The sequence below is a fragment of the Lynx canadensis genome, chromosome A3, assembly GCF_007474595.2.
Source record: "Lynx canadensis isolate LIC74 chromosome A3, mLynCan4.pri.v2, whole genome shotgun sequence".
NCBI lineage: Eukaryota > Metazoa > Chordata > Mammalia > Carnivora > Felidae > Lynx > Lynx canadensis.
Genome location: NC_044305.1, coordinates 22,209,694 through 22,489,225, shown reverse-complemented (window position 1 = coordinate 22,489,225; position 279,532 = coordinate 22,209,694). Strand labels below are relative to the sequence as shown.

General features: G+C 45.9%; 7 protein-coding genes, 1 long non-coding RNA gene and 1 pseudogene across 14 annotated transcripts; 4 read left to right on the top strand and 5 right to left on the bottom strand.

The window, feature by feature from the left end:
* Positions 1 to 8,590: 8,590 nt before the first annotated feature.
* On the top strand, positions 8,591 to 15,497 carry MYL9 (myosin light chain 9). 2 transcript variants are annotated; one of them, XM_030309672.1, is made up of 4 exons: positions 8,591 to 8,694; positions 11,816 to 12,025; positions 13,791 to 13,952; positions 14,806 to 15,497. In XM_030309672.1, the coding sequence occupies exons 2-4, from the start codon at positions 11,842 to 11,844 to the stop codon at positions 14,976 to 14,978; spliced, it is 519 nt and encodes a 172-aa protein (XP_030165532.1). In that variant the 5' UTR covers positions 8,591 to 8,694; positions 11,816 to 11,841; the 3' UTR covers positions 14,979 to 15,497. The 2 variants fall into 2 exon arrangements, with proteins under 2 accessions (XP_030165532.1, XP_030165533.1); XM_030309673.1 differs by lacking the exon at positions 13,791 to 13,952.
* Positions 15,498 to 44,747: 29,250 nt separating this feature from the next.
* On the bottom strand, positions 44,748 to 72,001 carry LOC115510140. Its single transcript, XR_004343357.1, has 3 exons — positions 71,456 to 72,001; positions 70,786 to 70,872; positions 44,748 to 44,832 (listed from the first exon to the last, which is right to left on the bottom strand). It is a non-coding gene; the product is annotated as an uncharacterized LOC115510140 (long non-coding RNA).
* TGIF2 (TGFB induced factor homeobox 2) lies at positions 46,727 to 62,271 on the top strand. Of its 2 annotated transcripts, none has more exons than XM_030309666.2 (3): positions 46,727 to 46,901; positions 50,530 to 50,755; positions 59,529 to 62,271. In XM_030309666.2, exons 2-3 carry the CDS (start codon positions 50,564 to 50,566, stop codon positions 60,048 to 60,050), a joined length of 714 nt encoding a protein of 237 aa, XP_030165526.1. In that variant the 5' UTR covers positions 46,727 to 46,901; positions 50,530 to 50,563; the 3' UTR covers positions 60,051 to 62,271. The 2 variants fall into 2 exon arrangements, with proteins under 2 accessions (XP_030165526.1, XP_030165525.1); XM_030309665.1 differs by lacking the exon at positions 46,727 to 46,901 and adding an exon at positions 46,988 to 47,131.
* Positions 72,002 to 72,211: 210 nt separating the features above from the next.
* Positions 72,212 to 80,792, top strand: RAB5IF (RAB5 interacting factor). Of its 2 annotated transcripts, XM_030309670.1 has the most exons (4): positions 72,223 to 72,497; positions 74,071 to 74,174; positions 78,814 to 78,943; positions 80,251 to 80,339. In XM_030309670.1, the coding sequence occupies exons 1-4, from the start codon at positions 72,384 to 72,386 to the stop codon at positions 80,290 to 80,292; spliced, it is 390 nt and encodes a 129-aa protein (XP_030165530.1). In that variant the 5' UTR covers positions 72,223 to 72,383; the 3' UTR covers positions 80,293 to 80,339. The 2 variants fall into 2 exon arrangements, with proteins under 2 accessions (XP_030165531.1, XP_030165530.1); XM_030309671.1 differs by lacking the exon at positions 78,814 to 78,943 and having other exon boundaries at positions 72,212 to 72,497; positions 80,251 to 80,792.
* On the bottom strand, positions 79,862 to 110,762 carry SLA2 (Src like adaptor 2). Its single transcript, XM_030311753.1, has 8 exons — positions 110,706 to 110,762; positions 106,973 to 107,116; positions 102,601 to 102,698; positions 102,154 to 102,240; positions 100,013 to 100,116; positions 83,244 to 83,393; positions 82,248 to 82,380; positions 79,862 to 81,846 (listed from the first exon to the last, which is right to left on the bottom strand). The coding sequence occupies exons 1-8, from the start codon at positions 110,760 to 110,762 to the stop codon at positions 81,681 to 81,683; spliced, it is 939 nt and encodes a 312-aa protein (XP_030167613.1). The 3' UTR covers positions 79,862 to 81,680.
* Positions 110,763 to 114,083: 3,321 nt separating this feature from the next.
* Positions 114,084 to 182,597, bottom strand: NDRG3 (NDRG family member 3). 4 transcript variants are annotated; one of them, XM_030309661.1, is made up of 17 exons: positions 182,529 to 182,589; positions 164,262 to 164,363; positions 153,628 to 153,663; positions 142,180 to 142,285; positions 140,856 to 140,976; positions 138,919 to 138,981; positions 137,518 to 137,578; positions 135,729 to 135,815; positions 131,273 to 131,329; positions 125,984 to 126,087; positions 124,735 to 124,800; positions 124,561 to 124,612; positions 120,604 to 120,651; positions 118,198 to 118,233; positions 118,058 to 118,109; positions 116,803 to 116,841; positions 114,084 to 115,690 (listed from the first exon to the last, which is right to left on the bottom strand). In XM_030309661.1, exons 2-17 carry the CDS (start codon positions 164,316 to 164,318, stop codon positions 115,509 to 115,511), a joined length of 1,167 nt encoding a protein of 388 aa, XP_030165521.1. In that variant the 5' UTR covers positions 164,319 to 164,363; positions 182,529 to 182,589; the 3' UTR covers positions 114,084 to 115,508. The 4 variants fall into 4 exon arrangements, with proteins under 4 accessions (XP_030165521.1, XP_030165523.1, XP_030165522.1 ...); XM_030309663.1 differs by lacking the exon at positions 116,803 to 116,841; XM_030309662.1 differs by lacking the exon at positions 153,628 to 153,663.
* A 3,842-nt stretch (positions 182,598 to 186,439) lies between these two features.
* Positions 186,440 to 200,307, bottom strand: DSN1 (DSN1 component of MIS12 kinetochore complex). The gene is made up of 11 exons (XM_030309658.2): positions 200,015 to 200,307; positions 198,577 to 198,625; positions 198,026 to 198,352; positions 195,899 to 195,972; positions 194,944 to 195,016; positions 192,746 to 192,833; positions 191,028 to 191,087; positions 190,552 to 190,626; positions 189,241 to 189,388; positions 187,805 to 187,892; positions 186,440 to 187,228 (listed from the first exon to the last, which is right to left on the bottom strand). The coding sequence occupies exons 2-11, from the start codon at positions 198,608 to 198,610 to the stop codon at positions 187,146 to 187,148; spliced, it is 1,050 nt and encodes a 349-aa protein (XP_030165518.1). The 5' UTR covers positions 198,611 to 198,625; positions 200,015 to 200,307; the 3' UTR covers positions 186,440 to 187,145.
* LOC115510136 lies at positions 193,624 to 193,774 on the top strand (annotated as a pseudogene).
* A 2,542-nt stretch (positions 200,308 to 202,849) lies between the features above and the next one.
* On the bottom strand, positions 202,850 to 274,939 carry SOGA1 (suppressor of glucose, autophagy associated 1). The gene is made up of 15 exons (XM_030309655.1): positions 274,265 to 274,939; positions 255,384 to 255,608; positions 249,153 to 249,311; positions 237,240 to 237,302; positions 235,376 to 236,557; positions 232,979 to 233,119; positions 229,616 to 229,741; positions 228,419 to 228,649; positions 222,594 to 222,698; positions 221,483 to 221,650; positions 219,721 to 219,972; positions 218,183 to 218,254; positions 216,610 to 216,680; positions 213,918 to 215,268; positions 202,850 to 209,877 (listed from the first exon to the last, which is right to left on the bottom strand). The coding sequence occupies exons 1-15, from the start codon at positions 274,937 to 274,939 to the stop codon at positions 209,725 to 209,727; spliced, it is 4,974 nt and encodes a 1,657-aa protein (XP_030165515.1). The 3' UTR covers positions 202,850 to 209,724.
* Positions 274,940 to 279,532: the final 4,593 nt, after the last annotated feature.

Below are 279,532 nucleotides of genomic sequence, written 5' to 3'. Positions count from 1 at the left end.
GTTTCTGCTACCGCAGGGGAGAGGCCTTAAGGGTTGGATCAGGGTCTCTGGCAGGGATCCTGCACTCCCTATAGCAGAGCACAGCGAGAGGGAAGCACCTGGGGTGCAGAATCTGGGCCTCCACTCCCAGCCCTGCTGTCACCACAGTGGGGGACCCCCCAACCAGTTGAAAGAATTGTGTAACAAACATCCAGTCAACTTTTGCCGTATTTGCATCATCCCTCACAAGTACATACAAACATTTCCCCCCTCCCCTGGAGCTGTTTGAAAGTAAGTTGCATACACCATACTTTACCCCCAAACACGCCAGGCAACTCCTGAGAATAAGGACATTCCTGCACGACCACAAAATACCATCCTTACTCTCTAATTTAACAAAGGAGTGGTCCACGTGCACCCCTCCTTACCCAGGAGACCGCCCAGGGCCCAGACATTAATACCAAAGCACAGCCACACTCCAAATGCCCCAATAATGTCATCTATGCCTCTTCCTTTGTACCCACCCAGGATCCACTTAAGGATCATTCACTGCTTTCAGTTATCATGACTCTTAAGTCAGAAGAATCTGAATCAGAAACAGTTTCCCTACTTTTTTGTTTTTCACGACACTGACGTCTTTTACATGTCCAAGTAACTTGTAGATTGTTGCATGATCTGAATTTATATGTTCTCATGACTGGGCTCAGATTAAACGGTCTGAACAAGAATATGGCTACGATGATATCCCATTCTCTGTGCTTCCATCACGGAATCATCTGTCACTTTAGGGAAAGACCAACAGCAGCTTCCCAGAGAAGCTGGGAATGAGTCCTCAGCCTCTGCATTTCCAAAGCCCCGTCCTTGAGGGAACAGAAAGGATCAAGGGACTGCAGACTGTGGGATGGTGCTGGGGAAGAGGCAGAGGGAGCAGGGAGCCTGTGCACCGACTCTGGGTCCCTGAGAACCACACTTAGGGCCACAGATCCCCTTCCGGACTCCCTACTCTGCCAGGGTCATGAGTTCCCAAGCCTTGTGTATTCCCTACCAATGGCCTGAGAGCAGAAGGGAATGCCCAGCTGCAGCCTGGGGCAGCACTGGGTTCAGAGGTCTTATGGCCAGGACAGCAGGACAAAGCCATTGCCACCAGTGGCCTGCCAGCCAGGAACCATGTGGACACCAGCACAGGTAAGTGCTGGTGAGGATCCTCAGACCAATTGAGAAACATTCCTACGACCATCACCAGACTGGAGTTTCTAAGAGAAATGTAGAATGAAGTTGTGTCTCCTGAGCTTCGGAACCTGGCTGATCTGAAAAATCACTGTGGCTCCTACTGCCTCTCCTTAAGGCAGCCAGAGGAACTTTATAAAAATCCTGCCTCCACTAGCTCCAGAAGTCACCCTCTCTGGTCAGAAGACTTTGCAGCCTGCCCAGTGCCAGCAGGAGAAAATCCAGCCTCTTCGCCTTGGCCTCAGAGGCCCCTGCCCCCCTTTCCAGCTGCACCTCCCATGAGATCCCATCCTGAGCTCTGTCCTCCAGCCTCACCTCAGGCCTTGCAGGGAGAGCCATGGCTCCCCACAAATGCAGTGAACATTTACTCCTTCCTCAGCCCTCAGGCCAGTTGGCAGTTCCTTAGGGAAACCCTCCCACAGTACCTGGGCCAGGCCAGGTTGATGCAAAACCCCTGCTCTAGACTTGGAGCACAAGAGCCACTTCACTTTTCCTTCTTTGTTTCTGTCACTGATGTGATACTTCCAGCCATATGATTTTAAGTGAATATCTGTCTCTACCAGCAGACAGTAGGCTCCCCGAGGGCAGGAATCGAGTTTTTTCACCAGCCCCAGTGCCTAACACAGAGGGGAGCTTCAAGAACTATTACTTCCTAAATATTTCCCCCCCTTGTTGGGGGAAGGAGAGGTGGGACTTCACAGAGAAGATAATAATTTGAGCTGGGCTTTGAAGGATGAGTAGGAGTTCTCCAAGCGGTGGCAAAGAAAGGCACAATAAGCACAGAGGCAAAAGTGTGAGGCTGCTGCAGCTCGGGCAGGGGCCTTGAATGCCAGGTTAAGTAGTAGGGCTTTCACCAACTTTGAATGGAGCAGGAACATTTCCTTCCACAGAACCCAGCTTCCCATGAGACAGGGGTCCCCTGTCCCAGCCTCCAGGGGGCCATGGTACCCTAGTGACCCAGCCAGCATCAGGGTTTGTCTCTGGAACATGTCTGCAGCACCCAAACCTTAACAGGAAACCTAGGCCCTTGGGGGTCCTCAGCTGCTAATGCCTTCAACTTTCTATAGACTGACAACTCCCACATCTGAATCTGCAACCTGTACATTTCCTTGAACTCCACACTTCCCACTCACATCTCCACTGTGATGTCTAACAGGTGCTATCAAAATGAACATGTCCACCAACTAGTAAAGGGAGTAAGAAGGGTCAGAAAGTTGCCACTCAGCAACCATCATAACAATAACTGAATCACCAGTGGGTGTTAAAAGTCATGGGCGACAGTTTGATGAGGAATAGAATATTCGTTCTCCAATGAGCACCCCACAAATTACTTATTAATGAACATACTGATTACAAAAGGGAAAAATGGTAACTTTCTGATGAATAAAGCTGGCAGACACTACCTTAGCTAGATGGCCAAACTTATTGCCAATGAGGGGAAAAATTAACATCATACATCTCCTGATAAGACACACTGAGAAGGACATAACATCATTTCTGTGATATTCCTGTCAAAAATCCATAACTTGAAGCTAATCATGAGGGAGCACCAAGTAACTGGCCTGGACTCTCCAAAAATGTTAATGTCACGAAAAGCAAAAGGTAAGGAACAGTTCCACATTGAAGGAGATGAAAGACATCTCAAAAGATGCATAAAAAGCACTTGACAAAACCTAACACCCTTTCATGATACAAAAAGCCAGAATTGAACTTCTCCAAGCTGATAAAGGGCATCCAAGAAAAATCCACAGCTAACATCATATTTAATGGTGAAAGACTGAGCTTTTCTCCTAAGATCAAGAACAAGACAAGGACACCCACTTTACTTCTTCTTCTTCTGTTCAACACTGTAGAGGAGGGCAATGTTGCCCCCAACCAGGGCAATTAGGCGAAAGGATGAATTAACTAATGAATGAATGGCATCTGGATTGGGAAGAAAGAAGCTGCACTATCTCTATTTGCAGATAACATAATGTTTCATATAGGAAATCCTAAAGCATCCATAAAAGAACTCATAAATGAGTTCAGCCATGTTCCTGGAAATAAGATCAATACACAAAAACCAACTGTATTTCTACTAAGATACAATAAAAAACAGATATTCAGTATTTGTCCCTGTTTCCTGGCACATAGCTCCTAAAACCCTTGGGAATCTCTGAGATGATGAAGGGTCTTCTCATGCTAATTAGAAGACTGGTGGTTGTGGACCCCTAGGAAGCTTCAAGGTAGGGTCTGACTGACAGGGAGACCAGGGCATGATTAGAGGACTTGGACTTTCAACCTCACTTCCCCAACCTCCAGGGAGGGAAGAAGGGATGGAGATTGAGTCAATCAACAGCCAATGATTTAATCATGCCTGTGTAAGGAAGCCTCCAACAAAACCCCTACGCAACAGGGTTTGGAGAGCTTGGGTTGGCTGGGACGATGGCATGCCTGGAGAGGGTGTGGAAGCTTTCCCCACCCCCACCTTGCTGTATGTACCTCCTGCCATTTGGTTGTTCCTGAGTTGTATCCTTTACAGTAAGCCAGTAACAGTAAGTTTTCCTGAGTTCTGTGAATTCTAGCAAATTATTTATCCTTGTGGGAGGATGCAGGAACCCCCAGTTTATAGCTAATCAGACAGAAATGTGGGTAACCTGGAGACCTAATATTTGCATATGGCATCAGATATGACAGCAATCTTGTGGGATTGAGCCCTTAAACCTGTGGAGTCTGACACTAACTCCAGGTAGTCAGAGTTAAAATTGAACTGAATTGTTGAACACCCAGTTGGTGTCCAGAAAACTGGAGAATTGGTTGGTATAGAGAAAATACCCACACATTAGGTGTCAAAAGTGTTGTAAACAGTCCAAGTATAGGGAACACTCTAAAAATAAACTTAAGGAAACAATTCCATCTACAATACCATCAAAAATAATAAAATACTTAGGATTAAGTTGAACAGAAAAAGCATAACCCTTGTACAGTGAAAACTACAAAACATCATGAAGAGAAATTCTAAAAGATCGAAATAAAGGGAAAGACATTTCACATTCATGAATCTGAAGACTTCATATTAAGGTGTTAATACTCCATTATGGTACTGGTAATACAAATTCAACAATTTTTATCAACCACCCCCCCTACCTTTTATGCAGAAATTGAAAGCCGATCTTAAAATTCATATGAAAATGCAAGAGAATCTAAAAAGCCAAAACAATCTTGAAAAGGAAGAACAAAGCTGTATGACACATTTCCTGATTTCAAAACTTACTACAAAACTATAGAAATCAAGATTGTGTGGTGCTGGCAGAAGGACAGACAAATCTATCAATGAAATAGAATTTAGAGTCCAGAGAGAAACACACACATTTAAGGAACTGATTTTCAACAAGGGTGCCAAGAACTTCAATGGGGAAAGAACAATCTTAACAAGGCGTGCTAGAACAATTGGACAGCCAAGTGCAAATGAACAAAGTTGCACCGTTACCTCACCCCACACACAAAATATACTCCAAGTGGATTAGAGACCTAAACTTAAGAGTGAACACCATAAAATGCTTAGAATAAAGCACACAGGTATAAACCCTCATGACCTTGGATTCAGCAATGGTTTCTTGGCTAGAATGCCAAAGGCACAAGAAACCAAAGGAAAAAAAAAAACAGATAAACTTCTCAAAGTTAGTAACATTTGTGCTTTTTGAAAATATCAAGAAGGGGCGCCTGGGTGGCGCAGTCGGTTAAGCGTCCGACTTCAGCCAGGTCACGATCTCGCGGTCCGTGAGTTCGAGCCCCGCATCAGGCTCTGGGCTGATGGCTCGGAGCCTGGAGCCTGTTTCCGATTCTGTGTCTCCCTCTCTCTCTGCCCCTCCCCCGTTCATGCTCTGTCTCTCTCTGTCCCAAAAATAAATAAAAAAAAAAACGTTGAAAAAAAAAATTAAAAAAAAAAAATTAAAAAAAAAAAAAAAAAAAGAAAATATCAAGAAAATGAAAAGATAACCCACAGAATAGGAAAATACATTTACAAGTCATATATCTGCTAAGGGTGTGATAGCCAGAATATATAAAGGAACTTTGCAACCCAACAACAAAAAGCAAACAACCAGATTTATGAGCAAAATATCTGAATAACCATTTCTCCAAAGAAGATATACAAATGTCCAATAAGCACATGAAAAGATGCTCAACACAGCATGTCATCAGGGAAATGCTAATCAAAACCACAATGAGCTACCACTTCACACCCACCAGGATGGCTGGAAGACAAGTATTGGTGAGGTGGTGAGGAAACAGGGGTATGTGAAATGGTGTGACCTTGTTGAAAACAGTCCCTCAAAATGTAAACATAGTTATCAACCCAGCAATTCCACTCTCAGATATAGATCCAAAAAAGTGAAAACACACACACACACACACACACACACACACACACACACACACACACACATATGTGCACCAATGTTCACAGCAGCACTATTCATGATGGGCAAAAAGTATAAATAACCCAAATGCCCATAAAGATGAATGGAAAAGAAAAATGTGGTCTCTCTATGCAATGGAATATTATTCAGCCTTAAAAAGGAAGAAAATTCTGACAGATGCTATAAGATGGATGAAAATTGAAGACATTATGCTAAGAGAAATGAGCCAGTCACAAAAGGACAAATACTGAATGATTCCACTTACATGAGGCACCTAAAATAGTCAAATGCAGAGACAGAAAATAGAATGGTGGGTGCCCAGTGGCTGAGGGAAGAGAATAGGGAGTCAACGTTTAATGGGTGTGGAATCTCAGGTGGGGAGGATGAAAGCGTTCTGGATGGATGGTGGTGAAACTTGCACAACAGTGTGATTATACTTAATGTCACTCAACTATACATTTTCAAATGGTTAAAATGGTTATTTTTATTTATTTATTTTTAACACACACACACACACACACACACACACACACACACACACACACAGACTGGATTGGCTCCTGGACCAGAAAAAAAATTTCCGGGTAGGACATTGCTGGGATCATTGGCAAAACTTGACTATGGATTGTAAATCAGATAACAGTATTGAATCACTGTTAAAATTTTCCTGATGTTGATAAATGTGCTATGGATATGGAAAAGAATCTCCTTTTTAGGAGATACTCACTGAAGTATCTCCAGGTAAAAGGGCATGGTGCGTGCAAGTTACTCTCAAATGATGCTAGCAGAGGGCAGGGACATACATACATACACACAGAAAAGAGTATTATAAAGACAAATATTAACAATTGGAGAGTCTGGGTGACCTCTTTGTATAGTTCTTATGACTTTATTCTAAATCTGAAATCATTTCAAAGTTAATAGTTTAAAAAAATTAAGAGATCCAAAACAAAACTCTCATCTCTTCCCAAACCTGCTCCTTCCATAGCCAACCCGTCTGATTAAGTGGCAGCTCCCTCTCCTGCAGCTCAAACCAAAACCCTTGGGAGTCATCTTTGACTCTTCCACATACATTCCAATCCATGTGTAAATCCTATTGGATGCAACTTCAAAAATCTCCAGAACCCCACCCCTTCTCCCCAGCTACCACGCTAGTCTGAGCACATCATCTCGCTGAAAAGCTCCTCACTGATCTCACCCAGAGGGATTCAGTTAAAACATAAGCCAGATCATGTCACCCTTCTGCTCAGAACTCTGATGTCTCATGGTGGCCTACAAGGAGCCCCAGGCTAGGTCTAGGTCCCCACTGCTTCTCAGACCTCATCTCCCACCCCTCACCCCCCACCCCCTCTTCACACTCACACTTGCCTCTGGCTGCTCCTAGACCAGAGCTGGGCAAAATCCCCCTACCTGCCTCCAACACTCACTGGGTATGGTTCACTCTGTTACCGCTGCAAGTTGGCCCAAATGTCACTTCCCAGGAGGTATCCCTCCTTCCTGCCTGTTTCTTTCTCTCTCCGGTCCCTCTGCTTTATTCTCCTTCAGGGACCTCATTTCTCTCTCCAGGTCATGTATGTAGCAGCTACTCGTTCACTCCACAAGAACAAATGTCTCCCCAGTGTGATTACTTTAGTTCACCGCTATTTCCCTAGCACCCAGCACAGTGCCTGGCAGGTAATAAGGTGTCAGTTAATATTTACAGAATAAGTAACTAGGTGTTGGAAGGTTCCCCAGGAATGTCTGTGTTGGTTTAAAATAGGGCCAAGAGAGGGGCGCCTGGATGGCTCAGCCAGTTGACCATCCAACTTCAGCTCAGGTCGTGATTTCACGGTTTATGGGTTTGAGCCCCATGTCGGGCTCTGTGCTGACAGCTCAGAGCCTGGAGCCTGCTTCTGATTCTGTGTCTCCCTCTCTCTCTTTCTGCCACTCCCCTGCTTGTGCTTTCTTTTGAAAGTAAATAAAACATTTAATGTTCATTTATTTTTGTGAGAGAGAGAGACACAGCGTGAGCAGGGGAGGGGCAGAGAGAGAGGGAGACACAGAATCCAAAGCAGGCTCCAGGCTCTGAGCTGTCAGCACAGAGCCCGATGTGGGGCTCGAACTCATAGACCGTGAGATCATGACCTGAGCCAAAGTCGGACGCTTAACCGACTATGCCACCCAGGAGCCCCATAAATAAAACATTTAAAAAGGATGGGGGGCAGAAAAGGCTGGGCTGGAGTCCAGGTGGGGAGGGTGCTCCTTCAGGGGTCAGAATGACGGGCAGGACATGATGCACCATGGGGGAGGGGATGGGTCTGTCCTTTCAGACGCCATCCTTTCACTAAGGCCAACAAGAGTAGGTAAGGGGTGCTGCCGCCCTGAGGCTCTGAGGAGGCACCCATGCTCCCCCAGCCCCTGCTCTTATCGCTGGCTCCCAGGATGCTACCTGGCTCTTTTTTGCCACTCTTTTCACTGAATCTTCATCACCACCCTCCTATTTTACAGGAAACTGAGGACAGCCTGAAAGGGGAGTGATGTGGCTGAGGTGGGCTATTCCGTTGCAGTCCTAATCCCCAGGTGAAGCCCCCACACCAGCGGAGCCTGACTGGTGACCTTTTCATGTGAGGATGTTGGGGTCCATCTGATACGCCTCTTCTTTCAGACCGGGAAAAAAGCCATACTTGGTTTGGTGGAAGGAAGCCCTCCCACGGGAATGGGTCGGGCAGCGGGGCCTTTGGGGGAAAGTTGGGGGTAGGATCTCAGAACTGAAGATCCTGGATGTCCTTCTGCCAGTCTCACTAGGAAGGAAGGGACGGCCCAAATAAATCCCCCTCCCGTGACAATCAGGGGAGAGGGGGCCACCGTTCCCCCGCATCTCCTCCGGGCGTCACGTCCCCAGCCCGCTCTGGGAAGTCGTACCGCCTCCCGCCCGAGAGTCAAGGCCAAATAAGGCCTCGCGGGTGCGCCGCCCTGCCCCGCCCCTCCGCGCACACATTCTTCTGCCTTGTAAGGCCGGTGAGGCCCCGCCCACCGAGCCCGGAGCCGGACCGACGGCCCGCGCCCCGCACTTGCTCAGCACGGAGAGCGAGCACCTTCTTCGCACCAGGTGGGAGCCGCGGCCGCGGGGGGGCTAGGGTAGGCGATGTGAGGCCCCACAGGGACGCCGAGGATCTCGGCAAGGACAACCGTCATGGGGCTGGGGCTGTGAGTTGCGGGTCAGACCGGACTCTGGCGGGGCTGGGCAGCAGGGAGACTGTTCTAGGCTCTGGGAGCCGGTGCTCCTTTGGTGAGGGAACACTGTCCAGGCCCTTCCCATTTGCAGTGGAGTTTCAGACGCCAAGCCCAGAGCTCTGGGGTGCCCAGAAGGGGAGGGAGTTGTGGTCACCTGTGTTCCCTGCCCCAGAAAACCCATGTGTGTCACAGACAGGCTCCTTGGGACCCCCTCCAGAGCATCCGTGTCCTCTCCCCTATCTCCTGGGGCAGGAGAGAGGGATGAGATAAGGGTAACCCCACCCCACACACACCAATGCTGTGTGAGAGCACTTGAGACTTCCATGCACTAGGCCATCTGTCCAACTGTGCCTGTTGGGTGGGAAGGGTCTGTCAAAGGGCTCTGGAGCCAGACAGGGACCTGGGCCAGGGGACCTCAATCCCTGCTGGTCCTCCCCAGCTTTCTAACTGCTCTGAGGAAGGAGTCAGATCACTCAGCCAGGGAGGAGGTGAATTTACTAGCAAGGCATCTGGCACCACCAGCCATAGGAACCAAGAGATAATGGAGGACACAGGCACCAGAAGGAGGGAGATGTCACCTAGTTGCAGCCAGTCCAAATACCAGTTATATCTGATTCCCTAGGGTCTAGGACCCCCAGGAGCAGGTTCCAGGGCTAAGGGACTAGCCTGTCCCTGACCCCGTTTCCTCAACCAAGCCTATAAACCGCCTCTAGTCACACAGAGCCCTCAGCTGTAGTAGGCCCACCACCAGGAGCCTCTTAGGGTATGTGTTTCCTTCTGTGTTCAGTCATCAAGGGCACCAAGGGCTGGCCATTACCACCCACTGACCCAAGCCTAGCCCAAGCATCCTGGCTGCCTGTTGGGCTCTACCCCCCTCATGGGCACAACACTTCCCTTCTTGGGCATTAGTTCTTAAACTGCACAGTGGCGGGGCGGGGGGGGGGGGGGGGACCTCACCCTGCTTCCCAAGATTGCTGGGATGGACAAACCCTAAAGCTCAGTGCTGGATAGATGAGGAAGGGGAAGCCACAGAGACAGAAGGGCCCAGCCAGTATCACAGCAGTGGGTGAGATCTCAGCCATTCCTACCTCTGGCCATGGCTTCCTCTCTCCTCCCGGCTCCATCTGCATAGATCTTTGCAGACAGGAGGGCCATGGCAACAGTAATGATAACCATCACAGCATCTCACGACTGGGTTACTTGTTGGCTTTCTATGGGTTCTGTGAGTCAAAGTTCCCAGAAAACAGAGGGCTTCAGGAAGGACTGGGCCCCTCAGAGCACTAAAGCCCTGCTGATGCCACCATCTCACTCCCGCCCAGCTAATGGGTGAGAAGGGCTTCTGTCTACCCACCCTGTACCCTGTGAGAAACACCCAGGGCCAGGTGTGTCAGTCCAGCGGAACACAGCAGCAGTCTGTCATTACTACAGATAGCTGTGGTCCTGGGGAAGGGCTGGGGCTGGCCAGGATCCCTGCTCAGCATTTAAGATCTCAAAGACCAAAGTCTGAGATGACTGGAACAGGGGCATGGGATAGAGGCCAACAGACAGCTTGAGGGGCATTCATAACCACACAACTTGGGGCTAAAAACAGGCAGAGAAGGCTTTCTGGAGGCAGGCCCTGGACCAAGGGCTCAGGGCAGAGGAGAGAGGCAGGCAGTGGTCCTAAGTACTGAGCCCCAGCTGCGGGGCACATAGCACTAGGTCTTCAGGGGCACAGTCCCCATGAGCCATGACAAGGGTTGAGGGAAAGAGCACTGTGCTTTGCCTCAGTTTCCCCATCTGTACAGTGGGAGAAGTAGACTGGCTGCAGTTGCCATCACAGCATTAATTAAACAAGCATCTATTAGCCTATTAGTACATCAGGGGAGGGAGAGAGAGACCTCTAGGTGCTTACTGTCAAAGCAAGGGTCAGGGACCTGCTCCCCAAGGAGGTGTCTCAAGAACCAGGCTGGAAAAGGAAGGGCGTTCAGTGGGAAGGACTAAGGAGGAAAGTCTGAGGGTGTCTGGGGAACATCCAGAGGTCCAGCATGGCTGGGTCATGGATGGCAAGAGGGACACAGTGAGGGGTGCCATGCTCAGTCAGACAAGGGTTGGAGGGGTTCACACAGGACCCTGAATGCCAGACTCAGGGGCCCAGACTTGTTCTGGAGTGAGGCAAGAACCTTCAAGGGCTTCAAGGTGAAGTGATAGGTGGTACAGGTCTGGATCTATATGGGATGGGAGAGACTAGCTAGAGGCTAGGAGGCCAGGTCTAAACAAGAGTGACAAGAAGCTGGGGCTCTCAGCCTGGGGAAGCCTCATGCCCCTATTAAGCACTGAGCAGTAAGAATAAGGAGTAGGGCCCAAATCAGGTCTATCCTCCACCCAAGGGGCTGATCAAGTGTGGGCAAGTTGGGGGAGGGAACACTGCCCAGAGCATAGGCCTTCCAGAACATCCAGAACAGAGGGATAGGGAGGAGGAAGGAGGAGGAGGGGGAGGAGAGGACAAGAATGTCAAGAATGCAGGGCCACTGATCCAGCTCCATACTGCCAGGGGCAGAGGAGCTGGCAGGGAGCCTCACAATCTCCCACATTTCAACCCACCTTGTCACTTGGAGGGAGAGAAATGGAGAGTGTAAATGCTATTAAGGATTAAAAGAGATAAAGCAAGGACAGGTTGGCAACAAACCCAATCTTACCCAAACAGCCACAGCAAAAATAGCTTATTCTGTGCCTGGCACCATTCCAGTGGCTTCTCAGGCACTAAGTCAATGATTCCCTACTGCTGGGCATTCCCATTCCCAGATGAAGAAATTCACTGGGAGAGGTAGAGAAGTTGTTTATGATCACATAGAGCCCATGCCTGTCTGCTTTTGTGATGAGCTGGATGACAGGAGCCCCAAGCCTATGGGAGGCCTTGAATGCCAGGCCCAAGCACTGACAGCCCGTCTAGGGTAGGCAGGAAGATTCTCTGGCCCAGGCTCATAAGCTCTTCCCCTGACACCCACTTCCTGCAGGGAAGCCCCACCCACCAGAAGCCAAGATGTCCAGCAAGCGAGCCAAGGCCAAAACCACCAAGAAGCGGCCACAGCGGGCCACATCTAATGTCTTCGCGATGTTTGACCAGTCCCAGATCCAGGAGTTTAAGGAGGCCTTCAATATGATTGACCAGAACCGAGATGGCTTCATTGACAAGGAGGACTTGCATGACATGCTGGCCTCGCTGGGTGAGCAGGGATGAGGGTGGCTGGGGTCTAAGCGGGCCCCGCAAGGGTTGCAACTGAGGCAGGCAGTGGGGCTGCTCGTCATTATAGAGTACGTCCCATGTAGTGACATGTGGTACCCACCCTGGAGAGCAGATGCCATTACTTTCTCCATTTAACAGACAGGGAAACTGAGGCACAGAGCAGCTCGACATTGGATCTGAACCCAGACAGGCTCACTCTAGAGCAGTGCTGCCTCAGGCAAATTTGTGGTAGGGGTGCCTGGTATCACTTCATTTAAAGCGAAGGATCAGCAACTAAAGAAAGTTTTAACTACACAGACTTTCCAGCATACAGATGGGGAAACTGAAGCCAAGTGCCTCCCCTCGTTCAGAAGTCACCCATGTCAGGCTCTTAGAGCCTCTCTGACTCCAGCGACTTCCTCAGGAACCTAGTACAATTCACCACTGCTCAGATGGGGAAACTAACACCCAGAGGCCAAGCCTCCAGATACCACCTCCCTAGTCTGTGGCCCCGCCCTCACATCCCTCCCATGTGCTAGCCACAAACACTACTCTCAGCATCAGTTCCTGGCACCTCCTTCATCCAGGTGAGAGCGTCTAGGTCAGACACTGGCTGGGGAAGATAGGAAGCCTCTGGCAGTGGAGGAGGCAGCCTGTGGAAGTCAAGCCCCAAGCTCTGGGGAGAGACAGACCTGAGTTAGCCCCTGGCATTGCCCCTCACAGCTGGGCAGCCCTGCTCTGAGCCCATTTCCCTTCCTGTGCAATGGTGACTGTGGCCCTTGTATACACACACGCCCAGGGTGTCTGGGGAGAGGACTGGGCAACCCTGAGTTGGAGGGTTGTTGACATCAGACACTGCCCCCTCGTGGGCCATCTACCCAGAAAAACCTGCATTCCTATTTGTAGCTCATGTCAGTGGGCCACAGGTCAGTCCTGGCCTTCTGGTTAAGAACATCATCCTCCAGTTTAAAAATAAGAGCAGCAGATAGTAAAATAAGAAGAAGCTGTGCATGTATCTTAATTCTCAAAGCAATCCTACTAGGTAGATGTGATTATCATTCCCACTTTATAAATGAGGAAACAGAGGTTCAGAGAGGGTAAATAATTTGCCTGAGACCACACAGCTACTATGTAGTACAGCTGGGATTTGAACCCAGCAGTTGATTTGAGTATGGGGCTGTGCCAATTGTTCTGTATGATTTTACAACCACTGGTGCTATTTCACAATTCTAAGACGCGGGGGAAACCAAGGCACAAAACTGGGATTCAGACTCCAGTCTTTGTGACACCACAGCTCACTGGTTTAACCATTTTCAACACTGTGCCTGGAATCTGCGGTCTAGCTGATTGGGTTCCAATGCTGGCTCCACTCCTTACTTGCTGTGTGATCTTGGATAAGTGGCCTCACCTCTGTGTTTCAGGTCCCACACCTGTGAAGTTGGGGTGAGTATGCTGACCTCACAGCATGATGAAAGTTAAAGCAGTCAGGCATGTGGGGCAGCAGACACCATGGACAGTCAGCAAATGGTGACTCCTACACTTAAGAGGTCACGGATATTAGACCAGAGGTGGAAGCTGGCCAGGGCAGCCTGGAGAGCCCAGGGGAGGGAGCAGTCAGAAAGCAGGCTGCTCCAGCAAGATGCTGTGCAATTTACAAAATGTATTATCTCCTGCCTGTGGGACTCAAACAGGCCATGAAGGGAGGGGACAGGGAGGTGGGCGGGGACAGGGCAGTGACAGCAGGCACAAATGTCCCTCTGCCACAGGGAAGAACCCCACAGATGAGTACCTTGAGGGCATGATGAGCGAGGCCCCGGGGCCCATCAACTTCACCATGTTTCTCACCATGTTTGGGGAGAAGCTGAACGGCACAGATCCCGAGGATGTGATCCGAAATGCCTTCGCCTGCTTCGACGAGGAGGCCTCAGGTCAGCAGCCTCCAGGTGGAGGCCTAGACAGGGCCGGGTCTGAGCACTTCACCCAGGGTGCCCACGGGGATGCAGGTGGGGCTGGGCTGTGCTGGGACTTGTCCCCAAAGGCCAGAATGGAAATCCCGCATCTGCTGGTTTCCACGGCCAAACCATGCCCTGTCCTTGTTCTCTTCCCCCAAATGCTAGACCACAAGAGCCCACAACCACCAAGACATCCCACTTCTTGAGTTCACCTGTTGGCCCAGCACATTGCCCCCACTTTAGACTTTCCCAGAAACTAAATCATTCTAGGCCCTTCTGGCCAACAAGGTACAAAAACCAGCCCCCATCCTCAAATCTTCCAAAGGGATTGCGTCCCACAAATAGTTTGTCCCAGACACAGGCCAGGATGATGCTGGCAGCGGTGACTTCAGTAGTTTCTCAGGGGCCACAGGCCCAAGTACATTCACATTTTCCTCACTACCTTCATAATCCCCTACCAGGGTGGTGGCATATTTTCATCCCCAATTTCCAGGTCAAACAGGCACAGAGAGGTTTAAGAACTTGCTCATGGTCACGCAGCCAGGAAGAAGGGGGAGGAGCATGCAAACAGGCAGTGGAACTCTAGGGCTCATGCTCTTAAAGTGAGACATACCCAGCCCCCCATACTTACAGCCCCAAGTACCCTACAGAAACACATAGAACCCTCCCTCTGGGGCTCTTGGAAGCTTGAACTGGCTGGAGGCCAGAGCTGTGTCTTTTCCTGGTCCTTCCCCCACTACAAGGTCTGCAAGGACTGGGGTTTGGGGTAGGGGTATTGGGCATGTCCCAGCTTGAGTCCTTGTCTCACAGACCCTGGCCCTGCCCCCAGGTTTTATTCATGAGGACCACCTACGGGAGCTGCTTACCACCATGGGCGACCGCTTCACAGATGAAGAAGTGGACGAGATGTACCGAGAGGCACCCATTGATAAGAAAGGCAACTTCAACTATGTGGAGTTCACCCGCATCCTCAAGCATGGGGCCAAGGACAAGGACGACTAGGCTGCCCCAGGCCCCTATCCCACTCACCTGCTCCCCACCCTCACTGTACACCAGCTCCATGCCCGTGACCCCACAGGACCCTCTCAGGGGATCCTCCCTCTGAGGGGTTAGGGGCCCAGCTCACAGTGGAGGAACAGGCTGAGAGCATACAGTGCCAGGCAGGGGGCACACAGCCAACATGAGGCAGGTGTTGCACTGTGACCCTCCGAAAGAGGACCATCTCCTAGAGAGCTGGGCCTCATGGGCTTTTCCCCGCAGGACAAGCCCCGTGTCCTGTCTGGGACACAACTTCACATGCACCCCCATGTAGGACAAGACAGCTCTTTCCCAGCCTCTGCCACAAACACAAACCTCACCAAGGTCCCTTCTCTGAGGACAGGATTCCAGACCCCTTCTTTGTGCCCTGCCCAGCCACCAGAACACAGCCCACCCCACCAGGAGTGTGATCCAGAAGATGCATGTAAACTGGATATTTGATCCAGGGGAGGCGGAATCTCTAATAGAAGTCTGAGCACTGCTTTGGGTCTGTGTGTCTGCTGCTGGGGTGAAATAAAGGAGCTCCTAATCCCTAAACACCCTCCTGCCCTCTCCTGTCCCCAGTGGCTGCCCAGACCCCTACCTTCCCCTGGCCAGGGAAAGACTCAGCTGAGACCAGACCAGAGTGGGGAGCAGACAGAGGTGCTGAGGGAAACAGTCCTTCTGGGAAGGAGAGGCCTGAGTGGGGAGGACCCACAGGAATCACCACAGCATATCTCAGGGGCACCGGGAGGTCAGGGGTCAAGGTCGCCCAGTCTTCAGGACTATAGCCTGGATCGCCAGGGACACCTCAATGTTCCTGGAAAGCCAGATGGTCCTGGAAGAACAGGAAGGCTTCGGGAACAGTGAGAAGAGTGCATCCCAGTAGCTCCGAGGTTAAGGTGGGAATGAATGGGTTTAAGGAATTCCCTGAGGTCAGCTCCAGGCAGCCACCAGGTGTGCTCTGGGCTGTGCCTTCTGCATCTGGAGGGTCAGTTCAGCCACAAGACCAGCTTTTTACATCCCACACGCACACAAGGTGAGCGAACCTGGGATCTCTGTTACACGTGAATGGTGGGGACACTGACAACAATGCCTGGGGCTTAAGGAGCAGAAATACTGGTTGAATGAACAGATAGCCAAGAGAAGCAAGGACTGCCTGAGGTCACCCAGTGGATCTGGGACATAGGGAGGGCTGAATCCCAGCCTCTAGATCCTCCACAGGGCTCAGGCCTGGGCTAGACACATCCCACCTGACCCCAGCAAAGGTTGGGGAACAGCTGCTGGGCCTGGCTAGACCTGACGCCTCCCTAAAGATCACCCCCAGCCAGCCAGCCGCAGCACACAGCAAAAGTCTGAGATAAGAGCCAAGGGAGTGCTGAGCACTAAGAGGACTGTGTACTGGCCGAGGAGGGTCTAACTTCCCACAAACCTCTGCCCCACCTCAAGACCAGGCCCCTCCCAGTCAGGCCCTGGTCAGAGCTGACCATGACACTACCCCTCTCTGGCCTCCAAATTGAGCCCCATGAGTCCCTGATCTCTACTCTGGATGCAGCCAGCTGCAAACAGTTTCTGACCAGGCCCACATACTGTGGCAGACTCAGTGGACCATGCCTTTGACCCTGGCCCCAGATGGAGGGTCTTTAGCCTGACTACCTGTGCACTGCAGCTAGCCCCAAGGAAGGAGCAGGCTCTGGGCATCCTCCTGGGACTCCAGGGTCACAGGTCACTCTGTAGAGTCACTGGCACCAAAAGCCTTTCTGGAAGAAGGCAGAGATGTGGTTAGAAACCAGCTTCCTTGCACTCTGCCCCCCAGTTTGCATTCCTGTCACAAGCCTACTCCCCCTTCACCCCAGAGAGAGGGAAAGATTCACACCTGGTGTGAGGGTACAGAACTCATCCACCCTCACTGGTTTCTGAGCTGGCCTGAGGCTGACCTGACGGGATCCAGAGGATGGGACAAGGTAAGTGTTCTGTGTGTGGAAAGGTAGGACCAGCAGGCGGGAGGAATGTGCAGGAGCAGAGCTAGGAGGGTATGGAAGCAGCCTGGACAAAGTCTGGGAGCAGGAATGCATGTAGCATATTCAGGAGCCAGGAAGAAGGCAGTTTTCCATTTATGAGCTAATTTATTAAAATATTAACACCTTTTTAGAAAAGCAGCAGCAGCTACTGTTTTATCTCTTACAGGCAACATTTACAGGTAACAGTGAAGCATGCCCAGAACTTTCAAAGTCTATCATAAACTCAGAAGCCACAAAGAAAAAGACTGGTGCATTTAAATCCATGAAGACTAGGGGCACCTGGCTGGCTCAGTCATTAGAGCATGCGACTCTTGATCTCAGGGTTGTGAGTTTGAGCCCCATGTTGGGCGTAGAGATACTTAAAAATAAAATAGGGGCACCTGGGTGGCTCAGTCAGCTAAGTGTCCCACTTCAGCTCAGGTCATGATCCTGTGGTCCATGGGTTCGAGCCCCACATCAGGCTCTGTGCTGACAGCTCAGAGCCTGAAGCTTGCTTCGGATTCTGTCTCTCCCTTTCTCTCTGCCCCTCCCCTGCTTGTACTCTTTCTCTCTCTCTCTCAAAAAAAAAAACAAACATTAAAATTTTTTTCTTAATAAAATACAATAAAATAAAATCTTTAAGGGGTGCTTGGGTCCGTTAAACATCCAACTCGGTTTCGGCTCAGATCATGATCCAAGAGTTGTGGGATTGAGCCCCGTGTTGGGTTCCATGCTAAGTGTGGAGCCTGCTTAAGATTCTCTCTCTCTTCCTACACCCCTCTCCCCAGCTTGCACACTCTAAAAAAAAAAAAAAAAAAAAAATTATACCTGTTGGTGGGTTTAAATAAATAAAAGCTTTAAAATTTTTAATTTTGTGGTAAAATTATGTGGTATATTTATGTGGTAAAATACACATAAAGTTGGGGCACCTGGGTGGCTCAGTCGGTTAAGCATCCAACTTTGGCTCTGGTCATGATCTCGCAGTTCAGGAGTTTAAGCCCCACATGTCTGCTGTCAACACGGAGACCACTTTGGATCCTCTGTCTTGTCTCTCTCTCTCTCTCTGCCCCTTGCCCATTCTCTCTCTCAAAAATAAATACACATTAAAAAAAATACACATAGGGGCGCCTGTGTGGCTCAGTCGGTTGAGCGTCCGACTTCAGCTCAGGTCATGATCTCGTGGTTCGTGGGTTCGAGCCCCGCGTCGGGCTCTGCGCTGACACTCGGAGCCTGGAGCCTGCTTCAGATTCTGTGTCTCCCTCTCTCTCTGCCCCGCCCCTGCTCGCACTCTGTCTCTTTCTCAAAAATAAATACACATTTAAAAAAATACACATAGGGGTGCCTGTGTGGCTCAGTCAGTTGAGCGTCCAACTTCAGCTCAGGTCATGATCTCGTGGTTCATGGGTTCGAGCCCTGCGTCGGACTCTGTGCTGACACTCGGAGCCTGGAGCCTGCTTCAGATTCTGTGTTTCCCTCTCTCTCTCTGCCCTCCCCCGCTTGCACTCTGTCTCTCTCTCTCTCTCAAAAATAAACATTAAAAAAAATTTTTTTAAATACACATAAAGTTTACCATCTCAACCATTTGTTTTAGGTAAACTCTACCCCCAACGTGGGGCTCCCACTCAGGACCCCAAGATCAAGAGTTTCATGCTCCACAAACTAAGCTAGCCAGGAGCCCCCCATCTCAACCATTTTCAATTGTACAGTTCAGTAGCACATTCACACTATTGTGCAATCACGACCACCGTCTACTTCCAGAACCTTTTCATCTTCCTCCAATGAAACTCTGTTTCCATAAAATACCAACTGCCCATTTCCCCTCCTCTCAGACTCTGGCAACCACTCTTGTGCTTTCTGTCTCTGAGTCTGACTGCTCTAGGTACCTCACATAAGTGGAATCACTGTATTTGTCATTTTGCTTCTGGTTTATTTCACTTCACATTAATAATCTCAAGATTCATTTTCATTTTAGCATGAGTCAGACTGTCCTTTTTAAAAAATTTTTTTTAAATGTTTATTTTTGAGAGAGAGACAGAGTATGTACGAACGGGGGAGGTGCAGAAGGAGGGAGACACAGAATCTGAAACAGGTTCCCGGCTCTGAGCTGTAAGTACAGAGCCTGATGCAGGGCTCGAACTCACAAACTGCGAGACCATGACCTAAACCAAAGTGGGATGCTTAACTGAGCCACCCAGTGCCTCAGAATGTCCTTTTTCAAGGCTGAATAACATTCCATTGTACGTGCAGAACCACACAGAACCATTTTGCTTATCTATTTGTCTGTCCAAGGATGCTTGAGGTGTTTCCACCTTTTCACTATTGTGAATGTGGCTGCTATGAATGTGGGTGCTGAGTAGGTTATTTTTACATATGTAGACAGCACCTACTATGTGCCAGGCACATTAAGCACTAGAGCTGTCAAAATGGAAAAATCACAGTTCTGATGCTAAAGGAGCTCACATGGTCATGGGGGAGACTGTCCAGAAACAAGACAGCTATGAGTAAGAGTTCAGTGTGACAGGATCACACGGTGACCCAGGGACATCGTGAGGGTAAGGGGATGAGGCAAGGATCCAGGAGAAAGTGTGAAATGGGGCATAAATCAGGCCAGGTTCAATCAGGAAAAGGAAACCACTGATGCAAAAGCCTGAGGTCACAACTAAAGGGCCTGCAGCTCCTAAGAATGAGAAAAAGTCTGAGCTCTGGCTCTGTCCCCTACCAACCCAGTGACTCTAAAGAAGCAGAGGGAGGTTAAGGGAGTTGTAAACACCACCCAAACACAAAGGATCCCATAGGGCCATGGCTGGGCTCCAGTGGATGAGGTGGGGAGGTATCAAGGGAAGGAGGGATAAACAGCAACCCAAAGCAAAACTCAGGTTCTGGGAGGGTTGGAAGTCTTGGCTCTTTATCTGGAGCCTCAGGGTAACCCTGAGATGAAAGGTAGAAACCACCCAAGCCCCTAAGTATCCCTCTAGTAACAGGGAAGAAAGTAGCACTTGAAAAAGAACTGTGCCAGGGTGGAGCTAAGGCTAATAAGAGGCAAAGAAGAACCCAAGAATTTATCCATATTATTAATAACTACACGTTAACAATTTTGAAAACTTAGAGGTTTGTGGGTGGCTGTTAAGCGGCTGACTCTTGATCTCGGCTCAGGTCGTGATCTCCCAGTCATAAGACTGAGCCCCACATCAGGCTCCATGCTGAGCATGGAGCCTATGTGAGATTCTCTCTCTCCCTCTCTCTCTCTGTGCCTCTCCCTTATGCACGTGTTCTCTCTCAAAATAAATAAACATTGAAAAAAAAAAACAATTTTGAAAACTTAAAACAAACTGAACAAATTCCTGAAATAGCAGAGCCTTAGAAGTAACTCAGAATGAAATAAAAGAGCAAAACATTAAAAACAGGAAAAAAGAGGGATGCCTGGGGGGCTCAGTCAGTTGAGCATCTGACTCTTGATTTTGGTTCAGGTCATGATCCCAGGGCCTTGGGATCAAGCTCCACGTCATGCTTCGTGCTGAGCGTGGAGCCTGCTTAAGATTCTCTCTCGCTCTCTCTCTCTGCCCCTCACCTCCCCACACCCCCCACCACTCACGTGCACACACTCTCTCTCTTAAATATAAAAATAAATTAATAAATAAAAATGTGAAAAAAACAATAGCCAAATTATGGAAGCACAAGTACCCATCAATACTTGAATGGATTAAGAAGATGTGGTGTATATATATACAATGGACTATTATTCAGTCATAAGAAAGAAATCTTGCTATTTGCTATGCCATGAATGGAGCTCGAGAGTATATTACTAAGTGAAATAAATCAGAGAAAAAACAAATATCATTGGTTTCCTCATATGTGGAATTTAAGAAACAAAACAAAGGAGCGAAGGGGGAAAAATGAGAGACAAACCAAGAAACAGACTCTTAATTACAGAGAACAAACTGAAGGGAGGTGGGCAGGAGGATGGGTGAAATACGTAAAGGAGATTAAGAGTACACTGAACATGATGAGTATAGAACTGTTGAATCACTATATTGTACACCGGAAACTAATATTACACTCTATTAACTATACTGAAATTAAAATTTTTGAAAATAAAAAAAAAAAAAAGGAAAAGAAAGCCAAAGTTTTCTTCTAAGTATTGGTGAATTTGAAGCACTGGTTAAAAATCTTCCCACAGGGGGACCTTGCTGGCTTAGTCAGTAGAGCATGAGACCCTTGGTCTTGGGGTTGTGAGTTCAAACCCCACGTTGGGTGTAGAGATTACTTAAAAATAAAATCTTTAAAAAAATAAAATCTTTGGGGTGCCTAGGTGGCTCAGTCAGTTAAGCATCTGACTCTGGATTTCATCTCAGGTCATGATCTCAAGGTCATGAGATCAAGACCCTCGTCAGGCTCTGCGCTGGGCATGAAGCCTGCTTAAGATTCTCCCTCTCCCTCTCCTTCTGTCCCTTTCCTGCTCACACTCACTCTCTCAAGAAAAACTACTTATTAAAAAAAAAATTACAAAAATAAATAAATAAAATAAAATCTTTCCACAAAGATGACACTGGGCCCAGATAATTTTATAGGGTATGAGCTACCAAACTTTCAAGGAACAGACCACCCTGAGCTTACACAGATTGTTTCAGCATCCCTATGATACCAAAAGCAGACAAAAATATTATCAGAAAAGGAAATAACAGGTCAGTTGCATTCATGAATATAGATACAAAACTCTTATATAAATTATTAGCAAACCAAATCTAACAGTGTATTTAAAAAAGGGAGGGGGAGGCCTGCGTGGCTCAGTTGGCTAAGCGTCTGACTTCGGCTTAGGTCATGATCGCGCAGTTCATGAGCTTGAGCCCCACGTCAGGCTCTGTGCTGGAAGCTCAGAGCCTGGAGCCTGCTTTGAATTCTGTGTTTCACTTTCTCACTGCCCCTCCCCCACTTGTACTCTTTCTCTCAAAAATAAATGAAACATTTAAAGAAAAAAATTTTTTAAAGATAATAAATAATGACATAGTTGGATTCGCCCCAGAAATTCAAGATGTTTTAATATTAGGAAAGTCATGAATGGGGGCACCTAGGTGGCTCAGTTGGTTGAGCATCTGGCTTTGATTCAAGTCATGATCTCAGTTTGTGGGTTCGGGCACAGTGTTGGGCTCTGTGTTGACAGCTCAGAGCCTGGAGCCTGCATCGGCTTCTGTGTCTCCTTCTCTCTCTGCCCCTTGCCCACTTGTGCTCCGTCTCTGTCTCTCAAAAATAAACATGAAAAAAAACTTTAAAAAGTCATGAATGTAATTCATCACATTAACAAACTAGAAAAAAATGGTATTATATCAGTAGATTTTTTTTTTAACATTTATTTATTTTTGAGACAGAGACAGAGCATGAACAGGGGAGGGGCAGAGAGAGAGGGAGACACAGAATCCAAAACAGGCTCCAGGCTCTGAGCTGTCAGCACAGAGCCCGACGCGGGGCTCGAACTCACAGATGGCGAGGTCATGACCTGAGCTGAAGTCGGACACTCAACCGACTGAGCCACCCAGGCGCCCCAAAGTGCCCAACTCTTAATCTCAGCTCAGATCTTGATCTCACGGTCCTGAGTTCAAGCCCCGCGTTGGGCTCAGCACTGGGTGTAGAGCCTACTTTAAAACTTGAAAAAAAAAAAAAAAAGAGAGAGATAAAAATTAAAGGCTTACCCTTTATAATCAGGAATGAAGCAAGGGTGCCCACTAACAATATTTATTCAACATTGTATTGGAGGGCCCAGATAATTCAAAAAGACAAAAAAAAAAAAAAAAGATATACAAGTCTGAGAATTAGAAAGGAAGAAGTAAAACTGCCATTATTTGTAGACATGTTTGTGTACAAAGAATCTACAAATATTTAGAAATAGGAGAATTTAATTCAGTGAATGGATGTAAGGTTAACATAGGAAAGTCAACCACATTTGTATGTACCAGCAGCAACCTGTTACAAAATGTAATTTAAAAGGGAAAAAAAAAAACAACACTGAAAGTAGTTTAAGAAAATATCGACCGAAATAAATTGAACAAGATATCTAATACTTAAAGTAAAATTATATTTTATTAAGTGAAATTAAAGAAGACTTAAACAAAAGGAAAAGTAAATTATACCTACTGGTACCAAAGATGTCAACTCCCTCTGAAGTAATTTACATATTCAATGCCATTCTGTTCAAAATTCCAAGACTCTTTTTCATAGAACTTTAAGATGATTCTAAAATTTATATGGAAGAATAAATGGCCATGAATTGCCAGATATTTATGAAAAAGAAGAGGAAAAGAAGATGTAATTTCTAAAATGCAGGGCTTAACATGAAGCTATAGTAAACATGATCATGGTATGACAGAAGTGGAGAGAGACAGATTGATCAATGGAACAGAATAAAGTCCAGGAACAAACCTACACATTTATAGCCCTTGTTATATGACAAAGGTGGCATATCATATATCACATTAGTGGGGAGACGAGGGACTTAACAAATGGAGCTGACACCAACCAAAGGGACTACAATGAACAAAACTCTCAATAACCAGTACTGGTAAGGGGGAGAATGGAGAGCACCTAGAATCCTCACATGCTACACAGAGGAGTGTAAACAGGTATAATCACTTTGGAAAACTATTTGGCATTATCTACAAAAGTAGAATATACATACATCTACCCCATGACTCAGCAATCCCACTCTTAGCAATGAATGTACACACCCAACAGAAATGTGGACCCATGTTCACCAAAAGATACATGCAAGAAGGCTCACAGAAGCATCACTGTAATAGCTCCATGCTGAAACAACCCGATCTGCCCACCAATGGAATGGACAAAGAAATGGCAATGAACTACAGCTATATGGATAAATCTCACAAACATAATGTCAAGCAAAACAAAAACAAAAACAAAAACAAAAAACCCATACAAAAGAATACACATTTGTATCAGTCAGGATTTTATCAGGGGCAGAAACCACATTGGTTATTTCAACAGAGATTATTTAATATAAATAATTGTTAACTAAGTATAAGTTTTAATTAAATAACTAAAAGTAAAAAGAGAACTGAAGAAATTTAAAAACATGGGTGGGATTTTTTCTGGGGAAGTACAAGAAATAAGAGAAAACTTGAATAGAGTAATTCACACCAAGAAAGTGAAAATAAAACAAAATATTTGCAAATCATATCTGATTGGAGACTTACATATAAGGAACCCTCACAACTCAATAATAAATAAATAAATAATCGATTTAAAAATGGGCAAAGGAGGGGCACCTGGGTGGCTCAGTTGGCTAAGTGTCCAACTTCAGCTCAGGTCATGATCTCATGGTTCACGAGTTCAAGCCCCACATCCGGCTCTATGCTGACAGCTCAGAGCCTGGAGTCTGCTTTGGATTCTTTGTCTCCCTCTCTCTGCCCCTCTCCCACTTGTGTGCACGTGTGCGGGTGCGCTCTCTCTCTCAAAAAAAATAAAGATTAAAAAATTAATAAATTAGGGGCGCTTGGGTGGCTCAGTCAGCTAAGCATCTGACTTCAGCTCAGGTCATGATCTCACAGTCTGTGGGTTTGAGCCCCACATTGGGTTCTGCGCTGACAGCTTGGAGCCTGGAGCCTGCTTCGAATTCTGTGTCTCCCTCTCTCTCTGCCCCTCCCCCACTCTCTTTCTCTCTCTCTCTCTCTCTCTCTCTCTCAAAAGTAAACATTAAAAAAATCTTTTTAATAAATTAAATTAAATAAAAATGGGTAAAAGACATGAATAGATATTTCTCCAAAGAAGACAAACAGCCAGTAAGCAAATGCAAAGATGCTCAATATCATTAGGCATTAAGGAAATTAATGGCTATAATTTTAAAAACCCAGAAAATAACAAGTGTTGGGGAGAATGTAGAGAAATTAGAACACTCACACACTGTAGGAGGAAATTTAAGATGGTGCAACTGCATAGGAAAATAGTCCAGCAGTTCCTCAAAAGGTTAAACCAAGTTACTATACGACTCAGCAGTTCTGCTCCTAGGTATATACCCAAGACAATGAAAACATACATCCATGCAAAAACTTCTACACAAATGTTCATAGCAGCATTATTCAACACATAAAAAACAGACACAGTCCCGAATCCATCAACTGATGACGGGTAAGTAAATATGGTCTGTCCATGCACCAGAATGTTATTCAGCAATAAAAAGAATGAAGTTCTGATTCATGTTACAACGTAGATACACCTCAAAAACACTATGCTAAGTCAAAAGTCCTTAACAAAAGACCACATATTGCATGATTCTATATATATGAAATGTCACAAACTGGCAAATCTATACAGAATAAGGTGTATCAGTGTTGGCCTGTGGCTGGGGTGGGGAGGGCGCAAATGGGGAGTGAAGTTGATTATGCTGATGGTTGCACAACTCTTTAAATATGTGAAAATTGGGGGCACCTCGGCGGCTCAGTCAGGATTGGGCATCCGACTCTTGATTTCACCTCAGGTCATGATCCCAGGGTTTTGGGACTGAGCCCCAAGTTGGGGCTCTGCTCTGGGTATGAAGCCTGCTTGAGATTCTCTCTCTCTAAAATAAAAAAATTAATGGGGCGCCTGGGTGGCTCAGTCGGTTGGGCGTCCAACTTCAGCTCAGGTCATGATCTTGTGGTCCGTGAGTTCGAGCCCTGCGTCGGGCTCTGTGCTGACCGCTCAGAGCCTGGAGCCTGTTTCAGATTCTGTGTCTCCCTCTCTCTCTGACCCTCCCCTGTTCATGCTCTGTCTCTCTCTCTCAAAAATAAATAAATGTTAAAAAAATTAAAAAAAAAAGTAGCTACTGAATTTCATTTCTGTTATTAAAAAATAAATAAAATAAAATAATTAAAAAAATTTTTTAATTTATTAAAATTTTTTTAAAAAAATTTAGTTTAAATATGTGAAAATTAACTGAATTGTACACTTTAAATGGGAGAATTTTATGGTATGTAAATTATATAACAATAAAGCTGTTGAAATAGATAGTAACTATTCCAAAAAAAAAAAAAATTCTCCTAAGGTTTTTGTAAGGTATTCTTTTCAAAGTCTAGTACATTTAAACTATTAGAACTTCTATTTCTTGGGGTGCCTTGGGTGGCTCAGTCAATTGAGTGTCCAACTCTTGATCTCAGGGTCATGAGTTCAAGCCCCCACTGGTGTGAAAAACAAACAAAAAAACCCTTTATCTTCTGTAAATGTTTCTATTTCCTTCTATTCATATAAACCCCACTAGGTCTGATAAATCAATCAAAACATCCTTAAATTTAAGACATGTTACAATTTAACTTATTAACACACTACAAAGTAGGAAAATATTTCAGACTCCTACAGACACACTGAAACTTTCAGTTTTAGTTCTACAACCACAGCCATGTGCCAAAGTAAACCAAGACCACAAAAATCCACTGCCTCAATGAGCTGTTCTCCTTTCTTTCAAAGGCTTTTTTTTTAATGTTTGTGTATTTTTGAGAGAGAGAGAGACATACAGACAGAGCATGAGTGGGGGATCAGCAGAGAGAGAGGGAGACAGAATCCAAAGCAGGCTCCAGGCTCTGAGCTGTCAGCACAGAGCCTAATGCAGGGCTCGAACTCATGAACCATGAGATCATGACCTGACCTCAAGTCAGAGGCTCAACCAACTGAGCCACCCAGGTGCCTGATGGGCTGTTCTCCTTTCAGTGCTTTCTTAATTCCTTCAACATTTTCTTAATTGACTTGAGCTTGCAAATAGACAAGCAAACTACGAAAAAAGAAAATAGACTACTAACAAATGAGAGTTTCCCACATCTCCCACTGGACAAAGAACAGACCCCCACTGTCTTATAAAGAGATGAACAAATAGGGGCACCTGAGTGGCTCAGTCAGTTAAGCGTCCGATTCTTGATTTTGGCTCAGTTCATTATCTCTCATGGTTGTGAGATCAAGCCCCAAGTCAGACTCTGCCCTGCCAACACGGAGCCTGCTTAAGATTTTCTCTCCCTCTAGGGGCACCTGGATGGCTCAGTCGGTTAAGCGCCTGACTTTAGCTCAGGTCATGATATCTCACCATTTATGGGTTTGAGCCCTACAGTGGGCTCTGTGCTGACAGCTCAGAGCCCGGTGCCTGCTTCAGATTCTGTGTCTTCCTCTCTCTCTGACCCTCCCCTGCTATCTCAAAAATAAAGAAACATTAAAAAAATTTTTTTAATAAAATTAAAAAAAAAAAGATTCTCTCTCCCTCTCTCTGCCCCTCGCCCTCTCACACATAGGTGGTCTCTCTCAGAAAAAAAGAGATCAACAAATAGACCATAAACCCAACTGTTAATTACTCCTGCCAACAATGGGAAATAGTTTGGACAAGAACTAAAACCAAAACACAGAGTCTGAAAACAAACAAAACAAGAAGGGAAGAAAGGAGGGAGGGGAGGGAAGAAAGAAAAAGACAGAGGGGTGGTATGGGGGGGGGCAGGGAACAGTCAGTGACGTAGTTTTATCAATGGTTAAAACACATGAGACCTCCATCACAGACAACAGTGTAATTGGCTCTGGCAAGTTAAGTCCATTGAGCATCCCAATGGGATGTCCTCCAAAACTCCAGGCGTAATGTACAAGGAATTAGACATGACTCTCTGGCATTCTACAAAATACATGATCAGTACTCTTCAAAAGTGTCAAGGTTATCAGAAACAAATTGACAAATTTGGAAACAATCCAAATATCCTTCAAATGATAAACAAAATGAAGTACATTTATCCAATGAATGCTATTCATCAATAAGAAGGAACCAACCACCTACCAATACACAACATGGGTCAATCTCAACAGCATTATGCTAAAAAAAAAAAAAAAGAAAAAAAAGAAGTAGATTCAGAGGCCATATGGCAAAACTATAGGACAGGGGCAAGGAGTGGGAAGAGAGACTATATGGGGGCATGAGGGAATTCTGGAGGATGACGGAACCACTCTGAATCATGATTATGGTGGTGATCACATGGTTGTATATGTTACAACTCATTTTTTTAAAGGGTGAGTTTTTACTATATTAAAATGAAACAAAGAATATCTAACATATTATAAAAAAACATAATAGGAAAATGGGCAAAGCATATAAACAGGAGACTCACAAAAGGTAAATGTCAGCTAACAAGTAGAATAGAACGACCTCACTGGTGTTCAGAAAGCAAATCAGAAACAGGCCACTTTAAACTCATCAGATTGCCAAACATTAGAGCGAGACGTAATACCAAACATTAGCAAAGATAGAGAGAGGGGGGCTCCTCATATACCAGGTGGTGGGGGGCAGGCTGGGGCACTCATGCAGGAGGACACCTGCCTGTACCTGGAAACAAGTAAACCCATCGTGGCTCAGCAACTCCACTGAGAAATGTGTGCCAAGACCCAGGAGGGGCAAGACAAGATGTCACCTGAAGCAGCCTTGATGAGAGCAGGGTGCTGGGAGAACCTACGTGTCTGTCACGAGGAGAGTGGATAGTGAAACATGACGAGCACATGCTATGCAACACCAGGCAGTATTACCGAGCAACGAACTAAATCAACATTCATGCATCAACATGGGTAGATATTAAAAATGCTGTGGGGGGTGGGGGGAGGACAGAATGAGAGCTACTGTCCAATAACTTTAGCATAATATATTTTTTAAGATTTTTTCTTTTATTATTATTTTTTAAATTTACATCTTAGTTATCATATAGTGCAACGATGATTTCAGGAGTAGATTCTTAATGCCTCTTACCCATTTAGCCCATCCCCCCTCCCACATCCCCTCCAGTAACCCCCTGTTCTCCATATTTAAGAGTCTCTTATGTTTCGTCCCCCTCCTTGTTTTTATATTATTTTTGCTTCCCTTCCCTTATGTTCATCTGTTTTGTATCTTAAAGTCCTCATATGAGTGAAATCATATATTTGTCTTTCTCTGACTAATCTCACTTAGCATAACACCCTCTAGTTCCATCCATGTAGTTGCAAATGGCAAGATTTCATTCTTTTTGATTGCTGAGTAATCCTCCATTGTATATATATATACCACATCTTCTTTATCCATTCATCCATCGATGAGCATTTGGGCTCTTTCCATACTTTAGCTATTTCTGATAGTGCTGCTGTGAACATTGGGGTGCATGTGCCCCTTTGAAACAGCATACCCATATCCCTTGGGTAAATACCTAGTAGTGCAATTGCTGGGTCGTAGGGTAGTTCTATTTTTAATTTTTTGAGGAATCGCCAGACTGTTTTCCAGAGTGGCTGTACCAGTTTGCATTCCCACCAGCAATGCAAATGAAATCCTCTCTCTCTGCATCCTCACCAACATCTATTGCTGTTGCCTGAGTTGTTAATGTTAGCCATTCTGACAGGTGTGAGGTGGTATCTCATTGTGGTTTTGATTTGTATTTCCCAGATGATGAGTGATGAGCATTTTTTCATGTGTTGGTTGGCCATCTAGATGTCCTCTTTGGAGAAGTGTCTATTCATGTCTTTTGACCATTTCTTCACTGGATTATTTGGTTTTGGGGTGTTGAGTTTGATAAGTTCTTTATAGATTTTGGGCACCAACCCTTTATCTGATAGGTCGTTCGCAAATATCTTCTCTTATTCTGTCGGTTGCCTTTTAGTTTTGCTGATTGTTTCCTTTGCTGTGCAAAAGCTTTTTATTTTGATGAGGTCCCAATAGTTCAGTTTTGCTTTTGTTTCCCTTGCCTCTGGAGATGTATTGAGTAAGAAGTTGCTGTGGCCAAGATCAAAGAGGTTTTTGCCTGCTTTCTCCTCTATGATTTTGATGGCTTCCTGTCTTATGTTTAGATTTCTCATCCCTTTTGAGTTTATTTAGTGGTCCAGGTTCATTTTTCTACATGTCGCTGTCTAGTTTTCCCAGCACTACTTGCTAAAGAGACTGTCTTTATTCCATTGGATATTCTTTCCTGCTTTGTCAAAGATTAGTTGTCCATATGTTTGTGTGTCCATTTCTGGGTTCTCTATTCTTTTCTATTGATCTGAGTGTCTGTTTTTATGCCAGTACCATACTGTCTTGATGATTACAGCTTTGTAATACAAAGAAAAAAATCCGAAGATTTAAAAAAATTGTTTTAATGGTTTATGTATTTTTGAGAGAGAGCGTGAGCAGGGGAGGAGTAGAGAGAGGGGGACAGAGGATCCAAAGTGGGCTCCGTGCTATCAGCACAAAGCCTGATGCAGGGCGTGAACTTGTAAGCTGTGAGATCATGACCTGAGCCAAAGTCAGATGCTCAACTGACTGAGCCATCCGGGCACCCCACAATTTTATTTATTTATTTTTACTAATTTATTTTCAAGTTAGTTAACATACAGTATAGACTTTTTTTTTTTTTAAGTAATTTCGACATCCAATGTGGGGCTCGAACTCACAACCTCGAGATCAAGAGTCACACGCTCCATCGACAGAGCCAGCCAGGCACCCCTTACATGAAATATTAAACCATGCAAGGGGTTTTAAAACCAGCATAGGATTGTTCAAGGGACTGTTCATACATTATTCAAGGATCCAAAGAAAACATTTTAGACTGGATTTATATAGTAGGGGAGGGGCACAGGAGTGGGCACTAGGAGATCAACAGGAGACTGGGTGCCGGACACCAACAAGCATCTATTCCAAGCCTGGTACAGGAAGTGCCAGGTGCTGGGCAACTCTACGGTGCAGAAAGCAGGGCACCACGGGCCAAGGGAGACAATAACAACAAAAACAGTCATTACAAACTCAAGTAAGTGGGATGTAGGAAACTTAACATGGGTAAGAGGGGCAGGAGACCAGTCCTGATTGATCAGGGACAGCCTTCCTGAGGAGGTGACGCTTAAGCTGAAATCAGGGGAAATAGCAAGGGTGAAAAAACAAACAAAACCCACTAAGTGGACACGAACATGGCATGAGGTGGAGTGAGTGACACTGAGACTGGTGGGAGATAAGAAGTAGGCAGGGGCCAAGTGATGCCTTGAGAGCCCTGTAGACCCTGGGGAGTCTGGACAGGACTCTAAAGTGCTGTGGGAACCACCTGAAGGTTTCAGGCAGGGACAAGTGTTTACGGAGCACTTACTATGGGCTATGTGCCAAGCCCTGTGTTATACATGGATAATCGCGTTTTATTCTATACAACTCCCCCCAAAAGAGAGGTTGTTATTAACCCAATTCACACCCTAAGGAAACTGAGACAGGAAAAGGTTAAATTACCTATTTGGGGCAAGGTCATATAACTAGTTAGAGAAAGACTCACACTCAATCACTATTATAGGATGTTGTTCAATAAAATAATAACCTATACTTAATGAGCAATTGCAATGCACCAGGCAATCTGATCCGAGGGCCCCTGCGCTTCCTATGCCACTGACCAAGAAAGGGATCTTTTTAAGAATTCCTCTGGCTGTAAAATCATATGGGAAAATCCCAGTCCATCTCTGTGCCTCAGTGTCCTCACGCATAAAATGGAAAGGCTGGACTTCTATCATGGAACATGACAGCTAACGGGATCTTCAGTATCCCAGCTGTGGACCAGAGAAGCGCAGTGGCAAGCACAAGGTCACTCAGCTGATTCAGACAGAATACTTAGAATGTCCAGCTCAGTCTGCTTTCCTGATGCCAGCTGCCTCTTGAGACCCCCTAAAGTCCCTCCAATTCTAAGATGTTAGGATCCCACCTTCAGGTGCTAGCAACCCAGGCCCACGAAGCCCTTGAGAGCATCTGGCTGGCTCTTGGGCACCCAGGCTGAACAATCCTTTCTGCAGAGCTAACACAGAAGGCAGCAGTAACCAGAGGCAACCAAAAGGGATATCACCCAGATGACCTTCCCACTCACCACACCCCTGCCTCACCCTCACATACAGCCACCAAGCTGCTTGGGCAGACCACTGGTCTCCGTTTCCACCACATCTGCCAAATAAATGAAAACAGAACCAGCCTCATCGGTCATTGTGAAGCTGGCAGTTACTTTACATAATCACCTAACGTGGGACCTAACTCTATTAACTTGTAGAAATTACCAGCATCTCTCCCCTGGCTAGAAATTAACTTCCCAGAAGGGTTAAGATAGACTTTCCCTGGAACTTGGTCTTATCTTCATCCCCAGAACACTTACAGAAAGCCTACTGTATACAAAATCCTGTAGAGCGGATCGGGGGTAAGGGGGTGGGGGGTCATGCTAGAACCTTATTTATGTATCAAAATAAATCTGAGGAAATAAATGTATAGAAATCAAACATTAAAACAATGCATATAATTCTTCCCCCATGCCCCCCTCCCTTTTACAAATGAGGGTCTGGGGGACCGAGATCATCCTGAATAGGAACCAAAGGTAAGACCTGAGGTTAAGTTATGGTGCTAATAGCTGAACGTAACCTGTTTATTGGCTCGTAAGATACACAAGTACATACGATGCATCCTGACCTTACTTGGAAAGGTTCTGGGAAAACCATTTTGAGGTCAGAGGTAACACAATAGAGTAGTCAGGAGAACAAAATTAGGTTGCAATCCTGGTTCTGCCATTTATTAGCTGTATGAACTCGAGCATGTTATTGAATCTTTCTGAGGCTCAATTTCTCAGCTATAAAATGGAGATAATAACTTGCACGTCAAAGAGTTGTTACAAGGATTAAATAAGTTTATAAAGTACATAGGACAGTACCTGGTACATAGAAAGCTCTGTTTTTTTAAAGTTATTACACAAAATGAATTTTAAAATACACATAATGAATGTGACTTTAAAGTGGTTTTATAGGAAAAAACACTGGTTATACGAATACAGTTCAGAGGATTCTCTTGGCAATACCGAAGCTCTGCAAAGGACAGAAATTCCAAAAGCCGGGGCACCTGGGTGGCTCAGGCAGTTAAGCATCTGACTTCAGCTCAGGTCAAGAGCTCATAGTTCATGAGTTCGAGCCCCATGTCGGGCTCCCTGCTGTCAGCGTGGAGTCTGCTTCAGATCCTCTGTCTCCCTCTCTCTCTGCCTCTCCCCCACTCACACTCTCTTCTAAAAATTAAGAAATAAACATGTTTTTAAAATCCCAGAGCACCTGGGTGGCTCAGTCAGTTAAGTGTCCAACTTCAGCTCAGGTCATCATCTCATGGTTTATGGGTTCAAGCCCCATGTTGGGCTCTGTGCTGACAGCTCAGGCCCTGGAATTTGCTTTTAGATTCTGTCTCCCTGTCCCTCTGCCCCTCCCCAGCCCCAGCTTGTGCTCTGTCTTGCTCTCTCAAAAATAAATGTTAAAATTTTTTTTTTTTTACTATACAGTTTTTTTTTAGTGTTTATTTACTTTTGAGAGAGAGAGAGAGAGAGAGAGCGCACTAGCGGCGAAAAGGCAGAGAAAGAGGGAGACACAGAGGCAGGCTCCAGGCTCTGAACTGTCAGCACAGAGCCCAATATGGGGCTCCAACCCACAAACTGTGAGATCATGACCTGAGCCAAAGTCAGAGGCTTAACTGACCGAGCCACCCAGGTGCCCCCACTCCCCAAATTTTTTTTTTTCAAATTTTTTATTTATTTTTGGGACAGAGAGAGACAGAGCATGAACGGGGGAGGGGCAGAGAGAGAGGGAGACACAGAATCGGAAACAGGCTCCAGCTCGAGCGATCAGCCCAGAGCCCGACGCGGGGCTCGAACTCACGGACCGCGAGATCGTGACCTGGCTGAAGTCGGACGCTTAACCGACTGCGCCACCCAGGCGCCCCCCAAATTTTTTTAATAAAATAAAAAATAAAATTTTTAAATCCCAAAAACTAAGAAAAAATGCCATCAATGAATAGTGATACATTGTAAGTAACAAAATACACTATTCCATATGTACAATGGTGCAAAAGGGAATACAAGGACTGCATCCAAGTGAATAAAAGCAAGCCATAATGCAAAAACGTACTGAAGGAACTGCTACCTGGTACCTACGCAAAAGTAAACAGATCAACAAAATCTGGCACAAAGCTGCAAAACCCATCCTTGCTGGATGTTGTGTGTTGTCACACATCCCACCAGGGGTCGCCCAAGGTCATCCAGAGAATTTGGGACAGAGAATTCAACTCCCAGCCCAATCTGCTTCCTGGGATGCCAGCTGCCTGTAAACCTGCCAAGTGCCTCCCTTACTAAGATGCACATGGGGCTGGTGGTGGCCCCAGGCCCACTGAACCCTCAGGAGCTTCTTTAGCGTGGGGTGACCAGGAGCCACACTTTGCAGCACCTCCTCCCGTGGACAACACAGGCACATTACATGGCAGCAGGAAAAAATTACAAAGGGGAAAGGGGGCAAATAGGTTATTATTATCCCCATTTTACAAGTGAGGAAATTGAGGCTGAAAAGGTTAAGCAAACTGCCCTGGGTCACACTGTTACAGAACTTCAGAACCAGAATTCACACCCAGGTGGGTCAGACCCTTGTCACTTGGTTACTAATCCCCCACCCTTTGATGGACTTGGGAGAAGAGACAAATCCAAAAGGAGACTGTATGAAGGAGGGGTCACGAAGTGATGGCTACTTCCTCCCCCAAGGTCACTCTGTGCCTTCCCTAACTTGTCCAAGGAGACTGAGCCATGAGCCATGACACTGGAGGATGGGGTCAAGGCCTTTTCTCGGCTTCCCATCCTAACAGAATCCCAGAGCTGCAGGGTAAGTTTATTTACCCCGCCAGGGCCCCCGACCACTCCAAAGGCTCATCTTTAGTGCTCAAGGACTCAATTTCCTCCACCCAGGTCTCCTGGGTTTCCTGGCTTCTCCTCAAACCCTGTCAATTCTACACTTAGAACCCTACTCAAGTCCCTACACTGTCCACTGCTCCCATCCTGGCCTGTAGCCTCCTTCTCAGGACTCTGGACATCATGTGGACAACTCTGTCTTTTGTTCTCATTTTTAAGAACTGAAGTAAAATTTACATATAGAAAAATGCATACATTTTAAGCGTACCATTTCACAAACTGCCCCAGTCTCTTAACCAGCCTTCCTGATTCTCCCCAACCTGCCTGTCATCCATCCTCCACAGGGCAGTTTAGGGTTGTTCTTTCCAGGTATATCTAACCATGTCACTGCCCTGGCCAAAAACCTAAAGCAGCTTACCCTGCTCTAAGGATAGAGACACACAAAAACAGAATAGAAACACTCCTTGCTTTTGAAAGGGAAAAATATAATGCCAGGTATAAACCCACCCTCAAGAAAGCAATTCACTTCAGTTAAAAAGAAACTGTTAGGCACAAGGTACATGGACCTTAAAGGATTTTGTTTATCCAGATCTTAAACTGTAAAATGTCTCCATCTGGGATGATGAGAAAGTAAATTTACAACCCAGTGAACAAAGAGCACAGTTTAACTGTATATGTAAGCTGCTGGTCAGCTTAAATTTAACATATGAGTAAATTTAACCATTTGTTGCATGTTTCCCTTTATTATTGCTTTGTCTGTGTCCCATTATCTTCCCTTTTTAATAAAATATACCCACTTTAAGTGCAAAATGAAACTAATGTTGGCAAGCATGTCTTTACTCCCCTTTTTGGTCCAGCCCTTCTCCCCACCTCATAGTCCTCATCGGTCTACCATTGATCTACTTCTTATAGATTTCCTTTCTCTTTTCTAGAGTTTTATATGACCTCTTCATATAATATTCACTTTTGTGTCTGGCTTCTTTCACTTGGCCTATTTGTGAGATTCATTCCTGTGAATGCATGTATCTGTAGTTCTTTTTCTCTGGTGAGTATAACACAATTTCTTTTTCTTTCACCGGCTTATGCCTATTTGGGAAGCTTACAGTTGGGGGCTACTATGAATAAGGCAGCTGTGAACATTCATGTACAAGTTTTTGTGTGGACATATACTTTGTTCTCCACCAAAAAATGACAGGTTTCTCTGGTGCTTTCTGCTACTCCAAGCAAAAAATAAATATTCTCTTGTTACTGATTTACTATAGAAGCCTGTCTTTCCCATAGGAAACACACACGTACACACATACACACACACAATGATTTGTGAAACACAGAATAGAAAATTGTAGGAAGTGATAAAATGTAACTAGTGAAGATTTTTTTGGTGCAGCTTTCCCTTACTATTTGCCAAGCATTAGGAAGAGCATAGTAGAAGCATTTCGTCATTGGGGCACCTGGATGGCTCAGTCAGTTGGGCGTCTGACTTCAGCTCAGGTCATGATCTCACGGCTCATGAGTTCGAGTCCCATGTCAGGCTCTGTGCTGACAGCTCAGAGCCTGGAGCCTGCTTTGAATTCTGTGTACTCCTCTCTCTCTCTCCCTCTCTCTCTCTCTCTCTCTCTCTCTCTCTCTCTGCCCTCTCCTGCTCACACTCTTTCTCTCCTTCAAAAATAAACAAACATTTAAAAAATTAAAAAAAAAAAAAAAAAAGAAGCAGCAGCATTTTGGCACTTATCTCTCACGGTAGTCTTGTAAGGGGTTAGTGCTGTTACTCCCATTTCCCATATGGGAAGTGAGGCTCAGGGAGGGGAAGGGAATGACCCAAAGTACACCCAGCAAGGGTCCACCAGGACCAGGGTGCATCCCAGGCCAGGGCTTGAGCCCTGCCTCCACTGCTTGCTATAGGCTCTCCTTGGGCCTCAGTTTGATGATTCTCTCAGCATCACAGATCTTCTCTTCTAGACTCTTCTAGACTCTTCTAGAAAGTCCTGGCATCAAATAATCTGCACTCACAAATAATCAAAATGCCCAGGAAATGCCAACATTTCACCCACCCACAGCAGCAAGTCAGGACAATAAACCTAGCACTCGGAGCCGGGTGGGAAGTTTTCTTATCTAACTATTAAGTTAGTCTGGGTTTAGGGAAATCCCTTGAGGAGCTTGACCAAGTAGACAGAGCCTGACCCTTGAGAAGCCAAAGAAGTAAAGACAACAAAAGCAGCCATTAAATGGCTCTACAGAAGGCAGAGGGAAACATCTGTATTTTAAAATATATATATTGAACGTGACCTTAAAGTGATTTTATAGGAAAAAACACTTCGGTTATATGAATACAGTGCAGAGAATTCTCCTGGGAATATTCAAGCTCTGCAAAGGACAAAAATCCCAAAAGCCAGCAGAGCTGGTTCAGTCAGTTAAGCATCCAACCCTTGATCTCAGCTCAGGTCTTGATCTCTGGGTTGTGAGTTCAAGCTTTATGCTGGGCTCCACACTGGGTATAGAACCTACTTAAAAAAAAAAAAAAAAAAAAAAGTGGGCGTGCTTGGGTGGCTCTGGCAGTTAAGCATCCAACCTCGGCTCAGGTCATGATCCCATGGTTCATGGGTTTGAGCCCTGCATTGGGCTCTATGCTGACAGGTCAGAGCCTGGAGCCTGCTTCGGATTCTGTCTCCCTCTCTCTCTCTCTGCCCCTCCCCCACTCACACCCTGTGTGTGTGTGTGTGTGTGTGTGTGTGTGTGTCTCTCTCTCTCTCTCTCTCTCTCAAAACAAATAAAAATGTTAAAAAATTTTTTAAATAAATAACCTTAAAAAAAGGCTCAGAAATCAGTGCTACCTCTAGAAAGGGGCATAAAAGTGAGGTTGGGAGGGTTTCTTTAGGAAGATTGGTAGAAGAGGGTTTAAAAAGCATCTTAAAAAATCAAAACACAGACTTCTAGATCCCCTCCCTACACTCTCCACCCCGTCCCCTCATGCTGCAACCTAAACCCTGGCAGATCAGAAATTTATTTTGAGGCACCTGGGTGGCTCAGTCAGTTGATCCTGACCCTTGATTTCAGCTCAGGTCATGATCTCACAGTTCGTGGTTTTGAACCCCCCTACCAGGTTCCGCGCTGACAGCAGGGAGTCTGCCTAGGATTCTCTGTCTCCCTCTCTCTCTGCCCTCTCCTGCTTCCCTCTCTCTCTCTCTCTCTCTCTCTCTCTCTCTCTTTCTCTCTCTCTCAAACTAAATAAACTGGGGCACCTGAGTGGCCTCAGTAGGTTAAGCGTCCCACTCTGAGTTTGGCTCAGGTCGTGATTTCACAGTTTAGGAGTTTGAGCCCCATGACAATCCTGCTTGGGATTCTCTCTCTCTCCCTCTTCCCCACTTGTGCATGTGTGCGCTCTCTCTCTCTCTCTCTCAGTCAATAAATAAATAAACTTTAAGAAACCAATAAATTTTTAAAAATGTATTTTTAGGAGAGAATAGAAGAAGATCCCTGGACAGGTGGACACGAGACACAGGAGTCAGAGAGGGACCAGCAACAGAGGGATTATACAAAAATCTATGTGTTAACTATTGAGGATGTCCAGACCCTCAGCCATCTTCCCCCACTCAGCTTCTGGGAACACTGCCAGAGAAGCACTAAGCTCATAGTACTAAGTGGGGAGACCTGCCCCTGGGCTTCCATGCCCGACTCAACTCCCAGAACTCCCAGCAAAATGGGAAAAATGGACTCCTATGAAGGTATTTCATCAAGAAATTCCAGTTCACAAAGGATGAGAGGAGATTCTAGAATTTTCTAAAGAAGAAAAAGTAGGTCACATACACAGAATCAGAAAGTACTCAAAATGACTTGGGACTTCCCAACTGCAATACTGAAAGCTGAGAGACAGCACAGTAATGCCTCCAAAACCTGACGAAGCTTCTGGAACAGGGACTTGAACGGGTATTTGTACACCATGTTCATAGCAGCATTATTCACAACAGCCAAAAGGTAGAAAGAACCTGAGCATCTATTGATGGATGAATAGATAAACAAAATGTGGTCTGTCCACACAAGGGGATAAGAGGTAATTCCTGAAAAGAACCAGGAAGCTCCTCAAGTGAAAAGAGAGAAAGGTCTCTAAAATATGCTCTGAAGTGAAAAAGGCAAAGTGAAGAACAGAGTGCATGAAGTATCATTCACTTAATGACCTCTTTTAAAAGTTTTATTTCAGGGGCACCTGGGTGGCTCAGTCAGTTAAGCATCCAACTCCTAGTTTTGGCTCAGGTCATGATCTCACAGTTCATGAGTTCAAAGCCCATATCAGTCTCTGTGCTTGTGGTGCCAAGCCTGCTTGGGATTCTCTCTCTCCCCTTCTCTGCCCCCCACCCCCTCAGCCACCACCACCAGAACCATGCACCCTCTCTAAATAAATACATAAACTTAAAAAAAAAAAAAAAAAAGGAAGGTTTTATTTCAGTGTCAAAATCAGGGTAAAGTGCAAGAAATTTCATTTTCCAAAAGGTCAGGAGGGACAAATTATACCCAGATCTTCTGAAGAGATAAGTCTCAATCCTGCCAAGATATTCATCCTGAGGACTGAAGGCTCATCTGTGTTTTGTGGGACCTGAAACTTACATAATTTGGGGAGGCCTTCACTAAGAAAAGAGTGTAAAATTAAATACACAATATTTGGGGAAAATGTGAATAATTCTTCAAAAATGAGAAAAAAATTATAGCAAACTACAAAGTTTTTAAAAACTAACAAATATCACAAACATCACAAAATCCAGAAAAATAACACTGTATTTTTATTAACTGCCTGAAATACCTCTGTAAGTCATTTTTCCTACCTTTTGGGCCATATTCTCTGATGGTCCTTCATATGAGAAGGGTTTTGTAATACCACATTATAGAGAGAAAATAAAGATGACTCAGTCTTTCTCCTAACATGTTCATTTATAACTGTATACATTGCGTTTTCAAGTACATTCTTGGCAGAAGGAAACTTCCATTTTTAATAAGTGTTGGTAAGAACGGAGTCCTTTGCTTCTATTTTTACAGTCTTTGTGACTGGAAGAATTTTCCATAGACCAGCTTCTGACTCCAGATGTTTCAAACCTTGCTTATCTTCCTTATGCACTTCTGGTGCAAATGCTGTGGGACACCTGTCTACAGGGATACTACCTCTGTTCCTGCAACCTTGTGTCATGACAGCTTTTGCTATACCAGGACATGTGTGAACCACTAATGGAAGTGACTGCAAACCACACAAACCAATAAACCCAAACTAAGTGCATTCAAACTCAACCTTCAGCCAGATCCAAAAAACAGCCAAGACTAACACATGGTCACTTAACAGGAGAACAGTGAGGAGGGAAGTCATCATGGAATAAGACAGTGGTCTTACCTGATTACAGTGAAAACTGCTTAATTTTGTACATTTTATAAAAATATATGACCCCTTCCAGGGCCTTGGAAGAGAAAAGAGCAAGTAAGGGTCCTTAAGGCGTAAGAGTCATTATCTCAATTCAAAGGCTTTCCTTCCCTGGCCAAAATCTGTCTTTACCTCCTCCACAGTAGTAGTCTCAAGATACCTCCTCCATGATGATACCATGACACACAGTATAAGAACTCAGTGCCGAGGCACCTGGGTGGCTCAGTCAGTTGAGCATCCGACTTCAGCTCAGGTCATGATCTCATGGTTTGTGGGTTTGAGCCCTGCATTGACTCTCTGCTGTCAGCACAGAGCCCGGTCTGTGCTTTGGATCCTCTGTCCCCCTCTCTCTCTGCCCCTCCCCTGCTCACACTCTCACTCTCAAAAATAAAAAAGAACTCACTGCCTTAGAAAAGGTGACATCACACATCCAAGAAGACAGGAAAGAGGATAAGAAACGTATGCCACTTAGAAAAAAAAAGTTATGGGGATTCTAAGCCTCACACTGTAAACCAAAATAAATGCCAGGTGCAGTAAAGGGTTAAATATTAAAAATTAAGCCTTCAAGGGGCGCCTGGGTGGCTCAGTCGGTTAAGCGTCCGACTTCGGCTCAGGTCATGATCTCACGGTCTGTGGGTTCGAGCCCCGCGTTGGGCTCTGTGCTGACAGCTCAGAGCCTGGAGCCTGCTTCAGATTCTGTGTCTCCCTCTCTCTGACCCTCCCCCATTCATGCTCTGTCTCTCCCTGTCTCAAAAATAAATAAACATTAAAAAAATTAAAAAAAAAAATTTAGCCTTTAAGGAACAAAACCAAAAAGTATAAGTGAGTACCTTTTGATCATCAATACTCTTTCTTAGCCCAAAAGCAATGAACAACATCACAAAGACTGACATCTGACCAAGTGAAAAGTTTAAACATAAACAAGCAAAACGGGCACCTGGCTGGTTCAGTCGGTACAGCATGTGACTCCTGATCTCAGGGTCGTGAGTTTGAGCTTCACGTTGGGCACAGAGTTTACTAAAAAAATAAATAAAGAGGGGCGCCTGGGTGGCTTGGTCGGTTAAGCGTCCGACTTCGGCTCAGGTCATGATCTCACGGTCCGTGAGTTCGAGCCCCGCGTAGGACTCTGTGCTGACTGCTCAAAACCTGCAGCCTGTTTCAGATTCTGTGTCTCCCTCTCTCTCTGCCCCTCCCCTGTTCACGCTCTGTCTCTCTCTGTCTCAAAAATAAATAAACATTAAAAATTTTTTTTAAAATAAATAAATAAATGGACCACTTGAGTGGCTAAGGCGGTTGAGCATCCGACTCTTGCTTTCATCTCAGGTCTTGATCTCAGGGTTGTGAGTTCAAACCCCACGTTGGGCGTAAAGCCTACTTACAATAAATAAATAATTATTTTTAAAAAATAAAACAAAACTGGGGCTCCTGGGTGGCTCAGTTGGTTAAGCATCCGACTTCAACTCAGGTCATGATCTCACAGCTCGGGAGTTTGAGCCCCACGTCGGGCTCTGTGCTGACAGCTCAGAGCCTGGAGCCTGTTTCAGATTCTGTGTCTCCATCTCTCTCTGCCCCTCCCCTGCTTATGCTCTCTCTCTCTCTCAAAAATGAATAAACATTTAAAAAAATTTATTTTAATAAATAAAACAAAACCAACTCAGCTTAGAAACATGTAAGGCAAACAATAATCTTGGGGAGAAGAAAAGCCTACCTGCAACAAATGTAAACAAGGGTTGAGCATTCTTCCTACTGAAAAGAGCTTGAAAGTCAGAAACAAACTCAAGACTTCAAAAGATGTGCAGATAATACACAGGTGAGAAATGCCCAACATTTATGAAATGTTAAGATCTTCAATCTCACAAATAATAAAAAATGCAGATATTTTTAAAGAACCAAAAGCTATTCTTCAGCCAACAAACGGGCAAAGATTCACACAAAATCACTAACACCTCCTGTGGCTCAGGACCTGGGTGAGCAAGCACTCAGTCACTAAAAACACTGCCATGGAGAGTATTTCGGGTTTATGCCACAAAAATATCCATTCTTACTCTTTGTCCCAGTAATTCCACTTTAGAGACTCTATTTCAGGAAATTCAAAATTGCAAAGATATTTATGTATGAAATGTTAATTGCAACCCTGTCGAAACTGGGGGGAGAATGTAAATAAGAGGGAAGAGAGAAAACACCTCTTAGGATGTGTATTTGCATGCGATTACATGAACAGGAACGTGGAGAAAGGCAAGTAAGAATACATATCTGTTAGTACTGCTGATGCTGGAAAGTGGGAATGAAGGGGGAGGTTATTCACTTTTTCTCTATATGCCTCTGCATTGATTAATTTGCTCTAATTAACATAGTATATTGCTTTTGTAATTAAAAATATATTCCAGGAGAAGAAAATTCCCACATATAAAAAGATGAAACCTCGCCAAATGAATGTTATCACCATCTATCCTATCACACCAACCCTAATAAAAGAAATGAAGAAAAATACAGTCATTAAGTCTCCCAAGTCCCACAACAGCCAACTCTGACTGGCTGACTTCTATAGCCATGACTGGAAGTACCATAGCCAGCAGCTCACAGGTAGGATAGACTGCCAGAAAATCAAAAGGGATTTTCCTAATCCCCAAATTAAAACCACAACACTCATTACTTAATCTTTGTCTAGAAGCCAGAGGGCATCAAGAGAAGAGACTGTGGTATGCCTACATGCAGGTCACTGCCACATCCAGGCCACCACCAACATCCCTGTGTTCAAATGCAACAACTTCGGCCCATCTGAAATATCGTTGTGATGCAAACTGTTTGCACAGGAAGACGATCAGATAATGAAGCATGACCAGAACAAAGCTTAGCCTGGCTATTTAAGAAAGCCATGCAGATATATACAACTTTTAGGTAATATTCCCCAGTACTTAAACCAGCAAAGATAAAAACAGAGGCGTCTGTGTGCTCAGTCAGTTAAGCATCCGTCTCTTAGTTTCAGCTCAAGTCACAATCTCACGGTTGGTAAGATGCAGCCCTGCATCAGGCTCTGCACTAACACTGGGGAGCCTGCTTGGGACTCTCTCCCTCTCTTTCCCTCTCTCTCTCTCTCAAAATAAAAAAATAAACTTAAAAAAAAAAAAGATAAAAATAAAAGAGTTGTGGGCAAACAAGCATTTATATATATGTTGCTTTCAAAAATCATTTAAACCATATATGGGAGAATGCCAAAGAAGGAAGAGACCTTTAGGACTGTCATGTCCAACCCTCTCATCTCTCAGATGAAGAAGCTGGAACTCAGATTGTCAAATGCCACGCAGCCACTAGAGACAGAGCTAAGACACTGATAATGGTATCTGCTCTTCTATACGCACTGAAAGTAATTCACAAAGGGCTTTCCCAACCATTATTTTCTCTGAGCCTCACCAAAGCTGCATGATTCCACAGAAGGGAAAACTGAGGCTCATGGGGTATGGATGATATGCCTACATCACCTGGCTAGTAGCTCCAAATCCCAAACCCCATACCCTTTCTACTAGCCGGCACTGTTGCCCAAACCTTTCCTGACAGCCTAGGCAGTGGGTTCCCCAGCTTTAAGCACACAGCCTATCAAGCACTTAGCACTCAAAAATTAGGTGAATGAATACCCAAAACTAGGAGAAAGCTATGCAAATCGTGGTTGATCAACAAAATACAAAAAAATAAAAAAAATAAAAAAAAAAATACAAGGCTTTTTAAAAAGGAAGATGCTGGTAAGCTGAAGCCCAAATTAGATGAAGAGTTGCTGAACCTCACATGAGAGCAACAAATCTCCTAGCCCTCAGAGACAGGTCTCCACCAATTTGGCCTCAATTACTCAGAGCTGCTTCACCTGACCACCCTACCTCCAATCACTTCCTATCTCTTCTCAGCCAGTCTCAGGAACCTGCAGGGCTCCCTACTGCCCACAATGCCAAATCTAAATTCTGTGCCCCTTGGCCTTCAAGGCCCTACCAGCTGACCAATTCCACTGTTTCCTGAATTACTCACTGACCCTGGCCTTTTCGGGATTCTTTCCCTCCACCCCACAGAACCGCATCTCCTTTATGCTGCCAGATCTAGCCTTGACTCCCTTTGACTCCAGGTGAAAACTGGTCCCTTTCCCCACTTCCTTCAACCCCAGGCATAAAGGACAATGTGGACTTACAGGACATTCATTTGAACCTATGTGATAACCAAATTCACTAGAAATAGGTATAATGAACAGGGACCCCCATCGACAGCAGTCTCTCATTTGGGTTTTCCAGTATAGCAGCAGTTGCTTTATGTAACCTATCCAGTCCCTTTTCTGGCCTGAGGGGTCTTGAGTTCCTGGAGCTCTTCCTAAAATGGCCCACTGGAGGCAACCAGGGGAGCACAGGCACTGATGCCAAACCTACCTGTCCTTCCCATCCAGACCCCACCCCAGATCTGTCCCAGGAGTCAGGACTCCAGCTTCATTATCAGGCAAGTCCCTTCTCTCAGGGACCCAGTTTTTTTCATATGTGAAAAGGGGAGAGAGGGTAGCAAAACTGAAGAGGAAAATGACATAAGAATAACTGCCCAGTTATTAAAGGCTTTCCCATAAAAGTTACCAAGTATATCCAAAGTCCCTTCTTGCTGGGATACTGCAAACTGTCATAACACATACATCCCCCATCCCCTTGGCCATCCCCTAGGTTAGTGTGCACAGACTTACCCCATTACAACATCCCAGAGTTGCTGTGAAGCAGTCAGCTCCTGGTGAAGAGCATGTAGTTGTTTGGAGTCTTCCACCAGAATGAACACTGCTGCAAAGAACAATCTCATATAAGCATTTATCTTTGTCCTGGGATTATTTCTCAAGATAGATTCCTGGAAATTCGCTTACTGGCTTAGAAGATGTATGCATCTTAAATTCTGATACTAGTTGAAAAACATGTGGTAATTCTCAAATTCCACTGGTATTTAGGCTTCACCTGGGGAAATCTGTTTACAAGATGCCATCGTGAAACACAACCAGCCTCCTTTTACCTCCCAGCCCTTCCCCTCTGCCTCCAGGAAGTCTGGGGAGGGGCTCCTCAAGCTGCTTCATTATCCAGTTTCCAGGTGGCCCTGCTGCAGGAGGAAGGAACTGCTGCCTTCTACTTGTCCCAGTGCACCTCCCCTAGCACAAGCCTTGGGAAGCAATGGTCCCGGGGGGGGGGGGGGGGGGGGGGGGGGCTGCCACTGGCAGAATTTGCAAGAAGGTCTTTGGGCTGTAGCCCAGGTCCCAGTGGCTTTCCCCAAATGGGCAGTCTGGCCCTCACACACTGGACCGCAATCCCTGGCACTGAGTGCTGGGGACAGAGTCCCTCCTCCGGGCTCACCTGGATGCACCCATTTCCCCTTCCAGGCCCCCTCTTCTGAACATTCCTGCCCCATAGGCTCCTGCGTCTTTGAGCCTAATGACCAGGGCCCAGTTGTTTCACCTTTACCCAAGACTCCCAAGCCTCCCTTCCCTCAGAGGCAGAGCACCATTTCCCCCAAGAAATCATTTGGGGCCTCTGTCTCCCCATCTGTGAAATGGTGAGCATTGGGTGGTGGCACCCACATTTTGAGTGCTGCTGTGAGGAGGGCAGTGTGGCCAACTAGGTTCTAAGAGTTTGCAGGAAAGTCTGGCTTTAGTGGGGGAAACCAGGTGAGCCTCCACAGTCATTTTATCAGCATTCGGACTGGCTTAAGGCCTATTAGGGAAAAACTTGATTTTTGTTTTTGGACTTCTTCTCTGCTAAAGTTTAATTAGGACCAAAAGCCATTACAAGGCTGCTCAAGTGTCCTAGATATCTGGGACCAGATGAGGACCCAGAGGCCCAGAAAAGGCCTTGCCCAGATTTAGGCTGACTCCGTGCTGCGTCGCTCTGGGGGATACAAAGTCTGGTGGGAAAGCCAAGGGGGTCCGGTCAACAGGTATTTCACTTTGTGGTACACAGCAAAGCGCAGAGAAGAGAGTGCTGGCGCCGCTGGAGAATACCAAAAGGAACACGCTGGGTTGGGAGTGGTGGACAGAGGAAAGAGAAACCAGCGAGGAGTGCTGGGGGTTTCCAGTCAGGTGGTCTGCCTCAGTGGGCAAAGGGCTGGGCTCCGCTGTCTGACCCTCCTGGGCTGAATGACACTAGCTGACTGTGTGACAAGAAGCCAAGTCTAGAGGCCTCTGCAGCTCATGGGTAAACCAGGAGCGGATTCGTTAACAGGACCAACCCCATAACCCAAGGACTAGACGGGATGGTACACACCAGGGGTCTCGCTCGCCATCGCTGTGTTACAAACACTCCTTAAGCGCTGTTTTTACCTCTGGCCGCCACTCGTGTCCTAGACCCAGGAGCTACGTGCTTTGGGGTTGTGTCCCAGGCAGCCTTCTACCCGACTCTACCGGCCACTGAGGGCAGAAGAGGCGTCGCATTCAGAGCCAGGTCCTCACCAGCTAGGAGGAAATCCCCGGACTAACCGGGCCTCAGTTTCCTCTCGGTGCAATGGGAACAATTCCACCGCCGGTGGGAGATGTGGCGGAGGGAGCGTTCCCACACGCGTCAGGTTTTGCATGACTTCTCCCCTCCGTAACGGCCCGCACTCCCAGCGCCGAGCACACAGTAGGCGCTCCGGAAACGCTCTACGAAAGGAGGAACGGGCCACTTCCTGCCCCCAAGCGGACTCTCCGGAGGCAGGGTTCCCACCACTCCTCCTCAGAGGCCATGTGGCATTCCTGAGGGTGGGGGTGGGCGCAGGAAGAAGGTGCCCTCCCGGCCCCGCCCCCTCCGGGAGCGGTGGGCGGGACGAAGCCCCTGGCCGCCGACAGCCCGCCCCGCGGGAGGTGGGCGTAGCTCGCCGCGCTCCGCACAAAGTTTGTTTTCTCCCTCCCGGCGGGTGGGGGAGGGCGAGGAAAGCGCGGGGGGGGGGGGGGGAGGAGAGGGGATCTGACGTCAGGCCGCGAGGTGCTTTCCAGCCGCGAGCTGTCAGGCCGAGTGTCAGGCCCGGCAGGTACGCGGCGCGCTCTCCCGGCGCCCCCCGCCCCCTGCCAGGACGCCCGGGACCAAGCCCGGGGCCGCGTGGACGGAAAAGCCGCTCCGAAAAGTCAGTGCGGGGCGCAGGAGGGAGACAGAGGCGGGCGGGGAACGCGCGGACAACTTGGAAAGTTTCTTTTTCTCCGCCGGGCGGGGGAGGGGGCGTCGTCCTGGCGCGTGAGAGTGTGGGTGTGTGAGCTCGGGTGTTTGTGAGCCCCGACTGCGGGGTGCGAGCGGGGGCCGGTGGGGGGGACTGTCCCATTCCCCCCGGTTGGAAGCTCTCTCGGGGCCCTTCTGGGGGGCCCAGCTCCTTACGATCCCAGCCTGTGAGAGGGCCGCCCCTGCCCCGGGCCGGGGTGAGCGCGCGGGGGGCGGGTTTGTTTGGTTTAAAAAGTGCACGTTGCTAACCGCCGGCAGTGCCCCCCACCCCCCGCCGCGGCCGAGCCGAGGTGGGGGCCGTCGAGAGTGACAGCTGCGGGTGGGGGCAGCGGGAAGGGCCCGGGGCTGGGGGCCTGGGGAGCCCGCGCGAGTTCCCCTTTCCTGGAACAAAGGAAAGTCTGTCTCGGAGGCATCTGTCACTCCCAGGCGGGCCAAGGAAGCAAGGCGCGTGGGGCCGGCGACCCGAAGAAAGTTTGTGTGCGTCCGGACCCTCGGGCCAGCCGAGCGTGAGCCGAGCCTCCCGCTGGGGAAGCGCGCAGTCTCCCGGGCAGGGGGCGGCCAACATGGAGTCTGGGCGCAGGGCTGGGGGGGGGCGGTGCGGAGGTGGGAGCCCAGCCCCCTCCCCTCCCCCTCCGGGCCGAGTTCGGAGCACAAAGCCGAGCGCGCAGGCTCGGCCATCCCCGCGCCCCGAAGAGTCAGCCAGCGCCGAGCGGCGGGGGAAGGGGGTGGGAACCAAACTTTTTCCTGCCCCGGGACAGACACGTGAGTTTTCTTTCTTCCAGAGCCCCCGCCCCACCACATTTCGGGTCCGAGGGGAAGCGGGGGTGCCGAGTCTGGTGCGGGGTAGGGGGCTGAGGGGTGCAGGCGCCCCTAGCGCAGGCCGATTCCCCGCCGCCCCGGGAGCCATGTGCTCCGACTAGGTCTGGGCCGCGGGGGAGGCTGCGCGCTTTGTGTGAACTGCTGGGAATGCAGCTTGAGTGCGCGGCCGGGGGAGTGTCGGGGCGAGCTGTGGGAGTTGTCAGAAAGTTCGTTCGGGAGTGGCCGCAGGTCGGCGTCGTGGAGTGTGTAGGAGGGTGCACCCGGTGTCGTGTCGTGAGGGTGCTGCCACAGGCCAGTTGGGGTAAGAATTGATCGCTGGTGTGATGACGTTTGGAGTTTCCCCAGAGTTCGTGGGTGGGCGGGTCGGTTGGAGTTTGTGGGTAGGCATGTATCCAGGAATTGGGCTGTGTCGTGGGTACCAGTTGTTCGTGCTGGACGTGGGATTCAGTAAACTATGTGGGTGCTGTGTTTGTCGGTGAAAATCATGGTGGTTGTAGGAGCTCAGCGATGGTTTGGTGCCTGTTATCTCAGCGCTGTTAAGAAGGTTGCCTGGTGGTGAGGGCGTGTGTGTCTGTCTCGTTGGGGGTGGGGGGCGGTGTATGTTGGAACCTCCGGGATTGTAAACTGGAGCGCAGGACACCAGTGGAGAGAGGTCTGCGTAGACTGAAGGGTCATCTCCGTGGGCCACTTCGGGAACCCTGCAGACTGGGACTTGGCTGGTAGCCAGGGTGGAATTTGTACAGATAACCCTGAGTAAACTTCTCATAGCTTGCCAGAGCTGCATCCCCGAGCCCAGATCCCAGCTGCCCTAGCCAGCTAGACCTCAGAAACTTGACTTCAGAAAGCAGCCTGCTCTTGATGTTCTCTGAGGAGTGGCACCTCTAACCAATGCCTGTCTCACCTCCAGGTGGCCTGGCTGGGAGGGTAGACCCTTCCCTCGAAAGCCTGGCCTAGCCAGCCCAGATATCTGGGCTCTGGCCCAAGTCGAGGAAACAAAACCTGGGAGATGCCAGAGTCTGTTGGCCCAGCCTGCTGGGTAGCTGTTAAAAGGCTGAGGAGGGAGGAGCCTCCAGATTCTGGCATTAGCTTGCCCTGGAACTTTTGGTTTTAAAATGTAAATCTCTTTTGCATGTGTGAACAAGAAGTTTGTCAGGGGGATGAGCAACTGAGTTGGGTTGTCTAGGGAAACACCTTCCTTCATTTGACAGGTGAAGAGGGGGCTCAAGCCCAGAGAGGAGAGCACACTTCCCAAGGTCACATAGCCAAGATGGGAAAACCAGAGCCCAGCCTTGCTCATTTATCTGAATTTTTGAGGAGTTGATTCATGGACCAAGCCAGGGGCTTAGATGACAAAGGAGAATGTCTGAGACAACCAATAGGGATGACTCAACACTCTTCTCTGCATGGTACACAGTAGGTGCAGTAAATGTTATGTGGATTGCTGTAGGGACATGGTGATTAATAGACTTTCCAGAACTGGGCAGCAAGATGGTATAGACTTTGGAGGTTTGAGAGGAGTTGGTTGGTGATGGTGGCAAACCTTGGTCCAAACCATATTTCCATACCATATCCTGGAGTTGTAATTTTTTTTTTCATAACAGTTTTCTTGAGATGTAACTCCCATACCACACAACTTACCCATTTAAAGCAAACAAGTAATGGTTTAGTATATTCACAACTATGTAGCTACCACCACAGTCAATTGTAGAACATTTTTATCACCTTAAAAAGAAACTCCATACCCCTTTAGCTATCATCCTTCTCTTCCCGTCCAGCCTCTTCTAAATATTTCATTAAGTTGGAATCATATGTGTTCTTTGTGACTTGCTTCTTTCACTTAGCATATTTTCAAGGCTCATCCACACTGTAATGTGGATCAGGACTTAGCAACTTTTTGTGGCCAAATAATATTCCACTGTGTGGATGGACTACATTTTTGCTTATCCATTCCTCCGTCGATGGACACTTGGGTTGTTTCCACCTTCTGGCTATTACGAGTAACGTTGCTGTAAACATTTCTGTTGAAGGCTTGGAAGGTGCCTAGGAGTGAAATTACTGGATCTCATGGTACCTGTTTAAGTTAAGGGCTTTCTCTCTGGGCCTTGGTTATCTTACTTATAAAATGACAATAATAGTAGTATCTCTCTTAACAAGGGCTTTGTGAGGATTGAATGAGATAATAAGTGTGAAGTGCTCAGTACAGAGCATGGAAAACAGACTCTAGTGGTAGCTATAATTATTTCTAGTCCAGTACTGCTTATTAATAAGCTGCCATTTACTTCAGTAGTCATCTACTGGCCCCATGAAATGGAGGCATCTTGGACTCATCCCTTCTAGGTTGCCCAGGCCATAGTATAGCCTGAGACTTTGATTTGCTATTCCCCCATTTCTGGTGTCCCAAGTTCTAATAATGATGTGTTTGGGGACAGGGAAAGGGTGAGAGGCAATGTGTGGTAATAATGTCCCCATCCCCTTTGTCACTTGTTCCAGGCTTGCCCAAGGTCCAGCCTAGCCCCTAGACACCATGTCAGACAGTGATCTGGGTGAGGATGAAGGCCTCCTCTCCCTGGCAGGCAAGAGGAAGCGCAGAGGGAACCTGCCCAAAGAGTCGGTGAAGATCCTCCGGGACTGGCTGTACTTGCATCGCTACAACGCCTACCCCTCAGAACAGGAGAAGCTGAGCCTTTCTGGACAGACCAACCTGTCAGTGCTGCAGGTAAGAAGCAAGCAGCGGGAGACCTGGGTTCTAGTCCTGTCTAAGCCCTGTCACTAATGCACTTTGTGACCCCATGAGGAACTCCCCCCCCCCCCCCCCCCCCACTCTCCCTGCCTCACGGGAAGACAATGACATGAAGTCCTTGAGCTAGATATCAGTTTTGGAGAGTTCTGAAGAGGAAAGGCATCATTATTAAAGTCTTGATGTCATTAACAATGAAGGCCATGGGAAGGCTAGAAGGCATTGAGTGTTTGGGATTTGGCCTCCAGCCCCAGAGCAGTGTTTGGATAGTGACTTGGTTGTAGAAAGGCAGCTAGTGGTCTGCAGTGTGGTTAAAAAATGAGTTGGGATCACGGTCAAGGAAAGGGCAGAGAATTCAGAGGTTCTGGGTTCAAAACCCAGTTCTGCTACATAGGAGCTGTAGACATCTTGATTTCTCTCATCTGTAAAGTGGGGATTAGAATCTTCCCCTGCCTGAATTGTTAATAAGGAGCAGATTCAGAATTGGATGTGAAAGTGCTGACTGGCTGGCTCAGCCAGTGGAATGTGCGACTCTTGATCTTGGGGTTGTGAGTTCGAGCCCCAGGTTGGGTATAGAGATTACTTAAAAATAAATTTTTAAAAAATTTTTGTTAACGTTTATTTATTTTTGAGAGAGAGAGAAAGAGAAAGACAGAGCACGAGCAGGGGTAGGGCAGAGAGAGAGGGAGAGAGTGCCCCAAAAATCTTGAGGCACCTAGTTGGCTCAGTCATTTAAGCATCCAACTTCGGCTCAGGTCATGATCTCACAGCTCATGGGTTGGAGGCCCATGTTGGGCTTTGCACTGACAGCTCAGAGCCTAGAGCCTGCTTTGGATTCTGTGTCTCCCTCTCTGCACCTCCCCTGCTTGCACTCTGTCTGTGTGTGTGTGTCTCTCTCTCAAAAATAAACGAACATTAAAAAAATATTTTTTAGGGGCGCCTGGGTGGCGCAGTCGGTTAAGCGTCCGACTTCAGCCAGGTCACAATCTCGCGGTCCGGGAGTTCGAGCCCCGCGTCGGGCTCTGTGCTGACAGCTCAGAGCCTGGAGCCTGTTTTGGATTCTGTGTCTCCCTCTCTCTCTGCCCCTCCCCCGTTCATGCTCTGTCTCTCTCTGTCCCAAAAATAAAAAAAAAAAAAAAATATTTTTTAATAAAATCTTTAAAAAAAAAAAGAAGAAAGAAAGAAAATAGGGGCACCTGGTGGCTTAGTCAGTTAAGTATCTGACTCTTGGTTTTGGTTCAGGTCATGATCCCACAGTTTCCTTGAGTTCAAGCCCCGAATCAGGCTCCCAGCTTACAGTGCGGAGCCTGCTTAGGATTCTCTCTCTCACCCTCTCTCTCTCTCTCTCTCTGCCCCTCCCCCACTCGCACTGTCTCTGTCAAAATAAATATATAAACTTTAAAAAAAGAGAGAGAAACAAGGTGCTTTGTAAACCTTGCACATGAGCATGTCTGAAAATTGTGTTATCTACTTTTTGTCAGAGTGCAAGGTATTATCTCCTTTGAACTGCCCCAACTGCTGATATGTAGGTGTGGTTCTGTTTTCAAAGTGCTGAGGCAGGACACCCTGGACTACCACTACTTTGCTTCCAGTTTGGCTCTCACCTACCTGAGAGACACAGAGCAGTCCCTCAGCCTAACAAAGGCCCACCCCCTACCCCACTGGACCCCAGTGCTTCCGTCATGAGCCAGCTAAGCCTCACCCTAAGCCCCTCTGCCACCTGTTCTACCTCTGTCTTTTCCTAGCCTATTACTTCAATCTACGATGCTGTCTCTCCCTCCTTCCCTGACTCTACTCTGAACCTCCCATCTCTTCCCAGCTCCCATCCCTCCTCCATGATGCCTCTTGGTGAGTATTCAGCCCTTAGAACTCCTGTCACCTGACTTTATACTTTCTGGGTAGTGGTTAATGGGAGTCTGTCTGCAAGAAAGGCTCTAGAATTACAGACCCTGACTCAGATCCCATCTTCTCCACAAGAGGAAGCCTGGACGTTGGCCAGGTCCACTGCCTTTTCCTGAGCCTCATTTCCTCAACTGAGAAAGGGAGATGATTGTTGGCACTTTCATAGCACATAAGGGGGAGGAACGGAGAAGACGAATTCAAGGCTCACTGTGAAGTGAGCACAGAGTGGGTGTTTCTGCTCTTCTCCTCATCTCTCCTAGATCATAGGTCTTGGACTGACCCCACATGTCTAGTAGCAGTGCCTAGTATTTCATGGTATACCACTGAGCACTCCCAACTACAGTTGAGATCCCAGAAAGGAACCAGACACATCCCTACCTTCAAGGAATATCTAGTCTAGGATGGGAAATTGAGGGAAGACCTAGCCATTGGTGTTTGCAAAAAGTGATCACTGCTGGGACAAAGGCAGCAGAGACCCAGGCAGGGCTTCTAAGCCAGTCTGGAGCTTCAAAAGGCCTCCCAGAAGAAGTGGACTTGAACTACGGGATGTAGAACAACACAGGCCAAAGGCTGGAACCTGAGAACCAGGATTACTTAGATAGGCTCTTTGTTGGTCTTCTGCCTCCAGCCTTTTTCCCTCAGTCCATTCTCACCTCTCTCTCTCTCTTTTTTTTTTTAAGTTTATTTATTTTTCAGAGAGACAGAGACAGCTTGAGCAGGGGAGAGGCAGAGAGAGAGGGAGAATCTCAAGGAGGCTCCACGTTGTCAGCACAGACTCCGAGGCGGGCTTGAACTCATGAAACAGTGAGATCATGACCTGAGCCAAAGTCTGATGCTTAACTGACTGAGCTACCCAGGCGCCCCATGAATTGGGTTTACTAATCGGTTCATGAAATGGACAGCATCTTATCTAACATCTAACAAGTAGAGAAATGTTCCCCTCAGCCCATTCTCTTGAACACACAAGTATAAATCTGATTATGCCATACACTCCATGGATCCCATTGTCCTCTGGATAGAGTCTAAACTCAAGAGCTCATCAGCCTCATCTCTCAGTCCTTCCTTTCTCTGAGGCCTGTGAACCTTCGGACCTCTGTGCCTCTGGGCCTCCTCCTGTGGCTTCTTCCTGACTTTTCTGAACTGGCACACTCCATTTAAGCATTTCCTCATGAAAGCATTCTTTGCCTGGCTTTGAGGCCACTGCTGTGTATTCCTGGTACACCTCATACCTGTGCTGTCAAACCACACATCATACTGTATTGAAATTGCTTTTTGTCAGGGTCACTGTTTCTTATATCTGAGTAATGTACCAGTTTCTTTTAAAGAAGTTATTTTTCATGGACCTGCTTCCTCCTGTCATGTTGGCTTGAAACATTTTTATTATCATTATCGTTTAAGCACATACAAACATAAAACTGGGTTAAAAAAAAAAAAAACAACTTCTTGCTTTTGCTCCTATAAATTGTAAAATAACCAGTTTTCCAAAGTAAATAAATATCAAACCAATGAGACTCTATTAACTGCATTAATGTAAAACGGTAGGTGGGGATGGTGCTTGGCTGACTGGGCTGTGGTGTTGTAGTATGAAAAAGGCACAGACTCTGGAGTTGAGCAAGTCTGGATTACCAGAGGCCATGGTGCTCCTACTCGAGATCGGAATGGAAACATAAAGTTAAACCTTTTTGTGAGAACTAGTGGATCCCTGGAGGATATATCCCTGATCCCATTTAGAGAAATATAGGTCTGGGGCAAGGATTTGCTTTTGGAAACTTCTGAGGAAGGGCACCTGGATCCTGGCGTGTTCTGGTGGGAAAGGTTTCATTGGTGGCCTCCCTGCTCTAGAGTCATGCTGAGAGTTAAGGAGCAGTGGGGACCATGTGGCCCTTGGTGGAAACTATACCATGAATCCCAAATGGCCCCTATCCATACACCTCTGGTTGGTGGTCTTACAGGCACCTCGGATTTCTCGATTGGAAAGCTTCTCCAAGCTGGCTCCTGCCCTTTTTTTTTTTTTAATTTTTTTTTTTAACGTTTATTTTTGAGACAGAGAGAGACAAAGCATGAACGGGGGAGGGTCAGAGAGAGAGGGAGACACAGAATCTGAAACAGGCTCCAGGCTCTGAGCTGTCAGCACAGAGCCCGACGCGGGGCTCGAACTCACAAACCGCGAGATCACGACCTGAGCCGAAGTCGGCCGCTTAACCGACTGAGCCACCCAGGCGCCCCTGGCTCCTGCCCTTTCTAAGCTCATTTGGTCAATCACCAAATCCTACACATTCACCCCTTAAATATTTCTATAATATGGCTTTCCTACACCACTTGTCACTCTATTTAAAACCCTTCAATGAGGGGAGCCTGGGTGGCGCAGTCGGTTAAGCGTCCGACTTCAGCCAGGTCACGATCTCGCGGTCCGTGAGTTCGAGCCCCGCGTCGGGCTCTGGGCTGATGGCTCGGAGCCTGGAGCCTGTTTCCGATTCTGTGTCTCCCTCTCTCTCTGCCCCTCCCCCGTTCATGCTCTGTCTTTCTCTGTCCCAAAAATAAATTAAAAACGTTGAAAAAATAAATAAATAAAACCCTTCAATGAGTCTTACCAACCTAATTGACAATATTACTTGACCCTGTCTGCAGAGCGGGCCTCATCCCTTCCCCCCATATTCATGCCACACTGATCAGTACCCCAGACCACTTTGTTCCCACTACTGACCAGGGAGACCCCCCCAACCCTCAAAGGAGATGTGTGCTCCCACAGTACCAGGACTGGGTCAGCATTTGGACAATGAACTATAACTGCTTTTTAGAACACACCAAGCTCCAGAGGCCAAGTCTTACTTAACACTGGATCCCAAGTGTTTAGCTCAATGCCTGGTATCTGGTAGGTGCTCAGTAAATTATTGTTGAATTGATGGAAAATGAAGAAGTCCTGGAAATGTCAACAGGCAGGACCTCAAAAGTAAGGAAATGTAGGGGGCCCTCAATTAGGAAAAATTGCCTTAAGTCCCTGGAGGCATCTCTTTTTCCTATATTTAATTTTAAAAATTTTGCTGTTTATTAAGAACATTTGCAAATATCCACAAGAGAATATTCTAATGCACTCCTGGTACCAATCACCTGGCTTCAACAAGCATCAGCATTTTGCCAAGCTTGTTTTCTCTCTCCCTGGGGACAGCTCTTTTGATTGTCTCCTTTAACTGGCCCAGGAGCAATCTCATTAGCAAGTCAATGAGTCATTTAACTAACTGGTTTGCTGGTACTGGCCTGGGGCTAGGCAGTTGGGAGGGTAAGACCAAAAAAAAAAGTCATTTTTGAAGGGTTTTCACTGGTCCCTGTGACACCCTATAAGCCCACTTTATTGCTGTGGTTTCTGACTGTTCTCAGGGGCCCTTTGCCTATTGGGGAGGGAAGGGTAACCTGGCAGAGGGGGCTCAGGCCCCACTCTTTCATTCTACTACTGATGGGGTTGTCCTGTGTGCTGGAAACTGGTAGAACAGGCACTATCCCTGCCCTTGGGTAGGGTCCTGTGGGGAGGGAAGACAATATTTAGTGAACTAAGAATTCAGTGTAACTAACTCCCAATGTAATTGGTATTAAAAAAAAAAGACACCAATGTGGGGTCAGCTGAGCTCCCCATTCCTTGAAGTCCATTAGGACTCCATTCAAATGCAGCTTCCTAAGAGAAGCCTTTCCCAAAGCTGGAGGGAGGGTGAGGGAGGGGGGAGGTTAAACCATTGGTTCCCGAGCCCGGGGAAGCAGAACTTGGGGGAGCTTGTTTAAAAATACACATTCCTGGGGCACCTGGGTGGCTAGGTCAGTTAAGCGGCAGACTTTGTCTTGGGTCATGATCTCATGGTTCGTGGGTTTGAGTCCTCTCTCTGCCCCTCCCCCACGCTCGCGCGCGGCGCTCGCACTCTCTTTCTCTCAAAGATAAACATTAAAAGAAATAAAAATAACACATTCCTGATCCTGCCACCATCACTGGATCTATAGAGCAGATGAGAGATAGTGTTTTTTTGTTTTGTTTGTTTTTTAAAATCTCCACACCTAAGGTGGGGCTCAAACTCACAACCGGGAGATAAGAGTCGCATACTCTTCCAGCTGAATGAGCCAGGCACCCCAAGATAGTTACTTTTTTAAGTCCCCCTCAAGGGGATTCTGATAGCCACATGACTTTAAGAACCTGGGTATGGGTGGTCACAACACACATTGAAGGTACAGTGATGTTTAGGGAAGGTCTTTTCCATGCCCTTCAGTTACTCCCTTTTGTTTCTTTCACAGTTGAAAAGACATTAAAATTAAAACACTTGTGTTGCCTTCTTCAAAGGCCCTCCTCTGATCCTCATGGCCTTCATCAGCTTCCTGGTGCTCCCCCCCTCAACTCCCATTTGCCACAGTGATTCCTCCCACATTCTTCATCCCAGCCACTGATAAAAAAAAAAAAAAAAAAAAAATACTGGCAGGACAGCAGACTTTCAGATAGGGGCCCTGTTTTATGGTAGAGAGAGGCTTTCAGGCACCCAGCCTGTGTTGTGCCATATCAATGACAGAATTCACCTTGGCATTCTCCCTACCAACTCCCCAAGGACCTTGAGTGGGGGCAAGCCAAATACACTCTTTTCCTGACTTGGGCATGGGTTGGGCAGCTGGAAGGGGCTACAGAGAATCCTGATAGCCTACCCTCACAGCTGGCACTAGTGGCCCACTCAGGCGTCCTGCCCTTGCCTGGCCCCCCTCAGCTGTGCATTTCTATCGGATGAGAAGACAAAACAGACAGTATGCTGCCAAGTTTTCTGTGGACCAGGGTGAGCATGTGGAAAAGTATATGTGGGGGCGGGGGGTGTTTTTCTGCTGTTCTTTTCCCAGAATTTTAAGCCAAAATGGGAGGCGCAGCTAGGGGCTAGGTGCCCACACAGCTGCTAGTAAACGCCTAAGCTCCCCTCCCCAAGACTGCTTTCTCAACAGAAATGCTCATCCCTACTTCACTTGACCCAGGTCACTGTGACCTGACCATCTCCCCCACATGGAGAGCTAAGGTGAGCAGGCTCAGTATCCTCTGGTAGCACAGGTAGCAGGGAAGGCAGCTGCAGGATGCAGAAATGGTAGCATCTGAGCAAGCAGAGAAGGCTTCGGTCTCTTCACTTGGCAGTGGGGATTGCTTGAAACAGAGTCCAGCCTTCAAACTCGTGACCTTGAGCAAGTTACTGAAGCCCTCTCTGATCAGGGCCTCTGTTCACTGGTTCAAATAAAGTGATCATCACAGAATCTGTCTCATAAGCTATAGAATAAATGAGTAATTAGATGAGAAATGTTCAGAACAGCACCTGATTGGTTTTAGGATTATGATCATGATTATTCAGTTATCTGTTCTGTTTGGTAAGGCACAGCAAAGCACAGTAAGAGCAGCAGTAGGGGCCCTAAAGCCAGGAGACCTGGCTCTACACTTGGAGCCTGTGTGACTTTGGGCAAATTCTTTGTCTTTCAAGAGTTTGGTTCCCTTTTTAGTACTTCAGGGACACTGCTCACTGCCTTCCAGGCTTGTATGCAGATTAAACATAACACAAGTGAGGGGCACCTGGGTGGCTCAGTCAGTTAAGCATCTGACTTCAGCTCAGGTCATGATCTCGCAGTTCGTGAGTTCGAGCCCCACATCGGGCTCTGTGCTGACAGCTCGGAGCCTGGAGCCTACTTCGGATTCTGTGTCTCCCCCTCTCTCTGCCCCTCCCCTGCTCACACTCTGTGTCTGTCTCTCAATAATAAATAAACGTTAAAAAAAAAACAAAACGTAACACAAGTGAGATGGCTGGCATGATACTTGGTATCAAAGGTGCTTGTTCCTTTCCTTTGCCACGCCCAGCCGTTCAGCCTTACCTCTCTCTGGGGCTCCCCTGCAGCTATAGAGCATTCAGGTCAGCCAGTGTCACTGATGACTGGTGTTGTGTGTGCTCACGTGTACTGGGAAGACCATAGAGATGAAGAAAAATGAATGAAAATCCCCCACACCAGGCTGGAATGGAGAGGAAAGAGAAGCCACAAGGTTCTGGATCTGTCCTGACCAGGATCTTTCCCAGCCTGACAGGGCCAGGAGCCTAGTGGTCCCTGCACCTGTGGAATGGGTACAGCTGCAGCCTGCTGGGCAAGGAGCCATGCCAACTCCAGGCACCAGCTCCTGTCATAGGTGGTTGTCCGATTGGCTGGGTGGAGGCAGATAGAGTCCACAGAAAGAAGGTACCCAGGGGCTTGTCCTGGGGATGGGCCGAGAAAGGTGATAAGCAGGGGTAGAAACTGGTACGGGAGCCCTAAGGAAAGCTGGGCCTTTGATCCATTCAGTAAACAGTAATGTTAGGCATTACTGCAGCCCACACAGTTCCCAATATCCCAGCACATAGGAGGTAAGGGGGAGAGGGTTCCTGTCTTTGCCCCCTACAGCAGCTGGTGCTTGGCTTGGTGAATATCTGTTGATAAACTGGAAGAAGAGACAAGGGTCAGGAGAAGGATCTACAGTGTGAAATGTAGGTCAGGCCACTCTTGAGGCCCTTTAGTGGTTTCTCCTGGTGTTCTGGCCAGTGGGATAAGCCCTGCCTGCTTCTGTCAGTTCTATCCTGAGTCCCCAAAGACTAGATCGGGTATTCCCATTATTGTCCCCTCCACTGGACCTTCCCTTCATTGGCTGAATCATAGTTGCAATTTTATATTCACTTGTATGATGACTTCAGTTCTCAATTCCTAACACGAATGTGTCTGAGGACTGGGATTGTGTCTCTATTGTTTGGCTGCTGTGTTTCTGGGGCCAGGAACTTAGGTGCTTCATAGCTGGTTTTGATTGAGTGAACTGACCACAGACTCCTACGCATTCCAGATATGTAACTGGTTCATCAACGCCCGGCGGCGGCTTCTACCAGACATGCTTCGGAAGGATGGCAAAGACCCCAACCAATTCACCATCTCTCGCCGCGGGGGTAAGGCCTCAGATGTGGCCCTGCCCCGTGGCAGCAGCCCCTCGGTGCTGGCTGTGTCTGTACCGGCCCCCACCAACGTGCTCTCCTTGTCTGTGTGCTCCATGCCACTCCACCCAGGCCAGGGGGAAAAGCCAGCAGCCCCCTTCCCACAAGGTGAGCTGGAGCCTCGTAAGCCCCTGGTGAGCCCTGGCAACACACTCACCCTACTGACCAGGGCTGAAGCCGGAAGCCCCACAGGTGGACTCTTCAACACACCACCGCCCACACCCCCAGAGCAGGACAAGGAGGACTTCAGTAGCTTCCAGCTGCTGGTGGAGGTGGCGCTACAGAGGGCTGCTGAGATGGAGCTTCAGAAGCAGCAGGACCCATCACCCCCCTTACTGCACACTCCTATTCCCTTAGTCTCTGAAAACCCCAAGTAGGCATCTGCCAAAAGGGGTGCTCGAGGCTCGAGCCAGCTGTCCTGGGTTTCCATTTTGGTTCCCTTTCATACAGAGGGTTTTCTTTGGATCACTGCCAAACATCGGGGTCATCTCCTCTGTCCAGAGGTCTTCAGCAGGGAGATGCCAGCTGGTGTCACTGCACTGTGATGGGGACCTCTCTGCTGACTGCCATTTCTCCAGGCCTCCTCAGTGATGAGATTGAGATCGGAGACAGGCATGGTGCTGCTGCTGCTTCTCCAGAGAATGCCCAGGACACCTTTGTTCCAGCCTGCTTTCCTAGGCTGGGCACAGGAAACCTACTACATTCAGACCTATGCCCCTGAGCTGGGCCTCTTTTTTGTTAAGCCAAGTGTGGACATGCCAAGTTCGTAAGTGTGAACAAAAGAGAAGAGGAACCCAGAAGATGTAACAGAACTGACTCCAGTTGAATGTTTAGGTTTTCACTAAACTTTGTGTTTATTTTTCCCTTTTTGCTGGGGTTTGCATTAATGGAGTAGTTAGCACAGGTGTGGGGAGTGAGTGTGTTGCGTGATGGAGTCTGATGAACTGAGGACCATGCACCACTGCAACTGGTGTTTTACAAGGAAGGAGTATTTTTATTTTGGGGACCAGCTAACTCTCAATTCCAAAACATTGTTGTATTGTTGTTTTGATTTACCAAAAGAAAAAAAAAATCTGGGGCTTTGGCTTTTCTGCATCAGGCACAGAAGGGAATAAAGCCTTCTTAAGTATAAAGAGAGGGTCCAACAGAGAATCTGACCAAACCTTCTAAGCACAGAGCAGAGAAGGATGATAAAACCAGAGAAGTGGTTTTTTTTTTGGGGGGGGGGGGGTATTTTTTTTTTTTTATTTTATTTTTTACTATATTTTGGGGAATGGGGGAAGTAAGCTAGACCAAGGCAGTGGGTTTTTTGGTTGTTGATTTTTTTTTTCCTCTTTAATGTTTTCCCCTTCTTTATCCTTGAAAGCTTCACCCTGCAGCCTGAGTTTTGAATACCTTTAAGAACTTGGATTAGTGGGACCAGAATGTCAAAAGCTCCCGGTAGCTCCTACTTGGAGAGAAGTGAGCCATCTACTGGTCAGGAAGCCCTGTAGCCGACTCAAGTGGGCAGCTTTTCCCACGATGGTGGCAAGAAACTATTCCTGGAAGAAGTAAGGAATGGTGCCCCCAGCTGCTGAGGAACTGCCTTTTAAGGAGGCTGGGGCTGGAAATCAGTTATGAAGCCTGTTCACTGTGTCTTTGTGTTGCACCTTTTTTTTAAATTGGAGTTGCAGAGGCCTCTGCCCTGAACTTCACAGTGAAACAAATCATAGTTGGTCTTACTCTTCTCCCTGCTCCCCATTTTTTATTTTGCTGTCTCACTGCTGACAGCATTCAACAGCAATATGCCCCATCTTTTTATATATCCTAAGAAACACTAATCCTAGGTTATTATTAGCCAAAATATTTTTGTTCCGAATAACATTGTTACTGGGCCAAAAGACCAGTCAGGAGCCCCCAGCCTGTAGTTTCCTGAAGTTGCCAAGTCAGACACAAGGGGGAGATTCCTGGGGAGTGACTGACTTGGGTGGACCTGGCCAGAAGAAAGGCAGCAACATGTGTTCTGTCCTTTCTGGGATGATCCCTGAAGTTTTCAGGGAGGCTACCCAACTTCTCAGTAGCTCAGCCTACCCATTGCTGTGGGAATGGGGATTGGTTATTTAAGGAGATGGAGCTTTGCTCTGAGTGGGCAAGTTTCCTAGGCTCTCTCTTTTGCCGCCCCACTGCCTCCTTGCATGTCCCAGGGGGATCAGGGATCCTCACCCTCCTGAGGCCCAGCTGGGAAAGAAAGAACATAGCACCTTCAAAATTAGTTGAAGTTGCTGTTTGCCCAGCTTCTTCTACCCCACCCACGTGTGTGAGCCCAGGTCTAGTGTGACTGTTGGGAGATGCTTTTAGCAAGGGACCCTGGAAGTGTGTCGGGCTGGGGTGGTGCACTGAGCGGTAGAGGTGGTGAGGGGTGAGGGAGCCATGCTGCTGAATTCTGGTTGGCATTCCCCCCTTGTGCAAGATGGGGAGGCTGGGGGTGGGGCAGCCTCTGCTTTGTTCGGTTGTGAGATAAACCTGGAGAAGACAGTTATCCCGTTGAATTGAGCAAAAAACTACTGTAAATAACTTTTGATTTTGTCTTTTGTCAAATAAAGTTTGTTTTTGGTTTTTGTTTTGTTTTTTAAAGCAGAAACAGATTGACCCACCATGACCCTGGGCCCAGCCTGGAGATAGGGCAATTGCTGAGTTCTTACTAGGCCTTATTGCTTTCCCCTCCCTCTAGTAGCCACCTGTAAGTGTTGTACGCCCTATGTCCTTATTTCCTTGGCTTCAGTCCTGTTCCATATCCCATTCATCACAGTGTGCAGGGAGCCTATGCATCCCAAGCTGAACCAGTCTTCCCTGGGATAGTCAGGCTTTGAGGTTGGTGAGTGGTGAGGGAACTTAGGGAGCTAGCAAATTTATCCTCCCCCTCAACCAGTGAGGAAAGCCCAGGACTGCAGTATGATGCCAGCACACACAAAAAGGCAGAGATGAAATGGATGCTCTAGTCATGTCTGAAAGTGGTACCACCTCTGGACTTCCCTATTATGTAAGCACTAAATTCCCCTTTTTTGCTTAAGCTAGCTGTAGGTTTCATTTATTTCATAATGAAATGACTGTACATTTAATTGCAGCCCAAATGGTGCGAAGTCCAGGACTGAAGCCGTAAAGGGTCTTGCTTTATGCCCGGGCCTACACAGTGTTCACAGTATTCATATTGCTTTAATTTTTGTACACACGTGAAAGAAGTGAGATGCCCTTTGCAGAGGTAAAGAAACTGGGGGTTGGTTAAGTTACTTGCCTGAACTGTATTTATACAGCCAGTATTAAATGCAGCTAGGATCTAAATTCAAGTCTGTCTTGCTTGAAGGTAACCCTGACATCTACCTGGACTTTATTTGAACTAGTGATGGGCAGTTCACTGCCTGCTGGCATTCAACTAACATGGTTTGGGCTAAGCACTAGAAGTATCTTCTAAAGAACTAAATCAGCTTCTTCCTGATTCCAGTAGACCTAGATGGAGTTACTGAATCTCTCACAGGTCACTCCCCTTTAGAAATTTGGAGATGATGCCCCCCGCCATTCATGATCCCCAGATGAAAGAGCCCCAGCTTGAGTTTATCCATTCATCCAAGAGCCTGGTTTTCCACTTCCTTCTCTCAGTGTCCCTCAAACTAGACACTTGGCCCTAGGGCTTGGCAGAATAGAAACATGCTGGAAGGGCTCTTCAAAATAAATTTAATACTCATTTTCATCTGGAAAGTTAATATTAATATTCCCCTAAAAGGGGGAGTGGATGGTTTGACTGCCTTAGGAGAGATGGCTTCTTACACTTTTCAAAGTATTCCATTTTCAAAGAACTGAAACCAAAAGCGTCTTGCACATCAAGCTTCAAATTGATAAACCCTGGAGTAAGCAAGCACTAGAGAAAGTTTACAGGGACAATGCGGCTAGGACTCCTCTCCTCTGAAGCTAGAAATGTTGTCTAAAGACATCTACCTTTCCTGTAACAGTCCCACTTAGAAAAAAGCTTTAAAATGCATTTCTGAGGTGGTGCACATTAGCTCAGCTGGTTGAGCATCTAACTCTTGATTTTGGCTCAGGTCATGATCTCATGGTTCCTAAATTCAAGCCCCGCGTCAGGCTCTACACTGGAGAATCCTGTTTGGGATTTTATCTCTCCCTCTCTACCTCTCCCCAGTTCATGTGCACGGGTGTGTGCTCTCTCTCTCAAATACATAAACTCAAAAAATATATAATTGCATTTCTAGGGGCACCTGGCTGACTCAGTTAATGGAGCATGTGACTCTTGATTTTGGGGTCATGAGTTCTAGCCCTGTGTTGGGGGTAAGACTACTAAAAATAACAAAAATTAAAGTACACTCTAGTTTAGAAACTGCTAATGGGAAAACTCCAGAGGGGAGGGGCTTAGCCTGCCTTGGTGTGCTATAACCTCACTGTGTCAGCCACTGGAGCTGTAGAGAATAAGGTCTGGAATTCAGCGGGGATGTGGAAATAATCATCATTGCTCTCAATGCTACTGGTTTCCAAAGCACTTCTCTATAATCTAAACCTGCATTCCAATTCTGGCTCTATCACCTAACTAGCTGTCATGATCATAGGCCTCAATTTACCATTTCAAACTTCAGTTTCCACATCAATAAGACGGGCATAGTAATAATTACCTCTTAGGAGGATGAACTAGGATAATCCGTATTTGGGGAGTGGGTTAAAGATTTTATGGGTTTTTTTCCATGTTTGTTTATTTTTGAGAGACAGAGAGACAGAGCGTGAGTGGTGGAGGGGCAAAGAAAGGGAGACACAGAATCCGAAACAGGCTCCTGGCTCTGAGCTGTCAGCAGCATAAAGCCTGATGTGGGGCTCAAACTCATGAACCATGAGATTATGACCTGAGCTGAAGTCAGATGCTTAACTGACTGAGCCACCCAGGTGCCCCAAGATTTTATTTTTTTAAGTAATCTCTACAACCAATGTGGGACTCAAACTCACAACTCTGAGATCAAGAGTTGCACATTCCACCTACTGAGCCAGTCAGGCACCCCCCAAGATAATATGTTTTTGTTACTGTATGTTATTATTTGGCCTTTCAGCACAGGGCTGAGAGTAAAACAACTGTAAAAATAACTTGCCTCATACTACACAGCTTTTAAGTGGCAGAACGGGAAGTGCTTGGGTGGCTCAGTTGATTAAGCATCCAACTCTTGATCTCAGCTCACGTGTTGATCTCAGGGTTGTGAGTTCAAGCCTTGCGTTGGGCTCTATGCTGGACATGAAGCCTACTTTAAAAAAAAAAAGAAAAAAAAAGTGGCAGAACTTGAACAAAGTACCCAGAGAAGTAATTCTCAAGCCTTAATATGTATGAAGATCATCACAGTCGTTGTGTCAGGAGAGCTTACAAAAATGCACATTCCCAGACCTCACCCCCAGAGAGTCCAGGAATCTGCACTCTTCACTTATGCCACAGGAGTCTCATGCTGTTGCTTCAGAAACCTGATCATTTATAATCAGGACACTGACTTATCCCAAGGAAGCTGCTAGGTTAAGACAGCACCTTATCTTTCAAAGTTATAAGATGAGAGGAAGAAGGGTACACCAAGTAGTTTACCCCTCCCCTCACCAAACCATTTTACTTGCCCTCAGCTCCCAGGAGTCCATGGTAGCCTGAAGGTCAAGTGTAGCCTTCCTGAGATTATCATTTTAATTACATAAATAATCCACATTTACTGTAGAAAAAAAAATTTTAATGTTTGTTTATTTACTTTGAGAGAGAACGCATGTGCAAGCAGAGGGAAGGGCAGAGAGGGAGGGAGAAAGAGAATCCCAAGCAGGCTCTGTGCTCTCAATGCACAGCACAATGTGGGGCTCAAAATCGCCAACTGTGAGATCAGGACCTGAGCCAAACTCAAAAGTCGTTTAACCAACTGAGCTACCTAGGTGCCCCTACTGTAGAAAAGTTTTAAACGTAAAAGAGAAGAGTTCAGTATAGTGGTTAAAAGCCCAGACAACTTTTGGAGAGAAACATGTAAAACGTATAGTAATGTTTGGCACCTACTAAGAACCCAGTAAGTACTAGTAAAACATTTGCTGTAGGCAAAAAGAGATGTGGATACAAACTCAGACCTGTACTTCACAACGGATGCTCTTTCCACGGCTTGTGGTTTTTTCCCTGCAGGACTCTTCTGATTTCTGTGACTCCATCTGTCTGTCTAGGGCCCTCAATCTTACCCCTCAGAGCACACCTTCCTCTCCAAACCCTACTACAAGCAGCTAGTAGTGGTATAGAGGCATTCAGCTGAGAAGACATATTCATTCCCAAAGCTGAGATCATGTGTTTAACTGGTGCTTAAAAAGGCAACCTCACAAAGGCAAAATCTGTCCTACTTCCAAATCTCTCTCCCACTTCCAAATCTGACTCTTCATCAAGTTCTTTTCCATCTTAGACCACCCAGGATGTTTATTTTAACCAGATGGATGCACTGGGATTCAGCCAGACTCCCCACTTCCTAAGATAAGGAAACCTTGGGTGAAAGCAAAAAGGGATCAAGTCTCAGTCCCATAAGTACCCTCTAGGCAAGGGCTCTCCAAGCTAGCTCCTAGTGTGGTTTTGTGGGCTCCTACAAAGCTAAGAGGAACATAGATGAGGTTTCAGATGCCTATTGAATCTCTAACTTGCTGTGTGACGCTGGGCTGGACTGGATCTGAGGACCCTTCCAAGTATAACTTTCTGGACATCCCCACCACCATGTAATCACAAACTTAATGAATCTCAGAGTTAAGAGCAGAGCTTCACAATATAATACAATAAGACATAAAAAGAATTAACTCTTTTCTTGCAAAACATAAAGTTATCTCTTTGCAGATGATATGATCATATATAGAGAATCATATATAAAGACTCCAAAATAAAAAAAGAATAAATGGATTCAGCAAAGTTGCAGGATACAAAATCAGCACAGAAAAATCAGTTGTGGGGGCGCCTGGGTGGCTTGGTCGGTTAAGCGTCCGACTTCGGCTCAGGTCATGATCTCACGGTCCGTGAGTTCAAGCCCTGTGTCGGGCTCTGTGCTGACAGCTCAGAGCCTGGAGCCTGTTTCAGATTCTGTGTCTCCCTCTCTCTCTGCCCCTCCCCTGTTCATGCTCTGTCTCTCTCTGTCTCAAAAATAAACGTTAAAAAAAAAAAAAAGAGTCTCTTATTAAAAAAAAAAAAAAGAAAAATCAGTTGTGTTTCTATACACAACCCAAAAGGGAAATTAAAAAAACAATTTATAATAGCATCAAAAAAGAATAAAATAGTTAAGAATTAACCAAAGTGAGACTCATGGACTGAAAACTATAAAACAGTGCTGAGTGAAATTAAGGAAGATAAAAATAAATGGAAAATATCTCATGTTCGTGAATTGGAAGACTTACGTACTACAGATTCACAACAATCTCTATCAAAATATCAATGACTTTTTTTTTTTGAGTGGGCTCCACACCCAACTTAGGGCTTGAACTCCTGACTCCAAGATCAAAAGTCACATGCTCTACCACTGCGCCAGCCAGGTGCCTCCAAAATTAAAAACTTTTGTGTATCAATTGACTCTACTATCAACAGAGTAAAAAGGCAACCCACAAAATAGAAAATATTTGCAAATTACATAAGGGATAAGGGATTAATATCCAGAATACATATATTAATATCCAGAATATCAAGAACTCCTACAATTCAACAACCAAAAACATAAATGACTAGACTCAAAAACCGGGTAAGGGTCTAGAATAGACATTTTTCCAAAGATACACAAAAATGGGCACACGAAAAGATGCTCAACATCACTAATCATTAGGGAAATGCAAATAAAAATCACGAGATACCACTTCACATCCATTAGGTTGACTATTATTAAAAAAAACACACACAGTGGGTACCTGGGTGGCTCAGTCAGTTAAGCATCTGACTTCAGCTCAGGTCATGATCTCACGGTCTGTGAGTTTGAGCCCCGCGTCGGGCTCTGTGCTGTCAGTTCAGAGCCTGGAGCCTTCTTCAGATTCTGTGCCTCCCTCTCTCTCTGCCCCTCCCCCACTCACGCTCTGTCTTTCAAAATATGAATAAACGTTAAAAAATTTTTTTTCTAAAAACACAGAAAACAAATATGGACGGGAACGTGGAGAAATTGGAACTCTTGTGTACTGTAGGTAGAAATGCAAAATGGTATAGCCACCCAGGAACCCCAGGAAACCTCATTTAAAGTGGAGTTGGGGGGCGCTTGGCTGACTCAATAGGTGGAGTGTGCAACTCTTGTTTGATCTCAGGAGCTTGTGAGTTCAAGCTCCACATTAGATGTACAGATTACTTAAAAAGTAAATTAATTAATTAATTAATGTACAGATGACTTAAAAAATTAGTAACTAACTAAATAATGGAACTGGGAGGCCTGCAGGAGGAGCTCTCACACCCTATCAGTCCTCATCAACTGCAGACCCCAACAGAGATATACCTTGCATTCAAGGAGAGAGAGACTGTTACAACTTGCAGCCAATGAAAAAACACTATACTTCAAACTCTTAACCTACTCTACCAGACTTTTTTGTTTATAAAAGCCCCTCCCAACTTCCTTTCCTTTAGTCTATAAAAGCAAGTTTCTCTCCTTTGTTTTCTGTACTTGCCTTTGGTTTTGCTGTAGTCTGCATGTCCAAACTGCAATACTCTGCTATTCCTAAGTAAACTCATTTTTGCTGGTAAAATAAGTAACAGTTTTATTTTTAAGGTTAGCAATATATACAATGAACATCTAACAAACATGTAACAGTTATTATTCAGCCTTAAAAAGGAAGAAAATTTGGGGGTGCCTGGGTGACTCAATCAGTTGAGCATCAGACTCTTGATTTTGGCTCAGGTCATGATCTCTCAGGTTCATGGGATCCCGCATTGAGCCCACATCCAGCTCTGTGCTGACATCAGGGAGCCTGCTTGGGATTCTCTCTCTCTCCCTCCCTCTGCCCTCCCCCACCACCCTGCAAATAAATGAATAAGTTTTTTTAAAAAAGAAAGAAAAAAGGAAGGAAATTCTGACACATGCTACAACATGGATGAATCCTGAAGACAGTATGCTAACTGAAATAAACCAATCAGAAAAGGGCACTGTGTGACTCTAATCTTACAGAAGTACTTAGTCAAATTTAGGGACAGAAAGTAGAGGAGTCGTTGGGGACCAGGGTAAAGAGAGAATGGGGAGTTAACAGTTTCCTGGGTACAAAACTTTCAGTTTTGCAAGATGAAAGAGTTCTGAAAATGGATGGTAGTGACAGCTGCACAATAAAGTAAATGTACTTCACTGTGCCAGCAAACTATACACTTAGGAATGGTACATTTTGTTATGTACATTTTACAGCAAGTAAAAAAAAATACGTTTAAAAAAGAGTTAACAGGGTGCCTGAGTGACTCTGTTGGTTAAGCATATGACTTTGGCTCAGCTCACGGTTTCATGATTCATGAGTTCAAGCCCCTCACTGGGCTGACTTCTGTCAACACAGAGCCCACTTTGGATCCTTTTGTCCCTGTCTCTATCTGCCCCTCCCCTGCTCATGCTCTTCTGTCTCTCAAAAATAAGTAAACATTTTTTAAAACAGAATTAACTGTTTTATTCCAATTTTCTCCATTTTCAGTGCCCTACCATATCCCCTGAGTAACTTTAACAGTCTAAACTAGTCTCCCACTCTGATCCTGTCCTCCTAATAGCAGCCAGAACGATCTTGCTGAGATACCAATCTGAAAAGTTAAGTGCCCCTGTTCAAATCCTTTATGTGACTTCCTCCATCCTTGGGATAAAAATAATTTATTCATGGTCATCATAAAAAAGATAAGAGATAACAAATGCTGATGTGGATGTGGAGAAAAGTGAATCCTTGTCTGCTGTTGGTGGGAATTTAAATTGGTGCAGCCACTATGGAAAACAGTATGAAGGATCCTCAAAAAATTAAAAGTAGAACTACCATATGATCCAGCAATTCCACTTCTGGGAATATACAATACTAAGAAATAAGGAAATACAAACACTAACTCAAAAAGATATCTGTGCCCTCATATTCAGAGCAGCATTATTTACAATAGCCAAAGCATGGAAACAACCTAAGTGTCCATCAACGAATGAATGGATAAAGAAGTTGCGGTATACACATCACGGAACATTATTCATCCACAAAAGAACAAGTCCGACTATTTATGACAACATGTATGGACTTTGTATTATCCTAAGTGAAATAAGTCAGATGAAGAAAGAAAAACACTTTATGATCTCACTTACATATGGAATCTTAAAAAACAAATTCACAGAAAAAGAGCTCAGACTTGTGGTTACCAGAGGGAGAAATGGAGGAAGGTGGTTAAAAGATACAAGTTTCCAGTTGAGATAAATAAGTAGTAGAGATATAATATACAACATGATGACTATAGTTAACAATGATGTATTGATATATAGGAAAATTAAGAATAAATCCTGGGGCACCTTGGTGGCTCAGTCAGTTAAGCATCCGACTCTTGCTTTTGGTTCAGGTCCCCATCTCACAGTGGTGAGATCAAGCCATACCCATTGAAGAGCCTGCTTGGGATTCTCTCTCCCTCTTCCTCTGCCCCTCTCCCTCCCCTACTCTTGCTCTCTCTCAAAAAAGAAAGAAAGAAAGAAAGAAAGAAAGAAAGAAAGAAAGAAAGAAAGAAAGAAAGAAAGAAAAGAAAAGAATAAATCCTAAGAGTTCTCCTCATAAAGAAAAATTGCATAATTTTCTTCTTTCTTTTCATTGTATCTATATGAGAAGATGGGAGATTAACTGAACCTATTGTAATGATCATTTTGCAATATATGTAAATCAAATCATCATGCTATAGGCCTTAAACTTACACAGTGATGCATGTCAATTATTTTTCAATAAAACTGGAAAAAACAAAAACAAATTCTTCAGCATACCCTTCCCACTCCTTCCCAACTTGTGGTTTCTCTACCATTAACTGACATGGTTTCATCTCCTGGAACGCTCTCTTCCTCTCCCTTTTCCCCTTAACTCCTCCTACTCTTCCTTCAGAACTCAGTTTTTCCCAACCCATTACAAACCTTTACCACCAGGCCCAGCAGACTGAAAACTTACCTGTCTTGGACTGTGGGCTAGGTATTCTTCCGACATTCTGTGACAGAATGATCAGTTTGTCTCCAGCACTACATGCCCCCAGGGAATCTGTAAAAGAGATTTTATACCAATGGTACACTTCCAGTGAGCTGGTTAGGATTTACCATAGTTTTGCATATGGAGGGAAAATGGTTCGGAAAAAAGGCAGGGCTGAAAAGAACCAAATCCAGGTGAAAGTTAGAGGACTAAAGGTGTGCACCCATGTCAGGTATACAGCCTTCTCGCCAGGTCCAGATAGAGTAATGTCTGCTGCCGTGTATATCACCTTTGGGGTCCAGCCTCACTCAGCCTATTGAAAGAGGATCTTGAAATCGAGTTGTGGTTGAAAACCACAATTCTCAAGAAGTTCCCCAAGAGATTCTGTTTCTCACCTAAGGTGGAGAACGACCCATCAATGTTGGTATACAAAGGATGTTCTGACCTCATTTGACACTGAAAGCTAAAGGTTAAGAGCACAAATTTTGAAGTCTGACAGGCCCAGTACTAGTTGAGTGATTCTGGGCAAGTTAGTTTGCCTCTATTAACCCACCACACAAAAGTGATGTGTCTCGGTCTCAACTTATTACAAAGCACAATGAACATGGCACCACCTGGAGGGCTTATTAAAATGCTGATTATGGGCCCCACTCACACAATTTCTGGTTCCGCAATTCTGGGATGGGGTCTGAGAATGTGCATCTCTAATCAAGTTCCTAGGTGATGTGGCTGCTGGTGGTCCAGACACACACTTTGTGAACCACTGACCTAGCACACAGAGAGGACACAATATTTAGAATACTGAATAGTCAGATATTCTGATAGCTAATAAGAACTTTCTAGACTCCCACCAAGCTTCTCCCTGCCCCAGGAGTCCTCAGCCGGTTGCAACTTGCCACTTAGCCTGAGAAAATCCCTCTCAAGGTTTCCATTTGCCGAAAGAGGGTGCTGGGCCACGATGAGACGCTAAATACAGAAGACAGTTTACATCCTGAGCAGCGGGGCTCCCGGGGAGCCGGTTTTGGCCTCCAAAGGACGCCTCCAGGAAAACAGGGCCGCGTTCTGTCCCGCTGCTCTAGGGAAAGGCTGGGCGACGCCCGAGTCTAACCTCGCCTCTTTGCTCAAACGCCGTTCTTCAGTCTCCACAGCGCCTCCTCGCGTTCGCGTCACCGTCCCCACCTAGATTGTCCCTTCCCTCTCACCCTACCGTGAGCCTAACGGAAGCCTGACGTCACTTCCGTCACGCGTAGCGCGCTTGCGCCGAGGCGACGGCTCCTCTCTTCCGACAGACGGCTGCACTACCACCGATTGGCTGCGTGGTGTTCGTCTGCGGGTGGGCGCGCGGCGCTGCGTGGCTCCTCCCCCCCCCCCCCCCCCCCCCGCCGCGCCAGGTCTTGGCTGAGTGAGCGAGTAGAGCCGGCGTCCTGGCCAAGTGAGGACGGCAGCAGCGCGCCGCCGAGCCCAGTCGCTGGTTCTGTCGCTGCTACCGCCGCCCCGCGCGCCGTGACCCGAGACCCCAGACCCCGACTCCTTTTGGCCTGGCCCGCGCGCCCCAGGCCCGGCCCGGGCGGCGCGACGGGAGGATGAGCGGCGGGCGGCGAAAGGAGGAGCCGCCTCAGCCGCAGCTGGCCAACGGGGCCCTCAAAGTCTCTGTTTGGAGCAAGGTGCTGCGGAGCGACGCGGCCTGGGAGGACAAGGTGCGGTGCGACCTGGCGAGGGCGCAGGTTCGAGGAGCCGGCTGGGACTCGGGGCCGAATGGACAGGCCCGAGCCTGCCTCTGTCTCCGGTCCGGGCGCGGCTGAGTGTTTGGGGTGTTGCGCAGCGGGGAGCGGGTGGCCCAAGGGTGTCGGGGCGAACTTGGCGGGCCAGGGCCTGACAGCCGGGCTCGGAACTCACCGCGGAGTGGTTTAAGGGTGAAGCCGCCTGGGTCACGCGGGAAACAGCGGAGTTGCCACCCGCGGGCAGGGCGTGTGCCTGAATGGCGAGAGTGAGCTGAAATCGATCTCCGCCTTTTACTCCCAGTAGGATCTTCAGTAAGTGGCTTGTCTTCTCCGAATTAACTAAATATGGTCGTTACCACGAATAGTAACGGTAACAGTCCTCTACTAAATATTTTCTGCCGGGTGCCCTCCATGCCTTATCTCCCTCAATTCTCAGAACAGCTCTGAAGCGGGTACGGTGGTGCATTAAAGCGTTTAGCACGTAATAAGGCCTATTGCCATTGCTTTTTTATTAATGAGAAAAACTGAATGCCTGCATAATTGTGAGAGAGGAGACTAAGACCACTTCTCAGAGGTGAGTGTGTGTGTGTGTGTGTGTGTGTGTGTGTGTGTGTGTGGGAGAGAGAGAAAGAGAGAGGGAGAGGGATAGAGGGGGAAACCGCCAAATGTGTGTGAGGAATGGTTGGGGCTTCAAGATATTTTCACTGGTCACACACTTTCAAAAGATCTGAGTGTAGGTACTCCCCAACTCTGCCTCTTGATCAGGAAGGAACCATCACAAACAGCTTGATTCCAGTTGGCCTGAAAAGTATATTATATTTGCAATCTTTCCCTTATTTTTCTGGACTGATGAGGCGGGTTTTCCTTCCTGGAGTTCCTGTAAGGGGGGATGGGAGGTACTTCCTGAAGGTGCCCTTGTCCTGCCCCCAGCCCTGCCCAGCTCTTGTAAAACGTTTCTGATCTGCTGTGTCATTTCTTTCGTTTCTTGTACAAGGACCGGTTTCTGCAGTCTGGGGCAGGTCAGAAACCTGAGTCTTCGACGTCCTTGTATGAAAATTAGATATGCTGGCACCTGCCTTCAGCACTTTTGTTTCCAACCCTTCTTTGTGACTTAGAATTCAGGGTGCAGGAAGATGGTGCTGAGTAGATTAACAATTAGCCCGTCTGCCTGTGAATAGTCTGTCTAGGTCTCTCCTCAAAGGATCAGATACGAGTTTTCTGTGGCCAGTAGGACAGTTACCACAGCCATTTCATCACAAGCCATTTCATTTTTTTAAGCTTCTAAAAATAGTAATTTTTCTAAAAATTTTTTTTAGCACACAGGCCCTGGAATTCATCACTTAAAGTAACTAAATGTATTCTTTTTTTAAAAAACCATGTTTTAGTATAAGAGGTGAAGATCAGAAAACTGCATACCATTCCTCTTGGAGAAATGTCTCCAGAAGATATGTTTAGCAGCAAGCTTTTTTATTTCTCACCTATTACAGAAGGCTCTCATGTGGCACCCACTAAGAACACATAACACATTCATTCTCTTTCTTTTCTACAGGACGAATTTTTAGATGTGATCTACTGGTTCCGACAGATCATTGCTGTGGTCCTAGGTGTAATTTGGGGAGTGTTACCTTTGCGAGGTTTCTTGGGAATAGCAGGGTAAGTCTTGGCTGGGTATCTTGGCATTTTCATTGTATCTTTTGTTTTGTTTTTTTAAGTCTATTTATTTTGAGAGAAAGCACAAGTTGGGGAAGGGCAGAGAGGGGCACTGTGGGCACAGAGCCTGACATGGGGCTTGACCCCATGAACCAGGAGATTATGACCTGACCTGAAATTAAGAGTCAGATGCATGACTGACTGAGCCACCCAGGTGTCCCTTCATGACATCATTTCTTTTCAAATATAGATTTGTCTCCTTTTTAGGGAAAAGGCCATTGCTACTTTGGAGGTGTGTTTTTGTTTTTGTTTTATAATGACTATGTGTGAGGTGACAAAAGCAAAAAAAATGGCCCCATGATGGCACTCATAGGTCTAGTGCAACACTCCTCAGTTCAGTAGGTCTGGGATCATCTTAACTTAGATATGTTACCTTTCTGAAGGCTGGACCAGTCCATTTATTCATGGGTCCAAAGTGATCACACAAGAGGCTACTGCATTACCTGTTGGTGGCAAGTTTCTAGTTCTGGCATGACCTTTATACCTATGGAAATTTGGAAGGTAGAGGAATTTCTGTACTTGATGACCACTCCCTTGTACCTGGCACTGCGCTGGATGTCCTGGATCTTGGCTTTGGCAGCAGTTGTTTCAGATCCTTACTTTTAAGTTGTTTTTTTTAAATAATTTTTTATTTATATCTGAGAGAGAGAGAGGGCGGGGAACACAAGCGGGAGAGGGGCAGAGAGACGGAGATAGAATCTGAAGCAGGATCTGAGTTGCGAGCTATCAGCACAGAGTTCGACATGGGGCTCGAACTCAGGAGCAGTGAGATCATGACCTGAACCAAAGTTGGACGCTTAACCGACTGAGCCACCCAGGTGCCCCTCAGATCCTTACTTTTTAAAGGTAGTGAAAAAGGAGGAGGTTGGGCCCTCCACCTTTTACTGTGCTCCTGTGACCACTGGCAGCGCGCCTGACACTGCCCGTGGTCTTGACTCAGCCTGTTAACAAGCCACTGAAAGTGATGAGTACACATGCCCGCCAGCTTGAATTAAAAGGATGTGTGGGAGTTGTCTGAAGATAGGAATTGTGGGTAAGCTATAGTAGGAAATGGATGGGTAGGACTGTGAGCTTTTTTTTTTTCACACAGGAAGTAGAAACTGTGATCCTTACTCATGGAAAATCACACTGGTTGTTTTAGAGGTGATCACATCTCTTAATCCCTCATCCTAGGTGAAAAGGATGAAATAGATTTCAAACTCATTTGAGTTCCTTGTCTTTTCAGAAGATGACCCAAAATGAATGTACATTCTCCTCTTCTAACTAAGAAGGTTTTTGATTCATGATACTGAGCACAGCATTTGTCCAAGGAAAGGAGTTAAGAGTTTATGTTATGCTCTGCCTAACTTTGCTGGAGTGGACACCTGATGAGTTCGGAGTGAGGGTGAGGAGACACAGGATCTAGGGTTCATAGGGATTTTCCCAGATTAGAGGAGGTATATAGTTACACGTCATCCCATTTGAGCTTTCTGTCAAAGAAAAGGCAGTGAAGATAAAAGGCCAGAGCAAGGGGGAAGGCAGTCTAAAGGCAAGAAGTCTCTCACCTTCCCAAGGCCACTTTTCTAGGAGAGGATAAAAGTGGTTCAGATTCTTTGCCCCTATCTAGTTTTGCAGGATTCCTAAGAGATTTCTCTGAAGTCACCCAATCTGGGAATATAACAAAGACCAGAGTTAGTCTAGTATCCTTTTCACTGTGGCAGATGAGTTAAGCTGATCAGAGGTCTCTAACTGTAGAAAGTCATGTATTCAGGTTCTAGCTCTGCTACATTCAAGCTGTATAATTTTGGTCTCACCTCTCAGACTCCATTCTCTCATCATTAAGAGGGGGTAATAAAAGTCTCTTCCTCATAAGAATGATGTGTAAACTAAATGAGGTCATGCAAGTAAATTCCTAAATGTACTGCTTAGTACATCACACGCACTCCATAAATGGTTCACTGCAATCTTATGATTAGCTTTACAAAGTGCTAAAAATGGCTGCTGAGAAAAAAGGAAAGTAGGTGTTTGAGAATGAATTCACCTTGGAGTGGCTCACCCATAGTGCCGCTTTCTCAGGACTGCCTGTTTCATGGGGTTCAGTCCCATGCTGTCCTGCCAGAGCCAGTTTCTCTCACTCTAAACGAATCCCCCCCGCCTTGGTTGGCACCTTTTTCCTTGCTCTTGGAAAGGGACCAAGGACATTGATTTTTCCACACATTCCCTCTCTTCCATCTGTCTGACGCAGTTGCCAGGGCTTAGGGCAGGACTGCTTTGGTGCTCCATTCTGGTGACCCTCTCCTCCACTTCTTGCCTTAACTGCCCTCTGGACCCCACCTTGGCTTCTCTTCATTTCTGGTGTGGCCACCAGTTAGGGCACATTAAGGTAAAACCATTTCCTCTGTTCTTATTATAATTTGCCTGAGAACTGAATGAGCATTCTGCTGTTGCTGAGGTTTTGCATCATCTGAGAGGAGCACTATCCATCCCTTCCTACCTGTCTCTTATAGAGCCTGGCATCACGATTAATAGGTGCTCAATGAATGCTTCTTAAAATTTTTTTAAAACAAATTAATTCCCACTAGTCCTTGAAAGCAGGGTCGTATGTTACTACTGTTGTTTTGTAGCCTCCCAGCCCTCAAGTCGAGTATTTCTTAGAGATCATTATTTTGTTAAAATTCCGATGGGAATTTTTAGGATAGAGTTTTAAAAATGCATTGAGTGTTGTCTTTATAATGTTTTCCCTCCACCCCCAAACCAGATTAATTTTTTTTCTACACATTTGCTGTGTAGTTCCGTCCCTCGTTTACAATATAGGATTTATGCGCATCCTTGGAGCTCAGTTTGGGCCCCTCTAGTCCTTTCCAGACCCCTCTCCTGTGACCACCAGACATTTAAATGCCTTTGTTTCTGTGACTTGCTATTAGTGTGTGATCCTTGGAAGACCGGGCCCATGCTAGCTCTTTCCTGTCATTTCTTACCTCCTCTTTTCCTTATATATCCCTATCTCATGTCACTAAGCAACCACTTTTATAGCCAGAGACTCTCAATGAGTCTCAGTCATTCTCCAGCCCTAGCTTATTAAGCTGAGTCCCACAGTGATGTCTCTTAGTCCCATTAGTAATCTCTGGAACCACTAACCGTCCAAAATGAAACTCCTGACAGAGGGAGGCAGCCAGATTGGCTGGGTCTCAAGATTTCTGGCAGAAGGCAAGGATGTGGCCACAACATGGTCAAGCCAAGGACTGTATTTTGTATGAAATCCAAGAAAAACCTTCTGTTCTTCCTGACTCCCTGCTTCTGTTACTAGAACCATTATATTATACTCCCAGACCCTTAGGCTTGAAGCCTTTGGGTCTTTTGCCACCTCATTCAGCCATTTTCCCAGTCCCTGTCCTCAGATTTTATTTGTGCTCAAGTCCTAAAACATGGTACAAGTCTAAACCACTTTCCCATTTCCTGTTCCTTCCACTCAGGAGGAAGCCCATACTCTTTACTCACAAACTAGACTTCTGAGGTACCTGGCAGATTCAGCCAGTACAGCATGCAGCTCTTGATCTCAAGGTTGTGGGTTTAAGCCTGAGGTTGGGTGTAGAGATTACTTAAAAATAAAATCTTTAAAAAAACAAAACCAAACTAGACTTCTGATGTATGTATACCCTATCTCAGCCTGCCTTGCTAAAACAGCCTCAGGGTCTGCCCCATACCCCTTATACTCCTCAGCATCATCACCCTGCCCCGCACCAGCCCTGCCCCGCACCAGCCCGTTCTTCATCCATTAGGAGGGACCAGTTCTCCACATTTTTCCACAGTAGCCTTCAGGAGCAATGTGCCTGGAGCACATTTTATGAAAATTAGTTTTACGTGATCATTGTACCAAGAGATCAGTAGAGCAGGGTGATACGTTATACCTTACTGCATTCTAAATGCTTCATTTGTTAAATAAAATATGAAGGGTGCCTGGGTAGCTCAGTCTGTTAAGTGTTAAATAATAAAATACAGGGGTCAAAGATCTTCCTGGAAGTGCACACAAACCTTTGGTTTCAGTTCCGTGCTTACTGCTGTTTTGGGCCCCTAAGTAGATAGCTAAGGGAGGGCAAGAACTGTCAATTTCACCTCTGCATCCAGTGCAGTAGCAGACAGTGGATATCCAGAAATTATTTCCCATTGGGAATTAATGCAGGAGCTGCTTTAGTATGCTTACTTGCTCCACTAGGCCATGAAGCAGCAGCCTGTTTGTCCCATGGCCACCCCCACCCTAGCTGGAGCTACTTGGAGGCCCATGTCAGGTACTAGTTGTATTTGGGATTGTTCAGCTACCCCTCTCTTACTCTGAGAGGGCTTGGAGAACTTTTAGGTTCTTTAAAATTTTTTAAAGATTTTTTTTGCTGGGCAATTAAAAAAAAGTTGCTTTATGTCTCTAGCTCAACCACTGCACAGCTCCATTGAGGGCCTAGGTGTTCTCATGTATTATTTCACTTGCCCCCATGATACAGATAGTAAACTGTGCGACAGGGAGTGTCCTGGTAAGGCTGGACTGTGGCAGTAGGAATTCTGAGTCTTCTGAACTCACAGTTTGTGTTTGGTGCTTGTCCTCCCCCTCCAGATTCTGCCTGATCAATGCGGGAGTCCTGTACCTCTACTTCAGCAACTACCTACAGATAGATGAGGAAGAATATGGTGGCACATGGGAGCTCACGAAGGAAGGGTTTATGACATCTTTTGCCTTGTTCATGGTATGTGTAGCTGACAGGTAACAGAGCAAATCCTGTTGTTTCTCAAGGGGATCACACTGATTAGATTATACTTTGTGACTGATTGTGGCACCATTTTTCAAAAGTCTCCAGGGATGAGAGGGCATGTCTTTTAGTGAGTCATGTTGTCTAAAAAGATTAGGTGTGGTACAGTGTAGTCTTGTGGTATCAGGGCCAATCACCAGTTTATACATCTGATTCTCAACTCTGGCTGCATATTAGAAACTGGGAAACATTTAAAAAATATATTTATGGCCTTATTCATAATAGCTGAAAAGCGCAAAAAACCATTACCTGATCAACAAATAAAATATTGTATATTTATATAGTATTAGACCATAAAGAGGAATAAAGTACTTGCAAGTACTACAACTTTGATGAATTTTGAAAACATTATGCTAAGTGTAAGAAGCAGACACAAAACATGTTATATGATTCCATTTATAAAAAATGTCCAGAATAGGCAAAGCCATACAGATAAAATTAGATTAGTGGTTGCCAGTGGTGGAGGGGTGGGGTGGGGGGCAGGGATATGAGAAGTAACTGATAATGGAAACAGGTTTTCTTTTGAGGGTGATTAAAGTGTTCCAGAATCAGTTAGTGGTGATCTTTGCACAATTCTGAATATACTAAAAACCTCTGTATTGTATACTTTATTTTTGTATTACATATTTTTAAAGGTGAACTTTATGAAATATGAATTATATCTCAAAAGTTAATTTTTTAAAAAAATGTTAGATTCTGGTCCAAATCCAAATCAAAATCTCTGGGTGGGGGTGCCTGGGCGCATGCGCATGTGTGTGCGTGTATATATATGTGTGTGTGTGTGTGTATGTGTATATATATATATATATATATATATATAATAAAGGTCACAGGAGATTGCAGTGAACAGCTAGCTAGTTTTGAGAATCTGTTTATTTGATAGGAAGCTGACAGGGTATGATGGTGGTTTGTTTTTCACATTTGTTGCTGATCCTAACACTGGCAGTATAGTCTGCTTTACCTGTATCATTTCCACATCTGTAACTCCACTTCTGGTGCTCCAGTTGCTCTTTAGTTGAAAGAGAAGCTTGTCCACGGTCCCTTTTGGAGCACTGGTGGATTGTCCTGGGCTCTGTTAGAGACAGCTTGATTTCAGTGAGATTATTTGGGCTTTCAGGCAGATTGCATTGGATAGCCCCTGGGAAGCCCACCATACACAACACATTCTTTGCCATTTTGGTTTTGTGGAATAGGGGCCCATGTGGACCCAGATGACTTATAAACATTGCTTGTCTCCTCTCTAGGTCATTTGGATCATTTTTTACACTGCCATCCACTATGACTGATGGTATACAGATCCTACCCGCTCTCTGTCCGGTCCAAAGGACCCTCCTAGTTACAGCACAGAAACATGATTGTAGGGGCGCCCCAGCCATGTGGAACCTGAAAGACCCATGTTTCTTGGACCAAGAATCAGCGTGTCGGGCGTCAGTGTTTTCTGCAAGGGTTGTGATCTGAAACTTTTTAAAGAACCATCCACCTTTTGGGGAAGCATTTCTGAATTGTCCATCACCAACCATTTCTTCTTGGATATCATCATGAAACACCTGTTTGCTGACTGGAGCTGTCGTTCAATTTGATGCACCTCTGGATCCGGATGAAACATTGTCTTCCTCACTTCTCCATCACGTGTACAGTTTTTAAACTATCAGTGGCATTTCAAGTCTTCTGAAAACAGTATGGCAGTATGTGCGTGGTCCATAGCACAGTACAGGCACCATCTAATAACAATTTACATTGTAGAATGTTTTCAGATACTTGAATAAATCAAATCTTTAATTGAGAATCTGTTGATGATACCTGTTAAAGCCTTTCCCACCTAATATCTTGCCTCCAAACCCTGCCCTCCATCCCCATTCCCCTTCCTCTTCCCCCTGCTCCTATAGCAGCTCCAGCCAGGCCTCTTTTCCTTAATGGGCAGCAGGGAAGTGAGGGGCTAGAGTTGGTGTAGGCTGTGGCCTTAGCTTTGTGGAGAGAGGCTTACCGATTTCTGATACCCCTGTCCTGCACTGAGAGACATGACTGACCTCACTACAGTGTGCTAGGCCCAGAAGGTGCCATTTTGCATTTGGCCACAAGATGGCAAGGCCATTGTAGCCAGGAAAGCTTAGACAGGTTCAAATGATAAGCCACAAAACGAAAGAACTCAGAGCTAGGACTATCTGAAGAAGAGGCTTGATGAGGCTGTTTGACAACTTGGACTGTCAGAGGTCCTCTTTGTTCTGGGGGCCAGATAGGGGCTGGACATCCTGGATTCTGTTGCTGGGTAAGATATCCATCCCTTCTGCTTTCCTGTCCTTTCTAGGCTATAATCCTACCTTCTGAGGTATGGTATTGTGAGACATGTAAATTCTCTTTAAATGATTTTTTTTTCTTGATGCTAGTGGTGGTTTCTACCTCATGGGTGGGGCTATGGAGGTATAGAAGGGGACTCAACAGGCAGGGGTGGAAGATGGTACTGGAAATCCCAAACTCAGGTACTGACTGGGTCAAACCCCAGAGGTTTAGTCTCTTCGGAGCCCTTTCCCTATTTTCAGCTGGTCTGTATTTGAACTAGAGGTTACAGGTGGGTTCATGGCACTGGGAGAAGGTTAAGTGACTTCTTAGGGCTGAGAGAGGATATAGGTGGGACCCTGGATTGCCTTGAATGCTCCGGCTGAGCTGAGCTGGGAGTCTAGGTGCCGCAGCCTTGGATTCCCTTTTGGTCTCTGCTTTGGTCCCTGGCATCATCCAAGGAGCTGTCATCAGTCAGGCTGATGTAGGAGCTGAGGGCGTCCCGGAGTCCCTCACTGAGGAGGGAGGCCTCCCCTGTGCCAGGTGCTTCAGAGAACAGGAGGGAACTGTGGAGAGGGGAAGAGAGTTGGGTCAAGGAGCCTTGTCTTCCCTTGCTCACTGCACAGTTCAAGTTTTCACCACCTGAAAACTCACAGTGGCTCCCTGTCACTTAAAACCCCAGCTTGACTCCTCTACTCAGGACTGGTGCTTTCTGTTGTACACCATCTTGTCTGACCTTCCATCCTGGCCTCTCTGGTGTCTAGTCATGCCCTATATCCACTCCTTCTTTCTCCTTCCTGCCAGTCCCCCTACAGTCCTGGTGAGCCTGGCCTGGTCTCTACAAGGTTAGTAACTCACTGGTTCCCAGGTGTCCCTGAAGGTGACCAGCTCATTTGGGGTTGTGAGTTTCCAGGGGTGGGTCCTTCTGTCTCCTTTGTTCTACCTTCATGCTGTGAGGTCCCCTTACCTGTCCAGCTCTTTCCAATTGAGTGGTGTCCTCTGCACAATCACAGGTGGGGGTATAGGCTTGCCAGGGAGTGAGCCAGCCCTCCGCAGGGCACAGGGCTCCTTGAGTAGGCAGCAGATGTCATCCGCCAACTCTGAGAAAGAGACGTAGACCCTTGATATGGCTGACTCCAGCCCTAGTTTCCTCCCTAACAACCCCCATCCTGACCACTTTCCTCATTTGGCAGGTAGGGGAATAATCAAAAAAGAATGACGGGAGGCGGGTGGGGGGCTGGCTGGCTCAGTAGGTAGAGAGCACGTGACTTTTGATCTCAGGGTCATGAGTTAAAGCCTCATGTTAGGGCACACGTTACATTTTAAAGTGACAGGCGTAAGCCTCAAGCTGTTGATCTGGGGGCTGAGATGCAATCAGAGGTCATTCTGGGCTAGGTTTTAGAAGACTAGTTGGGTAGGTTGATGGACCTCTTAGAGTGCCAGTTTCTGGTTAGGAAAGTACTTTGGGAAAAAAGCTAGAGAATGCTTAATCTCTACTTGTCCTGTCAGTATCTACTGCATGGACCCACCCTCTAGGAAACCCCTGATCAGTTTTCCCAGGAGTGGTCTTTCTGCCCCTTTGACACTGCCCTAGTGGCTGTATCCTCCAGTCCCTGTAACAGGACAGGCACCAGGAAATGCTAAGAATCAAATGAATTACACAATAGCAACAGCTTGGGGCCTAGTTCCTGTGGAGAGAACTGTGCTCAACATTGGGGTCTTGGACTCAGAACCATAGTGGTAGGTGAGGTATTGGTGCATGTTCACATGGGAGGTCCACGTGCCTCTGTCAGGGCATGGGATGAAGATAGAGCCCCCAGCCTAAGTTCTTGGCACAGGAACTGGCATGAAGATGGGAAGGCCCCTCTTTTGCCTGTCTGCATATTCTCCAGCAAGTAAAGTGTGCAAAGGTACAACTGTCTACCCCACATGCCAGTCTAATGGAAAAAGGGAAAGGCCATACCAGAGTAATGGTCCACCAAGGCCTGGAGTGAGGGGAAGGTGAGGCGTGGTGAGATGTACAGCCAGCCATTATCAAGGCGCTGAATCCTGTAGTGTCTGATCCGGTCCCAGGATGCAGGGCGGCTGAGGCGGACTGACAGGGAATAAAAGCCTGAGGAGGAAAAAGGGTTCGAGGCAGGACTGAGGCCCTGCTGGACCCAGCCCAGCCCAAATTGGGAGAAGGAAGAGATGAGAAAGGCTACCAGGTCCAGATAGAGGGAAGTTGGCAGGGGAGGGACAAAGACTTGCTCTCTTGGCCATAAATGACCACACATTCTTATTCGATAGGGCTCTTGTGAGGATGAAGTGAGACCATTCACACAGTGCTCAGGACAGAGCCTGGCACAGTTTACGTGAACATTAAGTATTGGCTGTTATTATAAAGACTTGGGTGGGCAAAAATGTTAGAATGTGAAAACATGTCTGTAGATGTCAGATTTAGAGGTCAGTAAGGACGTGCAGAAGGAGGAACTCTTACCCTGCTGGTGGAAAGATAATTTAATACAAGCCATTTTGGAAACGGTCGACATTAACTAGTTGAACATGCTCCTCACAACCAGCCATTTCATCCTAGCATGTTACCTTAGAAATACATGAACAAATGGGACCTGGGTGGCTCAGCCAGTTAAGCATCTGACTTCAGCTCAGGTCATCTCACCGTTTATGAGGTCAAGCCCCTCATCAGGCTCTCTGCTGCTGTCAGTGCAGAGCTGGCCTCAGATCCTCTATCTCCCTCTCTCTGTCCCTCCCCCACGTGCTCACACTCTCCCTCTCAAAAATAAATAAGTACTTAAAAGTTAATAAAAAAGAAATACATGAACAATATTCATAGCAGCATTGTTTGGAAAAGTCCCCAAACTTCAAACAGCCTATATGCATACAGCAGAATGGTAATAATATACAGCAGTAAAAGTTAATAACCACTACACATGTTAAGCATAGAAAAATACTAAAAATGAGCAGAAACATACATTCACAAGTCACAGAAGCATACAAGTCACAGAAGCATACATTCAGCATGATTCTATTTAAAGTTCAGGGGCGCTTGGGTGGCTCAGTCAGTTGAGCGTCCAACTTTGGCTCAGGTCATGGTCTCACGGTTCGTGGGTTCGAACCCCACGTTGGGCTCTGTGCTGACACCTCAGAGCCTGGAGCCTAAATCGGATTCTGTGTCTCTCTCTCTCTCTCTCTCTCCCTCCCTCTCTCTACCCCTCCCCCACTCAAGCTCTGTCTCTCTGTCAAAAATAAATAAACATTAAAAAAATTAAAAAAATAAAGTTCAAAGGCAGTTAAGACTATTGCATAGGGATACATGTATGGCAAGGCTTATGAGGAAAAGTAATGGAAGATTAACACAGTGAAGCAGGCAGAGGCTTCAAAGGGATTGTTACTATTGTACAATTTTTTAAGTTGGTAAGTGGGCACATGGATGTTGGTTTTATTTGTCTTTAGCTTATATATTATATACACTAATATACGTGACAGAACTTTCCCAGTTTTGTGTTTTTAGCTTTTTTTAATTATTTATTTTTTAGAGAGCAGGGGAGAGGGGCAGAAGGGATGAAACAATCTTTTTTTTTATCATAATTATTGTTCTGACAGTTCATATTTATTCTCAGGACATTGTTTCAAACAGTAGTTTCTCAGTTGGAGAGGAAGTTCAAAGTTATTTTGAACTTGGTTAAACTCATTGCTTAGAGTTGTGATTACTTTCATGTCCTAATTAAATGAATGGGCAGATCTGTCTTCTGCATCTTGTTTGGAAGTCACAAGCAATCAAGAACAGTTTGATGTTATGATTGATGAGCATCATTCATTGATTTCTACTGTCCAAAAATGTATGCATAATATTGCTTATCCTTGAATTGTCTTGTGGCATAGGATATACTTTCTATAGCAGGGTAATGGAAAGGGATCATTAAATGAAAAGATTGCATGCTTTATCTTGAAGGGACTGTTTCAACTGTGGCAGAAACATGACAAACATACCATGTGCCTGTTACTATAGAACCGAAAAGCCCTTTCTGTTTACACTTCAGATGCAAAATGGCTGAGAGAGAGAGAGAGAGAGAGAGAGAGAGAGAGAGAATCTTAAACAGGCTCCACGCTCAGCACAGAGCCTGACAAGGGGTTCAATCCCATGACCCTGGCATCAGGACCTGAGACAAAATCAAGAGTTGGACGTTCAATCAACTGAGCCACCCAGGTGCCCCCCTGCTTTTTTAGTGTTTAGAAAGTGTCTGACTTTGGCTCAGATCATGATCTCACAGTTTGTGGGTTCAAGCCCTGAGTCGGGCTCTGTGCTGACAGTTTAGAGCTTGGCGCCTGCTTTGGACTCGGTGTCTCCCTCTCTCTCTGCTCCTCCCCCACTCACACTCTATCTCTCTCTCTCTCAAAAATAAATAAACATAAAAAAAACCCACAAAAAACAAAAAAATTAAAATCAACTTTATTGTGGGGCACCCAGGGGGGCTCAGTCAGCTGAGCATCCGACTTCGGCTCCGGTCATGATTTCACGGTTTGAGTTCGAGCCCCTCATTGGCCTCTGTGCTGACAGCTCAGAGCCTGGAGCCTGCTTTGGATCCTGTGTCTCCCTCCCTCTCTGCCCCTCCCCCTCTCATGCTTTGTCTCTCTCTCTCTTTTAAAAAGAAAAAGAAAACATTAAAATCAACTTTATTGAGTTATAACTTATGTACAATAAAATGCACACAATAAAGTGTACAGTTGATGGGTTTCAACGAAATTTAGTTTTTAATTAAAAAATTTTTTAAATGTTTTTTAATGTTTTTTAACGTTTATTTATTATTGAGAGACAAGAGAGAGACAGTGCGTGAGTAGGGGAGGAGCAGAGGGAGAGGGAGACTCAGAATCTGAAATAGGCTCCAGGCTCTGAGCTGTCAGCACAGAGCCCGACGTGGGGCTCGAACTCACGAACTGTGAGATCATGACTTGAGCCAAAGTCAGATGCTTAATCGACTGAGCCCCCCAGGTGGCCCCAAATTTAATTTTTTTAAAAAAAGGATTGGTTAGAAAAGGAAAACACATAGTTGAAAAATGAAGAGAAAAAAGACTATGTAAAATTATAATACGCAGGCCTACAATAGTAGTTTTCCACAGATGAGGATACATATGAGAGCACTTTGTAACTAAAGTGGGATTCATTCCTTCTGTCAACAAACACTTCATCAAAGCCATATGGGAAGAGGGTATTTAGTGAAATAATAGTAATGATCTATTGTGACTATCATCTAATGATCTAGAGCTATCAGTAGCTTTCATGTGAGTGCTTACTATGTGCTTTATAAGGATTATCTCATCTAATCCTCATAGCCATGCTGTGAGGTAGTATGGTCATCACTACTGTGCAGGTAAGAAAACTATGGCACATAGAACCTGGAAAAAGAGGACATGATCCAGTCACTTACCCTTTCCCTGTGGAATGCCACCAAAAGGCAGGTGTCAATCTCCCAAACCACAGGCACTGCTCAATTTTAGGAAGCATTTACTTTGACAAAAAGGCAGAGATTTCAAACTGGGTTTTAAAGGGCACCTCAGTAGGGTAAGCGTCTGATTCTTGATTTCAGCTTAGGTCATGATCTCACGTTTCATGAATTTGAGACAGGGAGGATTCTGTCTCCCTCTCTGCCTGTCTCTCTCTCTCTCTCAAAATAAACATTTAAAAAATTACAATAAAAACTGGACTTTAAAAGTAAGGCTCAACTATATGATAAACACACTTTGAATAATAAAACATAGGCTAAAAGTAAAAAGAAGGAAAAAGATGTATCATGAAACATTAATCATAGGAAAACTGGAGTAGTTATATTCATATTAGACAAAGTAAAAAGCAAGACCAAGAGTATTAACAGAGATAAGAAGTACATACCAAGAAAACATAAAAATCCTGACTTTGTATGCACCCAGTTACTGAGATTCAAAATATATGAAGCAGGGGTATCTGGGTGGCTCAGTTGAGCGACCGACTTCAGCTCAGGTCATGACCTCACGGTTTGTGAGTTTGAGCCCCCCATCAGGCTCTGTGCTGACCACTCAGAGCTTGGAGCCTGTGTCTCCCCCTCTCTCTGCCCCTCCCCCACTCATGCTCTGTCTCTGTCTCAGAACTAAACATTAAAAAAAAATTTTTTTTAATATATGAAGCAAAAGTGACAGAATTAACCGAATAGATATCCACGATTGTAACTGGAAATATCAACACTCCTCTCCCAGCACTTGATAGGACAGAAAACCAATCGAGATATAGAAGACTTAAATAATACAAGCAACCAATATGACTCAATTAACATAGAACACAGCACCCAACAACAAAACACATTTTCTTTCTCTTTTAATTTTTTTTTTTTTAGTGTTATTTTGAGAGAGAAAGAGAGAGAGAAAGTGCGAGCAAGGGAGGGGCAGAGAGGGGGGAGATACAGAATCCGAAGGAAGCTTCAGGCTCTGAGGTGTCAGCACATAGCCCAACACAGGGCTCAAACCCACAAACCATGAGATTGGACCTGAGCCGAAGTCAATGCTTAACTGACTAAGCCACCCAGGCACCTCCTTTATTTTTTTAAAGTAGGCTCTAGGCCCAACATGGGGCTTGAACTCATAACCCCAAGATCAGGAGTCACTACCAACTGAGCCAACCAGGTGCCCCAGTACACATTTTCTTTTAAGTACACATGGACTATTCAAGATAGACTATAGACTGGACCATAAAAACAGAAATTTGAAAGGATTGAAATCAATAGTTCTTTGACCACAACAGAATTAAATTATGAATTAATAACAAGATACCTGGAAAATCCCCAAATACTTGGAGATAACTCAGAGATCAAAGAAGAAAGCAAAATTAGAAAATAATCCTTTTTTTTAATTTGAAATTTAATTCTAACTTTTTTTAAGTAAGCTCTGTGACCAACATGATGTGTGAACTCAGGACCCAAGAGTCACATACTGTACTGACTGAGCCAGTCAGGTGCTCCATTTTTTTTTTTTTAAGTAAGCTCCATGCCCACTGTGGGACTTGAACTCATGATCCTGAGATCAAGAGTCACGTGCTTGCGGGGAGGTAAGCCATAAGAGATTTTTGTTGTTGTTGTTTATTTATTTTTGAGAGAGAGAGAGAGACAGAGCATGAGCAGGGGAAGGGGAAAGAGAGAGGGAGACACTAAATCTGAAGCAGGCTCCAGGCTCCAAGCTGTCAGCACAGAGCCCAACGCGAGGCTCGAACTCAGGAACTGTGAGATCATGACATGGGCTAAAGTCAGACACCCAACTGCCTGAGCCACCCAGGCACCCCAGCCATAAGAGACTTTTAAATTCAGAGAATAAACTGAGGGCTGCTGGAGGCATGCTGGGTGGGGCGATGGACTAAATGAGCAAGGGGCATTAAGGAGGACACTTGCTGGGATGAGCACTGGGTGTTAAATGTAAGTGATGAATCACTAAATTATATTCCTGAAATCATTATTACACTACATGTTAACTAACTTGGATTTACATTTTTAAAATACATAAATAAAATAAAATCATTAAAAAAAAAGTCACATGCATGGATGGAGTGCCTGGGTGGCTTAGTCAGTTAAGCTGTTAAGCATCCACCTCTTGGTTTTGACTCAGGTCATTATGTCACAGTTCGTGGAATCAAGCCCCGGGTCAGGCTTTGTGCTGATAGTGCAGAGCCTGCTTGGGATTCTCTCTCTCCCTCTCTCTCTACTCTTCCCCTGCTCATGCTTTCTCTCTCAAAATAAATAAACTAAAAAAAAAAAAAAAAAAAAGCCAGATGCTCTACTGATGGAGCCAGCCAAAAACAGTCACTCCCCTTTCTTAAAAAATCTGATACTTTTATTTTACAATAAAATATTTTATTTTTAAAGTTTATTTATTTTGAGAGAGAGAGAGAGAGAGAGAGAGAGAATCCCAAGCAGGCTCCACACTATCAGTGCAAAGCCCAACATGGGGCTGGAACCCATGAACCACGAGATCATGACCTGAGCAGAAATCAAGACTTGGGCATTAACCGACTGAGCTACCCAGGCAACACAAAAACCTAATATTTTTATTTAAGTTTATTTATTTTATTTTTCAGTAATCTCTACACCCAATGCGGGGCTTGAACTTACAATCCTGAGATCAAGAGTTGCATGCTTTCTGACTGAGCCAACCAGGTGCCCCAGAAAATATTTTTAACTGAAAAAAAAAAAACCCACAAAAATTTGTGAGCTCAAATCAGTAAAGTACTTTTTTTTCAATTTTTTTTTAGGGTTTATTCATTTTTTAGAGACAGAGCATGCGTGGAGGAGGGGTAGAGAGAGAGGGAGACACAGAATCTGAAGCAGGCTCCAGGCTCTGAGCTGTCAGCACAGAGCCTGATGTGGGGCTCAAACCCACGAACTGTGAGATCATGACCCGAGCTAAAGTCGGATGCTCAACTGACTGAGCCACCCAGGCACCCCTCAGTAAAGTACATTTTTAGCTTTATTTATTTATTTTTTAAAGTAATCTGTCTGCCCAACATGGTGTTCCAACTCATGACCCCAAGATCAAGAGTTGCATGCACTACCAACTGAGCCAGCCAGGTGCCCTCATTTGTAGCTTTAAATGCTTATGTTTCAAGAAAAGAGAGGTACAAAATAAAATTTCTACCTTAAAAAGCTAGAAAGAGAAGAATAAAATTAGATGGAAGGAATATAATAAAGATAAAGCAAAAATAAATATAATAAAAACCATAGGAAAAAGTCAATGATCCCAAATGTGGATTCTTTGTAAAGACTGATAAAATGGATAAACTTCAGGGCTCCCTGGCTGGTTCAGTCAGTAAAGCATGTGACTTTTGATCTCAGCATCACGAGTTTGAGCCCCACAATGGGCAGAGAAAGTACTCTAAAATTTTTTTTTTGACAAGTCTCAAACTATACTGATTAAGAAAAAGAAAAAGGAGGGGCACCTGTCTGGCTCAGTCAGTGGAACATGCGATTCATGGTCTTGGGATTATGGGTTTTAGCCCTACATTGGCTGTGGAGATTACTTAAAAATAAAATCTTTAGGGGCGCCTGGGTGGCTCAGTCGGTTGAACGTCCGACTTCAGCTGTGTCATTATCTCACAGCTCATGAGTTCAAGCCCCGCATCGGGCTCTGTGCTGACAGCTCAGAGCCTGGAGCCTGTTTCAGATTCTGTGTCTCCCTCTCTCTCTGCCCCAACCCACTTGCATTCTGTCTCTGTCTCTTTCAAAAATAAATAAACACTTAAAAATTTTAAAAATAAATAAATAAAAATAAAATAAAATCTTTAGGGGCACCCGTGTGGCTCAGCAATTAAGTATCTCCCTCTTGATTTCGGCTCAGGTCATGATCTAAGACTGAGCCCCGCTTGGGACTCTCCGTTGAGCATGGAGACTCCTTGGGATTCTCTCTCCCTCTACCTCTGCCCCTCTCGCTCTCTCTCTCTCAAAATAAATAAACATTAAAAAAATAATAATAAGAGGGGTACCTGAGTGGTTCAGTTGGTTAAGCATCTAACTCTTGATGTCGACTCAGGTCATGCTCTCATGGTCTGTGAGTTCGAGCCCCACATCAGGCTCTGTGCTGACAGCATGGAGCCTGCTTAGGATATTCTCTCTCTTCCCCTCCCTCTCTGCCCCTCCCTCACTCATGTGCATGCTCTCTCTTGCTCGCTCTCTCACTCTCGCTCTCTCTCAAAATAAATAAATGAACATTAAAAAAAAAGAATGAAGAGGGGCCACCACTAAGGATCCTACAAAAATACATTAAAAGAAAAATAAGGGCATACTATGAACAATTTCATGCCAGTAAAAATTGTACAAATAGGATGAAATGGACAAATTCCTTAAAAGGCACAAATCACCAAAACTGATACAATAGTTTCCTATTGTTGCTATAACAAATTACCTCAAATTCACTGGTTTAAAACAACACAAATCTATTATCTTATAGTCCTGGAGGTTATAAATCTGAAATGTGTTTCCCTGAACTAAATCAAGGTGTCAGCAGGCCTGTGTTTCTCCTGCAACTCTAGAGGATAATCCATTTTTTGCTTTTCTGGTTTCTAGAAGCCACCTGCATCCCTTAGCTCAGGACGCTTTCTCCATCTTTAAAGCCAGCAGTATAACATTCATCTCCAATCTATTTCAAACTCTGATGCTTCTGCCTCTCTCTTATAAAGACTTTGTGGGTGCTTGGGTGGCTCAGTCAGTTGGACGTCCAACTTTGGCTCAGGTCATGATCTCTCAGTTCGTGGGTTTGAGCCCCCCATCAGGGTCTGTGCTGACGGCTCAGAGCCTGGAGCCTGCTTCGGATTCTGTGTCTCCCTTGCCCTCTGCCCATCCCCCACTCATACTCTGTCTCTCTCTCTCTCTCTCTCAAAAATAAACATTAAAAAAATTTTAAAGACCCTTGTGATTTTACTGGGCTCATCTGAATAACCCACGACAATCTTCCTATATCAAAATATTCAATTTAATCACATCTACAAACTCCCTTTTATAATGTAAGGTGACATATTCACAAATTCCAGAGATCAGGACCTAGAAAACTCTGAGGGGCTATTATTCTGCCTACCATAGAAGACAACTTTCAAACTGACAGAGTATCTGCAAAAATCTATAGGTATACTTAATAAGAAAGACTGAATTTTTCCTTCTAAGATTGGGAACAAAGCAAGAGTGTACTCACCACTTCATTATCATACTAGAGGTCCTAGCCAGTGCAATAAGGCAAGAAAAAGAGATAAAAGGTATACAGATTGGAAAACAAGTAAACTGTACTTATAGATAATATGATCATGTATGTAGCAAATCCTAAGGAATCTACAAAAAAGCAACTAGTGGGGTGATAGTAGAGTTGGTAGAGTATGAGACTCTTGATCTCGGGGTTGTGAGTCTGAGCCCCATGTTGGGTATAGAGATTACTTAAAAATAAAATCTTAAAACACAAAAATGCTACTACAACTATTAAGTGAATTTAGCAAGGCTATAGAATACAAAATCCATATACATCAAGAAGTGTGAGGCCCCTGGGTGGCTCAGTCAGTTAAGCATCTGACTCTTGTTTTTGGCTCGGGTCATGACCTCACAGTTCATGAGTTCAAGCCCCTGGTCAGGCTCCACACTGTCAGCATGGAGTCTGGGATTTTCTCTCTCTCCCTCTCTCTCTGCTCCTCCCCCACACGTTCTCTCTCTCTCTCAAGATAAATAAGTAAGCTTTAAAAAAAAGTGTGGAGTAAGTTCTCTGCTTCCTTTTCCTTATTCTCTGCCTGACTCTGAGGGCCCCTTGACTGTTGTACCTTTAAGAAGAGTCTCTTCTTGTGTGTCTGGGTGGTTCAGTTGTTAAGCATCTTACTTTGGCTCAGGTCATGATCTCACCATTCATGAGTTCAAGTCCCACATCCAGTGAGCTCAAGCCCTGCTTGGGGTGAGCTTGAACTCCGCTTCAGGTGAGCTCGAGCCCTGCTTTAGGTGAACATAAGCCCTGATTTAGGTAAAACACAAGCCCCACTTCTGGTGTGCCCTGCTTCGTAATCTTTCTCTTTCTCTTTCTCTTTCTCTTTCTCTTTCTCTTTCTCTTTCTCTCTCTCTCTCTCTCTCCCTCCCTCCCTCCTTCTCTGCCCCTTGCTCACTTGTGCCCTTTCTTTCTTTTTTTCTCTCAAAAAAAGGAGGAGGGGAAGGAGGAGGAGGAGGAGGGAGAGGAGAAGAAGAAGAGGAGGAGGAGGGAGAGGAGAAGAAGAGGAGGAGGAGGAGGAGGGAGAGGAGAAGAAGAGGAGGAGGAGGAGGAGAGGAGCAGAAGAAGGGAGGAAGAGGGAGAGGAGAAGAAGAGGAGGAGGAGGAGGAGGGAGAGGAGAAGAAGAAGAGGAGGAGGAGGGAGAGGAGAAGAAGAGAGGAGGAGGAGGAGGAGGAAGAGGAGAAGAAGAGGAGGAGGAGGAGAAGAAGAAGGAAGGAGGAGGAGGGGGAGGAGGAGGAGGGGGAGAGGGAGGAGGGGGAAAAGGAGGGGGAGGAGGAGGGGGGAGGAGAAGGAGAAGAAGAAGAAGGGGAAGAAGGAAGAAGGAGAAGGAGAAGGAAGAAGGAAGAAGGAGAAGGAGGAGAAGGAGAAGGAGGAGGAGGAGGAGGAGAAGGAGAAGGAGAAGAAGGAGGAGAAGGAGAAGGAGAAGGAGAAGGAGAAGGAGAAGGAGAAGGAGAAGGAGAAGGAGAAGGAGAAGGAGAAGGAGGAGGAGAAGAAGAAGAAGAAGAAGAAGGAGGAGGAGGAGGAGAAGGAGGAGGAGGAGGAGGAGGAGTAGGAGGGGGAGGAGGAAGAGGAGAAAGAGGAGGAGAAGTAGGAGGAGGAGAAGAAGGAGAAGGAGAAGAAAAAGAAGAGTTGTCGTCTTTTCTTGGGGTGCCTGGCTGGCTCAGTCAGTACAGCATATGACTCTTGATCCCAGGGTTGTGAGTTTGGCCCCACCATTGGGTATAGAGATTACTTAAAATAAAATCTTAAAAAAAAAGTATCTTCTGGAGCTGAGCTGTGACTCTAAAATGGCTTGTGGATGGGAAAGGGCTAAATATTGGAGAATAAGCTCTCAAGGCCAATTCAACCCAGCTGAACTAAGTGACCAAGTTCCTATATGCTCTGCAAGATTCTCCAGCCACTCCATGCTGGTCACTGTCGCCATAGTTACTAAAAGCAGTAAGGGTAAGCTATACTGAGTATCTAGCTGATAGGCTCAGGGATAATAAGCTCTGTCAATCCCATGTGGGGTTGATAACCCACTGTGGACAAGGTCACCTACCAGTGCCATCTGTGATGGCCTATGTGCCGGTATCCCGCTGTTCCTTCTCACTACATACTCCAGCCAGTCCCAAATTACCTACTGCTCTTTCCCAGTTCCAGGACATATCCACTTTAACTCAGACTCCCTGAGCTCACAACACAGCCACATGCTATAACCACCCCTGTTGTCCCATGCTCACTAGCTGTGTCTCTAAGCACATAATTTGACCTCTCCGATCTGTTCCTTCATCTGTAAAGGGGAATAATGCTTCTCCAGTCTCAACAGATCAACCTCAAGGATTTGAGTGGTGAAGCACGTAAAGCATTTAGCAGTGTCTGGCATGTAGCAAGCACCCAATAACCTGTATCAGGCCTCTGGTCCTTTGCACCCACTGTTCCTTTTATATTGAACACTCTTCCACCTGAGTAACCAACCAGCTTACTTTTACAACTCAGTTTTGTTCAGGACAACTTCCCTCCAGAACACCTTCCCTGCCTGGGAGAAGCCCCAGTTCAAAGCTTGACCAGGCACCAGTGCTTTTGTGTCCCTGCTCTGCCATCAACCTGTCCCTCAACCCTCCCTCACCCAAAACACATATAACCAATTCATGAGCCTACTGAAGGATGGTTCTGATTTATCCTTCCTCTATCTTCCAATCTCAGAAAAACAGCAGCACGGTGCCCATCTGTACTAAGCTCTAACCCTGGAGTCAACCTCACTGCTTCAATTCTCACATCTCACATACAGCCTGACAGAAACCCTACTGCCTACGTTCAGAACATATCCAGAATCCAACCACTTCTCACCCTGGAGGAACGTGCAACAACTTCCCATGTGGCTTCCCACTTTTCACCTCATCACCCACCCCCAACATCTCTCAGCAGCAGTGGAGGGATCAGGTTATGTCACTCCTTACTGAGAACCAAAGTCCTCACCTAGAAACACCCTGCATGACCTGACTCCCAGTGACCCTTGGATCTGCTTCCGGGTACACCTGCCCTTCCTGAGGATGCATCTACCACAAGGACTTTGCATACTTGCACATGTCCCATGACCCTGTTCCTCTTATGCTGCTTTATTGTTTCTATGTGGTACTTACATGGTCGGGCACTTTATTATTTATTTGTTCACTGCCCATTTTGCCAACTGGATTGTAGGTAGGGATTCTGCTTTTTATACTGTTTCATCCCTGCTGCTAGAATAGTTGGCACAGAGTCACCATACAATATCCATTTGTTGAATGATTGAATGAATCTCTGCAATAAAATGGCGGGCAGAGCCATGATTACAAGCAGTCTGGAGGAGGTTTGCCACTATTTGCGCACCCTACCACTATTTATGAGCAACACATGGTATTCGGGGAAAGTCTACCCCAGCTCTCCATCCTCTCCTCTCCCCTCAATTTCCATTCATACACTCATTCACTTATTCAGTATACATTCTTTGAGCACTTACTGTATGCCGGCACTGCACTGGGCCCAGACATAGGTAATTAGATCTTTATACTCTAGGAAAGAAGTGCTGTCCTGCTAGCACATGTTACAGCTGGAATTTTCCTTTATGGTCCTCATTTCAAATATTTAGCTCTTGTGCTCTTAGACCACATACATTTTTTTTTTCGTTTAAGAAATAAGTTTATGGGGCACCTAGGTGGCTCAGTCAGTTAAGCATCTGACTCTTGGTTTCAGCTCAGGTCATGATCTCATGGTTTCATGAGTTTGAGCCCCACATTGGGTTCCATGCTGACAGGGTGGAGCCTGCTTAGAATTGTCTGTCTTCTCCTCTCTCTGCCCCTTCTGTACTCATGCTGTCTCTGTCTCTCTCAAAATAAATAAATAAACCTAAAAAATAATAGTAAGTTTACAGTAGCTACAGAAAGTGGTCGGGGTGGGATGGTTGCCTGAGTGGCTCAGTCAGTTAAGTGTCCAACTCTTGATTTCAGCTCAGGTCTTGATCTCAGGGTCATGAGTTCAAGCCCCGAATTGGGCTCCATGTCCAGCATGGAGCCTACTTAAAAAAAACAACAACAACTGGGTGCAGGGGTTGAAGGGAGATCCACTGGGAAAAGGCAAGAGAGGTACAATGTCTGGATTCCAGAGAAAGCTCTCGCTTCACATTAGCCAATGTCACATCTTGGCCTGCAGGGACCCTCTGGGTCCAGGCACCATGTTTTCCCTGGTGTTCTGATTATGATACCAGGAGGTGGGGTTGAGGTCCATAATGGTATGAGGGATCAGATAGGAAGCTGTGGGGGGAGGCGGACCTAGCAGGACCTCCTGAACTTCATCTGCTGAGGCCTCTGAGAGGCTAATAGCCTTGGGGATGCTGCACCTTGGACTTTCCACTGTCTGCAGCCTGAGGATAGGAACCATGATCTAGCAGTCCTGACTCAGAGGAGATGCTCAACAAGTGCTTCCCAGCTGACAGAACAGACAGAAGTGAGCCCCTCAGTGGCAGGAAGCATGTCTTGATCCTCAACCTCCCTCACAGTTCCCATCACAGAACAGACACACAGTAGGACAGCAGGAAGGTGAGGGGGTAGGGGGAAAATGCTGTTGGGGCTGACCCTGGTGCTGACCTCTGGAGCAGTCCTGTGACCTCCACAGAGTCATCAGTGCCCCTTCACATACCAAGGTTTGGGGCCTGACTTGGGCCCTGCCATGATTTCCCCCAGGTTTAGAACATAGACAGATGTGCCAGAGGGACTCTGGGGAAGATGGAGAGGTCTTAGTCGTACCCTCCTCTGTCCAGACTCTGAGTAGTGTTCTTGGGAGCTCACAGGCCCTAGGCCTCCCTCCTTGTTCCACACACAAACTCAAATTCCCTTCCCAGATGTATGTTTGGACCCTGATACAAAGAAAAGCCAATCCTGATAACATTCACTCAATCAATAGTTAATTACTATTATATATGACAATATGCATTATGTAAATGTAAAAAACATCGTCCCTTACTACTTAATTCTGGTTTCCCTAGATTAGAACTGGGTTTTCAAGCTTAAAAGAACATAAGAACCATTCAGAGAACTTGTGAAGGAAGAAGATTTCTGACCTCTGAGCCCTGTAAATAGAGTCAGAAGGGGCCCAAGAGTCTGTATTGTCAAGAAATTTCCCTGACAATTCCTATACACTCATGTCTGAGAACCAATGTTCTGTGATGTTACTCAGGCCTCATAGAGCTGCAGTGCCAAACTTTTTTTTTTTTTTTTTACTACAAACCATAGTATGAAATTTTACACTGTGACCCAGGATACACTTAAAATTACTTAAAACAAAAATAGGATGAAACACTATTTCTCCCAACCCCAGTGATGCACCTTGAAGTTTTCTGCTTATATTTTCACTTCAAACACTCACTGGTCCAGATCCACTAAATGAAAGGGTCTCAACCTGGCTGCATATCAGAATGACCTGGCGGGACTTCTAGGGCATAGGCCACACCCCTGACCCATTAAATCAGAAACCCTGGGGGTTGGGTGCAAGGCATCAGTAATTTATAAGCAGATGATTCCAACTTGCAGCCAAGGTCTAGATCAGCATTTGGTTTTGTTTTTTTTTCTTCAAGATTTTTTTTTGGCCGGTGGGGGGCGGGGGGTGCTCCTGGTGGTAGGAGCAGTTTAGCCTCTGACTCTTGACTTTGGCTCAGGGCCATGATTTTATGGGTTCATGGTTTCAAGCCCCACATAGGGCTCCTCGTTGTCTGTGCCAGGCCTGCTTGGGATTGTCTCTCTCTCCCTTTTTCTCTGCCCCTTCCCTTAACTCGAGTGTGCACACGCTCACACTCTCTCTCTCTTTCTCTCTCAATGCCCACCATAGGGCTCGAACTCATGACCCTGAGAGATCAAGAGTCACAGGCTCTACCGACTGAGCCAACCAGGTGCCCCTAAATCAAGGTTCTTAAAGTGTGGTCCCCAGAGCAGCAGCAACAGCATTACCTGCAACTTGTTGGAAAGACAAATTATCGGGTTTCTGCCTTAGACCCACCAAACAAAATCTGGGTGTTTGGCCAGTTCTTTGTCTTAAGTCCTCTAGGTGATTCTGATGGCCACTCTCAGATTTCAGACCCACTGCTCTAAAACCCACTGAATTAAACTAATTTCTGGCCCACAAAAGGGTTTCAATCTGCAGCTTGACAAACACTGCCCTAAAGGGAAGCCTCAGATGACAGATTAGAAATTAGTACTAGGGAACCATTGCCTTCCTGCAGAACTGACAAAGCTCTTCCTTTTTTGATAATGAGAGCTGCATTTCTGATCTACCTCCTTTTGGGATTGGCTATGGGAAAGCTCAGAGTCAAATCTAACCTTAATCTCAGTAATCATGTGGATGTTTATGGATCTTTAAAGATCGTTATGGATCCTTATCTGCTTTCTCCTTTATTTCCCAGCCAATTCCTCCTGCATATTTGCTTTCTTAGGAAAGGGGCAGTAAGTGCTGGTCACCATGCGGTTGTGGCTAAACCTGGCCAGAGAAGGGGGTGGGGATGGGGCAGCTGAACATGGAACACTTCCTGTGGCTTCTCAAGATCACTGGGGCCCTGGTTTGCAGCACCCTTGTCCCAGTTAGCCCCACTGCTGTGGGTTTTCCTGTTTGCAGCTGCTGCTGCACTCAGGCCAGCCCCAGTCTCAGCCAGCCTTTGGGTGTGAGGGTGGGTTTGCTGATGCTGCCTGAAAAGTATCAGAGGGGGCTGGGAGAAGTCAATCAAACGAGCTTCTTGAAGGAAGGAGAAGGGAGGCAAAGATGTGCTGCAGGGGGCCCTCAGGAAGGAGACTGGGAGCAAAGGACCCTGACAACCCATCATGGTTGGTTTCAAAATTAGGGCAAAGCACAGGAGGCCTGTCCTCGCTCCTAAGTATCTCCTCCCTAGGCTTCCACTGCACTTGCAGTTTGCCATTATTGTGACACATGGACCTTTCTTGGAGTCTGAAGTGAGACGGACCTCGCTGAGTTGAATCCCAGCTTCACACTTAGTCATGTCCTCTCCAGGCAGATCATTTCTCCTCTCTAGCCTCACTTTCCTCATCTATAAATGGGGACAGTGGAAATACAATCCCCCCACAGGGGTAGTTGAAGGCACAAAAAGGTCTAACATAAACGTCAGCACAGCCACTCTCCAACATCCCTCTCTGCCCTCACTGGAAAGGTCTCAGGACAGCACCTCAGAGGGAGGCAGGGCATCAGAGACAGACTCTATCAACTTTGTGTCTTGTTTGCAAAGGTCTCCTGAACCTGAAATGGGCAAAGTCCCATATGAATGTACAATGTGACATGTCCCTACCCCTCTTTGGGCCTCTTGTTTCCTCATCTTCCCCATTATACGGCAGAAAGAAGATCCAGAGCTGACTTCTTTTATTTTTTTTAATTGTTTATTATTGTTGAGAGAGACAGACAGACAGAAGGTGAGCAGGGACAGGGGAGGGACAGAGAGGAGGGAGACACAGAAACTCGAAGCGGGCTCCAGGTTCTGCACTACCAGCACAGAGCATGATGTGGGGCTCAAACTTACCAAGCTGTGAGATCACGACCTGAGCGAAGTCGGACACTTAACTGAACTGAGCCACCCAGCCCCAAAAGCTGACTTCCAATGAGTTTTCTAGTTCTGACTGATGGTGAACCAAAGTACAGAGACCTTGTGAACTTGACAACTTTTTGCCAAGAGATCAGAATTGGGTTGTGTTTTGGGGAGGAAGGAATCATTGCTGGTGAGGGCAGGGAAATCATGTCACTGTACTCTATTACAAGACCCAGTTGCCAAAGTGTAGGTTGAGCCCGGATCCCCACTGTGGACCATTCACACCCACTTTTATAAATGGGCTCTTGTGGCAGCAACCTGGTGTCAGTCAGCCAGACTGCCCAACTCCAAAGCCAGGTACTATAGCCCTTCACATCCAGCCTTCTACTTCTATCCCCAAGTCACCTCACACTTGACTCTCAGCATTCAAAGGACAAGCCAGGACTGAGCTTACCCACCTCTCCTGGTTTGGCTCTCCCGGATGAGGAAGGCCCCTCCGGGGTTTCCAGGCAGCAACAGCAGTTCCTCAGCTTTCTCCCGGCTCAGGCCCTCATACAGCCACCTGGGGGAGGGACAGAGAGAAGTCACCCTGGAGTGGGGATGGGCCAAGGCTCTACTCCACCCCTCCTCCATCTCTGGACCTCAGAGTTCCAACTGTACATGGTTTCCAAGGGCTCCCCAGCTTTGCCTTAGTCCTGGCTCCAGACGCCTCAGAGGATAACCTCATGGGGTCAGTCCCAGGTTTTTCTACCTGGAGACCTCATTTCCAAGTCGTTGGGGCTAGGGGCAGGTGAGGTGATCACAGACTCTCTCCTATCACTGCCCAGCTCCTCCAGTACCCCTATGCTAGCCACTCACCTTTCCAAGCCTTTACCTTTCCAATAATTGCCTGTTTTATTTTATTGTGTTTTTTTTTTAATTTTTTTTTTAACCTTTATTATTTTTGAGACAGAGAGAGCATGAACGGGGGAGGGTCAGAGAGAGAGGAGACACAGAATCTGAAACAGGCTCCAGGCTCTGAGCTGTCAGCACAGAGCCCGACACGGGCTCAAACTCACGGACCTTGAGATCACGACCTGAGCCGAAGTCGGACACTTAACCGACTGAGCCACCCAGGCACCCCTTGTTTTTAATTTTAGTAAGTATTTTATTTGAATGTTTTAAAGTTTAACTTTGTAGTCAAAAAGGCATGTGAGTGAACATGTATTCATTATCAGTGAAATCTAACTCCCACTGGAGCTTATTGTGGGTAGAAATGCTGGAACTAGAATGTTCAAGACATTCTAAAATCTTGGGAAAAATCATGCAGCCTATCAATCATCATATGTGCCTCCCAAAGCACAGATCTTCATAACCTACTCCTCGGTGCCTCTTTCACTGCTGGATTGTTGATTACTCTGGTCCTCTGTTTTCCTTTCTCCTTTCACTTAATCCTTCACCTATATGTTCATGAAGGACTTAACCACAGTGGAAAGTTTGGTGGTTTTGCAGGAATTTTTTTGGCTTACTAGTCCATCAGCCTTCTAATGTCCCCAGAGCCATGCCCTATGGTCCCTGGGAAAACCTTCAGAAGCCAACTCAATGGAAATGGCTGCCTCCCTGTCATTGTGTGAAATTCCACAGTCAAAGCCAAACTCAGAGTTGAGTCAATTCCAAGTAAATAAATCAGAGAAGCCATGACTTGCTTGGTGCCAGCAACAAACTTAGCCTAGTTTTATAGTAAATAAAACAAGCCATTCATGTGACTTACAAACACCGGGAAGTAGATGGAAAGGCAAGGGAAGGGGACTCTGGGAGGTGGTCAGTGTTTCCTTGGCTGAAACTTCAGTACCACACTGGAGATGCAAAATCTCTTGCCAGCAGGGCCAGGCTATTAGGAAAAACGTGGGCAAGACGGGTTTCACCTGGATGCCGACAACCTCTGTGTGAGTTTATTCTACAAGATGCCCACAGGTCTCAGGATCCCTGCACTACTCTCATCAGAGCCAGATATCCCCATGAGCCTCAGAAAAGGAAGGCCATCCAGTGCCAGAGCTGTACTTTCTCTCAGAAGAGTGGCTGTCACACACAGTGTATTTGTGACTCCATGCTATGCAGGTAGATCCCACCCAAAGACAGTCACTTCCTGTCTCTCACGACAGAATTTGCTCTGGAGTCAGTTTCTTTTGTCACTCACTCTCGGGAGCGTGGCCCACACTTTGTAAGACCCTGCATCCCCCATGTCCTGCCTTCCCTCGAGGCACCTCTTAGAAAGACAGGCTTGTTAAGTTGTGGGGCACCACCCCTCCATTTTCTTGCCTCAGGACATTTAGGACACATATTCAAGGCTACTCCCTTTCGGCATTCACCTTCACTGAACTCCTGGCCACCTTCCAAAGCCCAGAAGACATCTCTATGGGGCCTTTCTGAGCCCCCTCCTCCAGGCTCCCAAGTCTCACAGGCTGACCTGAGAGGGCTAGCTGTTCACTCTTCTTGAGGGCAGGGCCCAGGCCTGCCCTCTCCCCAGTTTTGCTCAGCATAGGACTGGCCATAAAGGATATGCTTGTGGGAAGAGAAAGCAGGAAGTTCCCTTAAGTCAGGGCCTGGGGTGTGGACTCACCCATGGGAGATTTTGGCCACGTGGATGCTGGGGATGTTATATTCTGTGCCTGAAACTTCTGACACCACCGTCGACCAGTCTCCATCTCTGGAGAGAGAAAGGAGAGGGGAACTGCTCATTTAGGATTCATGAGGACCCACCAGGCTGGCTCCTGTGGCTGGCCACCTATCCCACCCGTGATTCCCAGGTTTCCTTGTGCCACCCAGTGCTGGTACCTCCTGGGCAATAGATGGCATGATTCAGGGCCCCCTGCAAGGCCCTGCCCACCTACTGTTTCTTCCTGCAGGTGTGTCAAGCTTCCTGAAATCATTAGGGCCATATGTGAGCTCAGCACCAAAGGCCATGCTCTTTTCTTCTGGAGGGAAGGGCCCCTTCTCCCAATAGTGTATCTTCAGGTGTCAGGGAGAGAAAGCAGAGCACCCCATCCTTCCCCGCAGGAGGACTTACTCAGAGATGATGGTCAACGGCTCCCCCAGTCTCAGCGACAGCTCTGTGTGCTCGCCTACCGGGAACTGCTCAGGGCCACAGCTGTGGCCCTGTTTCTTCTGCATAGAGGGACAGAGATGGTCACCTTTTCGGCTAGTCCTCCCTCCACATGTGAAGTCTAGTGGAGTCGGGCTTCCACAATCAACTCCCTCATGGGCACCCTGGGGATCATGCCTGCTGGGATTCCAAGAGGGTCACCCTGGAATCTGAAGCCTTTTCAGTGGGCCCTGCAGAGCCCTAGGAGTGCCCAGACATCTTTGGAGTCACCTCAGGGAATAGTTTGTGTCAAGAGGAGTGGGGCCCTGGCTATAATCCTCTTTTATATGGAGATCTTCAAGAAGATTTTGATAAAAGGATTCCCCTGCTCAGCAAACTTAAAAACTACAGCTCTAATCAGGTTATCAGCACAGATCTCTGAGCTCAGTTTCTACAAGTTCTAATGACATGGGCACTGGATGGACTAACTTTGAGGGGTGAAGTCCAGGGTGAGCATAGGAGGAGGAGGACTCCTGGAGGAGCCAATGAAATCACAGATGTGTACAGGCTTTGTAACTCCACAATGCCATGCATGTGGGGAGCATGGCTCTCCCATGGTCTTTGTCCAAAATGACAGGTGTAGGTCTGTGCTGCCGAGAAAACTTGGGGTCCCAGGGGCCCACTATACCAGGCCTGGCCCAGAGTAAACACTCAGCAAGTGTATGTGGCCCAGTCAAGCATCCTGGCCACATGCCTGCCATCCCTTACTGAGTGGCTGCTGAGTGTCAGGATCTGACTGGGTGCTGCACGCGTCACCTCAGCCCTCACAAGCTCCGGGGTAGTCCTCTCCGGTCAGCCCCATTGCTCAGCAAGGCAACTGAGATGAGGTAGGGTACTGTGCCAGAAGTAGCTTCTATGGCATTCCCTGTCCCTCTTCCCATGGGGCACTGTTGGGTTGGGTGACCATTGTGGCTTACTCATGGGCCCAAGTTGGGGGGACTTGGCTGGACAGCTGTAGCACCTCACCGAAAAAGTCCAGACTCTCTGGGACACTGACATTCAGAGAGGAAGCCATGGAGCCAGAGGATGCTAAGCCTCCCCTTACCCCTGCCCCATCACACCAGGACTGGTCCCAAAGACACGGTGGTCATGAGGCCCAACTTTGAGGTTGGATGGTAGGTGGCAAGCAGCTCCCTCAGCACAGGATGTTCATCCTTCGTCCACCTCAGGGATCAGCCTGCCCATTCTAACTAGACCTCCTGATATCTGTCTGGGCCTTCTCATCCTGAAAACCCTGCCCTCCACAGGCTGCTGAGAGCCACTTCACCCACATCCAGTGTCCCTCCCTCTCCTTCCTCCTTATCCCAGTTCATCAGGGGTCTCTGAAACAAAGGGAAAAGAGAGACAGACTTGTTAGCACATCAGTGCATCAAGCTATGAAAAGCAATCAAGGTCAGCAAGAAAAGTTTATCTGTCTCATAGATGCTCCTGAAGGATCCAAGGCCTCAGCAGGCTCTATGAAGCCTTCTAGACAGATGCCCCAGGAGATGGGGAAGGGAGAGCAGATGAACAGACAAGGACCCAGGGGATGGGTGGGGCAGACCCAGATTTGGACACTGTGTGATATAAGGGCCTAGGCTCCAGGTGGACATGGGAAGAATGACACGGCATTCCCAGAAAGGGACCTGGTTCCTACATGTCCTCCCAGACACATGTGCCGATCCACATGGTGACCACAGAATGGAGCTCCTCAGAGCTGTCTATATAGCACAGGGCCTGGCCATCACATGGTGCAGGGAAATGCCTGATGCCTGAAAATGCCTGATGCCCAGATAAACAATGCAAGCAAGTCTTGTGGAGGGCATCCTTCAACAAGATGGCCTGGAAGGACCCCTTTGCCTCCTGGAAGCCCTGGAATTGCACCCCTACTTGTTACTGAGCTGCATATGCTCACTGTCCCACTCACTGACCATCCTCCTGGACAACTTGCCTTCATCCTTCACTCCCTGGATAAATGTCCCTTCTTGGTGAAGTCTTTGTGATGAGTCCCTCAGCACACACTTTCAATAAGAACCTCTTAAAACACACTGTCACCAAAATATAACAACTGCAACTGACTATTGGTTTAGCTCCTGTCTCTGGGACTTGACTGTCTCTGAAGGCAGGGGCTGTGCCTATCTTGTCCATTCTATGTCCCTTGGCCCCGGCACAAGGCCTGGCATGTGGTAGAGCCTTGGTAGATTCTGAACAGATGCAAGACTGATGGACAAATGACTCATGGAAGGGGCTGCCCCAAATCTGTCCTCTTGCTGGGACCAGGGGTTGACCTACCAAGAGAGAGGCCCACCCTTCCCCCTGGAGACCCTGTCAGAGAGAGGAACACAGTTCCCCTCGGGTCTCACAGGCAGGGAGAACCCCCAGAGCACCTGCCGGAGGTCAGCCCCCTCAGCAGCCTGGCCATGACTCAGAGCAGCATTGGGGCCGTGGCCTGTGGCTAGATTCAGAGGAAACGAGGGGGAGGTCTGTGTGGTTTCCAGGTCTCTTCCTGCTCAGCCTGGTGGGCCCCAGGCTTTGTGCAGACTGAGTGGCTACAAAGAGGCAGCTGCCTCCCCAACAGAACTACAGAGCCCAGGGCATTAATGCCTGTGGGAGGCTGGCATTAGGAAGATGAGGATATTAGGGGCAGGGCTGAGGAGGGGAAAGAGGCCTCAGCTATTGCAGGGGAATTTTCAGATTGGGGATAGCTTCTGCCCAGACATCCAGGTATTTGGCTCCGTAGTCTCCTAGTTCTGTTTAAGTGTGTGCCCATGTCAGTCCTCCTACAAGTGCTGCTTGGTTTAGAGTAATTTGTTATCTGTGATGGTCAATTTTATGTGTCAATGTGGCTGGCCCACAGTACCCTGATATTTGGTCAAATACCAGTCTAGAAGTCTAGATGTTGCTGTGAAGATAACAATTTTTTGTTTGTTTGTTTGTTTGTTTGTTTTGTTTTGTTTGTTTAGAGAGAGCAAGAGAATGTTTGTGAGTTGGGGAGAGAGGCAGAGTGAGAGAGAGAGAATCTTAAGCAGGTTCCATGCTCAGTACAGAGCCTGGAGTCCAATGTAGAGCTCAATCCCATGACTCTGGGATCATGACCTGAGCCAAAATCAAGAGTCAGATGCTTAACCAACTGATCCACCCAGGTGCCCTGAGATAACAATTTAAATCAGTGGACTTTGAATAGATTACTCTCCATAATGTGGGTGGTCCTCATCCAGTCAGTTGAAGATCTTAAAACAAAAAGACTGAGGTTCTTAAAGCAAGAGGGAATTCTGCCCCCAGACTTGACTGCAATCTTAACTCTTCCCTGGGACTCTAGCCTGTCAGCCTATCTGGCAGAATTCAGACTTGCCAGCCCCCACAATTGCATGAACCAATTTCTTAAAATAAATTCTGTGTCCACACACACACACACCCACATACACAAACCCTATTGGTTCTGTTTCTCTGGAGAACCCTGATGAATACACCATCAAAACCCCAAATCAGGATGTGATTCAAGAAACTATTTGTGGGTTGTTTGGGGGAACAAGAAACAAACTGGGGCTACAGTTTTGATACCAAAATATTAGAATTTCTAGGATATTTTGATTGTCCTAAAAATGGGCATTTTCAGTCAGGACTATCTTAAAAGTCATAGTTGTACGTTCAGCGTATGCATTATATGTCCCAGTTTCTTCCAATTACCATGCCTTTAATTTTGTTCCAAATATTGTACAGGCTAAGAAGAGACACTTTGCAGCAATGATGTCCAATAGAACTTTCTGTGATGATGGAAGTGTTATAAAACTGTGGTGTCCAATAGGTAAACACTAGCTACATATGGCAACTGAGCACTTGAAATGTGGCTGATGTGACTGAGGAGCCACATATTTAATTCATTTTAATTAATCTTACTTTGAATTTAAATAGCTGCAAATGGCTAGGGGCTATTATACCGGAAAGTACAGCTTTGGAGAGCTACAGAAGTGGAGCTGGTCTTAGATTTGGTCTTGGAATTAGCAGCTCAATTTCCTAATAACTGGTTGAAGAGTAGGGAAGCCTTGGGAGACACTGGGGGACTAATACGCCCTCTTGGTTAGCACCTGTTACTCACATTTTCTAGTTTATCTAGTTGTTTAATGTTCTGACTGCTGAAATGTAAGCTTCCCCAGAGGAGGGACACTACCTGTACGGTTCACAAAGAAGGTCCTGGTATACAGCAGGCACTCACTGACACCTGAAGTCAGGCTGGAGTGGCTGGTCAAGAAAGCCCACAGAGGCAGTGGTGTCTGGGGCTGTGCAACCTTACCGTGTGTGGGAAGGGCCCACAGCCTACCTGCTTGCGTGGGCACAGGGCCTGGGCCTTGGACAGAGGGGCTTGAGCTTGGGCTTGGCTGGGTTTTCCTCTGCTGGGCTGTCCTCCCTCGTTCCTCAGCAGACCACTCAGAAGCACAGGGTCAAGGGAAATCTGAAAGAGATACTGTGATGGACACAGAGGCCCCGGATACCCAGACACCCTTTCCCTTCCCAGTTCAGCCCTGCTGGCAAAAGGGAATGATGACCCTCCCAGCAGGACCAGACTCCAGCCCCTCCACCAGACTCAGGAGGCTCTCTGCAACTAGACCATTTTCTCTGGCAGGCCTACCTTTTCTACACTGCAGCCATACTCTACTCTTTTTTTTCTGGGCTTTTGCCTATGTGGCCCACTGGTTGGAATGTCCTTTTCCCTCTTGGGGCCTGTCTGGATCCCACCCTTCCCTGGCAAGATTTACCTGAATCCCCCAGCCCTCAGCAATTATTCCTATGACAGGCCTACTCTGAACTATTTCCTGATGTGGGATCACATTCTGCCACTGGGTGGCAGGGCACAATGACAGGACCCATGGCTAGGGTTAGAGGTGGGCAAGGGTGGGGATCCAAGGAGGCTTGGGAACTCATGTCACAACAAGCTACGGTGACACTGAGCACAGTTATTAGTGCTCAGTGTCACTGTTTTGCACAGGGCAAAGTAAGATGACTAGGAGACTGCATGCCATAGCGATGACTTATAAGGCTTTGGAGGGATTGGCTGTTGAGCCACTTCCCTGCTTTTTGCCTCCATCTGAAAAATGGGGATAACAATACCCAACATCCGGGTCCAAGAGATAAGGCATGAGAAAAGCTTGGCCAGGGCCGTTTCATTTATTGTGTCCTGAATGTCACTTCACCAGAGGCCACTCTCTCTGTCGACTCCCTGTTGTACTCCTCCTCAAGTTGTTGTTTGTTGTTGTTTTAAGATTTTATTTTTTAAGTAATCTCCACACCCAATGTGGGGCTCAAACTTACAATCCCGAGATCAAGAGTTGCATGCTCCACTGACTGAGGCAGCCAGGTGCCCCCTTCCCAAGTTTTAATTATTCATTTATTAGAGTGTTTACTTGTTTAATTTGCCATTATTCTATGGCTCAATGAGTACAAAGATCTCTTTTTGCCTATTTCCTCAACATTTCATGAGACATTTGGCCCATAAAAGGCACTCAACACACACTAGCTAAATGGACCAAAGTGATTATTAGCTCTTTGGACAAGTGTCTTATCCTTAGAATAATTTTTTTTAATGTTTATTTTTGAGAGAGAGAGAGAGAGAGCACAAGTGGAGGATGGGCAGGAGAAGAGACACAGAATCCTAAGCAGGCTCCAGGCTCTGGGCTGTTAGCACAGAGCCCAACACAAGGCTCAAACTCATGAACCGTGAGATCATGACCTGAGCCAAAGTCGGACACTTAACCGATTGAGTCACCCAGGCGTCCCTAGAATCATTTTAATTCCCAGGTTTCTAGGGTAATGCTAATTTTTTCAAAAACTTTATTAAAGTAATTCAGGGAGGTAGTTTCATTCTTTCAGATGGTTCCATCCTTTTCAGTAGAGACAAGGAATAATTATACCAGTTTGGTTCTCTGGAGGAGATCACAGAATGGCACAGTGACATAGCACTGGCCTTGCCTTTGAACCCTTCACCATGTCTGATTAAGTATGGGTTTCTGTCATCATCATGGAGAGTTCAGTACTCATGAGGATGGAGCTCTTTAATAGAAAATAGGCCCATCTTCAGGAAATGGCTTCCAGCACCTACTTCCTGCTCAGACTTTGGGATCCTGAAGCTGTGACAGCCTGAAATGGGCTCTAATGCCCTCACTGCTACAGCTCCTCTTCACATCAGGGTTTGAACATTCTTGTTGCTCACCAGCCTTTCCTTTCCCCTTGGGTATCAGATACAAGCTCTATGCTTAACTGTGCAGACACAAGTCCAGAAAAATCTCAGAGAGAAATCTTTCCTGGGTAGCATGAGTGACTAATTCAGACCAACCAGCTTCCATTTGTGACCTTGGGCAAAGCACATAACCTCTGTCTCATCTTTGAATCAGGGATAGTACCAACTATAGTACCAACTAGGTTGTGGGGAGAAGTCGGGGAGCCTGGTATAGAGTGCTCAGTAAAGGTTAGTTTCCTTTTCCCTCCTTCAACAAGACAAAGTCACCATAGTCACCAACTTTACTAAACCCAGAGACTTCTTTCTGCAGCAAGTGGAGCTGGGGGATGGACCCAAGAGAGGTAGGAGAGCCACAGTGAGGCTGGAAGCTCCCCAGACCTCTGCCAGCTCCCTTCACCTGGCCTGGTCAGGGCCAGGGCACTTCCTGGGGGCAAATGAAGACCACGGGGTGTGCAGGCCTAGAAGGAGGAGATGTTGGCCAAAACTTTAGAGAGAATCTAATTATTAATTGCACAAGTCTTTGAAAAATTAACTATGTGCAAGGCACTTTCTAGGGGGCCCAGGCCAGTGGGTGGAAGGAAAACAGTAAAGGCTGCTGAGATCAGCACACTGCCTACAGTTGTTTTTTGATCTTCTCACTTGATCATTTGAGAGGTCGGCAGCTTTGAAACCCATTCACGTACAGTGATCAGGGCTCAGAGAGAACAACCTCGTGTTCACTCTCATGTAGCTGGTTAGTGCAGAGCCTGGGTCTATAATCCACATCTTTGTTTTTGTGCTTCTGGAGATAATTTCTCAGCGGCAGAGGTTAAGAGTGATGAATTTGATTAAGCTAAAGGGAGACCTCTCTCTCTCTCAGCTGAGAAGTATCACCCTTTTGAGAGGAATTGTAGACTTTATAGCCTTCAAAGATTATAATCCAGACTCCTCTCATTCACTGACGTTGAAAGGCTGTAGCCAGAGGGGGGTCCAAAATCATACAGCAAATTGGTGACTGAGATGGGACCAGAAGAGACATGAAGACAAGCTGGAGGAAATAATGTAATGCTTTGGGGGCAGGGGAGGCCAAAGGCCTGGGTTCCTTTGGGGACCCTCAAAACCACCCCCTTACATCCTCAACAGAACCACTTCTTTTCCTGGAACTCCTTCCCCCACTGTAAAGCTCACTCCCAGCCTCTGGGGGGGACCATGCTTCCTCATAGTCCTGAGACCATACTAACATACTTACAAACATACCAAGCTTACATACCAAGCAAACATACTTACTGGTTTCCAGTCATCAAAGCTTGGGGCCAGGGCTCAGCTTAGATGCATGCTTTGACTGGAGAGGGTAGGGCTTTGGAGGGCCCTTCTGGACATCTTCCAAAGTCCTTAGTCCTAGGGCACCCAGAATCCTCTCAGCTTGGGAGTGTCTTCAGAGAGATGCTCTTGGTATCGTTGTGGGTAGCTCTGCATCTGCAGTGCTCAGCAATTTGTACACCTGGGATGAGAAAGGAGACTCATGCTCCTTAGAGACCCCCAACTGGGCAGCCCTCCCAAGCACAGCTAGGCCAGGGAAGAAGGCTCGGGGCTCTTTGAGCTCTATCATAGGGTCTTTGGGGCTCCCAGCTCACATCTGCAGGCTCTGTGGTTCTCACAACCACCCATTTCCTCTGACGGCATCACAGACCATCAAGGAGCCACCTTCCCCAAGTTCCTGTTTCTAAAGGAGAAGCAGCTGCCTTGTCATCCTAGAGGGAGAGGTTTTTCTCTGGCTTTGTGGCTTGGTCTTGTCTGAGGAACATGGAACTGAGGTAAGTGAGGAGTTTCCCATGCTTACCTGACCATTATAATCACCTGAGTCTGTCACTGGTATCAGATTCCTGGGATCCCCCATCTTCTGTGTCCAAGTCACCAGAGGAAAGCCAAGGAATCTGAATTTTATACACTCCCAAGAGATTCCCTTGACTGGCTTTGGGGGAAACACTGCCTTGGAGTGATGTGTCCTAATCTTTAATGTGTATAGGTATTCCTTGGGGATCTTGTTAAATATTTATTTTTGAAAGGGAGGGAGGGAGTGAGAGGGACAGAGAGGGATGGAGAGAAGGAGAGAGAGGGAGCAGATACACTATTGGGGGAGGGGCAGAGAGGAAGATCATGACTTGAGCTGAACTCAGAAGTTTAACCGACTGAGCCACCCAGGCTCTCCTTTGGGGATCTTATTAAATAGCAGATTCTAGTTTGGTGGGTCTGGGGTGGGACCTAAGATTCTGTACTGCTAACAACTCCCAGGCAATACCCCACAATGCTGGTCCATGAACCACTTTGGGCAATAAGACCAAGACAGTGGTTCTCTAAGTGTGGTCCCAGGCCAACAGCCTCAGCATCATCTGGGAGTTTGTTAGACATAAAAATTCTTGGGCCCCATCTCAGATCTGCTAAATCAGAAACTCCATAGGTGGGGCCAGCAAATTGCTTTCCACAAGCCCTCCAGGTGTTCTAATACACAGCCCAAGCTTGAGAATCACTCAGCTAGGATAAAGAATTTTAAAAATCTTTTAACTTGTTTTATTTTTTATTTTTTGTCTAAATTTACATCCAAATTAGTTAGCATATAGTACAACAATGATTTCAGGAGTAGATTCCTTAGTGCCCCTTACCCATTTAGCCCATCCCCCCTCCCACAACCCGTCCTGTAACCCTCAGTCTGTAATACTCCATTGTACATATATACCACATCTTCTTTATCCATTCATCCATCGATAGACATTTGCGTTCTTTCCATACTTTGGCTACTGTTGACAGTGCTGCCATAAACATTGGGGTGCATATGCCCCTTCGAAACAGCACACCTGTATCCCTTGGATAAATGCCTAGTAGTGCAATTGCTGGGTCGTAGGGTAGTTCTATTTTTAGTTTTTTGAAGAATCTCCATACTGTTTTCCAGAGTGGCTGCACCAGCATTCCCAAAAAATCTTTTTAATGTTTATTTTTGAGAGAGAGCATGTGCGAGCGGCGGGGGGGGGGGGGGGGGGGGGGGGGGGGGGGGGGGGGGGGGGGGGGGGGGGGGGAGGGGCGGGAAGGGCAGAAAGGAGGAGACAGGATCCAAAGCAGACCCTCCACAGAAACAGCCCGATGCAGGGCTTGAACTAAAGAACCATGAGATTATGACCTGAGCTGAATGGAGTCAGACAAACATCTGAGCCACCCAGGCGCCCCAGGATAAGGAATTTGATAGAACTTTGTTACCTCATTCATTAAAATTTAAATAAAATCCTCATCTCATTAAAGTCTAAATAACCACACCTATGGCTGCCTTTCCATTAGGGGGCTTAGTATTCCTGGAGACATCGCTTTTTAACACAAAATGGCACTGAAATAGCTCCTGACTATAGCTCAGACCATAGTCTTTTCTAGGGCCCTGCCAGCCTAAGAACACATTCCAGCTCAGGTTTTTTCTCCCAGGGAAGGTTGGTTTGAGATTTAACTCCACGGGCACTTGGTGTAAAGAGCTGAAAGGAGCCAGAGTGGAGGCACATCCTGTGTAAGATCATTCTAATTCGAATATTAGAATGGGTGATGGCCAAAGAATGTGGCCTGTGGCAGGGAGGGAAGTGAGCACAGGCCCACCCTCCTGCTCTTGTCTGCATACAACTCTGACGTCCACCTTCTTATTTGACAGACTGGCCTCAAGGTTAAATCAAAGGAGGCACCTGAGAATTAGTTTAAAAGCCCGGATCTGCTGTTTATTAGTTTTGTGACCACTTGTAGCACCTCTGGGCCTGTTTCTCATCCATAAAATAGGACTAGCATTTACCTCACTGGACCAATATTATGAAACATATAGATGGTACAAAGGCCCCCAGCCTATGACAGATGCTCAATAAAAGGCAGAATATGAGGGGCACCTGGATGGCTCAGTCAGCTAAGTGTCTAACTTTGGCTCAGGTCATGATCTCACGATTTGTGAGTTCGAGCCCTGCATTGGGCTCTCTGCTGTCAGCATGGAGCCCACTTAGGATCCTCTGTCCCCCTCTCTCTGTCCCTCCTCCACTCATGCTCTCTCTCTCTCTCAAAAATAAACATTAAAAAACAAAAAAAGATAATGCCAGAAAGTGATATAATAAAATCTTATTTAAAAAAAGGCTGAATATGAAAATGCATTGATTTTGGAAGAACTGGAAAAATTTTCAGGCTAGGTGACCTCGGCCAAATCACTTAATTCTCCTCACCCATTCCTTGTCTATGAAACCGACTTGACCACTTTGCAGGGGTGCTGTAAGAACTGGGTAAGATGATTTACATGGAAGAGCTTTTATATAATCATCTTGGGTAATCTAAGTGGCCATTTCCTTGACTCTCACAAAGCAGGCATCCAAGTGTTTCTGGACTGAACAGGGAGAAAGGAAATGAAAATGATAAGAGAAAAAAGTATGGTATGGACCAATCAGGTGTAGTCAGTTGCAGCCTGACTCCAGTCACAAGGCTAAGGTGGGAAAGCAGGCAGCCATTCATGTCAGGTGTGGCAAGAAGGCCGGAGTGATGTGGGTTTTACGAGCTGCGACCATCAGACCACCTCCAGCTCAAAAACTGTTGTCCTGTATTGTCGGGAATTCAGCTCGGTGCCATGTATCTCTGTCCACATGCATTTGCTTCACCTCCTTTCCCAGGATGAGCAGGGTCCATGTCATGTAACAAGTATCTTCCATAGACACAGCAACCTCGATGTACTTACTATATGGTAGCAGCAGCCCCTGGATCATTTGAAACTGATGGTGGCCTCCTAATGTTACTGGTCGATACAAAGAGCCATTTCTGGAGAAATGCAGTCTGGTCTGTTTGAGGAACCCAGGCATGTGGTTGCAGACTACTAAATCAGGGTGGGACTCAGCAACCCCCAAAGGTGGCAGAGCTGAAATGTGAAACGCCTTTCTAAGACCTTAGCGTTTCCTCCTTCATTATAAGCCACACAATCGGGCTTCTGATGATTTTTGGTTTGAGGGGAATAGCAGTGTGTCAGATGGGCCTGGAGTGCACTCCTAGATGGGCTTACTGGTATGACCTTGGGCAAATTATTTATCCGGAGTCTTCATTTCTTCTTGGGTGAGATAATGATCGGTATGTGAAAAAGCCCAGCACGAAGCCCAAAAACACAAGTACCCTGGTTCCACCCTGAACCCCAGTGAGTGGCTTGAGAGAAATAACACCAGCAATCAGGTAACAATGAGACATATACAGCTTTATTTAATAATCTGTAAAAAGTTGTACTCTGGCAGAGTGACGCATTCCCTATCTCAGCAGAAAGCGAACAGTGTGTCTGAAAAGCCCCTTCCTAAGATTCGGAACTGTCTAACCCTGAGCTTACATCTGATGCCATCACGAGCCGGGGCCCTGCTGTGCAGCAGCTGGTTTCATCCTCTTCCCAGTGATACTCTGGCTGGCTGTGACCCCTCACACAGCATTCCACTAAACACAACTGTACCTGCATAGTCTGTCCTTATAGACTAGCCCCTTCCCTCTCTTTTTAAAGAACTGTCAAAAATCTTTCTGAGAAATGGGTTCTGTACCAATTTCACTTAGCATCCACTAAGTCAGCTGAAGTCAAGGCTATGCCTATTATACATGATATTCCGTTGATGTCTGTGCCTTTTTCCCCCAGCTGTTTCCTCACCATCTATGTAATTTTCAGGCCATACCTCTCCTTTCTCTGAGGATTGAGGGGTGGAGAAACACTCTTCATCAGACTCAGGAGGCACTTCTTGTGGATATCTGGTAAGTGGTATCAGACACTGCAGCAACAGCAGTTTTGCTCTGGCAGAGCGGAGGCCTGATATTTTGTTTTCCACCTTCCTGTGCTAAGAGAGTCCAGTAATTAAGCCACGCTCACTTCTTAGGAAAACTCCATATTGCATCAGAACCTCATCATTCCTGGGCTTCTAAAAGAATATTATCCCTCCCCTTTATTTACAGAATAACATATGTGAATGCATTTGGACAGAACAAGGTAGCTGGCCACCCTGCCTGCCTCTCTTATGTAACAGGCTCCCTTCTATTGGTCACAATCAATAGTAATCATGATCTTCCACATTCCTCCGAGCTGCTGAAGTCACTTTGCAAATCTTGTTGACTAATTTGGAACCAAAAGAGAATGCAGGGGTCTACCCAGCCTAGAAACCTGTTCTGTAGATTTCCCTTAAAAACACCATTGAAAATGAAACGGAAAAAAAAAAAAGTCCCCCTTTTTTTTGTTGTTTTGCAGAAGCTCTACAAGAAAGCATATCTAAAATCACAGAACTATGCACACACAAACACAGACACGCGTGCTCACACACATACACCAGGATCAAAGAATCTTGTCAGATACGTAGTTGGGAAAGCACGAAGAAAAGCTGGCAAGGGAAGATATGGAAATTTGATCAGCTAAAGATGCTGGAATGTTATAGTAATGGCAAGGAAGTGGTTCTTGGTACATACAAAAAGGAGGGTGGGCAAGCAGAGAGAATGATAAATCCAGGATACCAGAGAGTGTCAGTGGCCATGCAGGAGTTAAAGATAGATGCCAGTTTGCTGGATGAAATGTTATATTATGGAGTGGTCGTTTGAAGGAGGATGGACTTGCATGGTCCAGGGGAGGATCATCTGCTTAACAGGACACCTCCATGGTCTGGTGTCTGTCCACAACATCAGGGGACTCAGAGGATTCTTGAGTTCCATCTGATTGATTGCTGGTGACAGATCGGCTGAAGGCACTTTCTCCAGAGCCGATGCTACTTGAAGTTGAGTGGGTTCGTGATCGGGCGAGCCGGGTCATGCTGGCAGATGGTACTGCAAGAAAGAACCAAGAGGACTAGAAGATGGAGCCCTGGCTAAGCTTAGCTAATCCAGAAATTTCACCAAAGGCTTTGCTTTATGTTTAGCTTTCCCAACCCATTTAAGGGGAGACCCAGGACAAGATACAGCCATCTCCATTTTGCATTGTTTGCTTAGGTGAGTGGCTATATGCAAGGTTCATTTAATCCTCTGGATCTGATTGGTATCTCAGCTAACTCTAGTCTATAGGAGAATAAGGGGAAACCTAAGTCCAGAGTACAGCCTCTTAGCTATGCCCACGCCATTCATACAGTGATTAGGAAGGAGGCTTTGGGAACCCAAATGGGTAACCAAAACCTGCAGTGCATGCAAGACTAAACCAAAAGAAAGATGAACCACACAAGTATGAAGGTGTTTCACAAACACAGTGCAAGCCCGATACAACAAGACTACCATCCGTGTCCACAGGCTATCCTTGCTACCTGGGGAGGAGACATCCAGGAAGGCGTGGGTGTAGGGGAGGACAGGTGGGCTGGCGCTGACCTCTATGCAGACAGCAAGGTACATGCTGCCTGCAAGGGAAGGACTCTAGGAGTGGGTGTTTCACTCAGACTACTGTTCTACCACTGCTTTGACCCTATGGTCCCTCCAGCTTGGCCAGGACACGGCCTTACCTGGCATAACTTCCCTGCCTATCTTCCCGAGGCACTGGCTACTCCCTTAGCTGTCATTTCAATGCTGGGGTCAAAAGATGCCATCACCTGCCAAGTTTTCCAGGCATAGGCTCTGATATTCCTATTTAGAATCAAGGCTACCCTTTAATTCCTGTGTCTGGGGTTCATGCAAGGATCAGTAGGTGGTGGTGGAAGAGGGGCCCTGCCTATAAAGTTTTGGGTACTGCTGTGACCCTGGATCTGGATGATAAGAGAAAGCTTGGCTATTACAACCCGCTCCTTTCTTCCTGGGGAACCAGGGCTGGACCTGCAGGCTAACCCTCTTAGGGAACAACGAGCCACGTTCTATCGGGCTCTCACTGCACAGGAAAACCGCGGACATGCTGCAGGCAGCCATACAGCCAGGAGAGCATGGCTGGGAGGCAGGGGCGGGGCCAGCACAGAGGAAGGTACCTGACTCGGTGCTCAGGTGACTGAGCTGCACATACGGGACTGGAAGCAGGATGGACACAGGAAAAGGCAGGTTAGTGATCCAAGAGTGCCAAGTGGCAACCTCGGCTGCCTAGTAAACACTGACAGAATACTTTAAGGGACAAAGTTTTATTTTAAGCTCCCAGAGAAGAGGTGAGGCTGACTGATATTTTATTACCATCTAGGATGCTTCTCTCAACTAGCCAAGGGCAACTGTTTTCCCCATACACTACCAACAGCCATCTGTTTAGGATCAGAAATGGGCTGGAAGATCAGCTGTTTCCTAGGAAAGGGATGAAAACCGGGTAGGGAAGGGACTTCTCCTCCCAGTGAGCCAGAGAGATGTGGGTGTGGGCTCGGTTGGTAGTGGCTCACAGACGGGGATGACACAGCCACTCTAGACGAGACATACACAGTCTGCCTGCCAGGCACAGGGCTGTACCCAGGGGTCAGCTGCTGCCCAGGCAGCGGTCCAATGGCCATTTACCACACTTATACCAAAGACAGGAAAAAAATCACCCTACTGGGTAAAGAGCTCTGTACCTGGGTTGAAGAGAGTTTTTCTTCTTAAAAATTCCAAGAAAGGAGCAAGTGTGAATAGTCTGTGACAAATGAGAAAGCTGAGGGGTCTCACAATACAAGAGACCAGGACAGTGGCACACAATATGGACACATCCTTGGACTCACTCTAAACTACTCTGCAAGTTCATTTCCTATTTAGTGGGGCGGATGTAACTGAGGAGATTACCCTTTTCTTCTGAAGCCTCCATTGTGTTTTTCTAGGCCAGGCATCATTACCAGCTGAGTTCAAATGCAAATTTCAGATTCACAAGTTTAGGAAAGCCTAAGTCTCAGTGGTTGAAAAGATGGACTCTGGAGTCAGACTGCTAGGGTCTGAATCATAGTTCTGCAGGTGAACTGTTATCCTAGGAAATGTGTTTATTAGTCTCTTTAAGCCTCAGTTTCTTCTTCTATAAAATGGGACTAATAACAGAACTTACCTCTTAAGGTTATAAACACAGAACGCCTGGCACAAGGCAAGTGTTTAGTAAGTGTTAGCTCACCTTATATATATATACATACAGAAGAATATTCCATCAATATTTTGTTTTTTACTTGACTTTAGGCTGGCTACCACAGAGATAAGTTATGCCCTGAGAATTGTGGGCTCCCCAGATGTCAAAATGACCCCATTATCATTAAATTTTTGCTAGAAAGAAAGTTTTGTACTACTCACTGTAGCCCATTCCCTGCAAAAAGTACTTGAAGGCCTCGGTGAGCTTTCCAGGCTAGGGGAACAAATAAGAAGGTATTAATCTTTGCACAGACAGAGAAGTAGAATCAAATGAGTGCTTTGTAAAAAAACAATCTCCTTACCTGAACTACTTGGGGTAGCCCACCACAGTCTGCCATCTAAAAAAGGAGAAAAACGTATGTACTTAAACTTAGAGGATGTGCTGAGAATCCATGAGTCTTTTCAAATAGGACAGGATTAACTTAATGTTTAACTAAAGTGTATGTTTCCTCAATGCACTCTTATACAAAGACATATCCTAACAATAACCTTGTATATAAATCTGAAAAGATTATTTACTACTTATTAGTTAGTAAGATGTACAGCCTGATTTTCAGGCCCAGGGTGAGAATTTTCCATTAAGGGTGACAGTGAAGTTACCACTACTTCACTGGTTTTGCCACTACCTTGAAGAATGCTACTCTCAGAGTCCTCAAACAGTGTGACCCTAACTTCTCAGGGTACCATGCTTTGTAAGTTCCCTCTCATCCTAATATCATCTTCATTCTTCAACTAAGTGGATGTCTCCAATCAGATGGTGATGTTGAATTTGGCCAACTCACTTTCCTCTCAAAGCTGGATTTGGTGAGGCTCTCACTTTGTAAATATTTACAGCTGGTTATTCTCACCTGTGCAAGGATTTCTAGAGTAGAGTTTTGTTAGCAAGCATTGGAATTACCTGGAAGACTCATTAAAACTCAGATTCTTGGGTTTCTGCCCTAGAGATTCTGATTTAATAGGTCTGGGGTGGGGCTCAAGAACCTGCATTTCCAATAAGCTCCCAGGTGAAGCAGATTCTGCCAATCTGCAGAAAACATGCCTTGTTTCTAAGGCATGACAGCCAACCACGGGCCTACCCTCTTCCTTCCAGCTGTTATGCATTCTGTACTCAGTATCCTGTACAGGCTGGCTGGAACTTTTCAAGAAAAAGATATAAACCATCGTTTCTATTCACTAGCATGAAAACGTTGAGGTGGGGGACTGTTATTTAGCAGATGGGAATGCTACAGAAGGCACAGGAATTTGAGGTTAACAAGAGGCAGTGCCCTAAAATTCTAATAATAATATTAGGAACAAACATTTACCCTGATTTAAGTATAAAACACACCTAACCGGTACAGGCTATATTTTCATGAAGTTTAAGAGTCAAAACCTGACATAAAACAGTTGACACACGTAGAGAGAAAATATTAAGAGCAACTATTTCCAAGCTTGATGCCTATTAAATAGTTGGAGTGGTGGGCATTTTTGCCCAGAAATAACCACATCCATGGATACTATGGAGTTCAGTTTTATGCTTTCAGAATACTGATTCAAACCTGCAGGAAAAACTATTTGAAACCATATGCTTTAAAAAACAAAACAAATAAAAAGACTTCCTATTTTGGACCAGTTCATCAACCACTTGGACCTCAGAACATTCTGCATTCTGTTGCCTCAGAGCATTAACCCCATGTTCTATTTCCAGGAACTATGGCCTACTTCTGGTGAAAGGACTTCCCTTTCAAGCCACTTCAAAGAGAAAGGGAAGAAATCATAGGTCTTTCAGGCTGAAAAAGTAGCAGGAAGCAACATAAGATCAGCACTTCAATACAGTAATCCATATTCAAATCAGTGTGTCAGGCTGAACATTTTACTACAGGCTGTAGAAAAAGCGAGGCTGACACTCTTGCCTGGGGTACAATGAATAGGGGAAGAAACTTGATAGTGATTTCAGAAATTTAATATAAGAGCTGCTCTCTATCTGCTCTAAGAGAAAGAAAATGCACCCACCCCCTTCATTAGAACATTATTGGAAGCTTCCTTACCAATACAATAGGACTTAGCATGTAAATAATTCCCTCCATCTTAATTCTCACAACATTAAATAATGCTTATGAAGTTTTTAATGACATGGGAAAATGCTCATATCAAAAGTTGAGGAAAACAGACCCAGGGCTGTAAATATTCGATGACCTTAATGATGTAAAAAGTGTATAGGAATGGGGCATCTGGGTAGTTCAGTTGGTTAAGCATCTGACTCTTGGTTTAGGCTCAGGTCATGATCTCATGGTTTGTGAGTTCGAAGCCCAGTGTCGGGATCCACACTGACAGCACGGAGCTTCCTTAGGATTCATCTCTCCCTGCTCTCTGCCCCTCCTTTGCTCGCTTTCTCTCTCTCTCTCTCTCAAATTAAATAAATAAATTTAAAAAATAAATCCACTGAAAGTGTATAGGAAAAAGACACCAATATTTTTACCAGAGGAGAACTTTCGGTGGTAGGATTATGGGTAATTTTTATTTATTTTGTTCTTTACTTTTCTCTTTTTTCCAATTATGTACAAGGAGAATATATTCAGGAAAAAGAAATTAAAAAAAAAAAAAAGAATCAGACAATCAGAGAGAGAAATTTTCTTTCTTTCTGGGCAACTATTCCAGAAATACAGTAATTTGAACCTTGTATAATTAACTTACAAATTGGCTGGCAATGAGAAAAGAAAACACCTTACCTTTAGCAAAGTTGTATTTATAGGATTCAGGCGAGAATTGCATTCAACCTTAAAAAAAAAGAGAGAGAACAATTTTATGAACCATTAGAAAAATAGGAAATAGCTTGGCACGAGAATGATCTTCCAAGATCAAAAGCTCATTTTGGAGATGGCTCAATCAGCCAAAGAAATGTCCAAAATACAAAGTAAGAGATATGTGATGCATTTTACATCTGATTATTTCTGAGTAAATCTAAAAAGTCTGGCTAATTTCATTTTCTGAATCTGTTGAGAGTATGTAAAGAACTAAATGTTCAATCTAATTTCTCCTACTGGCTACATAACTTGGGGGTTAGTTACCTATTTTAAAATGTGAATTGGACCATGGCCCTCACCAGCTGGGGTCCTGATGGCTTCCCAGCACAAATGGCCCTGACTAAGCCCTTTGCACCCCCGCTCAACCCCACCCCACAGTTTACCCCTTTCCTGTGTCCTGGGTTTGCCATTCCTCACGCCCTCTTTCCTGAGTCACAAGGTCTTTCACTGCCCCACCTAAATACTGACCACTCTATGTTCTCTTCTCTCACAGCAGTCATCATAATAAAGAATTACAACCTATGTATTTACATGTTTGGTATCGTATACTCTTAGATCCATGGAAGCAGGGACCTCAAAGAAAATGTTTTAGGGACATAATCTGCAGGTTCAGCAATGTTTTATGGCTAATTTGATCAACTAAATCTCTCCTTTTTTCTTACACATGCTTGCCAAGCACACACATAAAAACACTAAGAGCCTGGAATCTAGTGGGGGTGAAAATACATAATACAAGGCTGAAGGACATCACTTCAAAATTTCACAACTGAGCTGAGCGAGTAGAGAAGGATAAGTAGGATTTCAAGAGATAGAGTGAGAAGGGGTAGGTGTTTGAAGGCTTCCAGAGTCAAGGGAAAAGCATAAGCAAAGGACCAGGTGATGTGAAGTGGATGTGCAGAGCACGTGTGGGTTGCAGAGTAAGTGTGGTGTGAAGACGCACTGCGAAGCGAAGCAAGTCTGGGAGGCAGACTGGAGCTGACCATAGAAGGCAAGAGGCCACAGAAGGTTTCTGAGGTAAAAGGATTTGAGTTGTTTTAGGAAAGTAACCAGCAGTGGCCTGTATGACAGACTACAGAGGCAGCAAGCCAGTTAGGGAGTTATTCAAATTACCTAGGCAAGAATCAGTAATCCGGCTGAACTCTGGGGATTGCTGATGGGCAGGTATACAAAACTCTTCTACAATCAGGGGATGATTTAAAAGCCAGGATCACCAAACCAAAGTTTTGCTCTATACAAATGACAATGCAGGCAGTAATAAGCAAATGTACCAGTTTAGTACAGAATTATGCATTAACTCTGAAGGGGAGAACTTAAAAACTGGATCCCTAACTGCCAAGTATAGGTGAGAACATAGTAGATATGCAATAAATATTTTCTGGAAGAATGAGCTCCCATATCTGGATTTAATATAATAAATATGCTTTCCTTGGTTCACCACTTTGTAATTTCTACCAACTCTATAAGAATTCTCCATAGCTGGTGAGCCGAGCCAAGCACAATGGTTGGTTTTTTGACATGTCTACACTCTCTCCAGCTCCCCAAATGCAAAGACTCCATCTTACTCATTTTTGTATTCTCCACTGTATCAAGCAAATAGGGAGGAAGCTCAAAAAATGAGGCTGAATGAGTAAGTGAGCAAGAACAGTTAGCAAAAGGTACCAAAACTTGAGGAGTTCCTTCCTGCTCTTCCCTGCATGGATAGCCTTCTAACCCCTACCAATCTATGGGATAAAATGCTAGCTCTTACAAGGGAGCTACGTCTGAATCTGTCTAGAAGAAAGACTAAATCTGTCTAGAAGAGCATCTACTTTGTGGTACACACAGGCTCCTGAAATTCTTATCTATAAACACTGAAGGCGTGGAAATCATGACACAAGACCTTAGCTGTACTGGCCAATCTATATAGTCATGTAAAATTACTGGAAATGTTGCTTTAAGTCCATGCAAGTTAAAAAAAAAATTCAGTATTAGAAAATTCTGATAAGGGTATCTTCTAAAAACAACACTCTTTTCTTGTTTTAGGTTATATGTTTATGAAGAAAAAAAATTTTTAAAAGTAATCTCTACACCCAGCGTGGGGCTCAAACTCACAACCCCAAGATCAAGAGTAGCATGCTCCACCAACTGAGCCAGCCAGGCCCCCTGAATAGATGTTTTTGATAGGTATTTTTGTAGCATGTATCTCCACCTTTTAGTTAGAAAACAATGACCTTTATCAAACTGCTTCATGAAAAACTGGGATCATCACTATAACTTTGTAACACTGGGGGATTTATTTATTTATTTATTTATTTATTTATTTAATTTATTTATTTATTTATTTATTTATTTATTTGGACGTGAGCACATTTACTTCTGTGCTCAAGCCGTGCCATGTATTTTATACCAGACACAGAATGTTTTACAGGATAATTCAGGGAGGTATGAATATATCATCATATCTACTTCACCCCAGCCCCATAAACCTTGTCTATATCTACACCTCTGATTAGTTACTAGACTTCCTTTCCAAAAAGCCTTACTCCCTCATGTTTTTCTCTAAACAGGGCAGAAGTGAAGACTGTCAAAGAATACCCGGTAATCTCACACAGATACCTAAGTTACGTACACTGTAGGAAAAACAAGTGCAGACATAAAAAATGTCAACTTCATTTGTAATAAAAAAAAAAAAAACCATATTAAAACAGTGGGACACCATTTTTAACCTATCAAATTATTAATAAAATTTAAAAATCTAATGCTGGACAGGATGCTGTGAAACAGGCACTCTCATACATTGCTGATACCAACACACTGCTATCTATATCCCTTCTGAAAGCAATTTGGCAAATGTTATAAAAATTTTTGCAAAGGTTTATGATTTTTGACACATTAATTCCACTTCTAGAAATCTATCCCAGGGAAATGATCAAAAATTCATTATAGATGTTCAACAGCAACATTATTAATGGTGCAAAATCTGATATAATCAACTGGAGAATGAGGTTAAGTAAACAAAGGTACATTTACAAGACTAAATATTATACAGATATATGTACTGACTTTATAATATGGAAAAAGGCTACTAAAAATACTATCAGTAATCAGGTCCCCAAACCTTATATGTTTAGTATCACCCAGTGTATGTTAGAGGAAAAGATAATAGTTTACCTTTGGGTAACGGGATTGTGATTTTTCCTCCTGTCCTTCTACTTTTTAATTTTTTCATTTTGTCTACAATGAGCATATATTATTTTTACCAATGTGTTATGTACTTGAGGAGGAGGCAGAGGAAAGCATAAAGTCTCTCAGCAGCCTTCCAACCTGCTGATACAGTTCCAGGTGTATGGTGGCTGCAGAAGGCCGAGGCTGTCAGAAATCTGACAATAAGCAAATGGTGTTTAGTTATACTACTTGCCACGAAGTGAATGGCAGCACATAAAGCAATCAAAGGTAATAATGATCCCGTCTGATGAAATCTAGTGATTGATGAGGAATTCATTTTCCAAACTGGATAACAACGAGCAAACCCTGACACATGTAACCAGAAATGAAAGAAAAAACAAACAAACAAACAAACAAAAAAACACTAGTATTTACCAACGGTTTCTAGTGTGCCAACAGTGTGCTGTATATACATTTTACTGCATTTTTTGAAAAACATTTATTTGAGAGAGAATGGGCACATGTGAGCATGGGAGGGGCAGAGAGAGGGATAAAGAGAACCCCAAGCAGGCTCTGCACTGTTAGCAGAGTCCAACACAGGGCTTGATCCCATGAACTGTGAGTTCATGACCTGAGCTGAAATCAAGAGCTGGACGCTTAACCAACTGAGCCACCCAGGTGCCCCCATTTCATTGCGTTTTAATTTCACTTGTCTTCACAACATCAGGACATACTTACCACAGCCTCGACTGCAGGTGAACTGTCCCCTACCACCAATAGAGTAGAACACCTGAGGAAAGGCAAAGTAAGTGGTGACATTCTGCAAACAGCACTTAAACGCTACTGAATACTAAATTAGTCTATGAAAGGCAAAAATATTTAGCAACTCACTAGGGAAACTGAGGTACTTACTTTAATGTCTTCGATTTATTATCATTTTGGCCCAGCAAAGGTCTTTCAATCTCCAGGTCTCTGCGTCTAGAAAAAAAGAAGGAAGCAATACACTTTTCAGGTAAAATCATGGCAATTCAGATTATTTCCCGGTTGTGAAAACCAAAATGTTTTGAAAGGAATATGAAACTCTCTTTCCTTCACACCTGATGAGGGAAAGGGCCCTGTGCACTTTGTTCACAAGCAGTCCTCTCAGTAGCATCATGAGTGGTACAGAGCAGGAACAAGGTTCCTGGCTCAACCCTGATGGACACAGTGGGATGCTAAAAGTTTAGAGGCAACTTCAAAACTCAATGACAATGCTACTGAAATCCTCAAGTTCTAGTGTTTAATTTTCCAACTAGTTTATAGGAATAAATTCCTTAAGAAAAGGGGAACTTTTGAGGGAAAACCTGTAACTAACATAGTTTTACATGGTACTTAATAAACCTTTCTGATTTCAACTAAAAATAAGGAGGCTCTGTTATACAGAGGAAGGAGCTAGAGAGACCAAGTTCAAAATCTCTGGGTGAGTTTGGGTAAGTTACAGCTGACCCATTTTCTCAATCTTCTCCCATGTACCCAGAAAGCTGGCAGGAGCTAATATTTTTACCCTGGAAAAGCTGGTCCCAAGATAAGAATCAGGCTCTCTCAATGACTGGGGGAGACACGAAAGTAGGTTTTGGAATACCAAACAAAAGAGAATTTACTAGTGTCCATGCGCAACTTCTGCCTGATGACAAGATGTCAGCAAAGAGAAACGGAATCAAGGCCCAAGACTTCTATTCTTTCCTTCTTCTATATGTGTTTTTCTGTCTCGCCTCACACTACCTGTATGTTTCTGTGTGTATGTAACTTAGGTACTTTTTTGTCTTAAAACATCCTAAAACTACAACTGGTACTTGAATTTGCCCAAAACAGCCTTCAGTTCATGCATTCTTTTCCCCCCTCCCCCCAAGTAATCTCTACGTCCAACACGGGGCTGGAAGTTACAACCCCAAAATCAAGAGTCGCACATTCTACAAACTGAGACAGCCCCCATTCATTCTCCTTGAAAGCTGTTTTCCTATCTGTCTGAAAGCCCCTCTTTTTCTGTGGTACAACATCATGAAAGCAACCTCATTACACAACACTGGAAAAAGTAGTTTATTTCCCCTTCTACTCTCCTTCAAATGTCCATTATCTTTTTAGAACTAGTTTATACTTGTGGAGGAATAGGAAACAACTGTACCCATTATAAGAACCCAGGAAGAGCTGTAGGTTTTCTTGGTTGATATCTTGGGCAATATGCAGTCGGTAAGTTTGAATAAGGTCCAGGTTGGCCTGCAACTCTTCCTAGAACAAGTGAAAAGAGACACAGGTAAACTTCTGAGCTACAGCACAAGTGTATGTTATTTGGTTTGCATTCTCAATGCCCAAAGCCAAATCTCTCTGCTCATGATGGCAAGTGGGGCACAGGGTATGACTCTTAATCTTGGGGTTGTGAGTTCAAGCCCCATGTTGGGTGTAGAGATTACTTTAAAAAAAAAATAAATAAATAGAACGTAAGACTTCTCTTAATAGACATAAATCTTTATAATTAACTTATCTGTACTGATATAATACAAATATAATCACTGTTACATATATATATATATATATATATATATACTATCACTTAGTAATATCTATAGATTACATTCCATTTATATTTTTCAAGTTAATTTATCATTTATTTAATCTTATTACCAATACTACTAATGGTATAAAATACAAGAGAAACAAATACTTCATGCAGTGTAGTGAGTCTCCCTCCCAACCAACCATTGTCCAACGGTCTCTCTCTTGCTGGCCTTCTAGAGGTCATTAGAACAGCTGCCAGGTTCTTGTGTACACAAGCATATATGTACATATGTGTACACCTGTACACAAGCACACACACATCCAGTAATCGGTTTTAAGCAGAAGAGAAAATGTTTGCTTTGGTGGGAAGAAATGTATCAGGGATAGTGAGGAAGCCAGTTAATCCAGGGCAGTGTGTGTAAAGGTCATCATGAAATCTTGTAGAGAAATATAGATAAGGAAAATATTTGTTTGCATTCTTACTACTGTATGCATGAAGTGAGCCAAGAATACAATTGGAAACTGACCAAATGGATCAGAGTCCACCTGAAACTGAAGGGCACTAGAATCACTCTGAGAAAAGTGGTAAATGCTAAAGAAATTATAATAAAAGTAAATAACGAATGAAGCACATAGTAATTGGAGATGAAATGATCTAACCAGCTCTCCCTTAAGAGTTTAGAGAGGAACCTGAATAGCAAAATTTGAGATAAAAGAGGGAAGAAGTGATAATGGTATAAAAGGGGTAAAACTGGCTTAAGTGCTAATGGACTTCTTAGGTAAAGCTGTTATATAAAAATTGCCCCCCCCTTTTTTTTATAAAAAACACAAATCGTGGTCTGCTAGACATACCTTGCTTCTCCCCTTAAAGGATGGTAGAGATCACTCCTTACCATATGTATGTATCATATATGTAGCTGTCTCGTTTATTTATACTACCTGTTTCTCTACAACCTTAATACAAATGGCCACTCTTGCCCGTGACTCTGGGGATCATGACCTGAGCCGAAATCAAGAGTTGGACGCTCAACCAACTGAACCACCCAGGCACCCCACAAATGACCACTCTTTTTAATTTTTGCAAATTTGATAGATAAAAAGAAGATATTGCTGTGGTTTTTTCTTATTTGTGAAGGTAAGATTATTCATGTTTCTAAACCTTATTTGTTCCTATTTCAAAACAATAGAAGCAACATAAGCATTTGCTTGCTTAAATTTTATTTACAATTTTTTTTAAAGTTTATTTATTTTAGCAATATCTATGTCCAGTGTGGAGCTCAAACCCACAACCCCAAGATCAAGAGTCGCACACTCAGCTGACTGAGCCAGGTGCCCCAAGACTTTATCGTTTAAGAGCAGTTTTAGGTTCACAGCAAAATTCAAAGGAAGGCTTCTTTGTTTTGAGCAAACTACTCCTCATTCCTGGAATGATCTTCTCCCCCAGCCCAAATCTAAAATGTTGGATTTTATTTGTCCTTCAAGGCCCAGCTGGGATACCTCTGCTACCTTGAAGTCTTCCCTGATCTTCAAATCAGAAGTAAATCTTTCCTGCCTTTGAATTTCTCTAGGCCCCTCACAGTACCTCTCCTAGGGCACTCTGGCAGAGTAGAAAGAGGAAAGCTTCAGAGTTAGCACAAATCTGGCTTCAAATCTCCTCCCTCAATATGCTATTAGCTGGAAACCAATTCATACTTCATCTGTAAAGTGGGAATAATACAATTCCCATTATGAGATCATTAGATTGAATTAATATACATAGAACATCTGTAGATATTCAATGAAAGGTGGTTCTTACTACTTATCCCTTTTTACCTATGCTACAATAGCATTTCTGTATATCCTATCTCCCTACAGAGTGAACTAGAGAACAAGGGCCATATCTTACATACTTTTGTCTCTTCCACACACTTAGCATGGAATTCTGTAAACTTTGTGAACTCTTTTTTAAGGTATACAGTCAAAACCAAGCATGCTATGGGGGAGCTGGGTGACGGTCAAGGGTCCGACTTCGGCTCAGGTCATGATCTTGTGGTTCTGAGTTGGAGCCCCGTGTCGGACTCTGTGCTGACAGCCCAGAGCCTGGAACCTGTGTCGGATTCTGTGTCTTCCTCTCTCTGCCCCTCCCAACTTGTGCTCTGTCTCTGTCTCTCAAAAATAAATAAATGTTTTGGGGCGCCTGGGTGGCGCAGTCGGTTAAGCGTCCGACTTCAGCCAGGTCACAATCTCGCGGTCCGTGAGTTCGAGCCCCGCGTCAGGCTCTGGGCTGATGGCTCAGAGCCTGGAGCCTGTTTCCGATTCTGTGTCTCCCTCTCTCTCTGCCCCTCCCCTGTTCATGCTCTGTCTCTCTCTGTCCCAAAAAAAATAAATAAAAAAAAAAAAAACGTTGAAAAAAAAAATAAATAAATGTTTAAAAAAAACCCAAGCATACTATGTCTACCCACCATGTGTGAAAAGATCATAGTCTTTGAGACTTCCAATTAAAGATGCTGGACTAAAATACTGCTTTACTCTTTCCAGAAAAGTCCTAAAATTAACAGCAAAAATTTTTCTTTGTAGTCATAAACTCATAAGGACAAAGGCAACAGGAAAAGTAACAACAGCAATAACATTCTGAAAGTGGGAAAGCAGAAGGAAGACTATAATCGTTCATTTAGCAGACTCAGTAAGGTTGCTAGGCTGGCAGCAGGGAGAGTGAAAGAAGTCAGCGAACGTGTACCAAGGAGCCTAAAAAGGCTCAAGGACTGTTGGCACCAGTTCTACCTGCAAGCAGAGGGTAAAGATGGAGCTACCAAAATAAGATTAGCTCCAAGTTCTGTTAAATAAAAATGTAACATCAGGAGGACATAATAATCAAAACACACAAAGCAAAAACAAACAGAATTGAAGGGGGAAATAGAAAATTCAACAATAATAGCTGGTAACTTTAATATCTCACTTTCATTCATGGATGAATAATGAGGTAGAAGATCACAAGGAAACAGAAAACTTGAACAATACTGTAAACCACCAGACCTGACAGACACCCAGAGTACACTCTACTTAATAGAAGCAGAATGAATACACATTCTTCTCATGTGTACATGAAATAGACCACATGTAGAGACCATATGCTAGGACATAAAAAATCTCAATAAATTAAAAAAGAAATGAAATATTAAATATATCCTCTGATCACAATGGAATAAAGTTAGAAATCAGTAATAGGGAAATCTGGGAAATTAAACAAAATACTCCTAAAAAACTAATGGATCAAAGAAGAAATCACAAGGAAATTAGAAAATACTTGTTTTGTTTTGAATTAAAAACATTTTTTAAATAATTTATTTATTTTTTAATTTACATCCAAGTTAGTTAGCATATGGTACAATAATGATTTCAGGAGTAGTTTCCTTATGCCCCTTACCCATTTAGCCCATCCCCCGCCCCCACAATCCCTCCAGCAGTCCTGTTTGTTCTCTATATTTAAGAGTCTCTTATGTTTTGTCCCCTCCCTGTTATATTATTTTGTTTCCCTTCCCTTATGTTCATCTGTTTTGAAAAATATTTTTTTAATGTTTATTTATTTTTGAGAGGGTGCACTTGTACACACCCTTGGGGGAGGGGCAGAGAGAGAGGGAGACAGAGGATCTAAAGCGGGCTCTGTGCTGTGGGGCTCGAACTCATGAACTGTGAGATCATGACCTGAGCCAAAGTCAGATGCTTAACCGACTGAGCCACCCAGATGCCACAGAAAATACTTTGAGATAAATGAAACTACCAAAACTTATGGACTGCAGATAAAGTGGTATGGCAAGGGAAACTTATAGCTGTAAATGCCCAGATTAAAAAAAAAAAAGAAAGATCTCAAATCCATAACTAGCATTCCACCTTAAGAAACTACAAAAAGAGGAAACTTAAAGCAAGTAGGAGGGAAATAATAAAGATTAGAGTGGAAATAAATGAAACAGAGAATAAAAAACAGGAGAAAAATCAATAAAACAAACAACTGATTGGCTAGACTACCAAAAAAAAGAGGTAAGATTTGAATTACTTTTAAAAATAGGGAGGAAAGAGGAGACGTTATTTTCAATTTTACAGAAATACAAAGAATTATAAAGGAATATTATGAATAATTTATGCCAACAAATTGGGTAACTGAGATAAAATGGACAAATTCATAGAAAGACACAAAACACCTAAAGCATCTCAAGAGATAGACAAATTTGAATAGACCTTTAGTAAGTAAAGAGATTAAATTAGTAACATAAAAAAACATCCACAAAGAAAAGCTTTGGCCCAGATGGTGTCACTATGAATTCTGCCAAAGATTTAAAGAAGAATCAACAGCAATCCCTCCCAAACTCTTACAAAAATTAAAACAGTACTTATCAGATCATTCAAAACCTTATTATCCACCTCGCTCTTCCCTCTGAAAAGAGGACTGGGGTTCCCTCTCCCACCCAATAATTATCCATGACTGTCATTTCCGCTATAGACTTCAGTTTCCTCACCAGTAAAACATGGGGATTGAATAAGATAATGTCTAAAGTTCTTGAAGCATTGATATTCTCTGTTTATTTTGGTTTCTCTTTTCTCTGAAATTTCTATTTTTGTGAAGCCTTTCTCACACCTCATTATGTCTCTGAAGATGTTGGGTGAGGCACGTGATGTTGTCAAACATTAACAGATGGCATGCCGTTACCAGGAACAGGTGGCAGGGGAGGGGATTCTGCCTTCCCTCATCTCTTCAAATGCCAAGAGCCATTTGGCATTGAGTTAATACCTCTCCCCCAAGATTGGTCTTTGCTGGGCCACAAGCATCCCCCTCTGCACTGGACTAGGATCAGGTGAATTCTAAGGCAACCCATCTTTCCTGAGGTAAATAAAGTTTTGCTGGAAGTCAATAAATACGGCTGTCCTAGTTGGACTAGGCACTTACCTGCCCAAAGTGATGAGCCAAAATAATGTCCACAACATTGGTTGTCAAGCCTGAGAGCTAAAAAGATAAAAACGCCGAGTCAAGGGAGTTAAGCATACATAAAAATTTATCAAGCTGTCCACTTACGATTAGTCTACTTTATTGTGTACATGTCATTCTTCAACAAACTAAAGTACAGCTCAGTGTCACACATTTTCATGAGATGAGAGTTTCAAAGACACATGAAAACAAGAAACAATTCAGACAAAAATGAAGTCTCCCTTCCAGGGAAATAATATCACCTACTTTGAAACAGGTGGCTGGAAGAAATCTTGGCCATTCCTTCTTTGAAAACTTAAAACCTAGAGCTCTTGGCTATTAGCTACTTCATTCCTGCCTGTATTTCCCACATTTACACTAGATTTATGGCCAATAAGGACTGACTTAAAACTACTCCCTTCAAGTCACCCAAGAGACAAAAATGATTTTCTCTCCTCCAGTTTTTGCTCTCTTCATTTTAGGGAGTGGGAGGAAACTGCTATGTTTATAAAATGTTCTTGCGTTTGAACATTTTTCCCCTAATTTTTTCCATTTCAAAATGATGCATATCACAGTCTAATAAATGCAGCAATCTGTGCAAATCTGCAGACTGCTAGTCTATTTTCAGAAAAATTTCCAACTCAAATTATGTTGCTGATTCCCTGTAGCCTTCTTCCTTGGTTTTATGCTTAATTCCCACTGCTGACTTGGATCAGAGGTGAAGTGCTGAACTGGGGGTGCAGATGGAGAAGAGGAGATGAGGAGACAGACAAGGATATGGGAAGAGCAGGACCACATAGTCCCAGAAACAGTAAGGAAGAAAGAAGCCCAGAAATCTTCATAGGGGTTACTAATGATCCAATGTTCATAAATTAAAGATAATTAGAATTAACAACCAATCTCATTACATGTTTAATACTCATAAGATCGTTCTCAAGCTTTTAACAATTTTATTAGGTTATTACACATAATTTATTATACATTACTGAGAATGTTCAGGTCAATCTTAACATACCCATGTAATTAGACAGGAATGAGAACAAATTTTAAATAAGGTTGTAAGAAAGAATTTCCCCTGCATCTGGCAATAGCATCGTTAATACATTTCATCCAAAGTATGCAAATTTCTCTAGAACTTAAAAAGTGGAGAGAAATGGATAAATTTTTTAGAATCTACTCTACTGGCAGGTGGAATATATTTTAATTCTAGTATAGTTAACATGCAGTGTGTTATATTAGTTTCAGGTGTATAATATAATGATTCAACAATTCCATATATTACTCAGTGTTCATCACAGTAAGTGTACTCTTAATCTTATTCACCTATTTCACCCATTCCCCTTCCCATGCCACCCCCACCCCCCACTTCCCTTCTGGTAACCATCTGTTTGTTCTCTGTTAAGAGTCTATTTTTTGGTTTTTTGGTTTGTCTCTCTTTTTTTCCCTTTGTTCGTTTGTTTTGTTTCTTAAATTTCAGTAGGTGGAATATTTTAATATTTTAAAGTAATATAAAAGCAACACATGCTTATCATAGAAAATTAGGAAAATATAGAAATAAAAAAGAAAATAAATCATCTGTAATGCTACCAGCCAAAGACACAACTACTAGTAACCAATTATTTTTCCTTTTTTTTAATATAGTGGGTAAGTCTCACGTTTCTTTTTCTTTCTTTGTTTTTTTTTTAATTTTTGAGTGACAGAGAGAGACAGAGCACAATGGGGAGGGGGAGACACAGAGAGAGAGGGAGACACAGAATCTGAAGCAGGCTCCAGGCTCTGAGCTGTCAGCACAGAGTCCGATGCGGGGCTCGAACTCACAAACCGTGAGATTATGACCTGAGACAAAGTTGGATATTCAACCGCCTGAGCCACCCAGGAGCCCCTCTATTTATTTATTTTTAAAGTAATCTCTACACCCAACATGGGTCTCAAACTCACAATCCCAAGATCAGGAGTCGGATCTTCTACTGACAAGCCAGCCAGGTGCCCCAAATTACTTTCCCTCTTTTCGTATGCATATCTACGTAACAAAATTGGGACATATATAGTTTCATCTATTTTTTAAGTATTGAGAAATTTCTCATTTCTTTAAATAACCAAATAAATTTTTGGTTGCAGGATATTCCATTCTATGGTTGTGTCACAATTTTATGGCTCTACAGTATTGGTACTTAGGTTGTTTCCATCTTTTTGCCCTATGCTTTAATGAATATTTTGGCTCTGTGATTTCCTAGCTGTGACCTTAAGCAAATGGCTTAATTTCTCTGTGGGATAAGAATAGGACCACTTCACTGGGCTGTCCTGAAAATGAAAAATTTAAACATAGAGAAAACATTTAAGAATAGTGCCTGCTATGTAGCAAATACTAGACATGTATTAGATTCTTAAGAAATTATTATCCTTCTATTTAAATCTTTGTAGATATCACTACTTATCCTTCAGATAAGTTCCTAGATATTGAATTACTGGATCTCATGGTTGAGTACCAATAAAGGTTCTTAATACATGTGACAAGCTGGGGAGTGGTATTTTGGAGCCTATCTCCAGTGGTGGATCAGAATGAACATTTATGGCAAGTTAAAAATACTCAGAAGCAGATATTTATTTAAAAATGAGATTGTTACATTAGGCATCTTTTAGCAAGTAATGAAAGCTTGGGTTATTTCTTCTCTGGAAAACTTTATAACATCATTGATTTAGTCTAAACCTCATAGTTTTATTTATTTATTATATGTATTTTCAGTGTTTATTTATTTTGAGAGACAGAGACAGAGATAGAAAAGCAGGGGAGGAGCAGAGAGAGTGGGGAGAGAGAGAAATTCAAGCAGGCTCCATGCCATCAGTGCAGAGCCTGACACAGGGCTTGATCTCACAAATCTTGAGATCATGACCTGATCCAAAATCAAAAGTTGGATGCTTAACTGCCTGAGCCATCCAGGTGCCCCCAAACCTCATAGTTTTAGGTTAAAATAACATACAAATAACATTTGTACTTTGGTAGGGAAAAATGTTTCAAAACTGCTTCCTTTTCTAACCTAAAAACAGCAAATGACCTTTTCAGCACAGATCATTTCAATGCAAATGTTATTTAATAATATGCTTTTACCCTTATTCCCTCTTTTCACTCTGGTTGTTGCCGGGATTGTTTATATTTGTAAAGTCATTAGCATGTACTCCTGTAGATTCCTATCTCCTTGAACAGATTTTAGATAACACTCTATCTAAATAGCAAATGCCACGTAGATAGCAAGTATCTTCATTTTTTCAGATGGCACACATCTTCAATCCCACCAATCTTTGGGAGCAGTGGCATGGACAAGTTATTTGCGGTTTAGTGAAGAGGTTCATTCATTCATTCGTTTCACTCATGAAAACAGTGAACATGAAAACCAAAGATTGGGAGAAGATATTTACATGTATCCACCAAAGGATTCAGACACAAAATGTAGAAAGAACTCTTACAGATCAATAAAAAAAAGACTAGCAACCCGATTAAGGGGGAAAAAAAGGCAAAAGACTTGACCAGTCACTTCCTTAGAGGATACTGAAATGGCCACTAAGTTTTAGAAAAGGTGCTCTGTCTGGCATCATAGGCCCTGAGGGAAATGCAAATTAAAACCCGGCATTATTTCCCCATAAGCATTGTTTAAAATAAGAAAGATGGTATAATTAAAAATTGGTTTTTAATAACTAAACCTATTTTGCTGATGGGTACCATATAGAAACAAGCTAGTATTACAAATAAAACTGCTCATCTTTTACAAAAATTAAAATGACTTTCAAATGTTAGGGAAGAGGTGGAACAACTGGAACTTTCACGTATTGCTGGTGTGTAAACTGGCCAAACACTGTGGAACACTGTCCGTATCTACCAAAGCTAAATATACAGCTGCCTTATGACCCATCAATTCCACTCCTAGAGACCCAGGAGAAATGAATGTGTACGTCTATGGAGAGACAGGTAAAAGAATGTGCACAGGAACTTTACTCATAATAACCAAATAACAAACAACTTATTTTGTGTATTTACACCATAGACTACTAAACAAGAATTAAAAGAACTACCATTACACACAACATGAAAAAGAATCACTATGAATGAAAGAAGCCAGATACAAAAGAATACATATTCTATCATTCTAATTATATGAAGTTTAAGAATAGAAAAAACCAATCTATGGTGATAGAAGTCAGAAAACAGTTGTGTCTGGGAAGGAGAAGAAGTATTAATTAAAGCAAAGGCATAAGGGAATCCTTGGAGCTGGAAATATTCTGCATATTGATGGGGTGGCAATTATATATGCACACATTCATGAAATTATATACTTAAAACTTTTTGCCTTTGACTGTATACACTTCAGTGAAAAAATAAAAATAAAAATAAGACATTTTGAGAGGGGACCGAGAGATGACCCAATGAATACCATTTAGTGCTTACTTTGGAAGCTGCCCAGTCAATCCAGCCTTTAGCACAAGGGTCAACGTTAATGAGCACAAGGCCTTCCACGAGTTCTGGATGATTGAGCTGAAATAGACAAAGACAACAGTTTGAAAGTTCCACTCCCAGCATTCTTCTATAAACACTGGAGCATGGTTAATCAATTCTTATGTATTATGCCATAATGCCTCAGATTTGAAAGTAAGACTTCAGAGAGGTGCTAGGTGCAGAATATTTGGGAAAATTGCTCTTTAAGTCTGACTTAACATCTGGAAAACCAGTTCCTTAAAATGCTATGAAATGATCTTGCCTGGCAAGGATCTGTGAGGAGACATGATATTTATTTCCTCATCAGAGGAAGGCACCTGGTAGTATCTCTGCAGTTGTTTAGCTCATGGTGGGTTCTCCCTGCTGGGAAAGTACCCTTGGAATTACTTGGCATAAGGGGCTGCTGAGGCTTAGACTGGAGAATTTCACATTCATATAGCCTTGACCCCAATAGGAGCTTCTTACGTTTTTTTTTGTTTTTTGTTCTTCCCCCAGAAAGCACCTGAATGGGTGATACCACCCTACCCCAAAAGACTGTCCTATCACCCAGGAGGCATCTGAAAAACATTTCTTTAAAAAAATTTTTTTTAGATTTATTAAAAAAATTTTTTTTAATGTTTTTATTTACTTTTGAGAGACAGAGAGAGAGAGAGACAGACAGACAGAGCATGAGCAGGGGAGGGGGAGAGAGAAAGGAAGACACAGAATCTGAAGAAGGCTCCAGGCTCTGAGTTGTCAGCAAAGAGCCTGATGCGGAGCTCAAACTCGTGAACTGTGAGATCATGACCTGTGTCGAAGTTGGACGCTTCACTGACTGAGCCACCCAGATGCCCCTTTTAGATTTTATTTTCAAATAATCACTACACCCATCGTGGGGTTTGAACTTACAACCCCAAGATCAAGAGTCACAAGCTCTACTGACTAAGCCAGTCAGGCACCCTTAAGTAAGTAAGTAAGTAAGTAAGTTAGAGTGTGTGTGAGAGTGAGCACACACAAGTGTGCACAGGGGAGGAGCAGAGGGAGAGGGAGAGAGAGAATTTTCAGCAGACTCCACACCCAGTGTGGGCTTGATCTCATAACCGTGAGATAATGAATGACCTGAGCGGAAATCAAGAGTTGGATGCTTAACCAAATGAGCCACCCAGGCACCCACCCTGAAAAAATTTCTTAATTTCTGTTTCTTAAATAGAAATCAACACAGACATTTCTATTTACACTCAAAACTCTCCAGTTTACTTCCTTTCCCTCTGATTACACTGATTATGCTCACTATAGAAAATCTGATAAACAGAAATTACAAAAATTAGGAAATAAAAACTTGTATTATCTAACCACACAACATCAGTCCCTGTTAATTAATATTTTGGTATACTTCCCTCTAGTCCTTTCCTATGTCTATCACAAACTATGGTGAATCTGTATTTTAATTTTTTTGTTAATGTTACAGTATATGTGAATCACATATCATTACAAACTCTTCTTATAAAATTTTAATGGCTTCACAAAATTCCATACATGTTCTCTAAGACTTACTTTTTATTGATGATACCCTGCCCTCATTCGTGATTTTTCAGGTACTGTAAGTACAAAACAGGGCTTTCTACAAACCTTTTTCTGTTGTTGACAGAATTTACAGAAAAACTGACATAAGACCCACAGTAGTACCTGGTCACTAACAAAGCAGTAGAGCTGTGACCTAGGCAGTGCCTCAAGGGTAGCAGGACTAATCCTCTGTACTTACTGCAAATCTGCTGAGGATGTAAGCTCCAGCTCCAACTCCAATCCCAATGATGCTTTTCAGACTGTGAAAGGGGACATACCAACACTGATAAGATTAACTCACTTGGAGGGGACATGGCATAATGGAAAAAATACAACTGGGTTCAAATCTGGCTCTGATGCTTACTGCGTTCTAGAAGCTGGTCAAGTTTTTTTTAACTTTCTGAGCCTCAGTTCCCAATCTATAAAAGGATATAACCACCTATTTCTAAGTTGATTTTAAGGGTTAAGTGAAATATGACTAAAACCTGGAGTCATTCTAATAGCTCCCTCTCCTATCACCTCAATTTTCAACCTAACAGTAAGTCCAAAGAGTCTACCTCCAACATATTTCCATCTATCTCTATATACTTCACTCCAGCACCAGGCATTCAGTATCTAGTCGTCTCTTGCCTGACTGCTGTAATAGTTTAATGGTCTCCTGCTTTTTCTTTTTTACTCTTCTCCAACTCATTCTCCCCACAGCTAGACTAATTCTTTTTTTTATTAAAAAAATTATTTTTAACATTTATTTATTTTTGAGAGACAGCGACAGAGAAGGAGCAGGGGAGGGGCAGAGAGAGAGGGAGGCACAGAATCTGAAGCAGGCTCCAGACTCTGAGATGTCAGCACAGAGTCTGACACGGGGCTCAAACCCACGAACCGTGAGATCATGACCTGGGCCAAAGCCTGACACTTAACCGACTGAGCCACCCAGGCACCTCTAGAGTAATCCTTTTAAAAAATATAAACAGCTTTACTGAAATGCAATTTAATACCTAGAGTGACCATTTAAAAGACTAAACTGAAAAAAAAAAGGCAAAATTAATGCACATTCTTATCTAACCCATTTTTAAATTCTATACCTGAAAGAAAAAAAAAAGACTAAATTGGGTATCACTCCCCTACTTAAAACTTTTCAGTATTTTTTTTTGTCTTTTGAATAAAATCCCCAATTCTTACCTGATCTGTGAGACTATGTAATTGGGTTCTTGTCTATTTCTCAAATTTCATTTCATGCCTTTCTCCTACTTGCTCATTTGGTCCAGGACTTCTGGAAATATTATTCCTTCTGTCTGGAATCCTCTTGCCCTGGCTCTCTGTCTAGGTACTGGCCTAGACATGTTCTTAGAGAGGCATTGCTCAACTAGCCTTATCTCTGTAAACCTAGCCCTTCTCTAAGGCATCACCCTCACTGACTTCTCTTACAACACTTTAGTTGTGATTATTTGCTTATTTGTTGTTAATTATTCCTCCCACTAAAATGTAAGTAGGCTCTGTGAGGACAGTGACTATTCCATTTGTTCACCATCGTAGTCCCTAGATCAGACACATGGTAGAAATTCAATAAACACTGTGTTAAGGAACTGCAGAATGAACCTACCTTAAGTGGGTAAGAACAGGAGGCAGCATTTCAGCCAACTCATCCATTGTGGGGTACTGGTACCTGAAATCCAGAAGGATACCTCCTGAATTAGAATGCACCCACATTTCCCAATCATAAGAACAGCCAGAAGAGTATGGGGTTCTTAGAGAAAAGCATTCCCTTTACCAAAGGCAGAAAGGAGATGATGTGTGGAAATGACTGTGACATGCTGTGTCTCTCTCTAAGACTTCCATGCTGAGAAGAAAGGAGAAGAATCTATGTGTTTCTATTTTCTAAAGGGCAGTCTCTGGGACTAGAAGAAGCCATTTGAACAGAACAGGTAATATGGCTCTCTCTGAAGGCATTTCCAAATCCCTAACAATCACTTCAACTGGGATTGAGGCTCAGCAAACTTCCAGCAATAACAGCCAATTGAGGAGGTGGCTTTTGGTCTGCGGCTTATAATCAGGCAGCTAAAGGCAAAAATAAACAAAGCTTTACTGGGCCTAACCACATTGGACCCTTGTCTATTTCTCAAATTTCACTTCATGCCTTTCTCCTACTTGCTCATTTGGTCCAGGGCTTCTGGAAATATCATTCCATATCCTAGACTCCTCATCATGAATGCTGATTTGTTTTACTTAGACATAAGATAATGTGGTTACTTTATTGCTTTTGAATTTGGTGTATGATATGAACTACATGATCCTAAGATGGTCAAGCAAGGCCAGGAGCCGATTCAGACTAGGAACCCAAGAAAAGAAGGGAGCATCCATAAAGATTACAGAATCAAAGATGGAAAGAGACCTTAAGACAATCCAGGATCTACTCTATATGTGACAGGGGAATCAGCCTGCCTCTGCCTGAAACACTTTTTAAGTGATGGAGTGCTGTTGAGCCATTTGTACACAAAACAGAAAAAAGGAACCAGATATAAATCTTGTTGGATATAAATTGGTCATTGGTCAATTTGCATCTGAGAGACAGAACAGCCCGCACATGTCAATAACATGGATTCTGGAGCCAGACTGCCTCAGTTAAAATTCCAGCTCTGCTACGTATTTGTTATGTGATCTTGGCAAAGTTACTTAATATCCCTGGGCCTCAGTTTCCTCGCCTGTACAGCAAGAATAATAGTAAATCTATCCCATAGTTCTGTGAGGGTTAAATGACTTAACAGATATGAAGCGTTTAAAGCAATGTCAGGAATGCTGTTTAAGTCCAATGTAAGTGTTGGTTATTTTTTACCTGCAATGGTCTATTTCACATCAGTCCCTGGCAGAGGCAGCTCTGGAGAGGAGTCAAGGGAAAGGGGAAGAATCTGTAATTTCACAGCTTGTGCTTTCACTCCCCCTTCCAAGGTCTCTTCCGTAATTACAATGTCCATGGAAGAGTGAGGGAGACTGTGGTTCCACCATGCAAAGCAGGTTTAGCATGAGGCCAAGAGCTCCAAGTCCAGTCAAAATGCATCTCTATTTGACAGGGCAGCTTCTCAGAATAAATGCTTACAAAAATATTCAAATTCCCATCACTAGACTGGGAGGTGAGGTTGGGGAGGTGCTCCCAGGAAGTACAGATGGATTGGAATTTGTTCTAGGTAGTTGGAAGTTTTAGGGAGGGACACAGAAATGACATTTTAAAAAGATGAGGAAGGGGACAGATAAAAGACAGTGACATGTGGGTGTTTCAGACACTTAAGCCTTGCAATTACAAGGTGACAGATTCCCATCTATGGAGAACCATTCCTGGACATAGGAAAATATGCAGTTTCCCTCAACAGATTGTATGCAACAGTCCTCTCAGAGCAAGGAAAGAAAGAGGATAGTTGGTTGATAAGTATAACCACAGCCTGTGCTAAAATCAACAGGAGAAATCAATGCTACTTCTCCCACTGTAGCTCAATCATTTGCTCTTCTGAATGCATGGCTTCTAGAAGGTCTTGCTTGTGGCCTTACCCTGTTGGGAAAGAAGGTGCACCTTCCTGCTGGCCTGGGGCATCCACATGACAGACAGCAAAGTGCTGGGTGATCTCTTGCATATCCTCAAAGTTAAAAAATGCATTGAAACAGGATTTATCTGCAAGAATAAAAATACTCATAAGTCACAGACTCTCTCTCTCCCCAATTTTCAACGGAGTGTCCATACAGTCCTCTTCATTTCTCTCCAGTTTTCTTCAACTCAATTAATTCCATATCATTGTCCTCTTTCACTCCTTTTATTCAATGTTCCACCAAAATGAGGTGTCAGAACAATGTGATTCAAGCTGCCCTAAAGGCTGAATACCAGACATCCCAATGACCTGAAAACGACACTGAATTCTCAATTCTACAGTGTCTAAAAAATGGAAACCAATTCTGGTATTGCACAAAATAATCTTGCACCCATCATGCTGTCATTTCTCATGTACCTTATTCCCCCATCTGACACAGAGACACTGACTATATTCCAAGAATGTGGCTAGAGTAAATATCCTGGGCTACTCACATTCACCATGTGGAAGACTGTCCCTTGGAAAAATTGCTGCAGTGTAGAGATGGGCTGCTGCTTTAATTTCTACCCTGTTAGTATAACTGCTTAAATCACTTCTCATGCTTAAGGGGCTACAAAAGCTCCAGCACTAAACTGTAGCCTCAAATAAATGTAGGCCACCTCTGAAAGCCAGAGAAGCATGGGAGAAAAACATACACATGTACAGGCTCTGAGCCTGTGGCTAGAGCCAGAATCTTATACTATCTAGAGAAGTCCACTTAAAATCACTGATGACAGGCTATAGGAAGAACACTTTCACTAATTCATTGAAGGGCTCACAACAAAGTTAAGTTGAAAAAAACCAAAGAAGTATAGACTTAAACAAAACAAACAACTGATTTCTATTCTACTCTTTTTTTTTTTAAAGACACACTTTATTATTTTTTTTTTTTTTTAAGTAAGCTCTATGCCCAACGTTGGGCTTGAACTCATGACCCTGAGATCAAGAGCTGCATGCTCTATTGACTGAGCCAGCCAAGCGCCTCTCAGTTCTGCCCTTAACCAGTTCATCCTTTACCAGTTAAGACACAAAGGTGAGATATAATTCCGTATCCCCCAAACGCATTTTCCTGCACACTTCCCAGACACTTCAACCCTGCATTAATATGTGTAACAATGAGGAGGGAAGGTTAAGCCAGAGAGGAGAAAACCTGTGCTCTGTTAGAATACTGGGGTTTCTTCTTTTTAAAAATAAATATACAAAGATTAATTATTATAATAAAAAAGGAAGGTATAAAATCAAATACATACGATTGAGGCCAATGTCATGATATGTCAGAATAACTGGTCTGTTTCCCTTTGGGAGGCCTCTGATGGTGACGTGAACCACACCGTGAGTTGTTTCTATGTCATGTTCCTGTAACAAGACAATGTATTGTCTCAGCAAAGGCAGAATGTACTTCCCAGATGGCTGAAGTTCCACAATACCTATTTATTGCTATTTCTCACTAGCTGGGGCAGGATATATCACTGAACCATAAGCACACTGGAGACATGTTATACTATATAGCATATTCCTACTTTCTAATTCCTTCCAGATAAACTAACAAATGAGGGGAAAAATACATCTTCTCATCCACAAAGCTTACTATCTTTTTTTTTTTTTTTTAAGTTTATTTATTTTAGAGTGTGCAGGGGCGAGGCAGGGAGAGGGAGAGAGAGAATCCCCAGCAGGCTCAGTGCTGCCAGGAAAGAGTCCCACATGGGGCTCAAACCCAAAAGTCGTGAGATCATGACCTGAGCTGAAACCAAGAGTTGGTTGCTTAACCGACTGAGCCAATCCAGGCGCTCCTAAAGCTCACTATTTTAAATGAGGCAAGTCAGGGATCTGTTGAGAATACACTTGCAAGTAGCTTTTAAAAGATCAGCAAGCTGGGTAAGGAGCCAGGTAAGACATGGGGGAAGAAAACGAAGCAGAAAATATGAAGGAACTGCTGGGTAAAAGCCAGATGTTTCAGAGCCTCTAACCTCATATTCAGCAACTAATAAGTTCAGTAGATACTTATGGGTGTGTCTGCCTAAAATCCCTTCCCTTTCCTGGCAGCTGCTCTCCTGTGTCACCCATACATTACAGGAGGCTCTTGGCTGCCAAGTTTGTAGGATGTAACCTTATGGTCATGGCTTACTGAAGAGAGGTGAGCATCTGGTCCATGGTGGCTATGTATCCTTCCCTGAGAATTTGTAACTGGGACTAAGAGATTTTATCCTCAATTTGGTTCTTCTCTTGAAAAGAGAAGCAGACTTGGGAGCTTTTAGTAAACATTTCCACTGCTCTAATTCTTGGTTCTAGCTGTATATGGTCTTAATTTCTGAGACATTCCTGAATTGCCTCTGGTTCAAGCTAGCTTGGGTGGGTTTGTTTCCTGCACCCCCAAAGAATCCTAACCAAGTCAAAGAGTAGAGTTTAAGATGTAGTCAGAACAGAGCTCAGGAACTAAACAAAGCTCGAACAAGATGCAATTGGAGCTAGGACCAGCACTAAGAGTGACTGGGTAGAAAAGAAAGGAACAGTAGAAAAGCCACTGACGTTTATTCTAGTCCTCTTCGATGTCTGTATTTCTCAAAAATAAAAAACTATTATGTCTAGCCTAGTGAATTTTTGCTGATGAAGTCCTCACCTATCTCAGACAGTCTTATAGTAGATAAGATAAGATGTAGCTAGGATAAGATTAACTGTCAATAAGAATCCCAGCAAAGGCAAAGGGCTTCCAACTTAATTTCCTATCAAATTATGAACCTCATCAGAACTCTGGTTTCTTCTCTGATGTGGGGCACAAAATAGTCATAGGCTAATTCAGTATCAGTGTATCATAGTATCATAAGCCCCAGGCTGAAGCAGATAATCTCTATCAAATCAAGTCATGAGTGACTGTTTCTGTATTTCTCTATTTCCTATTCAGGCCTATTCAAAAGACTTGGAAAGGGGATGTAAGAAATGAAGGAAAGAACCAGATACTTCAAACTGGCTATGACGTATAGGGTTTAGAAGAGATGAATATAAAGAAATAAATTCCTGTTACTACATGAGCATTTCTCTTGTAGTAATATCAGAAGTACTGAGGAACCCCTCACCCCCACCACTATCAAGTTTCTTCATTAAACAACTATTTACTGAATCCCTAACTACCAGACCCTGGACCAAGGTCTGGGGATAAAAGTGAACAAGAGAGATGTGATCCTTATTCTCACAGAGATTATGTTCTAGACAGGAAGGCAGGCAATGAACACACAAATCAACCAACCCATAATAATAGTATGTGATAAGTGCTATGAAAGAAATAAACAGGAAACCATGATAGAAAACTGAGGAGAAAGACATTAACTCTATTAGCAGCCAGGAAAGTGCAAATTAAATTTAATGAGATGCCATTTCACATACACCAGATGGCAAAAATTTTAAAGTTAGGTAACACCAAGTGTTGACCAAGATACAGAGAAACAGGAACTCTCATACACTGTTGGTAGGCATGCAAACTAGAAAAACTATTCTGTAGCACAATCTAGTAATCTCTAGTAAAGCTAAGAGATATCTATCCTACAGCAGTTTTACTTTTAGGTGTAATCTAAAGAAATTCTCAAACACAGTCACACACACAAAAGGATATATACAGACAGATACACTGCAGCCTTATTTATAATGTCAAAAAATTTGGAAATAGCCTAAATATTCATCAATAGGAAAACTGATAAATAATGATCTATTCATATAATGAAATACAGATTAAAATGAACTAGAAGCATTAATATACAGATAAAATCTTAAAAACATAATGCTGAGTAGAAATGCAAAAGGGTATGTATGTATCGCTTACATAGATTTTTTATTTTTTTATTTAAAAAAAAAATTTTTTTTTTTTAACGTTTATTTATTTTTGGGACAGAGAGAGACAGAGCATGAACGGGGGAGGGGCAGAGAGAGAGGGAGACACAGAATCGGAAACAGGCTCCAGGCTCTGAGCCATCAGCCCAGAGCCTGACGCGGGGCTCGAACTCACGGACCGCGAGATCGTGACCTGGCTGAAGTCGGACGCTTAACCGACTGCGCCACCCAGGCGCCCCTTACATAGATTTTTTAAAAAGCAACATTACATAGATTGCATGTTTATATACATACATTTAAAACATAATACTTAGAGAAGGAATGTACACTAACCTTAAGATTTTGTTTCCTTCTGGGAGCTGACAGATTCAGAAAAGGAACTCAAGAAGGCTTTGATCTCTCTTGTGTTTTAATACCTCCCCCTCCCCCCATGTTTTACTTCTTGAGAGAAGAAATAAAGAGGAAGAAGCTGGGTCCTGCCAAATGGATGACGCTACAGGAGAACCCAAGTTGAAGAGACTGCAACAATTTGTCAGCTTCACAATCAGGTTGCCGGAGCCTTCAGTAAAGTTTTGCTAAAATACTCCAGCTTGGTTTCAGCTGTGCTACTGAGGATGGAGGGAAAAACCAGGTAACACTGTGGCCCTAAGGCTAGCAGGACCTCCCAAAGCTAGGTAATTGATGATGAGAGCATGGGGCTGGCGGGGGAGGGGGGGCGGGTAGGATAGTTAGCTGTCAGGGAAGTTCAGAAGAAGGATGATGAAAAGGGAGACATAACAGAAAGGGAAACGTAACTCTGTAACCGTTTCTTAATCTGGAGAAATTCAGAGTTAAAACCGGATCCCTACAAGACCTCAACTTTTTAGGGAGATCTCAGCCCCTACTTCCCCATTATAAGCCTCAAATTATGTAACGACTCAACTATTCATGGGCCAAGAGTCCTGCGCCCTACTTGGAGCAACACTTGGTTGTGGATGTCTCATTCATTTTCAAAGTATGTGAATGTAAATGTTCTTGGTAGAATAAAAAATATGAAAAGAAAGGAGACACTCACCTCCATGTGGACTCATAAATATATCCTTTGCGACTCTGTGTGTGAATAGCTGAAACAAGTCTCCATCTGGAGATGAATGTGCAGGGACCCTGGCTATGGTCAGGCAATTGCAGGGGTGATGCTGCTGCCGCCTTTCTGCTTTAGTCAACGATCATCTGTTTCACAAGCTGCTTTTCCAATTACCTCACCCTTCCCCAGCATTCTAGACAGTGTGACTACACAATGAGAGCCCCTGCTCAAAGGGCAAAGCCCAAGTAGTGTCTAACAGGCTCTGGTCATAGATCTTTCCCAGCACTCTGATTATTTATCATCTCCAAGGATATGGACTTCTTAAACACAATCCCTTTATTCTCCAGGCTATAAAATGACTTGAAATCATATTGGTTCTGTCTCCATCCTGGACTGCATCTCCTTCTTAATCAAAGACGTAACTTTAGGGGCGCCTGGGTGGCTCAGTCAGTTAAGCATTCGACTTCGGCTCAGGTCATGATCTCAACGGTTCGTGAGTTCGAGCCCCACATCGGGCTGTGTGCTGACAGCTCAGAGCCTGGAGCCTGCTTCGGATTCTGTGTCTCCTTCTCTCTCTAACCCTCCCCAACTCGCACTCTGTCTCTGTCTCTCTCTTTCAAAAATAAATAAAAACATATTAAAAAAAAAGATGTAACTTTTTTTCTTTATATGTTTTTTATTTATTTTGAGAGACAGCACATACGTGAGCGGGGAGGGGCAGAGAGAGAGAGATAGAGAATCATAAGCAGGCTCCACGCTGTCAGTGCAGAGCTCAATGTGAGGCTTGATCTCAGGAACCATGAGATCATGACTGGAGCCAAAATCAAGAGTCCTGGACACTTAACCAACTGAGCCACCCAGGCATCCCTCAAAGATGTAACTTCCAATCGAAGAGTTTTTTTTAAGAATTTAAGAGTTTATGGGGAGGGGCTGGGGTGTGAGGACAGGTTAAACAGGTGATGGGGATTAAGGAGTGCACTCGTAATGAACACTGAGTGATGTATGGAATTGCTGAATCACTATACTGTATACCTGAAACTAATATAATACTGTGTTAACTAACTGAAGTTAAAATAAAAACTTTTTCAAAAAAGAATTTAAGAGTTTAAGGATATTACCACTATTTTATAATAATCAATTTTCACCTTTTTTTTTCTGAGTCCTCTTCCCTCAGCTAAATGTGCTGTTATCAGAATTACAAAATCTGACTTGCCTTTTCTCTCTGAATTCAGTTAATTTTTGATCACTTCATGCCCGTTAATACTTCTTCTCCCTGGCAGTCTGAAATAGTTTAGGAAAACTTGAATGACAACATACTCTTGGAAATATCAACATTTTTGTTAGCATGGAATTTTATTGTTTCTAATAAGCAGGCTACTTATGAGCCTTGGATACAGTTTTTGTTATTATATAGAAAACATATTTTAGGTTTATTTATTTATTTTGAAAGCAAGTGAGTGCCTGTGCATACATGTGCATGAGTAGGAAGGCAAGAGAGAAAGGGAGAGACAGAATCCCAAGCAGGGATCTCTGGCATGGGGCTCAATCTCACAAAGCCTGAGATCATGATCTGAGCTAACACCACGAGTTGGATGCTTAACTGACTGAGCCACCCAGGGGCCCCAGGAATTTTTGATATAATACCTCTACTATCTTACCTCCGTGTAGGGGCATAAGATTTTTTGCATAACCTCATTTACTCCCATAGAAGAATCTGCCTCTAAGATTATTCAGCCTTCTGCCTATCAACAGATCACTTTTTCCTTTCTAAAGTTCCATGACACTTTTCCCTGACTCTAGTCTCAACATTCTCCCTCCTCCTCTTACCTCTTTCAGCATAGTTCAGTCAACACTCTTGCAGACTGTTTCTACTGTTACTTCTCAACCACCCACAACTCTCGGCCTTTACACAAATCATGCTCTTCATCTGAAAGCCTCTTTTATAATATGTCCATACATAAAATCTATCTTTTCTTCCTTCAAAGCCAACTCTAGTATCGTCTTCACATAGCCATAGTTAACAATGAGGAGAAAAAGAGTGAATGGTTATTTAACCCACATGCAACAGCCAGAACACTGACTTTCTACGTAGAAAAGTCCAGGCAGGAAGGGTTCCGGGTCTGGCCAATTCAAACACCCCACTCTCTGGCCACAATGAGTGAATGTACACGTGACCCATGCTAAGCCAACAAGAATCTGCCCCTGGACTTTTGCCTAGAGATACAGGTAAACATCTTTTAAGCAGTGAAGCTAGTAACCTGAAGTTGGCAGCCATTGTGCCCATGATAATGACAGAGCTCATCAGAGAAATAAAACCTTCTAGTGACAGGGGAAAAGGGAAATGAGAATTGGGGTGCTGATAAAAAGCACTTTCGCTATTCCTGTAAGATTCTTTTTACCCCCCAACGAGAAAAAAAGTCACCTATATCTTTAGAACTTACTAAAATCAACCTCTCTCTTCCCCACTCCCCCAAACAACTATGACAAAATCAACCCCAAAAAGATGGGGCATCTCAACGGGAGGAACTATGAACAAAGGCCACCAGAAAGGAAAAGCACGTGGCAGAAGTGGGGTAGGCCAGAAATAATTCCAGCTCTCCTGAGAGTGGGGAGTATATATAAAGGAAGCAGTGGGACAAGAGGCTGAAAGGTGGGCTGGGGCCACATTCACATCCTTCAAGGCCAAAGAGGAGCACGGAGCTGGTCAAGCTTTCTAACACAGATTATAGCAGATAGTTGAACTCCAGATCTCTCCAAACACCTCTTTTCTGGGGAAAGAACTTTCAGGATACTTATTTCACTTAATTCTTATTTTGCAAACATGCCCATTCATCAAATGATCTTCAAGAGTTTAAAGCTGTTTAATGATTAATGCAATTAGATGTACATTCCTGAGGTCTTTATATCTATTGTAGCTTTTTCTTTTTCTTTTCATGACATCAGGTATATCACCCATTGAATTGTAGTAGTGGTACCAAGAATAAAAAATTAAGGAATTTTTAACTTTTCAAAAAGAGAGTTTAAAGCTGTTTAAACCCCTTTAGAAGAGGCAGTCACATATATACATTTGAATTGCACTACAAAAAACCAATCCTCACAGTTGGGTTCTATAAATCAGTTCCCCAAAGAGTTACTGCAATTAAGCAGCTAGCATGAAATTACTCAGCCCTTGGCCATGCCTGGATTATTCCAGGAGCAAGAACTCCATTCTTATGAGTGCACTCCATTATTAGCCTCTTCTATGGGAATGATATATCCTAGCAGACAGCAGCTTTGCACTCTCCATTAATATTTATTAAGTACCCCTCTGGTAGAAGTGGAAGGCAATTTGATAAGATATGCCAACAGCTCTAAATACGTTCATTCCAAGAGTCCATGTAAGGAAGTATTCTACAGTGTGGATAAAATTTATGCACAAAAACGTTCAGTGAACTGAACGTATTATAAATGATCTAATTTCCAAAAATAATGGAATAGTTAAGTCATGGTATAGCCAGATGAGGAAATACTAGGCATCTCTCAGAAATTATTTTTGAGTGTTTAAAAATGATATAGAAATGAGACTGTGTTGTAATTATGAAGTCAGAAAAGGGGACACAAAATTGTACATCCAATTTGGCAACTATATAAATTTAAAAGTTACTTTAGGGGCGCCTGGGTGGCGCAGTCGGTTAAGCGTCCGACTTCAGCCAGGTCACGATCTCGCGGTCCGGGAGTTCGAGCCCCGCGTCAGGCTCCGGGCTGATGACTCGGAGCCTGGAGCCTGTTTCCGATTCTGTGTCTCCCTCTCACTCTGCCCCTCCCCCGTTCATGCTCTGTCTCTCTCTGTCCCAAAAATAAATAAACATTGAAAAAAAAAAAAAATTTAAAAAAAATAAAAGTTACTTTATAGGGGCACCTGGGTGGCTTGGCTGGTTAAGGACCCAACTCTTAACTTCGGCTCAGGTCATGATCTCGCAGTTTGGCAGTTTGTGGGATTGAGCCCTGCGCTGGGTTCCACGCTGACAATGTGGAGTATGCTTGCAATTCTCTCTCTACCCTCCTCAAAATAAATAAATAAACTTTTTATTAAAAAGTTACTTTTATAAAAATTATACACACACACCTATTTCAACACCAAACATAAGAATATAGTTGTCCCTAGATTATATGAGTTTTTTTCTTGTTCTGTATAATTCTCTGTGCTTTCCAAATATTCAACTGTGAGCATGTACTCTTTCAATAACCTGAACATAAAAGTAGAAACTAAAAAGAAATAAAATAAAAGATGGTTATCTCTAGGTAGCAGGATCATAAGCAACCTTTATTTTTATACTTTTCTAATTTTTTCCTGATGTTATATAAAGTGTTATTATTTATCTATTAAGATTTTATTTTTAAGTAACCTCTATACCCAATGTGGGGCTCGAACTCATAACCCTGAGATCAGGAGTCACATGTTTTCCTGACTGAGCCAGCCAGGCACCCCAAGATAAGTGTTATTTTTTAAAAGCAATGTATCATATACACTTGCTATAGCATATGTCTCAGCTCTAATTCTAAACCTTTTTTAAAAAGAAAAAATTTTCTTTAATGCTTATTTTTGAGAGAGAGACAGTGAGAGCCAGGAAGAAGCAGAGAGAGAGAGAGAGAGAGAGAGAGAGAGAGAGAGAGAGAGAGACACAGAATCTGAAACAGGTCCAGGCTGAGCTGTCAGCACACAGCCTGATGTAGGGGCTGAAACTCACGAACTGTTGAGATCATGACCTGAGCCGAAGTCAGATGCTTAACTGACAGAGTCTCCCAGGCGCCCCTCTAATTCTAAACCTTTAAATGGTTTCACAAGGAAAGGAAAATTAAGCAGCACCCACATAGACAAATGGACAATAAGCCTGCTGATACATTGTTTCAACTGGCAGTAGGCTCTTTTCTCCTTTCTCATCAATCCTAAACACATCACCTCTAACCACCCCTTCCCACATTACCTTATATCCAAATATAACTGCTGTTTGTCTCAGTGGAGTTAATTATCAATGAAGTGACTTAGGACAAACAAAGAACCAAGAAAAATGGTAAACTTTTTTTTAAAGTAAGATCTGGGCCCAATGTGGGACTTGAACTCACAACCCCGAGATCAAGAGTCGCATGATCCGCCAACTGAGCCAGCAGCCAATGCCCTGAGAACTGGTAAACTTCTAATTATAATTTCAATTATTGGAGGTGAAAAAAAAAGCATGTAGTTGATTGGTAAAGAAAACAGAGGGAAAAGGTGGCTCAGAGTGACATTATGAGCTTGGCTGATGATGCTAAGGTAACTTCCTGGGGACGTCATCAAATATTCCTTAAAGATTTTTCTGAGGCAAGACAGAGATCAGAAGGAAACCCTGATTAAATAGCTTCAGGTAACCTAGTATCACAGTAATGCTAATGGTCAACACCAATGCCAATGCTGAATGCTTTAACATTTAGTGACAATGTTGGCTTTAGATCTGTTTTGTCTCCTAAGAATGCCCAATGGTTTCTGGGAAGCCTTCACGCAAACTAGGCCATTCTAGACTTCTTATATCACAGTTCCTAGTTTTTGGGACTTCTATCGAACTGTCACTAGACTCTTGATCCAGCTGTCTCCAAAGCATCACATAAGCCTTTAACAAAGAGACAGACAAGAATGGTGGTAGAAGATTTGTGAGAGCTAGAAAGAGGAAAAGAGAAGGGTCTATGGTTTTTTCTTCTTTAGAGCACAAAGAACCTGTACATTCAAAACAGTGACAGACACGTGACAGTGACAAACACCTGCCACCATTCTATTTGTATTAGGACGGAACTAAAAGTTATATTTTACAAGGCCAGAATATGTTACTACATCAAAGCTTCACCAAAAATATCATGAGTTTTTGCCAGACTATTTTTAAACCTTAATTTAAAAAAACTGATGCATAATTATATTTCTAAAACTCAATTTCATTTATATCTAAGTATACTTATGTGTGAAAAATTCATAAAGAATATATACCAAATACCATACATTAGTGAAATAACAAGTAATTTTTATTTATTTACTTTTTGTTTTCTTATCTACTTTGCAGTGAGCATGTAGTTTTTTACATTTCGTTTTTCTTTTTGGGGCAGGAGGTACTCAATTTGGTGAAAATCAAATCAATGTATCTACACTTTTTTTTTTTTTTTTTTAAAGTAGGCTCTTTATCCAGTGCGGAGCCCAACACAGGGCTTGAATTCACAACCTTGAGATCAAGACCTGAGCTGAGATCAAGAGTTGAATGCTTAACTGACTGAACCACCCAGGTGCCCCTGCTTCTACACTTTTAAGTTGAAGTGTATGTACGTATATGTGTATGTGTGTACACACACACACACACACACACACACACACACACACACACACACTGTTTTTCCTGGGATTTTTCACTTTGAATTCTACTGTCACCCTTTCTCAAATGATCTCCTTCTAGGTAAATTATATCAGATATTAACAATAGCCAAATTCAACTGGTTCAACCTAGATCCAAACTATAACTGAAATTAGGTCAAGTTAAAAACAAGTAAACCCAAACTTGACTTTAACAGCACTAAGTTGATTCTCTTATATATATAAAGTACCAAATAGTCATACCAAGAGGTGTTTGATACTGGGATTCAGAAATCTGTAACAATGCTATGAGCCTATCCCCTAACAAAATCAGTTTCAGCTGTTCTGTTAAAGAATTTCAGCTTTCAGAACAACTCAACTCCTTACAACATCTCAGCTGTGGACATTTTCAGATGGGAAAGAACAAGCAACAGATCCAGGAAGAGTGGGGTTTTGCAACCCCAATTCCACCCAATGGCAAGTTATGAAACCTGACTCTCAATTTCCTTGTCTGTAAAACAAGGATAATAAGAACCACCTTGTGATAGTGCTCCAAGAACTGGAGATGTGTATATTTAGTATCTACAGTAGGTACCCAATATTGCTATGATGTAAGTGTGCATGCAAGATAAGTATTAGTTCTTCCTTTCGATGCTAATGCTATAGACAGACTCCAATGTACTTAACATAAAATGCATATCTGAAAATAACTATTTGCCTATGCATATACAGGATGGCTGAATCCTGGAAGCAAGGAAGCTGGTTTTCCACACCTTCCTTCTCTGCCTAGTACCCTCTGAGTTTACTTCATGTTGCTTCAGACAGCCACTGCTATGAATCCATCTCCAAACATAAGGTTCTCATTTCCATGTACTCACTTCTTCCTCCCATTTCTTTCAGGGCCAGTCAACAGATAAATTAGGTAGATGGAGAGATGCTGGTTCATTTTATTGATCTGCAAATTGGCAATAGAGCTACAGGCAAAAGCAACTAGGAAGAATAATATCATTTAATTAAGGACTAATGACTCAAGTTGAATTTTGCATCTCCAAGCATAAAGCCAAAAGAAATCTCCATTTTGTATTAATGATACTTAGTTAATTTGTCTTTTTCTTTTAGAAAAAGATTTTGTTGATCAGTCTCCCCTCCAAACTCTCCTCCCCCACCTTCTCTGCAGTGAGGTGACACCACTCCATTTAACACCTGTGACTGGGGTTTCCAATGGAGTTCTTAATCAGAAAGTGACAGCTCAACCCAGTAACATACAACCATAACACAGGCACCTGGCAGGCAATTTTTGAACACTACAGCAAATCGTTTTAAATAAACCTGATCCAATGACCAAAAGAACATGAAGGAGTTATGATTAGCTATGAAGAGAGATCCACTTCTACAAGGCCACCAGCACAGGGAGGGAAGCACTGCAGAAATCCTGTACATAGCCCCCCTTGGTGCTTGTACAGTCCTTACCTGACAGTCAAAGTCCTGGAAGTTTCGTGTACCAGTCTGTCAACAGAAGGCAGAAAACACAGTCAGTTTCCCCATGTGGCTTCCCCAAATGTGCAGCAAATTCAGTTCACAGTGCAAGCAGTGCACGTGCAGCCTTTTGGTCACCATAAAACTAAAATGATTCTCATCAAAAGGCTTCAGAGACAGGGTGGGCTCCTAACATGTAAAAGGTAAGATTACACTTTGGCAGGCTTCCTGTAAAGATAAAGGAAAAGAGCCTGGCTGCCCAGTAATGTAATTTCCTGCTTCCCTCCCTAAAGAGAGCAGTGAGAACCTGTGGGAAGAGGATAAAACAAGGATCAAAGTCTTAGGGCACAGTCACAACCCACACAGAAAGTATCTGGGAAAAAGGGGTTGGAGGCCAACCCTGAGAGGAGCAAAGGAGGGCAGGAGCCAGGGTGCCCAGAACCAGGAATTAAAGAAAGAATCAAGAAGAGAACAAAGATATAGATGGATCAGAAATGGAAGACTTGTAATTTAACAAGGGAAAAAGGCAATATCACTGAAAGAGGGAAAGACAGACAAAACAGGATTCCTAATACACTGGCCTATCTGTTGCATCCCATAAAATTGCTGATAGGAAAAAGGACAAGTCACTGAGTCATTTCAAAAGTAGAACATAGTCAAAAGATTCAAGGAGAATTCACCAGACTTCTAAAATGAGATTATATCATAGTAATGTTTGTTTGGGAAAAAAAAAAAAAATCAATGGCAATGACTCAGAGGCATTTTTATAGCATTTCAGATGCCAGAGTTGCAAAAATATGACCTAAGAGTATACAAAAAAGATAATGAGTGATATATCTGAGAGGGGAAAAAACCATTCTGACCTGATCTTTCATAAGTAAACACCCCCACCCCCCAGGGGAAAATGTCTCATTATTTAGAAACTGTGTTAGAGTAACATATCTGTTCTGTCTACAATTGACTTCCAAGAGATGTGGAGCCACTACTAAACACGTTCCCAAAAGCTGCCCCTCCAGACAGGATCTAGATTTCTGATCCCAAGGGAGTATGAAGAAGTCCGATACCCCTTTTCAAGATCCTCTTAGAAACAGTTCTGTATCCTCTACCCACACTGCTGGCAGAACAAAACAGACAGGTTAGAAACACAGCCCACTGTGTAAAAACAAACCAACCAACCAACCATACACACACACATAAAACCTCTAAGATATAAACTGTCCTCTCTATAAGAGTTAACTAGCAGAACCTACTGAGATAATCTAGAGTGACACTATCTATTAGGGTAGCCATTAGCCACATGTGGCAATTAAAATTAATTAAAATAAAAAATCCAGTTTCTCTGTCACATTACTCAGATTTCAAGTGCTTGATAGACACATGTGGCTAGTAGCTACTCTATTATTGGGCAGTGCAGATACAGAGCATTTCCATTATTGCAGAATTTCCATTTTTCCATTTCCATTACTGAGAACTTCTGGATAGCACTGATCTAGAAGCAGAAAGCTTCTGAAAGAACAAGGCTAGGGAGGAGCACACCCTTGTTTCTCTAAAATCGGCAGTGAAGTCACAACAGATTACCAATCACAGAGACAGAAGATGGGACCAAGAACAGGAAAGAGTGGTAGAGACAGCTAGTCTGAAATATTGCTCCTGGCATGAAACCACATTCACAAAATAAAGTCTGATGCAGTCACAGCACGGAAGGACACCTAAGACACCACGCAAATGGGACTGGGTAGCACATCTCTGAGGAATGCTGTCGTTGGCAACAAGGATCATAATGTTCCACGGCTCCCACTAGCCCCACAAAATGCCTGAGAAGTCCTTCAGAGAAGTCACTGCATTTAATTTCTAGTTAGATTGTGAAAAGCAAAAGGAAGGGCCCTCTCATGCACTACTAGGGTAGATGGTTTAAGTAGGATATGGTGACTAAGCAAAAATAAAGGATACAAACAGTCTTTACAATTTGACCTCAACTACATTAATATGCACCAAAAAAAGACTAGCAGAAAAATACCAAAATGTTAACGACAGCAGCTATTTCTCAATAGAGAGATGATGGATGATTATAATTTTCTTTGTACTTTCCTACAATAAGGAAGTAACTCCCTTTTTGTAATTAGAAAAGTAGAAAAAAAGGATTTGGTATGATACAAAAAATATGTTTGTAACTTGTTATTTTGTAATATAAGATTTAAAGATTCATTTAATCTTTTGAGGAATAATGTATAATGATATACAAACAGACCATATTAGACTTCAATCTTTTGGCTTCCCAGAGGTTCCTTTAGAGACTTAGAAAGATTAAAGAAAATCACTTTAGACTGAACTAAAATCTTGGTCATAGAAGAGAGACACAAATTCGGATGAGCTCTTTGGGAAGCAGCTGTCACTGTATGCATGAGTTTTCCTTCCTCACAACCACATGATCACAGTCATGAGGCATTTTTTGAGTTCCTAAAGCCTGAGATGAGCACAAAACCTCTGAAATACCAAAAGGAGAAAGAGGCAATTCTCTCCAGAAACCAAAGCCACCCTTTTTCATTAACTATCTAGCAAAAAAACAACTACATATTCCTTATCCAACATTCACAGCTAGACTCCCAGAAAAAAGGTACTGTAACTGGACAAAGACTATCTAACAGTTGTTGACTTTAATTCCAGTATAATTAATGTGGTGTTATATTAGTTTCAGGTGTACAAGGTAGTGACTCAACAATTCTATACATTCCTCAGTATAACACTTGTTATTGTTGTTGTTTTTAACGTTTATTTATTTTTGAGACAGAGAGAGACAGAGCATGAACGGGGGAGGGTCAGAGAGAGGGAGACACAGAATCTGAAACAGGCTCCAGGCTCCGAGCCATCAGCCCAGAGTCCGACGCGGGGCTCGAACCCACGGACCGCGAGATCGTGACCTGAGCCGAAGTCGGCCGCTTAACCGACTGAGCCACCTGGGGGCCCCTATTGTTGTTGTTTTAAAGAGGCACAGGTGGTCTTGGAGAGTGACTACAGGCTTCCTGAGTGATCATCCCAGAGAAAGGATATGATTAAGTCTGTTTGATAGTATTTGGCATCCAGAGTTTCTGAATGGAGATCATTAGCTGGTCCCCTCTCAACTGTGGTAAACTGAAGCCATATTCTCTGAATTCATCAAAAATTCAATACTACTCACTGGGTGCATCCTAGAAGAAAGAATTCCCTAGGGACTTACCTATCTCTGATATTAGAGGTACATGGTTATACTCTAACAAAATTCCCAGAAATTTCAAGTTCTGGGTGTTTTCTTTTTTCTTTCTGTCCATTTTGAAGATACCATTAATTCCATGTTCAGAGAGATTCTTGCACTAAGCAGACTTAATTAGCAGAAAAGGAGTCAAGAAAAAATTAAAATAATAGAATAATTGGAGGAAGACAGTAAAAAAGAGTGGGCCAAGAAAAAAATAATTACTGAAAGTTGCAGTCAAGGTAGACGCCAGCCAAAGGGAGTATTTCCTGGTGTAGCCTCAAGACTACATGTAGAAGGTGAATGAAGATAAATGAAGCAGCTCAAGAAGGTAGATTAAAACGTCATTCTCTCAAATATTATAAGCCTGGAGAATAAGCAAGAAGCAACTAAGAATAGATCAATGAATGAAGAGAAATATGAAAAGAAGGATGATGGGGGGAATTTAAAAAACAATTGCTAGGGAGAAAAGAAATGTAGTTTCCCGACATGAGATCTAGTCAAGAGGCATATATAGTTTCAAAAGACAGAAAACAACAGATATAAAGAAAGACAAGATGCATAAGACCTTAGAACCAACTACCAACAGGAAGAGATTTGGGGCAAATATACCTGTTCTGTGAATCTGAAGTATGGTAGGGTACCTCTATTCCCAGTCCTGGCACTCAGTAAACACAGTAAACATCATTTTTAAAGGTTATAAGCATCTCAAAATAGAGATATTCAATTTGAGTAAGAAATGAACACCAAAGTTACATGCACTTTAGGAACTAAAGTGGGGAGAAGGAGTTGTTACAATAATAAAAGTTTTAGAAACAAGCTAATTTGAAAAAAAAAAACTGTCAAAGAATAAAATATGGCATTTCTAGTAACAAAAGACAATCCCTACCAACAGAAAGTGGAAGGGGCGCCTGGGTGGCGCAGTCGGTTAAGCGTCCGACTTCAGCCAGGTCACGATCTCCCGGTCCGTGAGTTCGAGCCCCGCGTCGGGCTCTGGGCTGATGGCTCAGAGCCTGGAGCCTGTTTCCGATTCTGTGTCTCCCTCTCTCTCTGCCCCTCCCCTGTTCATGCTCTGTCTCTCTCTGTCCCAAAAATAAATAAACATTGAAAAAAAAAAAAAATTAAAAAAAAAAAAAGTGGAAAGATGGGTAACTGTATAAGCAGAAGGGTTAGATAAGCCTAGAAAATACTTTTTCTTTGTTAATAAAGATTAATCAATTAACACGGATTAATAAATCAATGTTTTTACAATCATCAATAAACCTTTATTTTAAAAAGTTTTTTTAAGTTTATTTATTTTGAGAGAGAGTGGGGTAGGGGCAGAGAGAGAGGGGAGAGAGAATCCCAAGCAGGCTCTGCACTGTCAGTGCAGTGGGGCTCGAACCCATGAACTGTGAGATCATGACCTGAACCAAAACCAAGAGTTGGATACTTAACCAACTGAGCCACCCAGGCGCCCCAATAAACCATTTTTATTTTTTTTTTTAATTTTTTTTTTTTCAACATTTATTTATTTTTTGGGACAGAGAGAGACAGAGCATGAACGGGGGAGGGGCAGAGAGAGAGGGAGACACAGAATCGGAAACAGGCTCCAGGCTCTGAGCCATCAGCCCAGAGCCCGACGCGGGGCTCGAACTCCCGGACCGTGAGATCGTGACCTGGCTGAAGTCGGACGCTCAACCGACTGCGCCACCCAGGCGCCCCCCCAATAAACCATTTTTAAATAGAAATCTGATCAAGCTGAAAATCCAAAGTGAAAATTATATATATATATATATATATATATATGTATATATATATATATATATATATGCATGAGTGTGTTTGTGTGGGTATATGTGTATATATATTTAAAGCACTTATATTATGGACTTCAAAAAATACAAAGAAACTGAAGACTTCACAAAGAAATTTATAAAGAGGTTAGATACTTGGATAAAACTGTCTACAATCAGATAATCGTCTGTACACTGCTGAAAAAGTACAATTTCAAGTCTAAAATAAACTCTTCTATAACATACTATCAGGTTAATGTCATGTGTCACTGACCTCCTGCACTAAAAACTCCTTAGGTAGCTTGTGGCTATGGCTTCTTCCACTATCTCCTGCTGATCTTGTAGCCAGTTGACAGTGGTCTGTCACAGTGGTACCATTACTTGCTTGGGAACTCATTTCCTGCTCCAGTCCCATCTAGGCCACTTATGACAATATGTGACAATCACTTCTTAGCACATTAATAGACACCCACCCTCCAGTGCATCGTAGAGGTAGCACTTCACAAATAGTCTTTAATGAAAAGGTCAACAACTCTGTTTTTAACTCTAAAAAAAAAAAAAAAGAAAGAAAGAAAGAAACCTTGGCACTAACCCTTCGCCTGTCTCTGCTGTCCTGAAAGTTACAAACAAGCTCATTCATGGGTTTTCTCTCCTCTGCTTACATTTCCAGTCATGAGTAGAGACAGAAAACTTAAACTGCGATACGGTCTACCTCACTTTCTATTTTAACAACCAAAAAAGGTAAATAACTTGTTTCTATTCTCTCCACTACTTATTCAACCTACTTGATGTTTCCTCAATTCTGCAGAAGCCAGTTGTGGCTTTCTGCTTATTTTCTCAAGACTGCCCCTTGGCTTTCACTCGGTTCAGTATTTTTTGTACCATTTTTGTACATTTTTGTATCATTTTGTACCAAATCCTTTTTTTCTGGTGTTCCAATTACAAAAAGGAAAGTATACACTCACAGTAGAGAAGTATAAAGAAAATTATAACCATCCATCATCTCTCTATTGAGAAATAGCTGCTATCATTAATGTTTTGCTCTTTTATTAGTCTTTTCTGGCGCATACTTTAATATAGTTGAGGTTAGAGAAAATAAAGCACAAATCAGTCAGCTCTCCTGCTTGTTATAAGGTTGAGGAGGTTGGAATGACCAGCTTCAAGAGGCAGCAGGTGGTGGGCAGAGCCCTAGACCCCCTGATCCAAGTTGAAATCAACAGATGTGGGTTCACCACCCTTCCAGACACTACCTTTAGACAAGTACTATAACCTCTCTGAGCCTACCTGTAAAATGGAGTTAAAAATACCTTTAACTACTTATTTCATAGGAGGTTGGGAGATTTAAAGAAGATAATATCTGTGAAAATGCACTAAAAATAGTTAAATGCTATTTAAGAAAAAAAATCGGTTCACATTTCTATACAATGTCTGCCCCCCAAAACAAAGATAAGCACTGGCAATTGCTTCTTTTCATTACTGGAGCCAAAACAGGCATGGCAAAATTACCCACTTCTTCACAATTCTGAGCCACAGACAAAATTACAAGCATACTAAAATTAAATGGGAAAAGTACCAACAAATGACAAGAGACAAGTTAACATAAGCCTTGCTTAAAGCTATTCTGAGAATGCTTCCTTATAGTCATCTCAGGACAAATCTCTCCATAACAGGTTGGGTCTAGACTTCCTCTAGCTCCCTGAAGCTTGGAAGGGTACAGCAATGTTTTCTAGCTAAGAGTATATCTATGAAAATGGGCAAAAAGACGAGATGAAATGATACACATCTCTAGGCTTTTCCTTAAAGAGACATGGCAAGCCACAGAGGTGATGAGGTCACATAGTGGAAAGGACTCAGGGTTTAGAATATGACAGACCTGGGTTTCAGTCCTGACTCTGCCACATACTGACCGGGCAAGCCAGTTTTTCATCTTCTAAGTGAGGAAAAATACTATCTACTTCAAAGGGATACTCTGATGATTAAAAGAAAGTATGTAAAGCACCTGGCACATAAAAGGTGCATAATCAATAATAGCAGGATAGGCCAAAAAACTTGCCCCCCACCCCAAAAACCTTCCAGACATCTACTCCTATCAACACCTGAAGGCCTATCCCCTATGGCAGTGGTTCTCACCTGGGGAGACTGTGCCCCCATGGAACATTGGACAATGTCTGGAGACATTTTGGTTGTCACAACTGAGTGGTATTGGAATCTAGTGGATAGAGAATCTAGTGGTATTGCTCTAGTGGAATGCTGTTGAACGTCCTACAATACGCACAACAGTCCCCACAACAGTTATCCATCCCAAAACATTAACAGTGCCAAGACTGAGAAATCCTACCTGACAGCAAGCATTCTATGGCATTCAATCTGAGTAAGCTATTTCACCTTTCTCATCCTTAGTTTTCTCATCAGCAGTATGGGAACAAACTGATCTGTGTTCCCTATACCACTGGGCAACTGGGGGATCAAATGAAATACCTGATGAAGGGTGTTACCATCATACCTTTCAGAATGTATGCAAAAGCACACACATGCTGGGCAAAGACAGAAGCACTGATGTACTGGGCCAGGGGGACTAAGAGGGTGGAACTCTTTGGGAATGCCTCACGCCAATCTTCTTCTACAAAGCTGGGCTGGAGCAGGGGAGCTTTCAAGAATAGTGAGGAGATAGGAACACTTCTCAGGGAGAGAGAGAGCATAGGAAGTGGGTAGGAACAGCACATCAAAGAGAAGCTAACAGATGTTAGGAAGTGAGACACTGACTGCGTGGTGTCTTCGACTGCCTGGGCAGCCTGACATAGCTCTGGAGGCTGAAAGTCCAAGACCAAGATTCCAGCAGGGTTTGGTTTCTGGTGAGAGCTGTCTTCCTGGCTTTCAGATGGCTACCACCTCCCTATGTCCTCACATGGGGGGTGGTGTGTAAGAGAGAGAGTTCTCGCTCTTCCTCTTATAAGGCCACCAGTCCTACAGGATTAAAGCTCTACCTTTATGACCTCACGTTACCTTAATCACCTCCTAAGGGCCCTATGTCCCATATGGTGACATGTGGGGTTAGGGTTTCAACATACAAGTTTGGGGTGAGGGGATGAGCACAATTCCATCCATACCACTTGGGCACACTTTAGACACAGCCAAGGCATCACTGAAGCCTCAAGAGAGGAGGACCCAGGTGTTAATTTATTGTTTTTCCATGGTCATATATATTGAATCTTTCCTCTTCCAGCTGCCTTTTCTATGAGATATGCAACAAACTGCTCTTTCATGCAGGCACCTGCTCAGGCATCCTGTGCCCTTCTAGGGTCCAGGAAGGATCCTCCTCCTATTTGTACCTCAGTCCTCAAATATCCGAGACCCATCAGGGTACAGGTTTCCAACAATGACTAACCAGAATCACTTTAGGCATGGTTCTCAATTTCAGGATTTTTTTTAAAAAGCTCAACCACACCCCAGACCAATTCAGTCAGAATCTGGAGAATCTCTACCAAAAATCATCGGTGATATTTAAATCTCCCCAAGTAATTCCAATAAGCAGCCAAAGCTGAAGACCACTGGTCATAGAAAAGTGTGTGGTATGTGTGTGTGTATGTCCTGTCTCCCTCCCCTTACCTTCCAATTTAGTTAGTCTACAGTGGAAGCCAGCATTCCCTATTTCTAAACAATTCCCCAGTTGATTCTGATGATCAGCCAGGTTTAGGATCGATTACTACCTTCCTGAAGTTAAACTGTCTACTCCCACCTGCCTTGTAACTATTCATTTCTGTGGCTATACATAAGCTCTACAGATGCAGATTTTATTTCCTTCCTCCTTGTGGCACATTATTTTGGGGACAGCCAAAAGACAGTAAAGACGGTCAAGATTTTCTGAAAAGATGAGGGAAAGCAGCAGGAGAAACCAAATAGGGGCTAAAAAAGGTGTGCAGCCTGACGAAGGAGAGGGCAAAATCTCTAGTAAAAGATAAAAGATGGGGTGGGAGTAGGGTAGAGAGATGAGGTCATAGGAATGAAAATGGGACTGACAGGATTCAATAGCAAATTAATAAACACATGGTAAGTCAACAGCCCTAGAAGTTATAGGTGGGCCTTTGGCCAAAAAAGATAAGGGCAACAGCATCTTCTGTTGTAGCACCCCCATCCCAACTTCATCCATCTTTACTCTTACTTTTTTTTTTTTTAATGTTTACTTTAAATAGAGATTGAGAGATACAGAGAGAGAATATATGAATGAGCAAGGAGGGGCAGAAAGAGAGGGGTACAGAGGATCCGAAGGGGGCCCTGCGCTGATAACAGAGAGCCCAATGCAGGGCTTGAACTCACGAACTGTGAGATCATGACCTGGGCCGAAGCCAGACTCTTAACCAACTAAGCCACCCAGGTGCCCCCTTTACTCTTACCTTTTATCAATACTTTCCTCAGGGAAGAATGCCATGGGCTCATTCACACCTAGCTACGAGTATGTATGTATGTATGTATGTACGTATGTATTTTTAAATGTTTATTTACTTTTGAAAGGTGGAGGGAGGGGCAGGGAGAGAGAGGAAGACAGAATCCAAAGCAGGTTCCAGGTTCTGAGCCGTGAGCTATCAGCACAGAGCTCAATGTGGGGCTCAAACTCACGAACCATGAGATCATGACCTGAGCCAAAGTCAGACACTTAACCGACTGAGCCACCCAGGCACTCCTACAAGAGTATTTTAATAGGGGTAATGACAATAAACCAAAAGCAGAGGATAGAAAAGGGAATTTCAGGAACACTTACTGAATGGGGACGGACAGGAGGCAGGATAATCCTTTCTTAGCTTTTTGGTAACTTCTACCATCACACCAGTCTTTATTCTCTGAATTCTGGTGACTAAACTGCGCTGTTCACTGTTCTCTAACACTAACAGAAAAATGAGGTGTATTACTGACATTCATACATCCCCGATGAAAATCTCAAAGTTGACAGAAAGGTCACATAGCAGACTTGACAAACATTAGGGAAAGTCTTGCAGCCTATGTACATCACCAGCCATAGATATTCACTTTTCCTTATAGAAACTGAAAGTCAAGACACTTGGATTCTAAGTCAAACCTCACTCTCATAATTTCTGCCTAACTTTGTCATATTTTTTTCCCTTAATGTCTCTATCAGTAAAACAAGACAGTCTCAAGGATAACTTGACTGAATTTGGCCCACGGAAACAAAAGTAGGAAGAAAGAAAAAAGAAGGAAAGATATCAAAAAGATGGTTAAAAAATTTATTTTTTAAAGTATTTCCTCCATCGAAAGTGAAGATGAATATGGTTTTTTTTTTTGTTTTTTTTTTTTAATTTTTTTTTTTTTCAACGTTTATTTATTTTTGGGACAGAGAGAGACAGAGCATGAACGGGGGAGGGGCAGAGAGAGAGGCAGACACAGAATCGGAAACAGGCTCCAGGCTCTGAGCCATCAGCCCAGAGCCTGACGCGGGGCTCGAACTCCCGGACCGCGAGATCGTGACCTGGCTGAAGTCGGACGCTTAACCGACTGCGCCACCCAGGCGCCCCAAGATGAATATGTTTTGAGTTAGTTGCTATTAAGAAAATATAGAGAATTAACTAATCACAGAAAGGACATATATATTTTAGTGAAAACAGCATGGTCTTTACCTTATCATTTAGAAGTGGTTTGATCTCTGTGAGTTGAACATCCTGAAGTTCATCCATCAGGACAGATGAGAGTAGAGGATTCTCGAGAATAAATCAGTAACTCTGAAACAGAAAGAAGTAAAGAGGCTTAATCTAGAAGCTGGAAACATAATAGTCACACTATGTTGATTCACTGCAATACTAGAGATTAGTGTCATGCACTGCTCAGGGTGCTGAAGACAACAGAAGACTAAACAGTTATGGAAGACAGACTTTAAAGTGGCCTCCATGATCTGTCTCCTGGTATTCTTACCCTTGCATAACCCCCTCCCACCACTGCGTGTGGATGGGACCCATGGCCTGCTTTTAACCAAAATGGCAAGTGATGGAATGTACAAAAGTACCTGTACATGATGACATTACATAATATTTTAACATCTGTCTTGCTAAAAGACACACTTTCCTTGGCTAGCTTTGAAGAAGCAAGTTGGCATGTGTGAGAGGGCCACATGGCAAAGAACTGAGGACAGCCTCCAGCCAAAAGACCAAGAAACTAAGACACTCAGTCCAACAACCTGCACAAACTGATTGCTGTCAACAACCACATGGGACTGGAAGTGGATAGTTCCCCAATCAAACCTCAGACGAGAACCTAGCCCTGACCAACACCTTCACTGCAGACTTGTAGAGGACCCAGTCAACTCTTGCCAGATTCCCAACCCCCAGATATTGTCAGACAATAAATGTGTTGTATGCTGTTTTAAGCCAGTAAGTTTGTGGTAATATATATATTTTAAAGTATTATTTTTTAAGATGTTTATTTTTGAGAGAGAGCGAGCGAGCATGCAGGGGAGGGGTAGAGAGAGGGGGACAGAGGATCCAAAGTGGGCTGTGTGCTGACAGTAGACAGCCTGATGCAGGCTCAAACTCATGAACTGTGAGATCATGACCTGAGTCAAAGTTGGACGCTTAACCAACTGAGCCACCCAGGTGGCCCTACGGTAATTTTTTTTTTTTTTTTTTTTTTTTTTGCAGCAACAGATACTAGTCTTTGCTTTTCTGGAGTGTACAGTTTAGTTACTGAAGATGTGTAACTAAGAGAACAACAAGCTCAAAGCTATGCTTCAGGAAGCAACAGTATGGAGAAAGGATTAAAAGGGGAACAAAAATGGAAGGCTAATGCTATAGCCCAGGATGAAGCCTTGACTTAGGAATGGGAATGTAGGGGGAGATGAACCAAGGCAGCTCATTAGCCTTTACTTGGTGAATCATAGCAGTAGATGGAGAGTAGGAGAGCCAGCTTCCAAGATGGCCTCTAAACAACTCAATGATCCTTGACTCCTGATATCTGCACTCATGTAATCTCCAAATAAATCAGGGATGGTCTGTGTAAGTAATAAAATATGGCAGAGGCAACAATACATGACATCTGAAGCTATATCATACAAGGCACAGTTTCTGCTTCAAGACATTATAGTCTTCACTCATTAGTTCTGGAGGAAGCTAGATATAGTATAGTGAGGACATTCAAACAGCCTCTGGGGAGGCCCATGTAGAAAGGAACCAACTTGCCAGTACCAACCTGCCAGCCGTGTGAGTGAGCTACCTTGCAGATGGATGTTCCAGGCCCAGTCAAGACTTCAGATGACTGCAGCCCCAGAGATATATGACTGCAACCACATTGGAGACCCTGAACCTGAGCCATCCTACCAAGCCACCACCTGCATTCCTGACTCACAGAAACTATGAGCAATAATAATCCTGTTCGAGACTGATTTGTTTCATAGCAATAGATAACCAACAGAGAAGGAGAAGACAGGGAAACAGAGTTCTAGGAGAAGAGAGTAGATGGAGGTGGGGAGGCAGAGTAATGAGCCATAAATTCTTACTCCATAACACTGGACAGGAAGTCATGGGGAGAGGCTGCAAATACTGGATATTGTAGACAAGTTATTCCATCCAGACTTTATTATTTTATTTTTTATAATGTTTATTTATTTTTGAGAGAAAGAGACAGAGTGTGAGCAGGGAAGAGGCAGAGAGAGAGAGGAAGACATGGAATCTGAAGCAGGCTCCAGGCTCTGAGCTGTCAGCACAGAGCCCAACGTGGGGCTCGAATCCAAGAGCTGTGAGATGGTGACCTGAACCGGAGTTGGACGCTTAACCAACTGACCCACCCAGGTGCCCCTCCACCCAGACTTTAAAGCCCCAGGCTTCATCTCCTCTGCCTTGGCCTTGAACTTATCAGTCAGGAAAAATACTAATTCAATGAGTTGGGGATGTAGCTATTCAACAACCACTTATTGAATACCCACTGTGCACAGCATTATGGAAGATACAAAGAAGGTCCTTGCTTTCCAGTTTACTGAAGGGTAGAGATGACAGCTATCTATAAACTAACTACAAAATAATAAGTAAAAAGAAGGGACGTAATAGTTCAAGGAACAATTGCTTCTGATTGGTGAGAATCAAAAAAGTCTTCACAAGGTAGTAGCCTATTAATCCATTTTTCTGTTTTTCTCTCCAGATACAAGATTGCATGGCTTTGACTTACTTGGCTAAGGAGAGAGTATGGGTTCTAGACTATCTTTTAGCTATTACTGACCAAATACACCAAAGTAAATCCTGCTTTTTTTTAATTATTTAATTTATATTCAAGTCAGTTATCATACAGTGCAACAATGATTTCAGGAGTAGATTCCCTAATGCCCCTCACCCATTAAGTCCATCCCCCATCCCACAACCCCTCCAGCAACCCTCTGTTCGTTCTCCACATACAGGAGTCTCCTATGTTTTGTCCCCCTCCCTTTTTTTATATTATTTTTGCTTCCCTTCCCTTATGTTCATCTGTTTTGTATCTTAAAGTCCTCATATGAGTGAAGTTATATGATATGTCTTTCTTTAATTTTGCTTAGCGTAACACCCTCTAGTTCCATCCACATAGCTGCAAATGGCAAGATTTCATTCTTTTTGATTGCTGAGTAATACTCCACTGTATACATATATACATCTGTATCCATTCATCCTTCAATGGACATTCGGGCTCTTTCCATACTTTGGCTATCGTTGATAGTGCTGCTATAAACATTGGGGTACGTGTGCCCCTTCAAAACAGCATTAACTATATCCTTTGGATAAATAACTAGTAGTGCAACTGCTGGGTTGTAGGGTAGTTCTATTTTTAATTTTTTGAGGAATAGCCAGACTGTTTTCCAGAATGGCTGCACCAGTTTGGATTCCCACCAGCAGTGCAAAAGAGATCCTCTTTCTCCGTATCCTTGCCAACATCTGTTGTTGCCTGAGTTGTTAATGTTAGCCATTCTGACAGGTGTGAGGTGGTATCTTACTGTGGTTTTGATTTGTATTTCCCTGATGATGAGTGATGCTGAGCTTTTTTTCATGTGTCGGTTGGCCATCTAGAGGTCTTCTTTGGAGAAGTGTCTATTCATGTCTTTTGCCCATTTCTTCACTGGATTATTTGTTTTTTGGGTGTTGAGTTTGATAAGTTCTTTATAGATTTTGGGTACTAACCCTTTATCTGAGATGTTGTTTGCAAATATCTTCTCCCATTCTGTAGGCTGCCTTTTAGTTTTGCTGATTGTTTCCTTTGCTATGCAGATTTTTATTTTGATGAGGTCCCAATAGTTCATTTTTGCTTTTGTTTCCCTTGCCTCTGGAGATGTGTTGAGTAAGAAGTTGCTGTGGCCAAGATCAAAGAGGTTTTTGCCTGCTTTCTCCTCTAGGATTTTGATGGCCTCCTGTCTTACGTTTAGGTCTTTCATCCCTTTTGTGTTTATTTTTGTGTATGGTGTAAGAAAGTGGTCCAGGTTCATTTTTCTGCATGTCGCTGTCCAGTTTCCCCAGCACCCCATTGCATTATTATTGACTGCACCATTGTTCCATGATTCTTTTCTCTTTCTAACTGAAAACATTGGCAAAATCTCTTTTCTGACCTTATGCTATTTTTGCCAACTTTTTATGCCAGATCTTCCTTTTTCTTTATATCTGTGATTCTAGTAGTGTGATCACACTTGTCACCTTTCAGCTAGATTTCTGCAACAGACTACTAAACTCTTCTCTTTAGTATATTTCCCTTCTAGTTGATCTGTTGAATCTTTTAAAAATCCCATTTAATTTATTGAAATCCTTTTGGGAAGAAGGTAGGATGAAATTAGATGAAAGGTCTTCCTATACCATATCCTCATCTCTATTAAGGATTGCTGGGGTGCTCAGGTGGCTCAGTTGGTTAAGCCTCCAACTCTTGATTTCGGCTCAGATCATGATCTCATGGCTTGTGAGGTTGAGCCTCACATCAGACTATGTGCTGACAGCGCCAAGATGGGATTCTCTCTCTCTCTCTCTCTCTCTCTCTCTCTTTCTGTGCCCTTCCTGCATGCATGTGTGCTCACTCTCTCAAAATAAATAAACTTTAAAAAGGGGGGGGGATTGTTGCTATAATTAAGCCTTTCAGTTCTTCACCACCTCAACTCAAATGTTCTTCTCTCCTCAGCTGATGAGGTCACACGTTGGATTGCCATCACTCAAAACTGATTGGCTAAAATCAAAAACAAGATCCCCAGGTGATTGTACATTGAAGTCTGAGGCACACTGTTCTAACAACAAACAAGAATAATTCTTGCTTCTGCAACTAGTTTCCAAGTAATAGCTGGAATTTCATTTCTCTTCTCTCTCCTCATTCTGTCTTCTCCTTGTCTGTAAGCTACCTACTGAGATAGCGAGGGTTCTTGTCCTGGTATGATGACTCAAACCTTCACTCTAGCTTCCAAGTCTTTGGTGTATGATGATTCAAAACTTCACTCTAGCTTCCAAGTCTTTGGTGATATAGGATTACTGTAGGCTTCTACTACCTTTACTTCAAGGAGGTGCCCCTGTGGGTAGAGAGGAAGAAACTTGCCCAGGATCCTACAGTCAGTACACAAGGCCTAGACATTATGGTATAGTGGGGAAAGCAAAGGTTGTTAACATTCTTGCTCTATTACTTACATAGATGTGAGATATTGGAATAGTTACTTAACTTCTCTAAGCCTGAATTTTTTGTCTCTAAGAAATGGAAATATCTGCCTGAGAGGATTAAATATTTGGTGCTTAGATTATAATTCCTGGCACAGAGTAGGAATTACACTTTTCACCTTTCATACTCTATCCATTTGGTAGCAGGTTCACTGTTCATTTTGAGGATGGCTGGTGTTTTACTTGTCAGCCCTTCCTCTGCCTCCTACAACTGGGAAAGAGGGTGAACATTTTGTTATTCTACTGCAGTTTATAAAATCCCTACCAGCTTTATAAGAATATTAGTAGCCCTTATTACCAGGATGAAACCTGGCAGCCCTATCATTTATGCAGATGAGGGAACTGCAGGCCTCAAATTCCTGGGAGGGAGCCAGCGTGTGTAGCTGAGACCAGAGATGGAGTTTTCCACCATGTGATCTTAGTTTTCTTATATGTATTATAGAATTGCTCATTGGCAAGGGCTTGGGACAGTAAGAACCAAGCAAAAATTGAGTCTCTGGAGGAATGCATTAAGTGCCCTATAATGTGGAAGGTGAACATCTGCTGTCTTTTTTTTTTTTTATTTTTTTTTCAACGTTTATTTATTTTTGGGACAGAGAGAGACAGAGCATGAACGGGGGAGGGGCAGAGAGAGGGAGACACAGAATCGGAAACAGGCTCCAGGCTCTGAGCCATCAGCCCAGAGCCTGACGCGGGGCTCGAACTCACGGACCGCGAGATCGTGACCTGGCTGAAGTCGGACACTTAACCGACTGCGCCACCCAGGCGCCCCAGCATCTGCTGTCTTGATGCCAATTCCTAAGTCACTCTAGAATAGTTTACTGTCCTGTGTTATCTGCATTGGGCCCAGTTGATAGGGACAGGCTTCTCATTCAATTTGTGCCCTTAAGTGTTTCTCTTGGCACAAACATTGCATTTTTCTTCATCTTTAAAATATGCATGGGAACACTAGGTGAATGCCAGTCACTTTGGAACTGAGGGCACCTCTGGCTTTCCTCTGGCCCTGGAGCTCCTTGACAGATCCCCCCACAGAGAGTCACATTTGAATAAGTACCATCTTGAAGGGTCCTGCTTTCAAGTGAGTGAATTAAAGTAGGGAATAAGGAGAGCCTGTGTGGCTCAGTTGGTTAAGCATTCAACTCCTGATTTTGGCTCAGATTATAAGATTGGGCTCTTCCTCTCCCTCTACCCCTCCCCTGCTTGCTCGCTGTCACATGTTCTCTCTCTCAAAATAAATAAATAAATAAATACATAAATACATAAATAAATAAATAAATAAATAAATAAGATAAAGTAGGGAATAAAGTGGGTAGGTTGGAAAATTTTCAGAAAATCACCACTTTACATGGACAAAAAGAACAAGTGGAAACACACTAAAATGTTAACAGTGGTCGTCTTTAGATGCAAGGACTGTGAGTAAAATACCTTTTCAATGTTCTGTGGTTCCACATTTTCCAAAGTGAGCAATACTGCTTTAAAAAGGAAAAACTTCAAAATTGTCATTATAAATTACTGATAAACAGTGACATCCAGATAAAAAGTAGCCACAGTTTATAGTGTGATTAATAAGCACACAAGTATAGGTCTCAGTTAACTGAGTCATAGTGGTACTGTAAAAGAGAATTGCAGATGCTGGCTGAGATTCGTGATGAAAGATTCAAACCACCTTATCTCCTCATGAAATGTATGCAATATTAAAACAAAGGAAAATAAAAATTCAGCTTCTGGGCATTCAGTAGCTCAATCAAGTTTATAGGGTGCCTGGGATCTGAGAAAAGAACCATTTTTTCTTTTGGAGGTTAAATATCAGGCTTGTGCTCTGCAAGTGGCATAGATGTTTGGGATGCTCGTGATTGGCATGTGGGGTTCATAGTTTGAGGAGAGTTCCTGACTGGCATCCTCTGGGTCCCTTAGAAGGAATCATAAAAGGGCTTTTGTTAGTCTGTCCTAATGTAGTCACAGTTAGAAGCAGGATTTATTGCAATACCTATCAAAATAACACCAGCATTCTACAGAGCTAGAACAAACAATATTAAAATTTGTGTGGAACCAGAAAAGACCCCGAATAATCAAAGCATCTTGAAAAAGAAAACCAAAGCTGGAGGCATCACAATTCCAGACTTCAAACTGTATTAAAAAGCTGTAATCATCAAGACAGTACGGTACTAGCACAAAAACAGACACATAAATCAATGGAATAGAATAGAGAACCCAGAATGGACCTAAAAACTTATGGCCAATTGATCTGTGACAAAGCAGGAAAGAATATCCAATGGAAAAAAGACAGTCTCTCCAGCAAATGGTGTTGGGAAAACTGGACAGCAACATGCAAAAGAATGAACTTGGACCACTTTCTTACACCATACAGAAAGATAAACTCAAAATGGATGAAAGACTTAAACATAAGACAGGAAGCCATCAAAATCCTAGAGGAGAAAAAAAAGGCAACAACCTCTTTGACCTTGGCCGAAGCAACGTCTTACTTGACATGTTTCTAGATGCAAGGGAAACAAAACGGTCAATAATAATGCAACGGGGGAGCTGAGAAGCAATCAGAGAAACTGATGACAAAAATCAGTGTAGAGTCAGAGTTAAAATATGGGCCTCTAAGAGACCTGAGTATAGGCAGGAGTGAGTTAATGAGGAAAATCTGCAGGTGCTTATCAAAGCAGAGACTAGGAGGAGCTGCAAGCCTTTTCTGAAAGACAAGTTAGTGATAGAAAAGCAGAACCAGTGAGAGACAAAGAAAAAAAATGTCAGAGACATAAGAAGAAAAGCAAAATTATGCTATCAAAGAAGTTAAGGGGAGAAGGGAGGTTTACATGTAAGGAGGAAAATTCCAACGCCAAGGAGGGAAGGATGTGGATTGAGAAAGGGCCATTATCTTTTGACAGTGAAAATCTAAGAAAAATAAGGTTTAGTTCTCCATGCTAAAAAATTAGCCCATGACTATGTATATCACTTCGTAGCATTACAGAAACTGACATTTCTGAAGTGCAAGCAAAAATGTTCCTAGGATGACCAAAAGAGACCTCTGTGTTCTCTGACACTCAGAGACAGCACTGAGAGGGTCTTTAAAGATCAAGACTATGGACTTGGGACACCTGGGTGGTTCAGTTGCTTAAGCGTCCAACTCTTGATTTCGGCTCAGGTCATGATCTCACGGTTCATGGGATTGAGCCCCGTGTCGGGCTCTGGGCTGACAGTATGGAGCCTGTTTGGGATTCTCTCCCCCCCCCCCTCTCTGCCCCTCTCCCACTCGCACTCTCTCAAAATAAATATTTAAATAAACATTAAAAAAAAAAGGCTACAGACTTAATTTTTGCATCAAAACTCCGAAATAGAAAACAGAAAAAAGTGTAAGGGCTCTGGGTGAAGTGGTGATGAGACCGTGAGGGCTCTGCAGAACACAGGCTAATGTCCAACAATATAGTGCAAACTGTTCACTCAGAAAAAAATGAATGCTCATATTCTTCGAGTTTTGGAAAGAGCCCATAAATACATCAAATGTGGACTTTGGACCCAGGTAGGGCCCTACTTAGCTGAGTGGCATTGGGCAAAGCATTTTCCCCTTCCAGGTCTCAGTTTCCTCATCAGTTAAGAGAAGAGATTGGGCAGGATGATCTTATTGGCTCCTGACAGGCTGACATTCTGTGACCCAGAATCTCCCTTAATGTACTACTTTACATTATTTCCCCATCCTTCAATTCTACAGTTCTTACCACAATCCAAAGAGAAGGATTCCCCCAGGTATCAACCTGATGAGGTTCAACAACTAGCTGAGGGTCACTCAGCACATCAGCAGAAAGATGCACCTGGCCTGATCCCAGGGGCATGAGACTCTCAGGCTTTTATCTCACCCTGTACTGTGTCCATCGGGTCAGAGAAAACTCACTAAGATTTCTAGTGCTTAAAAACATTGTTTTCTTGGGGCGCCTGGGTGGCTCAGTTGCTTAAGCGTCCCACTCTTGGTTTGGGCTCAGGTCCCGATATCACAGTTTGTGAGTTTGAGCCCCAAGTCGGGCTCTGCACTGACAGCTTGGAGCCTGTTTGGGATTCTCTCTTCCCCTGCCTCTCTCTGCCTCTCCCTTGCTCATGTGCACATGTGCTCTCTCTCTCAAAACAAACAAACTTAAAGACAATAAGAGACTACACATAGTATTGGCTTTCTAAACTACAAACTGTCTTGTTTTGTAGCTTTCCCTCGTGACCAAGGTAATTTGGCCTTCATCAGGCTTTGCCAGGATGTACTGACATCAGGCCACTAGTCTGTATCCTAAAAGCAGAGTCAATCACTTTGGTTTTGGCAAGACTGCAGACAGGCAACCAAAACAGAATGAAGGCAACAAAGGAGCCTTACTGAGGAGAATGAGCTGGAAGGGGTCAGCTGGAGCTGGTGCTGAAGTAGTGGTGGCTGAAAAGCTGCAGGCAGTGAGAAGGTAGACAGCGGTGCTTCCACAGCAAGCTGACTCACATTCTCTCTTTCTACACATAAACCACTGCCTGAATGAGTAACTATTATAGCACTTTACAAAGCACCTTCACATCTAATATCTTGCTGGATTATCATGACTGCACCATGAAGTAGAACACGGGAGCACTGGTATCATCTCTATTACATAGATGAGGAAACTGAGGCTGACGGAGGTGAAATGGACTGACCAAAATAACACAACTACTAAATGCAACAGCTGGAACTGAACCCCAATTGTCTTCTAATCCCAAATGCTCATTCTATGCCCTGTATTGCACTTCCTCCCAGGTTATTACGAATGAAAAGACCTGGTGGGTAAAAAAGACAAATTCTGCAGACTGCCTCTTGGAATCCACCCCATGCTGAAGACCTCTTTTTATCTCTCATCTTAAATTACACTGAGCTGTTAGGATCAGGCCACAGGCTCTACGACTAAACCCTATGAAGTTAACAAGAAAGCACAGTTTTGGGGCTGAGTTCACCTTCCCCATTAGTTCAACTGAGCAAGGGAGATTAAGACTATGAACAGATCACTACAGTTCAAAGCAGTATAAACATGAGCCTGTGAAGCGGACAAACGCTAAGGCAGTTTCTCAACCTCAGCACCACTAACATTTTGAACCATCCTGCACATTGTAGAATGTTTACCAGCATTTCTGGCCTCTACCCACTAGATGCCAGTAGTACCCTCCTCAAAGCACGGTGATAACCAAAAATGTCTCCAGATATTGCCAAATGTCTCCTGGGGAACAAAATCGCCCCAAGTTGAAAACCACTGCTCCAAAGGTGGTGGAGCTTTAGGGCAAAGATGCAGGTTGTGGGTGCTGAGAAAAAGTTTCATGGAAGAAGTAACATCTGAACTGGACCTTGAAGAATAGATAAAATTCCTGTAGGTTATGATGAGAGAAGAATAAAAAAATTGCAGAAAGGGAGGAGAACTCAAAAGCAAGAAGACGAGAAAGCACAGGTCTGCTGCAAAATGTTCTAGTTTGGCAAGAACAGTAGTTTCCTATTATTAATAGGAGATAAAGCTAAAAATGTCCATTGGAGTCAAGTCATAAATAGCTATGCATCAACTGATAGGTGTCAAATACACATGCATAATGAGATAGCCAACAAGATACCCACAGATGTTTTAATAACATAAAAATCACACCAGTGGTATTTCCACGTGTCTCATCCCTGCAAAAGGATAGAATAGTGCTTGAGTATCATGTCTTACCTTGCATCTAGTGTTCACTGCATTTAGAGCTAAATGAAGCTTGGAAACCAGTGCAGAGGTGGGACAAATACGTAAGGACTACAGTGATCCCAAAGGAAATGATGATGGGCACTGAATGGATAGGTTTTGGATAGCTGAAAGGGAGAAGACATTCCATGTGAGCACATCAGGTTGGGAAAGAAAGGTGAACAACATATCCAGAAGACACCAAGAACCAGGTAGCCAGAAAGAAGACAAGGCTGGTCAGAACACATAAATCAGACTTTACTATGTGGACAGTAAAGGTTCCTAAAGAGCAGAATGACACAGCTGTTTAAAACATGGTCATCCTGGGGTGCCTGGGTGGCTCAGTCAGTTAAGCAGCTGACTCTTCATTTAGGCTCAGGTCATGATCTCACCGTTCGTGAGTTCAAGCCCTGAGTCTGGCTCTGTGCTGTCAGCACAGAGCCTGCTTGGGATTCTCTCTCCCTCTCTCTGCCCCTCCCCCACTTGTAGGTGCTCTCTCTCTCAAAATAAACATACATTAAAAAAAAAAAAGTGGCCATCTTGTCCAGTAGTTCCCTTAGTTACCTATTAGAAAGACCTGGGAGCTTTGAAAAATATCAATACCCAGGCCCCAACCTTAAAGATACAATTTAATTGGGTGAGGGTAAGGCCCAGGTATTGTTTTTAAAGTTCCACTGGTGGCTACATGCAACTAGGACTGAGAACCACTGGTCTACAGTTATGCCTTCATTCTCAAATGAGAAAAGAGGCCTAGAAATTTATGTGACTTGCCTAAATTCACACGACCAGCTGGGTGTGGGACTAGGACTGGCACCTGGATTCCTATTCCAAGCTCTGAAAGATATCGCAGAGGACTGGGCTAAATTCCATACTTCAGTCTATAAGAAGCACAATTATCTGATGACTTGGCTCCTATGTTTTGTCAAGGTTAAAGCCCGAATTAATCTAATGGTAAAACTATTGACTTAAGCATCCCCTTTAGTGTCTACAGTAATGGATGTTGGTTTCGTTGCTGTCTCCTGGGGGCCCTTAGGAAAGGAAAGGGTCTCAGGAGACTCTCCAGAAAACCAGAAAAACAAGCCAAACCACTCAGCTCCAGGGAAGAAACAATGACTTTTTAAAACATAGCTCACTGAGCTTTTGACTACCTAAAGGAAAGTCTAGGTTACTCTCCACCAGAAGAAATACCCTCAGAGATGCTATCCCATAAGGAAAGGGAGTGGAGGGGGGGAGTGATCAAAGGCAGCTGCAAAAGCATGCTGCAAAAGCACACTCATTCTAGCAGAAACAACCCTGCTGGTCCTCAGCCCTGGCCAAGGGCCATCTACACACCTTGCTTTTTTCTGAAAGGAAAAGAGCAGCACCTCAACAGGTCCGCCTTCCTGTTGTGTCACTCCTAGATTCTGGAATGGCAGCAGGTGGTAAACAGGAGGTCTGCAGAGACTGCCAAGCTGGGAATCTGAGCCGGTGCTGTATAATCAATCTATTCATTCCATGGTACTGGTAAAGATAACTACTAGAACAGAGCAAACGCCCTATCTAGGGGCCTTCTTGTTAATTCCAGACACCCAGCTGAAGCTCTCACATGGGGGTCATACTAAAGTAACTCTAGAAGCAGAAGCACTACCCTCTGTCACCCACTCTTGAAGGATGCAACTCAGGACACCAGGAAAACTACTGCTGGCAAGGCTCTAGTACACGCTTTTGGGATGGGATCTGGATTCCCATCAGTTCTAAGACAGAATCCCTGAAAACAATTTGTTCTTTAAAACAGCCTGAGTAGAGATAAAGAACAAACAAGAACCTAAGATGCGGCACAAGATGCAATACTCAATACTCATACTAACTTAATACACTAAACCAGATACCATGATAAGCACTTTGTTCATTCATTGTTTCATTTTATTTCCCGCCCCATTTATAAGATAGGTATTATAATCTTCCCCCACTTTGCAGATGAAGAAACTGAGGCTTGGAGAGGTTCTGTGATATGCCAAAGGCCACACAGCTAGCAAGTGGCAGAGTATGAACCTGGCAAAATAAGGATTTGAAACTGAAAATCCTGCATCTACAGCTTGGGTAGGCCTCTAAAAGGCAACTTTTTCCACTTGACGCCACCTGATCATTAATTCTTCTGCTTATTTTTTCAGGTTTGGCTATTGGAGTTTACCAGGATCTTAGCGACCAAAGAATTCTGAAAACTAAAAAGCACCATACAAAGTTTAGGTATTATTATTATTATTAAATTAATAGAAGAACACTGCACCCTGGATTGTATCTGAAAAGCAATCTATCCTTTGGACTGTCTAGTCACCCAGAGTTCTATTTTAGTCAACACCCTGGTTAAAACTACATCCCAAGAAGGGCACCTGGGTGGCTCAGTCAGTTGAGCATCTCACTTAGGCTCAGGACTGGCAGTTCATGAGTTAGAGCCCCGCATCAGGCTCTCTGCTGCAGGCACAGAGCCCACTTTAGATCCTTGGTCTCCCTCTCTCTGCCCGCACTCCCACCCCCACTCACACAAGGGCTCTCTCTCTCTCTCAAAAATAAACGTTAAAAAACAAAACAATGTCCCAAACAATGACACAAAAGATATTCTTCATCTTCATAAGGTAAACAATAGCAAGAGGGATTGTCCCTAGAGCTTTCTCAACTGCAGACATAAAGACACAAGAGCCGGGGCACCTGGGTGGCTCAGTCAGTTGACCGTCCGACTTCGGCTCAGGTCATGATCTCACAGTTTGTGGGTTCGAGCCCCGCATCAGGCTCTGTCCTGACCGCTTGCTCAGAGCCTGGAGCCTGCTTCAGATTCTGTGTCTCCTTCTCTCTCTGCCCCTCCCCGGCTCACACTTTGTCTTACTCTGTTTCTCAAAAATAAATAAATGTTAAAAAATAAATAAACAAAGACACAAGAGCCTGACTTCCCCTTGTCTCTATCTGCCAAGTATTATGGTTTCACATAAAATGGCTTCAGAGCTAAAATCTCACAATTTAGTTTTTTGTTTTTTTTTTTAATTTCCTCCAAAGTACACCCCATTCAGCCATCAACAATGGATACTTATTTAGGACTGATATGTCAAACTCTGTGAGGCATATGGAAAACATGACAGAATTGAGTCAAGTGTAACATCCCTCCACTGAAGAAATAAAATGAAGATCCAATCCCACCCACTTTTGCATGGGATTTAAAATATCCTTCATATGTTTTAATTTCACATTAATAAAAGAACAAATCAATGGCAAAATTGTAGGTAAATATTATAAATACAACAGAATCAGCATTGTGATTAAAGATAAAAACTTTCATTTACCAAAGAAAGCCCTGAAATCTAGGTTAAATTTTTGTGGGCTATTATCAGTCTTTAAAAAAAAAGGGGGGGGGCTTGATTTATTTTTTTTTAAAGGATGAAGGGTTTTTTGTTTTTGTTTTTGTTTTTTTTTAGTTTATTTTGAGACAGAGAGCAAGAGAAGGAGGGAGGACAGGAGTGGGGTAGGGGTAGGGAGGGAAAGAGAGAATCCCAAGCCTGACATGGGGCTCAATCTCACTGACTGTTGAGATCACGACCTGAGCCAAAATCAAGAGTCAGATGCTGACTGAGCCACCCAGGCACCAGATGGGGCTTGATTTAAAAAGGTCTTTCAGAATAGACAACCTGACACACAGTTCTGTATAAACCAAATCAAAATGTTATCAATCTTTCGATTTGGAAGTCCTTGACACACCTTTTTCTTTTATCATCCCTATTTGGGCTGGTCAATGTTTCTTCCAGAATCTCCCATTTGCCCTTTTTCTTTCTGACTATCCTCATTTCTTGCCTGGATTTGCTCATTCATTCGTTCATCATTTACCAAATGCCTATTATCTGCCATGCACAAAGCTAAACCCTTGTCCTGGCTCTAAGGAAGCTCACATGATACTATGTAGAACGTTACCTGCCTATCTCCATGATGGGGCTGCAAACTGTAGCAAAGGTTTTGTATTTCCAGAACCTAGCAGCATCTGGCATACAGTCTAAAAATGTTTATTATATGACACTAGACTATTTCAGCAAGCTCTTTTTAAGCCCATAAATATTTATATCTTCAAAAATGACTCGCTTTTCTTCACTTTTTAAAATAACAAAAGTAATTATGTGCACAATGCAAAAATTAGAAAGGTACCGAATACAAAGTGAATTCTCCAATCGCCTAAATCCTACTTCCAGAAGTGACTACTAGTACAGTTTGGAATGGATCTTTCCAGAGCTTTCCTATCCTGATGTATAACACACACTTTAAAATTTTTTTGGAACAAGTTCTTTGACAGTTTGACTCTAGCTTCTCAACTTTCTAATCCAGTTGAAGTTCTCAAAGTGTTATCCCTGGATTAGGAACATCAACATCATCTGGGAACTCATTAGAAATAAAAATTCTTAGGCCCCCCTCTGGACCTACTAAATCAGAAACTCTAGAGGTGGGGACCTCTGCAGTATGGGTTTTATTTTTTAATTAAAAAAAATTTTTTTTTACTAAGCTCTACGCCCAATGTGAGCTTTGAACTCACAACCCAGAGATCAAGAGCCACATGCTCTACTGACTGAGCCAGGCAGGCACCCCCTATAATATGGGTTTTAAACTCTTCAGGTGATTCTAATGCACACTAATCATAGAGAACCACTGCTCTAATCCAGTCAATACAGATTTTTCACTATTTCTTAAACACAGTTTTACCACCCTACTTCAAAAGGCTTTCTTTGCCCTTTTGATTAATTCTGACCCTACCAATCTGTCAAAGCTCTGAAAAGTCCTAACTTCTCCCCAAAGTACTCTCACTACCACAGCTCATGCTGATCCTTCTTGCCTGTCCCCCAATTTCTGTGACACCTAGTTCCTCTACCACACAACTTAACAACTACAGTTAAAATTAACAGTTCTTTACTATTCCCCAACAAAGTTCCTTAAAGACATGAATCATATTTTTATTTCTTCTTTACCCCTGTTCTTAGCACATAAGTGGAATTTTAATAGAGATGCTGGTTAATATAAGGATAAATTCACTTATTAATGGATAAAAAGTTTGAAATTTCAAGTTGTAGCCCCAGTTCTGTGACCTTGGACAAGTTCACTTCTCAGGATGAGGTCTGAAAAAACAAGATGGACTCAATGACTTGATGCTTCCTTTCAGCTTCAACAGTGTATGATTTTATGAAATGTACCATTATACTCTCATATTGCTTGCTTATAATGCTATCACGGCAATTTTTAGACTTGAGTTACAGCTGGATATGGTGTTTCCCAGTTAGCTACTAAGCTCTTTTAACAAGGGTCATATTTTAATCAACTGAGAATCTTATATATAATAACAGCTCAATATATTTGCAGAAAATTATTTGGAAAAACTCTTTAAAAAGCTTAATTTATGCAGAAAACCTATGCATAGATCCGCTGCCTCCCAAAGGGCCCTTTGAAAACTTATTATTGTAAATACTATGAAGTGATTTATGGAAAAAAATTCTGATTATTCTGATAGAACCAGGGGTAGTCAGCTACATAATGCTAAAGAATTTAAAAACTCTCACGTGTATTTAGGGATAGACTAAAAGGCTGTAAGCCTCAGACTACCTTACTGCAACACGCAAATAAAAACTGCCCTGTACACTTAAGTGGCATATAACAACTCCACTGTTGGGAATAAATAGACGTCTTCACGCAAAACCTTTATCTGCAAATTTACAGAAACAGGGTGGAATGGAGACCTTGAATGGCAGGTGATGACCAGAAGTTGAATCTAAAGGGAAGGACAGCAAAGAGCAACTGAAGGGCAAGAAGGAGGAACAGAAGAGCAGCAGGAAAACATCACTCTGAGTGATGAAAAGGAGCAGTGGAAATTCACAGAGTCTTTACCAAGGGCCTACTATGAACCAAGCACTTGGGGCTGCAAAGATGGCTCCAGACCTCAGGGGGCTAATATAATAGTCCTGAGGGTAAAACTGAAGCCTCTACCCTACTGCATGTAAGTGTGAGTGTGTGTGTGTGTGTGTGTGTGTGTGTGTGTGTGTGTATGTATGTTTAGTTCTAATTGGTAAAATCAAGCAAGGAAGGCTTCACATAAAGACGGTGAGTTAATGGAGCTTTAAAGTGTGTAGGAAGATTTGCTAAGGGAGAAAAAAGACAGTTGAGCTAGTTATTTTGGGGAAGAAACATTCACATATTTTTACAGCTGTTCCTTTGGGACTTTAAATCATGGAGGCTTCTTATATTCACCACCACTTTGTCATATGCCTTCTTTCTCTTTTTACTTTATCTTAAATACTGACATGTTCAAGCCCAGCATTGGAACAGAGCCAAAAAAACCCAGAATGAGGTGAGTGCTAGCCAAATTTGCTCTGTCACCTCCAAATCCAGCCAGCCCAGCTAGCCCAGTCCTGCTCTCCTGGCAGCCGGAAAAGGAAGACTAATTATATCCTCTGGGGGTAAAATTTGGATGCAGGCAGGCAAAGCTTATCCCTGTTCCACCAGTGAGGTACCATGGTAGAGCTTCATTGCCTCCTAAGCCATGAGGATCTAGTCTACCTGTGACATGGAGGTCAGCTTCGCAGGGAAAAAAAAAAAAAAAGCTGCATGAAAAAGAAGGGGGATGCACTGGATTGGAAAACGCTGAGTTAAGTGAGATAATCGTCATAAAACGTTTAATAATATCCCTGGCACACAGAAAGTGTCGAATCAACGTGAGCCCTTATCAACAACATACTGCTACTACTATTGTCATTATTATTATTATTATTATTATTATTATTATTATTACAATAATACCTCAATTGTACTCCAACAAGAAATCACTGTTTTCACAGCCTACTTTTAGGACGTTGAAGAAACAACTCCAGAGATGAAAGTGTCTTTCAAAAATTTTTAAAGCTACACGATCAAATTCCAACCGTGCTGGCCTGAAAGCCCCAGACTCTAAGTTCAAGAGCTAGTCCTGCTTTTTGCCAGGCGCGTGACCTTGGGCTCCGCACTTCATCTCGGTGCCTCAGTTTCCCCATTTGTAAAGTGGGACTAAGAAGCCCCTCCCTCGCAGGGTCGTTGTGGGGTCCAGCCCGCGGGTACTACTCGCTGCACCGGGGTCCCATGGACGCAAGGCGAGCTCCCGGCCCATCTTCCAAGACCCCTGGCTTCGGGACGGATGGGGTAGGTGAATACGCTACCGGAGGCCCATTGGGCTCCGCCGCCCGCAGGGCAGGAGCAGAAAAAGGGAGCGCGCTTGAGATGCGTCCCTGGGACCGAGGGGGTCGGGCGCCGGGAGGCTCGGCCCTAGCCGTCCGCAAGCTGTCACCAGCGGTTTCGTCGCGGGGCCCCGCAGCCCGGACGCGGGGAGCGGCCGAGGGAGGCCAGGCTGACCCAGGTGCCGCCGGCGGGGAGAGCGGAGGGCGCTGGGGGACCGGAGGAAACTGGCAGCGCGGGCCCGGGGCCCTGGCGCGCCGCGGAGATGTGGCGGGGAAGGAGAAAGCAAGGGGAGCGACGCCCCCGCAGGCAGCGCCGCGCGCCCCGCGCGGGCCGGGCTGAAGCGCTCACTCACCTGAGGCTCGGGCACCCGCCAGCAGTGCACCAGAGGCAGCAGCGGCTGCGAGAGGGGCGGGGAAGGCTCTGCGGCCACGCAGGCGCGTTAAGGATGCCCGGACCACGCAGGCGCGCTGCGCCCTCCCGCCTCAGGAACTACCAAGAAGATGGTGGCTGAGCCGGGAGGGACGGGCGACACCATCTTGGATGTAGTTTTTCCTGTTGTGGAGTCTACAGGGAGAACCTGAAACTAGAGCTGCGCGGAGGGAGGGGCGTTGAGTGCGGCGTCTGGACCGCCTCCTTCCTCCCCTTCCGCCAAATAGCTTTCTTAACGAAACCCCTAAGGACCCCTGCAAAGCAAGGAAAGGAAGTCATCTCCTTTTATGTGGGACCAGAGATGCACCCAAGGGCACAAGGCCTAGCACAGTGCTTGGCTGGCTAGTGAGGGGCGCTTACCAGATTTCTAGTGAATGAGCACAGGAACTGAAGAACTAGAATCCAAGACTCAGGGCTGCTAATTCCCAGCCCTACATTCTGTCACCTCTATTGACAACTGCCAGCCACACCATCTCCTTTCTTGGGTGCCACAAGGGAAATGGGAATTTTGTTTTGTTTCCTCAAAGAATGATTACATATTAAGCTTAATGACCCGACAATTTAACACCAAAATGTACAGGACAAAATTCCCTTCCCAGAAAAGCTTTTTGGTTAATCTCACTGACTAAAGGTAAAATAGTCTCAACTGTATTAGGGCAAATGTAAGGATTACCAAACATCTGAAGGACAGTGACTGTCTATAATATTGTTACTCATCAAGCACAATTCCTGAACCAAATTTGGGAAGAGAGAAAACTAAAATTAACCGACCACAGCCTTTTATTATTTTATGATTGTGTTTATTCGGTAACATTCACTGAGTACCAAATTGGTTCTACTACCTATATGTCCTTGATTAGATTATTAAGCCTCTTTCTTAATGCTTGAGTTCCTCACCTATAGTGACAAAATAATACAAGCTACCCATGTTATGGTCTGTATGAATGTAAAATGCTTACAGCTTATGTTATTTACAAAAAAAAATTTTTAATGTTTATTTTTGAGAGAGAGAGAGAAAGAGACACAGAGTACAAGTGGTGGAGGTTCAGAGAGAGGGAGATACAGAACCTGAAGCGGGATCCAGCCTCTGAGCTGTCAGCACAGAGCCCCACTTGGGGCTCAAACTCACAAATGGTGAGATCAGACCTAAGCCAAAGTCGGACACTTAATTGACTGAACCACCCAGGCGTCCCAAGTGTTATTTTTCTTATTTAGCTGTTGAAGATGCAGACAAAAACTCTTTTTACCCTTGAGTTTGAACAAATTCTTATAAACAAAAAATGCAACACAATGTACTAAATAAAATGAGAGAAGTTACAATCACCTGGGAGAGGTGTCCTCTATCCCCATTTTACAGATGATGAAATTGACCATAAGAGACAAAGATACTCTTCAAACTGTATGCTCTTTCCATTATACTACTATGCTTTTCAAAGAGTAGGCAATTAACACGGCTCTTCTGATTCTTAAAAGCCCCAGCTTTCCTTGGGGCTGTCCAGTTTTCCTTCTTGCTCTAGCCTTGACAATATTATCCATTCTCAAGGCTTCAATAGCTACTCATTAGCTACTTCCAAATTTTGTATCCAGTCCAGATTTACCTGTTTTCCACCTCTATATCCAAAGGTCTAATCTCAATTTGAACTACGAGCTTTCCCATTTCATTACTGCTCTCTTACCCAGTTTTTCAAGCTTTCACCCCTCCAGCATATTGATACCAGTATTCTAAATTTATAGTATTTCATCTTACTTACAGCATCCCTGTGATATAGGTTCTATCATTCTCCCAATCTTACAGATAAGAGATTTAATCACTTTTTCTCAATCACAGTAAGTGGCAGTTAGGCTTCGAACACATAGGTCACATGCCTACTAAGTTCCAGATGCTATGAGCAACTCACATGTTTTTTTTTTTTGCTCTATCCCCAGTTCCCAGAACTGTGTCTGGCATATAACAGGGGCTCTGTAAATACATGACAGAAAAGAGAAGGTAGGTCAAAGGAAAGAGATATCCTTTCACTAATTGGTACTTAGGCCAAGGTTTAAGACTTAAGAATAATGACTGGGTATTTAAATGAAATAGGCTTTATCCTATTAGAAGGATCAGAGAATAAGAAACATTAACAATAAATTAGTTGGTGTTTTACTGGTAATTAATGTGGAGGCATATCTCCACACTACTGTTCACTTCAGCATCTTGGCAAAGAATCCTATTTTCTGCTAAGCCCTTGCTGACGTAAAAGGTTTTTTTTTTACTTTCTGTATTTATTTTTTATAATTTACATCCAAGTTACCACATGGTGCAACAATGATTTTAGGAGTAGTTTCCTTAAGCCCCTTACCCATTTAGCCCACGTCCCCTCCAGCAACCTTTTTGTTCTCTATGATTAAGAGTCTCTTATGTTTTGTCCCCCTTCCTTTTTTGTATTATTTTTGCTTCCCTTCCCTTATGTTCATGGTTTGTATCTTCAAGTCCTCATATGAGTGAAGTCATTTATTTGTCTTTCTCTAATTTTGCTTAGCACATCTCTAGTTCCATCTATGTAGTTGCAAATGGCAAGATTTCATTCTTTTTGGTTGCTGAGTAATACTTCATGATGTGTGTGTGTATATATATATACACACATCTTCTTTATCCATTCATTCATTGATGGACATTTGAGCTCTTTCCATACTTTGGCTATTGTTGACAGTGCTGCTATAAACATTGGGGTGCATGTGCCCCTTCAAAACAGCGTATCTGTATCCCTTGGATAAATACCTAGTAGTGAAATTGCTGGGTCATAGGGTAGTTCTATTTTTAATTTGTTGAGGAATCTCCATACTGTTTTCCAGAGTGGCTGCACCAGTTTGCATTCCCACCAGCAGTGCAAAAAAGATCCTTTCTCCACATCCTCGCCAACATCTGTCGATGCCTGAGTTATTAATGTTAGCCATTCTGACAGGTGTGAGGTGGTATCTCATTGTGGTTTTGATTTATGTTTCCCTGATGATGATGTTGAGCATTTTTTCATGTGTTGGTTGGCCATCTGGATGTCTTGAGAAGTGTCTATTCGTGTCTTTTGCCCATTTCTTCACTGGATTGTTTTTTGGGTGCTGAGTTTGTTACGTACTTTATAGATTTTGGATACTAACCCTTTATCTGATATGTCATTTGCAAATATCTTCTCCCACTCCATCAGTTGCCTTTTAGTTTTGCTCATTGTTTCCTTCACAGTGCAGAAGCTTCTTATTTTGATGAGGTGCCAATAATTCATTTTTGCTTTGGTTTCCCTTGACTCCAGAGATGTGTTGAGTACGAAGTTGCTGCAGCCAACGTCAAAGAGGTTTTTGCCTGCTTTCTCCTCTAGGATTTCGATGGCTGTCTTAACATTTAGGTCCTTCATCCATTTTTTTACTTTTGTGTATGCTGTAAGAAAGAGGTCTAGGTTCATTTTTCTGCATGTCGCTGTCCAGTTTTCCCAGTACCATTTACTGAAGAGACTGTCTTTATTCCATTGGGTAGTCTTTCCTGCTTTGTCAAAGATTAGTTGGCCATATGTTTCTGGGACCATTTCTGGGTTCTCTATTCTGTTCCATTGCTCTGAGTGTCTGTTTTTGTGCCATTTTTAAAAAATGTTTATTAATTTTTGCAAGAGAGCATGAGTGGGGAGGGGCAGAGAGAGAGGGAGACACAGAATCCAAAGCAGGCTCCAGGCTCTGAGCTGTCAGCACAGAGCCCAACACAAGGCCTGAACTCACGAACCACGAGATAATAACCTGAGCTGAAGTCAGACACTTAACTGACTGAGCCACCCAGGGTCCCCTTAAGAAAGGTTTTTATACACCCAAAATATACACAAAGACAAAAGAAAGCTTTTAATAATGTGCAATTTTATAATGCAAATTATTAAAAATAGAGAACAATGAAAAATAGTACTTAGCCTCTTTGTGCTATGAATCCAGGATTTAGGATATCAATTCAATATTAAAAGCCAAAGCACACTGTAGATAACAGGACAGAGAATAAGTGGTGTTTCTCAATTTGGACATCGTGTGAAGTGATACACGTAGCCATGTGATGCAAACAATGTTCAAAACTTCACTACCTGAAATCACCTTCAGGGCCATACCAGAAAATCAGTCCCATTCCTTTCCTACCAGAATCCAACTTGACCCCTAAAATGTGTCCCTGGATTTGGTCCTGAATGACTCTGGATTGTTTCAAAACCTAAAACACACCTTCACAAAATGAAGATTTCTGCCCATGAAGGATATTTAAAAGAATGGACTACTAGTTCTCAAGGTCACTTCACAATAGAAGTTGCAAGCATTTTGCACATTCTTGGAAAAAGTATCTATGCTACTCTTTCAGATGCATAAGTTCTGTCACTTTTAGAAAAAAACTGAAGTACTCTACATTCAGCCAGTTATCCTCAAAGGCAACAGGGCAGCTATCACCAGCTCAGACCACCATGCAATCACCATGTGCTGGGGCATTCTTCCATTTCTCTCCTCTGGAGCACCTTATGGCAGGAAAGCTGCATGAAGTCACTGACAAGATCTAGAGCAATGGTGGGTTCCGCAGTTGAAGCTTGAGCAGTTTACGAGCTGGTGACGGATCTAACTGCTGTGTGCTTCTCTTCCCTGCAGAGGAAAGACAAAAGTAAATTTCAACTGAATTCAAATAACATTATTGAAAACTTGGTGTATGGACACTATGCCAGACACTGAAGGGCATTACAATGACAAACGAGAGAATCTCTGTCCTCAAGGAGAGAGCAGTCTGGTAGGAAAGCCAGCTGCAACTACAACCATAATACAACATAGTAAGAAAATTAAAGTATATATAGCAAACAATTTGGGGCTGGAGGAGGCCAGGAAAAGCAACAGGGAAGTAATGTCAGTGTCATTTAGTGGATTCTTGGAAGAATGAAGAGGAAAAAGGGCAAATAGATATTAAAAATATTGTATTTACTAAAACAACATGAGGGTTTGTGGGGACTTAGTTTTCAGTCTACTGTGCTCCTGTGGAATTTACATCCAGAAAGTTCCCATCAACTTTGAGTACCCACAGCACAATAATTATTTTGAGGGGAGAAAAAGAAATCATCTGATATAGGCCTTACTCTGAGACCACATGCTTTGAAGGGCAGTTTGTATGTGAAGGGCTATCATACAGAAAATAGTGCAATCTCTAGTCCCCTCAAGACACACACTCACCAAGCTGTACTGACACCTTCTGGAGACACTGGGTACTTTCATCCATAAAAGTCTGCAGCTGCTTCACTGATCCCTGTAGTTCATCCATCTGCACAGGAAAGACAGATGTGAGCTGTAAGGGTCTGTGGCTTCTGTGATGTTCCTCAAAAATCGCCAGGCAAGCTCCCACTAAGGACCTTTGCCTTTGCTCTTTTTCTTTTTAAATTTTTTTTTTTTCAACGTTTATTTATTTTTGGGACAGAGAGAGACAGAGCATGAACGGGGGAGGGGCAGAGAGAGAGGGAGACACAGAATCGGAAACAGGCTCCAGGCTCTGAGCCATCAGCCCAGAGCCCGACGCGGGGCTCGAACTCCCGGACCGCGAGATCGTGACCTGGCTGAAGTCGGACGCTTAACCGACTGCGCCACCCAGGCGCCCCTGCTCTTTTTCAACCTGGAATGTTTCTGCCAGACATTTTGTTTGCTCCTCCTGATCCACACTCTGCCCTTCTCCATGCTGCCCTATGCCCCGGGGCCACTACTGTGGATAATCTCAAACAGGATCCCATGTCCTCTGACATCTGGGTCAGTTTAGCCAAGAGGAAGCCCATGTGTAAGGGAGACGAATGAAGTCAGGATATTTTTACCCAGGCTCCTGGAAGGGTCATCTTGAGTTAGTTTTGTCTCTTAGCTGCAGGTCATGGCTCTCTTTTCCCTCCCTCCGCCCTTCAGTCCTAGGGATAGTAAGAGCTCAGCTGCCTCTGAGCCCCAGGTTACTTCAACTAACCCTTCTGGTTTCCTCAATACCCACACTTTATACATCACTTTTTCAATTACCCTTTATCAAGTGTCATCTGCTTCCTGTTGATACTTGGAGTGATACAATACTATTCTCCCAAATGTCCTCATGGCTCACTTCCTCCTTTCTTTCAAGTCTCTGTTAAAATGGCACCTTAGAAGGACCAGGGGCACCTAAGTGGCTCAGTCGATTGAGTGTCTGGCTCTTGATTTCGGCTCAGATCATGATCTTATAGTTCATAGGATCAAGCCACGTGTCAGGCTCTGCACGGACAGCATGGAGCTTGCTTGGGGTCTTCTCTCTCCGCCCCTTCCCCAACTTGTGAACATGCTCTCTCTCCTCAAAATAAACATTTTTTAAAAAATGGTACCTTAGGGGAATAATCAACAACTGCTCTATACAGCAACCTGCTGCCCTTCCTGTATATTCTCCCCTACTCTGCTTTATTGGCTCTTAACACCATAAATAAATAAATAAATAAATAAATAAATAAATAGATAGATAGATAAATAAATAAATATTGATTGATTGATTGTCTCTCCATGTTTCCCCAAGTTAGAGCTGAATATACTTATTACACATATTCTCCAGGTCTCGTAATTTCCAAGGATGACAAGATAGGTAAACCAAATAACCAAATAAACATGAGCCAACTAACCATCAACTCCATAAAATCAAAGATTTTGTTCTGGTTCTGCAATATCTTCTGGTAGTCAGGCTTTGTGTGAAGGACTTCACTCTGGGAAGACCCAAGATATGTTGCAGGTTCCACTTCAACTTCGGTAACTTTGGTTTCAACTGATTCTCTGAAAATAAAATAGAACAAAAGAGCTTTCAAGGAATTTTATAATCATTTTCTGGGGGAAGATAATGTAAAACAACTTGGGGAAAAAACGATGACCTGGGGATTTCTTTCTGGAAATCAAGGTCTCTAATCTTTTTCCAAAAAAATGCTGGGTCACTTCAATTATCTACAATAACTGAATATGATGGAGAGTGCATGAAAATTGATCACTCCCACAATTTCCTGACTGCTAGACCCTGCCATTTCACCTCAATTAACACTTACAATAACCCAATGAGGTAGACACTACTACCACCCCCATTTTCAAGTGAGGAACTTCAGGTTTAGAGATTAAGTCGCTTGCCCACAATCACAGAATGAAGAAACAAGTATTTGAACAGAGACAGTCGGCTTCCAGAAGCATTCCTCTTAACTAACAAGCTAGGCCACAACAAAAGTTTTTATTCTGAAACTGCCATCTTATATATTACCTATCTTCATAAACAGCACATGTAAGGGGTGAATAAAGTAAATGGTAACAATCAATGCCTAGACTGGAGAAGTTTTTCAAACCATGTTTCTCAAAGCACCTCTCTACTAAGAAGACACTTCCACAGTTACATTTTATATTTGGGCCCAGCTGAGTTTCTTTTGGGAAAAAAAGCTTAAAATCACTGGCTTAAATGACCAACTAAATCAAGTCTAGCACTTTCCCACTTTCTTATGCCTTTAAGACCCAGACAAAGTTCCTCTCTCTTCTGTACACCCTCTTTCATCACCCCTTCCATGTCCTTGCATCTCCATGAAGGACCTGGAGAGCATTCTCTCCCATACCTGCAGCTCAAAGGCCATGTGCAAACTGAAGTCCCTTGTTTTTGGCCCAACCCCAGGTGCCCTGGTAGAAGGCAGAGATGTGCCTGTCTCCCCCCAGGATGTGTAATAGCAGCCACGGGCACAGAAGCAGTTCTGTTCTTTGACCAAAAATAGGGATATTCACTCTTCCTCCCCATCCCTCAATTCTCCATTTATAACCCTAGAGTGCTAATAACACATTTTATAGAGCTTTGATGAATTGACTGGCTTGTGAGAAAGGATTCATCATTCAATCTGTGCTAACAGAACTGAAATCAATTCAAATTCCACAAGGTAAAAAGATGGCTTCCTATTTCCAGTCACAGATCTAACCTGGAAATGATGTCTTCGGCCTCCTTCTGGTATTGTTGCAAGAGCTGATCCCAAGACTGACGTTCTAAAGAAAATCTACAGGATCAGGAAAAAAAACATTCAGTTAATTTTTGATTACATTCTGAATCATTCAAGGCCACAGTAAGTACATTAGGTGTCTGCTCTGGTTCTAAAATGTGAAAAAAAAAAAAAGGTCATTAAAGGATTAGAAAGCCTGAGTGATTCAGAGGATATTATTTAATCAAATCAAACCTGAGTTCTTAAAGTCAAATTAACACTTTTATTTCCTAGACTCCATTCTATGAAACTGGCCAAGAGTACAGCCCACAAGATCCCAATATGCAGCTTTCTAAATTCTAGTGTTTACACACCAGTATTGACACTCTAAATGGGGTATTTACTATTCATTTCTCCCAGAACTAGTTATTTTCCCTAGATGAATTTAGATAGTCCAATAAAGGATCATTTTCACTTACTTTGTTATGTATTCCTTCATCTCAGCCACTGATGTTTCCAGAGACAAATCTGATGCTTTTCTGGAATACAGATAGGATTATAAGATCAACATAAATCTTTCAAGAGCACTTGCTTTTAATAGGATGTCTTACATAATTTTAATGGCAATAAAAGATGTTCAGAATTTATCTTTCAACAAGTATTTATTCTTGGGCTCTCACTTTTGTAGTAGATAAGTTTCCTCAGTGGTCGCTTTATTTTCTGTTTCTCTCATCAATTCCAATTGACCCATAGCCAGATTAACCTTCACTAAAATATTCCTTTTTTTTTCCTTGTCTAAAACTGTGACCCTCTACTGCATTCCTAATAAAAGTCAAAATTCCTTAACCTGGCACTTAAGGCTATGTTCTGGCTCCGATTAGCTTGTTAGCTTTGATTCCAACTATTGCCTTTCACCTATTCTGCCCATATAATCTCACTCGGCCTCACCCTCAAATATCTGGAGTTTTCCATCTCCAAACTTTTGTTCACATCACTTTTAAATTTTTTTAAATGTTTATTTCTGAGAGACAGACAGAGAGACAAAGGAGATATAGAATCTGAAGCAGGTTTGAGGCTTCAAGCTGTCAGCACAGAGCCTGACACAGGGCTCAAACCCACAAACCGTGAGGTCATGACCTGAGCCGAAGTAGCACACTTAACAGACTGATCCACCCAGGTGCCCCTTTGCATATTATTTTTCAGTCTATTCTTTTTACGTCATCTTTTAAGGCCCAACAATACTTTTGTATATGACCTTCTTGTCTTCACACTTAAAATTAAGCTGTCAGTGGACAGAGATTGTATTTTACTCATACCAATGGCTTAGCTCAGTTGGATGATTAATCCTGATGGAAAGCAGGCACTGAAAATGCCAAAATCCTCCAGATGTACTTGGTACTCTACCTGGCAAGACAAATTAGTTGTGCCACCTTTCATGTTTCTCTACCAAAGTCTGTGACACACAGCTTCTATCACTTCTGGCCTGGATGCAGCAGCCAGTGGCTTAAATACACCGCATTTTTAGGGATACTATGTCAAGCCAACAGATTTTTCATCCCCTGAATAGTAATGTTAATTCTAAGGGTCTGTGTGTGAGAAAGTAGATCTTTGTGAAGTCAAAATTAAAAAGTTTCTGATGTAGGCCCAAGTGACAGGATTTGCTGCAGGACAGGAGGTAGAGAGTTGGACCTTGCCCCTACAGAGGAACTACCAGTTTGGGGCTAGAATTTTAAAAATTCTCCTAATAGTCTTGCTTGCCAACAGCTAAAGAACATAGTTTACCACCAACTTGCATAGCTAGCAAAGATCTGAACAATGTTTTCCCCCTCATCGTTCCATGGCTGGTTCCTTCTCACTACCCAGGTCTTATAGATCTCAGTCCAAAGGTCAATTCATTACAGGTCTTCTCTAAACACTAGCTAAAGTTGCCCACCCCCTCAAACCACTATCATAGTTACTGACTTCTTAGATTATCATTACCTGAAATCTTTATTTTCTATGTATTCATCTGATTGTCTCTATTAAAATCCGTAAGAAGAGAGAACTTGCTTGACTTACGTATTACTTTATCTCCAGCATCTAGAAGAGCCTGGTGTGTATAAGATGCTGGATAAATGTTTGAGTGAATGAACAAACTAATTATAATGGAAAGTTTTCATTTAATTATCATTTAGGACAGAAGGGGAACTGCACACACCCTTTTGAATCTTCAAAACATTTCTGTAAAGTTCCATTACTTTCCAGGCTCTCTGCAAAATGTTTCAATTCCTCAGAAAGGGAAGATGCTAGAAGAGAAATAAAGTACATGTTGTAAAATAAAAAGAATATGAATTTTCACAGCAAGCTGCTGACAATGACATAACATACTTAAGGTGGTCTTAGCTCTAGGATCCCCTATTACATTCTGGCCTTCTCACCCATTCAAAGTAGTAGTATAAATGTGCAGAAAGATTTTATCTTTTTTCTTTGGGCCAGTATAGATAAAATGGAAGACAATTCCTCTTTATGACATGTATGATAGTTTTTCTTTTAATACTTGACTGGTGAAAAAGCATTTAAAAGGTATACATGCACTGACATTACATTCTATCCAAGATTTCAAAAGCCTGCACTGAAAAGAAGAACATATTACAGAAGTCAGGCAACAGGCAAGAGCTTAATGAAAAATGTTAAAGGAGAATAAAGAATTACGGGCATAAGGGAAAGACTTGTCTCTGCTTAGCTTTGGAAGTCTTGGAAGCTCATATATTTCTAGGTCTTTTAAGTAGGTAACACTGAATTTTTCTGACCCTGGATAATTGTGTAGTTATACTATAAATAGCTACTTCCTAGAAAGTTAAAAATGGATTCCTGAGAGAGAATATTTGTAACGTATATCACACATGAACAGCTAATTTCCTTAATGTATACAGTTCCTACAAATCACTATAAAAAAGCCAACATCCCAATTTTCAAAAATGAACAAAGGAGCCTTTCTGGCAGTGATGACCTTCCCACGAGAACATCCTGTCATGAAGGGCCTCCCAGAAGAGGAAGCACAAGAAGCACCTGGTGCAGAACCCCAACTCCTACTTCATGGACGTGAAGTGCCCATGATGCTACAAAATCACCACCATCTTTAGCCATGCACAAACATGAGTTTTTGTGTGCTCCACTGTCCTTTGCCAGCCTACAGGAGGAAGCGAGGCTTACAGAAGGATGCTCCTTCACACAGAAGCAGCACTAAAAGCAACCTGAATCAAGATGAGTGGGAAATGATCCCAATCAATACATTTTGGATTAAAAAAAACAAAACAAAGGATACAAACAATACACCGAAAATGAAGTATAAATGGCTCTAAAAAAATGAAAAAATGCTTATCTTCTTTGAAAGAGAAAGGACCACAGATTAAGACTAGACAATACTTTGTATCACCTACCAAAGAGTAAAAAATCTGAATTGTTTAATAAAACTATTGTGAGTATATGGGGCGCCTGGGTGGCTCAGTCAGTTGAGTGTCCGACTTCAGCTCAGGTCATGATCTCGCAGTTTGTGGGTTCAAGCCCTGCATCAGGCTCTGTGCTCAGAGCCTGGAGCCTGCTTTAGATTCTGTGTCTCCCTCTCTCACTGCCCCTCCCCTGCTCATGCTCTGTCTCTCAAAAATGAACATAAAAAAAATTACAAAACAAACAAAACTATTGTGAGTATGAAAAAATAGGTACTTGCATATATTACTGGTAGGAGAATTGGTAAAACATTTCTAGAAGGCAGTCTGGTATTCCTAACATTTCATTTGACCTATGTAATTCCAATTCTAGAAATTTATCTTATTTTTACTTGCATATGTACCTGAAGGCTTGTGTAAGAAGATGTTCATTAACCCATTCATTGTAATAGAAAAAGACTGGAAACCCTAAAAGCCCATCAGTAAAGAACTGGCTAAATCATATATGGTACGTTTATAAAATGAAATATTGTATGGCTACTAAACTGTCAAAACAGTTCTATGTGTGCAATACCGAATGATGTGCAAGACAAACTGTTAGGTTAAAAAAAAAAGACAAGGTAAAGAAGAGTACAGAGAGCATTATTCACTTGATATTAATGTAAAAATGTTGGAAATCCAGCAAGATCTCTGCGATGATACATAAGAAGCTGGTGGTTATAGTGGCCTCTGTACAGAGGAGGTGGCCTGGTTTGGGTGAGAGGCAAGCTTATTTTTCACTTTTATACCTTCTGAATGTCATAAGCATATACTCTTATTTTTTAAACACAATTCTAAAATATAAAGGGAGGGCTGGTTTTGTGAGCCAGCAGCTCCTATAAGTGGGGATCCTGAAAGTGGGGCTTCGACTGACCTTAACAGGAGGTAAAGCCCAAGGCCAAAGCTTGCTCATTTATTCTTAGTAACTTACCTTTGGCTCTAAAACTTTCAAGACTGAAGCCCTCAGTGTCCTTTAGGAAAGGTTCAAGTTTCTGAACTGAGAACTAAATAAAGAAAAGCATTTTCAAAAAAAAAAAAAAAAAAAAAAAAAAAAAAAGCATTTTCAGTACAACAACAAAGATTTTTCAGACCAGTCCTGAGTTCATGTAATTTCATGTTTAATCAATGTGAAAGTAAACATGATTTAGTTTTTATACCTAACATTTTTCATACAAATAAGTAGATCAGGAAAAATCTCTTTGTTGTTCAGACTATACATTATGATTTTCAGTTCAGAGAAACATGGCCATTTAATTAACACAAATGATGCTCTTATCTAAACTGATGTAATTACCAGTTAGCCATATAATTCCCACTATGTAGTCAGACCTCAAATGTCTGCTTTAACTTACTGACCTTCACGCACTTTAAATTCCCATCATTTGCTGTCAATGGACAAAATATACTAGATTGAAGAAATCTGACTATTAGCTGCTCAGTTAGCAGCAGCAGCACCAGTGGGACTGGTAGAGAGCCTAGTCCAGAGAGAAATCAGCTGCTGCTTTGATTAAATCTGGCTTTTAAATTAATACAACTAGAGAGAAACGTCTTTTAATCCTTATTTTGAGAGAGAGAAAGAGCGTGTGCGTGCACAACAGCCAAGGGGAAGGACAGAGAGTGGGGGAGACACGGAATCGGAAGCAGGCTCCAGTCTCTGAGCTGTTAGCACAGAGCCCGATGTGAGGCTTGAAGCCACAAACCGAACTGCGAGACCATGACCTGAGTCAAAGTCTGACACTTAACCAACTGAGACACCCAGGTGCCCCGAAACACCTTTTAATCTTAATTGATGGCATCACACACACAGTATTGATCTCTCTTTGGGGCCATCACAGCAACAGTTGGAAAAAAAAAAAGAAAGTATTTCCCAGTCCTAAGAATCTCACCTGGAAACTGGAAAGCAGGAGAGCGCCAAGCCGTTTGCTTTCTGCTAAGTTGGCACTGATAGATCTGCTGAGCTCTAACATAAAAATCACACTTTAAGGACCTGGATACTAACACAGTTAGCAAAGTTAAAAAAAACAAAAAACCAAAAAACCCAAAAAACCACTTTCCTCCTTCTTGATGCAGCTCAACTCCAGGCATTCTAACTTTAACTTCAAAAAGTTATTAAGAACTTTTTACAGATTACATTAAAATCTTGTCTGTTAAACAACATAGATGAAAAATAACTTAAAAAATAACTTAATTTTTTTGATGTTTTATAGTCATCACTTAAAGAAAGTAAATGAGAACATCTGAGCATTTTTATGACAGATACAGTGTGTTTTTTTTTAAGTAGGCCCCATGCCTAATGTGGGGCCTGAGTTCAGGACGTGGAGATCCTGAGATCAAGAGTCGCATCTTCTACAACTGAGCCAGCCAGGCACCCCTGCAATGTGCTTTAAATACGGTCTTGTAAATTATGAGCTCCATTTTACAGAAGGGAACACTGAAGCTCAGAGGGCAGATTACTTGTTTGAGGCCAGAGACTGGTGAAGCCAGAATTCAATCCCAAGTCCAAAAAAGTGTAGTTTCCCACTAATAGCCATGCTGCCTCTCTATATTGACCTAATAATAACATTAATAATTTGTTGAACACTTACTATATAAAAGGCACTTCATTAAATGCTATGCACACTTCATTAAAACTGAAGGGAAGTATCTTATCAATTCCATTTTATAAAAGACACTGAGGGACAAAGGCCGGGTGATGGGTAACTTGCCCAAGGTCACATGGTGAGTCAGCCTGAATTAGATCGGCATTTTACATTAATTACACCACTAAATCCTCAAACAACTACAAGATATAGACACTTTTTTTTTAAATTATGTCCCAAAACATCAATTATTATACAGCAAAGGAAGTGTGCTCTGAGTATTTGAGATACATGTACTTTTGTCCTCCAGCTACACCTGGCTTCAAGTGTTTTTATTTCTTGTCTCCTGATTATTTCTCATTGCTGTAAGTGGAAAAAACAGGATACCTTCTGCCTATAACCAGAGAAACCTGGCAAGTGGGCAGGAATAACCAATCTTTTACATCGTGGATTTTCCGTTATACAGAATTTTAGGTCCACATGCTCTGGAACAGAGACGGAGGTAGGGGTGACCTTAGTTAAGGAACTGCTGCTGTTGTCTTGGCACACCTGTGGGGTCAAGTGCATGAACACAAGTGTGGCGGCAATTTTCTGATAAGCTAAATGGCTATTTTTACCCAGATTTCCTTCTAGACATCAGGTCATCTGGAAGTGAACTAATATCTTTAAAATAATCACAATAGCTTAACATTTGAGCTATTTACTTACTATATGGCCAAGTACTGTGTCATACGTATCAATTCACTTAATTCTCACACAACCGTGTGAAATAGATATTATTTCATCCCATTTGCTGATTGGGACCATAAGGCAAAGGAGATTAAGTAATCTACTCAAGGTTACACAACTAGTAAGTTCTTCGAAATGTGCTGGACTTTCCACATTAAATATTGTATTTCAATGCTTACTGAGATACAATTATTATTGTAAACTCACACAAATCACATTTAAATATGGCATATCTAAAAACTTAGTTTTCACCGAGATATTTTACATGCATCTTCCCTCTGAAAGATTTTCAGTTATAAAGCTTAAAATCTGGTAGCAACCCACTCACCTTCTGTTTCACTTTAGGAAATGAGACAGAAAGCCATACAAAGAAATCTTTAATGCCTCTCCTCCTAGCAGAGGTGAGTTGTTAGAGTTGAACAACTGTAAATTAGAATTTCTGTTCATGGTAGAGATTACAATGGACAGCTACTAATATAAATAGCAGTCATACTGAACACTTACTGGGTGTTTGACATTAGTGCTTATGATCTTAGAATATCCCCCATATAGAAGAGGAAACCGGTTGAGAGAGGTGACATGATTTGCTCAGTCACGTAACTAGTAAGTAGCAAAGTCAGGTAATCCCACTACATTCTTTCTGCCATAACTCACTGCCTCTTATCTGAGCTGGAACTCCACTGCCTTAGGTACATAGCATCCCACCTGTGATGCCCTGATGAAAGGGAGGCAGTGACTTCCGCCGGTTCATTTCCTTCATACTTGCTCGCCTCCAAGATTGACTCTTATCTTGATGATCGGGAGATTGTTCTTGGGGGGACAAATGAAGGGACCTGGACTGAAGTCCCTCCTGGTGGCTGAGATCACAACTTCCTCCCACTTTAGGGCTAGAGCCAAGGTAAATTCTTTCCTTTGAAACGCCTTGAGTTATCTCCAGGGAGGCAGGTGATTTATTACACACTTCCACAGGGATGGTATCCGATTCCAGTTGATGATCATGAGTCTTAGATGTCACCGGTTCTTCTTCTAGCACTTGTTATGAAAAAGTCAAAATACAAAATCAAACCCACCACAACTATGCATCTGAGCAAAAAGGTGGACAAAGAAAATGTATGCCCCAGATCACAGAAACAGTGAGGAAGCATCTCTGCAAACATGTAAATATGATTCTAGATGCACCAGGGAGCCAGAGAAATGTTTATCTATAGCTTAGAAACCTGAACCCAAAGCAAGAGCAATTTTACTACAATACTCACCTTCCATGGTCTCTGATCTAAATACTGAGGTCATTCTGGATGAAGCACCCTGAAAATAGGAAAACAAAGCGATCTGTTCTCCACAGTTCAGCCCCAGTCTCAATGAGGCTTTAGTACCCCAGAAGAGACCTTGTATTGTTCAGCCTTTCTGAACTGCTTGCTCATCTCTGCTCCATGAAGTTCTACCTACATGACAAGGCCCAGTTTCACCTCCTCCACCTCCTCCAGAGACTACCAGCGGGTTCATCACCTCCTGTACTGACTTTCTACAGAATTCATCGTTAAAAATACTTATGTCTCCCTTAACACATACCCTCCTTTATTACCAATTATTTTTTAAATAATCCCTAATATTCTAGATGGCATTATGATCTGCATGGTCTTCCAAACTAGAAAAATCACATCACCCTTTACTTCTTGTATTTAATCTCCAGATGCAAAGTCCTGTCCGTCCTACCTCCAACAGTCTCTGGAAAGCTTTTCTCCACTGCCAGTTCCACTCTCAGAACTTCCACCATCTCCCTTTCCCTCCCCAGAATAATCTTACAGCCTCTCCACTAGTCCTCAAACATCTAGCACTGCTCCTCTCCAATCCATTCTTTGGACAGCAGCAGAGTCTTCCAGCATCTTCCATACCTTTCATAAACTAGCCCTAACTCACCCATCCTGCTCCCTCCTGCCACTCCCAGCCCCTGCACCACTTTTGAATCTTTACACACACTGCCTGTAAAACTTATTCAACCTTTCTAATCTAGCTCAAATGTGAAACTTTCCAACCACTTCTCTTTTGGCAAAGTTGGTTGCTCCACCCCCTAGTTTTCCTCCCCAGCCAGGATATATCTGTATTCCCAGTGGCTGTCACAGACAACTAACTGGAAGGCAAGGAAGGACATGGCTGAGGCATCTCTGCATCTTCCGCGATTACCCCTCCCTTCCAGCAGAAATCTGTATGGGGGGAGGGGGAGACTCTAAATAAAGAGAAATATAGAGAGAGGAACAGCTGGGAAAGGTAACAGAACGTGTGAGTAAGTCAAGGATCTACATCCCCACAGTTAGGGCTGTATCACAGATTCAAGCCTGGATAATGACAGCAACAAATGTCATTTGTTAAGCTGCTTGTTAAGCGCTAATTATATGCCACGATCTGCGTATGTTCAAAAGCGTTTTATTTGCATCATAGCTCATTATACCGATTAACTCTTTCCACAGCTCGGTAAATACTGTCATTAATTCCTCCCTGCAGATAAGGGAGGTGGGGTTTAGAAGGGCAAAAGCCTGGCCCACTGGAGACAGCCATGGGGGGATGGGCGGGGGTGGAATTCGAACCCAGGCCTGTGACCCACCCTGAGCCCTCAAACACCTTTCTGCAGTCTAGACCCCCGGCTCTGAAAATAGGCCCCGAGCGAGAGGCGCGGCCGACCCTTCGGAATCCTCTTACCAGGAGGAGGCCGCAGTGCCCCAGGTCCCCAAAGTCTGGGGGCGGCGACCGGTCTGGGCTGGGCGGAGACGTCCGACGCCAAGGAAGCTGGTGAGGGTGTGGTGGAAAGGTCTGCGACTTCCTGACCTCGGGAAGACGCCAGTCTAGCCCGCAGCCTCCGCCCCTGAGATACAAGCCCGCAAATCACTCTCCGCCGCCACAGGTCGCCCTTCGAGCCTCTGCGCCACTGCGGCCGTCTACGGAGCAGTCCGCGAGCCGCGCCACCACCCGCGCCTCCGCTTCCGAAAAGTCCCGCCAATCAAGGGCGCATGCGTAGTTGGCAGCCTCTCGCGTCCGTGCACGCGTGCGCAGAACGCCGGCCTCCTTGGAAGCGCATGCGTAGACTAGTATTCAAGCCTCGGTCTTCTGACCGCTTCTGTCGAGTCCTTACTGGTCCAAATCGGGCAGCGTAACCCATTTCCCCAGCCGCGCCCAGGGAGTCCCCATCTACGGACTGGACGCCACTTCATCTTGTCGTTTGTGTCTGACACGCCCAGAGCCCATTGAAGTTGGGGAGGCCGAGGCCCAGAGAGGTACTTGCCAAAGGAATACAGTGGGCCACAGGGCATCTGATGCCCTGCCCCCGTTAGGCCATGGTCCCCGCCCTCTCTTTGCATTGTTAGTTACAAAAACGCGGGCCTGGTCTCTCCCAGGACGAAATGGAGCTCTGTACTCAAGTTTGTTTCATTCTATCCTACTCCTACTCTAGCACTTTTTCTTTCTGTGTTCCCTTCAATACTTGGCAAAGTTCAGGAATTCTCCTTTGTAGCCTTATTGCAGGCCACCCCCTCCCCAAACTGCTTACAGCTCCTCTGCCTACCCCTATTGCTTCTTCCCTCTGTTCCTTTGCTCAAGCCGTTCCCTCTGGGTAGCCCATTCCAGCTTTATCTTGCAAAATTCTCCAATTTTAAGCCAAAATTGGGAATTAATCCCTCTCAGATTCTTCTTTGAGACTCCAGGCTGAAAATTATATGCTCCCAGAAGCCCAACCGTGCCATTCCACTATCCCTTGCTGGCATGGGAGCGAGCCCCCAGAGAGCAGGCTGCTTCTTCAGCACCTAGCATGAGGCCATGGAAATGTCCCCTTGCGTATGCGGTCCTTTCAGATCTGAAACCAAATGTTGAATTATTAGAAGCCCATAAAGTCTGAAAGACGAATTGGGGAGGAACAGCTGGAATATGACTGTGGTCATCCTTCCATAGCAGCTACGGTCCTTGGAAGAGTTTTCTGATAGGAGGTAGAAATCTCCCTTCCTGTAATTTTCCACCCTGTGGTTCCAACCTGCTGGTGCTAATGGCCATCTGAAAACAGATTTGCTCTTGGTCCCCTGAATATCACACTCTGGGGGCTCAGTGGTACCCAGTTCCTTCTATGTCTGCCCACCTCTATCAAGTCCTTGTTTGTCAGTGTCCCAAGAACAGAACACTGTTCCCAGCCAGGACTGGTCATCCTGAGGCACAGTGAGAATACTGCTTCACGGATTCCAGACCCAGTACATCCTCTGTGCTTTCTCTGCTTTCAATTCTCCCATGGTTTCCGACTGTCCACACGATGTGTACATTCCTTCCCTCGTAAGGCACTGCATGATCTGACTCTCCTTTTTCATCACTCCTCACTCCAGTGACAACCTTTGGTTCCCCTGTTGTGCTCTGTTCTCTGCTAGGCTTCGGTACGTGCAGTGCCTCCCCTGGAGCCACCTCCCATCAGCGTCCTGCCTGTAATATACCACTATCCCCTTCATTTACTCACCATCTCAACCTCAGGTGCTAGTTCATATATCCTTTCTGTGAGGCCTTCCAATTCCTCTTGGCTCCCTGAACACCCTGGGTTCCCCCTACCATTGACATTTGCTTTCCTGTCTTCCAGGCCCATCCACTGCATTCTAAATGCCTAGCACAGGCCTGGCTGTTGTTAGCCTCTCCCCCCCTCCACCTCCTGCCACACCCCTAGAAAAAAATAGAGGGACAGAGATGTAGATTTTTCATATGATAGCCAGTTTCCAAGATGGTCCCCACTGAGCTCTGATTCCTGCTGTTCATGCTCTGTGTATTCTTCTCCCACACTGAGTAGGGCTGACCTGTATAACCAAGAAGATACTGCAGAAATGACTGTGATTTTCAAAGTTTAGTCAAAAAGCATTGTGACTTCTACCCTGCGTTCTCATAGATTACCTGCTCTAGGGTAAGCCAGCTGCCATGTTGTGAGGATACTCAAGCAGCCCTATGGAAAGGTCTATGTGGGGAAAAACTGAGGCCTCCCGCCAACAATGACTTGCCAGGCACAGGAGTGAGCCACCTTGCAAATGGATCTTCTAGTCCAAGTCAAGCCTCCACATGACTGCAGCCTGATTGACCCTTGACAGCAACCTCTTGAGACGCTGAATCAGAACTACCCAGCTCTCAAATTCCGGATTCACAGCACCTGTGATCCAATAAATGTTTTTGGGCCAATTACACTATAATAGATAACTGACCCATGTCTAATGTGTCCTCTTTATTTTTTCTATGATAAATGTTTTAAAGTTTTTTGTAGAAAATAATATTTTTTGAACACTCTGCATGTTTTTCAGTGGTCATATCACACATTCTAGGAGGCTCTGAGATGTAAGGAGTCACCATCTGGAACCCCTGGTGGCCCCTCACAAGTGACGCCAAGCCAGCCAGTTGGCTGTGGCATTCCCAGGACTCCCTCCTTTCCAGGCATCTGGGCTGGGGTTGGAGGGGGGGGAAGAGTCGGGTTTCAGATCTGATGGGGGCCCCACCCACCCTGTAAGAGAAATCAGAGAGGAGGCCAAATCCAAGGAAACTCTTCATATGACATACTTTATTTCCAATCTACAACCATTAAAAACCTTTTGTAAGTTTACACTGTACAGTTATTCTTATGTCTGAAATAAGACACAGGGGCAGGGAGAGCTGGCAGATTGGACCAGTTGTCCTAGCACCCAATCCATCTTGGGAAGGAGCCTTTTGAAGACAGAAGTGGGGAAGAGAAAACAGTGGACAGGAGAGGCAGACAGTTTGGCCCAAGGATGCCCTTGGTCCCTTCCCTCCCAAAGGCCCTTCCCTGGGGGCCCCCCAGGGCCCACAACTGCAGGACCCTCACCAAGAAACCAGGCTGGGCAGGAAGGGGGCTTCACAGTATTGGCAGGTGTTGGGGAAGGGGGGCCAAGGTGAGACCACAGGTTCTGGCTGTCTTCCCCAGCTGCTGGGCGTTGGAGCTGTTTTTTGGCACTGTCTATTCAGTTTCCCTGGAGGTGGAAGGAGGAAGGGGAGGAGCTAGGGATTTAGGATTCTTTCCTTGAGGAGTTAGGTTTTTTACTACATGAAGAGAGGCCATGCTCCTATGGTGAGGTTACCAAGGGATACATGGTGAGGGTGTTTTTCTCCTGCTCCCCCTCCCCCCCAAGGACTCATACCTGCTGCCTGGCTAGCACAACCCTACATGGCCTTTTATGAGCAGAGCTGGAACTAAGCCAGAGGCAGGGAAAGGAAAATTATAGCCTTCTTCCTGCCCTCCAGCTTCTAGGAAAAGAAGGACATAGTTGTTTTGTTTGGCAGGGAGGGGTGGGCAGGGAGAGTTCCCAGTCTCTCAGGCATCTAGATGAGATTGGTATTTTCCACCTGTTCCTGGTCTGGGCCAGCCTCAGTCCTTCACCAGGCTACACTGATTGATTGCTAGTGTAGGTCAGCAGTTGGCCAACTCCTGTTGTATGAGAATCACCTGGAGGGCTTATTAATAACCCCCAACTTGCTGGGCCCCACAACAGAATTTCTAATTCCAAAGGTCTTGGGTGGGGCCAGTACTTTTTATTTCTGTCAAGTTCCCAGGTGATGCTCCAGCGGCTTTGAGAACCTCCAGGCACCTCATTCTCAGCAACTTGGTGTCCTGAGGCAGTGACAGGGAGCCGGGCCACAGCTGGCAAGGCCCAGCCTTTGAGGCACCAAAATACCCGGGAAGCTTCTGGGAATAGTCTTGTGGTGAGTCCCCTGTGCAGAGAAATAAACTAAGGCACAGAGATCAGAGGCAGAGTAGAGAGAGAGCCAGGATACCAGGGTCCAGTGGAGAGAGGATGGTGATGCAGGATCCCAAAACACAAGGGGTGTTCTGGGGCCCTGAGGATAATCCTGATGCACATCATAAAATCATAGAATGGGGAGGCTCTTAGAACCAGGCAAATGGAGAAGAGATCTCACACTTGGACCAGGTCTCCAGATTCCCAGCTGAGGTTCCTCTTCACAGAACAGTTTGGTATCAGAATTGACTGTAACAAAGCATCCAAGCCCTGACTACCTCAGCCCTTCAAGGATGCTTAGAGGAAACCAGAGCTCCTTTCCTTAGGGTCTGGGGTCTCATGGGCTGGTCAAGGGCAAGGAGGGAAGGAAACAGGGCTGATGGGATAAACAAGGGAGGGTTGAAGGAGGGTGAGGGAAGAGTAGCAGGCGGTGAGGAGGACCCCTGGGCAAGGGATGTGGGCCCAGCATCATGTTCCTTGAGGTTCTTGGGTCTATGGATTTTGCAAACTTTAAACGCCATTGGGAGGGGTAATTTGTAAAGCCTGGGCGAGGTTCTGCTAGGATAAGCTAACTGGAGGCAGTGAGGCCCAGGGAAGAGCAGAGAGGATAGTGCGGTGTCAAATGTACAGACAGACCAATGGGTGAATGACCTAGGAAGAGAAGAACCCAAGCCAGGCTACATCTGCTTTCCAAACAAGGCTAGGCAGGACTGAGGAGGGTACAGGAGCCCAGAGGGAGGCATTCAAGTCTGCCCCACCCAACAGTGGACAGTGATGGGGTCCTGAGCCTGGGACAGAGAAGATAATAAGGTTCAAGAGTGGACCTAGGGGATGTCCTGCTCAGCTGGGAGGTCGCTGGGGCCAAACCCAATGTGAAGGGCTGGCAAGGCTAATGCTGTCTGAGGTGTTGGAAAGGTGCCTCCTTTAGTGTGAGAAAACACGAAATAAATAAAGCAGAACCCAAGAAACACCACCAAATGTGACAGCAAACATCAGAGATGGACGACCACAGACACAGGCACTTCCTGGATAGGATGGAAATGTGAGCCTGAGGGGGGCAGGGAGGGGTTGCTGACGTACCAGGGAAATCCATGGCAAGGGAGCCGAGCTGGAGAAGCTGTTCTGGGAGCATTGAGGGATGGGTGCTAAGGTAAGCTCGGGTGTTAAGAGGAACACCTGGCCAAGGGCCAGGGCACTTGGTTTGTTGGTGGGAACCAGCTGAGAAGAGGAGGCAGGAGGAGAGGAGTTTTGGCGGAAGATGGTAACAGAGAGGATGGGCAGGAGGAGGGGTAGCGAACAGACTGATCCCAGAGAGAGGAAAGGGCTCGACCAAGAGCAAAGAATGTCAGGGTGGAGGGGTCTCATTCACCGCTGGGGATGCAGCACCTGCTGAGAGTCAGGAAACATGGGTCTGGTCCTGTTTAGTTTGACCTTGGGCAAGCCACTCTCTTCTCTGGGCCTGATTTTTCATCTAAAAAGTTGAGGGGGTTTGACACAAAAGGACTGATACTATGTGATTCCATTTATATGAACTACCTAGAATAGACAAATTCATAGAGACAGAAAGTAGAACAGATGTTACCAGGGACTTGGTGAGGGGGTGGGGAGGTGTTATTGTTCAGTGGGTACAATTCAGCTTGGGTGATAAAAAGTTCTGGAAGTGGATAGTGGTGACCATTGCATGGTTTCGTGTCTGGGTTAGATAGTGGCATATTCTGGGTGTTTTGTACCTACACAAAAAAGCCCCCAGTGGGGCAGTGGGTTTACACAGCAAGAAGGATGGAGTTGGGCCAGGGGATCCGATGGACCCAGGTCCTAGTCTAGGCTCGCTGACTTCCCAGTTAAGGGACTCTGGGATGAGACCTGCACCTCAGTTTCCTTATCTGCACTAACCCATCCTACCAAGGCTGCCTCCCAGAGCTGTCCCTGAGAGGTCTGAAGGAGACGGGGCGGTGGGGGGGGGGGTGTGGAGGGGTGGGGGGAAGGGGAGAGGGGAGCAATTTCTAGATAGTAAAGTGCTCTAGGTGGGGTGTGTACAGGATGATGATTATTATGACTGAAGAGGTAGTGGGAGCTTGTGGGGGCTGGTGAGGCTGGAAGGTGAGGGACATTCTGGATGGGAGGGGAGAGGGAGGAAGAGCCTGAAAGTTGGGTGGGCAAGAGGACAACAGGCTGGTGATGAAACCGTGAAAGGTGCACAGGGATGGGTATGATGGAACCATATAGTGGTCAGCGTGTAAGAGGGTCAAGTCTTTGGGCCCTTGACTTTGTCATCTGGAAGAGCAACTGGGAGAGGAGTGTCCCTGGGGGAAGACCAAGAGGTGGGGCCCATTTTGAGTTCACAGAAAGCAAGACCTCTTGGAGGTGGTTTTAAATTGGTCAGTCTTTGGTGGGGATCAAAGTGGGAGGAAAACAGGGAGACAAGAAACTGGACACAGATGCCTTGTGCATGCAAGATTTAGGAGCCACTGATGTGCCAACGTGGTCTGATTTTCATTTCAAATACAATCACTGCCACCAGGAGGATCTAGTTTGGCTTTGGGAAGAGGTCAGGCACAGAAAACATGAGGTCATCCAGTTTAGGTCAATCTGGGCAATTGACCAGGTCAATTAGGTCAATCAGGGTCCCCTGTGTTCCCTCCCCAGCCAACTGGTGCCAACACAATAAGCCTAGTGGTCTGTAGGAAATTAGGACCCCTGGGTTCCTTGGGACTTTGGTGGAAGAGAGTGGAGATGGCGGAAAAGGAAGAAGGATAGAGGGAGTCAGGGAGAAGGAAGAGGAGGAAAAAGTTCTGGGAGTAAAATGGCAGAGGAGGAGTAGGAAGGGGGAAAATGAGAAGAAGGGCAGTGTTCCTTCCTGGGTGCTCCAGGGGAATCCCCACTGTGGGTCAGGCAGTTTTCTGCTTTGGGAATGTTACCAAGACTTAAAAGGCATTTGAAGAAACAAACAAACTTAGAAATTACATTCCAAAAGAGTAGAGATTTTACAAACCAACCCCCCACACCCCAAAAAAGAAAACACAACCAGTTACTAATTAAAATGCTAAAAATCAAACCAAACCAATATTTACACATAACATTTTCAACCCCATCAAGCCCCATGTCCAGAGGCTTCTGTAGGAACAGTGATGAGTGACCTTGCACAGTGGCATGCAGGAAGTATTGAAAACCAAGATCTGGAGCCTCTGACACCAACTGGAGAGCCGGGCAGCCAGGCGCTGAGACAAGAGATGGCAAGGACAATCTTGGACGAGGACGATGGTAAGGCTGGGCGGTCCATAAGCCTCAGGGCTCAGGTCTTGCGAGGATTTCTCCCCAAGGCTGGGAGTGCTACCTCCCTGACCCTCCACGGCTTGGGGAGATGGCAGAAGGCCTCTGGTGGCGTGTGGCCTGGTGTGAATCCCCTCACCCGGACATAACCTTGGAGGGGCCCCCTGACCTTTTGGGTGGGAGCAGTGGCACCCCAAAGGGGACAGGCTCTTGGCTCCACTGGCCTGCCCACTCTGCCCGCACAAGTCATTATGGCATGAGGAAGTACCTGGTCAGACCGACATGACCCTCACATTCTGCCCATTGGGGATGGATATGAAGGACTTTGGTGACTTGTCCAGGTGACCATGAAAGGGCAGGACTGGGAGCAGGTGGGAATGCAGAGGTGTCTCCTGAGTCCTGGGGACAAACAAGCAAAACTGCTGGCTTTTGGTCTTCCTAAATTCCACAGACAAGTGGCTTTATTCTGGTATTTCCACTCTGGGCCCCCAGCCAGTTGCAGGAGGTCCACGCATCTGCGTGTGTGGGGGCATGTGTGCAACCGAAATGGGTTTACTGGCACCGACAGGGAGGCCAGCTGAGGCCTTTCCCGCCACATTGCAATGAGCCACATGGCAGAGTCTGTCTGATGGCTCAGGCAGCTCATGTGGGACGTGGGCAAGGGCGGGCAGTGGAGCTGGGGCTGGAACAGGGGCCAGGAGAGGCCATAAGGCTAAGGAAAGAGGCTGGTGAGAAGGCTGGCAGGTGGTGAGAGCTGAGGCAGGCTGGCACTCTCAGGTCCATGTGCAAAGCTGCAATAAACAACATTCTCGAAGTTCAGTCCTGTTTTCCTGTGAGTTCTCATTTGGGGAATTTGGAGAGATAGCCATGCTCTTGACAGAGCCTTAGGAATCTGTGTTTGACTCCTTAAAAAAAGGTTTCTGAGGGAGGGAGGAAAATGGGGCAGATGGGGAATGTTTGGGAAGTGGGGACGGCGGCCCAGCCCTCCACCCTGTCAGTGAGCGTTTACAGACTGACTGCTGGGGGCCAGCCAAGTACCTAGCAGTGAGTGAAAAGCAGTGCTCTGAGGCCAGATGGTCAGCGGTACTGGGGAGCAAGCTGCAGGGCTCCAGTTCTACCGGGGGGGGGCCCTCCAAACTTGACCAAGAGACCAGAGCTCAGCTGCCGAGCTGCCTCGTGGGCATGGGGGACCCCATGCCTGTCCATCGTGTTAGAAGCCTCACTTTGTCCCAATGGCAAGAATACATGTCAGAACCTCCAATAAATTACCTTAGGGACTTTGGGGTAAATTAAATTATTAAAATAAAGTAAAACTACCTTAAATATTTATAGTAAGAAAACTTCAAATAAACAACCGAGGAAATGTGTTTCCAGGCCCCAGTCCACTAGCGTGTCCTGGGGCACTGGCCTCTTGGAGTGCTCCTTGGCCTGGTGTGGCCAGTTGGGAGTCTCTTATCGGGAACATGTCTCCACCAGCCACAGGATGTAAACACAGTGGAGATGTGTCACGCCTCTCCAGGGTGCCAGGGAAAGAGGCCCCCAGCCATCAAGGCAGTGGGTATTTAGGCATTTATCTGTGCACCAGGTCTTGAAACTGACCCTACCTATTTCTGTCTTCAAGGTGTTTCCTGGCAAGGTTGGTGCCCCGCAAGCCACCTTGACCAGGGAGGCAGTTCCAGTGGCTACCCAACCCTGAGCCCCACACTTTTCTACCTCATCTTCCAGTCCTTGCTGCATCCAGGCTATGCACAGGGAGATCCAGGGCTCCAGGATTCCAAGCAGATGCTGGCCCTGGCTACTGCCCTATCATACCCCCTAGAGCCATAGCAATCCAGAGCAGTGGGGCTGGGAGGAGGAAGAAGTGGGGAGAAGGAAGGGATGGGGATGATGCCCACCTCAGCTTCACCAGGAACCCCACGTTGACTATTACAGCAAAGACTGTTCTTCTCATTGGTGTTTCCTCCCTGTAAAGGAGGACGTGGTTGGCAGGGAACATCTCTGTGAGCCTTTTCCCCTGAGGAGCGTGGCCAGAAGTGTATCCTTTCCTTGGCTCTTCTGAGAAGGGGGTTTGGGCAGAACGAGGCAAGTCTCTCCCAATGGATGGGCTCCCAGAGGATCTCTCTGGAACCACTTCCGAAGCCTAGCTGTGGTCTTCCTTCCACTCACTGCCTTCCCCTGGGAAGTCAGAGATCACCACCCAGCAGTCAGCAGGAGACCCCGCTTTTACCTGGATGGGAATGCTGTTGTCTGGCAGTGGTGCAGCTGCTGTCCCTCCAGGGTGAGACGATGCCGACGGCATGGGCCCCTCGCCTCGTCCCCTCTCCGTTTGTTCCCCTCAGCTATCCAGGGAATGGGCTGGTTGAGGTGGGGAGCACGGCTGCTCTGTCACTCGCTGGGGGGAGCTGCCCTCTCCTCCCCACCCCAGCCGGACTCTGAAGGATGCAGCCTGCACTTGGAAGGAGAGTGGCGGATGGCAGCGCGGGATGGCCGGGCGAAGCAGGAAGTGAGAGACTGAGTACTGCAGTCACAAACAGCATCCTAGGGGAAGAGAGGAGGAAGTCGGAAAGAGCCAAGAGGCACCAGCTACCCAGAGGCTGGGTGGCCAGCTGGGCAAGGAATTTGGACCCAGCCTTGCCTGAGGAACCGGTTCCCAGGGGCTGTGGCCCCTCTCTAGACCAATTCTTTATAATTGTTTTTCTCCCATTAGAACCATAACAAATGTTCATAAATAACATTCCACAATGTAATCAATTCTGGAACACACAGAGAAAAAAGTAGATGTTATCCGTCAAACATAAATTCTCAACACATTGCACACCCATACACTTATCAAAATGACATCATCTGCTACAGCATAGTTTGTAACTGCAAAACATAAGCACTTTTGTGTCGTTATGTATATCTAGATTTCCTTCTTCTTAATGGCTATATACTATACATTATTCTACTGAATGGAAACACAGTACCTTAATTTATTTATCCAATTCATTTTTTACATGGCATTTTAGATAGTTTCTAATTTTTTTTACTATTATCAACACACAGGGATAATGGTTAAAAGTGCTGCTATAGAACTAAATTGCTTGGTTCAAATCCTAGCCCTGCCATTTACCAGCTGTGTGACCTTGGATAAGTTACTTAACCTCTCTGAACCTTGATTTCCTTCTCTCTAAGATGAAGGGCATGATGCCTTTCCCAAAATGTTGTGAGGGTGAAATCAAATATAACAGGCAAAGCATTTGGCATAGTGCCTACTAAGTACACAATAAATGTTAGCAATTTTTATTAATAATGCCATACATTTATTTATACAAGCATGTTCTCCCACCTCTGTGAATATTTCCATAGGCTACATTCCTAGAAGAACTACTGAGTCAATGGGTAACATGATATTTTACATAGTGAAAAATATCTGGATCAGCTTTAAAATCAACATCCAAAATACCACCTGTGTCTCTTGATATACATGTGGTGATATGGGTGTGATGGTTAATTTTATGTGCCAACTTGACTGGGCCACAAGGTGCCCAGATATTTGGTCACACATTATCCTGAGAGCTTCTGTGAAGCTGCTTTTGGATGAGATTAACCTTTAAATCAGCAAAGCATATTGCTCTCTCTAATGTGGGTGGACCTCATCTAATCAGTTGAAGGCTGGAAGACCAAAAACGCTGACTCTCCCTGAGTAAGAATTCTTCCTGCCTGATGGTCCTAGGACTGGAACTACATTAGCTACATGCACTGTACTGGAATTACATCACTAGCTCTCCTGGTTCTCAGGTTTTTGAGCTCAGACTGGAGCTAAACCATCAGCTCTGCTGGGTCTCCAACTTGCCAACTTATCCTCTAGGTTTTAGGACTCCATAATTATGTATGTGAGCCGCCTCCTTATAAAAAAATTCTGTCTCGGGGCGCCTGGGTGGCTCAGTCGGTTGCGCGTCCGACTTCAGCTCAGGTCACGATCTCACGGTCTGTGAGTTCGAGCCCCGCGTCAGGCTCTGGGCTGATGGCTCAGAGCCTGGAGCCTGCTTCCGATTCTGTGTCTCCCTCTCTCTCTGCCCCTCCCCCGTTCATGCTCTGTCTCTGTCTCAAAATAAATAAACGTTAAAAAAAAAAATTAAAAAAAAAATTCTCTCTCTATACACACACATGTACACAGACACACGTATGTATACACACACACAGTCTATTGATTCTGTTTCTCTAAAGAACCCTAATACAATGAGTGTGTTTGGTCTATGAGACTTCAGTGAGGCATGTTTTTATGATATGTTCAGTATGTACATTAAACGGAAAAATTTTTTAAAGTTAAAAAAAAAGGTAAGAATTTAAAATACTTTTTTTTTTTTTTTTTTTTTTTGTTTATTTTTGAGACACAGAGAGACAGAGCATGAACGGGGGAGGGTCAGAGAGAGAGGGAGACACAGAATCAGAAGCAGGCTCCAGGCTCTGAGCCATCAGCACAGAGCCCGACGCGGGGCTCGAACTCACGGACCGTGAGATCATGACCTGAGCCGAAGTCGGACGCTTCACCGACTGAGCCACCCAGGTGCCCCAAAATACTTTTTTTTTTAAGTAAGGCCTGCTGGTTCGAGAGTATGGAGAAGTAAAGTACTAACCACATACACTAGAGGCTGTAGAAATTAGGCAAACTCCTTTTTTTTTTTAATGTTTATTTATTGATTTTGAGAGAGAGAGAGAGCAAGTGAGGGGCAAAGAGAGAGGGAGAGAGAGAGTCTCAAGCAGGCTCCACACTGTCAGCACAGAGCCCAACACAGGGCTCAATCCCACAAACTGTAAGATCATGACCTGAGCCAAAATTAAGAGTTAGACACCCAACAGACTGAGCCACCCAGGCACCCCTGGGCAAAATCTTTTGAAAGACAATTTGGCAAGGTGCCTGGCTGGCTCAGTCAGTGGAGCATGCAACTCTTGATCGGGGGTTTGTGAGTTCATGCCCCATGCTGGGTGGAGAGATTACTTAAAATTAAAATCTTAAAAAAAAAAAAAAAAAAAAAAAAAGACAATTTGGCAATATTTATCAAACGCCTTTAAAATGTTATGTTCTTTTATCCTGTAATCCCATTTCTGCAACTCAAACCTAAGGAAATAATCTGAAATGTGGACAAATGTTTTTGCACCTTGTCCACCACAGCATTATGTATGATAGATAAAAACTAGAAACCACCTACACATACATACAAACGGGCCAATCACAGCCCATGCCACCTCCCTGCCCTCCACCTACAACCTTTACTGAGTGCACCGCAGGTCATGTGATATCACCCATGCGATATCACGTGATATGGCTAGATCAAGGTGGTACTGCACTCAAGTTAGACCAATCCCAATCTCTTCTTTCTTCTAGTAATCTGAAATTAGACAGAGGGATTTGAGTCAGTGTCTCTTAGATGTTTGAACTAGAAGATGTTATAGAAGCAGAGCTGGGACCATATATGCAAAGGCAAGAGAGAGAGAGACAGGAAGAAAGTAGACATCAGAGAAAACAAAGCTCAAGGGAGAGGAGAGGAAGTCAGAGAAGGTGCTGAGGGCTTCGGGTCCTTATGCCTGGGATCCATAAGATGTTCCACCATTTCCCTTTCTGGAAAACTAATTTATATGCATTCTTTTACTAACATGCAAATAATCCCTAACCAAATCTGAAAATGATATCTGGGGGTGCAGGGGTGGCATGTGCAGCAAAAGATTCTCAGAGGAAATAGAAGCACTTAGGCAAAGAGTCTTAGGGGGTAGGCTGGGGTGTGTGGGAAAATGTTTAAATTTTTTTTTAACGTTTATTTATTTTTGAGAGACTGAGAGAGACAGAGCACAAGTGGAGGGGGGCGGGGGTAGGGGGACAGAGAGAGAGGGAGACACAGAATCCAAAGCAGGCTCCAGGCTCTGAGCTGTCAGCACAGAGCCTGACGCGGGGCTCAAACCCATGAACCATGAGATCATGACCTGAGCCAAAGTCGGACGCTCAGCCGACTGAGCCACCCAAGCGCCCCGGAAAATGTTTAATAACTAGTTTTCCAGGAGCGAGGGGAGAAGCCCTGATTTGGAGCACCTGTCAATTTTCATGGTGTAAATCCTCCTACTGTGGCCGATCTCCAGGTGCTTTACTGCACACAGAGATGCACACAACTGGCTCTCATGAACCAAACACATTGGCTCCATTGGGTTGCAGGAGAGCAGTGAGTACACCTCTTCCCTGGAGGGGATGCTAGCAATTTCTGGTGTGTGGTGGTCAGATAAGTCATGTTCACTAGTTTCTTGTATTCAGACCATGTATCCATCAGGTCTGGGGCCTTCCAATCCCCATTCCTTCCTTCCTTTCTTCCATTCATTCATTAAAGTGGGCTCTACACCCAACATGAGGCTTGAACTCACGACCCTGAGAATAAGAGTCACGTGCTCTACCGACTAAGCCAGCCAAGTGCCCCACTAACCCCCCATTCCAGACCAGCAAAAAGACTTTTTGAAACACACAACCATATTCCTGAGTTTGAAAGCCAAAAGAGTTTGGACGTTAAGTCAGCACCCCAGACAAGAAAAAAGAGAAGGCCCTTCCCACCTACCTCATTGGGAAGGACTGTGGCTCCATCTCCATCCCGGGGGACACCATCCTTCCCCACCTGGGGGAGCACCGAGAGTCTGGCCTCCTCGCTGCTGCCTGACTTGGCTGCCTTCTTGTTCAGGATCCTGGCCATGCCCTCTGGCTGATGGTAGCTGGCTGGGGAGAGGGGCTCCGGTTTCTTGGTGCTCTCCTCCCCTGCCGCCGAGGTGGGGCTTGGTGCCCGGCCACACACGTTGCGGAAGAACTCCTGCACGATACCATACTTCGGAGGCTCAGGCTTGGCCCGGGCCTCGGACATGCCCAGTTTCCAGACAGACTCCGTGCTCCCCGAGTGCTCCACAATACTGAAGAGGCTGGACAGCCCGTCATTGATGTTCCTCAATACAGGGCTGTCCCGGGTGGTGGTGGAGCGGGCCCAGGCGGAGCCATTCTGCTTGCCTTGGTGCAGGTTCCACAGGCTGCGGTCCTTGGCGCTGTCCAGCTTGGACACGGACCGCCTCTGGAGCTTTGGCGAGCCATACTTGGGCGAGCAGCACGGCCGCTCGATGCGCGAGTGCACCTTGTCCAGGGAGGAGGAGATCTGCTTGCTGCGCACCGACACGAGTGACGAGCTGCGAGGTGACCAGCTCTTGCCGTGGAGACCGCTGCGGGGTGGGTCCGTCTGCAGGCCCACGCTGACCGTGCGGATGGTCTGCGTGCCCACACTGGCCAGGCCCACTGTCTGGCTGGACGTGCTCTTCACTTTCTTCTCCAGCGAGCCCGAGCGCATGGCCTGGCGCACACAGTTGGTGATCTCCTTCATGTCGTCGCTCATGTTGCCAGACATCTCAAAGTCATGCAGGGCTGCCGGGAAGCCGGGCCCTGCCGCAGAGGGGCTGCCCCCCGAGCCCGCGTCCAAGCGCTGCCGTGAGAAGTTGCAGAGCCACCGGCTGTAGGAGCTCTCAGCTAGCCTGTCAGCCTCGGCTGACTCTTTGGGTTTGGCGGTGGTGAAGAGGAAGCCGGGCTCGATGATGATCTTGCCCTCCCTGTCATGGACCACGGGGACACCCAGGCGCCGGGCCACTGGGGGACTGTAGTACACGCGGATACCCGTCTTATCAGGAGCCGTGTAGCTTCGCTGCATCTGCCTCCCTGCTGGCTCCTGGCAGCCCAGGGCGCCCAGGCGGTTGCAGTCCCGCGGCGAGAGCCCTGGCTGTTCCTGGGCATCCTTCTCTGAGTCCACCGGCTGGGTGCCCACAAAGGCAAAGGCAGGGTTGTTGGGCAGCTTCTTGCCTCGGGCAGCTTCACCGGCAAGGTAGGGGGAACAGTCGAGCAAACTTTCGAACTCAGACATGGACGAAACAGATTTGGTCCTGGGAGGAGCAGAGGAGGAAGAGCGAGGTTAGTGGAAGATAATGGAAAGAGAGCAGGCACTCTGGTCTTCTTCGCTGGTCTACAGCTGGGACCACGACCGTCCTGCTCATGTCTTGTGAAGACGCTATTGGTGCCCTGCCCCACATCGCCTCTGCACCCACACCTACACACCCAACACAGCACATTCTGAACACCTGCCATTCTCCACCAAAGGGCTTTTTTCGTGACTGCAAGAGCACACTTGGCCTCCATGCAGAGGAAGCTACAAATATCACAGAGTTTTGCCCCTACACACAGCCCCCAGCAAACAATGGGTGGGAGTTGGTAGCTCAGTACCCAGCCTCCATGCTCTTCGGACAGGTGACTCTGAGCTGCACGTTCCACTCGGGCTCCCAGGGTTCCTCAGCGAAACTGAGCTTTGGTTGTCCGTGGAATGACAACATCCCCCTTTGTTGGCTGCCTTCCCTTCCTTGTGTCACTTCCAGTGTTTCCTAAAATCCCTTCCCAAATAAACGACCTGCACTCAAATCCTTGTATCAGGATCTTTGAGACAAGTTCTCAAATCCCGTGTTTGCTTTTGGGGGAACCCAAATAAGATGCCATTGAACCTCTGGCACCTGTGTTGCCTGACGACCTCCAGTGTCAGGTGCACATAAATGCATCTCAGAGGTCAGACCATTCGGCCCTCCAGGGACTCTAGGCGACAGGTGCTACGGTTCCCACTCGAGTGAGATGGGAAGGATCACCCAAGGTCGCCTTCCTAGAAATGGCACAGCTGGAATTCAAGCCCCACATGCTGACTCCGGAGCCCACCCTCTTACCCTGGGCCTGACTGGCTTGAGGTTCCTCTCATGGCCCAGATGGGCTTCTCTTGCTCTCATTCTATTCAGGGTTTTGTAACGGTGGAGGTATGGCCCTGATAGCCCCAGGATCTCCCTGGCCACAGCTCAGGGCTGGGCCCAGAGGAAACTGCTCAGTAATCCCAGGAATAGCCCAGCCTGGTTCCCCTAACTCCAGACACAGGAAGGAACCCCAAGAGGAGCTGAAAATTTCTTTCCCAGCTAGGATGTGTGGGGTTCCAGGTTTTCATACATATCCACAATCAAACAAACAAGAAAAATCAAGGGCTGGAATTCTAATTGTCCCAAGCTTCCTGGCTTCTCAGTGGCTTCAGTTCCATAGAAACCATATCCCAGGGCTCCATCAGCTCTGCTGAGGTGCTGTGGTGGACACATGGGGCAAGGGAAAGAAGACAGACAAGGAGTGGAGCAGGGAGAGGGCCTGAAGTGTTGGACAGGAGAGGGGCTGCAGGGCAGGGCAGGGGGAGGGGATGCCAGCACCTTTTTAAGGCGGTTCCCCCAAGCTCAGCTTCAGAAACCCCCTCCTTGTCGAGGATCTTCTCACTCCGCGTCTGTCAAGGAAGAGAGGCAGGAAAAGTGAGTTCTGGCCACCAGCACACCAAGGGAAGGTGACAGGAGGTCGGTGTGGGAGCCGACCCTGGATCCCACGCCTGAGTCTCCGCTTGTAGAGCAGGAGTGAGGTCAGCACCGGTCTGGAATCCCTGTTGGTCAGTTTCTGGCTACAGGGCATCTATCACTCCCTCCATAGGTATGTGATCCAGGCTTGGTCAATCAGGGATCCAAGAAAGAACCCTGGGAAAGAGTCTTTTTAGAAGTTATTCTGGGGGCACCTGGGTGGCTCAGTCGGTGAAGCGTCCGACTTCGGCTCAGGTCATGATCTCACGGTCCGTGAGTTCGAGCCCCGCGTCGGGCTCTGTGCTGATGGCTCAGAGCCTGGAGCCTGTTTCAGATTCTGTGTCTCCCTCTCTCTGACCCTCCCCTGTTCATGCTCTGTCTCTCTCTGTCTCAAAAGTAAATAAACGTTAAAAAAAAAAAAAATTTAGAAGTTATTCTGGGGGTGCCTGGGTGGCTCAGCCGGTTAAGGTCTGACTTCAGCTCAGGTCATGATCTCACAGTTTGTGAGTTCGAACTCCACGTCAGGCTCTGTGCTGACAGCTTGGAGCCTAGAGCCTGCTTCCGATTCTGTGTCTCCTTCTCTCTCTGCCCCTCCCCCACTTGTGCTCTGTCTCTCTCTATCAAAAATAAATAAATGTAAAAAAAAAAGAAGTTATTCTGAATGTGGTGGCAACAACAAAGCACCCAACAGCCAACGTTCAGCTAGCAGTGATAGCAGCGGCCTGACGTTTCCTGCTCAGGGCTTGTCTCACCCTCATTCCAGAGCAGGTCCCCTGGGACTTGCACAAGTTTTCAGAACCTGAGTCACCAGCCCTCTTGAGCCCCAGTCAAATCCTCTCCTGCCTCAGCTCCCCACAATTTTGTCGCTTACAACCAAATCCCCTGACACACCACTTCCTCGGGCTGTCATGAGCAAAGAGCCTGTATGCCCACTGTTTCCTTACTCAGAATATTGCTATGTGGACAATGCACCTGAGGCTTAAGCAAATGTCACTGACGTGACCTAACTGGTCTCCACAAAGAGGGCTGGGCTACAGCACAGAATGTGATTCTCATTTTACCACTGAGGTAACCTAACCGGAGCCCAGGCAGGGAAGGATAGAGTGACTTGCTCAAGATCACACAGCTCTTAGAGGCCTTGCTTTTCAGAAAGCCACAAGCGACACCAAAGAGAGGGCAAAGGCCTGGCCAAGAACACGGAGAGACACCCAGCCTCTCTCCCAGGCATGGAAGGATGACACTGCCAGGGGGCTCCTCACAAGTCCCCAACCACTGGCTGGAACTATGGGGTAGAGATGCCAGGATCGAGGAGCCCAAAGTGCAAGGGTATGACCTGTGAGACAGAGTTAGCATCGTCCCTGTCACCTCTCCCACATGCGAGGGGCTTCGCAGTGGAGCCAGGAGCCAAGAGAACATGGATGGCCTGCTACCCCCTCACCTCTTTCCAGCTGTTGTCCTGCTTCTCCAGGTCTGAGTGCTTCAGGACCCAGGGGTCAGCAGCCTTCTGTAGCTGGGCAAGGGTAAAGAGGGTGGTCAGTGGCGGGTAAAGCTGATGAGCGGGCCCTAGCTCTGTGCAGGCCACTCTGCAGGCTCTGCTTGTAGCCCGGAGGACCCAGTCATGGGCTAGGAGACATCTTCCCAGTGGGCAGCGGCTCCGCACCACCAAAAGGTGGATTTGGAAAATGGCCATGAGAGCAGCCATTTACAGGCATCCTTAGAGAGCCCATTATTCTATACGGTAACCGCTGCCACTGCTATGCTAATTCATGCTGCAATTCCTGGACCCGCTAGGTCAGCTAAGCACCAGCTGGATGACGTCAGAGTGGGGGCTCCATACTGGGCATGCTAAGCAGCAGGTAGATGGAATGAGTAGACTGACCTCTACACTCTGCTGTGAACAGCTCTTTATGAAAGAGGCAAACAAATATAAACATATGTATCTTATGATTCCATCACTGATTCAAAAAAGAAAAAAGATCTTGGTCATGGGATCAAGCCCCACTGTCAGCATGCAGCCTGCTTGGGATTGTCTCTCTCTCTCTCTCTCTCTCTCTCTCTCTCTCTCTCTCTCTCTCTCCCTCTGCCCCTCACCTCCCCGCAAAATAAAGACATTTATTTTTTATTTATTTTTTTTTCAACGTTTATTTATTTTTTTGGGGACAGAGAGAGACAGAGCATGAACGGGGGAGGGGCAGAGAGAGAGGGAGACACAGAATCGGAAACAGGCTCCAGGCTCTGAGCCATCAGCCCAGAGCCCGACGCGGGGCTCGAACTCACGGACCGCGAGATCGTGACCTGGCTGAAGTCGGACGCTTAACCGACTGCGCCACCCAGGCGCCCCCAAAAAAAAGACATTTAAAATAAATAAAGATTTTTTTAAAAAAGATCTCTGTGAACATAAATTTAAGTAGCAAGAAAGGGAAGAAGTGGGTTGGCGTATGATTTTGCAATATTTGGGTCTTATACAAAGATGATGTCCTGATTTATGTAATTAAAATAAAAAGTAAAACAAAGGAAAAACTCAAAATAAAGAATGGCGCATAGCAGCCTGGTAGGTGGCAGCTGGGTGCATGATGTGCACCGTACTGGGGCGCAATGGCCAATGATGGTTTTTCCCATCCCCCTCTTTTGGTCAGAGGACTCTAACTTTCTCAAATTCGGAGGGCTCTAGGGGTAGGCACATGACTTACAACTGGCCAATCAGCCTTATGGAAGAGGAAAACTCTCTATTGCCAGTGGTAAGCTGTAAAGAGATGAGTACACAACTAACAGTAACCATATTTGGTGACAGCTTGCTTAGGAATAAAGCACAGAGGAAAGCAAGCCTGAGAGACTGTCAGACGGATAGACCTAGCGCCCTCTGCATTCTCTGAGCACCTGGATCCAGCTATAACTGAAGGAGATCCTAGCCCCGGACTTTTCCCACAGTGAGTCCCCGCGGTGGCTGGAGCCAGCTCGGGCTGGGACGGGCCTCACCTGGCTCAGGCGGTTCTGCAGCTCCTTTACCTGCTGCTCCACCTGCTGCTTCTCACCCTGAAGCCGCTCCACCAGCTGCAGCTTCTCCTGGCTCCAGTTGCGCTCGCTGATCTGCAGCTGCCTCGTCAGCTCCATGACAGCGCTGTAGGACTCCGCCAGCAGGTGCTGCTGCTCCTCGCGCTCCCTCTGTAGGGCTGCCTTCCAGTCGGGCCCTGCCCGCTCCCCAGCCCCCTTGCCAGCCTTCAGCTCCATCTGCAGCAGAAGGAAGAGCAAACTGGGTGTCTGGCACCAGGAGACCCTGCCTCTCTGCCCTGAAGACCCCTCACCTGCTGACCACCTACTCAGAACTAAGCCCTCCTCACAATCAAGGCTTGCAGGGAGCTCTTTCCATGCCAAGCTCTGTGCTTCCCAAGCACTGTCTCAGTATCCTCATGAAATCTCAACAAGACAACTACCTTTTTTGATATTATAGAGAGGAGAAAGAGGTTCGAAGAGGTTATCTGGCCCAGGTCACATAGCTACAAAACAGCAGAGGTTCCTGGTTATTGCTTCTCATATTTCATCAACTCTCACAACTGGTCTGGGTTTATGGTGAGTGCGGGACACACACCCAGGATCACAAAATGAATGTGTGCAGCAATCAGCCCAGAGTGATGGCTTTCGTGGCACCAAGACTCAGGGTGGCAGGAGGTAAATGTGCAGCCTCAAGCATCAGTGTTCCCCAAGTCCCCCAGGCTGTGGTCTCATATGTTAACCCCCATAGGGGCCGGTCCACTTCCCAGTGTGCAGGGGCACTTGGAATGGCTGGGTTGTGGGGGGTCAGCAGGAACAGTGAAATGTGCAGACAGGGCAGGAGCTGTGAGCTCTGCAGGGAGGGTTAGGAGGAAAGAAGGGTGGCACTGGGAAGCCAGAAGTGTGTGAACCCTGGGAAGAAGGTTGGGGTCATGGTAATGAGAAGGCAGGAGGAACAGAGAATTGGGAGAAAGGTCAGGTCTGCTGCATATTAGCTGGATGACCTTGGGAAAGAAATTTAACCCCTCTGTGTTTGTTTCATTACTTGTCCAGCAGAGATCATCAGTGTGCACACCCCCAAGGGGCCCACGATGCCCAGGAAGGCAGCCTGCAGCAGGGACAGGCTTGGGGAAGCTGGGAACTGAAGAGTCATGACAGGTGGGGGTGGTGGTGGTGGTGGTCACGACAATCTCTCTGAGTGGGAGGAAACCCACCCTCTCACTTTTCAGACCGCAGGAGGGCAACAACTTGCCTCCGGGCACACAACAGAGACCACAGCTCCAGGGCTCCTGGTTAAGGCTCCTTTGATCTCCCTGGGCTGTGGGGAGGGGAGTCCCCCAGTTTGTGAGGAGGAAGCAAAACAAAGCCAGGTAGCAAAGGATTAAGGGGATTCTTATGAGAGGTGGGAGTGAACGAATACATCAGGGAGAAGCCCAGCCATGTGTGAAGGCCGTCACCAGGTGCAGACAGGCATTTAAGCATCTGGCCTCACTTGTAAACCCATGGTGCAACAGAGGTGCCTATGATGTCCCAAGCCCATGTGTCAGTCCTTCACATTCCTTCCCTGGCCCAATGATCCCAGGCTCCAGTGTTTCTGGTACCCTTGCTGTATGATTCCAGCCATGATCTTGCCATCCCTGGGCCACGAGAGGAAGTGAAGGGGTTCCTATGCTCCTAGATCTGACAGCTGTGAGGGTTTAGATGAGGGAGGAACAAAGGGGGAAATGTCTCTGACAGGTGGGGGACTCACCTGGGCAGTATGGCTCTTCAACTCTGCCCGCTCTGTCTCCCAGGTGGCCTTGGCCTTGGCAAACTGTTGCTGAAGTTCAGTCAGACCACGGCGTTCATCCCGAAGTAGCCAGCACAGCTCCTTCAGCGTCACCTTCATGTCAGCCAGTGTCTTGATATACTCATTGGGCTGCAGATGGGGGCAAGGCCTGGGTCAGGAGCTTCGAAGGCATGGGAAGGGGAGCCTGGGCTGGGAGCACTCACTCAGAGTCCAGCCCAGGACTCTACCTGGTCTCGAGCAAACCGCATGACCTCCCTAGGTCATCTCACCCATAAAATGGGCATGACAAGCCCAGCCATGGCCTGACATGTTCCCCAGCCTCACATAAACAAAAACCCCCGAGGCTATAGCAATTATTGTTCAGCCTAAATGTGAGGTGGGCCTTGGCTTCTTTGAGCTTCCGTAGAGTCTAGGCCCTGAGTCTTTCTCCTTGCCCAAGATCTGCTTGTCTAACCCATCATGGGCCAGATGGGAAATACGAACTACGCAGCCTCCTGACTGCCTGATTCAGTCCCAATCTTCTCTCCTTGGCCAATGACCTGTTTCCCACCTACCCACGCTCACTGTGTATGAACCTGGGAGCCTGACCCCATTGCTCTCTCTGCCCCATGGCTTGATTTGACGGTTCCTGACTCCAGACCACAAGGCCTCTCTTCATATGACCCCCCAACTTGATGTCCTTACCTTCACTATGTACATCCTGAGCCTCAGCCAATCCCAGAATACCCTGCCACACCTTTGCGCATACAATTCTCTCAGTCCAAAAGGGCCTTTTCCCTTCTCTATTATGCTAGCTCCCATTCATCCTTCAAAACCCACCACCTATTACCCCTTCTCTGTGATCCACACAGAATTAACTGCTCTCTGACATGTGACCACACAGTCCATCATCTGTCACTACCCTGGATGACTCATGAACCCCATAGCACTAAGCATCTGGGGCAGTAAACAGGCAATAATCCTCTGAAGCTTTAGTACCCCATGCAAGACAGGTCAGAGAAGGTGGCAGGAAGTGATCGCTAAATAGACAAACCATGGGCAGGACAGGACTGGGAACAGGCTGGGAACGCACCGTGTTTTGGGTCCAGCTGTCCCCTGTACAGGTCTTGTTATCTGAATGCTGGGCATTTAATTCTTCTTCCTCCATTAGCAGGTACAGCTCCTTCATGCTATTTACCTACATTCAACGGAGGGTAGAAGGGTATCATGCTTGGGAGTCTCACCGTCGGGGGAAGGGATTCAGGCTAGTGGCCCCGATAGAAAGGGTCTTACACAGTCAGGTAGGAAGAAAGAAGGGGGGGTGTATGGTTCAGGATGAACTACTCTAGTTCAACACCGATTTCCCAAATTTTAACTTTGGCTATTGCTCACCACCTAGGCCTAAGAGCACACAGCTGGAAACGCAGGCCGTTGTGGCCTTCTTTACCACCTCTTCTGGCTCAGGGGCCGTGAGGCATCCCTGAGAGCTACTCAGAATTAACCATGTTGTCAGGCTGGGTCAAGGTAGGCCCTGTGGGTGCAATAAAAGGACCACGGGCACCCCCATAATTATAGATAATTGCAAACAAAGGTTTGGGTGGACAGAGGGAGCCATCCTGGTTTGCTGTGGATGGATTTGGGGCAGAAGTCCAGAGCCAGCCAAGGAGACCAGGGTACTAGGTTCAGGATGGGAATGACGCAGAAGGAAGCCAGCTTCTGACTGGGGTGCTCACCCATCATTCATTCATGTATCCACTCACTGATTCGACAAATATTTATTGAATACCTATCATGCGCCAGGCCCTTTGTTCAGAGCTGGGAATATATCAGTGAGCAAGACAGACAAAAGCCCTTTCATTTCCAGTAGCAGGAAATCAAACAAATAAGTGAAATGTATGAATGTCATTAAATGTTTGGAATGTCACATGGAGATATGCCATGGAGAAAGAGAACAAGCAAAGGATTTGGGATGTGGTGCGTGTGGGTGGTCAAGGAGGGCCTTAGAGAGATGTGGATATTTGGGCAACGCCCCGAAGGAGGTAAAAGAATAAGCCACGTGAACACCTGCAGGTTAGGAATTCTAGGGAAAGGGCACAGCAAACGTAAAGGCCCTGAGGTGGGAACACGTTTGTTTGAGGGAAGCAAGAGAGGCAGGGAGGAAGTGAGAGAGGTACAGGGAACAAGGCTGGCTGACCAGGCCAGGGACTTGTAGGGACTTTGGCTTCTGCTCTGGGTAAAATGGGAGCCAGGGGAGGACTGTGAGCTGAGCAGTGATGCCAACCTGACTTTCCGTTTCATGAGATCACTGCAGCAACAGAACCCCATATCACAAAACTGCAGGAGATGCCATCCACATGGAATATATGCCACCTGAATACAAGATGCTCAGCTCGTATCCTTCTAAATGCAAGATACTTGGTGGAAGACTGCAAGGGCAGAAGCAGGGAAACCAGGTAGGAGGCTGCAGTGACAATCCAGGCAAGAAGTGACGGTGGCTCAGCTGGGAGGGATGGGAGGGAGGGTAGAGTGGCTGGGTCAAACTCTAAATAAATACATTCTGCATAGATTCACAATGTGCAAGAAAGGCCATTTAAGCCATGTGCCTGGGTAAGCTCCCCAAGGGAGTAAGTGTAGGTAAGGGAGAGATGGGACCCAAGGGCTGAGCCTTGGAGACTCTGACATTAAGAGAGGTCAGGGAGAAAAGAAGGGTCCAGGCAAGGAGATGGAGAAGGAACAACCAGTGAGTGAGGTGGAAGGAAACCCAAGAGAGTGTGATGTCCTAGAAACCAAATGAAGAAGGGTTTCTAGTGTCAGGACAGGCACTGAGGCTTGCAAGTATGTGAGGGGGAGCAGGGCCTGCCTGAACAAACACCTTATTCTGTCGCTGGTCACGAGTATCTAAACATACAGACTTCGGTTGTCTGTATACACAGGTGCATGATTCTTTCTCTAAAATCCTTGGGGCTGGGTGTGCTTGGAATTCAGAATGAAAGGGGATTTAGAAAGAGAATGTGGTACCTACACTGTATATTATACAAGTGAACTGCCCCAGCGGGGTCTGGTGTAACACTCTATGCTCAAGCACACTGATGTTTCCTCTATAAACATATGAATATTACCATGAAATTGGATAAATAAAGGTTTTGCTGCCAAATGAATGTCAGGCCTATCTTTTCCCACTGAGTTCGATACAATAAAACATAGCTCTCAGAGCTTCTGGAGTTCAGAATTGAGGCAAAGAATCAGTGATCTTTATCTAATGATAATTATCTCTGTATCATAGCATATTTGTAAAGATGAAATGCAATAATCCACCTAAAGTACTTAACACAGTACCCAGAACACCATACTCAATACCTGTGGGTTTTTATCATTCACATGTATAATTCTGCATTATACAGAATGGACATATATATTCTTTGAGGGTATGAATGTATATCAAGTTTATTATTTATATAGTTATATGCATATGTTTATACATATTTCTACACATGCACTTCATATAATATTTATACGTGTGTATATATCTATTTTTACAATGTATGTAGTTATATTTGTACCTTTAAAAATTTTTTTAATGTTTATTTATTTTTGAGAGAGAGAGAGAGAGAGAAAGAGAGACAGAGTGAGTGGGGGAGGGGCAGAGAGAGAGGGAGACACAGAACTCGAAGTGGGCTCCAGGCTCTGTGCTATCAGCACAGAGTCAGATGTGGGGCTCGAACTCACGAGCCGCGAGATCATGACCTGAGCCGAAGTTGGACGCTTAACTGACAGAGCCACCCAGGCTCCCCTAGTTATGTTTATATCTTATTAATTATGTCTATTTCAGTAAATGTATGTATTTCTCTTAATCACAGGTACATAAATTATTTCATTTTCTATGCTTACCTTTTTTAAATTTTATTCCTCTTTTTATTTTTTAATGCTTATTTATTTATTTTGAGAGAGAGAACATGTGCATGCAAACAGGGGGGAGCGGCAGAGAGAGAGAATCCCAAGCAGGCTCTACGCTATCAATACAGAGCCTGATGCGGGGGCTCAATCTCATGCACTGTGAGATCATGACCTGAGCCAAAACCAAGAATCGGACACTTAACCGATGAGCCACCCAGGCGCCCCACATTATTATTTTTTTTCTAAAGTAAGTTTCTGTTTCTCTTTGTTAGTCTAGCACATGGAAATGACTAGAAAGATTTTTACCAAATATGGAGGATTTGCCTGAGACAAATTGACTTAAAATATAGGCTATGTGGCCTCCAATTCATTTTGTAGGGTGTGGGGGAGCATCTAACTCAGCAGCCAAAACTGGGCTTCAGATAAAATCAATATGGTGGTTAAAAATAAGTCAATATGGACATGCCTGGGTGGCTCAGTTGGTTAAGTGTCTGGCCTCAGCTCAGGTCACGATCTCGCAGTTCTGAGTTTGAGCCCCATACCAGGCTCTGTGCTGACAGCTCAGAGTCCGGAGCCTGCTTCTGATTCTGTGTCTCCCTCGCTCTCTGCCCCCACCCCCATTTGCGCTTAGGCGCTCTCTCTCTCTCTCTCTCTCTCAAAAATAAACATTAAAAAAAAAAAAAGCCAACATGGTGGTTCCTAAAAATATTATAAAGAGAACTACCATATGAACCAACAATCCCATTTCTGGGTACATATCCAAAGGAAATGAAATCTGGATCTCAAAGAGAAATCTATACTCTCAGGTTCATTGCAGCATTATTCACAATAGCCAAGATACAGAAAAAACATAAGTGTTCACAAATGAATGGATAAAGAAAACGTGTGTGTGTGTGTGTGTGTGTGTGTGTGTGTGTGTACACACAATAGAATATTATTCAGCCATAAAAGAGAGGAAAATTTTGCCATTTTTGACAACATGGATGGATCTAGTGGACATAATGCTAAGTGAAACAAGTCAGATACAGAAAGATAAATACTGCAAGATCTCACTTAAATGTGGAATGGAAGAAAAGCCAAACTCATACAAGCAGCAAGCAGAATAGTAGTTGCCAAGGGAAGGGAAGTGGGTGGATGGGGAGATGTTGGTCAAAAGGTACAAAGTTTCAGGGGTGCCTAGGTGGCTCAGCTGATTAAGCGTCCCACTTCAGCTCAGGTCATGATCTCATGGTTCGTGGGTTTCAGCCCTGCATCGAGCTCAGGGCTGACAGCTCAGAGCCTGGAGCCTGCTTCAGATTCTGTCTCTCCCTCTGTCTCTGCCCCTCTCCTGCTCATACTCTATCTCTCTGTCTCTCTCAAAAATAAATAAACATTTTTGGGGCGCCTGGGTGGCGCAGTCGGTTAAGCGTCCGACTTCAGCCAGGTCACGATCTCGCCGTCCGTGAGTTCGAGCCCCGCGTCAGGCTCTGGGCTGAGGGCTCAGAGCCTGGAGCCTGTTTCTGATTCTGTGTCTCCCTCTCTCTCTGCCCCTCCCCCGTTCATGCTCTGTCTCTCTCTGTCCCAAAAATAAATAAACGTTGAAAAAAAAAAATTAAAAAAAAAAAATAAATAAATAAATAAACATTTTAAAAAAAGGTACAAAGTTTCAGTTATGCAGGATGAGTAAGTTCTGGAGATCTATGTACAGCATGATGACTACAGTTAACGATACCGTATTATATAACGGTACTGTATTGTACTAAGAGAGCATTTAAGTGTTCTCACCATAAAAAAAAAAAAAAAAGAAAGAAGAAAGGAAAGAAAGTATAACTATGTGAAGTGATATGGGCATGTTAGTTAGCTTGACTGAGGTGATCATGTTATGATGTATACATATATCAAAACATTAAGTTGTACACCTTATATATATACAACTTCTATGTGTCAATTATACCTTAATAAAGTTAAACAAAATGTGGTTTATACATATATACAATGGAATATTATTCAGCCTTAAGAAGAAAGGACATTCTGCAATATGCTACAATGCGGATGAACCTTGAGGATGTTATACTCAGTGAACTAAGCCAGCCATAAAAAGACAAAAACTGCATGCTTCCTCTTGAGATACTTAGTGGACAAAATCACAGGGACAGAAAGTAGAATAGTGGCTGCCAGGGACCAGGGGAGAAGGTTATAGGGAATTCTTGTCTAATATGTATAGGATTTCAGTTGTGCCAAATGAAAAGAGTTCTGGAACAGGAGGGAGTCTTTTGGGGCACTGGAAATGTGCTCTGTGTGATCTGGGTAGGGGCTATACAGATGTATACAACAAAACTTCATCAGCTATACACTTAAGATGTGTGCAATATATACAATATGTGCAGTAGATACTATATTTGCATATAATATAATAGTAGCGAAACTAGATTATTAAATTTACCTAGATCTTGTTGCCTGCTAAAGACTGTGAGGTTTGTTGGGGTGCCTGGGTGGCTCAGTCAGTTGAGCATCCGACTCTTGATTTTGGCTCAGGTCATGATCTCACAGTGTGGGATCGAGCCCCGTGTTGGGCTCTGTGCTAACAGTGTGGAGCCTGCTTGGGATTCTCTCTCTCTCTCTCTCCTCTCTCTCGGCCCCTCCTCTGCTCGTGTTCTCTCTCTCTCTTTCTCTCTCTCCTCTCTCAAAATAAACAAACATTAAAAGAAATAAATAAAGACCCTGAGGTTTCTTAAAAAGGGAAATGGACAAATATTAAAGAGGTGTTAGAGATCTACCAGCTCCCAAAGAGACTTTCTCCTGGTGAGGCAGGAGCAAGTCTGTCTTCACCACAATATCCCCAGCACCTGCCACAGGACCCAGTATAGGGCTGGTTCTCAACAAGCAGATGCTGAATGAGGGAATGAATGCAGGCATGGAAGCCTGAAAGCTGATGGCTTGTAGATGAGCCTCAGGGCTGTGTCATTGCCAGCTGGGTGTCCCTCTAGACCTATCTTCCCCATCCTACCCCTGCTCTAGTCCCAGTCCCAGGGGAACCATACATACCTCAAGGAAGTCATCCCCCTCACTGGGTAAAATCTTGCCCTGCCGCCAACGCTTGAGGAACCACCTGAGCTTCATGAAGAGCAGCAGAAAGTTGTGCTTGAATTGTTGGGACTCCTGCACCAGCATGTTCTTCTCCTGGCTCCAGAATTTCTGCTCCAGCCTCCGCTGGAGGCTCAGACTCTGCAGCTCGAACTCCCGCCTCAGGAGTGCCCTCTGCTGGTCCTCCTTCAGCTGGGAGGGGGGCGAGAGCATGAGCACCCCACGGCTGTCTTCCCAGCTCTGCCCCATCCCATTCCAGGCCTCAGATAAAGACAGAGAGCAAACTTGGGGAGGTGCCTGTTGGTGATCCCTGGTAGGGGCTCCACCACTATCAGCTCATTCTGTTAAGATAAACCCCAGAGAAGAGAAACTCAAAAGCAGCAGCAATCACAGTTACAGATCAGTGAGAAGCGAGATTTGAACCCAACTCTGTCTCACTATAAAAGCCATGACATCACATAATGAGCACATATTGGCTGCCAAAGTTTCATGGGAACTCTTCACATTTAATGAGGAACCCGGGCAGGTGAACCTTGATGGCAGGAAGAGGTGACCCATGTGGAACCCAAAGGGCATGCCGGAGTGAGAATATGCAACTCCCCAGGAAGGAATGCAAGGTCATGACTGAGAGCGGGCAGAGACCTGGATTAGAATCTCGCCCTGGGAACGCACTGCAGCATTCAGTCTGATCAGTCTCCTCATCTGTAAAATTGGGACACCTCATAGGGGAAAGCCTAAGGATTAAAGGACATAATGTGTGAAAAGAGCATTGCATGGACCTGACATACAGTAAGGGCTTATACATTTCTATTAAGCTTTCTATTAGCTTTCTATTAGCAAGACTATCTGCCTTAATTACCAGCCAGACCTACGACCTTTCTGCCACAGGTTTTTGGCTCTGCTGGGGGCAGTATTTCATAGTTGGGAAACTGAGGCCCAGAGAGGAGACAGGATTGGCCTGAGGTCACACAGGCCACCAAGGACAAGCCCAGGATTCCAGCCCAATACAGCTCAATCAAGTACAGCGAGGGCTGGACTCAGGTTTCCCCGATACCCTTGTCTTCTGAAGACCCGTGGAGCCCTAAGGTTTCTGCCTTCAGTTCAGAGAAGAGAAGGAGGAGTTGGTGCAGGGGGCCGGGGGCACTGGACGCCACCCACCTGGACCATTTTCTGGTTGAAGTTGTCGGCCTCCTCCTTCCGTAGCTGCCGCTCCTGGGAGAGCTGCTCTTGCAGGCCCCGGAGGCTGTCATGGGCCTCAGCCAACACCAGCTGCAGCTCCTTGATCTGGGGTAGGGGTGAGGGACACAGAGGGAGACAGTAGGAGGGGGACAGAAGCTGCGGTCAGAGAACAAGAGTTAAGCGGGACCTGAGCTGACCATTGAGCACGAATCAGGCACAATGGCTGTCCCTACTGCAGGAGACTGTCATAAAGATCAAACAAAAGAGTGCACATCATTCTAGCTACTATTATAATTTCACCTTGATAATTTCTCTCTTCAAAATGCATTTGAGGAAAATATACTGAGAAAGCTAAGCCTGATTCACAAAAATGTTCGCTGTCTCATTGTTTATAATTGCAAAAATTTAGAAACAACTCGGATAAGGGGATTAATATGTGCGGTTAATAGGTCTACACACGTGTAAAAATCTAATCAACTGTACACGTAAGGATACTGTCCTTTATTGTAGGTACATTAGTATGTTATACTTCAATAAAAAGTCAAAAAGATAGATATATACCTCCACAGAAAAACAGGAAGGACACGGACACACATACTCAATGTGAACAGCAGTTAACCAAGTGACAATCTTGGGATCCTGACTTCTTTTAAATCTTTATGCAATGCTGCTTAGGGATTTTGCTATAGTTATTCATTGCTTGTAATGACTATGTAATAAAATCTTAGGAAAAAGACAGTAAAACTCTACATTTTGAGGGGAAATTCTGTTTATAAGTATTTGTTTAAAAAAAATTTTTTTTAATGTTTATCTTTATTTTTGAGACAGAGAGAGACAGAGCATGAGCAGGGGAGGGGCAGAGAGAGAGGGAGACACAGAATCTGAAACAGGCTCCAGGCTCTGAGCTGTCAGCACAGAGCCTGACACGGGGCTCGAACTCGTCAACCAAGAGATCATGACCCGAGCCGAAGTCGGACGCTCAACCGACTGAGCCACCCAGGTGCCCCTGTTTGTAAGTATTTGTAGCTAAACAGGCAAAACTAATCTATTCTGTTAGAAGTCAGGATGGGAACTAGATGGGGACCAGAAAGGAGGCTTCAGGGACAGGTCATGCTCTACTTATTAATCTGCTCGCTGATGACATAGAAGTGTTCAGTCTGTGAAAGTTATTTGAGCCGTCCACTTACAATACATGTGCTTTTCAAAAAATAACAACAAAAAAACGAAGAACAAAACAATACATATGCTTTTCTGTATGTATGTTATACGTCAATTTAAAATATTTTTTAATTTTTTTAATGTTTATTTTTGAGAGAGAGACAGAATGCTAGTGGGGGAGGAGCACAGAAAGGGAGACACAGGGGGCACCTGGGTGGCTCAGTCGGTTGAACATCTGACTTCAGCTCAGGTCATGATCTCGTGGCTTGTGGGTTCGAGCTCCACATCGGGCTCTATGCTGACAGCTCAGATAGCTCAGAGCCTGAAGCTTGCTTCGGATTCTGTGTCTCCCTCTCTCTCTGCCCCTCCCCCACTCATTCTCTGTCTCTCTCTTCTCAAAATAATAAATAAAAGGGGCGCCTGGGTGGCTCAGTCGGTTAAGTGGCCGACTTCGGCTCAGGTCACGATCTCGCGGTCCGTGAGTTCGAGCCCCGCGTCGGGCTCTGTGCTGACCGCTCAAAGCCTGGAGCCTGTTTCAGATTCTGTGTCTCCCTCTCTCTGACCCTCCCCCGTTCATGCTCTGTCTCTATCTGTCTCAAAAATAAATAAACATGAAAAAAAAATTTTTTTTTAATAATAAAAAAAAAAAAAGGGAGACACAGAATCTGAAGCAGACTCCAGGCTCCAAGCTGTCAGCACTGAGCCCAACATGGAGCTCAAACCCACAAACCATGAGATCATGACCTCAGCCAAAGTTGGATACTTAACTGACTGGGCTACCCAGGCGCCCCCCAAAAAATTTTAAGTATTTCTCATAACAGAGGGAAGTGTTATGCTGTCATGTTAAGCAGGAAAAAAAAAAAAAGGAATGTCATCTGTCACTCATTCCAGGCATGGCAAGATATCCCTCTGTAAAATAAAAAACATTTATTATCCAGCCAATAACATGGAAATTTGGCAATGGAAGGCACTCTGATTCAAGGTATACCTTGTACGTCTATTTGATATTGAAGATCCTTGCAGGGCTGGATACTACCTGCAATCTCTAGTGTTCTCCTTGAACTCAATGCCTAACACAGTGCCTGGAAAATTGTAACTGCTCAGTAAAAAGTGGTTGAATGAAACAATAATCCAATGCATGCAGGTGAGTCGGCTTATCTCCTTTCCTCAGAAAATTAAAACTGAGTATCTCATGTTTTATTTTGTTTTTTCCCCTTTTGCCATGGCTGCTTGGAAGCTCAGACCACTTAGAGAGTTTGATCCATCAGCTTCAAGGGAGCTTCTCCCCCTGGGCAGTTGCAGACTGGCCTTCCTGGGACTACAAAATTGCCTTCCCAAGAATGTTCACAAGAAAAGGGTTCTTAGTTTGGGGAACCCACAGGGTTCTCCATGGCTCAGGAGTCTCAAGGAGGCTCCATCCCATCCACAGAAGACTTTTCTTGCTTCAGGTTCATTATGAAGCGCTGGGGGAGACTCAGTAGGCTTGAGAGGGGCTCAGAACTACCAGGAATTCCTCAAGGACCAGGGAATCCTAGAAATTCTACAGCCATCACCCACTCTAATCCTTGCATGTTACAAAGGGGAAGATACAGGCAGAGAATGGGAACATGCCCAAGGCCACAAAGCCACCATACTGGTGGGTCCCCTGAGGTCCTGAGATGTATCATCTTCTTCCTCCTCCTCCTCTTCACCTAATAGGGACCAGATTTAAGGCTTTTCATGTATTTAATCCTTTCAACAGCCCTATGAGGGATCACCTTTATTTTGAAGGTAAGAAAACTGAGGATCGGAGAGGTAAAGTGACTTATCTACAATCTCACAGCCAGTATATAGCAGATCCACGATTTGAACCCAGTCAGCCTGACTGTAAAGATTGCTGCCTTCCTGCTAAAGAAATGAGTGCTTTCCCTAAATGACATAAATTACTAAATTCCCAGTGAAATTTAGGAAAATAAAATCAATTTCTTCAAAGGAGTTTATAAGCTTTCTTTTGTCGGGCCAAGAGGATGGCCCCAACTTCCTTGTCTCCCTTTTAGCACTTGCTGCCTGGAAGCTTAGAACCAAATGGAATACTCAAAACCCACATCATCACCAGCTAAGCTTCTCCATGGATTGCTCAGCTTTGGGGAGGCCCCGGCCACTCTCCTCCTGCCCTCCCCCTTGCTTGATCAGGCCTAGGCCCACCTCAGAGGCGTAGGAATCATTGTCTTCAGCTCGGTAAGGCCTGAAGCTCCGGCTGGGGTCGGGCTTGGAGTCCAAGTCACCACTGCGGAAGGGCTCTCGTATCCTGGGCTCCCATTCTGGCAGGTCCCTGAAGTCAGGAGGCTGCACCCAGAGGCACAGGCAGAAGAGACCAGAGGTAACAATGGGGAGGGGCCCAAGGGGTGCCAGCAGCAGCCCCCACCCCAGGCCCCTGGGCTATAATAAGAGACTCTGACCACCCACCAGAGGGCGAGGGCCTCAGTGGATTCAGCTCTGCAGCCCAGACCCAGTCCTGCAACCACTCAGCGAGTCTGTCGAAAGGATGAATGAGTAGCTAAGTGGCAGTGGTAAGTGCAAACACTGATCCTGCGAATGTCTGTCTTGTGCACTAACCTTTTTTTTTTTTAATAATTTTTTAATGTTTATTTATTTTTGAGAGAGAAAAACAGACCGTGAGCAAGGGAGGGGCAGAGAGAGAGGGAGACACAGAATCTGAAGCAGGCTCCAGCCTCTGAGCGGTTAGCACAGAACCCGATGCAGGGCTCGAACTCACAAACCGTGAGATCATGACCTGAGCTGAAGTTGGACGCTTAACCGACTAAGCCACCCAGGCGCCCCTCTTGTGCACAAACTTTCTCTGCCAGCCTCAACTGTCCTAACATATGTGCGGCCCTAGCTCATTCCTACCTCAAGAAGAACCAAGAGGGAGACCTGACAGGGGGGAGTCTGCTTGCTTTAAAAAGCCAGATCAAGGGGCGCCTGGGTGGCTCAGTCGGTTAATCGTCCAACTTTGGCTCAGGTCATGATCTTGTGGTTCTGAGTTGGAGCCCCGCATCGGACTCTGTGCTGACAGCTCAGAGCCTGGAGCCTGCTTCGGATTCTGTGTCTCCCTCTCTCTCTGTCCCTCTCCTGCTGGTGTTCTGTCTCTCTCTCTCAATAATAAATAACATTTAAAAAAAAAAAAAAGCCAGATCAAGCCAGATCAACAGGGCGTGGATTAAAGAAATTCTGGCACAACTACACTGTGTTGTCGTCAAAAAAAAAAAGAGCCAAATCTCTGTACAGACATGGGAAGACCCCTTCCATTGCTCTCAGGATGAAAACGCTCCCTGTAACCCAGACTCTCTCCTTTTCTTTGTCCTTGCGCACACGCTGCTCCTCCTTGCTATGATGCCTTCACACAGGCTGTTCCCTCTTCTTAGAACACTCTTCCCCAGTAATCTACCCTTCTGATCTCAGCTCAGATTGAGGTCTTCCATGCCCCAGAGTCTAGGTCACATTCACTGGAAGGATATTTTGATTAACATCTTTCTTCCCCACTAGATGACAGAAGCTGGGGGGCAGGAATCATGTCTGTTTTTGTTTACCAGGGCACCTCCAGCTCTGATCACTGATCACAAAAAGTATATGAATAGGAAACACAACATCATAAGTACATGAACCACTAGCTACATTACATAAGAAAAATCAATTGTGTGGTCACAGTACGTATCACATAAGACAATTTGGATGAAAAATAAATATATGAGAGAATGCACAAAGATTTAAAAGGGCATGCCTTGATAATGAAATGGTCTAGGTCTGTACCACTTGAGCTACTGAGCACTTGACATGTGGCTACTGAGACCAATGAAATGAATTTTCAACTGCATGAAATTTTTATTAATTTAAATTTAAGTAGCCACATGTGGCTAGTGGCCTCTGTCCTGGACAGGACTGGGACAGCACTGCTCCAGACCATTAATAGTGGTACCTATAGGCAGCAAGGAGGAGGCTTTCCTCTTTTTACCAGGCACTTCTAAACTCCTTTGTTTGTTTGTTTGTTTGTTTGTTTGCTTCTTAATAATACGTGTTTTAAAATCAAAATTGCAAAAGAAATAACACAAGAACAAAGGGCAACCTGGCAAAAAAAAAGGGGGGGGGGACTCGAAATCAACCCCTATATCTATCAATGGTAAATGACTAAGTGAATTGGGGCATATTCACTCAATGAGATCGTGTCCAGTAACGAGAATGGACAAATTATTACTACATGAGACAAGAAACAAAACACTGAGGAAAGAAGCCAGGCATAAAGGAGTATGTGTTATATGATTCAGTTTATATAAAGTCCAAAGACAGACAAAGTGAATGAGGAGAGGGGTCTCCCTTGGGAATGGGGATAGTGGCTGGAAGGGGACGTGAGGAGGGGCTTCTGGGGTGCTGGTCACATTCTAGTTCTTGTTCTGGGTGATGATTACTCAAGTGTGTTCATCTTGGGGAAATTCATTAAGCTGTACACTTATGCCTTGTGTCCCTCTCTGTCCTACAGATGATTCAGTAGACAGTTCATAACAAAAAAATAATAGGGACATCTTTTTTGTGACTGGGACATCTTACCTGGAAGTCTGAGCCAAGGTCTTTGGCCAAAAGAATCTCCTTAGAGGACCCCTGGGAACCCAAGGCAGGCAGCGACGAGAAGGGTTCTGGCTGCTCCTTGGCAGAGCTCCCGAGGACAGTGTCCGCCTTCCGGGTGAAGGCATTGAGCTCCTGCTGGAGCATGGTCAGCCGCACCAGGATGGCATGGATGAGTTTGGTGTCCCTGGGACCCTCGCTGTTGTCGGGGGCCTCGTGCAGCCGAAAGTCGGTGCACTCGTTGTCCAGATACAGGCGGAGGCCGGCCGAGAAGCCATTGGCATCGGCCACCAGGACATCGATGGCCTTGCTGACCAGGGCGGCCTGCTCCCTCAGCCCAGGCAGCACCTCGGCCTCCCTGGCTCTGCAGAACCGGGCAGCATGGGGGCCGTGGGCCTCGCCAAGAGCAGCGGGCACACATTGGGCAGAGTCCCCGGCCTCGGCGTCCGTCTCCAGCATTGGCCGTGTGCTCTGGCAGGAGGCAAGGTCACAGCGCTGGAGGTTGGAGAGCAGCACCCGGTTCTCATACTGTAGCTTCTTGACCTTGCCGCTGAGCTCACCGATCTGCAGCTTGGCAGCCGCCAGCTCCTCCTGCGAGGGCTCACTGAGCACGGAGCAGCTGTCCTCCGACAGCGTCACATCCAGCTCGTGCTCCGAGCGGTACTTGGCCAGCTCGGCCAGCAGCAGCTTGTTCTGGTCCTCCAGCTCAGCTGAGGAGCGTCGGAGCAGCTCCGCCTCCTCCTCCACAAACTGCAGGTGTCGCCGCAGCTCCGCCAGGCTTTCCCCGCACTCGCCGCCGCCCAGCGCGGAGAAGGCCAGGCGCGCCTCCGAGCCTCCGCAGCCGCCGCCGTGGTCCTTCATGTCGTCCATCTCCGCCCGCAGGCCTCGGTTTTCCACCTCCAGCTCCACGATGCGGCGGCTCAGCAGGTTGGCTTCCTCCTCCACCAGCTTCAGGTGCACCTTCAGCTCGGTCTCCCGAGAGTGGGGCGCGTCGGCCAGCTCCTCGGCAGACAGGGCACTGTCCAGATCACCGTAGAGCGAACGGTATTTGAGGAGCTCCTCCTTCATGCTGTCGTTCTCCTTGGCTAGCTTGGTGAGCTTCTTGCACATGAGGGCTGACTCCTCCTTTGCAAAGTGCAGCTGGCACTTCAGGTCCGCACTGTCCTCCTGGGGCCCGACGGGCACGGGGACAGACATGACCCAGGAAGGTTAGTGTTGTGAGGCTCAGTACCAGCCACAGCACTTCGGGGAGCACCAACTATGTGCCAGGGGCACGGGAATGAATCAGACAAGGCCCTGACTCTCAAGGAGCAGGAGTCCAGAGGGGAAGTAGAGAAGGAGATCTTGACACTGCAGCAAAGATGGAGCACCACACAGCCTGGAGAGTCTAGGAGGGCTTCCTGGAGTAGGCGGCATCCTGCCAGGCAATGGTTGCTACTACTACTACTACCATTACTACTATAGTTTCCTCATCTGTAAAATAGGGCAATAACACTCCCTTCCCCACAGAGGCATGGAGCGGATTAAATGAGATAATGCATGAAAAGTGCCTGGCACCCTTACAATCCAGGACCACTAGAGGCTAAGTGTATTCTATATCTGACCTGTGCTACACATAGCACTTTATCTATCTGCCCGTGTGAGAACCATGGGCTCAGGGCATGGTTTTGGGAAGTGAAATGGGCATCAAAGCTAAGAAAGTGATAAAGAGGAGGGCAGGGTAGAGGCTGGGGAAGGGTGGGCACCTCTGAGGGACTCCCCCGGCAATTTGGAATTAGGCCTCGGACCTTCAGATTAAAACCTGCCTGCGGGGGCTGCGATGGGGGCTGTGGGAGCTTCCGGAAAATACCTGCACTGAAGGCTTCTTGTCTGTCTTCCCCAGAGAGCGAGTTCCTCTTTTCTTCAAGGAATGCTAGAAAGAAATTGGAAAAAAAAAAAAAAAAAAAAAAAAGAGACAGAACAAAAAACCTGAAATTTCATGTGGTTGATGTGCATCAAAGAGTAGCCACGGGGCCTAGGGTTCCACTGAGGGACCCCCTCCCTGCCCAGCCCAGCCCAGTCATGTCCAGGCCTTCACCAGTACTAACCACCAAGCCAGGGGAGCCCTCAAGACCACCCAGTGGGCCTGAAGTGCTTGAGGAGATGACTCTGATCACACCTGCCCACTTTCTCCCCTTTCTCCCACCCCTCCATTATGATCCAGTTGGCCTGGGCCAAGACCCAGAAATCCGGGTTTCCATTCTTCGTCTCTCTCATTCATTCACCAAAGATTTCCTGAGTACCTATCACGTGCCAGGTACAGCTAGGCATAGAGTACACAGCAGTGACCAAGTCAGACAGGGTACTTGGGGGGCCTGCTGTGGTGTTCCACTCAGATCCTGCCTCCTTGAACTGGGGCACTTGTTCTCCCAACTAAGACCTCAAAGCTTAGTCCCCTCCCAGTGATGCCATTGGCTGAGGGAAGCCACCTCCTCCAAGGTCATGTGCCCTCCCTGGAGGGAGCCCACTTGCAATGACTGGTCCATAGCCTCCTGCCTCAACTCAGAACAACTCTAAATAGCCATCGGAGCTCCAGAGCTCCCCCATGAGATTGGCCAAGGCCATTGGTGTGAATGCCTGAAACTCCTTGGTGGTGTTATCCCCAAGGGGACTCTGCCAATAAGCACGAAAATCTCCACTTCAGGGTCCATCCTGTCCTCATGGACTTTAATTCAGAGTGCATACTAACAAAAAAATGCATATAGGTAAAACATCACGATTACCTGGGAGGCCTAGCAGTCCCTTGGTAAGGGACTCAATTTTTACAATTAAATTGTAACTTTTCATGTAAAATTACACTGTAATAATCATAATTCAAAAATCGAGAACTGGTAGGATGAAAATAAACTCTTTCTCTCTTTCTCTCTTTCTTTCTTTTTAGAAATTGATACTTTTAATTATATAAGCAAATTCTACATGTAAAAAAAAAACACCCAGGGCACCTGGGTGGCTCAGTCACCCAGGGTTAAGTGTCTGACTCTTGATCTCAGCTCAGGTCATGACCTCATGGTTCAGGAGATTAAGCCCCACATCAGGCTCTGTGCTGACAGCACCCAAACCTGCTTGGGATTCTCTCTCCCTCTCTCTCTGCCTCATGAACACATGCGCTCGCTCTCTCTTTCTGTCTCTGTCTCTCAGAAAGAAAGAAATAGGGACACCTGTGTGGTTCAGTTGGTTAAGCAACTGACTTCAGCTCAGGTCATGATCTTGTAGTTCAGGAGTTGGAGCCCTGCATCGGGTTCTCTGCTGACCGCACCGGAGCCTGCTTGGGATTCTCTCTCTGCCCCTCCCCCTGTTCATGTGCTCTCGCGCTCTCTCTCTCTCTCTCTCTCAACATAAATAAAATAAATAAATAAATAAATAAATAAATAAATAAATAAATAAATAAAGGTTCTCTTTAGAAATTATGAAAATTATGAAAAGGGGTGCCTGAGTCAGTTGAGCGTCTGACTTCAGCTCAGGTCATGACTTCATGGTTCGTGGGTTTGAGCCCTGTGTCAGGCTCTGTGCTCACAGCTCAGAGCCTGGAGGCTGCTTTGGATCCTCTGTCCCCATCTCTCTCTGCCCCTCCCGTGCTCGCACTCTGTCTCTCTGTCTCTGTCTCTCTCTCTCAAAAATAAATAAACATGAAAAATAAATAAATAAATAATTAAGAAAGAAACAAAGACGGAAAGAAAGACCCTAAGAAAGTAAAAGTGTAAATGACTAACTGGGAAAAAAAAAATTTGCAATTCATTTCACTACAAAGGGTTAATATCCTAGATACATAAAGAGCTTCACAAAACAGAAAACAAAAAGGCCAACAAACCTATATTAAAATGTGCTAGAGACGTGAAAAAGTGTACACAAGAAAGGTAAATGACTTGTAACCATAGGAAGATGCTCAACCCTATTCAAGACAGAGAAATGCAAATTACAACACGGGATGGGGGGTACCTACGCGAGATACCACTTCTCACCTATCAGACTGGCAAAACTCCAGACATCTGACAACACATTGTATTGGTGAAGCTATGGAGAAGTAGGAAAACTCCTATATGGCTGGGAAGAATGCAAAACGGCACAAGCCCTATGGAGGGGAATTTGAGAAAATGTTACCGTAATTTTTACTAAAGTTTCTTGACGTTTAAAAAAGTCACTCAGATGCAGAAGTCTACTGAACACTCCACTCCTTCCCGTGAGAGGGATGGTTTACATTAGTAGTGTATAAAACCACACTTCGGTTGCCTTTGACTTTTTCAAGTTCAACAGGTATTTTTTGAGAATGCTCCCAGGGGTTTGTTTTTATTTTTTTTAACGTTTGTTTGTTTATCTTTTTAAATATTTATATATATTTTTTAAATTTTTTTTAATGTTTATTTATTTTTGAGAGAGAGAGACAGAGTGCGAGCAGGGGAGGGACACAGAGAGAGACACACACACACACAGAATCCGAAGCAGGCTCTAGGCTCTGAGCTGTCAGCACAGAGCCCAACGCGGGGCTCAAACTCACGAACCGAGAGATCATGACCTGAGCCGAAGTCGGATGCTTAACCAATTGAGCCATCCAGGTGCCCCATGTTTATTTATTTTTAAGACAGAGAGAAAGAGTGTGAGCAGAGGAGGGGCAGAGAGAGAGGGAGACACAAAATCTGAAGCAGGCTCCAGACTCTGAGCTGTCAGCACAGAGCCCGACGCGGGGCTCAAACTCAAGAACTGCAACATCATGACCTGAGTCGGACACTTAATCAACTGAGTCACACAGGCACCCCACTCCCAGGTGTTTGAATACATGGCTCCCCCTATGCCCCCATCTCTCATACCCATCCCTGAAGGTGAGAACCACTGACGTAGTCCAAGCCCCCGAAGCCCCCATCTCACTGAAGGTGAGAGAGAGGCCCCACAGCAAATCCATAGCTGACCCGGGACCAGTTCTTGACAGAGGTTTTGATCTAGTTTCAGACTTGGAAGGAGAAAATGTGCCTTCTTTGATGAGGGCAAAGTGGAGGTAGCACAGTGGTTCTCAACCTGGGTGCACATCAGAATTACCTGGGGGAAGTTAGAAAAAAATACCGATGCCCAAGGTCCCAGAGATTCTGATATTAATCGGTCCAGGGTAGGTCCCAGCCATGAGATTTTTAAATAGCTTCCCAGGTGATTCTATCTCAAAGCCCAGGCTAAAACCAGAGAGCCAGGGAAATGAACTCCAGCTGGGGTCTTAAGTATATCTTGGAGCCCAATCAAATCCTAAAGGCACCTTTTGAAATGCAAATGAGGCAGGAAGACAGAGGCTGATATTTCAGACGCGGGGTGCCAAAAGCAAACAGCCAGTATTTGAGAAGGGCTAATCTGGGCTCTTTCAAAAGCGAGGAGGACAAGGTAGGAAATGGGGCGATACCACAAAACAGGTCCCCCCACAAAGAGCCCCTCCCACAAATGGCGCCAGGAAGGGGGTGCTCAGAAGGACACCCAGGCACGGAGTGAGTGGTGAGGTGGGGGCTCTGGGGAAAGATGGTCAGCCTTGCAGATCCAGGTCTGCTTATCACAAGCTGAGTGGGAGAGGCCGTGGCCTCAGCTGGGAGCAGAACTGTGGCAACCCCACAACACTGAGTTTGCGATCCTGGGCAAACACCCTTCTCTCCCTATAAAACTGAGCCTCTTCAGGTAACCACAGCCTCTTCAAGCACAGCAGACACCCTGGAGAGAGGAAGTGGGGTGACAGGAGGGGGAGGGGGCCACCACGTATGAAGGAATGAGATCATATAAAGCCTAAAGCCATGAAAAAGGACAGAGGGGAGTGAGATTTCCTGACGATGAGGCAAAGTCTCTGAAACATCTTGGTAAGAAAAAGAAGGAACTCTCAAAACAAAACCCACAACCCAAATGTCCACCAACTGGTACATGGATAAACAAATGTGGCATATCCACACAAGGGAATATCATTCAGCCATTGAAAAAAAACAAAACAAAGTGCTGATATTTGCTACAACATGCATGTGTCTTGAGAACATCATGCTAAAGTGAAAAGCCAGTCACTATTTGAAAGGCCACACAATGTATGATACTATTTACATAAAATGTCCGTAATAGGCAAATCCACAAGTAGATTAGTGGTTGCCAGGGTCTGGGAGAGGCAGGAGTGACTGCTGATGGGCTTGGGGTTTCTTGTTGGGGCGATGAAAATGTCCTGGAATGAGAAAGTGGTGAAGGTTTTACAACTCTGAATATCCTAAAAAACCACTGAACTGTATACTTTAAAAAGACAAACTTTATCGTATGTAAATTATATCTCAAAAAAGCTGTTATTAAAAAAAAAAACCTAAAGCATGTTACCATTGTTATAAAAGGTGTGTGTGTGTGTGTGTGTGTGTGTGCGCGCGCGTGCACACCCACATATATGCACACAGGGTGGGAGAAGGTCTGAAGAATTTATACCAGGCTATTTACAATGAGAATACAGTGAACTTACACTTGGCCCTCTTCCCCCACTTTTTTTTAGGAGGCAGGGGACACAGTCTTCCAGTTTTTTTCTTTAAAAAATTTTTTTTCATTACAAAATATTTTTTTCAATAAAATTTTAATATACAAAAATAAATTCTCACTGTTAATCTATACAATGCTGACAAATCAGAAGCCCCCCTAGGCATTCTCCTTCCCAACCTGAGGGTGACCACAGGCTGACAGCCAGCTGGAGCTCCTTCTAGACCTTCGGCTCTGTGTTTTAAATACTGAAATAGATGGTACCCTTTTAGACTTTCTTTCCTTCCTATGTTTACTTGACTCTGTGATCTTTGATTTTCATAATAAGCACCTTAGGCAGAAGAAAACCCAAAACATCCAGCATTTTAAAAAAGTCTGTGTTCATACTACATAATCTGCATGTTACAGAAACCATGTACACAATATAATCCCATCTTGACTTTCTAAAAATACACAGAGAAACACACATTGTATGAGCATGGAGAAAGGTCTAAAAAGATACAAACCAACCTGCTAACCATGGGTTAAGCTGAGTCGGGAGTAGAATTGAGGGAGGTGGTTAAGAGAGGAAGCTTCCTTCTTCGATTTTATGTAGGATTTTCATTATTTCTATTATTTTGTGGATAACACATTCACATAGTCCAAACTTCACAAACCACCAAAACGGGGGTGGGGCGCAAAAGGGGGTGAAGGGGAGTGGAGACATGGGCTTCCAATTATGGAATGTATAGGTTGCGCGGATGCAGGCTCCAGCACAGGGAATATCGTCAGTGGTATTGTAACAGGACTGCATGGTAACAGATGGTAGCTATGCTTGTGGTGAGCACAGCATAACTACAGACTTGTTGAATCACACTACGTTGCACATCCGAAACCAATGTCACGTTGTGTGTCAACTATACTTCCCCCCCCAAAAAAAATCACAAAAAGGAATACAGTGAACCCAAGTCACCAGTTTTACTGCTCAAGACAACCAATACAACCAGTCTGATGTACCCACCCTTAGAGGGATGCTAGGTATGCATTTATGGGCTTTTGTAATGATATTTTTGCTTCACTGAGCTTATGTTAGGCGAAGAAAATGCATACATATACATATATACATTTCAATATGTGTGTGCGCATATAAATAGAAAAAATGGATTGGAAGTATATGCCCCTCTCACCCAAATAATAGTTTGGTAATTATTCAGAGAAATTCCCTCTGAATATTGGTTTTCAGGTGAATTTTTTCTCATTAGGACTTATTTGTATTTTCTAGTCTTTCTCTACCAAGCGCATATAACCTGTCGGGTAGAGGGGGGAAATCACGTTAAGATATTTTTAATATGCTTTCCCAAGAAAAGTCACTGGGCACCTTTCCAACAGGCAGAGAGAAAGCCCTGAGTGGCATGAACCTCACCAGAAAGGGAGGGCAGTGGGCAGAGAAGAGAGAGCAAAGCAGCAAACCCTTTCAGGACAGGAGTAATTCCAGCCTTTTCTGGTTGGAACAGACCCTTTCCTCCCCACCTTGTCTAAGCCACTTGGGCTCCCACACTACTCTTCGGCTCTGGAGGGAAAAACAAGGCAAGCTCACAGAGCCCAAAGACCTCCTCCTCTCTGCAGAGCAGCAGCTGGCCAGGCGGCCTGGGGGGCTGCAGTGCCCCTCAAGGGAGCCAGGGCCTGTCAGAGACTCTTTGTGGAGCCCCCAGGAGCAGATGTTCTGGCCCCGGGCCTCAGGAGAGTGGGAAGGAAGGGGCAAGACAGGACAGTCCCAGGCACCAACAGGAATGCCGTCGCTAAGCGACGGACCCCGCGGGCACATTCTTTGGCCTGGCACACATCGGGGGCTTCCCCATCTACCAGCAACTCACAAGGCCACCTTTGAGCAGCCAAGGTGGCACCTCTAAACATCCTTGGTTTAATGGCTCCTGGTAGGAGCATGAGCTATGTCCTCCCTTGTCCTTCTCCAAAGACTAGTAGATTGTGTCCCTGCACCTCCAGCCCGCACAGAGAGGCTGCCTGAGCACAGCTTGGAGGGGCCCCCTGCTCTCTAACACCTTCCCTGCTTCCGTGCTGCCAGGAAACAAAGACCAACCTTCAGGGAATAAAATGAACCTTCTGCCAAAACAACTGGGCAGATTTTCACCAAATACGGAGGGGATCTTTGAAAGGGTCTCACTGAAAACACAGACTGTGCTGTGTGTGCAAAATTTACTCTGGGTGCATCTCAAAGACCGAGGCATTCTTCCTCCAGAGCAGCTGAAGTGGCTAGACAGAGGCCGAATGGCTCCTGGTTAGGGAAGACCATCTGGGGGGGAGGAAGCAAAGACTGATTTAGACATAAAACCCAAATCAGAAGTCACTGGGACACACACTGCCAAGCGCATGTGTTGATTTGCAATGTAACTGCTACTTCCATGGACAAGTGGCAGTTCGATAGACAGCACCTGGGTAGGGGCAGCAGAAACATTTATTTAAGGTAAATGCTGCTCCCGACGCACAGCCATCATACATAGCAGCTAAGGGTAATGATGATAATGATGATGCTAATCAGTGTTCACCAAGTCCTTCCTCCCTGCTAAGCACTTTACCTGCCTGTCTCTGAGAAGCAGGGATTAATATTCCCGTTTAATAAGTGAACAAACTGAGCCTGGAGCAGTTACGTGATTTGCCCAGCATTACAGTTATTTCCAAGTAAGTGGCAAAGCCAGCTTTCAAACTCAGGCCCGTGTGACCCCAAATTTGAGTGTGCCCTGCACCACACAGACCACGGCCAGGCTGCATCAGAGGATGACGCCAGCAGAACCAGGATTTGAACCCAGGTGATCTGATGCCACGGTCAGCACCCTGCGTACCCCATCAGAATGGGAATCAGGATGAGAAGCCTGTGCCAGGGACGGAAGTACTCATTCACTGAAGGGAGCGGCGTCTTCGGAGGTTCTGAAAACACAGCAGGGTCCTAGGAAGGTACCTAGATTGGGCGAGGAGGGCAGGACAGCACTGTAAGAGTCGGTGTGACTTTGGGAGACAGAGTCCTGGGTTAGAATCCCGTCTTTGTCTTTCCCCAATACCACCTGTATGCAGCAGTCCACTCCTTGGTATATACCCAAGAGAACTGAAAACACACAAAACCTGTATGCAAATGTTCATAGCAGCATTACTCATACTAGTAAAAAGATGGAAACAACCCAAATGTCCATCACCTGATGAGTGGACAAAATGTATACTCATAGAACGGATTATTATTTGACCATAAAAACGAATAAAGTACTGATACATGCTCTGACATGGATAAACCTTGAAAACATTATGCTGTGTGAAAGAAGCCAATCACAAAAGATCACAAATTGCATGACTCCATTTGTACGAAATGGCCAGAATAGGCAAATCCATGGAGACAGAGTGTGGATTAGTGGTTGCCAGGGGCTGGAGGGAAGGGGGAATGGGGAGTGACTGCTAACAGGTACGGGGTTTCTTTTAGAGGCAATGGGAATATTCTAGATTTAGATAACGGTGATGATTGTACAACATTATGAATACATTAAAAACCAGTGAATTTGACACTTTATGTTTAGATTTTTTAAAAAAATGTCCATTTATTTTTGAGTGTGAGAGAGAGAGAGAGAGAGAGAGAGAGAGAGACAGAGTGTGGGGGGAGGGGCAGAGAGAAAGAGAATCTGAAGCAGGCTCCAGGCTCTGAGCCCCACACAGGGCTCGAACTCATGAACTGTGAGATCATGACCTGAGCTGAAGTTGGATGCTTAACTGACTGAGCCACCCAGGCATTCCTGAACTTGACACTATAAATGGTAACTTTTATATTATGTGAATTGTGATACCACAATGAAAATACTGTCAAGAAGAGTACCACCTATAAAATGAGAATAACAACGTATGTTGGGAAGCTGCTGGTTTCACAACATGAGGAGGTATATAAAATGCCTGGTGAGGTGCCTGGTACGGAGCAAGCATTCAGACACAGCAGCTATATTATAATACATCACGTCAACACTGAGATTGGCTTTCTGCCTAAAATACAAGAAGGGGGAATGGTACTGGATGAGGGGGAGGCTGGTGTTACGATTCTTGAGCTGCAACCCAGCTGGGCAATAGTGCCACCACAGAGTGCAGCTAGGGCTGGCCACCCTCCCTTCTCTATAAGGAAGAGCCATCTCCATGGCAACCACATCAGCTCAGGCCAGGGGCTCCTGTTCCCAGCTGGGTGACAGTATCGCCACAGCAACCTGTCAGGATGGCAAAGGCAGATCTGGATGACGGACTCCAGCAGCTCTGGCAGAATTGCTCAGGGACACTTATCTCCATGGAAACCACGTCTGGAAGGGGTGGGGAGAAGGTACTCGGCAAACAAACACAGGGCCACGCCCCCTTGCCCAGATCCTGAGACCCCAAGGGGCATGCCGGGGAGCACCAGCAGGCCTGACACGTCTTCAAAGGGGAAGCGAACCAATGTGTCTTGAGCACCTACTGTGTGCCCAGCACCACATAGGGCTCTTTACCTGCTTGACTACATTTAAAATGTAACAAATAACCCCCCTCCCTAAAACTCACCTTACTACAGCATTAAAAGAATACAAAGCAAAGTCATTTCCCCATGCTATTCCCACCATCTCTCCTTCCTCAGTCAGCAGATTTTCCTCCAGACTTTTGCTATGGGTTTACACACACACATACATGCTCCAAAACCAGTCTGTTCTGTTATCAAAATAATTAGCGGGATTGCGTAATATATATAGCTCTCTCCCCTTCTTTTTTAACTACATACCTTAGAGATCTTTCAACATCAGTACATATAGCTCTACCTTGTTCTTTTTTTTAAATTGTCCTAAAGTATACACAATATGAAATTTACCATTTTTAGTCATTTTTGAGTACTCATTTCAGTGGCATTAAGTGCATTCACTTTGTCAAGCAACCGCTATTCATCTCTAGAACTTTTTCATTATCCTAAACTGAAAGTCTGTACCCACTGAACACCAATTCCTCGCTCCCTCCTCTCTCCAGCTCCCGGTAACCTCTAACCTGCTTTCTGTCTCTATGAATTTGACTACCCTAAGTAGGTCCTATAAGTGGAATCATAATACTGGTCCATTGGTGGCTGGCTCATTTCACTTCGCATCACGTCTTCAAGGTTCATCCAGGGTGGAGCATGTGTCAGAATTTCCTTCCTTTACAAAGTTTACCAATAGTCCACTCTATGTACATACATTGATGGACATTAGGGTTGCTTCTATTGTAAATAATGCTGCTAGGAACACAGGGGTACAAGTATCTGTTTGTGTCCCTGCTTTTAATTCTTTTGGGTATATATCCCAAAGTGGAATTGTGGGTTCATATAATAACTGCATATTTAATTTGTTTGGGAATTGCACTACGACTTTATTCCTTTTTTAAATATTTATTTATTTTTGAGAGAGAGAAAGAGAGAGAGAAAAAGCACAAGCGGGGGAGGGGCAGACAGAGAAGGAGACACAGAATCTGAAGCAGGCTCCAGGCTCTGAGCTGTCAGCGCAGAGCCCGATGCGGGGCTCGAACCCACAAACCGTGAGATCATGACCTGAGCCAAAGTCGGACGCTTAACAGGCTGAGCCACCCAGGTGCCCCGCTACTTTATTCTATTTAACTTCTTCACAGTGTTCTACGGTTACCCAATCTTATTAATGGTCATAAACAACCTCATTAGCTGGGTACCGTTATTATCCCGATGTCACAGATGGAGAAACTGAGACTTAGAGGGGGATGCGGCTTCAGGGTCTCAGCCACATCTCTGCCAAGGAAGGGCGGGTGAACTCAGGCAAGCTGTCCCTCTCTGAGCCTCAGTTTCCTCTCCTTTACAACAGGAACACGCTGAGCTCCAAGGCACTCTCTGAAACTGTCTCCCCTTTCCACACTATCAAGGGTGGCAGCAACAACATGTGTGAACATGGTCCCCAGTGTCGGGGGTCAGGCCATGGGGGGCAGGAGACTTCCCGAAGGAGGGGGCCTCCCACCCAGCCCTGGAGCAGGACAGGGCTCCGCAGCAGCCCTTAGCAGCCAATGTCCCATATCCACACTGAGAAGCCACTGGCACATCACACAACATGCCCAGGAGGAAGGGCAGCTGATGGACTGTTCTGGCCTCAGGGCTGTGATGTCTCAGTCCTGGAACACTCCCATGTCTGCCCTCAGGGAAGGTGAGGGGTGTTCCAGAACAATGTACTATCCTAAGATACCCTCGTGAGCAACCAGATAGCTGAGGCCCAGCTGTGCCTCTGTGGTCAGAAGCCCTCCCCACCCCTCACCGGGCCATCTGGAGCACAGACCCCTGCATTCTGGAGGACTCTAGTCCCTAGCGGTCACCTAGGCTGATGGCTTTCCATAGGCATTCTGCAGAGCCCACGGGGCCCCGTGCAACCTTGAGGACATCCCTCCTTTTCTCAGGGGCTGTTTCCTCACCCATAAAATGGGTATAATCACAATCTCATTAGGCCTTGATGAAAATTGTTCAGAAAAAGTGCCTAGCATGGTACCCAGCACACTGCATGCCCAACACATAGCAGAAGGCAGAAAGTACGCACAAGTGGAAGACTCACGTGAGCAAAGGGAGAGGCTGGTGCTTGGGGGCCACATTCAGGAACTGAGTAATGTCCTGAAATCTGTGTCGAGACCTGGCCAGAGGCCCAGCCCCCGGCACTGAACTTTACACCAAATGGCAGCCCCTAAATCATGTCCACACAAGTTATCCCAGCTAGTCCTCACAACAACTCAGGGTATTATTGTCTCGTTTTGTAGATAAGGAAACCAAGGCAGAGGGCCAGGCCCCATGGTGGGTATTGTGGAATGCTTTTTCAGTTCATCTTCCCACAGTTGCACAGTTCTTTGGTGGATGACTGTCTCCTTCATTAGCCTGTGGGTTCCTTTTTTTTTTTTTTAATGTTTATTTATTTATTTTGAGAGAGAAAGCATGAGCAGAGTAGGAGCAGAGAGAGATGGAGAAAGAATCCCAAGCAGCCTCCACATTCGGCATGAAGCCTGACATAAGGTTGAATCTCACGAGCATGAGATCACGACCTGAGCTGAAATCAGCAGACACTTAACGGACTGAGCCACCCGGGCGTCCCTCGCCTCTGGGCTCCTTGAGGACAGGAACCGGTGTCTCTCGTTCACCATTGTGTCCTTAGTGTGCATGAGTGTGCAGACGCAGAGGTTCAGAGACCCTGGCTAGGGGGCTGGCACACGCCCACCTGCCCCGGCCTGGCCCTGGCTGGGATGGGCGAGCCCTCACCTCTCTCGGCCGTTCCAGCTCTGTCTGCAGCACCTGCTTGGCCAGCTCGGTCTCGATGAGCCGCTGCCGAAGCTCCTCGTTCTCCTCCTCCAGCCGCGCCCGTTTCTTCTCCACTGTCTCAAGCTCCTTATGCAGCCGCACAGAGATGTCCTTAGAGACCTGAACAAGGGTGGGTGATGAGCAGGGACCGCGTGGCCTTGGCTGCAGAGCAACCCCCCAGCAGACAGGGTCTCTCATCATCCCCACTTAGCAGATGAGGAAACTGGGGCACAGAGAAGATACAGGGGTCACAGAACCAGGAAACAGCAGGAGCAAAACCCAAACCCAGGCACCCTGAGTTCCTAATGTCTATATCACAGTTCAGTCCCCAGAAAGCTGTAAAGGCCCTGCCTGTTCTTAGCAAGGCCTTTTCATTTACCTGAGGCATTCGGTGCTTCGAATTCTCACAAGAGCCTGTGGCAGGGCCAGAAGCTCATTTTATTTTTGTACTTATTTTTTAACATTAATTTATTTATTTTTGAGAGACAGAGAGAGTGCGAGTGGGGTAAAGGCAGGGAGACAGATGGAGACACAGAATCTGAGCCAGGCTCCAGTCTCCGAGCTGTCAGCACAAAGCCCGATGAGGGCTCGAACTCACAAACTGTGAGATCACGACCTGAGCCGAGGTCAGATGCTTAACTGATTGAGCCACCCAGGTGCCCTGGCCAGAAGCTCATTTTAAAGGGAGGGAAGTGAGGATGCCTGGGTGGCACAGTAGGTTAAGCGTCTGGCCTCGGCTCAGGTCGTGATCTCACAGTTTGTGAGTTCGAGCCCCGCATCGGGCTCTGTGCTGACAGCTCAGAGCCCGGAGCCTGCTTTGGATTCTGTGTCTCCCTCCCTCTCTCTACCCCTCCCCCACTCATGCTCTGTCTCTGTCTCAAAAATAAATAAACATTAAAAAAAAATTTTTTTTTTAAATAAAGGGAGGGAAGTGAGCGTAAGTGGAAACTAGAGCAAGATGGGTGGCCCCAGAGCCATCTGAATCGCATCTCTGCCAGTGACCAGCACGTGATCCTGGCCAAATCATTTCTCCACTCTGTGCCTCAGTCTCCTTAACTACAAAATGGGTGCAATAATAGCAGCAACCTCGTGGGCCCAACAGGAGGGCTGAATCAGCTATTGCACAAGAAAGCTCGGCCCTGGGCCAGCACAGTGAGTGCTGGGTGAGTGGTGAAGCCATACATGACCTGCCAGAGGTCATAGTGTGACCCTGACCCTGGTTTCCAATTGTCTGGGCTACAGAACGCGCTGGAAATGACAAAGGGTGGGCATATGTCCAAGTCATCCCTACAGAAGGGAGCTAACAGAGCTGCAAACTCTAATCCTAGTGACAGGGCTCTGCCGCAAAAGCACCCCATTTCCTGGAGGACACCCTGGGGGTCAAAGGCCAGGAAAGGGAGCCTCTGGGGATGAGGAAGTCCCTTTTGCGCTGGCAAATCACAACTACTCTGAAGTGGTCCAGGCACTGCCCTTCGTTGAATACCTACTGTGTGCCAGATTCATTCCTCTTCATTCCATTGCTGAGGCTCAGAGCATAAGTGACTCGGCTCAGGGTCATGTAGACCAAGTGTGAGCTGAGCTGGGTGGGGAGCCCCTGGGATTTGCCTGAGGGGCCAGCATGGCCAGGGCTCTGAGAGTGGTTCCAGGGCTTTGCCAGCAAGAGGTATGTGAAGGGCAGACAGCCCAATGCCCCATGCCTGCCAGGCTCGGAAACAACTATGGCACCTCCTCCGTGCCGGAAGGGAAGAGGGCCCTCCCTGGCTCTGCCCTCCGCCTGGGCCCAGGCCCAGCTCGGCATGGACCCTTTGGCAGCGTGAGAGGCAGGCCAGGAAAAACAACGGCCAGAGAGGAAACTCAGCACTGCCTTCCCCTCCCTCTGGTGCCCACTGCCGCTCCCTGCCCCTGAAGATCCCCAGGGACAGCCGGAAGCTGGTCCCCAGCCTCCCTAGGCCACCAAACTTGCCTTGTCCGCAAAGTGGGATGAGCAACCCCTCAGTACCAGAACAAGAACTTTGCAGGTAGGGGAAAACTAGATCGAGTCTGATTCCAGCACTCTGTGTGTGTGTGACCCACAGACAGTTTATTTATACATTTGAAGTCTCATTGTGGTCATTGGTAAATGGGGTTGATACAGCCTACTCCCAAAGGCTGCTGTAAGGAATAAATGACATAGTCCTTGGGCTGGTGGCTAGAACATCAAGAAATATAATTTGTTAAAGCATTGTCAGGATCACTGCTTCACCTCTGTGCGCTGATTTTATCGGATTTTTTGGCCCAGTACCCCACAATCTCCCTCTTGTGTTTTGTGTCAGGGTTTTTACTGGTGTTCAACCCCAGGCTCTTGGCTATGGTCCCCGGTTTGGGGCTATTAGGTCACCCAGAAAGCCCCTGTCCTGATCAATACTCCATTCATTCATTCATTCATTCACTCATTCATTCATTCATCCATTCATTCATGCTGCTTAGGCCCCAGGGGCAGGAGTGGTGGGGCACAGATATCAAGGCCCCAGACCATGCCTGGGCTCCTTCACATCTCTGTGTCCCGGCAGCAGTGCGGGGTCTGGTACACGCTAGTGCCAAATAAACACTTGTTGGGGAACAAACAAACCCCCCAAGGTTCAAAAAAGCGAAAAGGGAGATGAAGGAACAGATGACTGAAATATGGGGAGCTGCACCTACTGCTCCCCTCAACCGCCCACCCCACCCACTGTCCAGGGAGGGCTGCGTCCCTGACTGGTGTGAGGGCTCAGCGGCTGGAGGCTTCTCTCCTACTTATGCTCCCACTTGGAGCCAGCTCCTCTCCATCCCTGCCATGGCCTCAACCTGGGAGGCAACACTCCCCACCAAGAAGACATGATCCGTGTGGATTCCGAGATCCTCTTGGGTTTATAAATGACTCTATTGATTTCATCCCTTCCATGAGTCCCCAGGCTCCTTCTGCTCCATTCGCCACATGATCTCCTTCCCCATTTGGCCCCCGCCCCCAAGAGTTGCAATGTCAAGAAAGCCCAACCCCAGGCAGCTTACAGAATTCCAGCGTGAACAAAAGAGCCCTTAATTGCAGATCCCACAGAACCCTGGGTCCCCCGTGGAAGCCCATGGGAGCAAAGAGCATGCATGTGGCCTGGAGGGCAGGAGTCTGGTTGCCTCAGCCTGTCCTTTCCTGTCTCTGAGCCTCAGTGGTCCTGGGCACCCTTGCCTCTCACAGGTGATTTACAGAATCAGCTGTCACTTCCTGACACCATGTGCCTTTCAGGGAAGGGCTTTATTATCCCCATTGTGAGGTTCGGAAAGGACAGGTCACTTGCCCAAGGTCACACAGCTAGAAAGCTACAGAACCAAGGTTTGAAATCAGGTGGGTCAACTCTAGAGTCCTGCTCTCAACCTGAACCTGCTTTTGGCCCAAAGCTTGAAGACATGTTAATATCAGCACTAAAAGTATTAACAACAAGCCCAGCAGCGGGCTCACCGTGTCAGATGCTCACAGGCCCCCCCCCCCCCCCCTTGTCTCATTTCATCCTCTTATGATCCTCCCAACTACTCCCAGGGTGGGGGGCTGAGATACCACGGGAGGTGAAGCAGCTGCAGCTTCCGGACACCAGGGCAAATCCCCAAAGCGCAAACAATGTGCTCAGCCATGAGGTCACTGTTTACAGCACTGAGGCCTGGCTCCTGCCAAATGCAACCAGCAGCCATCAGACCACAGGCCCCCCTGCTCATGGGCAGACCTCTCAGCTCATGGGCCTCTGGTTTCAGGGTGTTCCTGTCCCTGTCACTCTGAATCCTCAGGGAGGGGGAATGGGGCCTGGGGTCTGGGACCCTGCATTGTGAACAGACTCTCGGGGATTCTTATCCACAGGCTGAGATTCTGGCCTTCCCTTCCCTGCCCTTGTCCCCAGCCACTTCACCTCCGAGTGCCTTATAAGTTCTTCTCCTGAACGGTAACACCACAACCAACATTTGCTCATCTGCTAGGGGAGCACCCGGAACCAGAGTCTGTGGTCAGCACTCTCTTTACTTGAGCTATTTCATTTTATCCTCACAAAAATTTCTATAGGTGGAAACTAGTTTTATCTTCCTTTTCCACATGGGGAAACTGAGGCTCAGAGATGTGAAGGAGCTCTCCAAAGGTTACACACCAAGCAAGTGGTAGAGCAGGTCTTTGAACAACTACCACGCTGCCCTCCACATGCTGAGCCATGTTCCAGCTGAGGTTCAGTGGGTCCTGCAGGCTGGGAGGACCACAGACAGAGAGCCCAGGGGAGGGGGATACCAAGGCCTGAGGTTTTATTCATGGTGCGCTTTCACCAAAAACCTATCTGCTCGATAAAACCACTGGAACTGCAAAAGCCCTATAGATTTGGCTGCTCTACGCCCCATATTTAACAGAAGGGGAAACTGAGGTCCCAAGAAGTGGCCCCATGCCAGTCAGGGCATGGGCCAAGGAGCTGACAGAGCAAGTCAGAAGTCAGAGAGTCCAGAGAGATACCCAGCTCTGGGGTTGCGGGCGGGGGAAGGGTCCCTACTTGGGCCCATCAGGCCCTCCCAGGAGATAGCAAAGAAGTCACAATTCTGAGAACCCCCCAAATGCCGGAGAACAACCCCAGCACATGGGGCAGAGTGTGGTGGCCAGAGGCATCCAGCCCAGGCCTGCAGGGATGAGCTCAGCGCTCCAGCTGCAGCGGCGGCGGGGAGAAGAGGGAGGAAGGGGGAGAGGTGGGGGGGGGGGGCAAGTTGGATGCTGATTGGCTAGTTCAAATCCCAACAGAAGGGGTGGCTTCCCCGAGCCCAGAGCTCAGAGATCCCCCCTCCCACACGCACACCAGCTGCTCTAGGCTCCTCCCAGGGAGGCACTGGCCACCCAGTCAGGGCCTCCTCCCTCCCTCATCCCTCCCTCTAAGGCTGACTCTCTGGTGTACCGGCCCCAAATACCCAATCACCTAGGCCCAAATCTACTTCATCTGAACTTCCCCAGCTGTTCCTCATCCCACACTCCCTCAACCCAGTGCCTGGAGTTTGAATATTTGTGCAACCCTTTGTCCCGGGGGCTGCCCTGTCAGGTAGCTTTGGCCGGGGAGACAACCTTTCTGAGCTCAGTTTCCACATCTGCACAACAGACCTATAACCCCACTGTGCATGTGCAAAGACAGTCTGCAATGGGAGCCTGCCTGCGCTGGTTGGCTGGCTGGCACTCACTGTTTATCTCCCCTGGCCACTACAGACAGAGGTCTCTCCCTCCAGCATTCCTCCTCTCCCCTCCTGGTTCAAGCCCACTTCTCCCACAGGCCTCAGTTCAGAAGTCACCCCTGCAGGAAGAGGCCCTTGGGCCCCCAGGCGGCACCAGGTGCCCCCACCCCCAACCGCTACATTCCCCTGAGTTCTGAGAGCAAGAGACTGGGCCTGGGTCCCCACTAAGTTCTCAGCCCCCAGACCAGGGCCCACACACACAGACAGGGTGGACTGCTCTTCTGGAGGCCCCTCTTGCCAGCCTCCAGCCCAATCCTCTCCTGCTTCACAAGGCAGGGAGGCAGGGAGTGGGGCAGTCAGGCACGGGAGGCTGATAAGCCTGCACTGGACCAATGACACAGAGTGTCAATGTGACCTTGAACAGGTGCTTCCTTTCTCTGAGACTGACTTTCCTCATCCAGAAAATGCGAATAATAATAGCTAACATTTTTGAGTGCTTACAGTGACATTTTACCTATATGATCTCTTCTAACCCTCATAGAACCCTGTGAGGCAGGGGCTGCTGTTATACCCATTTTCCAGATGAGGAAACTGAAACTTAGGTGACTTGCTCAAAATCACAAAATTAGGGCATATTGGAGTCAAGGTTTAAACAAGCCCTATCCAACTCCAGGCCTTTGCTACTCATTACCACAATAAAGAAACCTCCAGGGACATGCAGGGACAGGGCAGGGACAACTCCAAGCCCAGGACCAGGTGTGGGAATGGCTCCTGTTAATAGGATTCATATTTATGATATCACGTTGGGACACTCCTGGGAAATGGGCTGTCGGTTCACCAGGGATCCCCACTTTGCAGATGAGCAAGCTGAGGCCCAGAGAAGTGGTGTAACTTGCTCAAGCACACACAAGGAGCGAACTGTGGGCTGACCTGGGCTCCACTTGGGCTTGTGCTCCCAACTCCAAAAGGGGTACCTATGAGGGTGGGGGGAGGCCCAGAGCTCACCTTGACGTCCTGCTCCAGCCCGCGGATGAGCTCTCCATCCACCTGGCCTGTCTGAGCGGCACGGAGGCTGCGGCGCTCAGCCTTGCGCAGCCGGTACTGCAGGATGCGGCAGGTCTTGCTGGCCTGGTCCAGCTGCTGCCGGAGCTCCTGCAACTGGTACACATCCTCCTCCATGTAGACATCCCGCATCTCCAGCATCTCTGCGCGCAGCTCCTCGATCTCATCCTGCAGTGGGGGGAGAGGCGGTCGGGTCACGGGGCTCGTGGCAGTGGCCTGTGTGTCTGAAGGCAGGCCACACCCAATGCTCTCCTAGCTGCCCTGGGGGCCTGGGTGTGGTAGGCTGAATAATGGCCCCCCCAGAGATGTCCATGCCCTAATTCAAGGGACTCTGCAAACGAGATTAAGGATTTCGAGATTGGGAGATTTTCCTATATTATATGTGGGCGGACCAATGAAATCATAAGAGTCTTTATGAGAGGGAGGCAAGGGGATCAAAGTGGGAGAAGGTGACATGACAACAGAAACAGAGGTTAGAGGGACGTGCTCTGAAGATGGAGGAAGGGCCTCGAACAGGCTGCCTCTAGAAGCTGGACAAGGGAATGGATCCTCGCCCAGAGCCCTGCCATGTGGCCTTGCCAAGGTAGCCCTGCCAAAGCCTTGATTTTCAGACTTCTAACCTCCAGAACTGTGAGATAATAATCTGGGATTGTTGTAAGCCACTCAATTTGTGGTAATTTGCTGTAGCGGAATAGGAGCCTACCACACTGGGGAAGCAGGACAGACTCATTCAACGAGCATTTGTGGGCACCAACCACGTGCCAGGCCCCCCGTGCCAAGCGTGGGGGTGGGAAGGGACAGTACTGACCAAGACTAATGTGCCCCCTTCTGTGTCTTCTGCATGGAGCCCCAAGTCTCACTGGGGAGACACATGATAAACCAACAAATACAAAAATTTCCAAATAAATGGCAAGAAACAAAAAAAACCCCACCTGGGTAATATGCTAGAGTAATGGGGAAAGGCTGTGTCCAAGGATGTGATCGGGGCAGCCATCTCCAAAGAAGGGACATTTGAGCTGAGGGAAGAAGGAACAGCCATGCAGAGAGACAGCCGGGGAGAGAGGACTCTAGGCAGAGGGTCCAGAGTGTGCAAAGGCTCAGAGGCAGGATAGAGCTCAATGGGTCAGAATACAGCAAGGTGGCCAGGGTAGCTAGAGGAGGGATAAACTGAGGCTGGGGAAACAGACAGGGGTCGGCCATCTAGGGCCCTGAAGGGCCAAACAGAGTTTGGGTTTTAAATGGAGGGTGTTGGGGGATGACCTCACTTCCCCAGGGCAGCTCCTGACCACCTCTGTCACCAGCTCCCAGATGTCCCTCACTTCCCCTTTGTCACCATGAGCACATCTGCAATTCTTTAATAGTTTGTCTCCCAGACATACTGTGAGTCTCTGGGGGGATACCCCACGTCTACCTCACTCACTGCAATATCCCCCACACCCAGCACGGGCCTAGCATCCCACAGGCTCCCAACAAATATTAACTGAATGAGTAAATGCATGTCCGGTTAGGTAAACAACCTCAAAAATGACATATTAACATGAAACAATCATTAGAGTGTAAGGGGATGAGTGAGGGAACCCAGCAGAAGAAATGGATTATTATTATGTCTAATAACAAATGTGGAAACTGAGTCACAAATGGAAATAATACCTACTCTTAGGATGATTGAATGAATTAAAAAAGATTGTACACTAAAAAGGGAAACTGAGTCACAGGGGAGGAATGATCCGCCAAAGGCATCCCTGAAAAAGCACCTAAGGACGGTACTGATGGGGGCAGGGGAGTGGGTCCAAGAAGCAAAAAAACAACTCTTCGGGCCCTGGAGATGGACACAATCTGGAGAGTGTGCTCACCAGCCCTTTGAGCCTTTCTTTCCCCGCAGAAAATGTGTGGCTCCCTACGAGGGCATGGCCTGGGGCTGTCCAGTGCCCCCCTGAGACTGGGTGGGTTGGTTTAATTCAGGAGCAGGGTCAGGAAGAAGCCAGTTCTTAGTGTGAAAGCTCATCCACCGGACTCCTGTGGACTATTTCTCAAATGGTTCTGAACTCAGGAGAGGAAGATGGAGGGAACAGGTATCTGCTTCTCCCAACTCCGTAAGATACTGTCCTCTTCCCACCATCAACCAAAGGGCTTAATCCTCACTTGCCGCCACGGCCTCTGCCCCAGGGATGGCTTCAGCAGCAACCCCCAAAGTGGATGATTCTGCCTACACCAGCTGTAGGAGCGGTCACCTCACCAGGACCCCAGCTCCACCTCCGTCCCAATACACACACAGACTCACCGCCACCATGCCAAGTGGACAGAACTAAAAGTGGAAAAAGAGGAAGTGGGACAGTCAATGATCACACCAGTCAAAAGAAATGAGGAAGTGAGGGGTCCACACGCCACTTCAGCCAGTGGATTAAGGAAGCATAAGGGAAACAGCACTCAGGAAGTGCAGGTCAGTCAGCTAAATCCAAGCTAAACCAGCCTCCAGATGAGCCTGTGTTCAAGCCCTCACCATGCTATTTGCTAGCATCTCACTTCTTCTCACTGCAGTCACACTGACAGGGCCTGGTGATCGGGAGGATATGGAGGTTTGAGCGGACCTGAAGCTCAGGATCAACCAAGGAGAAGTGCAGGGAACATACAAGCTCATTAATGTTGGGCTACATAAACAGATGTAGGGCGTTTAAGTCATAGGAGGTGACATCCCTCAACACAGGACTACATCCAGGGCGCTAGAGTCATTTGGGGGGACCATTTATTTTTTTTAACTTTTAAATAACCGATTTTTCTATTTATAAAAGTAAACAGTGATCCTAGAGACAGTTTTGAAAATACAAAAACTGTACATCACTCATCATTCCTCCACCTGGTCCTAAGTCACAGTGGCTCTCAAGGTGTGGTCCCCGGACCAGCAGCATATAACCATCACTGGGGAACTTGTCAGAAACTCTCAAACCTCAACAGAGACCTAATGAATCAGAAACTTGGGGGTGGGCTCACCAAGTGACTCTAATGCAGGGGGTTTCCTTCCAGTCTTTTTCCTAAAAGGGCCAGAGCCATCTGTGGCAGCACCACAAGACCAGGGCCTGACACAGAGCAGGGACTCAATAAGCATCTATTGAAAACGTGAGTGAATGAATGGTTTCTCACATGAGCAGCTGTCTCTCCAGGGCCTGCCCTTCACCACAGTCAGTTTCTGGAAACGCAGGATGTTGCGTTCATGCCAGCTCCATCTCTCCACGGGGCTAAGGGGGGCCCAGGCGCTCGGGGGCTCGTCCCAGCTGCAGGCAGAATGCGGGTCAGCCCCTCCTGGCACGGCCCGTGGAAGAGAGCGGGTCCACAAAGGCCGGCTTGTGGCCCGCACGGGCCGGGTCTGCTGGGATGCAGGCAGCAGAAGCTGGTGAATGCAGGACTTGGGCAGGGGTTGAGCTTTTGGGCCTGAGGTGGGGCCAGGGAAAGGGCCTGCTAGGCCACAGGGAGGGGAGCTGGGAGGGCAGGACCTTGCTTCACTCCAGAAGTTCTTAGACCCCACTGAGCTACCGAATCCTCCAGGGCTGCTCAGTCCAACAGTCCCAGCCTCTGGCCCTACAAAGCCCTGCAATGACAGTCTGAACCAACTGACAGAGCTGGGGGCTAGGGAGGGGAGCTCAGCCTTCCCAACTCCCTCACAGACAGTTCAGGGGCCTTCCTGCTCCTCTCCTCCCTCCCAGACCCCCATCCACGTGGAAGCAGGAGGAAGGGATCAAACCCCACCAGACTCAACAGGCCCAGTGGCTGCACAGCAAGATTGTTGGAGAACCACCCCCGCCGCAACAATGGTGGGGGAACCCCAAACCTCATCCTCCCCTGCAGATAGGAAAAGGCCAGCAGTGCCCACCTCAGAAACTGGGGGCCCTGATTCTCTACCCCACAGTCAGAAAGGCCAGCCTAAAGAAGCCAGGGAAAGGTGCTCAGACCTGGCATGGCCTGCCAGGTCAACGCCATCCATCCCCTGTGGCCACTCCTTCAAGCTGACTTCTCTTCCCCTTGAAGCTCAGCCTGATTATTTAGGACTGGGAAAGGGGGTGGGGTAGGACAGGAATAGAGAATAGGAACGGGGTACCCTGCCTAGTGCCAGAGTAGTCTTTATAGAAAATGTTTATTTTGCTCTAATTACAGTGGAAATTCCTGTTTATTGGAGATAACTTGGAAAAAAAGCTGGTCACTTTCTGTCTCCTCCACTATTTCCCACTGGCTTCTCTGCATTAGGTCCAAGCCCCTTAACCTAGAACCGGAGCTGCCCCTGGTCTCCTCCCTATTCCTGTCTCCCCACCCCTGCATCCTCCACCCCCGACGTCCCGCTATGCCAGGACTAGAAAATAGCTACCATCTCGGGGCACATGGCTGGCTCAGTCAGTAGAACATATGACTTGATCGCAACATCGTAAGTTCGAGCTTCATGTTGGGGATAGAGATTACTTAAAAATAAAATCTTAAAAAAAAAAGAAAGAAAGAAAAAGAAAGAAAGCTACCATCAATGGGGAAGCTCATGAATGACCAGGCAATGCATACATGTGCATTAATGTGATCCTCCTCCCAGCCCTGTGAGGTTGGTATTGAAGATGTTCCCTTTTTGCAGATGAGAAACTGAGGCTCAGAAATTTCCTAGAGCTGCTCAAGCAAGGGAATGGTGGAGCTGGAAACAGGACCTTAACCATGTTCTACTTCAAGGTTTGCTTGGGCTAGTCCCTCTGCTGGAATGGCCTTTGCCAGGCTAACTCCTAATTTATGTCATCCTTCCAGAACATTCTCTCCTTCTCCATCACCACCCCCCACTCCACATCCCCCCCCCCCCGCCCCAGCCAAACCACACACTCTGAACTCCATTCTTCTCTGTGCTAGCAACTTCAGGTTGCATTTGCCTGCTTTCAACTCTATCTTCCCCAAGAGCTGGGGGGAGGGCAGGTGCCAGGTCCCACCCGTGTCTGGTCCCCAGCACGGCCCAGGACAGGCACACATCATGGTCTACCGGTAGATGTCTGACTAGAAGGATAAGTATGGCTTCTGCCCTGCCCAGTCTCTCTCCACAGACCAGGGTGGGCAAGCTCTCCTGATCCCAGCCCCAAGTCAGCTGCAAAGAGTCGGGGAGAGCCTGGGCAGGGTCTCTCTACCCAGGGAACTCCTGCTTAGTCACTCACTCCCTGCCCACAAAGTGCATCTCTGTCCATCCCCCTACACACCCTCCAGATGATCCATGAGGTCAGCCTGCAGGAAGCAGCCTCTCAGAGGCAGACCCGCTCCCTGAAATGGATTAGTTCCCAGGAATCCTGGAGGAGTTGGCCAGGAAGAGTCTCTTGGTCCCTTTTGGGCCAGAGGACCAAACATGAGCTCACACTACTGCTAATAATAGCGAGACCTTGCATGGCAGCACGGGGTTTCACAGTTTACAAAGACATTCCGTCTGAATCATCTCATGGGTCCTCACAGAAACCCCATGGACAGGCAGGACAGGAACCAGCACCTCTGTTCTAGAGACGGAGAACTGCAGAGAAGCACAGGGAAGGTGGGCTGTGCCCAAACTCACACCGAGAGACCTCCAAGCAGGACTCAGATTGCAGACCTCAGATTCTTTCGTCTGTACCAGAATTCAGGGAACTCATCGACTTGGATGGGAAGGGGGAAAAAATAGCATATCTCTACTTCCACCAACCTCGAACTAAAAATTAACATTTCCTTCTATTCTGGACAAGCCATAGTTGTATGAGCAGTACTTGTAAGTTTGCCACCAAAAGAAATCACAGATATTTTCATATCACATAACAATTGCAGAAGTGTCAAAATAGTGTTTACACTCATCAGTACTTTGAAATTGCACTGACTACACTGGTTAATAGACCGGTCAGCAGATCTGATGAGTTAATAAACATATATTTACTATATTATAACTTAGAAGTATCTTTTGATAATTGTAATATATTTGGTTTCATTTGTGTTTTAAACACTTAAAAACATTATTCTGAGAATTATTCTCAGCAGAGAGCTTAAAGGCATCTGTGGCACAAAATAATACATAGCCTGTGTTCCTTCCAGAGGTGCCTCATCTGTGGGGTCTGACTTGGCCCCCCAGACCCCCTCTCTTCTCCACCAGGGCATAAAGCTAGAGAAGCAGAGTTTGGCCTTCAAGCCACATTTATTTTATTTTATTTTTTAATGTTTATTTATTTTTGAGAGAGAGAGAGCACATGCAAGCGGGGGAGGGGTGCAGAGAGACAGGGGGACAGAGCATCTGAAGCGGGCTCTGTGCTGGCTGCAGACTGTCCCAATGAGGGGTCAAACTCATGAAACGCGAAATCATGACCTGTGCTGAAGTCAGATGCTCAACCAACTGAGCCACCCAGGTGCCCCTCAAGCCACATTTTAAATGTTGCAGGAAAGAGGGACACCTGGGTGGCTCATTCGGTTGAGCATCCAACTTCTGCTCAGGTCACGATCTCACAGTTTGTAAGTTCAAGCCCTGCATTGGGCTCGTTGCTGTCAGCGCAAAGCCTGCTTCAGATCCTCCGTCCCCCTCTCTGCCCCTCCTCCACTTGTGCGCTCTCTCTCAAAATAAATAAACGTTAAAAAAAAAATACCTTAAAATAAATAAATAAATGTTGCAGGACAGAATGTTTTCTACAAGAAACCTACACAAATATACGATGATAAATCTTTGTACAATGAGGACAAGAGGGGGAAGTTTAGGTTTGGGGCCCACTGGAACACTTGTAAGTGACTCCAGGCGATCCATCTGATAAAACTGGTCAGTAGGAGTAGATGGTGAGTAGTCTCTTGACCTGAAGGGCTGGAGACGAAAGTGACCAAATTCGAGGCCCCTCTGCAGAAACACAGGAAGTGGCAATGAGTGATGTGAACCCAGCAACAGCTGCCAGCCAGCCCTGAGGGAACAGGGATGGAAGCAGGGGGTTAGAAGCTTCCTGAAGGCAGGAGGAGATCACTTCTTACCAGCCACCAAGGAAGAAACTATACCACAGCAGAGGTCCCCAGCTACCTCCCACCCATGAGTGTCAGCCCCCACAGGGCTCGGGTTCACCCAGCAGCCCCAGGGAACTCTGATGTGAGTCCTACAGACCTCCTTGGAATACCAAGTCTGAGTCAGGCGCAGGGAGCCAGTGTCTCAGCACAACCAGCTCCCGAAGGGACCCTGTACTGCCTGGGCCTCCTTCCATTATGTATGTCTCCCACCTCTGCCTCCCCCTCCACCTCAAATGCCACCTCCACCAAGAAGCCTCCCTGGCTGCCCCAAGGCACAGCCTTTTGTGTAATGAGCAATTACTGAGTATGTATAGAGAGCCAGATTCACCACCAGATCATTGACTTTAACCCTGAGGATGGCCAGTTTTCTCCCCATTAATTTGTTCTCCACTTAGTACATGGAGAGTTTTGTTTCGTTGTAACCATGTCACTCTCCTGTCTAAAACTCTCCAATGATCACCAAAATCTGGAAACAACCCACATGTCCCTCGGCTGAATGGATAAACGGTAGCACACATGTGACGGAATACTACTCAGCAACAAAAAGGAATAAACTGCTGAGACCCGCAACAACGTGGATGAAGCTCAAACCCGTTATGTCAGGTGTAGGAAGCCAGGCTCAGCAGGCCACTGCAGGATTCCCTTTACATGGCATTCTGGAAAAAGCAAGACCGCAGAGACAGAAAACAGATCAGTGTTTGTGGGAGGCTGGGGGAGGAGGAATTGACTAGAAAGGAGCCCAGGAGTTTTTTGGGTCCATGTCTGGACTGTGATGGGTTACAGAGCTGTACGCTTCTGCCAAAACTCACTTTACTGTATGTAAATCACCTGATCCAAAAGCAAGACAAAAGCCTGACAAAAGCAAGGCAAAAGACAAAAGCCACATCGGCTCTTCTCCCAGAAATCACCTCGCCTGTCCCACCACGAAGCCTCTGCCCCAGCGGGTCCCTCTGCCTGGACTTCCCTCCCTGCGTCTCTGCACTACGGGCTCCCCTCCTGCTTAAAGCCTCCACGTAAATACCACCTCCTCAGAGAAGCCTTCCAAGACCCCTCCAAGCCCATCGTGTCCACGTTCTCTCACGGAATGTGTCACAGGCTTATCTGTGATGCGAATTATTTTCCTTATTGATCTGTTTGCTTATGGAATGTCAGTCTCTGCCACTAAGATGTGAGCTTCAGGAGGGCAGGACCTGGCGCCGTGCCTGGCACACTAAGGAACAGCTCAATAAAGAGCCGCCGGATTAACAAAGGGGTCCTAAGAGGGGAAGATTACCATCCTGTTCCCCTGCCCTGCAGAAAACCGCTTCTAGTCAGTGGTGCTATGTTTAAGTCTAATTCTGTGACTCTGTGAACCTAATGCCCACGGGGGCTTGGAATCCTGGTAGCGGGCCTCAAATTCCCTCCTACCAACTCCCAAGTTACATTCTCAAATATGTCATCTCCTCCTCTGGCTCCAGGGACCTGACAGGCCGATGGGCAGGCAGACCCAGGAAGAATGACAGAGCCGAGCTAAAGCACCCAGAACTCTCCCTCTGTAGGGTAGCAACCATTCCACAGAGGAACAGCAGCCTCTGCCTGGCCAGCCTTCTCCCACACCGCCCCGGCCACCACGGTCCCTCCCTTGGGCTAAAGCCCAGGCTGCCTGCCCATCTGCCAGCCTGGCTCTGGCCTGGGGCACTCACCCCGGTCCAGAAGGACTGACCTGCAGGGTGGGCCAACAGTGGCCACAGGGGCAGCACGCCAGCCCCCCGAGAGGCTAGGGCCGCCATCTGCTATCCCTTCTGTCGGTCCCCCAGGTCTGTCAAGGCTCCAGATGAGATCATTGCAGTTGGACCCCAAGGAACGCAGAAGGCTCTGCAAAACGCCACTTCCCTCCCCACTCAAAAGCAAAGATTCTGGGAACAGCAAGGTGGGGGGCGGGGGACAGACAGGGACACTGAGGCCTGGAGAGGGATGAGCACGCCCCCACCCCCTGCCCCAGAGCGTCCAGAGTCAAGCAGAGATGGACTCTGCATGCCTGCCTCCTAGCCCAGAGCTCAATCCAGCTTAGCCTCCTTGGATGAAAGCTGGGCTCCAGTTTGGGGATAGTCAGGGTCAAAAGTCCTAGAGGAGGGCCAGGACGCCCAGCCAGGTACGGCCATGCCACACCAATGTCCCTGCTCCAGCTGGCACAGAGGCTGCCTGGTCCCAGTGACCCATTGGGTCATGAAGGAAGACAGCGATCTTGGACTTGCCCCTCCAACACCAGTAAATAAAAATAGACAAGAGCTCTCCCTCTGTGCCACGTCTCGCTGTATCCCCAGCCCCCCTCCAACTGCCTGGTGAGGAACCAAGGTCAAATAGGTCAACAGTGTTCTCTAAGGTCCCACACTAAAGTGGCTGAGCCAGGATTCAAGTTCAGTTTGAGCTCCTGTAAACTAGACCAGTCTCTATAATGGGACAACAGTGACAATAATAGCTAATACTTACAGGATCTTACTGTGTGCCAAACACCTGGCTGAGCTCTGCCTGAATTTCCATTATCTCATGCTAACAGTCCTTTTGCGGCACGTGCTATTACTTTATGCCCATTTTGCCAATAAGCAAACAGAGGCTCAAGAAGATAAAGGCTCCACAGCCAGTCAGGAGCGTGCCTCCCAAATCTGACACAGCTCTCTGCTTGAAACCACAGACACCCCCTCTGGAGGGGAGGGGTGTGTGCGTATGTGTGTGTATGTGTGTGTTTGGGGTGAGAATATACCTGGAGACCATCTCCCACCAAGGCCAGGCCTGGCTTGTCACTGGCCCATTCCAGGCCTCACCCAACAGAATAGGGAGACATCCGCCTTTTTGGGGGTGGGGGGAGGCGCTCACAGTGGGAGCGCCTGACGATGTCCCTCTTGTCCTTTCTGTGTGAACAGGAAGGAAGGCAGCATTTGGATCTGGATGTGTTTAAAACATCTTCCAAACGGCCTCTGGGCTGCAGCCAAATCTCAGAGCAGGGACAGAACAGGGCTCAGAGATTCTTGGGGAGGGAAAGTGAGGCTGGAGAGAGGAAGACTGACTCCAGGCCGCACAACCTGAAGCTTCTGCACACCCCAGCCATTTCCCGCCTCCAAGCTTTTGTTTGGGCCATCGCCCTGCCTGGCACCCTGGAACGAGCACCACCAGACCTCCCATCCTTCTGCCTCTTGCCATTTCCAGGCTGTGTGACCTTTGCCAAGCCCTTTTCCCTCTCTGAGCTCAATTTACACCTGTGTGAAAGGAAGGGGCTAGGTCCCACCCTGGCAAGGTCCCTGCCTAAACGCAGAACACATGGGGGAGGGGCCGATGGGCAACTTGTAATTACCCAGTTAATAATCTAATTACTGTTGAGGTAAATGTCCCCAAGGAGCCTATAGAAAGCTCCTGGATGTCTAACTCGGGGGCCTGGCCTGGAGCTGAGCGCAGGAAGGTGGAAACGAACAGAAAGGGGAGGGAACGGTAAGCACAAAGGCCCCCCAGGTGGGAAGAGCACAGGGACTGAGACCTGGGTGTGAGGAACACAAGGGAGCTTGGGTGGAGCGAGGTGAGCTGAGGCTGAGGGAGGCAGAACCACACAGGCTGCCCAGGCACTTGGCCAAGGCCAAGGAGGGGAGAGGCTGATGCAGCTGACTCAGAAGATCCCGAGCAGATCTGGGGCAAACTAGCAGAAAAATGTTTAGCTGAGCCAGCCTAGCTGTGGGACCCCCAAACTATTTTTCCACTGGAGCCTGTGCTTCTTTGTGGCCCAGGCAACAGGAGATTATTCACCTTGATCTTAGAATGCGGGACCCCAAAGGCATCCTCCACCGGCAAAGGAGTATCCCCAGGTTACAGAGTCTGCAGCACTGGCCGTCTAGAGAAGACCGACATGGGATGGGAGGGAAAGGGGGAACACAAGGGACAGAAGTGTTTGGGGGATCTCCACGATGCAGTTCAGCTCCACGCACACCTCCCAGACCCCTGCTCCAGGCCGAAACTCACACCCAGAGCCAGACGCAACCTCTGCCTCAAGGACCCAGGGCTTACAGACCCCAGTCTGCCAGTAAGCGGTGAGGGCAGATAGCTGCCGAGTCCTTACAATGAGCCAGGCCCCCACTAATCCTTACACACATGCTTTCCCTTACTCGGTGCTCACTGCAACCCTGTAGGGTGAGCACTGCCAGCATCCCCAATTTTCAGGTGAGGAGACTGAGCCTCGTAAAGGGGAAGCTGATAGAGGAAAAGGCAGGATTCAAGCCTACCTCGGCGTGGCACTAGATCACAGTGCTCTCAACCACCTTGGACCCGAGAAGGGAAGGGCTGGCCTGCTGCTCCCACCTTCTCTGACTCCCTGCCATTCCTCAGGGAAGCCAGCCCTATCTGCTCAGAATGCAGACACGGTACTGACCTGCGGGCCTCCAGTGAAGGCCACGGTCAGCCTGTCCCAGAACACCCTGGAGTCTCTGGCTCTTTCCCCACCCCAGCCCCAAGTTCCTTCTGGCACCGGAGGGCAGAGAGTATGATCACAGATGAGGTCATGTGTATGTGCTATGAGGGGAATGACCTTAGCAATAACCTTGGCTGCTGGTCAGGCCCCTGCTTGGAACTTAGCCGAGCCCCTCCCCTGGGGAATTTCCTCTCCCCTGGAGGCCACACAGGATGTAGGGCTCCTTCTCTTCCTCTGTGCTCAGGATGGTACTGGATGTGCCATGTACCTGAACACTAATCCTCCTAAGTGCCCTGCAAAAAGGGATTTGATTCCCATTTTACGGACAAGAAGACTGAGGCCTGATGAGGGGATTTTCACATGGAGACCATGCATAGGGAGGACAAAGCAAGGTTTGGCCCTAGACTTGACCCCAAACATGGAATTTGTCAATGAGACCACAGAGCCTTCCTTTCCTCCCACTCTGGACTCCTGCATCTAGGGCGAGAGGCACACTCTAAGGGGGCAGCTACTAGCCTTGCTGTATGGCCCCCTCCCAGCAAAGTGTTCACAGCACCTCAGCTCAGCTTGGCATTCGAGGCCCTTCCCGAGCAAGCCCAACTCTCCTTCCCAGCCTCTCCCTGACCCCTGCTCACACCCACCATTCCCTCCAGCTCTTCTGTTTTAAGCCCACAGACCACCTACAGACCTTGATCACTACCTTTCATTCAATCACACAACAAATATTTATTGAGTCCCTACGAGGTGCCAGGCACCATCCCAGCAGCTGGACCCAGAGGCAGTCACTCAAGGCTAACTCCTCAGCTCTAATGCCCCCTCCTCCAGGAAGTCTTCCAGGACCCTCTTCTGAGCGTCCACATCTCCTCCAACCTCCTTCATCCTGGCCTCCTTCATTGTTTCCCAGGCAGAAATGGGCACCCTTCAAAGATGGGAGTGGCATGGCCCTCCACAGCCCCCAGCAAAGGGGGAAGGGGAGGAGGAGGGAGATGAGGGCAAGCCGGAAATTCCAAGGAGATTAGAAGGGAGTTGCCCCTGGGCAGTGTTTCTCCTGTGGGCAGGCCTGACAATTGCTCCATTTCTCTCAGCTCACTGGGCCCAGGCCCAAGTGCTGGGCATCAGGCGCCCGAGCGCCTTTGGTGCAGCTTCTCCTGACGTAGTGACCTGCCAGACCCAGGCCGTTACAAATCAAGCCCCTGCCACACTCCTCACCATTCCCAGCAGCCCTGTGGAAGGAACCTTGTGGAGTAGCTGAACATAGTCGTTTGTACACATCAGCTCCAGAGGACAGGGACCAGGATTTCCTGTATTTCTGTGTGGGTGAACTGTCACAGCCTGTGTGTGTGTGCATGTGTGCGCGCTCACACAGGCATGTGTGTGTGTGTGTGTGTGTGTGTGTGTGTGTGTGTGTGATCCTGTTTTGTGAGTCTCTGGTTCCCGAGGGCAAATGCTACAGGCCTGACATTTGACATTTGAGTGCGCTCTGCTCGTGTCCCTGCTTATGTGTACGTGGCTATGTGTCTTGTGTCTGTGTGTCTCCTGGGTGTGCGTCTGAGCCCCAGATAAAGGTAAGTGTGCAAGGGCCTCCACCTTCTCTTTGTGGAAGACACAGGGTGAGCATCTGGGTGATGAGCTTGTCTGTGCCCGCCTGGCAGGAGCGGATCTCTGGATTTGCGTGGATGCTGGCGCCTGTGTGTAATGAGTCTGCGTGGGTTTGTGTGTGCGCCTGCATATGTATGTGTACTTCCGATACGTCTGAGGGTGTCTCAAAGCTGTGTGTCCATCTGGGACACAGCCAAGCATGTCTGGGTAGGTAAGATGTGTGCGTGTGTAAGTGGGTGTTTCTGAGCCGGGGTCTTCTAGATGGTGTGAGTTTGTCGCGTCTGGTACTGTGTGTGTATGAGGAGACAGATTTTGTATCTGCATAGGTTTGTGTCCTTCTGAGAGTGTGTCCTCTCTGACACGTCATGAGGTGTGCTTCTGGAAGCATACAACCTATGTGTGTGTCACTGGATGTATATGTGACACGCGTATGAGTGGCTGTGGATCTCTGAGCATGCGCTGTGCGTACGTGTGTTTGTGTGTGCTCAACAGAGTGTGCCCGGGGACACAGGCCCAGCCCCTCTGTGAGGAATGCTGGGAGCCCTGGGAGCTCCGCGGTCCCCCCAGGCCTCCACAGCAGCCGGCCTCATATTTTCCATCTCATTTTCCATCTCGCTGGAGCTGCCCGCCTCCCCCTAAGGACAGGCAAACCGCTGAGGATTCTTAAAGACCCAGGTCTCAGAGAAGATTCTTCCAGGCCCCCTCTCAGCTGCCACTTGGGGGGCTGGGACTCAGGGCAGGGACCAGGCGGGAGCTTTGCTGACCATAATGACCAACCCCCCTCCCGAACCCAGCGACAGATTCTGGAAGCTGAGAAGAGCTGAGAAAACATCTGGCACTTGGCCTGGTAGCCAGGCAGCTCTCAGAACATATGAGTTGAATGAATAAATGAATGAATGAATGCCTACAGAAGCAGGTAAGGAAAAGGGACAACATAGACAGGCACTAACATTTACTGCGCACCACACTCGAAAGGCTCCCCATGACCCTGAGGCAGGCATGCTTATCCCCCGATTTACAGAAGAAGAAACAGAGGCTCAGAAAGGCTGAGTATCTCACCCAACATCAGACAGCTTGTAACTGACAAATCCAGGCAAGAACTCTGCTCTGTGAAACTCAGAGGCACAGGCCACCTCCCGCATGGGAGAGGGTGGAAGAGCAATGGGACAAGGGGAGCTCCTTGGGGTTCTCTAGTGAGGTTCCTAAGTACAGCCACGGCGCAATCGTGGGCACATTTACATAGCCTCTTGGTTTCCTTATCTGCCAAATGGATCTGACGTCAGAATCCTCAACACAGGGTTGCTGTGAGGAGTAAGGGCTTACTTAACCCAGAGCCTAGCGCACTGGAAGCGATCAACAGGGGATAGCATTCATGAGGCAAGAGCCACAGAAGTCCAGGGATCAGTGGTCTGGGGGGTCCCCCGAACGTTTCTAATAGTCCAGCTCCCTGGGTTCTAGCCTAACCATTAACTAACCCTTAAGGCTGGATCCAAACCCCCATCATTTCCTCCAGTACCTCACATCCCCCTTTTCCCAATCACACGCTGCACAGGTGCAAGGCATATATTCCCATACGTGCATGCATGTACATGTCCCTTGCCACCTGCCTGCAGGCCCAGGCCCCCACCCCAGCCTATGTTACCTCTACTTGTTCCCAACAAGTCTTAGCCTAGAGCCTGGCACACAACAGGATCCCTCTAACCAACCTGTGTCCCAGACTTGACACACCGTTAGCAACTAAAAGCTCACTGCTCCAGTCATGCTATAGAAAGAACAGGACCTAGAGTTAGTCCAACCAGGTTTGGAATCCTGGCTGTGACCTGGGGCTTCCATTTACCCGAATGTACAATGAGAACTAGAGGTGGAGGACGGATGCTTCCTCTCCTGGGCTGACATCTAGATTGGCTGTACTTCACTCACACCTAGACCCTCCAAGGAGGGAGCAGGGCAGCATGGAATGTGATCACACCTTCCTGTCCCCCTGGAGGCAGCTCCTGATTTATTCACATCCTAAAGCTACGGGGACCCACCTTCCTGGCTTCTCCCAGCTCCCCCAAGAATAAAGACACGGACCTCCTGTCTGCTCATTGGCTAACAAAGACGACAGTTCCCCCAAGAGATGTGGGATTTCACTGCTTGTAAAACGTTTTCTTGTCTATTCATACCTCCCTGGTTCCTGAAAACAATCCTATGAAGCTGCCTGCGTAGGTTCCATCATCTTCATTATATAGATGAAAAAAAGGAGCTCAGAGAGGCCAAGCGACTTGCTCAAAGCCACACAGTAAGTGGCAGAGTCAGATCTGAAAGCCAGGTCTTTGGGCCTCAACTCTCAGATTCTTCCATCTACACTCAGATGGTTCTCAGCATGTCCTCACCACATGGTACATGGACAACAGTTAGCGGTGATGGGGAGGAAGACCTCAGACTACCAGGGTTTTGAAGGTCAAATGCAGTCATTGTGTCTGCTCTGCAACTAAAGCTGCATCTTAGAATCCTGGAACCTTGAAAGTTAATAATCTTCAGACTTCCTTGGCTGGAATGGATCCTGAGGTCAGGCAGCTCAGCTGCAGCCACCCCATAAATCCCTCCCTGAATCTTCCTTCTAATCACAACCACCAACGTTTTGTACAGTTTACAAGCTGCTTTCCACAAACCCTACATCTTCATCCAAACATGCAAGGTCACCCAGCCTTTGTTTGAATAACTCAAGTGACAGCAAGCTCACTCTCTTCTCCGTAGCAGCCCCTATCATCTGATCGAGAGGCAGCTGCCCCATTTACACTTTCCCGGCTTGGGCCCCAGGGTAGGCCTCTAGCAACAGATCAGCCACCACCAGTGAGGCCTTCCTTCCGTGGTAGACAGGTCCCAGGGCCCCCACCACTGGGAGATGAACCCAAGCAGGGCCCCACCAGACTTGGGACTCAACCCAGGTAGCATATAATCTGCAGGGGACACACTGGGGATCTAAAGTCCTCTCCTGGTAACTCAGTTTGTGCATCTTGGAAGCAAAGAGGCCCAGAGGGGCAGGAAACACGTCAAGAGTGCAATACACTCTTGGGGAATCTGGGTGGCTCAGTTGGTTAAGCGTCCAACTTTGGCTCAGGTCATGATCTTACAGTCTGTGAGTCTGAGACCCATGTTGGGCCCTCTGGTGCCAGCTCAGAGCCCGCCTGAGATCCTCTGACCACCCCCTGCCCCTCCCCTGCTGGTTCTCTCTCTCAAAACAAATATACTTTAAAAACAAACAAACAAACAAACAAACAAAAAACAGAGCATAATACTCTCTTACTCCAAGCCCTGGCTGTCTGGAGAACCGGCTCAGGGACCCAGAGCAAGTGCCTTCCTCTCTCTGGCCACAGTTAACCCATCTGTAGAATGAACAAAACACCTCCCATGACAGCCACTACACTTAATGGTCCACATGCCCAGTCTCTAGATTTTCATCTCGCCTCTGTGAGATTGGCAGCTGGATCAAACAAAGCTCTAGAGGGACCAACCCAAAGTGCACACGGCAAGAACTGCACAGTCTGGCCCTGCTCACCTCGCCGCCCAACCTCCTCCCTCTCTCCAGTCTCTGCACTATCCCTCGAAGTCAACACACTTTTTCCCACTTCCTTCAGCTGGGAATGTTCTTATCTAGGTCCTATTCAGCTGACTGCATCTCACCCTCCAGGCCTTGGCCTCCCTGAAGGCCCCCAGCCCCACTGAGAACATGATGGGTGCCTCTGGAAACGTGTCACACACCACTGGGAAACAGCAGTGATCACAACTGCCCTCATCTGAGGCAGGCACTCCAGGGGTGTTTGCAAACATTATCTCCTTTAACCCTTAAGGTTGGAAGATGTGGGATATACCTTTTTACAATGAGGAAACTGAGGTCTGGAGATAGTAAGTAACTTGCCCGAGTTCACACAGCCAGGAAGCCACAGACCCCGGATCCAATAGTAGCCTGAGGTCTGCGCATGAAGCCTGCAGTACTGAATGAATGATGGAAACGTGGTCCAGTCCCAGCCTAGGCAATGGGAGGTGCCCAGCCAGGCCCTGGCCCCTGTGAGACCTTGGGCTCAACCCCCAGCCTTCTGGGATTACTGCCCATCTTAACAGTCACGCCTGGCCCAGGCAGACTCCAGAGCTTTGCCTGATGACTTCCTGGAAGGGACAGGAACCCACAGGGGTTGGTACACAAGGAGATTCTGAGGCAAAGCTCCATGGCCCGTCTCCCTCGCCAGGACAGACAGAGTGGGCAGGAAGCAGGAGTAAGGAGCTCAGGGTGTGAGTTCAGAGCAGCTTAGGCAGGCAGTGCCAGAAGCAGCTCAGGGCACCAAGAGGGCAGGACCAGGCCTTTTTCTGGGTTGTCTCTGTCCCACCCACCCTCTGCTTGTCCTCTCCTCACTACGGGCTTCTGAACACTGTGAGAGCTGACTGAACGAACCTTCAATTGTCAACAGTGAACGGCGCCTTTGGGAAGACTTACCCTCCCATTTAATAGATGAGAAGGCTGAGACCTGGCTTGGGGAAAGATGAGAGGCTGAAGGGGCGGATTATGCTGATTCAGACAGCCCCTGTCCTTTTATTCTACAAGTATTTACTGAACACATGCTGCAGAGGAGACACAGTTGAGCAAGATCCCAAAAGTCTAACGGGAGAGAAACCTATTTGGCCAAAGCTAAGTGTTGCCAGGCAGACATAAATCAGCAGAGTGATGTTGATTCTGTGGCTCTTGGCCAGGGTGCTCTGGGTATGGTGCCAGGCCATCAACTGATAAGAGTAGTAGGTAACATTTCAGCCTCTTCCAAAACCATGCTCAGCCAGTGGTGGGAAAGCCCATGAAGCTTTCAGTCTTCCCAGCCAAGGCCAGCACATTCTATAAAGCTGCTACAGTACCAAGCAGTGGGCACACAGAGACTGGCCAGCACCCAGTAGGTGCACATGTTCACTGAAAGGGTGAAGGCAAGATAGGTCTGCTCTCCGGGGAAGCGCTCAGGTGCCCCAGATGCTCAGAGGGAAGGCGGCTTTCAGATGGACAGCTTCCCTCCTCTCACCAGAAACATGGGAAGGCCAAGGGCAGCAGCCATGAGGGGCCAGTGGGACCTCTGTGTACTGGGCAGACAAGAGCAGAAGACAACATCCTGGGATTTAGGAAGCTGCCTCTGAACCAGTTCTCCCACGACATCATCCTCCCAGGCTGCGGGACCGTTAGACTGGGCGGAAGTCGGACTCTAGCCAAGGGGATGTTCCCAGATGTCATGCTTTCAAACGGGACCCACCCTGAAAGGCAGGCGGGGACAGGCCTGAAGCAAGGAAAGCCCTGGGTAAAGACTCAGCATGGTGTTCTGGCCTCTCCTTGGCAGGGGACAGCCATGGGTTTCCCTGGCAGAAGTCCACACCGATACCTGTCCCGGAAAAGAGAGCCACCCAAGGCCTAGCTTCTGGCCTGCGGGTGGGGGGTTCTAAGCAGCTGAAGGACAGGAGGTTCAGCCCCTCACTGGCTACCCACCCCCCGCCCCAAGTAATGCATCCAGGCATCTTCCAAAGCAGTTTTCTCATGCCTCCCTCCCTCCAAAATCAGGGCCCTTTGGCCAGTCTCGTCATCTAGGGTCCTCCTCAGGAGACGGTTTCCCAGACAAAAAAGGGAGGCAAGGTGTGTGGGAGCCCCAGGGTAGTCTCCGAGGATTCAGGCCCCCTTTCCCAGCCGCTTCAGCGGGACGGTGGGCCTGCTGGTGCCTCAGGCCCCCGGGGCCGTCACAACCCGCACCTCCCGGGGCCTCCCTCTCCCGCCCCCCACCAGCGCCCCCACCTTGAGATAGTCGTTCTCCGAGCGTAGCTCCTCCAGCTCCCGCACGAAGCCGCCGGGCCCACAGTCCAGCATCTCCTCGGTGAGGTCGGAGAAGGCGAGCGAGGCACTGAGTGGCAGGCGGCTGCTGCCCACCGACGACGCGGCCACCGACGGCTCATCGGGGGAGGCGGGCGGCCGCGGGGGCTGCTGTGCTGGCGGCGCGGGCTGGGGCGGCTGCCCGGTGCGGGCCCCCGCCGGGCCCCCGGCCGCGGACTCGGCGTCGCTGCTCAGCGCCAGCTCCAGGCCCAGCAAGCGCGCCTCCTCCGACGCGCAGTCCGACACCTCCGAGCTGCTGTCGGTGAGGCTGGGCGGCGGGGGCGGCGGTCGCGGCCCGGTGCCCGGGCGCGGGCGGCCCTTGGCGCGAACCCCGGTGCGGACCCCGGCCACTCGCGTCCCCGCGCTCCGCGCCCCGGGTGCCACTGCGCGCCCCTTCTTGTCGGGCCGCGCGGAGGACGCGGCGCTGCAGGCGGCTGCGGCGCCGGGGCCTGGGCCTCGGCGGCCCTTGGCCAGAGACCAGCCGGCCACGTCCTTGGGCCGGGCCGGCGACGGCGCGCGGTGGCTCTTCTTCCTCTCCGGGGCGGGCGCGGGCGGGGGACCGCAGCCCCGGGCCGGGGGCTCCCCCGCCGGCACCTCCATCGCGGCCTCCCTTGGCCTCAGCGAGCGGCGCGCATGGCCCGGGCCCACCCGGCCTCCGCGCCCCTGGGGAGGGTCCCGGCGCCGCTCCGGCCCCTCGGACCGCGGCTCTTCTCGGCCCACCTCAGCCCCGGGGCTGCGCTCTGACCCCGACCCCCGCCGCACCGGCTCTCCGCTGCCCTGAGCTCGGAGAGAGCGGCCCGATCGCCTCCAGGCGCCCCGGCTGCGGCTCCGGCTCCGCCCGGCGCCCGCCCCCTCGGCCTCGCCGCGCCCCCGGAGTGCGCCCGGGACTCGGCTGCCTGCGCGCCGATCGCTCCCTCGGGCTCCGAGTCCGGCAGCGGCCCGGGCCCCGGCTCCGCCCGGCGCGGCCCGCCCCCCGCGCAGCCCCGCCAGCTCCCCGCCCAGCCGCCTCGGCTCGGGGGCGCGCGGCTCCGCGAACAAAAGGCGGACGCGGCGGGAGCGGCAGGGAGGGACACAGGCTGCGAGCGAGGGAGGGATCTGCGAGGCAACAGCGACCCCCTCGAGGGTCAGGCGGGCCTGGGCTGCCGCGGCCCGGGCTCCGTCCTCCTCCGCTCTGCCGCCGCCCCCTCCCCTGCCCGCCTGGGGAACGCACCCGGCCGAGGCTCCCCTGCGCCCAGCGTCCGGGCAGGGGCCGCGGGAGCGGCGAGCGAGGGGACTCCCAGGCAGAGGCCGGGCGGACCTCAGATCGCAGGAGCCAGCATCCATATACACCGCCGGTGCCTCGCCCCTCGAGGCTGTGCGGAGCGTGCGCGGACTCCGCCCCCCTCAACCTTGCAAAGCGAGACCAATTATCCCATTGTACAGATGCGTAGACTGAAGTCTAGGGAAGACACGCGATTAGCGCGAAGTCATCGGCGGAGCTGGGATGGAACGCAAACCTCACACCTTCAGGGCGTGCTCTGGTTCTTAGACCTCCGCTTCCCTCTTACTGGCGTAGGGACCGTGGAGCCCTAGGTGCACGCCCAGCTCTGCACACCTTGACAAGCGGGAATCTCAGACATACTCCCTCCAACCCCGGCCCGCTCTCAGGCTCTGCACGGCTAAAATGGAGGCCGCCCACTATGAGGTGTCAGACCAGCGATGCTTTGGGAGTAGGTTCTGACCCCGGTAGGGGCTGACACGGACTGAGGACAATTACCCTGATCCCCACACGTTTCTCCCCAGGGCAACCGGGACAACCCGGGACAGCCCGGGAGCGCTGGCTCTGGTGGTTTTCTTTCTTTCCTTCCAGGGCTGTGCTTCTGGCCCTGTTGTAGATTTTCCTGTGTCGATCACACCTTCCCCGCCTCCTTCCCCTCCCCCGCTCCTTGGCGGCTGCTTCTCCTGGTGGAGCCACCGCCGGGCCCAGGCAGTTTTAAGTCTTTCGGCTGGCTGCCCCCGGGTGGGCACCCACCCCTCAGAGAGGCACCCCCTTGTCACCTAGAGAGGGGGGCAGGGTTGTGTTTACCCCTCTGCATCCTCTTCTCCCCGCCCCATCCCCGTTCCTGCCTTCCCTCCTTTCCTTCCACCTCCTCTCCCGCCCCCCATCCCCCCACTCCCCCAATCCTGTTTATTCACCTCCCCTGCCCTTGACACTCAGGTGGCACCAGGTCTGCTTCTTCGCTTCTATCCCACCTCCCTCACAGCAGTGAGTACTGGGGTATGCCTTCTCACTGAGGCATGGCTTCGCCCTGATCTACGTATGTCCTGGTGTGTGTGTGTGTGTGTGTGTGTGTGTGTGTGCGTGCGCGCCCCCTCCGCCCTCAGATTTTTCCTCCAAGTGGCCCCACAGAGACACATGGAGCAGGGCCACCTAGCAAGTTCTCTGCAAAGTATTCCCACCCCCTCCTGACAAGGCACAGCTCCCCCGTTCCCACTGACCGTCCACTCACCTAGTCCATAGGCACCAGATAGGACAATGAGTGGACTTGTCCTTGGTACATTCCTGACCTCATGGAGCTTAGAGTATAGGGGGGAGATGGGCCACAATTGATTCATTACCTAAAATACCCCTAGGTGGTATTGTGTGGCACAGGGGCAAAGCCTTCCCACCTCCTGGGCCTCAGAGTCCCCACCTGGTCTCGTGTGAGGGTCCTTTCAGCTCTGATGCCTCCATTTCTTGTAAGCTGGTCATTTTCTGGCACAGAGATGCTATAGAGTTCTTAGAGATGGTTTATCTTCTCTGTGTTTCCATTTCTCCTCTATGCCTTATGTAGGTCTGGAGATGTTGGATGGTGTGAACGCAGGCAGGTGACATGCTAGACCCAGGCCGGCTTAGCCACTCCTGACACACCTGTGGCCACACTGGTGGTCCTGAGATTAGAGTGGCCTGGATCTTCCCACTTGGACCTGGGCCCAAGTCCTGGCTCTACCACATATCCTGCTTGGGTCCCTGACGGCTGAGAAGCAGGCTGAGGTCCCTCCCTGCACCGAAGTTCTTTGGATTTGAGGAACCATGAATCTACAGTGTAGCCCCAGCAACATGGCCCTGGTGGGGAGGGCTCCAGAGGTGGTGTGGGGCCTAGGAAGGGGCTCTGGACTCAGACTTAGTTCAGACCAGAAAAACCTGGACTTGCTGGGAGTCCAGAATTGGTGACATGCCGGCAGGGAGACTGTCTGTCTGCAGCTTCCTGACCGTCGGGCACTCACTTATGCCGGGCTCCGCGCTCAGCACTTCAGTAGAGGATCTCAGAAAGGCTAGGAGCTTCTGGTGGCTGATTGCATTTTCCAAAAACAGGCACAGCAATACGCAGCCCATCCAATCCCTCCTTTTAAGTGCGGCATTGACACTCTTACAGTTGAGCGACGGGATCTATATTCCCTCCCCTTTAACCTGAGTAGGCCTTTGTGACCTCCTCAACCAATAGAGAATGGCAAACGTGATACCGGGACTTCCAAGGCTGGCTCCTAAAAGACAATTTGGCGCTCCCTCATGCGCTCGTGCTTGCCCTCTCTCTCTCTCAGTCCACTCACCTCAGAACCCAGCTACCACATTGGGAGGAAGCCCAGGCCTCGTGGAGAGGTTAATGAAGGTGTTCCAGCCAGCAACTCCAGCTCAGGTCCCTGCTAGCCACCAGACATGAGAGAGAGTGAACCTTCAGATGATTCAGCCCCCAGCCTTGGAGCTGTCCCAGCCAACGCCAAGTAGAGCAGAAATGAGCAGTCCCAAACTGCAAAATAAATATTGTTGTTTTAAGCCACTGGGTTTTGGGGTAGTTTGTTACGCGGCCATGGATAACTGGAATGCTTGTCCAAGGTCACATAGCTTGGAAGTGGCAGAGCTGAGACTGACTGGAACCCAGGGTCATCCGACTTCAGAGTCTGTTGTGCCGCACTAAAGGGTGATGTTCAGCTCGGACACACAGTGTATGATGCCTAAAGCTCTACTCGAGACGGAATGAAGCATCAAATGATTATAAGAATTATATATCAGATTGTAAGAAATGATGCTGGTTACCCAGTAGAAAAATCAGTTTATTTCCTCCCATTCAAGCTGCTGAACTGATGAAACAGAATGGAGACTAAATCCTGGAAGGCATCAAAGAGGAGGTGATTTTTTTTGTAACGAAAGGGTTTTTTTTTTCATTATACAAATTATGAAAGAAACAAGTCACTGGCTGAGGGAAAATTAGAGGAATTAATAGGGGAAATTGCTTTAGATAGTGTAGTCAGGGAGGCCTTGCTGAGGAGGTGACATTTAAACTGAGTTATGGGGTGCCTGGGTGGCGCAGTCGGTTAGGCGTCCGACTTCAGCCAGGTCACGATCTCGCGCTCCGTGAGTTCGAGCCCCGCGTCAGGCTCTGGGCTGATGGCTCAGAGCCTGGAGCCTGTTCCGATTCTGTGTCTCCCTCTCTCTCTGCCCCTCCCCCGTTCATGCTCTGTCTCTCTCTGTCCCAAAAATAAATAAAAACGTTAAAAAAAAAAAAAAAAACTGAGTTATTAGAAAAAAAAAAAAGCCCTGGGCCTCTGGGCGGTTCAGTCAATTGAGCTTCCAATTCTTGATTTTTGGCTCAGGTCATGATCCATGCTGAGTGTGGAGCCTGCTTAGGATTCTCTCTCTCTCTCTCTCTCTCTCTCTCTCTCTCTCTCTCTCTCTGTCTTTTCTCTCTGTCTCTCTCTCACTCCCTCTGCCCCTCTCCCCTGCTCGTATGCTCTTTTTCTCTCTAAAACTAAAACTTAAATTAAAAATTAAATTAAATTCGGGGTGCCTGGGTGGCTCAGTTGGTTAAGCGTCCAACTTCGGCTCAGGTCATGATCTCATGGTTCATGGGTTTGAGCCCCACGTCGGGCTCTGTGCTGACAGCTCAGAGCCTGGAGCCTGCTACAGATTCTGTGTCTCCCTCTCTCTCTCCCCTCTCCTGCTTGTGCTCTCTCTCTCTCTTAAAGGTAAATAAACATTTTTAAAAATTTTTAATTAAATTAAATTAAAATTTAAAAAAATTTAAAGCCCTAAAAATTAGGCTGCTCATGGTTCATTAGTTCAGGCCCTGCATTGGGCTCGCAGCTATCAGCATGGAGCCCTCTTAGGATCCTCTGTCCCCCTTTCTTGTGCCCCTCCCCTGCTTGCACTCTCTCAAAATTAAATAAACATGTGTA

What these genes read in the sequence shown, in the direction of transcription:
- MYL9 (XM_030309672.1), top strand. Translation starts at nt 11,842, where the DNA reads ATGTCCAGCAAGCGAGCCAAGGCCAAAACCACCAAGAAGCGGCCACAG. An exon ending in TGACATGCTGGCCTCGCTGG is followed by an intron (nt 12,026 to 13,790) that starts GTGAGCAGGGAT and finishes CCTCTGCCACAG; the next exon opens with GGAAGAACCCCACAGATGAG. An exon ending in CTTCGACGAGGAGGCCTCAG is followed by an intron (nt 13,953 to 14,805) that starts GTCAGCAGCCTC and finishes CCCTGCCCCCAG; the next exon opens with GTTTTATTCATGAGGACCAC.
- TGIF2 (XM_030309666.2), top strand. Translation starts at nt 50,564, where the DNA reads ATGTCAGACAGTGATCTGGGTGAGGATGAAGGCCTCCTCTCCCTGGCA. An exon ending in CCAACCTGTCAGTGCTGCAG is followed by an intron (nt 50,756 to 59,528) that starts GTAAGAAGCAAG and finishes TACGCATTCCAG; the next exon opens with ATATGTAACTGGTTCATCAA.
- RAB5IF (XM_030309671.1), top strand. Translation starts at nt 72,384, where the DNA reads ATGAGCGGCGGGCGGCGAAAGGAGGAGCCGCCTCAGCCGCAGCTGGCC. An exon ending in ACGCGGCCTGGGAGGACAAG is followed by an intron (nt 72,498 to 74,070) that starts GTGCGGTGCGAC and finishes TCTTTTCTACAG; the next exon opens with GACGAATTTTTAGATGTGAT. An exon ending in GGTTTCTTGGGAATAGCAGG is followed by an intron (nt 74,175 to 80,250) that starts GTAAGTCTTGGC and finishes TCTCCTCTCTAG; the next exon opens with GTCATTTGGATCATTTTTTA.
- SLA2 (XM_030311753.1), bottom strand. Translation starts at nt 110,762, where the DNA reads ATGGGGGATCCCAGGAATCTGATACCAGTGACAGACTCAGGTGATTAT. An exon ending in CAGGTGATTATAATGGTCAG is followed by an intron (nt 107,117 to 110,705) that starts GTAAGCATGGGA and finishes TGTCCATCACAG; the next exon opens with TATCTCTTTCAGATTTCCCT. An exon ending in GGAGAGCCAAACCAGGAGAG is followed by an intron (nt 83,394 to 100,012) that starts GTGGGTAAGCTC and finishes TTTCCTCCTCAG; the next exon opens with GCTTTTATTCCCTGTCAGTC.
- NDRG3 (XM_030309661.1), bottom strand. Translation starts at nt 164,318, where the DNA reads ATGGATGAACTTCAGGATGTTCAACTCACAGAGATCAAACCACTTCTA. An exon ending in ACATCCTCAGCAGATTTGCA is followed by an intron (nt 135,816 to 137,517) that starts GTAAGTACAGAG and finishes TGTCTATTTCAG; the next exon opens with CTCAATCATCCAGAACTCGT. An exon ending in CACCTGCAGTCGAGGCTGTG is followed by an intron (nt 120,652 to 124,560) that starts GTAAGTATGTCC and finishes TTTTTTTTTAAG; the next exon opens with GTTGAATGCAATTCTCGCCT.
- DSN1 (XM_030309658.2), bottom strand. Translation starts at nt 198,610, where the DNA reads ATGACCTCAGTATTTAGATCAGAGACCATGGAAG. An exon ending in TTGATTTTATGGAGTTGATG is followed by an intron (nt 187,893 to 189,240) that starts GTTAGTTGGCTC and finishes TTTCCTGTGCAG; the next exon opens with ATGGATGAACTACAGGGATC. An exon ending in GAAGGTGTCAGTACAGCTTG is followed by an intron (nt 187,229 to 187,804) that starts GTGAGTGTGTGT and finishes TTTCCTCTGCAG; the next exon opens with GGAAGAGAAGCACACAGCAG.
- SOGA1 (XM_030309655.1), bottom strand. Translation starts at nt 274,939, where the DNA reads ATGGAGGTGCCGGCGGGGGAGCCCCCGGCCCGGGGCTGCGGTCCCCCG. An exon ending in ATGATTCCTACGCCTCTGAG is followed by an intron (nt 229,742 to 232,978) that starts GTGGGCCTAGGC and finishes CCCCTACCCCAG; the next exon opens with ATCAAGGAGCTGCAGCTGGT. An exon ending in GGGGGAACCGCCTTAAAAAG is followed by an intron (nt 215,269 to 216,609) that starts GTGCTGGCATCC and finishes TGCTCCTCCCAG; the next exon opens with GACCAAATCTGTTTCGTCCA.